Genomic DNA, 288358 nt, shown 5'->3' with positions numbered 1-288358 from the left:
ACATTCAGGGTGCCGACAGTGGGAATTGAACCCACAACCTCCAGAATGCAAGCTGGAAGCTACGTGAACCAAACCGCGCAGCCGCTTGCTCGGTAAATACGGATTTTTCGTAATGTTAATGTCGATCTCTTTCCATATTGTATGCATGAACTGCTTTTAATATCACAGACCCATTGTACATCGAGTTGGACTTCAAAAATGTGTACATTTCCTTAAAATTAAGAAATAATATGTCATAAATAAATGTCAAATCCGTACCAACTAGATATTTTACTTCGACGGTACTCGCATGTACAGAAATGGTGTCCCGATATAAACACAGAATGACGCCCACCTTCTCGCTTAACTCATTGCTGCAGGTAGACAGTCCGATACAAGACTGTTGTAATTGAAATGGGCACAGTGGTGGATGTATAGCAATACACACACTGTGTCTTCAGCACTACCCGTTCACTCGCTTGCTCCTTTTCGGTAGCGGTGTGGCCCTTCAACACTACCCCTTCACTCCCTCTCCTAATTTTCAGTACTGGAGTGGGGGAGTGTTGATTGTTTATGTCGGGACACTATTTCTGTGCATGCGTGTACCAATTACGGGGTCCATACGGCATTCTACTTTAAAGATAGTAATGGTTAACCCGACTTGGGTCCGTTCGATCTATTTTACTAGTAGTTTCACGTTGTACTAACACACACACGCACACACACACACACGCGCGCGCATACATACACAGGTTTTCAGAGACATGGGATTGTAAAGACATAGAAATGGGAAGGAAACAGTCGTGGCCTTAATTAAGTCATAGCCTCAAAATGTGCATGATTCGAATTTGGAAAACCACCCGGGATAAGTAGCTCAGACTGTAGAGCCCAACTTGACAGGTTCGATCCAATCGCTGTCTGATGCTCAAATATGTCAGTCTTGTATGTCGGTGAATTTGCCGGCACGTAAATGAACTCCTGCAAAACAAAATACTGGCACTTCTCAGTCTTTAAAAACCGTAAACATTAGTCAATGGGACGTACAACAAATAAAATGATAATGGAATGGGAAATCACAAGAAAACATCAGGGCTTCTGATGGTGAGTTTCGACCCTACCATCTCCTCATTGCAGGCTCGGTGTGTCACCATTCAGCATTCAGTGTCAACGATGTCACCACGGTGATTTATCCGGTATTTATAAAAAAAAAAATCACGATAGGTCGTCTGGAGAGTTCCGGATCCTCTGCTATATTCCAGAATAAAAGGAACGTTGAAATTGACAGACAGCCAAACTGGCCACAAATGATTGCAACAACAAAGACCGAAAACCGTTTTAATTTCTCATTTCTGAAATAAGAATAGTATTTAAGGCGAGTTGGAAAATCACCTCTGGCACCGGTGCTTCTGCGCTCAGAACTTGTAAATTCCCAGTGTTCTTTTCTTTTTTGCACCTCTTGTAAGTTCACTATACCAGCATTAAGCTAGTCTTTATGGTATCCTTTTACTAAAAGTCATTCTTGAAGGTAACAGCTATTCTTCTTGCTAGGGGCTTTACGTCGCACCGACGCAGACAGGTCTTATGGCGACGATTAACAACTATTATAGCTTAGGCCTATGTCTCTCAAAATCAGAAAATGTACCACGATTTTAGTTCAATGGCTTTAAAAAATTTGATGAAACTGTGAATATTCTTCTTTCAGTAGTTTGTCAGATAGCCGCACATATGAAACTGAACATATGAAATGATAGCGGTGAAAGTAATACGTTTTAATTACTTGATTTTCTAACTAAATATTAAACTCTAGACAGTCATTCTTGTTATGACAATATTGACGTCGTAAAGAAATAAGTTAGGGGCTGCCTGGCCGAGGCGGTAAAGGCGTGCTCGGTTGGCTCGGAAGGACGTGGGTTCGAATCCCCGTCAGGAAGTCGTAAAATTTAAGAAAGGAGATTTCCACTTCCGGAGGTGTATATGGCCCTGAGGTTCACTCAGCCTACACCATAAATGAGTACCAGGTTAATTCCTGGGGGCAAAGGTGGCCGGGCGTAGAGCTAACCACTCTACCCCATCACGTGACGCGGTTAACAATGGTGGAAGCCTTTACCTTCCACTCCTCCAAGGGCTTTCATGGCCTGTACGGAGGTATCTTTGTCTTTTAAAGAATTAAGCTTTGTCTTCAAATTCGCTGAAATCAAACCTTCTGTTATCAGTTAGTTTAGGAATTGGAATAGCTTCAATAGAACAGTTTTAGAATTAATAATTTTAACTATAAATTGTGCGGAATTTGAAAAGCGGTACAGGGATTGTTCGATTCCCACCTCATCCATCCTCGAAGTGGTTTTCCGTGGTTTCACACATCACCTCCAGGAAAATTCCGGGATGGTACTTAAGGCCACGGACGATTCCTTCCCTCTTCCTTGTCTATCCCTTCCAATCTTTCTATCTCCCCCCACAAGGCTCCTGTTCAGCATAGCATGTGAGGCTACCTGGTCAAGGTACCGGCCCCCCTCCCCAGTTGTATCCCCAGACCTAAAGTCTCACACTCCAGGACACTGCCCTTGCGATGGTATAGGTGGTATCCCTCGCTGATTCCGAGGATAAAAAAACAACCCTGGAGAGTAAACAGTTCAAGAAGTATAACTTCAAAACTCCTTTCTACAAACGAATATTTTAACAAATGGCACACTGTTCTTATCAATAAATGTTAGATTATTTTGCAATAAAAACATGTAAAAATGTTCAAGTTTCTCATTTTTAACATTTTATAATTTGCAATAACTTATTTAAAATAAAGGTGATCAGATATAGTAACTCTAAGTGAGAGATCGGTAAACCATATTCTCGACTATTTTTTGCAGCCCTCACGGAACTTGGCCTACCGAACGACCGCTGAACAGCCTGATGGCCTGGAGATTACCAGGGGAAGCGTGGTCAGTGTGGCGAATCCTCTAGGTCGTTCTTCATGGTTTCCTTGACCGCGACTAGAATAGAATACAATACTCCCATCCCCTAGTTCCGAATCGCTTGAAACTGAGAAGAGAATATTTGGTTATTGCAATTCATTACATTCTCCTCTTACAATTATTTGACTATTACTACACTTGATTTTAATTTGTTCTACACGTTAACAATGTTTTATAGTTTAGGACAACATGTATCTTCCTCTTCCTTAGCTTATTTAGTATTTACTTTTGTGTCACAACTCTTATGGAGTTATCCTAGCATTACAACATACAACCTGTGACAATAAAGTTCGACGAATGAAGTCAGAACGGTCCATCCGGCAACACTGACGACACGTAAGGCTGCACCTGTGTAGCAGCAGGTTTTGACCACCTCCTCGTAACGTTATTCAGTTGAGCATCATGTGTGTGGCGCGTAATACTTGTTGACACTGTGCGTGTTTAGTGCGTTGGTTCTGAACTGCGAACAAGAACATGAACGACCAAAAGATCAATGTACAGTTTTGTTTTAAGCTTGGCAAGACACCGAAAGAAACGCACGCGATGCTGGTACGTGTTTAAGAAGATCAAGAACTGTCCTTGAAGTGTGTGTACGAGTGGTTCGCCCGTTTTCGAGGAGGCCGGGAAAGTGTTTCTGACAACCGCCGTAGCGGAAGACCGGCGACCGCTGTCAGTGACGAAAACATTGAGAAGGTGAGGATATTAATCACGAACGATTGGCGATTAACTGTGCGCATGATAGCGGATGAACTGCAGATTAACCGTGAATTCGTGCGACAAATCTTTACCGAGAAGTTAGGGAAATTCGTGGCAAAAAAAGGGGGTGGTGCAACTTAAACATCTCCCATACTCGCCAGATCTCAATCCTCCAGACGTCTTCCTATTCCCACGACTCAAACTCGCTTTGGAAGGAAAGAGATTTGACGATATTCCTGACATCCAACGAAACGTGACGAGGCTTTTGACCACCATCCCAAAGGAAGCCTTCTTGCAAAGTTTCCAGGACATGTATCGCCGATCTCCGCAATGCATACTTATGAGAGGGGACTTTTTCGAAGCACAGTAAGGTCACTGTCGTGCACTGTTCATGTATGTTGATAGTACAGGACTATTCACCGAACTTTATTTTCACATTATGACTGAATTGATTGAGTGGATGACGGCATGAATTGGTAAATGATAATTTCATGGTTGAATTATGTTCGTGCATGAATGAATGACACTCTTCTCACCCGGTCACGGATAGCCATTCACTGATGAATGGGTGATTGATTGGGTGAGTGAATGACTTGATGAAATACTGACTGCCTAAATGAATGAATGAATGAATGAATGAATGAGTGAGTGAGTGAGTGAATGAATGGACTGAATTCAAGTCTTCTCTCCCAGTCGTGGATAGCCACCAACTGTGGAGAGAGTTTCGTGATTACGAATTGATGAATGGATGATTTCGAGATTGAATTGTGTTCATGCCTGAATGAATTAATAAACACTCTTCTCTTCCAGTCACGGATAACCATCAACTAGGGAGAGATCATTCAGGAAAGGATGAGGGCTTGATTGTGGACGGATGAAAAACATTCCATTGTGGATGTATTGTACCGGTTACGACCTGTACATGGCGTATTTTTTATTATTAATTGTACTTCTTCTTCTTCTTCTTCTTCTTCACGCAAGAGGTTCAGAGCGAACATGGTTTGTTTACGTTCGGAGGAGCGAGCAGGCGAGCCAGCGACAGCTGTGTGTGTGACGTAGCTGCAGGGACAGGATAGACTACCCGCCTGACGCTACGTGTAGCCTGCATGGCCTGGTATGTTCTGGGTTGAACGTCACGCCTTCGCGAACATTCGATTGAAAAACATTTCAAAACTTCTCTAAATTTAATCGCAGCGACTTGAGCGATACGCCATTTTGAAGAGGATAACATAAAAATCTCAAATGATGAATCTCAAGAAAATTCATCGAGGGATTCGCGAGAAAATCAACTTTAAAGAGATCACGTTATCTGATGACGTAGGAGCCCCAAACTGAATATAAGCTGAGCTCACTTGACTCTGATCACACAGTCTTAGCTGGATATCCAGCCTAATTCTCCACTCCGCAGTGTTCGTCGAAGTGCTGACAGAGTCTAACTTCGAATATTCAAAGTCTTCATGTGGGACTTAAACTCTGACAGGCGTGTTAAGCTTATAATTGTGCGCGTGTGAACTCTAATGTATAACAAATTCTTTATAATGGACATTGAGTCTATCGATCAAGTTGAACTTATAATCTGTGCGCGTTTTTGGAACTCTGATTATGACAAGTCGTGTATTGGACTTACGTGACAATAGTTGAGCTGAACTTATATTCGGTGCGCTTGTAGAAACTTCTCGATATAACTTACTTTCGTTCTTGTAGAGCTGAGTTTATTACCACGTTACCTGTATGAAACTTAGCCTCTGAATCAATATTAATTTAAATGTGACACTACTGCGATAACTAGGAACTGTGATATTTCTTTTTAAAATCTTAGTCAGCAGAACTTAATCTCTGAGCACATATCATTAATTTCAGTGTAACACTACCACGTTATACCATTAACTGTGACATTTTTGTTAAATCTCAGTCAGCATAATTTCATTCATAAACAAAGGTGTATGAAAGTGTTCGAACTTTCACATGAATGTTAATGCAAGTGATTACCATAATTGTGTGCTACGACACCTAGGTTTCACTCCGAACTCAAACAGTATTCTTTATCCAATTCAAACAAAATTGTGTATTATTTCTTCTGAACCGCGCGTAAATTATTTGTGTGTGACTGACAGCAGTGTCTTTGATAAACTCTCGAACAGTCACCTGTTTTATTTAATCTCGGGTGCGCCTAACAACGAACTGTGCTTTTCATTTCAACCTTAGTTCTTCGACAAAGTGTTCAGTATTATTGCATGACTGACAGCAGTGTCTTTGCTAAACACTAGAGCAGACATACATTTCTTTCAATGTCAAGTGCTCCTTTATTTAGAGGAAAATCACCACGAACTGTGCCAAGTGCGTGAAAAATTTTCAGTTTCATTATTTCTATTCATGAACTGTGCTTTATTTTCTTCCAATCCCAATGCTACCCGCATCTTCATCTTTAGTGAACTTATAAATTCTATCTACAAGATTAAGAGTGAATACGACGGCATATCCCAACCATATTAAATGAAACAGTGCTGTTAAACCAAAGTGTCGGCGGCTGTGCAATTTTGGACACTCATGTAAGTTATGTGACGAGTGATTACCCCGTCATTACGAGTGATTACATCGTCAGAAATCGTCGGAGAACGTCGCAGATCGTCCAGAACGTCGAAAGTTCGAGACTCAAACCCATATCAAACCGACCTGGGTGTTCCGGCCTTATCTCAACGTAATATTGGCAACTTGCAGAACGTGTTCTAGTCCCGTTCAGCCTGGTGAACTGGGAGCATGCGTCATCAAAGGGCGATGTTGAAGACAGCGACTATCAACAGTAAGGTGATGCGCCCTTTAAAATGCATTTTCTGAATAAAAACTTATTCAATCTATTTAAATGTTTTCTTGTAGATAGGACCCTCCCTCCTGTAACAAGCCCTAGCTGGAAACGACCCAGTATTTCCCTGAGACCTACTTCGTGCTAACTTTAAAATTAATTCATAAAGTCGGGCTATTTTACTGGTACGGTATTAAATACTGACACACTAAATAGATGAATGAATTGATGGACGGCTGAATGCATGAATGGACTAGATTCTACGCCCACTCTCCCAGGCACGGATAATCACCTACAGAGAAAGAGAGTTTCATGATTGATTGATTGATTGATTGACCGCGACTACTTGGACTGTATTCCCAAATAGGACACAGTCCAGAATACTTATAAAAATAACGGCAATAATAATGTTCTTATTGGAAAACTCCGCAATAGATAGGTATCGCTGAGACATGCTTTATCTGGAAGAGCGTTGGTGGCTTAGACTTGACCATCAAGCTATTAACCCGCAGACAGTTCTGATAGGTTGTAAACGGCTGACGCCAACCTGTCTGTGAGCGTGGGATTAGGGTACTTTACACGGGCAGAGAAGTCCTTCAATTCAGGATTACTTGATTCAAGAAATGGAATACATCCAAAGAAAAGCAGCTCGATTTGTTCTGGGAGATTTCCGACAAAGGAGTAGTATTACAAAAATGTTGCAAATTTCGGGCTGGGAAGACTTGGCAGAAAGAAGACGAGCTGCCAGTGGAGAGATGGTGTTGAATGACATCAGTAGAGGAATAAGTTTCAGTAGTGTCTTTAAAAGTAGGAAAGATCAAAATATGAAAATAAATTTGGAATTTAAGAGGAGAAATTGGGGCAAATATTCGTTTATAGGAAGGGGAGTTAAGGATTGGAATAACTTACCAAGGCAGATGTTAAATAAATTTCCAATTGATTTGAAATCATTTAAGAAAGGGCTAGGAAAACAACAAATAGGGAATCTACCACGTGGGCGACTGCCCTAAATGCAGATCAGTAGTGATTTACGGATTGATTGATTGATTGATTGATTGATTGATTGATTGATTGATTGATTGATTGATTGATTGATTGATTGATTGATTGATTGATTGATTGATTGATTGATTGATTGATTGATTGATTGATTGATTGATTGATTGATTGATTGATTGATTGATTGATTGATTGATTGAAAGCCATGTTGCTTAGACTTGTAAGACTCTGTGATACCATGTAATTCAAATACCCAGAATCAGAGACAGAAATTTCACTCATATTAGGCTCACAAATTAGCAAGAAAAATAATTGAGATTTCTAGACAGGAAAATATTCAATGTAACGATAAGTCACGGTTAGTCCTGTCCGGGTCCACTGCCTCTCTCATCATCGCTACATACAGACCTACAGTTGATCTCACGGGGCTGAGTGGACCCGGTTTTAGCCTTCTTCATACGATTAAGATCCCTGCGTGAACCAGGAATACAACCAGCGAAACAGACGCACTGTAGCAATACTACCGGCCTGGCATTAATAATAATAATAATAATAATAATAATAATAATAATAATAATAATAATAATAATAATAATATCTCCCGGATGCGAGCACACAGCCGCGCGCTCCTAACCGCACGACCAACTCGCCCGGTATTATTATTATTATTATCATTATTATTATTATTATTATTATTATTATTATTATTATTATTATTATTATTATTATTATTATTATTATTATAAAAATGGGAATGCAAATTAGAACAACTCAAGGCTACGTGTCAGTTTTGTAACACAGATAGCTAACGATGCAAGAACTGTAAGTTGGGCTAGATACTGCCCTACGCTTCGCTACCAATCGTGCGAGAGATTTAAAACCGCAGTCCACTAACTGCCTTAGTGAAACATTGTTTCCTAGTAGAGATGGCAGTGAAATATGGCGCTAGATTCGAAAGTGAAAGTGGTTGTGTGTGTCCGTTTTAACGTGCGGCTGAAGAAGGCGAGGGGCTCCTTAGACGAAGAGATCATTGTGCTGCTTGTGGATGCAGTGACATATGTTTTGGTTACTTTGTTCGATAGTAAGTGTTGCTGGATTTACACCCCACTTCCACGATTTGGCGAAGTGCCGGAATTGTGTCTTTTAAGTGCCGGTAAATATACTACCACGAAGCTGGCGTATTTGCCTTCAAATACCACTGGACTGAATAGAGATCGGAGATGACAACGTGCAGACATTTTGAAACACAGTCGTTCTTTTACGTGCCAGTAAATCTTCGGACACGAGACCGTCGTATTAGAGAACCTTCAAGTAGGATACAACCGGATTTGTTATTATTGTCTAATCTTCCTGAAGATTTTTTCTCCATTGATTCTCATTTTCACAACAGACAAGTATAGGGGTGTACCCTAAATAAAACCACGGTCGCTTCCGTCATACGGTGCGACGTAAATTAAGTAGCAAAAAAGGAAAGCAAATTTACTATAATTATTAGATGGTTGCTAACCAAGGCAGTAAAGACATGCTTGGTTCATCCGGAATTTTATAGTTTTGATTCTCCATGCGGAAGTTGGACAATTTAAAACTTAGTTGCCACTACAGGAGAGGTGAATGATTCTGATGTTTGCTCAGGCTACATCAGAAATGATAATAATAATAACAATAATGTTATTTCCTTTACGTCCGCCTAACTACTTTTACGGTTTTCGTAGACGCCAAGGTGCCGGGATTTAGTCCCGGAGGAGTTCCTTTACGTGCCAGCAAATCTACCGACACGGGACTGACGTATTTGGGCATTATCAAATACCACCGGACTGAGCCAGGATCGAACGTGCCAAGTTGGTGTCGGAAGGCCAGCCAGCGCCTCAACCGTCTGTCATTCAACCCGGAATATCAGAAAGGAGCATCATGTTAATTCCTAGAACAAAGACGATCAACCACAAAGTTAACCACTATGAGCTGACGTTGAGAGACGTGAAAATAAGATGATAATAATAATAATAATAATAATAATAATAATAATAAAGCAACTAGCAAAAAAAAATAGTAATCAGAAGGAGAAGAAGAAGAAACTCGGCACCTTGGTGGAATAGACAGCGTCGAGGTCTTCGGTTCTGGAGGTCCAGGATTCGATTAACGGATTCGATTCAGGGCCGGGTTAGAGATTTTAGCCCCACGTCTTGTTAATTTGTCCGACGCGGGAACTGGGTATTTTATTATCCCACATAGGCCTACAAACCTTTTCATTTGCACACAACGCACCACATTAACAACCACCACAGAAACACATAATTGTGAAAAGGTTGTAGGTACATCCTTCCACATAGTGTTGGCGTCAAGAAGCGCACCCGGCCGTTAAACAGGACTAAGTCCATATTATTTTTGCTATTTTGCTTTACGTCGCACCGACACAGATAGGTCTTATAGCGACAATGGGATAGGAAAAGCCTAGGAATGGGAAGGAAGCGGCCGTGGCCTTAATTAAGGTACAGCCCCAGCATTTGCCTGGTGTGAAAATGGGAAACCACGAAAAACCATCTTCAAGGCTGTCGACAGTGGAATTCGAACCCACTATCTCCCGGATGCCAGCTCAGGGCTGCGCGCTCCTAACCGCACGGCCAACTCACCCGGTAAGTCCATATTTGTGACACAGTTCACACTCACGACTCCACAAAGTGTAATAAAAGCAGTGGAATAATAATATTAAGAAGAAGAAGTAGTGGCCCTAGGTACCACCTGCAAACATTTTTGACGCTATTTAGCCTGCCTGCGTGACAATTTTGACATTTCATGTTACTTTGCCAAAGAACAGAGAAACCAGTATTCAATTCCTGGGTGGATATTTTTTCGGTAAATACACTGAATATAGGATACGAAATGTGGTCCTGATTTTATACAATCAAGGTTTAGTCTGGCTTAAATTAACTACTGCATGTTGGCTGCCTCTCTTCAAACAAAATCAATTTGCAATTCATTCTGCGGCAGCTGGGTTGTTCCGCAGAATGTCCAAGGCTCATCACGTAATCAGCTTACAGCAATTAACAAATCGGTATACAATTTAACAGGTAAGCATACGGATAATGAAACTCGAAAGTGCGATGGGGAAATTTATTGTTCTATTTAGAAACGTTCTTCTGAATCAATCATTCACTACTGATCTGCATTTAGGGCAGTCGCCCAGGTGGCAGATTCCCTATCTGTTGTTTTCCTAGCTTTTTCTTAAATGATTGCAAAGAAATTGGAAATTTATTGAACATCTCCCTTGGTAAGTTATTCCAATCCCTAACTCCCCTTCCTATAAACGAATATTTGCCCCAATTTGTTCTCTTGAATTCCAACTTTATCTTCATATAGTGATCTTTCCTACTTCTAAAGACACCATCCAAACTTATTCGTCTACTGATGTCCTCCCACTCCATCTCTCCACTGACAGCTCGGAACATACCAATTAGTCGAGCAGCTCGTCTCCTTTCTCCCAAGTCTTCCCAGCCCAAACATTGCAACATTTTTGTAATAATAATGCTACTTGCTTTACGTCCCACTAACTACTTTTACGGTCTTCGGAGACGCCGAGGTGCCGGAATTTTGTCCCGCAGGAGTTCTTTTACGTGCCAGTAAATCTACCGACACGAGGCTGACATATTTGAGCACCTTCAAATATCACCGGGCTGAGCCAGGATCGAACCTGCCAAGTTGGGGTCAGAAGGCCAGCGCCTCAACCGTCTGAGCCACTCAGCCCGGCGCAACATTTTTGTAACGCTACTCTTTTGTCGGAAATCGCCCAGAACAAATCGAACTGCTTTTCTTTGGATTTTTCCAGTTCCTGAATCAAGTAATCCTGGTGAGGGTCCCATACACTGGAACCATACTCAAGTTGAGGTCTCACCAGAGACAAATATGCTCTCTCCTTTACATCTTTACTACAACCTCTAAATACTCTCATAACCATGTGCAGAGACCTGTACCCTTTATTTACGATCATATTTATGTGATTACCCCAATGACGATCTTTCCTTATATTTATACCTAGGTATTTACAATGATCCCCAAAGGGAACTTTCACCCCATCAACGTAGTAATTAAAACTGAGAGGACTTTTCTTATTTGTGAAACTCACAACCTGACTTTTATCCCCGTTTATCATCATACCATTGCCTACTGTCCATCTCACAACATTATCGAGGTCATTTTGCAGTTGCTCACGTTAGAAATTTTTTTCGTTTATGCTGAACAGGACGAGTATCAAGTATGGAAACAAAAATATTTGCTTTACCTTCTTGGTTTGAGATTAAATGATAGAATTTGGTTGAGTTAGGGCCTCCGTGTCTCAAGCGGTAGATATCCGCTTGGTCCCGTGGTTCGAATCCCGGTCACTCCATGTGATAGTTGTACTGGACAAAACGGAGGCAGGACAGGTTTTTCCTCCGGGTACTCTGGTTTTCCCCGTCATCTTTCATTCCAGGAAAACTGTCCAGTTTGATTTCATTTCATCTGTCAGTCATTAATCATTGCCCCAGAGGAGTGCGACAGGCTTCGGTAGCCGGCACAACTCCTACCCTCCCCGCTAGATGTGGGGTTTATTCATTCCATTCCTGACCCAGTCGAATGACTGGAAACAGGTTGTGGGTGTTCAATTATCACGGTGTTTTTAATCTTGAAAACATTTAGTAAAGTACGGGTTCCCATACTACGAAAAACGTAAAATTAAGCAATTTCCTTTCTTGTGCCGAAAGTTGAAGGGCTAAAGGGCCCAGAAATGTTTAAAATTATGAGTCTTAGATACCTCTGTCAAAGTAAAAAAACAAATTTCGAAAACCACTTCCCGCCTAAATGCAGTTCCGGAAAAACATTCTAAAATCGCTTGTTTCTTTGCCACTTTTATTTTTTTCAAAGCCTATTCATATCAACTTATGTACATAATTAATTTTGTAAAGTGTTCCTTGGTTCAATACCCTCAGGATTTTTTATGCCTTGAAAAATGTCCACACAGAATGTAGTTATAAGAGCTTAAGTAAAACTCTGCATTGACTCACATCAGCGCTCGTGGTGGTAGTAAAAGGCAAACTGATAGCCTAATCGACCGGATAACGATGATTAAGAAAAGGATTGTAATTTAATTTTAGGAATAAATAAAGTATATGAACTACGGATTTTAGGTAAATAAAATATAGCAAAGTATGAGAATATCCCTAGGATGTTTTCAACATTGAGTTGCTTGCTTGAAGGGCTAGAACTGTGGATTTTTGAGATTAAATAATAGAATTTGGCGACAGATATCCGCTAGGTTCCGTGGTTCAAATTCCGCTCACTTCATGTGAGATTTGTACTGGACAAAGCGGAGGAGGAACACATTTTCCTTCGGGTACTGCGGTTTTTCCTCTCATCATTCATTCCTTTCACCTGTCACTCATTGATCATTGCCCCAGAGGATTGTGACAGGCATCGGCAGTCGGCACAATTTCTATCCTCGCAACTTGGTGGGCGCTTCATTCATTCCATTCCTGGCCCGGTCGAATGACTGGAAAAGGCTGTGCACTTTCAGGTTTCACGCTGTTTTTTTTTTTTTTTTTTTGCTATGGGCTTTACGTCGCACCGACACAGATAGGTCTTAAGGCGACGATGGGATAGGAAAGGAGTTGGAAGGAAGCGGCCGTGGCCTTAATTAAGGTACAGCCCCAGCATTTGCCTGGTGTGAAAATGGGAAACCACGGAAAACCATTTTCAGGGCTGCCGATAGTGGGATTCGAACCTACTATCTCCCGGATGCAAGCTCACAGCCGCGCGCCTCTACGCGCACGGCCAACCACGCTGTTTTTACCAGGGATCTATAGTACGTCAACATCGTACAGTGAGAACTTTTCTCGGGACGTGACAGTCGAATGACATTGCCACGGCTTCCTCATCAAGTCGGCTTCTGTTCGAATACTGAACAATCTTTGTAGAATTTTTAAAATGAAAAGTTAGGATCCTGTGACTCGGATTCCACGTAAAACTTAAGGTACCCTGGCTATAATCATGATATCAAAAGTCACGTATAACTAGAAGCTTTCTTGGACTTTTCTATGCCCTTCATAAATCTGATTATATCTGCAGGATCTGAAGCTGCGATCTTATGAACTACTCTTAAATATAATAGTTTTACGGTTTTCGGAGACGCCGAGTGGCTGGAATTCTGTCCCACAGGAGCTCATTAACGTGCCAGTAAATCTACCGTCAGGAGGCTAAAGTATTTAAGCACCTTCAAGTATCACAGGACTAAGCCGGGATCGAACCCCCGCCCCCCCCCCCCCCCCCAAACTTGAGCACAGAAGGCCAGCTCTCTACAGCCTGAACTACCCAGCCCGGCGATCTACTCTTGATCTACACAGAAAATAATTTCATACATATAAATTTTGTTAATATTTGTCTTCTTTTCTGCTTATTTATTCAGAAGTCATTCCAACTCCTCTACAATGAAATAATTCACAGCACAGAACAATAACAATAATTTTTACGTTAATTATGGCTCAGTATGAATAGTAATAGGGGAGATTTAGTTATTTAATTCCCCGAATTAGAATTAACTTCATACTAGTTTTGATAATGCAAAACTTTATTTGAGGCAGAGACTTCGTGATCACTGGTCCTGACTACCCTGTGAGCTCCTTCTGTATGTGTACGTGTGTGAGAGAGGAAAGTGAATTAAATTTATTGATAATTACATGCCACTTAGACTGGAAGCCCCTTTTTGCAGACTCCACACAAAATAAAATACAAATTCAATTTAAATAATATACTACTATTGCTGTAATTACATTCAAACATAAAACATATTAATAATAAGATTGTGCTTGTACACATTACAAGATAAGTCAAATTATAATATACTTTTTTCCATAACTTCGAAACTAAAACCTTGCGGTATTAAAATTACCTTTGAGTTGCAGGAATTAAAAGTGGGATTAATTAAATCAATTGTTTTAAGTAATATTCGACTTTCTGCTTGAGAAATACAACAGCAATATTTGTCTAGAGTAATATTTTGTGTACTCCTCCACGAATAAATACGTTGATGGTATCAATTGGGGGAAATGGTGATGGTAAAAGGAGTTAAAGATGCGTCCTACCATGCAAACGAAGTATCAGTCAAATTTAGTAGTATGGTGACAGGAAATTTGCAGAGTAGCCTTTGTGAATCTCTCATCTCTGTTACAAAAATTCTCTACAGGTTTAAATACCTTATAGAAAGGGAGAGACTGAGAGAGATATTTTGTACTTCTGAAGTTCTTGTACTCATAACATTTTTGTATAAAGTATAATGGACCTAGATTAGGAAGGAAGTAATCACGGTTATTCTAGTACTCTCCTGCACTTACAATGGGAAAACACGGAAGACAAGTTTGAGAGTTCTTCATGATTCGGTTTCTACCCATTCATATCCGAAGTCCGTAGTTACCTCTTATAGTAATCAGTCTCTTACGGCTGAACTAGCTCAGCCATGCAGGGCTATCTACAGATCCGTTTATGATACCGATATTGTGTATTCATATTCTTAAATTCTATTAAGGGCCCCGTTAAAATAATATACAACCCAGTTGCATGGAATTATTGATAACGGAGATGCTGATAGCAAATTGTAAATTGAACTACACCCAGCGTAGCAGTGCTAAATTAGGCAAATTTAGTGATGTACTTGTTTTAATGTTATTTTCTTTGGGGAAAAAGTATCAAAATCACAGTATACTCTAACAAATGTTACTCAGCAGCTGGAAGTGACAGGTGACTTGTGCTCCACTTACAAGCGATAGGGGACCGTGATACTCGAGTGCGGAGACGCGACTCTCGGTCATTACACGTGATATTTTTGAAATGTTACGTCCTTGAGGTTCAAACTCAAAGTAAAACTGGAGATCCCATGGTTAGGGTCACGGCATCAATTGCAAGTTTTTGTTTTAATGACTTTCCGGATGTCGCAAATGTAATACCATTTAGATCGTAAGAAAACTAGAGTTGTCATTTCATTCCTTTAGGCCCTGTTCTAGCTGCCACTATATTTCAATCGGTTCAGCATTCGGTGTGAAATCGGAAGGTTGAGGTTTCAGTTCCTACCGATGTTTAGTTCGGCATTTCTGTTCTGTAGTTATCGTCTTGTAACCTGACAAACCCCGGTCAGATATTATTATTATTATTATTATTATTATTATTATTATTATTATTATTATTATTTATTCATGTGTATATTTCATTTATGTGTGTATTTAGCCGTCGCGGCTTAGTAACTCTTTTTGGAACTCTCGTTATTATGGATACTCTCTATATTTTATTTGGGACTAGTGTGTTTCGATCACTCAGTTTATCTCCCGGTTGTGTACGTGACGAGTCTCCGAGCGGGGGTTTACGTGTTGACGGAGCTGAGGTGGAAAATTCCAGGAACTGGGCTATTTTAAGATGCTGTTGTGTTGGCTTGGGCTAGTGTGGTGCAAGCACGCGTCGGCAGTGGGAAGTTGCAGCTTGCAGTGTGCAGATGTGATACTGGTGGTAATCGGAGAGGTGTTTTGTACGAGTTGTGGGAATATGTCCCATGCCATGTTGGGAGTTCGAGATCTGCTGTTGAAGGAACCAGGGAGAAAGATGCTGGAGTGTAACAACATTCTATGGTTATGAATGTTAGCCATATATAATTCTACGGAGAGTCTACGTAAGGTAACGTGTTGGGCCTTTTCAAACTATACCAACGCCATCAGCAAAGTGGAGTCCATTCTTGAAAAATGAGTCATGACTGCGTGTGAATATTTTGCGTTGCGGAATAAACTGAGTACCAGTTATTGAGAGAGAGTTATTTCATAAATTAAGACATTTATTATTTATATCAATATTCTCTTTATTTTGTTATATATGTTCAAGGGTGTATCACGACGAGCTCTGCTCGGATTTCTAGGTAAATACAGGTTTAATTGACTAAGTATATTGTATGAGATTAATATATATTCTGTTTAATTTCTATGGGTGGGGGGAAATTACCAGATGGACTCCTTTTCCAATATTAATTTTTTAGGTATCAAGTGATTCAGATCTCCTTGTCACAAGGCAACGACCCTGAAGATGAGTTTCAACAGCCGGCAAAGTTTAAGAATTATTTATTTGTATATTTATGGCTCCCAAATTCCATTAATTATTATTATTTATATTTATATTTAAAAGAGAGATTTCAATGTCGTTAGCAACGTGGGGCAAGCCTGATCTGAGTCACGATAGGGTATGCACACAGAAATGGTATAGTTGCTCTCAGATTTCATGATATGTACAGTTGTTGTGGAGATTTCTTGTTCGCTGTGGGGTGTATAATATGTCTTGTGGAAATTTTGAGTATGTGGGAAACGCAAGGTGATGAGTTGGACGAGAGAAAATATTAATCTGTTAAAATTAAGAAATAGGAGTGTGGAAAGGAAAGTGCATATTAATTGTAGTACAGGGGGAGCAAACTATACCGTTGACATGATTAATTCAGAGAGTGAAGCCAAAATGGGCGATAATAATTTAAATGTTGTGTTAGATTCGATGGTAACCGGGGACAATGCTTCATCATCTCTATCAGAGCAGAGTAGCGATAATAGTGACCAGCAGCTAGACCAATTAGTTCATATTTTGAGTGAATTTACTAATAAACTTGAAAGTAAACTTAGAGAGCAGAATGATGAGTTAACACAGAAACTTGCTAGGGGCTTTACGTCGCACCGACACAGATAGGTCTTATGGCGACGATGGGATGGGAAAGGCCTAGGAGTTGGAAGGAAGCGGCCGTGGCCTTAATTAAGGTACAGCCCCAGCATTTGCCTGGTGTGAAAATGGGAAACCACGGAAAACCATCTTCAGGGCTGCCGATAGTGGGATTCGAACCTACTATCTCCCGGATGCAAGCTCACAGCCGCACGCCTCTACGCGCACGGCCAACTCGCCCGGTACACAGAAACTTGAAAGTAAACTTGAGGATAATAATCAGAAAATGGAAATTAATGTTGCTAAAATTGAAAAACAAGTTCAGGAAATTAGTGATAGGATGGATAATCAAGTAAAGAAGTTAAGTGAGAAAGTCGATTCAGGTATTATGGAGATGAGGAAGGAATTAAACTATCAATGTGTAGAAATTAATGGTAAATTGTCTGAGCATGATAGGCAAATTGAAGAAATTAGGGGTATATCTGAATCAAATAAAAGTGAATTTAACCGAGTAATTTGTAACGTTGCTAATAATCTTGAAGCTAAACTTGTTGAAAATAATTCTAAATGTCAGGATAAAATTTTAGATAACTTTAACAGTATTCACAATGTGATAAGTAAACAAGGTGTAATTGAACATCAGGTCAGAGAGAACGCTAGTCATATTGATGTATGGAAGGCAGATGTATTACAGAGGGTTGACGAAAAGATTCAATCAGTCAGGTCCTCAGGTGATGTTCAGAGTTCTAGCATACAAAGGCATATTATTAAGGAAATTGAGCTGCCTAAGTTTAATGGTAAGCAGTTTAACCCTCTGGAATTTCTCAAGGTAGTGGAGAAACGTTTTACTAGGAGCTTGGAAGAAGGTGTGTTAGAGTGGGACTTGGTAGATGATATGTTAGCAAGTGCGTTTACGGGTGAAGCTAGGAGTTGGTATGATGTTTATAGAGGTCATATTAAGGGTTTAAGGGGATTCAGGGAGTTGTTTATGGATAAGTTTTGGGATGAGGAGATTCAGGGTAGGGAAAGAGATAGGATTATGGCTGGGAAGTATAAGGGTAATGAGGGTATTTCTCGTACGGAGTATTTTCTTGTGCACGTGGCTATTAGTCAGAACTTAGAAGAGAGTTTGCCAGAGCAGGATATTGTTAGGAGGATGGCTAGACATTTTAATGAAGATATTCAGTTGGCCATGTGCATCCAGCAGGTTAAGACCATTAAGGGAATGGAAGGGCTGTTGCAACGTTTCGATTCTTTGGGTAGGCAGGTAGGACATAGGAGTGTGGGGGAAAATAATCACAGGAGAGGAGTAGCATTTGAAAGTAATCGTAGGAATGGGAATGACTATAGCAGAAGGGATCAGGGTAATGGGAATAGGCAGGAAGAAACCAGGATTAATTTCAGGAATCAAGATAGTAGGAATTTTAATTCTAGTAATCAGTCTAGGGATTTGAATGATAGGGGGAGAAGGGATGAGAGAGGTAATAATAGTGGTAATCAGCAGAATCAGAATTTAAACTCCAACGGGATGTCCTAAATAGGTCCGTTAGGAGATCCCCACTTGATGTGCAAATCCATGTTATCAGGGAGGCTTTTGAGATTGATGTTGGTAAGGATTTGTTGTGTGACCAGGATAGTGCTAAGGAAGGTGGTTCGTCTGAATTATTGATCAACCCAGCTATGGAGGCTACCATATGGGGTGTGAAGGAGAAATTGCTTGTAGACTCGGGGAGTCATAAGTCTTGTGTAAATTTTAAATTTTGTGAGGAAGCTCGTCGCAGAGGTGAGATTATTGAGGAGATTCCTGTGAGGAACACTTTTATTATCACAGCAGCTGGTGCTAAGAGTAATCGTATTCGTAGTCAGGTTATTGTTCCTATTGAGGTTGGTGGTCAGACCATGTTGCAATGTTGTCTTGTTGTGCCTAATCTGGTATATTCCGTTATACTGGGGAATGACTGGCTATCTGAAACCAAGTGTGTGATTGACTATGATACTGCTGTTTTGAAATTTCTTGTTGGTGAAGAACGTAAACCGATTAAGCTTAATTATCAGGTGGATAGGAGTAGTTTTGTGCTTCATTGTAGTCATATTCAGGTTATTGAGGAAATTGTTGAGGATGAAGTCGATGTTAAAGTTAATAATGCAAGTATCAGAATTAATGACAGTACGGTATCGGAAAGTCAGGATTTGGTCAGTGAGGTGGAGAAAGCGGTGCGACAGACATGCCTGGAGGAGCAGCAGAAGAGGGAACTTTTGAATGTTTTGATGGAGAACAAGGAGGTGTTCTCTGGTGAATTAGGGTGTACTACTGTGTACGAACACTCATTTGATATTTTAGATAGGTCTAGTTTTAATAGTCCTAGATATCCGATTCCTCATGCTCAGGCGGTACAGGAAGTGATACATAATATGCTTACAGGTAAGATTATTGAGCCTTCCTGCAGCAAGTACGTTAATCCTTTGGTTGTTATTGGCAAGAAGGATGGGTCTGTGATACTGTGTTTAGATGCTAGGCTTATGAACCGTCGGATAGCTGAGGATCAGCAGAGGCCTGAGAATATTGAGAGTTTAGTTCAGAGATTTGAAGGTTGTCATTGGTTTACTGCGGTTGACTTGCGAAGTAGTTTCTGGCAGGTACCATTACGGGTGGAGGACCGGCCTTTTACTGCTTTTCTCTATAAGAACAGGTTGTTTCAATTCACCAGAATTCCTTTTGGAACCAAGACGTCGTCATCAGGGCTTATTAGAGCCCTATCTATTGCACTAGGGCCGGACACAGAGGAATTCACTACGTGTTACATGGACGACTTGGTCCTTGCATCTCGTACATTTTCTGAACACATGACACACTTACGGAGTGTTTTTACAAAATTAAGGGAAGCGGGCTTCACTTTGAAGCTATCTAAATCTAATTTCGCAACGCATCAAATTAGTTTTCTGGGGCACACCATCAATCGGAACGGGGTCACACCACAGGGGGAGAAACTGGACAGCATCTTCAATGCTAGCACCCCACGCAATGCGAAGCAGTTAAGGTCCTTTTTAGGTCTCTGCAATTATTTCAGGCGCTTTGTAATCAGATACTCTTGTTTAATTGAACCTTTCCGCGAGTTATTAGTAAAGAACGCGAAATGGAGATGGAACCATGACCTCAATGAGGCATTTGAGCGCCTGAAAAGTGGATTCCGCCAAGCTGTCACGCTGAAATTTCCATGTACTGAGAAGCCTTATATTGTAATGACGGATGCGTCTAATTCAGGTATAGCTGGTGCTCTCTGTCAGCGTAATGAACAAGGTAATCTAGGCATTGTTTCCCTGGCAAGTCGAGGACTTAGCACAGCGGAACGGCGGTATACTACGAGCGAACAGGAACTTTTAGCGATTGTTTATTCTTTAGAGAAATTCCGCATTTACATTTTAGGCCATTCTTTTGAGATCCATACAGATCATAATGCTCTTGTCTTTATGAAAACGTGTAAGTTAACCTCCAACAGGATGTCACGCTGGATTCTGGCGATACAGGAGTATGACCCTAAAGTTGTTCATGTTAAGGGTACTGATAATGTGTTAGCTGACTATTTGAGTCGGAATATTTCTGTGACAGCTGATGAGGTCAGCACTGATTTTAGTGAGAATATCTTGGTATGTGCTGATAAGTATGACGAATGTAGAGAGGAGAGAAGGAAACTCTCGAAGATGAAATTGGAACAGGGACAGGATGAGGAGTTGTGTGATATTTTATTTGAGTTAGAGGCTGCTGAGCCTGACACTATTGTGGAAAAAGGGAATATGAGGTATAAACTTCTGAGTGGTTTAGTAGCTCGCATATGTCATAAGGATGTATGGAGGGTTGTAGTGCCTCAAGCCTTGCGGAAAGACATGATTTGGTATTTCCATAAGGAATTAGGTCACTTTGGTGCGGAGAAGGTATTATGTGCAATTCAGTATCACTTTGTGTGGCGCAATATGGGTAGACAAGTCCGTCAGACTTTGGCTACTTGCGATGTGTGTCAGAAGTGTAAACACCCAAATAGGTATATGCACGGGCCGAGGCAGGCTGTGATAACCGAGGATATAGGTGAGTTACTGTGTGTGGACATCTATGGACCGTTGGTTAAGTCTAGGTATGGCTACCGATATATATTTGTAATACTTGACTCGTTCTCTAAATTTGTTAAATTATACCCACTTCGGAAGGCTTCTGCTAGAGGATGTGCCAATGCAGTGAGTAAGTATTGCGAGGAATTCGGTAACTCTAGGAGGATCCTATCCGATCACGGCTCACAGTTCACTTCGAACATCTGGAAGAAGACTCTACAGGACAGAGGTATTCAGGTAACATATTCGTCTATAAGGTTTCCTTGTGGAAACATGTCTGAGAGAGTCATGAGGGAACTTGGACGGATGTTTAGGACCTATGTAAGTCATAATCATAGCTCTTGGTATGAACATTTAAGTAGGATGGAAAATTGGCTCAATGTCACAAGACATGAGAGTACTGGTCTTACACCCATTGAAGTGCACTTTTGGAGAAAGCCTGATTTTGAGTTGGCCAAGATATTGAGGTTGGAGAGCGTGGAGGAGGTTCCTCAGGATCTATTTGTACAGCTTGCTAGGGAGAAGCTGGTTAAGTCTGGTCAGAAACGTGCTAGGATAGTTCAGAATAGGTGCTCTGATAGTTTAGAGGTAGGAGATGAAGTATTGTTGCGAGTGCCTCACCCATCTAACGCTGAGGATAAGACCATGTCTAAGTTTTTTCAATTGTTTAAGGGTCCTTTTATTGTTGCGAGAAGGATAGGGAGGTGTGCATATTCCTTAATTGATGCTAATAGGAAATGTATTGGAACTTATAATGTGTTCAATTTGAGGAGATACCATCGGGATCCCTAATGTTGTATATTGTATATTTGATGGGTAGTTTGAGGAGCTGTCCTTGGGCCATCAGCCACCTGATTTGTGTTGTTTTGCCAACATTTGCATCTGTTGGAAAACAAAGGGGGAGTATTGTAACCTGACAAACCCCGGTCAGATATTATTATTATTATTATTATTATTATTGTCATTATTATTATTATTATTATTATTATTATTATTATTATTATTTATTCATGTGTATATTTCATTTATGTGTGTATTTAGCCGTCGCGGCTTAGTAACTCTTTTTGGAACTCTCGTTATTATGGATACTCTCTATATTTTATTTGGGACTAGTGTGTTTCGATCACTCAGTTTATCTCCCGGTTGTGTACGTGACGAGTCTCCGAGCGGGGGTTTACGTGTTGACGGAGCTGAGGTGGAAAATTCCAGGAACTGGGCTATTTTAAGATGCTGTTGTGTTGGCTTGGGCTAGTGTGGTGCAAGCACGCGTCGGCAGTGGGAAGTTGCAGCTTGCAGTGTGCAGATGTGATACTGGTGGTAATCGGAGAGGTGTTTTGTACGAGTTGTGGGAATATGTCCCATGCCATGTTGGGAGTTCGAGATCTGCTGTTGAAGGAACCAGGGAGAAAGATGCTGGAGTGTAACAACATTCTATGGTTATGAATGTTAGCCATATTTAATTCTACGGAGAGTCTACGTAAGGTAACGTGTTGGGCCTTTTCAAACTATACCAACGCCATCAGCAAAGTGGAGTCCATTCTTGAAAAATGAGTCATGACTGCGTGTGAATATTTTGCGTTGCGGAATAAACTGAGTACCAGTTATTGAGAGAGAGTTATTTCATAAATTAAGACATTTATTATTTATATCAATATTCTCTTTATTTTGTTATATATGTTCAAGGGTGTATCACGACGAGCTCTGCTCGGATTTCTAGGTAAATACAGGTTTAATTGACTAAGTATATTGTATGAGATTAATATATATTCTGTTTAATTTCTATGGGTGGGGGAAATTACCAGATGGACTCCTTTTCCAATATTAATTTTTTAGGTATCAAGTGATTCAGATCTCCTTGTCACAAGGCAACGACCCTGAAGATGAGTTTCAACAGCCGGCAAAGTTTAAGAATTATTTATTTGTATATTTATGGCTCCCAAATTCCATTAATTATTATTATTTATATTTATATTTAAAAGAGAGATTTCAGTCTCTTCGGCATGTAGTACATGTACTGAAAACAGCCTCATAAACTGAATGTTCATTTCGTGTCTTACTAGACATCGGGTGTCGTAATTTTATCCCGTCACGAGTATTTTTAAGCGCAAATGCCAACGACATGAAACATTTCCAATGCACTGTACCTGCAATCAACATCAAGGAAAACCGAGCGAGTTGGCCGTGCGGTTAGGAGTGCGCGGCTGTGAGCTTGCATCCGGGAGATAGTAGATTCGAATCCCACTGTCGGCAGTCCTAAAGATGGTTTTCCCTGGTTTCCCATTTTCACACCAGGCAAATACTAGGGCTGTACCTTAATTAAGGCCACGGCCGCTTCCTTCCGACTCCTAGGCCTTTCCTATCCCATCGTCGCCATAAAACCTATCTGTGTCGGTGCGATGCAAAGCCACTAGCAAGAAAAATACATCAAGGTAAAAGTAAATAAATTCTCAACTTATGACTTTTCAAGGCATCTGAATTAATGAATTTAATTGTGATATTATTCTCTTAACCCTACAAGTTTCCTTTCACTGTGATATACACAAGACACAGTAGACTACTGCTGAGCAGCCGCATGACCTATAGGCCTAGCTATAGGGGTGTCACCTGGTCAGTGTATCATCCTCAGACATACTGCTTATCTGTCTTCAATAATAATTTCTGTGTACCGCTTACTACATTCACTGTTTTCAGACACACCGAAGTGCCCAAATATTATCCCACAGGAGATCTGTCACGTGCTAGTAAACCTGCAGACCCGAGGCTGGCATACTGAAGCACCCTCAATTAACACCAGACTGACCCAGAATGGAACTCGGCAATCTGGAGTCAGACTAACGCTACATTACAATATTTTTAAAACTGGCTTTACGTCGCACCGACATAGTTAGATCTTATGGCGACGATGGGATAGGAAAGGGCTAGGAGTGGGAAGGAAGCACCCGTGGCCGTAATTAAGTTACAGCCCCAGAATGTGCCTGGTGTGAAAAGGAAAATCACGGAAAGCCATCTTCAGGGCTGCCGACAGTGGGTTTCGAACCCACTAGCTCCCGAATGCGAGCTCATAGCTGTGCGCCCCTAAGCGCACGGCCAATACGCTCGGTGAACTTTACCCTCTGAACTACTCAGTCCGTTTACTCCCATGTGAGGTCAAACCTCAGTTGGTCTTCGAGGCTGAATAAACCTAGTTTCACTTCTTAGTCCAAAATTAAAAACCTTCGTCGATCTCGGAAGTGAACCTGGGGTCTCTGGCTAAGAGTATGATCATAACTTCTACACTACGGGGCTGGCTTTGATTGCTAAAGGAAAAATATTAATTATCAGAATTGAATTAATGGCACCACTGACTCAACAATTGAAATAGTAGCCTAATACTGTATATTTAAGAGAAGCGATGAAATTATTTTTATTCTTCTTCTTCGTCTTCTTATTCTTTTCGCAAATACTGGTAGGTTCGTGGATGCGAACTACGTCGCACATGTGGACTTGCCCTGTTTTTATGGCAGGATGTCCTACCTGACTCCAACCCTTTCTGGATGAATGTATTCACTAATGCGTATATTTGGTGGATTGTAGTACTGTTTATTGTAAGTATATGAAGAGAGTATTAAAAACACAAATACCTAGTCCCCGAGTCACAGGAAATAACCAAACAAGAATAAAATTCCCACCATGTCAGGAATCGTACCCAGGGTCCGCTGAACCAAAAACCAGTACGCTGAACACTGAGGGAAGGAGTCTAAATTTTGGTTGCATAAATATAATAATAATAATAATAAATAGACGAGTTAACATTACAAACCTCTGCTTTACAAGAGATGGTAATTTAATAGAAGTTGTGAAGGCTGAAAACAAATTCTAGCTGCGCAATTAATCGTAGCCGGGTTGAGTGGCTCAGACGGTTGAAGTGCTGGCCTTGTCACCCCAAATTGGCAGGTACAATCCTGGCTCAGTCCGGTGCTATTTGAAGGTGCTCAAATACGTCAGCCTCGTATCGGTAGATTTACCGGCAAGTAAAATAACTCCTACGGGACTAAATTCCGGCAACTCGGCGTCTCCGAAAACCTTAAAAGTAGTTAGTGGGACGTAAAGCCAAATAACATGATTTATTCAATTAATCCTGTAAATCAAACTGGAAGTAGTGTGTGGATCACACAAAATGCTAACACAGCATTGCCTGCAAGTATCATACTTGAGTTTATTGACTCGTTGCAGGTGACAATGTATTTCACCAATGTTGATAGCTTGTTTTAAAAAGATGGTGCTATGATTGAGTTGCACGAGATGCATCAGGCAGTAAAATAAATGGAATAACTTACTTTTTTATTTGGCCAGAGAGTCGACAGCTGCTCTCACATGGAGGTAATAAAACTATTATCCTCACAGTGACGAGCTAACAAAACATGAATATTAATCAACTGTTCGTTCTGTAATATAAATGTAAATTTTTAGTGCGTTATTTCAAATGTTAAGTGGCATGATATTGTGTGTTCAAAATATTCTCATATAAACACTGTAATTTTTCCGGAAAGGAAATAGATCACACGATGCCTACAAGATGCCTTCCTATTCTGCTTAGATTCTGGTAGGGTATCAGGTGCGAACTGAGTCGTGTTAGTGGATTTGGCCCTGCTTTACGGCCGGATGCATTTCCTGACGCCCCTATGTGAAGAGAGAAATTCACTACGGAGAGTTTCTGTAGTGTTTGGTAGTAATGTGTGTAGTGAGTTGGAAAAAGACAAGAACACCCAGTCCCCGAGCCTGAGGAATTAACAAGACCCGCCTACAATTCCCGGCTAGGCCAGTAATCGAACCCGGAACTCTATGAACCGAAGGCCTCGACACTAATCATTCAGCCATTTGCAATGTCATAAGGTGTATTTATCAAATTCTTCTTCTTCTTCTTCCACTTTACCCACACTTGTGGGGTCGTGGGTGCGAACTGAGTCGCACATGTGGATTTAGCCCTGTTTTACGGCCGGATGCCCTTCCTGACGCCAACCTTATATGGAAGGATGTAATCACTACTGCCTGTTTCTGTGGTGGTTGGTGGTGTAGTGTGTTGTCTGAATATGAAAAGCAAAGTGTTGGAACAAACACGTAGTCCCCGAGCCAGAATAATTAATGAAACACGATTAAAATCCCCGAATCGGCTGGGAATCGAACCCGGGACCCGCTGAACCAAAGGCCTCGACGCTAATCATTCAGCCATTTTGCGATGTCCATAAGGTGTATTTGTCAAATATTGTGGATAAATGAAATTAAGCGATAAGCGAGGCAGTTGCGAGTTACTCCAATACTAAAGAGACAATCAGACTTACAACAACAGTTAAACAACAATTAACGTACGTGCACTCCTTGCATGAGTGACCATAATACACCACGGGAGTTGGGGGAACTCCCGTCATCACCTACACTGTATAGTATATTGTTCCCACAGCATAGCATATCTTGTACAGTGAGAGGATGCCAACCACACTCATACTTCAGTTAAGTGTCATCCACCACGGTCACCCTCTGGATGGGTGACCACGCAATCGCTAAAACTGGAGTATGGCGAGATCGTCCCCAATACACACTACAGATACACGGGTACTGTAAGAGAGTACCAAACACACATATCACCATGAACGTCTAACCCTAACAATGTAAGCAAATTCTAACATTTCATAACTTGTACAAAAGCTGCACATTAGCTTACTGCACTGTGTCCCCGCTATCTGGACAAAGAGCATTCCAGAACTACTACTGCGAAACTTAGGGTATCAACAGCACGTGACAAGTGTAATAGCCACATTGAAACAATGGACATGAGAGGGCAGGAGAAGTTAAGCGACATCGGGGCGTAATCACAATTAGATGAGTAGCCCTCTTCTTGTGGCTAGAAGAAGAGTGGAAAGATCTGGCCACCCTACCACAAGTAAACTATGTGTGTGATCAGAGGCCCCTAGCCTAGCTATATAGCACGTATAGTAAAATCTCTCTACATATAACAACCAATTCTTCTGTCCTCTATTTAGACAAAAAGACCTAGGAAGCTGAAAGTTTGTATACGGGTAGCCCCTCACCCGCAAGGTTCTGAGAATTCCTGGAGATCTATAATCCTCACGTAGGTCGCAAAGATGGGGAGAATGCCAGAAACAATCCGAAATTGCGGAAGGAGTTATCTTCATTATTAAAACGATTTCATATCGTGTATTTATTGACTCTATTTGTAACACATTGGAGACACATGAGACCACGGACGCGATATTTCATTGCCGCTGATGGAGCTTGGAGAATGGACGGGGGCATGTTTTCACTGTATCAACAAAAACTAGCCGCCGTTTCAGCGAGGTGTGACTTCGCCAGAGTATTGTTGGACGCTTCTATAAACAAACAATGCTCATGTACTAGCTGTGAGTATAAGTCGGGAGCTCTTCTTTAAAGGCATTGTTAACCAAGCCACGTTCCTACATAACCCGAGGCTGCGTCATCGTTCACTCTCAGCTGTGAAATGAGCGGGAAAGTACGTGCGTGCGAACAGGAAGAGTGTAAGCAAGAGTCAGGCTTGTTTGTGTCATTCACGTGAATATTTCGTATGTGGAATTCAAGTGTACGAAATTTAGACAACCGAGCTCGATAGCTGCAGTCACTTAAGTGCGGCCAGTATCCAGTATTCGGGAGATAGTAGGTTCGAACCCCACTGTCAGCAGCCCTGAAAATGGTTTTCCGTGGTTTCCTATTTTCACACCAGGCAAATGCTGGGGCTGTATCTTAATTAAGGCCACGGCCGCTTCCTTCCCACTCCTAGCCCTTCCCTGTCCTATCGTCGCCGTAAGACCTATCTGTGTCGGTGCGACGTAAAGCAAAAAAAAAAAAAAAAAAAAAATAGACGATGAAGCTATACTGGATGTTTTTATGGAAGGTTCCGGTTCTGAAATTGTGAACAACGATAACAATTAGACACCAAAAGAACATGATGATTCTTTCGCTTCAGGCATGTAAACTTAGATAATAAGCAAATTTCAAATTGGTATGAAATGGGTTCTGTAATGTAGTTGTATACCGCACACAAAAAACTTGGGTTTTATCCCATATACAGATGACAACCTGCAGCAACTCGATGGAAGTCCATTGTCAAGAGAACGGCGGCAAAGCAGATTACTGGTTGTAAACAAGGATACCCGTAACAATTGAACAATTAGTTTATAATCTGTATTAGTATGTTTAGTAGATGGGTCCTCAATATTTGTCAAATTTCAAAATATTAACCTAACTGGCATCCATAGTTGCGTCAGAATACATTTTTCGTTCGTATAACTAATTATCTTCATACAATGATATTTAAAAATGCACATAATTATGATAAAATAATAATTTATTTAAATGAAATGCGTTGTTTCCTACACCCAGGGTGAAACTTACAAACATTATTATTTATTATTATTTATTATTTACTATTGTTATATTTATCATGATTATCTTCACAAACGGGCAAGTGCTTCTCGAGAAAATCGAATGTATTCAAATGAGCTTCATTTGCCAACCGGGGACTGCCCTGTTCGATTCGCGCAACGTATGAAACATGAGCTAGCTTCCTTCACCTTCTTCCGACAGCAAAGTATTCGCTCTAGCGTGCCGTAAGTACATTATAATAATTTGCATGGTTTTACACCATTTGCACGTTAATAGGTAAAGAGAAACGTAGATATGCGGCGCCATCCAAGGGACAACATTATCATTCTGACGTGGCATTAACTTCCTGAAGCCCAGAACATTTCTCTTCTGGTCAAATCTCATAAAAGTGTGTACACTGACTGACAGAGCAAATGCAACACCAAGAAGGAGTGGTTCGAAAGGGATGAAAGTTGGGGAAAAAACAGAGACGGCACGGACGAATAATTGATGTTTATTTCAAACCGATATGCAGGTTACACAATGCGCACGGCATCGACTCAGTAGGATGTAGGACCACCGCGAGCGGCGATGCACGCAGAAACACGTCGAGGTACAGAGTCAATAAAAGTGCGGATGGTGTCCTGAGGGATGGTTCTCCATTCTCTGTCAATCATTTGCCACAGTTGGTCGTCCGTACGAGGCTGGGGCAGAGTTTGCAAACGGCGTCCAATGAGATCCAACGCGTGTTCGATTGGTGAGAGATCCGGAGAGTACGCTGGCCATGGAAGCATCTGTACACCTCGTAGAGCCTGTTGGGAGATGCGAGCAGTGTGTGGGCGGGCATTATCCTGCTGAAACAGAGCATTGGGCAGCCCCTGAAGGTACGGGAGTGCCACCGGCCGCAGCACATGCTGCACGTAGCGGTGGGCATTTAACGTGCCTTGAATACGCACTAGAGGTGACGTGGAATCATACGCAATAGCGCCCCAAACCATGATACCGCGTTGTCTAGTGGTAGGGCGCTCCACAGTTACGGCCGGATTTGACCTTTCTCCACGCCGACGCCACACTCGTCTGCGGTGACTATCACTGACAGAACAGAAGCGTGACTCATCGGAGAACACGACGTTCCGCCATTCCCTCATCCAAGTCGCTCTAGCCCGGCACCATGCCAGGCGTGCACGTCTATGCTGTGGAGTCAATGGTAGTCTTCTGAGCGGACGCCGGGACTGCAGGCCTCCTTCAACCAATCGACGGGAAATTGTTCTGGTCGATATTGGAACAGCCAGGGTGTCTTGCACATGCTGAAGAATGGCGGTTGACGTGGCGTGCGGGGCTGCCACCGCTTGGCGGCGGATGCGCCGATCCTCGCGTGCTGACGTCACTCGGGCTGCGCCTGGACCCCTCGCACGTGCCACATGTCCCTGCGCCAACCATCTTCGCCACAGGCGCTGCACCGTGGACACATCCCTATGGGTATCGGCTGCGATTTGACGAAGCGACCAACCTGCCCTTCTCAGCCCGATCACCATACCCCTCGTAAAGTCGTCTGTCTGCTGGAAATGCCTCCGTTGACGGCGGCCTGGCATTCTTAGCTATACACGTGTCCTGTGGCACACGACAACACGTTCTACAATGACTGTCGGCTGAGAAATCACGGTACGAAGTGGGCCATTCGCCAACGCCGTGTCCCATTTATCGTTCGCTACGTGCGCAGCACAGCGGCGCATTTCACATCATGAGCATACCTCAGTGACGTCAGTCTACCCTGCAATTGGCATAAAGTTCTGACCACTCCTTCTTGGTGTTGCATTTGCTCTGTCAGTCAGTGTACTTCTCGAACAATGTCTTGGTGGGAGACAGTGGAGAAGCATACTACACCAAGGTCAATGAATTTCCAAAAAAATTCAAATACAAACACATACTTAATTTTTATTTATTTTATTTTTTAAGTATCTTTTGCTGGTTATTCCATTTTTAAACAGGCCTCAGGACGTTGAATAACACAGGACCGAAAGAGATAACTATGGGATAAGGGCCGCGTAGCTCTTAGCTTGTGTTCGGCAGATGGTACGGTCGACCACCACCATCGGTATCTCTGAAGGTGTTTTCCTTTGCATGCTATGCTGGGGTAGTACGTTAAGGCCATGCGCTGCCTTCCCAGTCCTAGCGCATTCATATCCCAGTGTCACCAAAAACACTAGAAAAAATGAAAAATCACACATGGTTGACGTCAGGAAGGACATCCGGCCGTAAAACTGGGCCAAATCCGCATTCGTATGACACGTGTTACAATCACACCCCCTCCACGGTCTGGGAAAAGTGGCCGAAAAAGGAGAAACATTAATACACAAAAAGAAAGAAAGAAAGAAAGTCTAGTATAAAGGATAGTACGTATAGTTTTTCCTGAATATTGAATGTAATGGTGGTAGTGGAAGTGAGTATTATTTTTAAGTATAACTAGTACAAACACGCAATCACTCCTTTTTAACACTAATCAAGAGTCCGGCTCTATGGCTAAATGGTTAGCGTGTTGGCCTTTGGTCCCAGGGGTCCCGGGTTTCATTCCCGGCAGGGTCTGGAATTTCAACTATAATTGGTTAATTCGCTTCGCACGAGGACGCAGGTCGCCTATGGGAGAAAATCAAAAGACCTGCACCAGGCCTCTTCGAAGGCCACACGGCATTTCATTTCAACACTAATCAAAAAGTGTTCGATCCTTCCAAGGAAAACAAAAGAAAGAGATCGGCCACAAAGGCCGTGAAAGTGAAATACTCGCTAGGTTTTGCAAACCTAATACCATCAGGATCAGAAGAGAACAACGATCGACCAAGGGAAGTCCAACAGGAAAGGAAACTCGTCATATATCTGTTTTCCTTTTGCTTCTTACTTACAGCGATATTAAAGGTTAGCGTGTATTTATGGGCACAGTATAGCAAAAACAAAGCTTTCAGAAAAAGGCCAAGAAAGTGTGTAAGTCAACAGTTAGCTCATGTTTCATACGTAGCGAGAATCGAACAGGACAGCTTCCGGCTGGTAAATGAAACACGTTTGAATGCATTACATTTTCTCTAGAAGCACTTTTAAAAATAATCACGGAGCTGAATTCATAATGTTTGTAAGTTTAAGTCTAGGTGTAGAAAACAGCGTAGTTCTAAACTTATTTGAAGAACATAGTCCGGTTATGAACCTCTTAGTAATATTACTGAGTGAAAACAAAATGTCGATCTCCTTAACGGTTCACTAGTTATTTGAGGGAGACATCTTAGGTGAATAGCTCTGCATATTTCTAAACATCTAAATTAGAAATTATGCCAGTATAAATGAGACATTACTCCGTAACTTTCTAGAATCTTCTTCTTCTCCTTCCTCCATAGCTTTTTCCACATTTGTGTGGTCGCGGGTAAGAACCGTGTCGCACATGTGAATTTGGACTTGTTTTACGGACGGAATCCCTTCCTGACGCCAATCCAATGTGAAGGGATGTAATTACTATTGCGTGTTTCTGTTGTGAATGGTAGTGTGGTGTATTGTCTGAATTTGAAGAGGAGAGTGTTGGGGCAAACACAAACATCCCGTCCCCAAGCCAGAAGAATTAATCAGCCACGATTAAAATCCCCGAGCATTGCTTCCACTTACTTGTGCCAGGCTCCTCACTTTCATCTATCCTATCCGACCTCCCTTGGTCAACTCTTGTTCTTTTCGGACCCCGACGGTATTACGTATGGAGGCCTAGGGAGTCTTTCATTTTCACGCCCTTCGTGGCCCTTGTCTTCCTTTGGCCGATACATTCATTTTTCGAAGTGTCGGACCCCTTCCTTTTTTCTCTGATTAGTGTTATATAGAGGACGGTTGCCTAGTTGTACTTCCTCTTAAAACAATAATCACCACCACCACCACCACCACCTTAAAATCCCCGACTCGGCCGGGAATCGAACCTGAGACCCTTTGAACCGAAGGCCTCAACGCTGACCATTCAGCCGAGGAGTAGGACTCCGTATCTTTCTAGAGTGAGTGTAGAAAATCAGAAGAAAAGTATCGTCACAAAGTCACCGTAACTCGGAATGAAGTACCTCAACGTTTTGGAATCCAAGTAAGCACACAGAACATTTAAAGGTTTTAAAAGTAAATATGATATTAAAGAACGGGAAAATGTCATCACTTCAATAAGCGTTTTAAATTTGATGCTGACACGATGTGTTGTAGCAGTGTTCCTATTCAATCGATAAGAAAAGTGCAGATTTTCACTCTGAGGAGAACATATTAGATTCGTTTTTGAAATCTTCTAAGACTGTTCGTCAATTACTTTACCAACTGTCAAGAAAATCGAAGACAATTCTACGCCAAAATATTTTAGTTGAAATTATGAACACACGCAAGGAAGAACTATTTATAAGTTTGTCGTTCTGTGACTATGTGTGGAACCGCAGGCAAACATTTGTGTTAAACCGGTAATATTTTCGTTCTCTTTCAGAAATTTAAAATCATAACATAGTATTTAGAAACATTACAGGTCTAACATGGTATATTTTTCATTTCTGCAAAGCAAACTAGTAATAAATAGTTCAACACCAATTAGTTTCTTTCAAGAAATGGAACACATTATTTTAGAGCTAGCAACTAACCTTGATTGCGAGTTGTTCTTGTTCCTGTCGCACTTGATGCCGACTTCAACTCGTCATGACAACAGCGTTCTTTCTTCTTTTCACAACAAACACATTCTCCTACACCAACACTTTTCTTCTTACCGATTTTATTCGAGTAGTTACGAAGGATGCACTGAATACATGTCACCTACACATTCCCCAATTACACTGCTGAGCTTGTGACAGCAAACACTACTTCGACACATGTCCATCACTCATTTGTCAACCCCTCAGTTTAGCCAACGGACACACGAGATGTCAGTTTCAACGGCGAAACAAATTTCGCACAAGCACAATAACGCGAGCAAAAAAATACCAAAGAATTACTTTTATAGAGTGGGAACGATTGAACATGTGAACTCGTTTTGATAATAATACTGCTGAAATATGCATTATATTTCAAACAAAACCTTTTTCCAAGTTGCTTTACGTCGCACCGAGACACAGGTCACATTGCGACGATGGATAGGGAAGGGCTGCAAGTGGCCGTGGCCTGAATTAAGCTGTGAAAATGGGAAACCACAGAAAAATATCTTCAGGGCTGCCGACCAAACAAAACCCAGAATTCAACTTAGATTTATTTTAAATTATTTGAAGAATATTATCCTGATATTTGTAATGAAAACTATTCTTCATATTATTATTTTTATTATTATCATTATTATTACTGGACTTTTTCCTAGTTTCATTTGATGTGAATTTCGTTCTTCTTTTTTACGGCCGGATGCCTTTCGTGATGTATGTATTCACTATTACGTGTTTCTGTGACATTTAGTAGTGTAGTGTGTTGTTTGTAGATGAAGAGAAGTGTATTAAGACGAAAGAAACCCAGTCCACGAGCGAGAGGAATGAACCATATGTACTTACAATCGTCATCCTGACCGGGAATCAAACCCAGTGCCATCTGAACCGAAGACCAGTACGCTGGCCATTCAGCCAATGAGCCAGGAAAAGATGATGAATTGACTGAATTCTTGTTTACCTATGTTTTTTTTTTTGTTTGTTCCATATATGAATAACTACTTGTCGGGCTGAGTGGCTCAGACGGTTGAGGCGATGGTCTCCTGACCCCAACTTGGAAGGTTCGATCCTGGTTCGGCCCGGTGGTATTTGCAGGTACTCAAATACGTTTGCCTCGTATCGGAAGATTTACTGGCACGTATATGAACTCCTGCGCGAGTAAATTCCGGTACATCGTCGTCTCCAAAAACCGTAAAAGTAGTTAGTGGGACGTAAAGCAAATAACATTAATTATTATATTGAATAACTATGTTCAGTAGCAATAATACGGGATATTAACTATGTTCAATAACAGTAAAAAGCGATATATTAAAGCTGAAAATGTATTAGTAAAACTGAGTTCCTGTACAGTTTTACTGGGGCTACTTAAGGTGATAAGGGTATTTTTCTTTCATTCAGGAAAACAGGGGTTGGAATACTATTCAGGAGGTCGAAAAATTTAGAAAGGAGACCCTTACACCTGAATAGACACACATACCCCAAGGTATCAGTCAAAATACTGTAGAAAAAAGCAAATCCAGCTAAGCGCAGACATGGACGAAACTATCCACTTCGTGCTGAAGTCAGGTCACAAAGTTAAAAAAAAATGTGTTTAATTCCAGAGATTCATGATCATTGGACATAACAATAATACTGTTATTTTGCTTAATGTTCCTAGTTTCTTATATATTTTAGGAAAAGCCAGTGTGCCAGAATTTTAGCCCTCACGTGCTGGAATAGGACGGTACGGAGATGTCGCATCCAAGCGCCGTTAAACACCACCGACCTCAGTAAGGATCAAATATATATATATATATATATATATATATATATATATATATATATATATATATATGTATATACATAAAATAAGAGTTTTGTCTGTACATTGCTCAGAATTTGTAAATAATGGTATTTCTGTATCGGTCATGTCCATAGTAACAAGGAAATGCACTTTTTACTTTTCCGTAATTTCTGTCTGTCTGTCTGTCTGTCTGTCTGTCTGTCTGTCTGTCTGTCTGTCTGTCTGTCTGTCTGTCTGTCTGTCTGTCTGTCTGTACACGCATCACGAGAAAACGGTTGAAGAGAATTTAATGAAAATCGGTATGTGAAGTCGGGGGATGAGCCTCTACAATCTAGGCTATAAATCATTTTGCTCACGCTGAGTGAAATGGTAGTTTAGGGGAAGGCCTAAAATTGAATTCTCAACTATTTATGTAATTAGTGGTCTAATGAAAATCGGTATGTGAAGTCGGGGGATGAGCCGCTACAATCTAGGCTATAAATCATTTTACTCACGCTGAGTGAAATGGTAGTTTAGGGGAAGGCCTAAATTCTCAACTTTATGTTATTGTCGTATTTTAAAGAAAATGGGTATGCAAAGTTGGGGAATAAATTGCTACAATCTAGGCTATCAATAATTGTATTCACGCTGAGAAAAATGTTAGTTTAGGGGAAGGCCTAAAATTTAACTTCTCAAATATTGTTGTTATTAGTAGTCCTATCTTGATGGTAATCGGTATGCAAAGTCAGGAAATAAGTCGCTATGGTCTAGGCTGTAAATTATTTTATTCACGCTGAGTGAAATGGTAGTTTAAGGGAAGGCCTAAAATGTAATTCTCAAATATTTCTTATTAGAAGTGTAGTCGATGAATGCTAGATAACTAAGGTTAGTATTAAATTTCCTATTATTCATGTCTTATACATTGTTACCGTACTGGCTATGATCACCAAGATATTAATGAATTTGGATTTTTGTTACTAAGTCCATATCAGCGGCGAGTAACGAGAAAATCGGTAAACAGTATTTAATGAAAATCGGTATGTAAAGTCGGAGAATAAGAAACTACAGTTTACGGTATAAAATATTTTACAAATCACAGAGTCGAAAGAAAACTAAATGTGTAGGCCTACAATATAGAAAGCTCATAACATTGATCAACAATAACATTACATTGACCATTGTTTGTCGTGATGTGCTTTGTGTCTTCTGTTGCCCCTCATCTCCGGTAGTTAGGATTACTGCTGCGTACAGAGTATTTTTTATTTGATTTCCGTCGCACCGACATAGATAGGTTTTAGGCGACGATGGGATAGGAAAGAGCTAGGAGTGCCTTAGGCCTTAATTAAGGTACACGCCCAGCATTTGACTGGTGTGAATGTGGGAAACCACGGAATACCATCTTCAGCGCTGCCGACAATGGGGTTTGAATCTACTATCTCTCGGATGCAAGCTCACAGCTGCGCACCGCTAACCACACGGTCAACTTGCCCAGTCGGACAGAGTGCAACAGCCTGCCTGAATAATGATGGGAAGTAGCTGGGGAGTTAGATAACTTTCTTCTTTAGCATGCCATTCCCCTGGTTTATAAATTTTCTGATACTACTGGTACGTAACACACTGGATCAGCATAGCATTGGGGGTATTCAATCCCTACTCTGAGGCACTGATTGGAATGAACAGTGTGCATATTTAGCGGAATAATGACAGATGAGTGTTCATGGCAATCTGCGGCCTGGTCATTCCAGCTCGGGAACTTTGGACTATTAGATTGGCACCGCAATCTAACCGCAGCACTGTTCGTTAAAAGTGATAAAACGTGCGGCTTTCCATTTGATCAAGTATTTTATATGATAGCACTGCTTTCAATCGCTATATTCATACTTACGTTTTTGTAATGACCTATGTTGATTTCAGTTAGGAAAACCACACAGTCAGTCTTTCTGAGAATCCCGTAGCGAAGCACGGGTACATCAGCTAGTCTACCATATTGAGAAAATGAACTGAGGTTGACCACTACATACAAAATCCTCTATCACACAGACCATTAGCGTTTGAATATGTGCAGAAGGTGGTATGATTTCTTTTTTCAATTTGCTTTACGTCTCACCGACACAGATAAGTCTTATGGCGACGATGGGACAGGAAAGGCACGGGAGTGGGAAGGAAGCAGCTGTGGCCTTAATTAAGGTAAATTTGCCTGGGAAATCACGGAAAACCATCTTCAGGCCAGGGTTCGAACCCACTATCTCTCGGATGCAAGCTGATAGCTGCGCGCCCCTAACCGCACGGCCAACTCGTCCGGTTTAATATGATTAATTCCACTCCTATCCACAGAACTGTTCCCATCAGTTGAAGGATTTCATAACAAATCTCTGTCATACACGGCTCAATAAATACATTGGCCTGTCCAACGACTACTGTCCAGCCAGACAGCCCACGAATATTGGGGTGCACGTGGTCAACAGAGCGGTATCTTCAGACGTGTTGCTTTGCTTTCATGACCGGACTACCTTTCTTATCAGATAGCTCCACAGTTGGTCTCGTTTCTCAGTTGGCCTCCTGAAGCTTTATGAACCAGTATCTATCCTCAAACTAGGATTAAGTCTGGGAAAAGAAGCAGACTCACTACCCCTGCAACACAGTGCTCCCTCTCAGTAGCGTCGATTGGGGGGGGGGGGGCGGAGGGCGAGGGGGCAGTTGCCCTCCTCTACTTTTTGGAGAAAAATATTCCATTTTGGCCACCTGATTTTGATTAGTTTCGGCAGACTGAAGAATCTAACAATTATTTTAAAACCTCGTCTGAAACTAGGAGTTAAAAACAAAGCAATTTGTACAATCCCTATTAGTTTTTTCCCCAGCTAATTCCTTCCTTTAATTTCTCTAATTATTAAGAAAATTCTTGGCGGAAATACGCACAAAATGTCATTCGTTGCGGCTAACCGATACGTACAGCGGCACAGCAAGTAGTGCAGACTTGCGCATGCAGCGTTTAGGGTGTGCTGTGAGGAAGGGTAGCAGGGGTATATTTTTGCCAAGTTCATGTACACTGTGTATTTGGTATGACTCACCCGTTTGCCGCGCGCATTCCTCAGTCTTGCAGTCTCACTCAGTAAATGTGTCTGTTACTTTGTTGGTATGTAGTAAAATACTAAATGGCATTTTCATTGTACAGTCACGCCATACTTCCACTTAATTGTAATGTAAGTGTAATATTATTGTTCCTTTGATGAAAGCTGTATTATATACAGGCTAACTATTAATACCGCACTTTATTTGGTGGACTCAACCTTTACGTCTGTATAGAAATGTGCTCAGAGAGCATCAACATGCTAACCATTTCTTGGTTTTTCAAATTTTTATTTATTTTGATGTCCTAATGTTCTCCCACTCCCCACCCGCTATAGCCTTCTGACCCAGGTACTTTTCTTTGTCTGAGCATTGTTTCGCCCCCCCCCCCCCACTTTCCCCACTCTCAGTCATCGCTACTGCTCGCTCTGTTGAAGGAAACCCCGCATAAGCAAGAACAATATACCGTTCGCTTAGGGGTGAAAGTAGCGACGGTTGTTGTTGTTGTTTTAAGGATAAAAACGAAGTGTTTGCTACTTCTGGCCCTTTGTAGAATTCTTGGTTGGTGGTTTAATAATGCTATTGGTTTTACGTCCATCTAACTTCTTTTGTGTTTTTCGGGGACGCCGCGGTACCGGAACTTTGTCCCAAGAGAGTTCTTATAAATGCCGGTAAATCTACCGACACGAAACTGACGTATTTGAGCACCTTCAAATACCACCAGAATGAGCCAGGATCGAACCTGCCAACTTGGACTCAGAAAGCCAGCTCCTTAACCGTCTGAGCCATGGGCACCCGCAGGATCTTTTCCAGGGGGGGGGGGCACATTAACAATTTTCTTGAATATAAAAACCAATATAACGTCAGCAACATTAAATTGTTTACAGAAACTTCCAGTTATAACACATGCTAGACGACTGTCAGTAATTTCAGTTTATGAAATAATCTGGTATGATATTAAACAATTGAACATCAACATCTTTAGAATTCCAGGGGGGGCAAGTGCCCCCCTTGCCCCCCCTTGCGGGCGCCCATGGTCTGAGCCACTCAGCCCGGCGAATTTTGGTTTCTCTTGGAGGTTGATCTCGACACCTGAACTAATCATCGAACTATGTAGGGGTTGTTCATAATTCATAGATGTGCCTCTCCAGAAGTTTAGTTTCTAAATTTTTCGTCTTGCGGTCGAGGAATCGAACCCACTTCCTTCCAGGTGAACTGAGCACCCCAAGGCTCTCAAGGGATCTCAGTATCCATCCCATTAAATTATTATCTAATGTGTGTACAACCTATATGCTGAGTTGTACGGAAAACATGTCAAATTGTCTGGCCAAGGCGGTCGGGCATGGATCGAAGCACTCTATCTCACTTACAACAGTGCCGTCACAGATAGCAAGAAGCTTTACCCTGCAATCATCCAAGAGTCTTCATGGCTTAAACGGGGAAAACTATTACCCATCATATTCATTTATGGGAACACCTAGCCTCATATCTAACACAGTGACATACTGTACTTACAGTAATAATAATAATAATAATAATAATAATAATAATAATAATAATGGTTATTTCACGAATGAAAATGGCTAAAGAACTCTATTATTATTATTATTATTATTATTATTATTATTATTATTATTATTATTATTATTATTATTATTATTATTATTATTATTATTTTTTTGCTATTTGCTTTACGTCGCACCGACACAGATATGTCTTACGGCGACGATGGGATAGGAAAGGCCTAGGAATTGGAAGGAAGCGGCCGTGGCCTTAATTAAGGTACAGCCCCGGCATTTGCCCGGTGTGAAAATGGGAAACCACGGAAAACCATCTTCAGGGCTGCCGACAGTGGGGCTCGAACCCACGATCTCCCGATTACTGGATACTGGCCGCACTTAAGCGACTGCAGATTATTATTATTATTATTATTATTATTATTATTATTATTATTATCAGATTCCGTAACTCTTATTTGGAACATAGGACGTCGACAAACGTTCGCCATGGACTTTTATTCTGTGTCTTGGTCTTGCTTTCTAGCGAGGCATACATCCTTTCTCAGTTCCGTGTTTCAAATTGCTTCTCATCCATGTGGTTTTCCGTTTGCTCTGCGTCTGGTACTTTGGGGTTCCATTCTAGTTTTGGTACTTGTTAAAAGTCGCACTTACACATTGAAGGTTTTAGGCGACGAAGGATGCGAAAGGGCTAGGATTGGGAAGGTAGTAGCCTTGGCCTCAATTAATGTACAGAACGCAGCATTTTCATGGTATGAAAATGAGGGCAGTACGGAAAGCCATCTTCAGGGCTGCCGACAGTGCTGTTCGAACCGACTATCTCCCGGGTGCAAGTTCACAGCCACGCGCCTCTAACCGCACGGCCAACTCGCCCGGTATTATTATTATTATTATTATTATTTATTATTGTTGTTATTATTGTTATTATTATTATTAGTATTATTATTATTATTCGGCTCCATGGATAAATGGTTAGCGTGGTGGCCTTTGGTCCAATGAGTCCCGGGTTCAATTTCTGGATGCGTCGGGGATTTTAACTTTCATTGGTTAATTCCTATGGCTTTGGAGCTTGGTGTGTGTGTCTTCAGCATTAGAATTCATCATAGGTAAGGCCCCACTCTCACAGATGCGCAAGTCGCCTATAGGGAGTCAACTCGAATGACCTCCACTAGGCCTCCGGGAGGCTACGAACCATTCTTTTTCTTCTTTTTATTATTTCTTCTTCAGTTTAGGTCCTGTTCCTTGGCTGAATGGTTAAAGTAGTGTCCTTCAGTTCAAAGGCCCCTGTGTTCGATTCCCGATCGGATCGGGGATTTTAACTGCGTATCATTAATTCCACTACGTCGGGGACTAGATGTTTATGTTGCACACCGCACTACCAACCACCACAGAAACTCACATTAGTGAATACATCCTTGGCAATAGGGCTTGCGTCAGGAAGGGTATCCCGCAGTACAACCGTGCCAAGTTCACACGAAGTGCCTACTCCAATAAATTGAGCAATTGCAACAAAGAAAAATTTCTCAATTTAGCTAGGTGGGAAGACGTGCCCCGTATTAGGCTTACACTCTGCCATTATAAGCTGAATTTTGCGGAAGGTCCAGTATTTGAACCCAGGTCAGCTGCGTGGAAATCTACTGTTGTAACTACTACATCACAGTGAAGAATTAGAAAAGATGAAAGTACCATTTTGAAGCACGGTTTATAGGCCCTAGGTCATCATTCAAATTTCTCATGCCAGCTAAGACGTAATTGCCGAGTCACATAATAATAATAATAATAATAATAATAATAATAATAATAATAATAATAATAATGTGCTTCCTTGAAATCCCTTCCAAACGATAATGGTCTTAAATGGTCGTAATTCTGTCCTGTAAGAATACATAATCATTGGACAATATAATTAAATGAGATAACATTGTGGTTGATTGTAATTTGATATTGTGGCGAGAGCCGTGGGACCTTCAGCATTTATGCGGAATCCGACCTAGAGAGATAGTTCCATTCATTTCAAAAATCTAACATGCATCGTTCAAGAATCGCACCACGACCGTCTTGGTGAATAGGCGACGACGAACTCACAGGTCGCACCACTGTGCTTGAACATGATTAGGGCTCTTATAAAGTCGAAACTGCGATTTGAGTAAAGGATGTCCTTGAAAAAGGTTCCAGTGTTTACAGGGAAGGCAGCACGTAACAAATGAAGGAAGAAATAGCCTATAAACATTGGTCGCAAATCCAATACCATCCGAATTATGGTCCGCTACCACTACAATCAATGATCACGATGTTCCAATAATTTATGAAGGGTCGTATGCAACAAAAGACGGAAATACGTTCCTACCTTATCTTTGGAAGTAAACGACCGAAAATGTGGTACATGCATGATCGGCACTGCCCCGTTTTCATCGTAGAGTTAGGCACCACCTTACACGGATCTTCGATTGATTGGTCGGGGAAGGCCAATACCTTGCCCTGTCCGTTCGCCTGACCTTAACCCTTTCGATTTTTGGCTTCGGGGACATGTAAATACCATGGTAATGCGGTCCCCGTAAATGATGTGGATACACTAAGAAAACGCGTATTCAATGCCTGTAGTGCAATGCGCCAACAGTCAGGGGTGTTTCGACGAATGCGTAATTCCATGCGACGTACGGTGGAAGGCTCCACTGGAATGGATGGCGGTCACATCGAGCACGTGTTGTAAAGCGTACGTCAAAAGCATGGTGATCATTGATAGTAGAGGTATCGGACCGTAACTCAAAAGATATTGGGTTTGCGACGAATGTTTATAGGACATTTTTTCCTTCCTTTGTCGCGTGCTCTGTAAATATTGGAACCTTTTTCAAGGACACCCTGTATAAGCGATTGGAATGCCGAGACTTTTTGCCGAGTGAACACAGCGTTTTGTTCAACACACTGGCGTGACGTATACGGCGCGACATACATCTTACTGCCCACCGAACTCAGGTGGGATCTATTTTGGGGTCATGGTCCAATAAGCTACCGCGATGACCAGTCCATCACCGGCGCCGCCCTGACTTACCATAAAGAGACAGTATCAAGACGTCACCAAAGGAAGCAGATGTTCGACCTTGACTAAGCTCTTGCATTATTCACTCATAAGCAGTTTGTTTATCTTCATCTCCAAACAGTGATCTCTTCATGTTTCCGTCTGCGCGCGACGAATATAACTTATTATGCTGTGCGTAGATGCTCTTTTTGACAGAGCGTCCTTCTCGGTGTCCTCTTCGATGGAAAGAACTCACATTCGGTATTCCCAGTCCGTAATATTGACAGCATTCCAGTAGAAGTGCATACATTTTCAAAGACTGCTTAACCTTCACATGTGACGAGTTATGTAAGATATTAAGGGGAATTGTTAATAATAAATGTTATTGGTTTTCACGTCCTACTGCGGAATTCTTAAAAGATGTGACGCTTACTAGACTTAACTGCAACCCAGAGGCGTAATGAATGTCATTACGGGTCCTCCTGCCAAAATAAAAATCCGGGCCCCTCAATGAAATGTAAAGCCTATGAACAACAAATATAAACGTAATTACAGCAAGTAAAACTAACGGAATATATTATCAAATTATATAAACAAAGGGATTATAATATTATTGTAAGTATTATACGACTATTAGAAATAATATTTTAATAGATTTTATATGACTGCCTCCGTTGTTTAACAGCTAACCTGCTGAACTGAAATATGCCACTTAGAGATTCGTCCTTAAAATTGGATTCATTTTTCTGTATCTACAGAACTATGGCCTGTAGTCCAGCTCCAAGGCTAAATGGTTAGCGTGCTGGCCTTTGGTCACAGGGGTCCCAGGTTCGATTCCCGACAGGGTTGGAAATTTTAACCATCATTGGTTAATTTCGCTGGCGCTAGGGCTGGATGTATGTGTCGTTTTCATCATCATTCCATCCTCATCACGAAGCGCAGGTCGCCTATGAGCGCCAAATCAAAAGACCTCCACCTGGCGAGCCGAATATGTCCTCGGACACTCCCGGCACTAAAAGCCATACGCCATTTCATTTACACTCAGTAACCGATACTAAAGTCACAGTTATGGAACTTAATTCGATTACAAACCAGAAAAATGTATGAACAAAATCAATTCGAAAACCACTTTTTAAAATTGAAAAATATCAGTCCACCTCTGTGGTGTAGTGGTTAGTGTGATTAGCTGCCACCCCCGGAGGCCCGGGTTCGATTCCCGACTCTGCCACGAAATTTGAAAAGTGGTACGAGGGCTGGAACGGGCTTGACTCAGCCTCGGGAGGTCAACTGAGTAGAGGTGGGTTCGATTCCCACCTCAGGCATCCTGAAAGTGGTTTTCCGTGGTTTCCCACTTCTCCTCCAGGAAAATGCCGGGATGGTACCTAACTTATGACCACGGCCGCTTCCTTACCTCTTCCTTGCCTATCCCTTCCAATCTCCCCTCCCCCCCTCCGCAAGGACCCTGCTTGGCAGAGCAGGTGATGCCGCCTGGGCGAGGTAGTGGTAATCTTCCCCAGTTGTATCCCCCGGCCCAAAGTCTTAAACTCCAGGACATTGCCCTTGAGACGGTAGAGGTGGGATCCCTCGCTGATCCCGACCCTGGAGGGTAAACAGATTAAGAAAGAAAGAAAAAATCAAGTCGCACATCTGATAAGATTGTAATTACCCCTAGCATATGTGCACCATGTCATTACCTTCGCGTAAAAAGAGCTCGTTCGAAACTGAGTTGACTGATTGTTACTACACTAAGTTATTTATTGTTGGAATTATACACTCTTATAGAATGTGTGAAAAAAGTTAAATGATAAGCAAATTGTGTGCATAATACGATCTTAAGTACACCCACACATCAAGAGATTACCATTTTCTAACAAAAATAGGATATTTTGGTATCATTCTGATTTCTGTAATTATTTCTCTATAATTTGGTGCATGGTGAGGAGCACGTCGCGGTGTAGCGAGAGACGGCAAGGTAAGCCTTGTTTACAGCTGTGCTGTGTTACATTCAGCACAATCGCGATAACTGCTGACAGAGGCAACTGAATGGCAATTCCTTTACGAAAATATTGTAAAACCAAACTTATTTCGTCGTGATCTCATCTTCTGACCATTTCCGTGCAGAGTGTCATTAGACTAGATACACCGTATTATATTATTTTTATGCCTTTTGCAAGGAGATTGCTGGGAACCTTAAAGGCCCGGGCCCGCCTGCATTGCAGACCCTGCAGGCCCTTGCTGCAACCCTGATGTTAAATCGCCCTACAGTATTCGCATTCCAGTGTATTTTGTATTGGTGGAAATGGCATTTTCTCTCTCCCTGACCGAGCTCGATATCTGCAGTCGCTTGTGCGGCCTATAGCCAGTATTCGGGAGATAATGGGTTCGAACCCCACTGTCGGCAGCCCTGAAGATGGTTTGCTGTAGTTTCCCATTTTCACACTAGGCAAATGTGCCTTAATTAAGGCCACGGCCAATTCCTTTCAATTCCTAGCCCTTTCCTGTCCCATCGTTGCCATAAGACCTATCTGTGTCGGTGCGACGTAAAGCCAAGTGTTTTAAAAAATGAGATTCTCCCTGATTTAGAGTGTATTAGCAGGTGGTAACATTATTGCTACAGAAATTATTTTAAAATTTGATTATATAGTGGCAAGTCTACGGTACAAGATGCAATAAAATGAGACATTCCAATATCTGATCATTCATAACCTCTGTATGGTGGCGTAGTAAGTTAAATTGAATCAAGGTGAAGTAAAGCTAATGCACTGAGCTCACAGTTGCATCAACAGTATTTGTAGAAAGGAAGTCAGCTCTCGGACGGAACTATCTTTACATCGGTCTGGTTTTAGACCAACTTCGCTTTACGGGTGTGAAAGCTGGGTGGACTCAGGATATCTTATTCATAAGCAAAAGAAACAGACATGAAAGTAGCGAGAATGATTGCTGGTACAAACAGGTGGGAACAATTGCAGGAGGGTACTCAAAATGAGGAGATAAAGGCTGAGTTAGGAATGTCCCGATGGATTAAGCTGTACACATAAATCGGCTTCGGTGGTGGGATCATGTGAGACGATTGGCGGAGAGGATATGTTACCTAGGAGAATAATGGACTCTGTTGTGGAGGGTAAGAGAAGTAGAGGGATACCAAGACAACTATGGTTAGACTCAGTTTCTTACGGTTTCAAGATAAGAGGTATAGAAATAAACAAGGCCACTGAAATAGTTACAAATAGAGGATCGTGGCGGCGTGAATTCACAGAGGCTTGCAGACTGAACGCTGAAAAGCATAACGGTCTATAATGAAGATGTGTGATGTTATAACTATGACATATAAAATATATTCAAGATAATTGTTTCATAATAGTAAGTAACATATATTTACTCATTCATTCCAAGGAATAGGTGTGAGTTCCGCCATGTTTGAACTTTAATGCTCCATTACCTTTTATGTTCACCAAGTTGTGATATGGTACCGAACGCAGAAGTAAATGGTGCATGGACACGTGCAAGCCCATTCAAAACTGTAAATATAGATGAAGCAATAGAAAATAATACAGTAAACAATGTACATCCTAGTGTACAGTGCATCTCAATGGCTTAAATTACAGAGTCTTTCCTACCGAGCTAGTGGCTGCGTGGTTTGGGTCACGTAACTGTCACCGAGGTAGTTGGTCGTGCGCGTAGGGGCGCATGAGATTGCATTTGGGAGATAGTGGGTTCGATCCCCACTGTCGGCAACCCTGAAGATGGTTTCCTGTTTTCACACCAGGCAAATGGGGCTGTACCGTAATAAAGGCCACGGACGCTTAATTCCTATCCTAGCCCTTTCCTATTCCATCGTCGCCGTAAGTTTTATCTGTGTTGGTGAGACGTAAAGCCAATTGTAAAAGGAGAAAACAGATGGTAAAGTAGCACATCCGTCTCTGTGGTGTAGTGGGTAGTATGATTAGCTGCCACCCCGGCTCAGCCACGAAATTTGAAAAGTGATACGAGGGCTAGAACGGGCTCCACTCAGCCTCGGAATGTCAAGTGAGTAGAGGTTGGTTCGATTCCCCCCTCAGCCATTATGGAGTGGTTTTCCGTTGTTTCCCACTTCTCCTCCAGGCAAATGCCGGGATGGTAACTAACTTAAAGCCACGGCCGCTTCCTACCCTCTTCCTTGTCTATCCCTTCCAATCTTCCCCATTCCCCCACAAGGGTCCTGTTCAGCATAGCAGGTGGGGCTGGCTGAGCAAGGTACTGGTCTTCCTCCCCAGTTGTATCCCGTGACCAAAAGTCTCACGCTCCAGCACACTGCCCTTGAGATGGTAGAGGTGGGATCCCTCGCTGAGTTCGCGGGATAAACTAACCCTGGAGGGTAAAGAGATTAGGATAGGATGAAAGAAAGAAAGAAAGAAAGAAAGAAAGAAAGAAAGAAAGAAAAGTAATTTCATAAAACAAATTTCATTGCAAAGCCCGTATTGTTGTTCGTATGCATTTTCAAAAGCTACAGTCAAAGGTTCCACTTTTACAATATGAAAAGTATAGTATTGTATTGTATTGTAAGGGTGGAACTATTGTATTGTAAAGGTGGAATGCAATACAATACTTTTAGCATTGTAAAGGTGTAACCTTTGACTGTACCTTTTGAAAAAGAAAGAAGTAAAGTAGCACTAGTCTTGTGACTCCAGATTGGCGGGTTCCATTCTGGCTCAGTCTGGTGTTAACGGATGGTGCTTCAGTATGCCAGCCAGTAAATCGGCAGATCGTTGCAAAATAAATCAGCAAGAGGAACATCTAAGGAACTACAACCTTCTGACAGAGATATGAGGGACCGAGCGAGTTGGCCGAGCGGTTAGGGGCGCGCAGCTATGAGCTTGCGTTCGGGAGATAGTGGGTTTAAAAACTGAAATATAGCCCTCAAAATAGTTCTCCATGGTTTCCCGTTTTCACACCAGACAAATGCTGAGGCTGTATCAATTAAAGCTACAGTCACTTCCTTTCCGCGCTTAGCCCTTTCTTATCCCATCCTCGCCATAAGACCTGTCTGTGTCGCTGCGGCGTAAAAAAATTTGAAAAGAAAAATAAGAGGAATCCTTTTCAGGTATTTAAATAGTCGTATAAAATATTGTATTCACGAGGTTTTGAAAATAAAATGTTTTAAAATCATGTTACCAGAGAGGATTTAGAAAATAATTTAGATGGCGTTGAAGTTGTTTTGTATTCCTAGTCTGGATGTGGGACTATTACAAAAGTGGCAAGATGCCTATCATTTGTCGTCCTAGTTCTTTCTGAAATAATTTCAAAGGAATTGGAAATCTATCGAACAACTCCCTTTGGGAAATTATACTAATCCTCAATTCCTCTTATTTATGCATATTGATCCAATTTGTCCTTTATAAGCAGGTGGCAGTGGGATCAAAATTTATCGTCCAAGACGGATCACAATATCGCATTCGAGTTCGTTCGCCAACAGGAGCGAGAATTTTAGCCGAACCTGGTTAATTTTCCAAGGTCAGGAACTGCGGGTTTGTTTGAATTAGGGTCACGATATGGATTAAACACTTTGGAAAATGTTTTAAAAATGACATAGATTTAAGGAGTGCACTAGAAAAGCGCTGAAATTCGAATTTTCATAATTAAGTTATCTGGTTATTTTCGTGTAACGAAGTTCATAAATGTGACGATATGTTTGTTGCTTTCATTGCCCTGTCTCTGTCTTATCCGTGGTTTGACAAAATGAAAGTGACTGAGGTATGAGTGATGCTAGTAATACCATTCCTTATGCAGCCCATCCCTGCTATGAATGGTGTGAAAATGTTGCTCATAGTGTAATAAAATTTCTGCCTCAGCGAGTAAAGCAACGGGAAACTACCCCACTCCTCATTTCCCTAGTACGCCTCCTCAGTTATGCCTAGGCCATCTATGACAGCTAATGATGGATGAAGATCCAACCAGCCTTCGGGCTGAAGACTGAACATGTACACATATACACAGATACAGGTAATTTACTCATTTACTTAGCATTTTATGTACAAAGGAAATGAATGAAGTAAACCAATATAACCACCTCCGCCGCCCCCCCCTTCAAGAACAACAGCCCCAAAGGCCCATGGCCTATCAAGCGGCCAATGTTCAGTCCGAAGGCCTGTAGATTACTAGACGTCGTGTGATCAGCACGACGAATCCTCTCGGCCATTTTTCTTGGCTTTATAGACCGGGGCTGTTACCTCATCGTCAGATAGCTCCTCAATTGTAATCACGTAGGCCGAGTGGACCTCAAACAAGCCCTGAGAACGAGGTAAAATTTCTTGGCCTGGCCGGGAATCAAACTCGAATCCTCCGGGTAAGAGGCAGGCACGCTACCCCCACACCGCGGAGCGCAAACTAATTTACATTAATGGTACAATATTGGAGTTCATGTCAGCAGTTTGAGTCCACCAACCCACTCTACTGCTTCATCTTTTGCGTCATGGATGCATTTTAAAGAGCCGTGGGAAGGTCGCAAAGAGCAATCATTGACCACATTCTGAGTAGTCTGTTACAGCCTGGCGAAGTCAGTCATCTGTATTTGTGGAGGTAACATTCACATCTGCCGTGTTCAGTTCATATGCGGTTCAAGATTTTCCACAGGCTTCTGGGTACTGAAGATGGAGTCCAGCATAACTTATATGAGGAGAAGTCAGAAGATGTTGGTAAACTTCAGAAGCTTTCACCCGTTGATGCGTTGCAACTAAACCATTAACATCTATTAACGACGTGTGTAACCAAACGGACCTAATCTTTCTTCGAAAATCTCTGGCTGGCACTGTTAAACCGTCCCCTTCACAGCCTCCAGCTATCATAGCTCAGCCCATAGAGCACAAGGGGCCTCTCTCTTTCGCCCTTTCGCTAGAACAACAGTATGCCAATCCGGGTCCTGTTCGACTCTGGAATAATCTTCCTCGTGTAATAAAGCGCCTTTCTTTTTAACAATGTTGCCGCAAAGTGAAGGGCTTTAAAACCAGTGTAAATTGTAAGGTATGTATAAAAAGCAAATGTGTGTGTGAATGATAACTCCATTTAATAAGCTATGTGTTGATGGATCATCCACAGGAGTTATGTGTATATGTAACTTATCCTAGTAATGCTAAGGTATGCAATTGTACATATGTAACCTACGCAGGTTATGTAGAGTAACTTACCCTACCGCTCATTAATTTCAATACACCATGACCATTGTCTGGTATTTCAGATATCAACACAAAACAAAGTTCATTTTATAAACATTTTTTTTGTTTTGTTTGTCCAACCCTTTGTCCCGTTTCTCTACGGGGTCGGGTATAAGGTGAGATGAATCTGTTGTGGCGGGTTTTTAAGACCGGATACCCTTCCTGATGTCAACGTCATTACAGGAGTTAATAAGATGAAAGAATGACGTGATATATGATAATAGGGCGAGAGAAGGTGAAACCCGGTGGCGGCAAATAGCCTACTCCTCTCGAATAGCACCAAGGGGTCTGCTCAAGGCTTCATGTCCCCATCCAACGGACGAGTCACCATCTACACCATCATATGCCCTCACTCCGTATGAGCACTGCGGAGAGGTTTGGAATTTAATCCAGGCTTTAGGCACGCAATCTAGTGATTAGGAATTGTATACCACCTCTCCTACCCTGCCGGCCAACATTCTAATGGCCAAAATGTTTTCGATCAACGGTACTCGAATCGGCTAACCTCGTTGTCAGACCGTTTAGATTTCAACGCCTTAACGATCATGGTCACAAGGCAGGCTTTATTTTATAAAATAAATATTTATATGTACACTTAAACACATATAATACGATCAGAATAATTATATTTTACTTTCATTAAACTACCCTCCCTTGGATTTAATGACTGCTTCACAAATTCGAAGCATGCATTCAATCTGTTTGTGTAGGTATTTTTAATCTATATGATTCGACACATTCTTAATGTTCCGGAAATTTTCGTTGCTGGATATATGAACATCCCTTGATACGTCTGTCCACTTTATCCCAGACCATTTCAGTAGGATTACAATCTGGCCTTTGGGACGACCAGACCATATTTTTCAGTATTTTCTATTTTTCCTTTGATGCAAATGTACTTCTTACCGAACGCTGACCAATGCTTTGGGTCATTATCCTGTTGTAAGGTGAACGCTTTCCCTATTTAGCGCAATCCACATAGTACTGTATGATGTTGAAGTATGCGGTGGTTGTGCTTCTGCTCCATACTTCCTTCAATTTTCTCAATGTCTCCAACTCTATTTCAGAAAAACAGCCCCAAACAATAATAGAACCCCCACCGTGTGTAACTATAGGTAGAACGCACTGCTGAATCACCTTTTCTCCTTCACACAGGCGAACAAATATCCCCCTTGTGGTCCCAAAAATCTCGAACTTCGATTCATTTCTGAAAAACACTTTCTTCCACGCTTCATGTGTTCAATTACGATGTTTTATAGCCCATTCGAGTCTCTTCTTTTTATATATGGACTTCAGAAGGGGTTTTCTTGCTGCCACACATCCTTTCAAGCCGGCTTCAGTCAGTCTCAATTTTACTGTTGCAACAGATATTTGTTTCTTGTTCATTTCTACTAATTCTGCAAGAATTTGTGATGCTGTTTTGGACCTATTTCTCTTACTGGTAATTATGATGAATTTATTAACACTTTTATTTTCTCTTTACAGGGTTGTCCTGGTCGTAGTTTGTTCTTATTGCTACCTGTTGTCGTCTGGCGCTGAAGGGTGTATTGCACTCCCACTATAGACACGCTACATTGTTTCACAATTTGGCGAATTGATAAACCTGCTTGTCTGATTGCTACAATTACAGCATGTTTTCCTAAGGATATTTCCACTGTTGGAGCCATAATAACGATGTGCACACTGTCAACTGTCACTAAGGAACCGAAGTGAAGGAACCAAATAGTGTGTATCCTAACAACGTTTAAAATACACTGTGGACATCACAACACTACAGGGAACAACAGAGGTGCATCGAATGGACCTTCAGTCATCAACTAGGTAATAATCAACCTACCAGTTCAGGTATCTATTGTTTATGTACACAACATTCTTTTGGGGGGTATTATTGCATCAAGATGAAACACATAAACCTGACATGTTTATAAGTGTTGTACTATTCGTTTGCTTAATCAAGCGTATCCTGGTATTACACCGTATTGGCAGGGAATTTAGATGTAAATTATTAGGTGTTTCGAAATTAATGAGCGGTAGGGAATATTTAATCAACTTCTGTTTATGTTGGGCTTGCTCTTTCTCCATTTTCCATCCACAAATTGTAGCAACAATATTTCGGAAAAATAAATAAATAAATAAATAAATAAATAAATAAATAAATAAATAAATAAATAAATAAATAAATAAATAAATAAATAAATAAATAAATAAATAAATAAATAAATAAATAAATAAATAAATAAATCGTAAACAAAATAGTGGAGTACAGTCGAGCACAGCGGGATGGTTCAGGAAATATTAGATTAGGAAATGAAGTCTTAAATGAAGTAGATGAATATTGTTACTTGGGAAGTACAATAACTAATGATGGCAGAAGTAATGAGGATATAAAATGCAGACTGGTACAAGCAATGAAGGCAATTCTTAAGAAAATAAATTTTCTCACTTCGAACATTGATACAGGAGTTCGAAATAATTTCGTCTGGAGCGTCGCATTGCAGGGAATTCAAATTTGGATAATAACTAAGGTGAAGTTGAGGTGGATAGTTCGAATGACAAATGACGATATCTACTGAATCGAATTGGTGAGAGGAGAAAAATTTGACTAAACTTGACCAGAAAAATAGATACAATGATAGGACTCATCTTAAGACACACAGGATTTGTTCAGTTCGTTTTTGAAGGAAGTGTAGGCGTTAAGAATGGTATGGAAACCACCAAGGTACGAATATGACAAATTAGATGTAGGATGGAGTAGTTTCGTAGAAATTAAAAGGTTAGCACAGGATAGGGTGGCATGGAATTCTGCATCAAACTAGTCTATGGAGTGATGACCCAAACATCATTACTGTCAGCCTTATGTATTATCATCAGTTCATTGATATTTGTTACTTTACTAATTTAAGCATTGATCATTGCCAACAAAATAGGTAACGTTGTTCATCCTTTGGGACTAATTTAATAAAAATTGTGGAATACACTTTTGGAAGTATTTTACTTGTGAGTTAATCTTGCAATGACAAGGGAGTGTACGTTCTGGATTGTGTGCATTCCTTACTTCCCATGTCAGAACTTCTGCCACCTTCAGTCAGTTCGTTGTACTACCACAACTTGGCATTCCTTGACCGTGAACTCAAGAATCATGCATTTGAGGGGCTTCTTGGGTATTCTAAACATTTCTTTTCCCTGCACGCAGATCATTTGTTCACCCAGACCGACAGAGCTTTCGTGGTTTGATTCTTGAAACCCGAAGACATAAGGAAGACACATGTTTCCATAGTGATGTGGTTATGTTTAATGTATGGAGTTGGGTTTGATTTTAAAAAGATTGCATGTCAAGTATATTCCGTTAAGAAGCCAACAGTATTGTGGACAGCGGGACAATGGCTTACTAGACCCTCCCATCACTAGAGCATGTAACCACCGACAGACGTTTCGAAGTACATGTGTTTAAGAGTTGCAACAGAGAAAATACGTAATACCCAGAATAAATGACATCATGAAACATAAACCTATGTAGGCCTGTATGATTTGTCTACGTATTATAATGTCATAAAATTGTTCCTATGAGATATTTATCTCTTCTTTTACGTAATAATAGTAATTATTACTGTGTTGTAGACATGATATAAGCTTTTGGGCTTATGCCGTGTCAAGAAAATGAGGTGAATTTTTTTACGAGAAAGCCTTTCTCGGGGACAGTCGAGATTTTCTTCTGATGACGCAGAGCACAGTTCTCTGCGAAACGTAAAGAATTTCACCTTATTTTCTTGACACGGCATAAGCCCAAAAGCCTATATCATGTCTATAAGTACGGGCCGTGAAAGCATCAATGGCAATATGGCTGTATTGTTCTTGTTATTATGGTTGTAGTGTTACGACCTACTAACTACATGTTTTTGGTTTCCAGAGACGCCGAGGTACCGGAATTAATCCCACAGGAGTCCATGTATATGCCGATATACAGGGTGGACGAAAACAACGTGAACCTGGTATATAAACGTTAGAGGTTTGGTCATGTTGATTAATAATTTAAAAGTAATTCCATACCTCTCATCATTGTCCTCTTATCAGCTACTGAAGTTAGCCAGTCAGATCGCTTCGCGCGTGAATTCAAATGGACTTTGCGCGGCAGTATTGCTAAATCTACAAGTGACTTAACGGCTTGAGAGCCATACCGAGACCGTTCGTTTCAGCCAGTGTCACCGTAGCGTACTTGTTTTGGTGCTTATTTGCCAAGTTGGAAGTCTGTATTCAAACCCCTCCCCAGGCAAAATTTTATTTTTCGCCCGGTGCTCTCATGCTGGTCTTAAGCCACGTACAGATTTAACAACACCGCCTCGATTCACCCGCGAAGTGATCTGATTGGTGAAATTTAGCAGCTGATAAAATGACAAACGTGCAAGATATCGAATTATTTCTTCCAAATTATTTATCAGCATGACCAACCCTCTAATACTCATATACCCGATTCATTATGTTACCGACCATCCTGTATTTATCGATACGAGTCTGGTGTATTTGTTCACCTTCAAATATCAACTGAATGAGCCGGGATCGAACGTCGCAACTTGAACTCAGAGGGCCAGTACTTTAATGCCTAAAGCCCTTAAAGTCGACACTTGGAAATCAAGGTTTGTTCCTACGACACAGGACAACGCGGCATATAAAATTTTAAAAAGGTGCCGCGTTAGGATGCAGAAGAGTCGCACGGAAATTATTGTCAGTTCGCAAACCAAACCTAGGCCTACTATTAGTACTTATTGTAAATCAAATGCCACACAGAAGTTATACAGAGAAATAATCCTGAGGTCTGAAGTGGTAGAAGTGGACCATGTAGTGTGAAAGTCTGCGTGTTCTTTTTGCATTAATTTTCTGGAAGTGTCGAATAATGTTGTATTCCAACCCTCACAGAAACTTAGCCATTTCCAAGCGCTAATTAATAATAAATGGCAAAGCCTACACGGACTACCGTGTACACACGCATTAAATATATAAGAATCAAGGCATAATAACATAAAAACGATACTTATGCATACAGAGTGAACACATTCTGCATTGTTATTGAACGATCTCCACAAATACTTAGGATAGCCTATAGGTAACACACATAAAAAGAACAACATTTAGCAAATTGAATAAGAAGACAGCAAAATACGCAACTAACAGTAATAAATACTAATACATACATAGATAAATACATGTCATTTAAGAGAGCAGTCTCCAAAAACAGGAAAACACTGCATACCAGTACATTAAATTAATAACCTTAGCAAATTATTATATGACTCACGTTACTATAAGGATAATGTTTGTAATTGATTTGTTTGCAGATTCGGAACATACACAAATGATTAAAACCTAGACTCTGCACTTCAGTTTTTCTTAAAATATCAATATATTTTCAAATGATAGCAGATTATAACTTAAGTATAATTTACAGATCAAGAGAAAAATATATTTTACCTGTCACTCAGCAGACTGGAGAAGATCAATAATCAATCAGTTTACAACATAGGTATAATTTACAGATCATGAGAAAAATGTATTTTACCTGTCAGTCAACAGACTGGAGATCAATAAATCAATCAGATTTAAACTTCAGTATAATTTACAGATCATGACAAAAATTTATTTTACCTGTCAGTCAGCATACTGGACAAGATCAATAATCCATAAATTCTTTAAATATGTGCAGTATGTAAGAACACCTATACCGATACCAGGAATCTTGAATAAACCGTGAATAAAAATGTCTATATTAAAGTTACATAGCATATCTTTTCTTTCTTGTAGGTAATCACAGCGGGTTTTGCTCATTAATACGACCAGATTGTTGAACAGGCACTTGACTGCAGGAATCTTAAAACGAAAAAAAAAGGGACATGTCCAATGTTCACCACAAATGAACGTACTTACTAGTTACCAACTGAATGAAATATTGTTTATTTCTTCTGGGATATGAAATATCACATCTGGTTGATTATACTTTCAGACATCATTTCTGTGTTGTTTGGAACATGGTATCTAAAATCTGCTGAGATATATGGAGTATCATATCAAATCAAACTGTAAAGGAGACTGTATCATTACTAACAAAGTTGTTCTAAAGAAGTGTTTCAACCTATTATCTCCTAGATCTTTTGTAAATAGTACTGAATAAACGTTTGTAAACAGATGTTTCAATATAATCTTATATTTTTTTGTTGTGAAAAATAAAGTTTTGCTTAATACCAATTGTATTGCATTTGATTTTACATTCCATAAGTAAATTTAAAGTAAGGTTTATATAACTTTTATGCCAATAAACACGTTTTGCTAACATATTTTACCATTCATACGGATGTGTGGTGGGAAGGGAGGGTCAGGTTTTCACACGGTGTGCTAATGTATTTTGTCTTCTGTCTTCATAGATTAATCAGTAAGCTTAGCCTAGTGTTAGGGTAGCTATCCATAGCGGATTTTCTTTCCATTAAGCGTTATCAATTTATAATTGCAACTAAAATATTAAATTACCAAAATAAGAATTTTTCACTTAGAAGTAAAGTTAATTATTCAATTCCGACAAAATTTTGATGCAAAATTTGCCAATATGACTTTTGAACGTGATCTGATTTTCGATGTTCTTCAGAAAGCGGAATTAAAAGTCGAGAAGACTTCATGGAAAATTTAAGAGCCTTTGGAACCTCTTCTGAGGCACGTTCGTTCATAGCTGTTGCAGCTGTCCCTCCATATCCCGCAGGTTGGTACTGGGACGGAGCCCCCTTTCAATGACATCTGGCCACAGGAGGACCTCAAGATGCTCTAGGCAGTCCATAGATACACGCGCTGTGTGCGGACAAGCATTATCTTGTTGGAACACTGTCCCAGTGTGCAGTGCCATAAGCGGTAGGACGTGCGGACCCACAATGTCTGTGACGTATCGCTGTGCCGTCAAAATCTGCCCAAGCACTATCAGAGATGACCTGAACGCATATTCTATGGCTCCTAACACCATGATACCAGGAATTACGTCTGCGTGTCTTTCTACAATATGGGCAGAATCTGTCCTCTATACTCGACGCCGCCAAACCTGCACACGATGGTCATCGGAGGTTATGGAGAACGGGACTCATCACTGAACATGATGCGACGCCAGTCGTCCTCTATCCATGCCTCCCGGGCAAGGCGCCACTCAGGCGTTGGTGTTTTGGTGTCAATGGCAACCGACGCATGGATCGGTAGGTCGCCAATCCAGCGGATGTGACTCTTCGAGGCTCTCATAGGATGTTGTAGAGCTTTTAGTACATGTTCGCGGATGGCGGGTGCCGAAGTTATGGGATACCGCAATGCTTGGCGCACCATACGACTGTCCTCCCTCGGGGTGATGATTCTTGGTCGACCCGAACCTGCACGACGTGATTGGGTGCCCTCATGTAGCCATTGAGTCCAACATCTAGCCATGTGACATCTGAATGTCCGACATGCCTGGTGCCTGGCAATTGTACGATACGACCAACCAGCCTCATGCACCCCCACCATGCGGCCTCTGTCAAATGCTGTCAGTTGGTGGATAGGCTGTCTAACGCGTTTGTGAGGCATCGCGTGTGCTACGTACTGTACGTAGTCCTCTCTGCACGTCTTGCTTAACTCACTGACTCACAGTAGTTGACTGGTAACAACTTATCAACAACAGGACCGTATCATCACGAATGCACTCTGGTGGGCGTTCTACACATTACATATTCTTGTAAATCTAATCATTGACTCACATATCAATGGTATGCATGTATATCGAAGTGGGGTAATAATGGACCATTCCTTCTGGGTGCTTATCTTCCCTGCGCATCGAACGTAGAGGTTAAAACACCCCTATTCAGAGCACTCTCTCTATTTTCAGGTACAGAAAATATCAATATAATGAATGGCTATAAGCATTTAATAGAACAGCAATACGCATGAAATTATTAATATGAAAACATTGTTTTCAGCGTCTTTTGAATAGTTTATTCGGAAATCTTCATTTCTAGCAATTTTAAGATTTACAACAGTAATTAATAGTAAACTGGCCTGTCGTAATTTACTATGATTACACAATTCTTTTAACTGGCATGTGAAAGTGTTGTGCATTTCTAGCAATTTCTCACATGCTCTGAAGGGATGAGAAGTTCGCCCTCGTCCCCATCAAAGAAGTTTTACAACGTGTACGCACAATTGTGCGGGTTCGTATTTTATTTATGTCTGAGCTTATTTGATGTTTTCTTGGCGCTAGACAGGACTGCAGTGATTGTGCTGGACACGTAGCATGTACTTCAGTTGTTTTTATTTAGCGCTTGACCACCAGGGGGCAGGCAGAAGAGTTTAAAAAAACAGTTCATCGGCAAGATGGCGGGAAGCAGCAATGCCTAAAATAAGTATTTATTTATTGCATTCATATTAATCTAGAAGCTCTGTTTAGCGAACGTAAATTGTGAACCTACAACATCGTACGTAATACCATGAGGTTTTGAATGTTGATACGCACATGTGTGCGGGCTAGGTTTCCCTACAGGAAATGCATGCAAGAGTGCTGGGTACTGCCACCGAAAGGACTGTGAAAGCAGAACTCGTACTCTACGTGAGAAATGTAATCTACATGATTGAAATTGTTTATAAAGCATTGCTCCACACTGTCAAATAGAACATTTGATCATGTACATGTGTATATTCACACGTACTGAGCTGAATTTGTTTTCTTTATTTTTTGTAAGTAGTGAATTAAGTCCTGACACGCACAATTGTGTGGGTTCTGTTTTTTAGCTGAAAGTTCTCATTTTGTAAAATAAAGTGTAAAAACATGTATTTGAGAGCATATTAGTAAGTTTTTGACGTAAGAAACGAAAATTCACACCTCCAGTTTTCTTTCAGATCTGACGACAAGGCGCTGCCACCAAAAGGGCAGTAAAAGTAAAACATGTCCGCAGTGAAGAAAATGTAATATTTACTTGCGTTTTAATGAAGATTTAATTGTTTTAAATTATTCCCCACTATAAAATAGAACATTTGATCATGTACATATATATATATTCACATGCATTGAGGTAATATTTATTTTTTATAAGTAGTGAATTAAGTCCTGACACGCACAATTGTGTGGGTGTTTTTTCTCAGATGTTAATTTTTATTTTGTAGAATAAACTAAAAGAATATCTATTTAAGAGCATTTTAGTCAGTTTTTGACGTACAAACAAAAACTCACGCCGCCAGTTTTCTTTCAGGTCTGAAAGGGTTAAGGAAATCTTGGTCACGCCAACTTTTGAAATGAATTAGGTTCATGTTTTCCCTGCAACTGGATGGTAATAGTTTTGGTTTTACGTCAGGTTTCGAAATTCGCAGATCTAACGGCCTTGTTAGAGAGTATAATAACAAATGCAGCAGCCATGAACTACTCGTTCGTGTGGTTTTTGGTTTTCGAAGATGCTGAGGTACTGGAAGTTTGTCCTGCGACAGTTTTTTAACATGCCAGTAAATCGTTTCTCTTTACATCACACCCACTCAAATAGAGCTTATGGTGACGATGGGGTAAAACAGGTATAGAAATGGGAAGGAACCGACCGTGGCCTTATGCAGCATACATACCTAACATTTGCCTGATGTGGAAAGGGGATACCATGGACGATCATATTCACGATTGCCGACCGTGGTGTTCCAACCCAATAACTCCTGAATGCAAGTACATACCGAACCGCATAGACAACTCTCCCGGTGCCAGTAAATTTTCTGGAGAAATTCAGCATCTTGAAATACCGTCGGAATGAGTCCGGATCAAATACACTAACTGGGTCTAGAAAGCAAGAGCTATACTGTCTGAGCCACTCATCCCGGTTTCCTTAATTGGTGAAAAGATTGTAAAATGACATAATTTTCAAAAAAGGCGTATTCTAGCCGGCAAGTTTCTAGACTGCTTACAGCGGATCCAAAGTGCATTGTATCTAGTGTGAATTTATTTTCAACAACTCTCCGGAAAATAATTTTCGAAATTCTTCAAGCATAACGAAATTATTTTGGTATTCTGTTTTTCAGATGTTATTGGTAGCTTCCTCTTGCTCCTCTTTCTCTTGATAGTCTGTGTTCTGTCTTGTCGAATGGCTCCAAAATGATGTATGACGGATCTCATGGTAGGTTTTTCGTGTAATGGCTATCTGAAGAATGTTCCTTCATGCAGCAGTCAGGTTTCGAAATTCGCAGATCTAACGGCCTTGTTAGAGAGTATAATAACAAATGCAGCAGCCATGAACTACTTGTTCTTGTGGACTTAACTAGCTGTCAAACTCCGAACGGTGTCCAATTTTACATGATGTTTTTGATATGACATTAAATAACTTCGATGCTCTCAAGATATGGAATGGCTGTTGGGAAAACAGTACAGACTTGCCCCTGCACATCTTTACTAGAAAGTGAATGGCTAGAGAATTCAAACGGCCAAGCACGATGTACATCGTAGTGAACAGAACCAGGGAAGGACATGCGTTGTGGAGTGACTCGCAATCAGTGTACAAAAGGATCGTCTCGAAACTTCCAGAATGCAACCGGACGGCTTCATTTCCTACCATTATTATAGGTTGTGGTATAAGAATACCCAGGCATCCGGGTATATTTCCGTACAGCTTCATTTCCTACTAAACTTATTATGTAGGTTTCGGTGTAGGAGTACCCAGGCAGCTGGGTATATTTCCTGTTAGCAATAGCAGAAGCACTCCAGTGGATCCAGCAACTGGACATTCAGTTATAGTGCCATTCCAATGCTCTATGTTTCTTGCTACAGTAGTTTCCTTCCACTTTCTTACCCAATTTAATTTACCACCTTTGATTTCAACTCCATTATCTCCTCAACCGAGGTTGACGATAGGAAGGTGATCCACACGTGAAGAATGCCATATAATTAGATCTCACCTCATCCCCAACCCCGTATCAGGAAACGGGGCTATGGGGTGGACATAAATTATTATTACAATTATTTATTTAACTCCCTTTTATTTCCGTGTTAAGAAGCGGCATAGTATCACAATCTTGATCCACACGAGATTTTTTTACGTGCCGGTAAATCTACCGACACGAGGCTGGCAACACATACAGTATAAGCCCCTTCAAATTGTACTGGGATTGAATCCGCTAATCTAGACTCAGAAATACACATATCCGACAACGAACTGAAACTTGCATTCTTAGCTTCTTCCCAAACGTTCAACAAGATTTAAACAAAGAGACTAGAACAGATTTTTATGGATTAGGGATATGACAGGGACTTTAAAAATATTATTATTATTATTATTATTATTATTATTATTATTATTATTATTATTATTATCATTATTATTATTATTATTATTATTATTATTATTATTATTGTACCGGGAGGTACACCCCAACGCCGCGCATTTAAATCTTGCGCCTAAAAAAGAACTCCTCTATTGCAGGAACCATGAACTTGAAACTAGACCAACTTAAACCTTTACTCAGAAGATGTCACTACTATAATTTAACGTAATTTTGTTATCGTGAAGTTTCTGTACTGTGCGAATTTCTATTTGTTTTGTTTGCCCTTCATCAAGAAGTTTGGACTTTCTTCAATAGATGCCATTGCTAATATCTATGATCATGCACCCTGGTGCGAAGTGAAAGAACTTTTGATTTAAAGAAGTTTTGTATTCATAAGTTTTTTTACTAAATTATGTCCATTTACTTTTGGGTTGGCAATATTTATCTTTTCTTTCCGCCAGTTTTGAATCTAGCCAATCCCTAATTTCTGTAATTCATTTCCCGCCTATGACAGGCTTCTTCCTCGATTCTAGGTGTTACTTTTGAATTTAACCAATGAAGTGAGAGGGTGTGGCTGGTTTATTCATAAAAGGTCTCGAACTTTCCCGGAGGGTTTATAAACTGCGAATTTTCACGTCTCTTGGCCACTTGATCGTCATCTAACTAAGTGTGTGTGTCAAGAAGGAGGCGGGAGGCGCCTCTTTCATCAGGAAGCAGTTCTTCAGCAAGGTAATGGCCATACAACATCTTACTTTTTTGCTAGCTCCGCAGTTTAACCCAAGGTAAAGTTTCGAAACTTTAACTATGTAACCAATTTCTCTATAATGTAAATCTCCTTTCGGTTCATATAAAAATTTCATAAATCTTTAACTGTAAATCGGGGATAGGGAGTGATATATCCTCTCGAGCTCCCCTTCATCTTGGTTTGAGGTGACTACGTTTCTCATTCTTATACGAGTCACCTCCATACTTTGGGAATAGCCCCTGTTTCATCGGCCTAGTGCCCCTTAGGTTTTAAGAATGCATATTTAGGAGTGCAAGTACTCGCCTCCATTCAATTTGTGTTTCGGGACATTTACTTAACCTGTTTTTTTCCGCAACGGCCCAATAGGTTGGGGACTAGATATATCTGTTTCGAATTTGTAAGTTGTGCCTTGATGGCGAGTGATTGTAATTTTCTGATATCTTCTAAAATAGGCTTGGAAAACTGAGAGCAAGTCAGCTCTTTTCTGGTGTTGTAAAAGTGCCTCTGGGGTGCTTGATATTGTGTGTTGGGAGCAAGCGCTCCATGTATTGAGGGATTTCTGCCCTTGTGTAAATTTGTGCCTTTTGTAAATTTGAACTAGGAGCTCAGAAACTGTAAAGCGAGGGCTTGAAGCCAAAGATCTGTTTATACCACCAATCTTCTCTTTCCTAGACTTGTTTATGAATTGCTACTTTGTACCTGTTACATTGTTATTTGTTGATTTTTGAAATTGGAAGTAAATATAACCTTTGTTAAAGTTTTGAATCAATTCGTGACATTGTAGTTAGATCCATTCACCCCGGCACCTTCTTTTACCACCGCGTTCCACGGGTAACCCCGTAACAATTATTATTATTATTATTATTATTATTATTATTATTATTATTATTATTAGGAGAAGAACTGACAATGTCTGCTTACAATAGTAACACAACCAAATTAATTGAAAGCCAAATATTACAACAAGTAATTACAAGGAAACACAATAATGTATAAGAAGAACGAACATAAGAACGAGTGTGAGGACTCCTAGATTTCAAGCGCGCCTCGCCAGACAGCGCTAGAGTGGGCAAGCCCCACAGTACCGGTACCGATCAGCTGGTCTTAGGAATGATGCAGAGGAAACGTATTACTCCGTAACTGATAAGTATATGCACTGTCTTTTAAAAAGCGACGAGAGATTACAAATAAAATACCACGGCAGGGTACAATGGAAAATATAATACATGGAAATAAGAACTTCAATCACATGTTGCGGAAAGCACAGGTTATTGGAGTGTACATATACAGATAAACACATAACTAACTTCCAGAACATTAAAACGAACACCTATGAACTATTTAAAAGTAATATTCTACTTACCAACTCAATTTGTCGCTTACTGGACTTTCGAAAGCTTCGTGATGATTTGGCGGATGTTCGAGATTGTAAATCTCGCCGGATTTCCTTCGTTCTGAAGAAAAATTGGCACTTCGGATAATTATAGATAAGTCTTATATTCGTCATGCTAATCCGCAAACATAGAACGCTTGAATTCCGCAGCAGTTTTTATATTCGTCATGGTATTAGTTTGCTGCTTTGTAGGGTCCCGATGTCCCGGATTTCATCAAAATTGAAAATATATGCCGGTTTTTTGTTCATACAACGGGACGTTATAAAAGATCTTTTCCTCCTTGCTAAGGTGTTTGTTATCTCTATAATTAAACGCCTGTGTATTTATAACCTGCTTCTGCAGGAAATTAATTCTCGATTTTGCTGAGTTGAGACTGGATCTAGATCGAATTAAATTTCGATTAGCAATTTTAGGTAGCTTTTAAGCGATAATATTGCCTTTTCACGGCATCAGAAAGTACATTAGAATGCCCCAAATTTTTATCAATATTAGACTGACCTTTTAATACCCCATTCGCTGCTGCACTACCGTCTTCAAACATCATTCTTCTTTTCCTGATGGTGTCTAGGTTCTTCTTCCTGTTGGCAGTCTTGCGGGACTTAATCTCACTTGAAAGATATTTCGGCTAATTAAGTAAATGTGAGGCACTGCTCCTGGACGTAATTTCCATCTCACACGAGAGATATCTACTTTATTACCATTCACTATAAAATTATCTGATTTTACTATAAATCATCAGAGAAATGTACATGAAGAATTCTACTATTACGCGTTAAATCAGTATCCTTCCGTGGAATAGCTGTGGCCCATTTTTCAAATTGATTTCTACCCTTTAGTGGTGAAAAAATCGCATATAATCAAATACTCCACCATAGTCTGACTTATATCCAGGCACAAAACAGTACGGCATGCTAAACTGTTAAATTATTCAAGCCATACAAGATACATGCTTGAAGTACACAACACACAACGAAGTGAGTTTAGGAACTGAAAGCAAAGAAAATTTAACTTATTCACTGAAGTGTCTCGCACAGTAACGTCTCCCGCACTTTTCTATACCCGGCTTGTTGGATATAATCGCTTGCAGTGATTGCAGTGGCGGGACCACAAACTACCGTGCTGAAAAAAGAAACAGATATCACATCAGCCAAATGCCAGGTCTGTACCTTAAGCACGGCAACGGCCACTGCCTTCCCAAACCTAGCCCTTTCCCATCCTTGCTTCGCCGAAAACATTCGATGTCGTGTTTCTCTACGAGGTCGGGTATGAAGTGAGAGGAAGCCTCGTAGCGAGTTTTTACGACCAGATGCCCTTCCTGACGTCAGTTTCCTCAGAGGAGTTAATGAGATGAAATGAATGGCGTGATGTATGATAGTAGGAAGGGAGAGGGTGAAAGTCAGTGCCGGCACATAGCCTATTCCTGTCTTATAGGACCAGGGGGTTTGTTCAAGGCTTAACGTCTCCATCCAACGAATCACCATCAATCAGCGTCATATGCCCTAGCTCTATATGAACACTGCGGAAAGGTTTGGAATTGAAGCAAGGCTTTTCGCAAGCATTCTCATGATTATAAATTTTATACCATATCCTCTCCTATCCCACCGGCCAACAACTCAATATAAAATAATAATAATAATATTCTTTTCTGGATAACAGCTCATCGACAAGAATATTTCAATCGTAAGTTATATGGTCACATATACATGTTCATAATATGGCTAATAATCTTTCCAACGAACAACAATCACACGGTGTACAATGCACGCACTGTGGAAAATATTATCGATCCGATAGGGGCGTAAGCATACACGTTAGCAGAGCTCACCCTGCAGTGCACAGAGATACCCTGGTCAAGAAGCAGAGTAAAATCAGCATTTTACGAAATTCCCCAGAGGATCGTCAGTCCAATGAAACCACAACCAATACCGCTACTACTCCAGCTCTGAATATGGATGAGTACAACCGCAATCTGATTAAATGGAAATCAAAGATTTCTGAAAACCTAACTGACGACCACTTCGACGAGGCCGTTAATGACTTTGTCCAATTTTTAGCTTCAGTACCACATATTCTTCCCGGGCCGAAACACCCCGCCCAGAAATATTATGAACTGAGAAGAAAAGGCCAACTTAATTCTGCCCAACGTTCCTATAGGACCTCTTCAAACCCTGAAAAATCAACGAAAAGGGGACGAGAAAAGAGAAGAAGGAAGTACATGTATGAATCCACTCAGTTCTACTATTACAATCAGCGGCGAAAAGCCATACGCAATGTATTTACAAACGAACAACCAATTTGCAGTCTGAAAGAAGATGTACTGCACACATACATTTCGGACATATTTTCTAGGCCGAACAACCACAAAAGACCGAAATACCCTCAAAAAGGCACTGAGAGTGAACTCATGGAGACTAACGACCTATACAATCCGGTCATATCTAAAGAAGACATTATTCAGGCAACACAGAAAATCAAGATAGACGTCGCAAGCGGTCCTGACCACGTAATCGTCCGAGCTATTAAAAACAGCACGATTTCAGAGATAATCGCAATCATCGCCACTAGAATGCTAACAACAGGGTTAGTACCATCGACTTTCAAGAAAGCCCGTACAATTCTGGTTCATAAAGGAGGTGATGTAAATGATCCCAGTAACTGGCGTCCAATTACTATATGCTCAGTTATTAGACGGGTCATCGAGAAAGTTCTTGATAAACAGCTTCGGAACTACGTTGTGTTTCATGACAATCAGAGGGGTTTCACCAATACACCCGGTACTTACATAAATACCTCAATTTTGGAAGGCGCTTTACAGCACACTAGGCAAGAAAAGAACGATGCATGCATTATATTTCTCGACGTTCGCAAAGCTTTTGATAACGTCGGACATGCGTACCTCCAGAGCACACTGGAGTCGGTCGGAGTGCCCGAAAAACTGACGAGACTGCTAATTGCTCTACAAAAGGGAAACGTAACACAGATACAGACACGAAAACAGGGAACAAAACCCATCAAAATTAATCGCGGTGTGCTTCAAGGCTCCCCTTTGTCACCGGCATTATTTAACATGGCTACAAATCATATTGTGGAAGAACTATCTGAAGATTCTTTAGCAAGTAATTACGGTTACTCGATTGCAAACGAGGAGCCTAACCTCACTATAATGTGTTTCGCCGACGATACGGTAATATTTGGGAAAAACACTGAATCTGCTGCCGAACTAGCTAGGATCGCCATAGAAAGATTTAAGGAACTCGGCCTGGACATCAGCGCTTCAAAATCAGCTTGTCTTTCTATCAAAAAAGGTCATCTAATGGAGGATAATATCATCATTAATGACGACTGTAAAATTAAATCACAGTGCAACGGAAGTGCCATTCGTTACTTAGGTGTGAATTTCATCAATGAACTTAAACTGGATCCACAAGCCGTACTTGACAAGACACGAAACAAGATTGACACCCTTGTTAGCTCACCATTGCTGCAATCTGACCAGAAATTTTCAATTTGAAATAGTTCAGTATCACCTACTCTTATTTACCTACTCCAAGTTACTCCCCTAAACAAGATACCTAAAACTTTTCTATCTGATGCGGATAAAATACTGAAGAGTGGAACTAAAGAATTATTACAACTAACAGCAGACGTTCCGGATCACATGATATACACCGAAAGGAAGTAAAAGGCCTCGGTTTATTTCGCGCCACTTGGGAAGCCAAACTACAGCATATTAACATCTGTAATAAATTATCGCTTGCAAATAACGGCTACATTAATGCAACTAGGAACCTGGAACAAGAACGTACAATTTGTTTGCAAGATCTAGGCATAGAAATGAAAGATCGAGTTATGTCCAAAAATAGCCATCTTCCCAATGTAAGGAACGTCCGACAGATACTACGAGACAGAGAATTTCAGTCATGGACGAAGTTGCCGCACAAAGGAAAGGGCGTTGGACTCTTCCAGGAATACACGCCAGGGAACAAATGGATAAGAGATCACCGAGGCTTATCCTGTGCTGAATGGAGAGGGGCCATCAAGATGACAGCGAATGTGTGCGCCGTTCGCTCCGTGCCGGGAAGGTCCCAGGACAACACCCTCTGTCGGCGTTGCCACAGAGAGCACGAAACTCTTGCCCATGTCCTGGGAGCCTGCCCTCACGGGGAGGTATTGAGAAATTCCCGCCATCATACAATACGACATATGATTGCGACCTCGCTGAGGGATCATGGTTTCATGGTGCATGAAAAGGTCTCTGGCCTAGCTTCCGACGGGAGTAACAGGCGTATTGACATGATAGCTTTTTAACCTGCTAGCAAGCAAGGACTAATCTTAGATCCCACAATACGCTTCGAGTCGCACGTTGGCCAGGCCGAAGAGGTGGACGCCGAAAAGAAGTCAGTTTACCAGCCAACTGTAAACTACTATAAAGATAAATATCACCTAGACAATATTTCCGTCCATGCACTCATGATCGGAGCTCGAGGCACAATCCCTAAATTTCTTGTACAGCTATGGGATTCTCTCGGCCTCAGTCGGACACGACTTCACGACATCGCTATCGCCGCAATACGAGGTTCAGTGACCATACTCCGTAATCATCTATATAGCATTTGAACAACAATATTGCAAATTTATTCCTGAGCCTTGTGATTTTTCTACCTGGCACAGTAGCAAAGTCAACAGTAACTTAGCAAACAAAATACCGTGCAGTTGACATACTTTGTCCTTGTGGCAGCCTCCGCATGGGGGAAGTTTGTAATAAATAAATAAATAAATAAATAAATAAATAAATAAATAAATAATAATAATAATAATAATAATAATAATAATAATAATAATAATAATAATAATAATAATAATAATAATAATAACATTTTAATGTATATCGTGTCAGAAGCATACAAAAGTTTAAATTAGATATGAGGAAAGAACATAAAACATAATATAAATTCTTCAGTGACGAAGAGCCACATTAAACTATGTGAGCACAAAACCTAATGACATCAAGTGCATTTGGCTTCGCTTTAACCAGGTCTTCTGTTGTGCAACTGAATGGGCATGAATTACATTGCAGCAAATGGGCTGTTGTCTGCTCTTCTCCACATACAGACAAGGTACTATCCACTTCGAAACCTCATTTCTTCTGGTTGACCCTGCACCGCGTAACACCAGAGCGCAAACTATTCAGTGCTCACCAATTCACCCAATCTGTAACATGGCCAGGAGGGAGTTCCTCTTTTGGGGGTCATCCACTGACTGTTACTCGTATGTTGACTTTTTTATTTTTCTATTTTTTAACGTTTTCAATCACCGCGGGGTGGGGCGGGCCCCCTAGAGCGTTGCGCGCTCTCTCGGACCGGAAGAGTTGGAGATAACAGTGAGGTGTGTGGAATGAAGAAGGTGGGAAAGGCTGAGATAGTTGATAGAAGAGAAAGGATGGAAATTATGGGGGATGTGTGTGAGGAGTGAAGGTTTAATTGAGAGCGCTAGGATGGAGTTGAAGGGTTAGAAGGTGGAGGGTTGCGGTGACATTGCATAATGAGGTGGTGAGGAGTCTGAGGAGTTCAAGTTGCCGAAGAGGTTGATATAAGAAATTAGTTGGGGGTAGGGGTAGACGGAAGGGTTGACTAGGTTGAAATGGAGGAGGGGCTGGCCGGGTGCGACGTCGTGTGTTGTTAGAATGGCGAGGAAAATGTTGGGGTAGGGAGCGAGAGGGTTCTACCTTATGGAGATGGCGGTAGATATAGGCACCATAGCTGATGAGTCGCTGGACATCGTCGGTGGGCAGATGGAGTCGGACCATATACTGTAGGTGGGACCAGAGGCGTTCATGATTCTGAAGGCTCTGCGAGCTGGAACACCTTCTGCCTGTAGTTCGTGTAGTATGTTCCGGTCGGAGAAGTTAGGATCGACGCCGTGGTTTGCGCAGCTATACATGGCTTGAGAAGATGATGGTGTCAACGGTGATTGTGCGGCGCCAGCTGAAGTGTTGATAGGCGTGGCAGGTCCTTCGTCTGTAGTGTGAGAAGATGACGGTGGCTGTTGTGATGTCTGCAGTGGTGCGGTTGCTCCGATGGCGGATGCTGCGTCGAGTGGCTGAAGAAGACTAGGCTGAGCAGGGGTTGGAAGGTTAGGGAGAGTGGAGGTAATTGCTGGTGACGGGCGTTGAAAGTAACTGGGCGAGTCAGGGTATTGAGGTAAGGGACATGAAGTCGTAAGAAGAGGCGAAGGACGGGAATACGTTAGAGTCGTGATGGTAGGGTAGGTAAAGTGGAAGATGGAAGTCGTGGTGGTGGTGGTGGTGGTGGTGGTGGTGGTGGTGGTGGTCATAATGGATAGGGAGGTAGGTAATTTGGGGAGGCTGACATCCAAGTTTTTGTGTCGGCCGTTTTGCTTTCTTGTAGCCGGCTGGGAGCTAAGTATAGATTTGGAGCCACCCGGCCGGTCAAAATATCAGGAGAATTGTCGGCGAAGAGCTGAGATGTTCGCGTCCTGTTGTGAGGCGGTGTTCCAAGAAGCGATGTATGTTTACTTTTTTCCTATGTTTTCATTTCACTCCCTGAAGGGGAGGGGCGGGCCACCTTGAAGGTTACGCCTTCACCCTGGCCAGGAGTTTCGGCTGGTTGGGAAGGAGCAAGGGCAGTAGGTAGATGGGTATTTTTGTGCGGAAATGTGAGGTGCGTGTGGAAGTTTTTAATAATGACGTAAGAGAGACATGGCGGAACTGAAGGAAGAGTTGTTTTAAGCAAGTGGGTGAGGAGGGAGCTGAAGAGCAAAGATATGAAACACAGATGAGTAGGTAACAAGAGAAGTGAGTAAGAGTCGGAGAAGGTCGGGGGGTGGCGGTGGTGGCGAAAAGAATTAGAGGAGTGGGTGGACTTACGGGTTGAGGGGGTGGAACAGGAGGATGGGCTGGCCAGGGGCGACGGTAGGTGGTGTCCGATGGATAGCGAGCAGGTTGAGGTGGGGAATGACAAGGCTCCACTCGGCATCGATGACAGTAGATGTTGGCACCGGTGGCAATGCGGTTGTGAACATCGTCTGCAGTCGGTAGAAGTAGGCGTACCACATACGTTGGGCCTGCGCATGGCTGAATTCTAAACGCACGACGGGCAGGGACTCCGGCGGCGTGATGTTCACTGAGTATGTCCTGGTTGGAGATCAAAGGGTTGATGCCACGATCACACAGCTGGGCAGACCCTAGGAAGATGTAGCGAGCTGCGTGGGCGTTGGTGACGGTGCTACTGCTACGGCGTTTTCTTGAGGCGATGGCGGCGTTGAGACGGTGGATGCCGAGGCGTTGTCAGGGAGTGGAAGGGGATTAACTGTTTCAGGAAATGTAGAAATTGGAAGGGAGGAGGTCGTAATTGGCGATGGATGGCAAGTCGTGACAAAAGTGGCAGGTAAATGAGAGGAGGAAAAAACTGTTGTGGTAGAGGTTGTGGTGGTGATACCTGTCGTCGGGGGAAAGACAGGAGGAGGGCGATGTAGGTTTTTGCAGGGTCGTGGTCGGCGGCGAGTTTACTACGGGGAGGCGAGTGGGGTCGCGGAGAGTTGAGCAAGTATGGGTTGAGGAGTGGGTTCCACGACGTAGTAACACTGATGAATAGACACGCCGATGTCGATGAGGCGCTTCTGGTCGTCCAACGTGGGTAGGTAGAGAAGAATCTGCGTAGACGGTAAGGCGCTGGTGTCATCCAATAACCGGTAGGCATCATGGAGTCGGAAGCCGGCGGAACGGATTGTGATGCAGACGTCGTCTTCTGATATGGCTGGAAGAATTTCTGGGATGACGCAGGTGAACATGGCGATGGGAAGGCCGACGACCAACTAGGCGTCAGCCGATACGATTGTTCTTGAGGTCGGCGAGGTAGCTGACTAAAGATGATAGCCACCCGGCCGAGCAAAAATACGGATAGATGCGTGGACGTAGAACAGTGTCCGCTGGGGAGAGGTCGATGTCCCCCGAGAAGCGATGATGGTCCTGAGAGGTGTGATCTCATGTGTGGACGTGAACCAGAGTCCGTGTTGACTCCTGGCGCGCCATTCTTGAGTTCTTGCTTGCTGCGCTGTTCCTGCAAGTGTTTCGGTTACTCTCTAGAAGCTTTTCCTAGATTTAAGGCGCTGGCGTGGTGGCTCATATCCAAACAAAGGGTGGACTTCAGATGCCAACGTCTTTCTCTTTTCTTTCTTGGCTGCCACTTCACGGCGGATATCGGGAGGTACTATCCATGCAAGACAATGCACTTTTTCCAAAGGTGTAGGTCTCCAGTAATAATGCGGCAGGTCTCGTTGAAAGCTACATCAACTGCTTTGGCATAACAAGATTTGTACCACACCGGGCATGCGTATTCAGATGCGGAATAGTAGAGCGAAAGGGCAGATGTCCTTACTGTGTCTGGTTTTGCTCCCCAAGATGTTCCAGTTAGCTTCCGCACAGAATTGTTTCTAGCAGCCACTTTCTGTCCCTCCGCTTTTACCCAAATCTGTGAGGTCGCGGGTGTGAACTGTGTCGCATACGTGGATTTGGCCATGTTTTACGGCAGGATACCCTTCCTGACCCCAACCCTATATGGAGGGATGTAATTACTATTTCGTGTTTCTGTGGTGTTTGGTAGTGTAGTGTGTTGTTCTGAATATGAAGAGGAAAGTGTTGGGACAAACACAAACACCCAGTCACTGGGACAAAATAATTAATTAGACGCGATTAAAATCCCCGACCCGGCCGGGAATCGAACCCGGGACCCTCTGAACCAAAGCCCTCATCACTTACCATTCAGCCAATGAGACGGACGATAATAATAATAATAATAATAATAATAATAATAATAATAATAGTAATAATAATAATAATAATAATAATACAGCAATAACAGTATGATGTGATACCATGTGGGCTCCGGGATGATCTGTTGCAAGTCTTTATAGTTGACACCCACGGGCGACTGGCACATCTGAGTGTGTAGGAGTGATGATAATAAGGTTGGGAGAATGTAAATTCCGGTGTCGGCATACAGCCGACACCAATGTGTCTCCTCAATACCCGATGAACATAAAAATGCAGTTAATGGGAAGTAAAACTACTCAAGCCTTAACGTCGCCATCCGAAGGACGAACATCATGATAACCCCTCACTCCATATGAATAATAATGTTATCCGCTTTGTTGTTGTTGTTGTTGTTGTTGTTAGTCGTTTAGTCGCGTTCGACTCTCCGTGACCCCATAGACCAAAGTGCGCCATTTCTTCCTTTCATGAACTATTTTCCGAAGTCTTTCTAAATTGAGAGCCGTGGCTTCCTTGATGCCATCAATCCACCTCATCCGTTGTCGCCCTCTTCTCCTGTTACCATCAGTCTTCCCCAGCATTAAGGTTTTTTCCAGTGAATCATGTTTTCTCATAATATGACCGAAGTACTTTTGTTTTTGTCTGAGTATTTGACCTTTCAGTGAACAGCCTGGGTTGATTTCCTGTAATATGGACTTATTAGACCTCTTCGCAGTCCACGGAACTCTAAGGAGTTTTCTCCAACATCATAGTTCAAATGCGTCTATTCTTCGACGCTCAGCCTTTCTTACTGTCCAGGTTTCGCTTCCGTACATTGCTACTGGAAAGACCATAGCCTTCACTATACGAATCTTCGTTCTTAAAGTTACGACTCTACTCTTGAAAATGTTATCAAGGTTGGCCATTGCCTTCCTCCCAAGGAGCAAGCGTCTCTTAATTTCATGGCTGCAATCGCCGTCAGCAGTTATTTTGGAGCCCAAGTAGATGAAACTAGGAACAACCTTCATTGTTTCACCATTTATATGCCAGGAGGTGATAGGTTTAGTTGCCATGATCTTTGTTTTCTTGACATTCAACCTTAGTCCAGCTTTTGCACTTTCTTCTTTCACTTTCATTAGTAGATACTTAAGTTGTTCTTCACTTTCTGCCAACAGGGTGGTGTCATCAGCATATCTAAGGTTATTTATATCTATCCCACCAATTTTAGCTCCAGTTTCTGTTTCATCTAATTTGGCATTCCTCATCACATACTCTGCATATAAGTTGAATAAGTAAGGTGACAATATGCAGCCTTGACGTACACCTTTCTCAATCTTGATCCATTCAGTTGTTCCATATAAGGTTCTCACCGTAGCTTCCTGATCAGAGTAGAGATTTCTCATAAGGCAAATAAGATGATCTGGTACTCCCATAGTCTTGAGTACTTGCCACAATTTATTGTGGTCGACACAGTCAAAGGCTTGAGGATAGTCAATAAAGCATAAGTATAGGTCTTTCTGGAATTCTCTTGATTTCTCCATAATCCAGCGAATATTAGCAATTTGATCTCTGGTTCCTCTGCCTTTGCGGAAACCGGCTTGTTCTTCAGGTAGTTCTCGATCTACATACTGCCGAAGCCTATTTTGCAGGATCTTGAGCATAACCTTACTAGCATGCGATATAAGTGCGATTGTTCGGTAGTTTGAACATTCTTTAGCGCTGCCCTTCTTTGGAATTGAGATGAACACTGAGTTTTTCCAATCTTTTGACCACTGCTGGGTTTTCCATATTTGCTGACATATTGAATGTAGCACTTTCACAGCATCCTCTCCTAGGATTTTGAACAGTTCTGCTGGGATTCCATCATAACCACTTGCCTTATTGTTTGCAATACTTTCTAGGGCCCACTTGACCTCATCTAGGATATCTGGTTCTGGCTCTGACAACAAAGTAACTTCATCATCGGGAGTATTCCGCTCTTTCCTATACAAATTGCCTACATATTCCCTCCACCTTTCTTTAATCTCCTCTGCTTCAGTAAGATCTTTTCCATTTTTATTTTTTATCATTCCAATCTTCGCCTGGAATTTCCCTCTGATGTCTCCAATTCTTACGTAAAGATCTCTTGTCTTACCCAGTCTGTTATTTTCCTCAACTTCTTTGCATTGTTCATTCAAAAAGGCATTCTTATCTCTTCTAGCTAGTTTCTGAAACTCTGCATTTAATTTAGACATCTTCGATCTTTCCCCTTTGATTTTTGCATTCCTTCTTTCTTCTGCTATTTGTAGTGCTTCACTCGATAACCATTTGGCTTTCTTCTTGTTCTTTTTCTTGGAAATATGCTTTTCCGCTGTCTCCTTAACAACACAGCGTACTTCTGACCATAGCTCTTCTGGAACTAATTACTTTTACGGTTTTCGGAGAAGCCGAGGTGCCGGAGTTTAGTCCCGCATGAGTTCTTTTACGTGCCAGTGAATCTAATAACAGGAGGCTGACGTATGTGAGCACCTTCAAATACCACTCCAAATGAACACCGCGGAGAGGTTTGGACCTGAAGTCCAGGCTTTTGGCACGCAGTCTAATGATAGGATATTGTATACTAACCAGCCGGCCAACATAACGATGGCGAAATTATTTTCCGCCCAAAGGGACTGGAACCAGTTAACCACGGTGTCGGACCATGACTTGACGCCTTTATGATCGTGGCCACCAGGCGAGCATAATAATAATAATAATAATAATAATAATAATAATAATAATAATAATAATAATAATAATAATAATAATAATAACGTCCTCAGCTACCTATTGTAGTTGCAGACTTTCTAAAGTGTTGCCTTCTGGGCGACATTACGACTGTGCTGCTATCTAGCAACGATAGTGAAATTTTACTGGACGACCGAGCGAATTCACCGTGCGGTTAGGGTCGCGCAGCTGTTGGCTTGCATTCGGGAGATGGTGGGTTCAAATCCCACCGTTGGCAGCCCTGAAGATGGCTTTCCGTGGTTTCCCATTTTCACCCTAATTATGACCATGGACGCTACCTTCCCAGCCCTAGACCTTTTTCCATCCTTCCTTCGCCGAAGACCGTTGACGTGTTAGAGCGACGTTAAACCACTAGCAAAAAAAAAAAAAAAAACATTCTAGCGGACGGTTCCTGTACCGACTTAATTTTATCGAGTAACACTGAGTGCATCTCCAGCATGCCAAAAGCAATGACAAGAAGTGCCAAGATTTGTTAACACCCTACGAACTTCAGTAGCACGGCTGTGATCCAACCCGTGAACGTACAATCATGAGTCAGACACCCTACCTTAGATCCGCCGAGGCAGCTTTAGTGTGGCATAATAATTACAACACTCAAAAATCCCACGGTGAAATTGACAAACTGGGAAATACTTACACGAAAAGGCTGTAAATAAAAGAGCTGGCAGATACGTTTATAGCATCTGCTCGCGCATACATGTCATGTGTGGAGATTTTAAGCACCGGAAATACCAAGCCTAATGCAAAGAACGACGGGAGATACCGGCCGCAGGTTACTCACTGTGACTAAGAGTTAACGTTCTGGCAACCACTCCCTATCTTTCACCGTGCTTTCACTTTCGTATGTTAGTGGTTGCGTGAGAGGTAGCACATTAATTACTAGACGTCTATAAGATGTTATGCATTCACCTTGACCTACAGCAGAGTTCCTCGGCAGTCATAATTTGGAGAAGCGTTTATGATTCAAAAGAAAGGGGCACTTTCATTTTATACCTTCCTTAAAGTTAATGCTACGTCAGAATCCAAATAGTGACCGGTTAGCACCTTATTGTCTCGTAATTAAAACTAAGCCATGCCTCCAGTTTATGGAAATAGGCGTCATATTTCTGATGATATGGATGCAGCAGTAATAGTCCGACCCCTTAGCTCAATGGTCAGTGAAGTTGTGTTCAGTACAGAGGGTTCTGGGTTCGATTATCGGATCGGGGATAGTAGCCGCTTCTAGTTAATTCCTCTGGTTCATTTCCATCCTTGAAATGGCGTATGGCTTTTAGTGCCGGGAGTGTCCGAGGACAAGTTCGGCTCACCAGATGCAGGTCTTTTGAGTTGACGCCCTTAGGCGACCTGCCCCTCATGATGAGGATGAAATGATGATGAAGACGAAACATAAACCCAGCCCCCGTGACAGCGAAATTAACCAATTATGGTTAAAATTCCCAATCATGCCGGTAATCGAACCCGGGTCCCCTGCGACCAAAGGCCAGCACTCTAACCATTTAGCTATGGAGCCGGACATTTCCATCCTTATTTCCGTACAATACACTACCACAGAAACAGATTACATCTCTGCACATCGGGTTGGTGCCAGGAGAGGCACCAACCATAAAAGCAAGCTGCCAACCTAAGATATTGGGAAAATGGCCAGGAAGGACTTTTCTATTCCTTTTACTAATGATTTACGTTGCACTGCCACATCGAAGGATTTCAGCGACGCAGGGGATGGGAAAGGCTAGGATCGGAAAGGTAGCGGCTATGGCCTTAATTAAGGTAAAAGTTGGAAACCACCGAAAAACCATCTTCAGAGCTGTCGATAGTAGGGTTCGAACCCACCATCTCCCAAATGCAAGCTTACAGCTATCCAGTCCGTACGTAGCAGACAAACTCATTGGTTTCTCCAGAATTGATAATGATGGTGATGTTCATTTTATGGGGCCAAACATCGTGGTAATCGGTCGTCTCCATAATTCTTCTGAATTGTAAATCTTGTTTCTACATTTTTCGACTCTCTGATAGGCAATCGAGCCCACTTTTCTCCGGTTTACCGCCTCGACTAGGCTGTCTCTATACCAACGTTAGTTTTTCATTAAATTTCCCTCGATCTGAAACCTGGCCTGTCTGAGGCTTTCAAAATAGAAAGTTACATATCTATAGTATGAATCCAATGAAGTATTGATACTGATTATTGTTTTAAGAGGACGTGCCTCCTCTCTTAACACTAATCAGTGGGAAAACAGAAAAGTTTCGGCGTTTCGCAGAATGAAGGTATCGGCAAAAGAAAGGGACAGTCCACGAAGTACGCGAAAATAAAAGTTTTCCAAACTTAACGCCGTCGGGGTCGGGAAAGAACAAGAGTTGACCAAGGAAAGTCGTACAGGATGGATGGAAGCAAGAATAGTGGCACAAGTAAGTGGAAATATTGCCAGGTTCAACTAAAGGCCCCGTGGTCATCAAACCTTGCTCCCATGATAATATTCCCTGGGGTTCCTTTTTTAGTCGCCCCTTATAACTGGCAGGGGCTACCGTGGATATATTACACCACCCAACCCACAGGGGTATGAAGTGTTATGGGTTCTACTGATTTCAAGATTACCTGCTGAAGGTGATACTATAGTTATAACTCATCTATTTGCTTACCTGCTTGCTTGTAAGGTAGTAGAGCAAGCTTGCAGATAAATAGGACGGTTAATAACGAGATCATAACCACGGAACCGCCGATTCTGCTTGGAATACAGCTTACAAGAACTTAACTTTCATCTTCTTTTTCTTTATTTTTGTTTACCCTCCAGGGTCGGCGAGGGATCCCACCTCTACCACCTCAAGGGCAGTGTCCTGGAGCTGCAGACTCCGGGTCGGGGGATGAAACTGGGTAGGATGACCAGTACCTCGTCCATGCGGCCTCACCTGGTATGCTGAAAAGGAGTCTTGTGGTGGAGAATGGGAAGATAGGTAGGGATAGACAAGGAAGAGGGAAGGAAACAGCCGTAGCCTTAAGTTAGGTACCATCCCGGCATTTGCCTGGAGGAGAACTGGGAAACCACGGAAAACCACTTCCAGGATGACTGTAGTGGGAATCGAACCCACCTCTGCTCAGTTGACCTCCCGAGGCTGAGTGATCCCGTTCAAGTCCTCGTACCACTTTTCACATTTTCGTGGCAGAGCCTAGAATCGAACCCGGGCCTCCGTAGGTGGCAGCTAATCACACTAACCACTACATCACAGAGGTGGACAGAACTTGACTTTACATTTTTAAATGTCTCTCTTACAATTGACCCGATTCGAAATGCGGCTCCTTGGTGTGGAACCAGTGACTATCAGTCAATTATCACGCCCCATCCAGAGTTTTAATGGAGTATGAATTAGATATCACGATTGAAATATCTAATATAATAATTTATTACCGGGTTGAGATCTTGAAGCGTTCAATCTTGGTCAATAATAATAATAATAATAATGTGATTTTTATGTGGGGCGTGATTAGCTCAGTGGCTTAACTGCTGGCTTCCCACCCGGAAGGCTGAGGTTCGAATCCTGGTCGATTCTGGGTCGAGATTTTCATCTCAAGAATCACGTGACGTCAGGAAGGACATCTGGTCTTAGACCCCCAGCCAAAACCAAAATGAGCCTAGATGGCTCCAGCGACCCCAGAAATAAATGGGATAAGCCGAAAAGTTGTTTAATGTTATTGTTTTTACGTCCCACTAACTCCATTTATGGTTTATCGGAGACGCCGAAGTGCCGTAATTTAGTCCTGTTGGAGTTCTTTTACGTGTCAGAAAATCTACCGACACGAGGCTGACGTATTTGAGCAACTTCAACTTCAAATACCACCTGACTGAGCCAGGATCGAACCTACCAAGTTGAGGTCAAAAGGCCAGCGCATCAACTGTTTGAGCCATTCATCCCGGCTCCTGGCTCAACCTGGAGGTACTTGAAGTTGTTCAAATACACTGGCGTGGCGCTGACAGATCAACTGGCATGTAAAAGTGCTCGTGAGAAGAAAAAATATCCGGCACCTCGGTTTTTGTGAAGACCACAAGGAGTGCATTTTTATTAAAATTCACATGGAACGGCGGCTCAAAGTGACTGAGAATGTCTGATTTTAAACCAGAAGCTGCATATAAACCTGAAAAACAAAAAAACAAAAAAAAATCCGGAGCTGATCGAGATGTTCACCCCTGATCTGTGACGTCATGTTCCGGCCGTTTCTGCATAGTAGAAGGACCCATGGACGGCCGACATGTGAAATGTGGGTGGGCAGAGGAGCAACGCCCAAATTATCGAGGCAGCATAGGTGAAAGTTTAAGGCGAGCTCTAGAAATTCACCTGGTAGGTATGTGATGCAAGTGTCATCAAGGAAATGTATGTAACTTAAAATCTCTTCAGTCTTTCGAACACAACAGTTTAAATATAAATAGCCTATTATAATAAAACATACCTGCAAAAAATATTAAACAAGGGATAAAAATACACACTATTCAATGCAATTTCACAGGTAGGCCTATGTTGTAGTATAATAATTATATTTAACCTGTGTGTTCGACAGACGGAAGAGCATTTAACTTACATTTAACTCAGTCGACACTGGAAAATATGGCTTCCTTCTTAACTAAATCAAGGAAATCTTTATTTTTACATGGAAGACGCTGGTTTTTGCTTTACAAAATCATTAGTAAGCCTACTGACATTATTATGATCAGTGAAGGTCAATATGGAATTCCGTAGGTTTTAAGTTTAGTTCGTTGCTCTGTCAGCCGGCCCCGTGGTGTAGGGGTAGCGTGCCTGCCTCTTACGCGGAGGCCTGGGTTCGATTCCCGGCCTGGTCAGGGATTTTTACCTGGACCTGAGGGCTGGTTCGAGGTCCACTCAGCCTTCGTGATTAGAACTCAGGAGCTATCTGACGGTGAGATAGCGGCCCCGGTCTAGAAAGTCAAGAATAACGGCCGAGAGGATTCGTCGTGCTGACCACGCGACACATCGTAATCTGGAGGCCTTCGGGCTGAGCAGCGGTCGCTTGGTAGGCTAAAGCCCTTCAAGGGCTGTAGAGCCATGGGGTTTGGGGGGGGGGTCGTTACACTGTAACCTCCTTTGCACTAGGCTGTGTGATCATTTTCCAGAAAAAGTATTTTTAAGCGAATAGAGGAAACCCTTCTCGCAGTACTTGAAAGTCTCGCAAAGCAAACAAACGTCGAGCAAGGGAAGTCGGATAGCAAGAATGAAAGCGAGAAGACTTGCAAATGTAAGTGGAAACAATGCCAGGCTCAGGTCACCAACCCTCGCTCCCAAGCTCTCAAAGACGATAGTTCTCCTTTAAAAGACAAAATTACGGTACTCTGTGTCTTCTTAAAACCGATATTACTTGAAGGCACGCTCCTTTCCTTCTCCTGCCGCTCGTTAACACACACTGCTAGAGTTGTTCATGTAATCCGTAGAGCGCATATAGACTTGGCCCAGATTTAGGGCCAGATGCCCTTCCTGATGCCAGCTCTATGTAGAAATATGCACCTTATTCAGCTATTACGCATACCTTTGGTGGCTGGCAGTGTAGTGTGCTGTATATGTGAATAAAGAGATGTGTCTTTAGGCAAATACCCAGTCATCGAGACAGAAGAATTAACGAAAAGCGATTAAAATCATCGAACCGCCTGGAAATCGATCCCGGGATCCTATGAACCGAAGGCCGCTCCACTGGCCATAAACAAAGAAGCAGAAAAGCAGAACAATTGAAGGGTTGATGTTAGCGGGTATTATTATTATTATTATTATTATTATTATTATTATTATTATTATTATTACTTGGTTATGCCCAATCATAGAGCGCATTTGAAATTGTTAGCTTGGTCTGACGCCTTCCTCTTTTTCTTATAATAATGATAATAATAACAATAATACGGTTTTCGGAGACGCAGAGGTGCCGGAATTTAGTTCCGGGGAGTTCCTTTACGTGCCAGTATATCTACCGACACGAAGCTGACGTATTTGAGCATACTCAAATACCACCGGACTGAGCCACGATCTAACCTGCCAAGTTGGTGTCAGAAGGCCAGCGCCTCAACCCTCCGAGCCACTCAGCTCGGCCAATTCTTCTTCTTCTTTTCTTCTTCTCCTTCTCCTCCTCCAAAAATCTCTTCATGAATTCGCTGTGTTGTTCCTTCAGTTCTTCTATCCACTGTTTTCTAGTGGTCATACTAGCCTTTTCCCACGAACGCGTGATTTGTAACCAGAATTCCAAAGTTTTACGATTTTTTAAAGTCCTGCTTGATTTCTTCCAACCAGTTTGTCTTGACCTCCCTTGCATTGATTATAGTGAATCTAGTATTGTCCTTTCAGATGTGACAATAGAATTTCAAGCGTCCGTTATTATTATTATTATCGGTTTAGGGCCAATAAAGGCTGCGTTAAGTAACTGTTACACACCTTTGTATGTCTCTTTTTGCAGCCCAGAATCTCTTCATTCTTTCTTTGACAGCATGCTGTCGATCCGTCGTCCAACCACTGTTCTGCGTTTTTACCTTATGAAAGGCCTTAAAGTAGTTGATTTGTAACCGGTACTGTCCTCGATTTTAGATGTCTCCTCGTCTTAGTCCAGCCTTATTGAAAACCTTCCTCATCTGCCGGAACCCTTGCCAGAAACTTTAGCTCTATTGTCAAGTATCTGAAAGATTTATTATATCAGTCGCTTTCCATCCTTTCTGAAGAGGTGTCCATTAGTAGGTATAATGGGGGGTTCTGCGGCCTCCACTTCCGCTGGCTCCCAGGGGCCCGCTCCTCCGCAGCTACCCGAGGGGCCTCCCGAGGGGCCTTCTGAGGGGCCGCTCCTCCACCCGCGGGAAATTTGAATTTGTAAACAAACCCACGTGCTTTTTTGACAGCTATCATCGACAACAACGCATCGCTAACCTCACTGCTGCCATCTTGACGGGCCTAAACCTCAATGCTGCTAACGTAACCTCACTAGCGCGAGATTTGAATCGGTGAACAAATCCACGTGCTTTTTTGACAGCCACGTGCTTTTTGACAGCTATCATCGACAACAACGTATCGCTAACCTCAGTGCTGCCATCTTTACCTTTTTGAAGAGGTGTCCATTTTCCTAATAGTTTCCATAAGTCGTTCATTTTTCCGATACAGTTATTCGTGTCTCCATAACCTATGTCGTCCATTTACAATTTTTGGACCAATTATCTTGCAAATAATTTTTCTCTCAACCTTCTCAGCGTCTCTTAGACCAGCCTTCCAAGTCATTCGGAGGCACTCACTGGCATATAGACATTCCGTTTCAATCACAGTGTTGTAGTGTCTGATCTTCGCCTGTAATGAGTTTGCTACCTTCTTATAAAGGTTGTGAACTCTATGAAAAGCAGTGGTCATCGTTTCTTGCCTGCTGTTGTTGGCTTCCCTTTCACAAGCTTTCATTTGGACAGTCTCACCGAGGTATCTGAAGCTCTCAGTTCTCTCAATCCTATCATACCTTGTTTTTAGGTGATGGGGTGCAGTTTTACTGTTTGTCATGAACATTGTTTTCTCAAAGGAAATATGGAGCCATGCCTTCCCTGCGTGTTCCTTGAGTATATTTATCTGGTCTATAGCTGTGTCTATGTTTCGGAAAAATATTGCTAGGTCATCAGCAAATGCTAGCAATTAATCTTGATCGATATTCGAACGTGTACCGGGTTTAATAAACCTTTCTTGGAATGTTGTTCTTCCCAATCGTGGATAACTTTCTCCAGCACACAGTTGAAAAGAACCCATCACCCTGTCTGACTCCAGTTTTAAATTCAAACAGCTTAGATAATTCTCTCATGAATATTTCACTTTTGAGAGAGTGCGTGTTAAGGTTTCTCTGATGATGTCTGTTGTTTTCAAGTCCACTCCAAATTCTGCTAAGATGTCAAGTAGTACTCCCCACTCAACCGAACCATAAGCTTTCTATTATTATTATTATTATTATTATTATTATTATTATTATTATTATTATTTTGATTCGTTGTGCCCAACTGTGGAGCGCGTTTGAACTTATTTTGCACAATGTTTCTTCTTCTTTTTTTCCCAATATCTCTTCATTTTTTCACTGTGTTCCTTTCTGCGTGTTTCTGTCCAGCCTGTATTTTTTCTTGTTGGTTTCTCTGCAAATTTATGTTTGTTTACTAAGCTTCTAAATTTCATTCTATCTTGAATGGTTTCGTCCTCAATACCCATTTCTTGTAGATCTTCATTAATTTCTGCTGACCAATTGTTGCGGATTTTCAGGGTTAGAGCTAAATTTAGAATTTTCTTTGTCAGCCTGTTGTTATCCATTCTGTGTAGGTGACCGTAGAATTTTAGTCGTCTCTTTCTGATGGTATCTGTGATTTTTTCTGTGAATTGAAAAATTTAATGTGGTTTCTTTTTCATCCAAATTCCGTTTTCGAACTTTGGTCCTAGGATTTTTCTCAGAATTTCCCTCTCTTGTTTCTCAATGCTTTTCATTTGTGACCTGCCGCCAATGATCAGTGTTTCAGATACATAAAGTGCCTCTGGTATTATTATTATTATTATTATTATTATTATTATTATTATTATTATTATTATTATTATTATTATTATTATTATTATTATTATTGTAAAGTATTTCACATACTATAACACAGTCCAAAACCTCTCTCTATCCTCTATACACAACGCGATACATAATAAAATACGAACCACTCTTCCCGTACATTCACGCCATTATCCTCCCAATCGATATAGTATTCCAACTGGGTCTCATAGTAACCCAGTTCTTACCCGATAGGTGTCTCCAAAGACAGTCAGTTCAACATTAGAAAGCTCAGTGTGTTTTTTCAGTGGGTTTAACGTCCTATTGTCTGTTTGTTACATGGTAACTCTACGTACAGTCATGATTATTTACAAATAGTCTCGTCGTGTAAATATGACAGAAGTTATGAAGCATCGGTAAGACAAGTCTCTGGAAATTAAAGTTGAATGTACCAGTACGTCCAGCTAGTGGTGTTTAACGAGCTCGTTATAAAGTAAATGGAATCAGTACGTTTTCAACATCCACAGAAGACACGGAAGCGAAAAGAGCCTGCCTTTAGTAAGTGCGACAGTCTGGTGAAGTTAGCATTACAATGTAAGATGCGCGAGTTTTCTTTCAAGAATGAACCCTAAGTCTTTTCGTTCTGCAAAGTTTGGTTCCGATTCATCCAGTTTTAAGAGGTCACTGCTCTATGATCTGTTACAATGAACAGGCTTTCTGTCTTTTCATGCGTTACTTATTCTGACTTTTATTGACAACTAGCAAATGTATCCGTGCTTCGCTGCTGCATTCTACATTGTATACGAATATTGAAGAAAATTACTGTACACGCAGTGAATAAGGTTTTATTAAATTGCATGTGTCTTAATGTTATCCGAGAGACAGCATGGCGAGGTCCCCATACGTTTTTTCCAATGTAAAGTGCAAGTTGCGGAGTTGTGATGATAACGTTATTTTCACTTGTCTACTGTCATTCACAATCAAGTTGGGAAGTTTCCATTATAATAGCAAGCCCCTTTGCCTACTGCGCGATCACGATCGACTTTGGGAGTTTTCGTTACAACGGCAGGCCCCCTTTCCTACTTCCAGACACATTACAGGTGAGAAGTTTTCATTAAATGGCAGGCACTTTCCGTGTTGCCAGTCAAAATTGAGTTACGCTGCTATCATTATAATTACATGCCCCTTTTCCTCATGCCAGTCACACCCGAGTTGGTGTGTTTCGATTATAATGGCAGGCCACTTTGTCTAATGCCAGTCACATTTTAGATGGGAATATTTTTAAAGGCGGGCACACTTGCCTGCTGCCAGACACAAATCAGGTAGGGGAGTTTTGATCAAAACTGCATGCTCCCTTGCCTTATGCAAGTAAAATCGAGAAGTGAATTATTCATTGCAATGGTAGGCCCTCCTTACTAATGCCATTTACACAGGCGTTGGAGAATGACCCCATTCCTACTGATGATCAAATGCGATGTGCGTAGTATTGAATAAAATAGCAGACGCCCTCGTACTGACCGTCACTATCGAGTTGTAAAGTATTAATTATAATTGCAGACATCCCCTTTCTTGGTCACTACAATAGACTTCAATGAATAAATCTATACAGGGTGAAGCGTAATTCGCGCACTCGGGCGTCGCAGCGCGAATCCTCACATGCCAGCAATAAAAAATGTCTCTTACAAAATTTCGTCTTGCGAGTATATCCGGCAGAAAAACGACGTTGAAGAGTAGCAATCTGGCAACACTGTAACCACATGTAGGGTAACTACCTCTGTCAGCAGAAGTTAGTCGTACTGTACAGTTGCTGCAGTGGATAGAGTTTTGGGTTAGCATGCAGGAGGTCGAGTGGTCGATCCTGGGTTGAGGCGTATGTTTTTTATTTCGTAAATTTAGTCCAGGTGGTATGGTATCTGGCATCTTAATCGTCAACAGCGATTGCGGCGGGGCCTCTAGAAACCATTTGCACTTACATACTACGATCCTAGAAATGGACGAACAATCGTTTTCATTGGTCAGCTTTGAAAGGCGCCCTTTCCACGTCGTGGGCGTGAATTTATTCGCACCACTTCATCTACTAGATGTGAAACCTGTTTTCTTCAGCTGTCTATTTCTTATTAGTCTAACCAGGTATTTGTTGTTTCAGCGTTACAAAATGTTGTAAATGTAGGATACATGTGACCTCAGAAACGGTGTCTTACTGTATTACAGTAGGTAATGTCAGATGGAAATTAGCAAATAAAAAATGCGCCTCAACCCAGGATCGAACCATCGACCTCCTGCATGCCAACCAAAAACTCTACCCCCTGCACCAACTGTACAACACGACGAGAACGTACTGACAGCGGTAGTTACCCTACATATGGTTACAGTGTTGCCAGATTGCTACTCTTCAACGTCCGTTTTCTACCGGATATATTCGCAAGACGAAATTTTGTAAGAGACATTTTTTATTGCTGGCATGTGAAGAGTCGCGCTGCGACGCCCGAGTGCGTGAATTACGCTTCACCCTGTATATATAGATCGACATACGAAAGTAAATGCAGACCTTCATTTACAGATTAACTGCTGCTAAACAGTATGTCATATTGACTAACGGATTATACCATAAGTCACCACTTTTAGCGGTCTAAGTAGTTGATCCTATGACATTATCTCGTATCTCGTCTATGGGTTAGACTGAGTTAATAACGTTTAATAGGGCAAAATTTGGATGAGTTTTCGAACTGTTCATTACTTTCCTGATACATATGTGACAGCTAGAAGAATAAAATTGAGCTCACATATTGCCACTGGGTGGGTCAGTGTTCGTGATGAATTTGATATGATGTTTCTATCGTTACTATAAATGTGTCAAACTATGAATTATACGCATAAAATGTACAAAATTTACGTACAATCAAGAAATACAGGCAAATGTAACCTATAAGAGATATACGACAGAAAGTCATAAGACCAAAGTTGTAGACCACTCCATATTGAACGAAGATTGTGCCATCCGCTTTATGATGCGACTTACCGTTTAGCCACCAAATACTTCGAAAGGAAGGTCTGCACCGTAATTAAAATTGCCTCCATATTTCGATATTTTTGCAGGAAAGAATGAAAAATTTTAAAATGGTAATTTTTTGTCGATTACAGGCTAAAAGCTATAATTTCGCCAAATTTCACTTTCCTAGTTCGTCTATCAGTTTGTGCCGCCATCTTGATTTGGAGGAGGGCGTTAAAGATGGGGACTTTCAGGAAACGTTTAAGCCCATGAAACCTATAGGTTATCGGTTTGGACAAATATATCCGACTGCGTTCTTAAGCTGAGTAACAAATTTGAAACTCACAGCGTGGTCCCCTCAGGGAATTTTGAGAATTTTCCCTTTTTTAACGGATCCTGAAATCATCAGCTTCTCTGGTACCAAGTTTTAAGTTTCTAGGATGCCTGGAAGTGCCTAATTATTTCCCGTCTATTTTCATTTTTATACCTTAATTTTTATATATAGGCCTACAGTATATATAGATCGCTCCTAACCGACTTCTATTTATTAATATAGATTATCTTCCATCCCCTTTCCCTGGGGTTTCTAGGGACGTCTTGCCCCCACAGTATTTCTTCCAGAAAGTAGGTAATATTTGTACGCCCCCACCCTAAAGGGGTCTGAACTTGGACTTATAAGAAATCCAGAGTGTCATCATTCATCTCAGCAACTCCGAATACTGTTGATGCGACACTTTCGAATATTTTATATCTCATCCCCCCCAGCCCCCACCCCAAAGTGGACTGAACGATTGTAAAAGTTCTGGAGTGTCACTATTCATCTTAGCGACCCCGAAAACTGTGTATTCGACACTATTTTCGATTATTTTTCTATCTCACTACCTCCTTGTCTCCCACCAGAAAGGGGGCTGAACTTGGACTTTAAAAAAATTCGGAGTGTGACTATTTATCTCAGCGAAACGCGAAAAGTATGTATTGGACACTATTTTCGATTATTGTTATATATCACACCCCCGCCGACCCCCATCCCAAAGGGGGATTCGGAGTGTCAGTATTCATATCAGCGACTGCAAAAACTATAGATTCGACACTATTTTCCATAATTTTTATACCTAACCCCCTGACTCCATATCCCAAATTGTGCTAGGAATGGCTTACCCCACAGTGGTCGTCTCCAGACAGTAAGTCATAAGTGTACCAAATTTGGTTGAAATTGCTCCAATGGTTTAGGAAGAGATGTGTCATTTACATACATACACACACCCATTAGATAGATAGATAGATAGATAGATAGATAGATAGATAGATAGATAGATAGATAGATAGATAGATAGATAGATAGATAGATAGATAGATAGATAGATAGATAGAAGTTCAGGCTCAGTGCGGTTTCGTTTATGAACAATACATTGTCAGGGCGAGAGTTAGATGTAATTGGTGATCCTGACAATTTTTGTTTACGGATAAAGTAGAACTGGACTCCGTTAATATCAATCAAAAGAGAAATTATTTATAATATTTCGAAGAATGAAGGTATCGAAAGAAGAAAAGGGTCATGAAAGCTTCCTAAGGCCTCGCCAACCTAAAACCACTGAGGTCGGAAAAGAACAAAAATTGGCCACGGGCGTTCATATAGGAAAACTGAAAGAGAGGAGAATGGTACAAGTGGAAGCATTGCTGAACTCAGGTAGGGGCCCCGTGGTCACCAAGCAACGTTTCCAACCTCAGAGCTCCTGGGAGTATTTGAAGGGATTAGAGTAGAAGAGGAATGTATGGATCCTTGACTAAATTGTCAGTTTACTGGATTTCAATTCAGAGGGACCCGGATTGGATTCCAGGCCCGACTAAGGATTTTAGTGCGTATGGTTTGTTCCCCTGTCTCAGGGACTGAATTCGCCTTAGACTGAATTCGTCTTAATATACTTCTCTTCATCCACATACAACACACGGCACTAAGAAACCACCACAGAAATACGCAATAGTAAATACATCTGCCACATCATCGAGTAATTCAGTAACGTGTTTTCCGATATAATAATAATAATAATAATAATAATAATAATAATAATAATAATAATAATAATAATAATAATAATAATAATGGCCATATATATATCGAATGGATAGCGACAGGCTCATCAAAAGATTATTTAAAGTAATCAACTCAAAGAAGGCCAAAATAAATTGGCTAGAATTTGTTTTGCTAGTGGCTTTACGTCGCACCGACACAGATAGGTCTTATGGCGACGATGGGATAGGAAAGACCTCGGAGTTGGATGGAAGCGGCCATCGCCTTAATAAAGGTACCCCGCATTTACCTGGTGTGAAAATGGGAAATCACGGAAAACCATCTTCAGAGCTGCCGACATTGGGATTCGAACCCACTATCTCCCGAATGCAAGCTAACAGCCACGCGCCCCTAACCGCACGGCCAACTCGCCCGATAGAAGAAACTAAGGCCGACCTCCAAGAAACGAACATCACGGGTGACATCATAGAAGATCATGGAGCTTTTAGCACAATATTAGCCAAGCACATATTCGTGGAGAAATAAGAAGAAAACTGGTAGGAAGTGGTCTACCGAACGCAAGATGCAACACACTGCATTAATGAAGGGAATTTAGGAGGATAAGAAGGTGAAAACCATCAGGCCAACGAACAAGTTCAAACACACTCTTTGAATGGGCATAACGAAGAAATAATAATAATAATAATAATAATAATAATAATAATAATAATAATAATAATAATAATAATAATAATAATAATAATACTTCCCGCTAACAGGCGAACCTAATTTTACGGTTTTCAGAGACGCTGGGGTGTCAATATATTGTCTCGCAAGAGTGCTTTTACGTGCCGGTAAATTTACCGACACGAGGCCGGCGTGTTTGAGTACATTGAAATACCGGTACCACCGGATTGAGCCGGGATCGAATCCACCAACTTGGGCTGAGAAGGCCAGCGCTTCTAACTTCTCAGGCACTCAGCGCGTCTATTTTAGATCTAAATTCACTCAAAGGCTCTCCACGTGCTAGATATTCCTTACTAATCGTCCGGCTCGATGGCTAAATGGTTATCGTGCTGGCCTTTGGTCAGAGGGGTCCCGGGTTCAATTCCCGGCAGGGTTGCGAATTTTAACCATCATTGGTTAATTTCGCTGGCACGGGGGCTGGGTGTATGTGTCGTCTTCATCATCATTTCTTCCTCATCACGACACGCAGGTCGCTTACGGGAGTCAAATCGAAATACCTGCACCTGGCGAGCCGAACGTGTCCTCGGACACTCCCGGCACTAAAAGCCACACGCCATTTTTCATTTCATTTTTTTCTTACTAATCAGGGAGTTTTCACACTGGAGAGATACTGTGGTTTTGTCCACACCGGGTCACAGGTAATCTCAAACAGCCCATAGTAAAATCGGTAGAGCAGACTTCCAGGAAATAGAGGATTCGGGTTCGAGTTCCAAGGGCGGTAATATATTCATTTCACTCATCTTGAAATAATCAGATCATTGAAAATATATTTTAGGTTCTCCTAATAAGTTATGAAACTTACCAGGTATTGATTTAATAAATCACCGAGCGAGTTGGCCGTGTGGTTAGGGACGCGGAACTGTGAGCTTGCATTCGGGAGATAGTGGGTTCGAACCCCACTGTCAGCAGTCCTGAAGATGGTTTTCCCTAGTTTCCCATTTTCACACAAGGCAAATTCATTTTCTTAAATAAGGCCACGGCCACCTCCTTCCCACTCCTAGCACTTCCTATCCCATCGTTGCCATAAGACCTAACTGTGTAGGTGCGATGTAAAGCAACTTGTAAAAAAGAAAAACAAAATTCTTCCTTTACTTGTGTCGGTTGTTTCCATGGGGGTTAAATATCGTGGCATTTTGTCTTTTAAAACGTAATCAGCACCTGGGTTTGTCATACTGAATTGACTTTTCTTTCTTTCTTTCTTTCTTTTTTTTTTTTTTGCTTTACGTCGCACCGACACAGATAGGTCTTATGGCGACGATGGGATAGGAAAGGCCTAGGAAGTGTAAGGAAGCGGCCGTGGCCTTAATTAAAGTACATCACCAGCATTTGCCTTGTATGAAATGGGAAACAACGGAAAACCATCTTCAGGGCTGCGACAGTAGGGTTCGAACCCACTACCTCCCGATTACTGGATACTGGCCGCACTTAAGTGACGGCAGCTATCGAGCTCGGTCGACTGAATTGATTGGGTTTGGAGTTGATTATATGCGAATCAGAACGCGCATCTTCCCTATACTCTTACCTAACCGTAAATAGAAGAAAGATTAATCATCACGCTCATATTCTAACACAAAAACACATTATACTCAGCAATGCAGCACACGTGTCCAGAGTATCATTTCCTAATAGGAATGGCAGATGAGTGGTGGTCATTACCGGATGGCAGTGATGAGGCAAGCATGAATAAGTTCACCTGCATAATGACTGGAAGTGACGTGTAAAAAGAGGTATGGATGCTAGCGGGATTTCTTGTGACACCATTTGTAATGTTGACAATGATTTAAGCTGTGAATGCAGCATGTCGACAAAACCTAGACTTTTTAGATGTATGCTTGTATTGTGCTATGAAGGACAGAAGTTTGGACCTTGCTTATCTCGGCCATTTTGATGGACGTTCTCCTTCCTGTATTTCTCCGTTCTTAATTATTTGTGAACTTGAGAATGACGTGTTCAGTAAGCTATGATATTCCTGTCGTTTCAAAATTTAAAAAAATAATGAAAGAAAACTTCCGAACTAAAATCCAGACACTTGCGAATTCCGTCCGAGCCGGCCTAGTTTAGGGAAAACAATTGAGTACTACTACGTCTTTCAACAGAGGACTGTCAGGTAGCTGAGTTACTGCCAAGTTCTACCCGATAGGCTATATTTTATTAAGATTCTTCATTGCGCCTGTCCAATTTTGTATATTTTCCTGAGTCTAAAACCGATATCGAAATCATTTTTAAAGGAGGAGAAAAGTTGTGTATATATATATATATATATATATCCCCATAGTTCTGAGAAATTAAAGTATTAAATTTAAGTCTGAAGGCTGATTGGATCCTCAACAGGTCCACCATTAGCTGTCATAGATGACCTAGGATCACTAAATAGGCATACTAGGAAAATGAGAAGTGAGGTAGTTTTCCGTTGTTTTTCTCACTGGTCCAAAAGTAGCTATTACATATCAGTCTGCTATGCCCACTGAAATGAATTTTATATGATATTTTTACGGCCCGATGCCCTTGCTGACGCCGACTTGTTGAGGAGTAAATGCAGATGAAATGAATGATTGTGGACGGAATTGTGTAAGGAGGTGGAGAGAATCGGCTGTGGCCTATGAATTACAACTGGAAGTGAAAATGGGAAACCACAGAATACCATTATCAGAGCGGCCGACCGTGAGGTCGAACCCATGTGGCTCTCGAATGCAGAGCTTGTTTCTATAGTCGTGGCGTGTTAACACGCGGGGCCACTCCCCTCGGAATAATAATAATAATAATAATAATAATAATAATAATAATAATAATAATAATAATAATAATTGTTACCGTGGTTGGTGGATCAGCAGAGGTGAAAGAAGGTGCCGGGGTGAATGGGTCTAATAGCAAATCAAAGTTAATTTAAAACTGTAACAAAGGTTATATTTTTCTTTCTCTTTAAAAAATTTGACAATCAACCAATATCAATATAACAGGTACCAGTAGCAATCAACAGGTCTAGTAAAGACATGATTGGAGGTATAACCAGAACTTGGGCTTCAAGCCCTAACTTTACACTTCCTGAGCTACACGTTCAACCATATAACCTTACTTAAGTGCAGAAATCCCCTAATACCTGGAGCACTTGCTCCTGACTTCAAATATCAAGCCTCCCAGAGGCACAGTTACCACACTAGAAAAGACCTGAGCCGCTCTCAGTTTTCAAGCCTATTCCACTTACAATTACTGGCCATCAAGGCAAAATTTACAAAGTGAAACAGGGGTATCTCGTACCCAGCCTACAGGGCCTTCGTGTAAAAGAAATAACAGTTAAATAAATGGCCCGAATACTAAATGAAAGGAGGCGAACATTTGTACTCCTCTATGTAGCTTCTTAAAACCTAAAAGGCACTAGGCCGATGAAACGGGGGCTATTTCCAAACTATGGAGGTGACTCGTATAAGGATTATTTAAGACATTAAGGAAGAGAAGAAAATCAGTTACCAAAACCTAGTCACCTCAAACCAAAATGAAGGGGGCTCGAGAGGGTAAATCACTCTCTATCCCCGTATTACAGTTAGAGATTTAATTAAGTTTTTACATAATCCGGCAGAAAATTACATGTTTAGAAAGATAGGTTACATGGTAAAGGTTTCGGACCCTTCCCGCGGGTTAAACTGCTGAGCTAGAAAGAAATAAAGATATTAAATGGCCATTACATTACTGAAGACCTGCTGCCTGCTTCTCATACACACACTTAGTTAGATGTTGATCAAGTGGCCAAGAAACGTGAAAATCCGCAGTTTATAAACCCTCGGGGACGGTTCGAGACCTTTCATGAATAATCAAGCCACACCCTCTCACTTTTATTGGTAGATGAAAAAGTTACACATAAAATCGAAGAAGAAACCTGTGATAGGCTGAAAATTAATTACAGAAATTATGGATTGGCTGAATTCAAAACTGGCGGAAATAAAAGGTCAATATTGCCAACCCAAAAATGAATGAACATAATTTAGTAAAGGACAAACTTATGAATACAAAATTTCTTCAAATAAAGTTCCTTCACTTCACACCAGGGTGCGTGATCATAGTTTTTAGCAGAGGCATGTATGAGAAAATGTCCACACTTCTTGAAGAACGGAAAACAAAATAAGTTGAAATGCACACAGTTCAGGAAACTTCACAAAAAAAAAAAAACTTACGGTAGTTTTCTGAGGAAAAGTTTAAGTAAGTCAAGTTCCAAGTTAGGTGTTTCTCCTGTAGAGGAGGTTTCATTGGCGCAAGATTTAAAAGTGCGGCGTAGGGGTGTACCGCCCGGTACAATAATAATAATAATAATAATAATAATAATAATCGAAATAAATATTCAGCTTATTAAGCCGTGTTCAGTGTATAGAGCACATATCGAAAACGTGTTAAGCACATAAGAAAAATCGTCAATCGGGCACCAGTGGGATCCGAACCCACAACCTTCCCATTTCGTAACGTGATAACATCCCACTGTTGCGATAACCGCAAAGGTAAAGGAAGAATTCGGATTCATTATATACGTACTTGAGAAGCAAAAGGATGTATATCCATGGAATTCGAGCCAATCAGAACAAAATCTACTTTTGCAAACAAACATAGAAACGAATGCGTTGATGAAATTTTAGCAGCACAAATTGGTAACATTGTATTTTGAAGTGTATGTCGGTTTAGTCTGTTCCAACGAATCTGAAGCTAAAAAAACTCTACATTCGAATATAATCAACTCGAAAATCAGTCAGTTCAATATGGTAAGCCCTGATGGTGATAACATTTTCAAGGACAAAAAAAAAAAACCCAAGATATTTACCCCTCATTGCAACAAACGATGAAAGTAAAGGAAGAACTCTGATTCAATTAATCCATACCTGATCAGCAAAAGTGCGTATATCCATTTTTATGACTTCTCAGGAGAACCGAACGAATATTTTAAAAGATACATTGATGTTCATTACTCACGACGTATGAAACACACGACTGTGATTTTTATGTAAAGATTCAATGTCATTGTGCAAGAGTGTTTCAGTAACTTTTCATTTAAAATGTAGTTAAAAATATTTTTGTTTAATAAAACTATAATGGGCATACACCCCATTTCCACAAAGTGATCTACGGAATGTTTACAGTTTATTATTTGATTTGTGAGGAATATAAAGTACCTGCGTCACCAAAAGGCGCGAATCTAGACCATTCTCCCGTGCACTCTATATATTACAAATACACTCTGTATAGATTAACATGAAACCCAACATTGATTTTAAAAAATTAAATAAATTACTATCACTTAAAATAAATAGAAAGTATTTTGCTTTTTTTATTTCAGTATAAAAACTGTAATACAAATGAACGATGTGACAGCTACAAATTCTCATTACTGAGACATTTATTTTCTTTTACATAATGTTGAATATCTCTGTAAAATGGAGCATAACACTGTGGGATCAATTTTGTTAATGTTCAGAGTTCCTTTGGGTTTAGCTTCAATTCAAAAAAGTGAACATCTTCTGGTAGCTGGAGAACGAACGTATGAAAACGCTTGAAATGTAACCACCGAGAAAGATGTCTTGTGAAATATAATTCCAGACTTTGAAGAAGAAACTATGAACCATACGACGTTTAGATTTGGAGATGTTTTACGACTAATAAAAGCAGAAGAATTTCTCTTTAGGGAAGTAAAGTGTTCGAAATCTTCAGCTTGTATTTCATGAACTGTTAAGAGTTGACTAGCTTGTCACGTCTGAAGTAAACTGAGCCTAGTCGTGATAAAAAGCAATTTTCAGTCCTCTCTCCAACCCAATGAAATACATTATTTCGATTCTATACTCCCGAAGGAGCCAACACACAAAATACAAACCGTAAAGAAAGACAATAAATTGATAACGTATTGCATGGTCCTCCGCATTTCATTATTGTATTTAAACTGGCGTAGGTAAAAAAAATCTTGCGTCAGAGGTGCGCTAATTTTATTTTAAATGTTAAGTTGACAACCACTAGTGTAATAATCCATAATAATGCTATGAATTTGCAAGAGCAACCGCCTTCCTTCCGCATAATGCAGTCAAGTAGCCGATGATAAAAATGCTCTTAACTCAAAATCGAAAAAAAATTGCATACGAATATAATATGAAGTGGAATCGTGGAAAAAATTAAAATCTCCTTTTGTATAACGAGGCTTAAAATAATTCTTGTGTTATACAGGTATTTATAAATTACGGCGAGTAACTTACAGTACAATATGAGCAGGAGGGGCTGTATTTTCCGAAAACGAATATTAATTCAACAAGGCTAATGGTTGTAAAAATCCAGGGACTTCATAGTTAATTCCTCAGTAAGATTGTGGTAGTCTGATGTTTATAATATTGTTGTTGTTGTTGAGTTATTGGCCCGAAAATTATTTGGATACCTTACAGCTGTCATAGAGAGCCTAGACGTCATTGCAAAGATTTACTAGGGACATGAGGAATGAGGTGCTTTCCTCACAGAACCAGATGGTGGCGTTACATATTAGCCTGCCAAGTCCTCTAAGATCATACACCAACTGATCCTTGAACGACACCATCAAACCATTTTTCATAGGCACTAGCTGCAGAAGGAATGGCCATTCAAAAATGAATGCTTCTCCCCAGTTGATGATTATCCGTGGCTGTGAAAGAAGAGATCTTTTATTAATTCATGCTTGCATTAATTCATTCATTTATTCATACATTCATAAGGCCTTTGGTAATTGGAAGATAAACTCTGTACAGCTTTTCGTCATAAATAAAATAACATCAGAAGAAATGGCGTTCTAGGCATTCCTCACCTTTCAGTTATTCCAATTTGATCAACTATGTCCAACGAATAAACGTATTCTACGAAAAAAATGAAACGTTACCTTCCTGGTGTTCGACATTCACGTTGAATTGTGCAGACAATGAAGGAAGCTATTCGCTTTTACGGGACCGCTGATATCGTGATAGTGACAATACTTTCAGTTTTACATGGAATCCGTACTATAGAGATGTGACGTTCATTTCCAAACTTTCTCTTTACAATGGGTGGGATTGTTGAGAAGCTATCAAGCACTCGCTGAACATTTTCCCCTCACTAATTAAAATAATGAAACGTTATGTCTAGTGAGTCGTTAATGTTGCACTAAGGCATTGAAGATTTTTGGCGAAGCAAGGATGGGAAAGAGCGAGAATTGGGAAGGTAGTGGCCGTCGCCTTAGTTAAGATACAGCCCCAGCCTGGTGTGAAAATGGGAAACTACGAAAAGCCATCTTCAGGGCTGCTGACGATGGGATTCCAACCCATCATCTCCGGAATGCAAGCTGACAGCTAAGCGACCCTAACCGTAGGGTCAACTCACTCGGATACAAACTAATTACTTGCCTGTTTGCTTACTTTATTTTTACCAATATGACTTTAAGGAGTGTAGATATAAAGTCTTCACCAAAATTAAAGGAAAGGAAAGATACCAAGGAATGTTATTTGAAGATAACGTAACAAAAAATATAAAATATGTTTACCATTTGGAAGCTCCATCTGCGGATAAGTGGAAGAGTGTCGACCTCAGGACACCAAGATTCCAGGTCCAAACTTGCCAGATGCAGCTGGGCTTTCGTCTCGCCACCTCATTCGATATCTGCATGCAAATAAAATTACCATTCATGATACTTTCGGGGTTTATGGGACAAATTTAATTTAATATTTAGCAGTAGGGTTCTAAACATATTCCCCATTTTTCTGCCATGTGGAAGAGTAAAACGGACGTCAGAACTGATATGCAGGCAGCCTGTATGACGTCAGATCAAAATATCTGCGCATGATAGATGTGAGTGTGAACATCCACTTTGGTGTTGGAGAAACAGAGTATTTCGAAATAAAAATTGAGTTGCACTAGGTATCTGCTTTGAGTCAATTCCTGTTTAATATAGAAATGGACATGATGACAGAGAAGGCCAGGGAAGCGGTACAAGGGTGCATGATGTATGCAGATGACGTGGTACTGTGTTCATAGAGTAAGGAAGGAGTACTTAGGAAACAGGAGCAGTGAGCGCCAGCACTTGAAGGGAGAGAGTTAAAGATCGGCAGACGAAAACAGAATATCTGCTTCTTCATGCCGGAAAAGATGATGACGGAGAAAACCTGCAACTTAATGGTGAAGGCATCACGAGAGGAACCACTTCGAATGCCTGGAATCAGCCTTGTAACACATTGGAAATTTAGGTTTGGAACTCATAAGCAGAATACAGGAAGCTGGAAGAACAGGAAAGAGACAACAGGGGCACTCTCTGATAGAAGAGTACCAACCTGTCTTGAAGGAAAAGTGTAAGGTAATTCCGGTAGAGTTGCCGCACTTTTTATGTCTTTTGTTATATCTCGTTATATATACTTTAAAAATTGTTGCAAATTCATCGAGCATAATTTGAAAACATGTACAGTTGATAAGAGATGAACAAAATATTGGTAATTGAAAGTAAATGGGAAAAAGGAGGGAACAAAGATTTTGTTGCATCAGCGGCGTCTCTCCCTGGATCCCGGTATAGATGCCGACTTTGCTCGGGAGAGATGCCGCAAGTAAAATAATTAATGACAAAATCAAATTTAAGCCAATTTCTTCAACTTTAATATAACCGAACACTAGAAGTACTACAAGACAATTATATCCATATAATATAATCATTCAATGGTAAAAGAATCTATCTGATAATTTACAACATTAAATTAATCATATTTTAATTTCGATTTACTATGAATGTGCGTGTGCAATGGATTCTTCACTGTGTTATATAAAACCCCACGGCACTTAACGCCCTTCAAAGGGCTCTGGCCTGCCCAGCGACCGCTGCAGAGCCCGAAGGCCTGCAGATTACGAGGGGCCATGTGGTCAGCACGACGCATCCTCTCGGCCGTTATTCTGGGCTTCCGAGACCGGGGCCGCCATCTCACCGTCAGATAGCTCCTCAATTCCAATCACGTAGGCTGAGTGGACCTCTAACCAGCCCTCAGGTCGAGAGAAAAATCCCTGACTTGGCCGGAAATCGAACCCGGGGCCTCCGGGCGAGAGGCAGGCACGTTATCCCTACACCACGGGGCCGTCGTGTTATATAAAAGAAACATCAAAATCATAATGAATATAATTCTGTTCTGACACAGTAATGTGAAAACATGTCTAAGACAGGATTCTTGAATCAAAAACTGATGTTTATCTCTCACAAGTTTTTACAGATTGTTTCTTAAAATTTTGTTCTCTAGCAATCTTGCTGCAACGGTCGTTATATGTGGAGCAAGATTCATGCAGCCACTGTTTGTAACTCAAACACTAGATACAGTCATTCCTTTTTGAATATCATTTTGACTTCGGTGATTATTGAAGTAGCTATACCTGCTGGACGCAGAGAGCCTTTTTCCAGATTTCCTGACTGCATTCTAAGTTTGTGTTTGTTCCGGAATTCTGTAGTATGATTCTGCCTCCCTGATCAGTATTTCCTTGGCTTTCAGTCTTTTAACAGCCTCTCTTAAATTTTCCTCTGTCCATTGAGGTCTTTTAACCGTGCCCTTACTTTTATACTGAGCAGGCATGTCGCAATTTTTTATTTCTGAAAATAATATGATTTTATATAATAAAATAATGTTTCCAATAAAATCAGTAAAAATGGATTATGTATATTAAGAATCGTGAGACGATAAAATATTCCGAATAAAATACGGGTACACTCTGAATAGTATTGAATGTTTCCAGATCGCTTGTAGAATCTGATACAATGAGGCATCTCAGCCGGATTGTTGTGCGGCAACTCTCCCAACTATCAGGGAGAGACGCTGCACCCTCCTGTTGTCATACCTCAAGGCTATCATGGCCCAAAATTAGCTTACTCTCAACTACAGTTATGCTTCTGATGTCTACTGTACTAAAAACGTCTGATTTAAGCATTTGAAGCCAACTTAATATACAACAAATTAACACACGGAAAAACTTTGTCAGGAGGAAACATGTACTCGCCTCAAGATATCGGCTATAATTGGCGTAATATACGAGCAAATTTCGTCACACTCGCAGACAGTAGTTCTTCCTTAGAAACTGAAAAACCACACATATTGCCATCTAGCTGTAACGATGGGAACCTTTAGCTACAGTGTATGCGGCATCTCTACCGGAGCGGCATCTGTCCCGGATGTACCTTACAGGACAGCGGTGAGGCCAGCAATAATGTATACCTTTGAATAAAGGAATCTACAGAATGAAAATGGCAGAAATTACGATGTTGAGATGAATGTGTGGAGTAACCAGATTGGGCCGTGTCCGAAACGAACAAATCAGAGAGACAGTGAAAGTTTCAGAAATATCAGGAAACATAAGAGAGGCATGATTGCGATTGCTTGGCCATATGACGAGATGAGAGTATGGTTATGGGGGGGAAGAGGGTGATGAAGCTGGAGACTGAGTATAAGTGAAACAGAAGGCTAGGGGTTTTTAACGTCACACTAAGACACCGAAGGTTTTTGGCATCGCAAGGACGGAAAAATGATAGGATTGGAAAGGTAGAGGTCGTAGTATTAACCGAGATGCAGACCCAACATTCGCCTGGTGTGAAAATGAGAAACCACGGAAAACCAACTTCAGGGCTGCCGACGATTGGATTAGAACCCACCATCCCCCGAATCTCTCGAATATAAGCTCACAGCTATGCGACCCTAATCACGCAGAAAGAGAAGGAAACCCAGAAGTAGGTAGAGGGAACTAATCTCTGAAGGCCTGAAGGAGAATTTACGTGAGCACTGGGTACCGGCCAGAGAGAAACTGGAAAAGATCCTGAAACCCAGCGACACTGTATAAAAGTACGAAAAGCTGAAAAAGAAGATAGGTGAGGGCATACTTCATTATTATTATTATTATTATTATTACCAATTTCGGACTGTTATTTATTTCCTTAATTATCAGTGCCCATTTCTCTTCCTGACAATATTTATCTTTATACGTATCTGGAATTGTACTACAGAAGTGGTAGTTGAAGAACTATATTTTACTTCTCTTACTTCATTTTGGAGTTTATTTACATTCTGTTATTTCTCCATATTTATACAATACATGACATCGGCTCTATATTTAATAACACAGCCCTTTTTAATTAGATTATGCACCTTATATTGCCATTGAGGTTCCATTGTCCTGTTAACCCCCACTGTATGTGATTCGAAATAATTAAAAACGCCGTTTTAATTCAGGAAAGCTTCGTCAACTGTATTTAGTAAGATTATCTATGCATTACGCTGTCAATAAAATACTGTATTCTAAACAAGAAAGCGGCTTCGACCAATTCTTAAAATGGACGTACTGCGAAGGGTGACAGTAACAGGTAAAATGTTAGTTAAATAATGGCAAGACTCAATTTTAAATAAAATAACGTACCAACACAGGAGGCCAAAGTCTTGGTTATGAAACGAGGACTATCGAGCCTCTTCACACAGCTGTTGATATCATAATCACGCCATTTATGTAAGAATAAAATCTATTACAAATATTTTCATACGATGTGTATTAACTCTTATTAAATTAATATAATGATTCATTTCGAATCATTCAAAAATTCGGATCAAATATCTCTCCCACGGGTTGAACTACTAGACATACAGTAGTGGTCAAAAGTTTAGGACCACATTAGAAAATCATGAAGTTCTATCTAGAACATAAAATTGTGCTACCAGACCTCTGTATTGTTTTTCCTGGGCTCTCGCATCTAATACGATATACGTCGCCTAATGTCGGTGATTTACGCCAAGTATTGTATAAGTTACACACTTTTAACTGTTGGACTGACACATCAAAAAGTCATCATTTTTGGAAATATTATGTACTATATACTCTAATTGGTTTCAAGTATCACCATCAAGATTATTTGAATAGACTTAGCAATAGTTGGGGGTCATTTGAGTATAAGTATAAAAATTACGAAAAAAATTTCCTTGTTCTTGTCTTAGGTCCCACTGTGAGCTATCGGCATTAGAAATGTGCTCTTGGGTGCCATCCGCAGGGTGCAAATGAAACTATCAGGGCAGATAAGTCTGACGCCGACAGCTCGTTCAGAGACCTTGGGTCATACATGAAAAAGGCAAAAAAAAATCAACCATTTTGACCCTGGTTCGAAAAAATAAAACACGCACAAAAAATGGTGCCGCATATTTTCGGAATTTTTATATTTATACTAAAATGGCCCCCACCTACTGCTAGGTCTACAAGAAATCATGGTGTTGATACTTGCAATCAATTAGAGTATACAGTACATTATATTTCCAAAATTTTTGATTTTTTGGTGTGACCTCCCAAGAGTTAAAACTCCTTAACCTCCACAGTATTTGGACGAACTCAATGGAATCTGGCGACATATACGCTACTATCAATTACCCACGGCTTCGCTCGCATGGATTTCGTAATTTGATCAAAGTAATCGTTCCTCGGCATTGAACTAAGACATTATCTGAAAATTCATAAAGTATAAAAATGTAACTAAAAATTGAGTTTCATTTACCCCAGAAATTCTTTGTAAACCATGTTTGTAGTATTACCTTTTGCAGCTAAGACGACCATGCGACATAGAACTGTACATGTGAGAAACATTCTCTCAAGCCGAAAAAATAAATACATGTTTCTTTATTTTTAAAGGCTATTCCAAATCCCTATTCCTACATCTGTAAAATCTCCCGTTTTTAAGATATAAGTATCATCATAAAAATAATTCAACAATTTTTCACCTCTTTTCATTCCCCGTTAAGTGCCTTCTCCGAAAACAAAAGGTACATGTTATTGTATTTAGGACTTTCCAAATGCCAAGTTTTTTGTCTCTAACATATTAAGTTTTTGACATATAATGTAGATATACCGGTACTCATTTTAAAAATTCACTCGCTTTTCCAATTCTTTCAGCCCCTTAACTGGATTTTTCAGAAACAAAAAAATACCTTTTTCATTATTTTTAAAGCATATTCCAAATACCAGTTTTCATGTCTGTACGTCTGTAACACCTTCAGTTTTTGAGATAAATGTGTACTCATGAAAATAATAAAACTTCTTCTCCTTCACTTCTTTTCACCCTCTCCGGCCTTAAGTGGCCTTTCCAAAAAAAAAAAAAAAGTGTTTCTTTATTTTGAAAGGAAATTCAAAACACCAACTTTCACGTCTGTAACAGCTTCATTTTTGAGATATAAGTATCCTCATTAACGTAATTCAACTCCTTTTTCACCCCTTTCCTACCAGTTAAGTTTATTCCCCCTTCCAAAAAGTGCGTGTTTCTTTATTTTTCAAGTAGATTCCAAATACCAATTTTCACTTCTTTAACATCTTTAGTTTTTAAGGTACTAGTATTCTCATACGAAGAATTTAACTAATTTTCCAATTCACTCACCCCCTTAAGTAGATTTTCCGAAGACAAAAGAACGCGTGTTTCTTTACTTTGAAAGAAGATTCCAAATACAGATGCTCATGCCTCTAACATCTTCAGTTTTTGAGATATAAATATCCTCATAAAAAGAATTAAAATCCTTTTTCACCCCCAGCCCGTTAAGTTGACCCCCTCCAAAAATGCTCATTTTTTTTACTTTTTAAGGAGATTCCAAATACAAATTTTCACCTGTGTAACATCTTTAGTTTTTGAGATATAAGTATACGGATACAAAGAATTCAAATAATTTTTCAATTAATTCACCCCCCTTAAGTGGATTTTCCAAAGACAAAAGATAAAACGTGTTTCATTACTTTGAAAGAAAATTCCAAATATAAATTTTCATGTCTGTAACATCTTCAGTTTTTGAGATATAAGTATCCTCGCGAAAAGAATTCAACTCTATTTTCACTCCACCCCCGCCCGTTAAATTGGTTTCACCCCGCCCAAAAAAATGCGTGTTTCTTTATTTTTCAAGGAGATTCCAAATACCAATTTCCACGGCTGTAACATTCAGTTTTGAGATATAATTTTCTCTAGGAGAAGAATTCAATTTTTGTCACTTCCTTTCGCACTCCCCACTTAAGTGAATTTTCCAAAAATAAACAGTACCCGTTTCTTTAAAAGAGCTTCCTAATACGAATTATCACGGCTGTAACATCTTCAGTTTTTGACATGTGTATCCGCGTAAAAGGAATTCATCTCCGTTTTCTTCCCCCCCTACCAAGCTGATTTCCCCCCACTCCAAACGCGTGTTTCTTTACTTTTAAAGGAGATTCCAAATACTAGTTTTCACGTTTGTACATCTTTAGATTTTTTGGGTATATATATATATATTCATACAAATAGCTCAACTAATTTTTCAATTTTTTCACCCCCACCCCCTGTTAAGGGTTTTTCCGGAAACAAAAGAATACGTGTTTCGTTAGTTTTAAATGAGATTCCAAATACCAATTTTCACGTCTGCAACATATTAAGTTTCTGAGGTATACTGTAGAGATGCTAATTATAAAAATTCACTCCCTTTTTCAGTTCCCATCAAGTGGATTTTCCAAAAAAGAATATTTATGTTTCTTTACTTTTACAGGAAATTCCAAATACCAGTTTTCAAATCTGTAACATGTTACCTGTCTGAGATAATTTTCAGATATAGTCTTTTTTTTAAATTTACCCCATTTGTCACTCCTGTCCATCCCCTATTCATTGGATTATCCAAAGACAAAAAATACGTGTTTATTTTCAAAGGAGATTCCAAATACCAATTTTCATGTCTTTAACATCTTCAGTTTTTGAGATATAAGTCTCCTCATAAAAGGTGTTCAAGACCTTTTCCCCTACTTTTCATCCCAATAATGGGATTTTCCGGAAACAAAAAATAAGTGTTTCTTTATTTTTAAAGGAGATTCCAAATACTAATTTTTACATCTGTAAATTTTTAAGTTATTGAGATATAGATATCCTCATTTTAAAAATTCATCCCCCTCTTCACCCCCTTAGCGCGGGAATATCCAAAAATCCTTCATTAGTGAGCACCTACACCCTAATATAAATATATCCCCAAAACTTCATTTCTTTATGTTCAGTAGTTTGGGCTCGGCGATGATGAATCAGTCAGTCAGTTAGTGAGTCAGTCAGTCAGGACATGTTATATATATCCTATGATTAGGTGTGAGAGCTCAGAAAGAAAATTACAGAGGTCTAGTGGCACAATTTTAGTTTCTAGATGACATTTCGTGATTTCTTTATGTGGTCCTGAACTTTTGACCGGTGCTGTACCTACTCTGGAGTAAACACAGTAACCATGCGTTAATTGGTTCATGGAAGTACAGTATAGTGCAACTATTTCAGTCCATATTACGTCTACAGAAGTCAAAGTCATCTCCATACAGGTCATGAAGGAACATGAAGGGGTGGAAGGTAAAGGTTTCCACTATTCGTAACCTCGGCACTTGATGGGGTAGAGTGGTTAGCTCTACGCTCGGCCGCCTTTGACTCCAGGAATTAACCTGGTACTTATTTTTGGTGTAGGCTGAATGAACCTTAGGGCCACGTGCACCTCCGGAAGTGGAAATCTCGTTTCTTAAATTTTACGACTTCCTGGCGGGTATTCGAACCCACGTCCTTCCGAGCAAACCGAGCACGCCTTTGCCGCCTCGGCCAGGCAGCCTCTACGCCTACTGAAATTGCTGCTAGTAAATCAATGATTGTAAAAAACATAGATTTAAATTGATTGTGATATCCTAATTTAATTTTATAGGTCGTCCATCTTGATGAAGAAAAGGATTTTCGCGCAGTTAAAACAAGGAAAAGCGGTTTCTTACATACTTCATCCTTAAACAATGTTTCACTCGCTAGTTTGTTAAATATCAAACCGGTTTTTTTGTTCAATTCCAACTCTGAAGTGAAATAACGACTGAATATATTGTTCATTATCACAAGTTCCCTGTTACAAGCACCTTACAAGATGGTTTACAGTCATTTATAGATATAATGGTGTGAATTAACTGACCGCACACTCTAAGAGATCCCGTTGAAGTCTTTCCTGATTGAATATTTCGATAAATGATAGGTGTTAAAGAGAAATAGCGGACGGTCTATTACTTGTATGATCATCACGACATTTTGGAACCAGGTGGTAATTTGCCACAAATCCTTGGTTAGATATTGATTCTGTAAGTGGGCACCACAATATCTAGAAAAACAACTAACAATCACTCCTGATCTGAACGTGGTTACGAAAACCCTCACTCGATTAATACCGTGCTAATGGAGATGTAGACCTTAACTTCCAATAGATCATCATGTTAGTCACCTTGACTCGCTCCTATATTAAGCATAATGAACTCACGATGGGGCCATTAGCGCGGTAGAGCTTCCTATACGATTACAAATTCCACGAGCACTTAAAAATTCATTCATGAACATCAGAGAGCTTGTAGACTATGATGTTACCAAGCGATTTGGCCGTGCGGTTAAGGATCGCGTAGCTGTGAGCTTGCATTCGGGAAATGGTATATTTGAACCCTACCGTCGGGAGCCCTGAAGGTGGTTTTAAGTGGCTTCCCATTCATACACTAGGCAAAGGCTGGGTCGGTAACTTAATTAAGGTCACGGCCACTACCTTATCATTCTTAGTCCTTTCCTATTCTTGCATACCAGAAAACCTCCGATGTGTTAGTGCGATGTAAAACCACTACCAAAAAATGATTAATGTTATATCAGACCTAAATTACCGTGTTTATCTCAGTCTACCTCCAGCAGCTTGGCCTGTCTCTGTACAAGATCACAGTGTTTTTCTTTTATGAACTCTCTCCACTTTGTCTCGTGTTTTCACCCGATTTTGATATTTTGCACTCCCCGAGTCCAAGAATATGTGTCCACAATTCACTTACCTACCTACTATGTATTCACCAAATACAACATAAAAAGCTGATACGCAACAAAACATTATAAGGATTGCGGGAAATAACATAAATATAGAAATCTAAACCGAAGACTGGTATGCTGACCATTAAATTAATGAGTCAGGTAAGGACATAAATCATTATTCAGTACCGTACTACAAATTCACACCAGGCAAATTATTTTCATCTCGCCTCGGTAATAGCGAACTATCTAATCACATTTTCAAAACTCAACTTCACAGTAAGGTCATTTTCTATTGATCAATGAATGAATGAATGAATGAATCAATCAATCAATCAATCAATCAATCAATCAATCAATCAATCAATCAATCAATCAATCAATCAATCAATCAATCAATACTGATCTGCATTTAGGGAAGTCGCTCAGGTGACAGATTCTCTATCTGTTGTGTACCTAGTCTTTTCTTGAATAATCTTATAGGATTTGAAAATTTATCGAACGTCTTAGAAGCCAGATGATTCAAACGCCTCTGAGTTTCAGATGTACAAAAATAAGTCTTGATCTTTCTCAGATGAGCAAAAAATATCAATCAGCAGAGCAGTTTGTTTCCCGCGTAATCAGATATGTCATCAGAGAAATACTGATATTACTATATTTGTACAAAGTCCCCCACTCGCTAACGATCCCAGCTTTTCCTTCATAATTCCAAAATAAATGAAAATATTGCAACAAAATTTGAACAAGAGTACAATCGGTGAGACAGTAATGTGTCTAGCTCCTAATTTGATCAATATTACGTTCTAGTGCCTCATTGTTGCGATAGGGAATAGCCGCCAGCATGTCTTTCGAGAACATGGCGCGCCGGGTTTAGTTCTATGGCGACTTCCAGCACACTTATTAAGATGTAGTCGCATTCCTTACAATATGTGAAATGCTGCTTAAATTTCGTTGGAATATCTCGACGGAAATGGAATTATTGAATGAAATACAGAGTTCGGTAAAAAGTAGGACACACTCTATAGTTATGAATAATTCCAAGACATCCATTAAAAGCATGGAAGTTTTTCACGGATTAAGAAATCAATGAAGGAAGGAAGGAAGGAAGGAAGGAAGGAAGGAAGGAAGGAAGGAAGGAAGGAAGGAAGGAAGGAAGGAAGATCAAAGAGCCAGTGAAGCATACAAAATGCATAATACATTACAAAGAGCTTAGTGAATAATAACAGCAGTATTATCGTTTTTTCAATTAAAATCTCCCCATTTCTCTTTAAGGTTGCATCTCGCGACGGTAGAGACATTTTCCTCTTCTTTCCACACTTCACTCATGACTTTTTCATTTAAAATTGCCACCCCTAGGAATTTGGAGCACTGGGTCGGTTCCCATGTGGCTCTTGCGTAAATGCGAGCCTGCCTGTGCCAATTCTTCTTCTTCTTCTTCTTGTTATTATTCAGCTCCACGGAAATCAGATGTCTACATCTTCTTCTGGATTTTCCCATCTGTATCCATCTTCACAGTCACCTTTTTTTCACATTATAAGTATTCTCATTACATGACCGACCCATCTCAGACTTGTCCTTTGGACTTTTTCTGCTTCCACCGACTCTCTGATGTACTCATATCTAATATTTATTCTTGTCGTCCCGCACACGCATCTAAACATACTCATTTTTACCGCGGAAACGCGTCGTGTTCTAAATTATCTTGGAAAAAATTATAATACTTTTTTGATCGGTTGGTCAGTGTCTATATTAAGAAGATGGATGTTCATTTCCAGTTTGGCAGTATATGCAAGTAAGTGCTGCATACGTAGCACAAGCAGCTCATGGCTCCTTGTTCTTAGCAACATAGTTTAAGGAGATCACAATCTCTCTTCAAAATTGGGGTTATCATCCAGTTACCTATGCAAGATAACTTACAAAGAGCAGTTCCTACATCAACGCTTGAGATCCTGAAAATCAACGTGGAGTACATCATTCCACCTTGACGAGCCCTCTTTCAACATTATTGAAGCATGGGAAAGTAAGCGGCAGCGTTCGTCAGTATTATAACCGTTCAATGGCAAGCAAATCAGTCATAGAGCCATTGAAGGTTATGTTAAAGAAGAGATCATCGAAAATTACTCAGATGTATACGTCCAGCAGTTGTACGTCCAGTTGTTGTACGTCTAATTGTCTGATAGTCGAGATAACTCACTCATTTGAATAAGAAATTGGATGGATACAGAATGAGGACGGAGATTCATACTCTCAGAACCCCGTGGTCATCGGATAATTACTTTCAGAAATATAGTTTAATGTCTAGAAAGCCAGTAAATGAAGTTTACATTCCAGCGGCAGGAGAAAGCAAGTCTAGTATGTGACATTCAGGTCCAGCAATGACATATGCAGCGGAGGCCATGATTTGAACGATGCAAGTTCAGTGATCAAGAAGACGCTGATGAAATCGATTGTATACGTCATGAAGATACAAAAGTAAATGGTAAAGTGTTCCTTTGCATAACTTCCTAATTAGAAGAGTGACATTATCATAGAGTTTATTCCTCAAATGTCAGAAACATATGGAAAGGAAATTATAAACTAACGAGCTTGTCAGAAATTATGAAATGCGAACCAATATTGTTAATGTAATAATTTTTAATGGGATTTTGTTTCATGAACAATGCATTGTAAAAATTGAGATTGAAGGTCGAGAAAGAACTGGTTAACACGTATTAAGAAAGACCTAGTTGGTAGTGGGGATTTTGAAATCATATTCAAAAGAATTATCGGCAAGATATAGAATTACTAAGAATAATAAGATTCAATATTTGTTATTGGAGACAAGGCGAGTGTTTTGGGTTACTATTGAAATATTGTGTGACACGTATATTATTGTACTAATTCCGCCTATACAAGTTTCAGGTCCAAATGTTCACGATGGTTGAAGATTGTCTCTGTGATGTCCTGGTCAGATCTAATATGTGGGCTTAAACGGGATTAGTGTTCTGACAGGCCCGGGTTGATGTTAGAATGAATAACGAAATGGAGAGATACGAACAACATCATGAAGCCATCAACGATAAGTACCCAAGATATTGTATTTCTTTATTCTATCACGTAGAACGCATAGCAGTAGAGTAGATGTCTTTTTATTTTGACATGAGATGACGTATTTAAGACAACTTGAGTAACCTAATGTGATCGTCGCAAACGTTTCGTGATATCCGTAATTGCAGCTAAGTTTAATACGGAGATATTGTAGTCATTTGTCCCGTGCAATGTTCAACTTGTAGAATACTCATTTCGTCGTAAATTATCCCGAAATTTCTTTGTAACTATCGTGAATATAAGGACATTTTTCTTGATAATTTAAATGATATACTAGTACTGCGTAGATGATCCTGTAAGGTGATGTGATTTTAATGTCGATTTTAAGGTCTTCTTATGTGATAAATTTTTCGTCTACGCGTGCGTTGTGCAGATGCGAGTGTTTCGTCAGATTAATAGCCTGATGATTATGACATGTTTTGTGATGATGAAATGGTTCTTCGGATAAAGATGCTTGTGTGTTTCTTTGGGATGGATAATTATGAATAGGCATGATGCGCATGAAGGTACTGTGAATTATAAATAATAGGATCGTTGATAAAGTGCTTATATGGTAAAATGAGGTTGCTATGACGTATGCTTTATTGAAAGTAGGTATTACAAGAGTGAAATATATAGTCTTCGAGATTTTCAGTGAATTTAGGGTTGAGAGTGATTGATTAAAGTGTTCATAATGCAAAATTAAGAGACTCCAGAGGTAGACAAGCAATAAGGTTTGATGTTAATGTTTTCACGTAATTTTGTGAAAGTTATAAGTGTTGACATGTATATAGTCCTCAAAATATTAATTTTTGGCACAACACGGTGCAAATATTAAACATTTGAACGGATAATCACTAATAGGAGATCTTCAATAATAAATAGCGTTGATATGGATGTAGTTAAGCATCATATTTAAGCAAAGTTGTTGTCACCTAACGCAGTGCATGAGTTGTATTCATCTGAGTAGTTGATTTGTAGTATGGATTCTCCGTAGTAATAGTAGATCTTCACAATTTTCAGGAGGATAGTTCCGGCGAGACCAGATGCTGTTGAACCATTTCCAGATCTTCTTACTTATTTATGATGATATTAGCTAGATATCGTACATTTTAGGTGGCAGATATGACTTTCCAGGAGATGCTGTTCCTGTTCGAGTGAATGTAGTATAAAACCTAGTTGCAATGCCGTTGAATCATATGATCACTTGTTCAAGAACGGCTACGTTGGATATAGGTTATTAGGAAACTGAAGTTGATAAGTACTTAGTTAATTTACGCGAGAGACGATAATGATGATGGAATGTAGAAATATGAAATCTTGGATCAGTGAATGCTAAAGACGAGTGGAATGATTGACTTTTCTCAGTTTAATTCTATGATTGGCGGACAAATAATGATAAGAGAATAACTTTATGGATTGTGATACTAAGCCTTCAGCAAGTTCATGTTTGATTTTATTACAAGTTAATTTTCAATTTAAATTAATTTTTATTAACGTGTGATTGATTATGTAATAGTATAAACCAACAAAGCATTCAATATCGATTTTGTTTTAATATTTTCCAGTCATGTTGTGATCTAATATTATTGTTATCTAGTTCTCTTACTTTGATTTAATTAAATTGGAGATATTCTTCCAAGAAACTAATATTCTCGGTATTTTTATTTATTAAATTAGGAATTATCTTAGCCTTACATAATTAATTGAACAATTCCTTGCTATGACAAATAGAGCCTAGCGTTAAGTAGAAAATGAGATCTAACCGGTGCTCGTCGAATGTCCTTGCCATGAGTGGAGACTCATGTATCTCCACTGACTCCAGCCGAGACGCATTCACATGATCTTCGAACCCCTGACAGAAATAACCACGGGCGGTTATAGTATATATTACACATCTAATTATAAACCCTTTAGTGCGAGTGAATGTTTTTCATCTCTCAAGATGCCAATGGAGAAGCATAAATCTAACATGCTAACTGGATTAAAGTCGCTTATATATACAGTATTTAAAAAAGCCGAGCTTTCCGCCAAATTACACTGGCCTTCATCAGGGCATATGAAGGTCTGCCTCCGATAGTGAGCACAGAAATTCTTCAAAGGAACGTGGAGTTCACGACCATACTATCAACGCCCCCCGCCCCACAAACTGGACTCAGGGATCGTCGCGCTGTACTATGGTGGTTGGGAGGGAAGTTACTGATTCATCGCCCTCTGTGGACAGTTTCTTGAGTGCATAACACCTCCACGGCACAACGTGATGCAGTTAGTGCAGTTAGTGGGTGGCCGTGGATAGTATGGTCGTGAATTCCATGTTCCTTTGAAAAATTTCTTTGCTCACTGTCGGAGGCAGACTTCACATGCCCTGACGAAGGCCAATGCAATTTGGTGGAAAGCTCGGCTTTATTAAATACATATAAGTGGATTTAATCCAGTTGGCATATTTATTTATTTATTTATTTATTTATTTATTTATTTATTTATTTATTTATTTATTTATTTATTTATTTATTTATTTATTTATTTATTTATTTATTTATTTATTTTTATACAATGTCCCACGAAAACCTCAGTTCTTTACTGAAGAACAAAGTGGATGTTGGTACCTACTACAAAATTTGGATTAGGCCATGTCTCCAATTTACGATTGTAAGGTGATCGTGCAGTAAGTCGATCATGCTGTTACTGACTGCCACCTGTTGAGGGCTCACATACAAATATACATCTTGTGTCTCACGAAACGGTTGAATGAATTGACGTCCTGGAGCTGGAGATCTAAGGTCTTGCAAACTCGTGCACAAGTTTTGCACATCTCTAGACATGTTTTATTTATAGTTGTACGTCTAGTCTGCATATTGTCACAACAAGATAAAAACCCTTGCTTATATCTTGGGGAAATACACTCTCAAGGAACTCTTGGACAACATCAAACTCGTAGCGCCATGCTCAGTCCCCGAAGGATTGTGAGGAGTTGATGGTTAATGGTCTGGTGGTTAAGGGAAGCACCAAGAGGGTTGATGTGGTAGCCTTCAAAGTTACAAAATAAGCATTAATTATCCAGCCCCAATTACCCGAATGATGTTAATAAACAAAAGCAGAAATTATACTGGTCAACCATCACCCAAACAATCAGAAATACAGATTAAGGAATATGGAAGGTGTGTGTATCTACGGGAGCAGTACCAAGAATATTCGAGCTACACTTGTCCTTAATTCAGATTGTAGTCCTGTCTGCTTTGGGTGAATTTATCTGCGTTTCAAGATGCCATGTATTTATATGGTTAGCACAATAAGAAAAAAGTTCATGTTTTTGTATCTAGAAGTATCGCTTTGAGCTTCTTGGCAATCCCATGTAATATATTCAGTGTATGTACAGTACTTTGTCATATCTGGCAAACTCCAGATGTGAGAAGTGTTCGTTCAATTATTTAGGAGCGTGATAGCCAAGTGGCGGTCACTGGCTTCCCAACAAAGTGGACGCTCTTCGAATACCTATAAGTGCATGTAGGGTTTTTGAAAAGAAAAGTCACGTCCCAGTGGTTCGGATTCCATATAAAATTGGAGGTCCTGTCACGATATCAACAGTCAGGTAAGATTACAAGACTGCTTGTTCAATTCTTTGATTACATGTGATATAGCCTTTTAGTTAAACTCACAATATAAAAACCTACATCAAATGTAAATTCTTCATGGTTAACAAGTTTTCTTCTTCTTCCTGGCCTTTTTCAGGTTTACTGTAGTCTGCAACTTATGTGGATTTGGTTCATTTTTACGGCCCGATGACCTTTCTGACCATCCTTATGTGCTAGGATGTGTTTACTGTTATGTGTTTCTGTAATGCTAGTAGTCTGATGCGTTGTATGTAGATGAAGAGATGTGTATTAAAACGGACACAAACCCTCAGTCCCCGAGCCTGCAGTTAAAATCCTCGGCCTGGCCAGAAATCGAAACAGGAGCCCTCTGAACCGAAGGCTAGAGTGCTGAACATTCAGCTACGAAGACGGGTCATGTTTAACAATTAATGTATGTACATTAAGTATACATTTGATACTGTGTTTAGGGTCGTGTTCTGCAGAAGGATCATTGAAAATGTCTTTTGTACAGCTGTGAGTCATTTTTAGGCAATTATTCTTCTTCAAAGTACCATATCTAGTCCCCCTGTCGTTAGAAATCACTGCGGCGAATGCTGTGCGGTCTCTGGAAAATCTTTCAACATTGTGAATTTTTAAGCTAATTCCTGAATGTAAAGTTCGTCAGTAGGAGAACTTCTTCAAGAATGTCTGCTTGTAAGGCTAACATTTTCTTAACTGTCTTTGCATTTCTAGAAACCAATTAGCTTTAGTATAATTGGTTTACCAATCTGAATTAATGATTATAGTGAGTATGTTATAACTCTGAGGAGGCAAATAAAAATACAATGTTCTGCTGCAACCTACTCTGAACTAGCTGTCTGTGTGTTGATATTGAAGATACTGCAGCTAAGCTGACCACTGCGTTCCCAGACACTAGCCAACCTCCACGCCCTATTTGGCGGTCTATAATAATTGTTGTCCGGCTCTCCGCCCACAAGAGTTACCAGGCCGGTCTGCAAGGATGTGGTGTGTCACTTTGACACACTAGCACAGCGGTTATTCCAAGTTTTTATTCACAGTCTTCTTTTTGGATATTTATAACCAGTCTTTACTTTGTCAACATCTTCAGCATAATATTTACAACCTTTCTTCTCCATATGTATTACATATTTATTTATCCTACATTTTTTTGTTCCAATACGTTAATTTGTTTCCTTTCGTACAGCTCGGTAAATTGTCACGCATGTCATTTTCCCAGAAATCGCAATTAAAATATACGAAGAGTACGTCTATTTTATACGCTTACCTTGAAGATATATATGCAACTGACAATTTTTAAATATTCTACACTAAACAAAATAAGTTAGTTGTGCATTATTTTATTACAAACATGCTCTAAGTTCTCACAGGATCATCAGATATCATTAAGAATACAGAGTCCTTTATCAGAAAAAAAAGTTAAATAACGCTCGTCGGATGACATTTCATTAAGGCTTCTATTTACTGTAATATCAAACATAATCTATGGTGCTCAAAGGATCAATAATGTATGACCGATCACTCATGTTAAGTTCTGAAATATCATTAAATGTTGTGAATTATTCCTAGAATAGCCATGTTCAAGAGGCTGCTAACATCAAGAACTGAATCCTATTTCTCAAATGTCGTGATAAACCTGGTATTTCATGGATTTCTTGTATTCATTATTAATTCAAATATATCCCTTAAAATTAAAATTGCCATCTGAATATGTTCTGATTTCTACCTTATTTTCATACGAAAGTTTTATCAGGAGTCCGCCTCCGTATAGTAACGGTTAGAGTTATTAGCTGCCGTCCTCGGGGGCCCGGGTTCGATTCCCGGTACTGCCAGAAATTTAAGAATGGCATGAGGGCTGGTATGTGGTTGAAATGGTACATGCAGCTTACATCCAATGGGGGTGTGCCTAAAAAGAGCTGCACCACCTCAGGATGAGGACACGAGTTTACTTAATTTATCAGGTAATATCTGCTTTGTAGAATTTCTAAATGCCTTTGATGACAGGACCTAGTGTTCACAGTGCACTATGTCTTTTGGTATAGGCTAGAGCAATTTTGCTACTTTCATAGATCTGTCTCTGTCTTATCCTTGGCTTTGACAATATGAAAGTGACTGAGGTATGAGCGATGCTAGTAATGCCAATTCCTTATGCAGCTAGTCCCTGCTATGAATGGTGTTAATATGTTGCTCATAGGGTCGGTTGATGCATTTCAGTGGACTTGGCAGACTGATATGTAATAGCAACTCTGGTTCGGTGAGGGAAGCAACGTGAAACTATCTCACTCCTCATTTCTCTAGTACGCCTCTTCAGTGATGCCTAGGCCATCTATGACAGCTGATGGCAGAGCTGTTGAGGATCCCACCAGCGGAAGCGCTGACGGACTGAACATACATACATACATACCTACTTACATACAGAAGTTCTAACATGGCATATCTACAGATTAAATTAAAAGTTCCACTTTTAATATAATTGTTTCTAATTAGATGTTACAAAAATTTATTTGTTCTTTGTTTCTTCCGGATTTTACACATTTCATGAGAGCGTTGAACTACGTTTCGGTTTCGACCAAGAGTTTAAGGTTCACTCGGCCTACATAAGAAATGAGTTCCAGGTTAATTTCTGAGGGCAAAGGCGGCCGAGAGTAGAGTTCTACCCTACAAAGTGCCGAGGTTACGGAGAGTGGAAGCCTTTACCTTCCACCCCTCCTAGGACTTTCATGGACTGTACGGAGATAACTTTGCTTTGCTTTGCCAATTTACTATGATCGGTTTTTCAGATTCATATCTTGACCACCCTTGCCATTAGTACTATACCACCTGTTTGTCCCTCCAAGCTCTGTCTCCCAGATGTATTCCATCCATTTGCCTCTGTTTATAGATAAATTTCACCAAATCGTTTTCTTCTCACCAATTTGATTCAGCATCTCTTCATTTGTGATTCGATCCACCCAGCTTACCATCCACATCCATCTGTAAAACCTGTAAAAGGCTTAGATAATCTTATTTTCTCTGCATGTTACTGTTCGTGGTCCACTTCTATACAACACCAAGAGCCACAAAATATATTGCTTCTCCAAAAAAAGAAAGCCGTCTTGATTTTTACTAGTCTATATTAATGGGCTCATTTCTTCCTCTCCAATTAGTTATACAGCCTAAACTATTAACATTCATCTACTTCCATTAGCACTTCTGTTCCTTATCTGCTTTTTTTGCGACACCTCCTTACTTCATTACTTTTGTTTTAGACTTACTTATTTTCATCAAATACACCTTCTAAGTCTGTGTCCAGAACATTCAGCAACGTTTCGAGATTTTCTGTAGATCCAGATTAAATAAGAATATCGTCGAAATATCTTAGCATAATAATTTCCTCCCCCTGTACTGTGATTTTCTAAATTAAAATATTAAATCATACTAAATGTATTTTATCATAGTTTTACGGTACAATCTTCACAGAAATAACTTGTTAATAGGTTTTGAAAATATTAATGCGTGTGTCAGTCATCTCATCTGATATCAACTTCATTGAGTGAACTAGCAAGATTACCTACAGGTAGGATGACCATCTTCAAATATGAAAAACGAAGGACAGTAAAGCTAGACATAAGGTATATTGAACCGTTACGAGGGACGCATTTTCCTGTAAAATATTAGTCTAATCACTATAACTTAATTACAATATACCTGTAACTTTTCTCGTTTTCCTTCAACTGAAATTGATATATTAGTTTTTGGTGCAAAAGGATTAATTTTAAATTAATTTGTATATCTTTCTCCTCCTGATATTCTTCATGCTTTTAAATATTATTTCAAACAATTATTTAAATTCAGAACATACATTCTTCTTTTCACCTAAACTTCAGCCCTTGAATTGCTCACATTACGCCCATTCCTAACATCACACCAAAAATACTACATTAGCAGGTCTTTCATATTTCTTCCTCCGTTCTTACCCTTTAGCTGGTGTATTACTATCACTTTACAGTTTAATGTTTAAGAAAAGCTTCTAATCAGTAACGTTGACCCATATGAAGCAAAAATTAACGGCAACAATTTCTTACACAACGCAAAAATGTTGCAACCGAACTGTTATTAAAACAATTAAAAATCAACAAATCACAGACGAACATTTTTAGAACTTGAAGTGAACAATGCTGCCAACGCTGATTAGTGTATCGGTAAGACTTAGGCCTATAATACGTGTAAGGTAGAGTCATTCTTACAAGTGTACGCTGGAGCAGACATTTCGTAGACATCGACATTTCGTTGTCAAAAATTGAAATGCGGGCATCGAAAGTAATAGAGGTAATAAATGCTCAGACTAACAGTCAGGAAAAATGCTGGCCTGTATGGGATAATTTCAAAAATGCTGTATTGTAAAACGGTCGGTGACCCTTTTCCCATCACAACAGAGTTTAATCCAGAAAAACAGTCAAGGAAGCCCACGAAATGTCCTAACATATTGCATTCTAAGATCATTTCTCGATTTAAATTTCAATAAATTGGAGGCAGAATTGTACACATAACAAACTGCAGTAGATGATACCTTACCATTCAAATTTTACTCGTTCACCACTTTGCAAGTTAGAATGTTGATGTAATGATATTGTGGTTCTTAATAATGTGCGTGCTGAATATTAAAGAGTTCTCAGAAATGATCTTCAGATTGGCATCATTGTGTGTGATAACTACTGGCCAGCCTCAAAATAAACAGCGCATAGCTAGAATTAAATTCAACATGAAATGATACTCCCTGCCTATTAAATATCCCCTCACCAATTAGAGGTATGCTGTCACGACACAGTTTGGCTAGCGTGCAAACAAAACGAACTGTTTATTTTGACTTCGTATACATTATTATTGTGTACCTTATTGCTATTCACTTGATTTCCAACTTTCACACCTGATTTTTAACATTGATAGAAAAAATGTTTATTTTATTAAATTAGTCCTCCTGAAAGAACACAAACCAAGAAATGCCCTTAAGGAAAGCAGTTCTTTCAAATTTATTAACATTTACAGCTTGTTCATGTTTGCGAGTTGGCTACGTGACTCGAGGTATGTAACTGTTCGCATACATTCGGGAGATACTGGGTTCGAGTCCTGCTATCCACAGGCCTCAATAGAGCTTTCTGCTGTTTCCGATTTTCACACCAGAGAAATATTTGGGCTGTACCTTAATTAGGGTCACGATCACTTCCTTCCCATTCCTAGCCTTGTCCTATCTCATCGCCGGCACAAACTTTCCTGAGTCGGTGTAAAAAAAAAGGTCTTGTTCATCTACAAGTTGCCCTGCAAGAGGACCTTACATACGTCAAAGTTTGAAGTTCAAACCCCTAGTAACGAATCGTAATGTGCACAATATAAAATAGTGTAGGTACAAGATGAGTGAAGAGGGTGCCTAGAAGAGATGGTAAAGGTTCGCCGAGAAAGGCGCGGGTTGTTATTCCCCATCAAGGAGTCGAAAAATTTAAAAAAGAAATTTCCACTTCTTGTGAGGTATAGAGTCACGAGCTTCACTCAGCCTACATCAAAAAACGAGTACCAGGCTACTTCCTAGGTCACTCGTATAATATTTTGAAAACTAATTTGTCATCAGTGAATTCTACCAGGGACCTTGGTGTGCATTATGACGCTAAACTGACGTTCTCTCTACACATAAACGAAGTTGCTGCAGATATTTACAGAGTGTCAGGATTTATTAAGAGATACACATGTGACTTCACAAATTCCGAGGCAATAAAGTTATTATACAACTCCTTTGTAAGAAGCCGGCTAGGATATGCATCGCTCATTTGGAATCCCAGCTTTAAACTACATGAAAACGAAGATGAAACGGTACAAATCAAATTTCTTCGATACCCTACGTACAAAGTAACGAATAATTACCCTAAATTTGATTCTTATGATGACTTAATGAAACAACTAGGCTGTAAGTTCTTAGCAAAAATACAAGTAATTGCAGTTCTACTATGTGTCTATGAATTATTTAACTATCTTATTGGTAGCCCTAACTTGCTCTCCCTGTTCAACTTGTCTGTCATCTACACGCCCAAAACATATTACCTTCTACTGCTCAAAATCAATCCCAACAACATAGTAATTCATCAGTGTTGAAGTTAATGAAAATATTTAAGAAATGTAGCAATGAGTACAAACTTGATATATTTGCAACTACCGTACCGACTCATCCCTAGCACAACAATGTAAACAAATGACTTAATTGTTTTCTGTTCTGAATTAAATAACCACTTACTGACTTATTGTTCAGTTCATAGCTTTAGTTCTCTTTCTAGTTCCTGGTGATACCATCTACCTCGTCATCATCATCATCATCATCATCGATAACATCATTACCTTCATGTACAATTACAGTACTACAGTAATACAGGTTTAAAGACGTTAATAAATAATGTTTATATTTTAAATGCCTTGTTACACTATTTTTAATGATATTATGTTACCTTATTTCATACATGACTTTATTTTACAAGGAATTTCATAGGAGATGTTAACATTTATAACCAATGACGTCTTTAAATTCTCTACTCTCGCCCTGAAAACATAGTGGATACTTCCGAACGTAAGGACACCCCAGTAACACAATACGAGCTCGGGGGGAGGAGGGATGCTCTTAAGGTGTCAAAGCGTGGGTAATTAGAATGAGGTTTGAATTTTCATTAATATTATTGTTATTGCTGCTACTTATATATTTTTGTTATTATTTAGTGAACTGCCTGAGTTTAATCTTCAGTCTTCATTGTGAAGTAGAATAAGAAGATGTTGAAGAAGAGGAGGTGGAAGGAGAATTTCAGGGCCCTTCTGTATCTTCTCTCTTCTTGTTCTTCAATCTCCTTAAGAAGAAGACCGGGCAAGTTGGCCATGGGGTTAGGGGCGCGCAGCTGTGAGCATGCACCCGAGAGATAGTGGGTTCGAACCCCACTGTCGGCAGACCTGAAGATGGTTTTCCGTGGTTTCCCATTTTCATAACACATGAATGCTGGGGTTGTACCTTAATTAAGGTCACGGCTGATTCTTTCCCACTCCTAGGCCTTTCCTATCCCATCGTCGCCATAAGACCTATCTGTGTCAGTGCGATATAAAGCCAATTGTAAAAAGAAGAAGCATGATTTTCACCGTTTTCTACCTGTTCTTCTTCTTCTTATTATTATTATTACAAATAGTGAGCATTATCATCATTGTAACGCACTTTGATGTATGGAAGTGGAAGAAGAAGAATGAGGAGAAATTCAGTACCCTCCTGCTCCTTTTTTGTCTTCTTGTTCAATCTTCCTTAAGAAGTAAAGGAAGAAGATAAAGAAGAAGAAGGAAAAGAACAAGAAGCAGACAGAGATATGAAATTTTCGTTCTTACATTCTTCCACGTTGCCTGGCACCACCCCTGACACTATAAAGACAGAGGTATAGTGTGTATGTACCTTAACATTTTTTTTTGCTAGGGGCTTTACGTCGCGCCGACACAGATAGGTCTTATGGCGATGATGGGATAGGAAAGGCCTAGGAGTTGGAAGGAAGCGGCCGTGGCCTTAATTAAGGTACAGCCCCAGTATTTGCCTGGTGTGAAAATGGGAAACCACGGAAAACCATTTTCAGGGCTGCCGATAGTGGGATTCGAACCTACTATCTCCCGGATGCAAGCTCACAGCCGCGCGCCTCTACGCGCACGGCCAACTCGCCCGGTACCTTAACATTTAAACAACACTAGAGACTCGGTGAGAGTGATATCAAACACCACAATAATACAGGTACAGTAAGAGAATAAACTTACACCGACCTCAAGGAGTACAATACAATAGGCGGTGAGAAAGTTTATACCCGTATAAGAAAGGCCCGGGGTCCTCAGCTCCCGATAACTGTACATTTTAGTGCCAAACATAAAAACATTGATTTATCAATATTTCTGGTTTAATCAAGGTCTAGGTTATAAAACATGTTCTACAAGGACTAGGAGATATAGCAGATGGTCAAAATGGTAGCCGAGCTTGTGATCCTAGAATTTGTCTCTCTAATGATCTATGAACCCAAAATCGGCAATACTGACGAACGCAAAAGACAATCGTAACATTCTCCAGCGAGTGAATGTCTATTTAATTTTTTTTAAAATTGATCTATTATTAAAATAATTCATTTATATTTGTACTACATTATAATTCTTCTTCTTCTGCTTAATCTGTTTATCCTCTAGGTTCGGTTTTTCCCTCGGACTCAGCGAGGGATCCCACCTCTACCACCTCAAGGGCAGTGGCCTGAAACTTCAGACTATGGGTCGGGGGATACAACTGGGGAGAATGACCACTACCTCGCCCAGGCGGCCTCACCTGTTAAGCTGAACAGGGGCCTTGTGCAGGGAGAGGAAGATTGGATGGGATAGGCAAGGAAGAAGGAAGGAAGCGGCCGTGGCCTTAAGTTAGGTACCATCCCGGCATTTGCCTGGAGGAGAAGTGGGAAACCACGGAAAACCACTTCCAGGATGGCTGAGGTGGGAATCGAACCCACCTCTACTCAGTTGACCTCCTGAGGCTGAGTGAACCCCGTTCCAGCCCTCGTACCACTTTTCAATTTCGTAGCAAAGCCGGGAATCGAACCCGGACCTCCGGGGGTGGCAGCTAATCACGCTAACCACTACACCACAGAGTTGGACATAATAATTATTACTGTATAAAAATAACCAATAAAAGAATTATTATACCACGTAATTCAAAGCTTTGTGAGTGGAGTATTTTATACGTACATCGAAACAGTTTACGTATAGTAACAAATAATTTCAAATTTACTGAAATAACAAAACTTATTTAACCTTTTATTCCAGAATTTGTACCAAGTTAACTGAACCTGTTTTGTTATTATGATATATTTACAGTAATACGGTTACAATAAATAAAATTAGCATAATCAAAAGTATCATATCTGTACGTCAACTCAAGTTTCCCTTAAACGAGCAGACATAGTAGTCATTGTTAAGAAATCTAACAAAGGCGTCATTATCGATCCAACAGTCCGATTTGAGCGAGATGAAATGCAGTCCAAAGAGGTTGATACAGAAAAGAAAAAGCACTATGAAGCTTGCTTTCGTATGTTGGGACACAAGTATAAAATTATATAAAATTAAGTACTGGGAAGTTATTGGTATGTTATTTGGTGCGGGAGGAAAAATCACAAATTTTCTGTGAATATTTTCAAGAGGTTTCCACTCCCAACTAATGTCCTACAGTAAATGTCGACCGCGATTGAGAGATTCACTCCAAATAGTACAAACTCATCTGTTTAACTTAAAAAGTTACTTGAAAAAATATATTCCATCGGGGATAGCTGCCAGAAAATTAATACACTTTGCAACATTTTTTAAAATTCAAAATAAAATGAATGAAATGTATTTTCTTATTTTCTTCATGGATTAATCAGTGAGCTGAACCTTTGTGGTTTCCCTAGAATTAGGGCTGCTATCCTAAGCGGATTTTCCCTCTCTTTACTCATAAAGAGTAAGGAAAACTACAGAATATGCATAAAGGTGTCATGAATGAGGTTCTTATTTACTGGATGTACTTTAAACTATATAGTTCTTTTTTATTGTCATGGAACACAGAAATATGTGTTTTATAAGATCTATACTATTATGTCAGAGCTTAGTTAATTATTTAATCAACTTTTACTTCCCACCGCGCGAGTAAAGAAATGTTTCGTATGGTTTCTGAAATTATCAATATCTTTTTTAAATTTTTGTGCGAGAATATTACTCAAACTTAGTGTAAAAATGAGAACATTTGGTTTGGCTTAACCTACATTTGGTTGATAAAACGCAGAGTGTTTGCTTGCCATTTTTCTGGCCGTATACTCGTTCATAATTACTCCAACTCTATTTTTATTATCAGAAAATATTTATCTATTTATAGAGTGAAACATTAAGTACATTTGCTTCAGGATGTAACCTGTTATTTGGGTACAGTCTATCTCTGTCCAACATAATCCGAAAAAAAGAGTTCCTGAAGTTCATATACTGTAAGTAATCAAGCTCTCCAGGCTTTTTAAATCGTGAAATTACCAGCATTTCGCTGCAGTGTGCCAACTGGGCTTATATTAGGTTTCACGTACTTCTAATTATGAGAATGAACTCACGTCAAAAATAGAATAGCATTAAACGAAGATCATTTCTTTCAGGCAATCACAAGAAAACAGGCAGTAAAAAATCTTCAACCTAATTATCAGATAAACCTCGAATAAATGAATTTTTCACTGTGATACGCCTTCTTTCGAGATTAAATAGCAATGAAAGCAGTATAAGGTCCTGTTGATGAACTAATTGCAATGCTCCTTCAGGGCTGTTCTCGAGGTTTCACCGTATTCTTAAAGTCGGAACTAATGCGAGGTTAAGAAGTTAATCATGAAAACCCAAGTCCATCACTAATTCTCGAAGTCCTTAAACTTGACATCGGAAAGAAAGGTTTCTCTGTTTCATAACAGTAAATTAACAGAACGTGTTCTCCTAATTATTCAGTCTTGATTTTCCAGGGACACAGAGCACGAAATTTAATTTATTCTTCTATATTTCTGCTAATCAACCATGGACACCACAGGTTTTTTTTAATTTATTAACACTACATAGAGTTCATTGTCATAGCAGAAAACATATAATTTATGAAAATGAGCAAGATAATCAATTAATCACGAGCACCCACCTACTTCTCTTGAAGAAAGTCGGCTTGTGTAACATATCGCGATGATTAACATATTCTCCTGTTTTGTGTTCAACACTCTGAGGTATTCCAACATAAAAAGTGACATCATCGTTTGTCATATCCACGATCTTTCTGCCCATCGTAAATTTCCGTGTCTTCTGCTGTAATTTCAGGATTAGCAGAGTAGCTTCTCGGGTTCGATTCTTGTTCCTGCCACGACATTAGTACTGATTACGTGGGTAGAAAGTAGAAGTACTCAGCATTCTTGAAGGTTCAAATCTCTCTCTTTCCAACCTAGAGGTACTTAGAACAGAAAACACGTAATAAGTTTCTACCAGCGTGGTATATATATTTCATTCCCTAAAAACTGACATGTAATCGCACTCTCATTATCCCCGACTGTTGCTTCATTTTTGGAATTTTGTTTAAATTTGCTAAAAGAAATGAAAGATTTAAAAGCAATCTTACAATGGTACAGGCTGTTGAATAATTTCTTGTTTGAATAACAAACAACTGGCAATGATTTAAACTCTGTGTGTGCAAAACTGAGTGGCTCAGATGATTAGAGTCCCGGACCTCTGAGCTCAAATTGGTGGATTCGATTACGGTGATCATATTCGTCTCGTTATGGAAGATTTACTGCCACTTCGGCGTTTCCGTAAACCGTAAATGTAACCTAGTTAGCGGGACGTAAAGTAATTAACATTATGAAACTATATGCGCCCAACATAATACAGTGCAAGAGATTTAAAGTAAATAGTAACAAACATAATAAAATGGTCCGGCACCTTGGCTGAATGGTCAGCTTAACAGCCTTCGGTTCATAGCGTCCCGGGTTCGATTCTCGGCCGAGCGGACGATTTTAATCGTGTCCGATTGATTCTTTACGGCTCAGGGACTGGATGTTCCTGTTCGTCTTAATACACATCTTCTTTACAACACACAGAAACACGCAATAGTGAATATATTCCTGCACGTAAGGTTGATGTTAGGAAAGGCTTAGCTAATTCCATAAGATTGTGCCGATCCCAGGAAATTGCGAAAAGGCCGGAATGAAGAAGTAACAATCATTGCAGACTAGATGTTTTACGTTCCTGAAATACCCGGGTCCGGTCTTCCGACCGCACGAGTTCTTTTTTACTCCAAAACTATCCTCTGTTTGTCAACACTGACCGCGTAATCATTCAGCGTTAGAATTCAAATAAACTACCCTCTGGAATACAACAATTACCGAAGTGGTTACGAGATACAACTTGTCGATCATCTTCGTACGACTTAGAGATTGGATCCGGGTGACATGAAATGCTTGCAATTTTCAAGAATGAATGGTGTAATTCATATAATTATTTGTATTTTGTTTATAACAATGGAATTACATTTCACTTAATCATAACGGAAGTTTCCAGTGTAATGCCAATGTACAGTTTGTTCACAAGTGCACCCATCTATACATATTGCTATTGGTTATACGTGGTGTTATATACTAAACTCTTCTACTTAATTTCTTTAATACTTCTCTTTGTCCTTGAGACAGTACATTGAAATATGTACTACGGGTAAATAATTCATGAAAATTATATATATATATATTACTTTTTTCAAATGTTAACTGCAAATTTTTATAGAGATAACCCAGACCAACCTGGGCGTCAATGCCGGTTTTCCGAAGTTGTTCTAGATGAGTTCCATTGCCCGCCGGGATAAATCAATAATTAATTGTTGATGTACCGTATCTGTCAACTACCGTATGAAAATATTAGTTAATTCCTCTAACTCCATAACAAATGAGTACGATATACCAGATATTTAGAACTAATCCAAATGTAGTAGCTTCTGTGAAAAAATCCAACATCTCTTATTCGCTAGTATGGAAGTGCAATTAAATGTGAATCATTCCCGATGAGTCTTACCTGAGTAATTCACAGCTGCAAATATGAAGAATAAGTATCCACTATTGAATGCCTGCAAAGTTCATCATGCGTCAGATAAATTCCGCACAGAATAAATGGCAAAGACTTGAGCAATCCATACTACTCGAGGTCTCTATAAACTTGTCATCCGATGTCTGGATTGGCGATTACAATAGTAGTTTATCTCCGTAACGCATTTGTAAATATTCAGCAAATATGTAAATATGTAAGGTAATTATAAAACAGAATGAGAATTAAATCAGCCTTTCTAACTCATGTTTTTTTGCAAGTTGCTTGACGTCGCACCGACACAGATAGGTCTTATGGCGACGATGGGACAGGAAACGTCTAGATATGAGAAGGAAGCGTCCGTGGCCTTAATTAAGGTACAGCCCCAGCATTTGTTTGGTGGAAAATGGGAAACCACGGAAAACCATCTTCAGGGCTGTCGACAGTGGGGTTTGAACCCACTATCTCCCGAATACTGGATACTGACCGCAGTTAAGCGACTGCAGCTATTGAGCTTGGTGTAAGTCATATTAAGTTGTACATTATTCCAGTTAGACACCAGATAGAAAATGGTCGAAAAAATTCTCAAGCATTAAATTATTTTAGTTACAGTTTTCAGAACATTAATATCCTTCTACCATTTATATTCCTGTTCGCCTTGGTAACATTTCTTGTATTCATCTAAAATATCATAAAAGTATTTTCTCCTTATTGAGCTTCGGGGTGCTTAATATAATGTTGGCAGTTAGTGAGGATATTATCTTTATAAGTGTGTATAAAGTGTAACCCCCTTATTTTTCAACGTTTGTTACGTTAGCGAGCCTAATTTTCTCATTTAGTTGCATATCTTTTTATAGGTGTTCAACAGTTAAGTTAACATTTAATGAAGTATGTGGTCAATAACATTCCCGTCCTGGCCATTTTTCATCTCAGCTTCACCATAAACGCGAATGTGTTAGTGCGACATTTACTGTTAACAAAAATCAAAAACGATTGCTAGCAGAAACCCCTTCAAACAACGATTACATCGGATTAAGGGAAGCTAACGAAATGTCGTCAAGAGGAAACCTCACCAGATTTCCCAGACTTAATAACAGCGGAACCTAAAATGGACAAAAATTGAACATTCGGCGAGACAATGATAGCAGGAGACGGGTACAAGTATAAAAGGAAGCAATAGTAGACTCAGAAGGAGAGAAAATCCACTTCTTTAGGGTAATGGAAGGTAATATACACCACCTAAGTATCAGTCTGAAACGGAACATATCTACTTTGAGGTCAGGAGTGTACAAAGTTGTTGATATCATTGAAAGCGCCACACAGTGTCGAGTTCACGTGTGTAATATTAGCTGCTAATGGAAAATATTGTCTACAGGAAAAAGACGGAAACCTTACCTTAGGGTAGTGGGAAAAGTATTTGCGTCATAATAGGAAAATGATCTACAGAAGACGAAAGTAACATTTTCGAGAGAGTGAAGAACGATTCACTGCGCTGATCACTGATATTCACTACACCTAATTCAAAATCGAACTCCTTCGGTGTAGTTAGACATTTACGAGGATCAAAATTGTACCTAGGTATAATGTGGTAATTCTAAATTATTTCATTACTAGTGGTAAGACATCGGCTCGTCGTGAATGATTTACACAGCAAAGGAGCTCGCTTTTAACTAAGTTGGAGACTTTTGCGATCATTGTAATGAATCATTCTTCATTCGCTGCTTTTGGTGCATGGTGCAATATGAAATTCTGCATTAATAATTTTTTAACTCTGGATATGTCGACTTCGTGCAATACATCAGCTATGAAACATTTTCTTTCTCAGAGACAGATGGTTTTGGTACCTCGTATAGGTAAACCTCCCCAGAAAAAGAATTGTGTCATTAACATGTGAACAAGACGTTGTGTTTCATTTTCGACGGTATGAACAACGTTATGCTTCACCGACCTCGAAGTTGTATAAGTTCCTTCTGAATCAGAGAAAAATTACCTTAACGAATGTTAAGGCTGATACTCCAAGAGCACTCACCATCAAATGGCAAAGATATTACTTTAACGGTTATAATCTTCATAAAAATTGATGACTGTACCTAACTTCTGGTTTTGAAATAAATTAACATGAACTTAATTAAATAAGGTATCCTTCAAAGTCGATATCAACATTATATCATAAAATTTTCGCAAATTATATAGTCATAAAGAACAACAATATACAACGAATCCTTGGTAAAAGAAGTATAGACCATGGTCCGCATTACAACTATATCCGATGAATGAACGGTGATAATACAGACAAAAAATCAAAGTTAGAGTTGATCAAGAACGTAGCATATCCATAAAAATGAAAACATGCTTTGCAGAAAGCAAATTAATTTTGGCTTTAGAGTTCGCATTCCCTAATACAGCAATGTCTTTCCAGCATTGCTGTATGAACTGGCAGGATGAACTGTGACATAGAATTACAGCACATTTTGAAATATGATGCTACAGGTGTATGCATTGCATATCTTGGACTGCAAAATAATCAGGAATACCGTAGTGATTAAAAGTACGAAAAAACCAACTGAGGTTCTGCTTACATTCAATGATCAAAAACTTGTATATGTCGGTCATATCATGAACGGAGAGAAGTATAAACTCTTGAAGATACCCCATTGTAAGATTACATGATTTTCGGCTGGTTAGCAAAGATTTTCATCCTTCCTTCTATAGAGATTTTGAAACTCGTTATAAAATGAATAACATTGATAACCCTGAAAGAATTATGCACAATATGCTATAAATACCTTCACAAATACCAGTACTGAGCTAGTTTTCACCGTGGATCTGTTTTAAGACCTCAGAGAAATTGAGGTAACTTACTGAATCATACACAATGAAAAAACCCTCCTTGCTCGCAAGAAGCGTGCTTCTTTCGCATGCATTTTTCACCTCGGTATTAAATTTCCGTGCCGCACCTCTGATTCATGTTTTACAGCGTTCATTCGTTCATTCGTATTAGCTCTACGCAACAAACAGTGTGTTCGTTGAATGGTCCTTTCATCTAGGTCTGATGATGGCATATAGTCGTTTTTCTTGTGCAAGAGTGGTATGTTTTACGTTGCCTGCAGGTTGCAGGCAGATTGCAGGTAGAGCAATATCGACCTTAATGATCGGCAGTGTTAGAAGGGTTGTGGAACTTCATAAATTATAAGGGGCTGGCGCACCAACATACGCTGGTGATTATTGTTTGAAGAGGAAGTATAATCCAGCAACCTTTCACTCTTAACGCTAATAGTAATTGTTACGGGGTTACCAGTGGAGCAGGAAGAGGTTAAAGAAGGTGCCGGGGTGAATGAGTCTATCTACAATATCAAGAATTGAATTACAATTGTAAAAGGTTATATTTTTCTTTTAGAACTTCAAACTTAACAATCTTTTACTGAGTGAACACAATAGTATATCAGGTAAAATGACAATCTTGAAACAGGTCAAGGAAAATACAAAATTAGTAAATCCTACAGGTCCTGGATTTCAAGCCCCTCGCTTTACAATTCTTGAGCTCCCAGCTCAAATTTACAAAAGAGCATAAATTTAATCAAGGTCAGAAATCCCCTAATTCACAGAGCACTTGCTCCCTAAATACAATATCTGGCCTTCCAGAGGCACTCTTTACAGTTACGAAACTTTGAAAAAGAGCTAACAGGCTCTCAGTTTTCCAAGCCTACTCGAGGCAACATCAATTTACAATCACTGGCCTCTCAAGGAACAACTTACAATTTGAAAATAACTTTATGCAGAATTATTTAATACCCAACCTACGGGGCCTTCATGAAAACAGAACAGGTTAAATAACTGGCCCAAACACAAAAGGAATGGAGGCGTACACAGCGCTCCAAGATAATGAAAAATTAAAACCTATAGGACTCTAGGCCAATGAAACAGGGGCTATTCCCAAACTACCGAGGTGACTCGTATAGAAATTACTTTACCACATTACAGAATGACAAACAGTTATAAAACGTAGTCACCTCAAACCAAGATAAAGGGGAGCTCGAGAGGGTAATTCACTCTCTATCCCCGATTTACAATTAAAGGGTTTACGAAGTTTTTACATTAGTCGAAAGATGGTTTACATTTTAGAAAAGTAGGTTACATATTTAACGATTCGGACCTTTCCCTCGGATTAAACTGCGGAGGTAGCAAGAAAGACTAAAGTTATGTGGCCATTACCTTATAGATGTTCTAGCTGCCGATGAAAGAGCCGCCCGCCTCCTGCTAAACACACACACTCAGAAAGATGACGATCAATTGGCCAAGAGACGTGAAAAGCCGCAGTTTATAAACCCTCAGGGAAGATTCGAGATCTTTCAAGACTAAACCAGCCACACCCTCTCAATTTAGTTTAAAAGTCAGAATCGAACAAGAAGCCTGTGATAGGTTGACAATTAATTACAAAAAGTTTCATCGAACAAGAAGCCTGTGATAGGTTGACAATTAATTACAAAAGTTTTCATTGGCCAGGTTCAAAAATGGCGGAAAGGGAAAGGAAATATTGCCAACCCAAAAATAAATGAACATCAATCAGTTACAAAAACCTAGAAATAAAAACTTTAAATTAAAAGTTCATTCACTTTGCACCAGGGTGCACGATCATAGTTTTTTGGTAGTGTCACCTGTGGAGAAATGTCCAAACATCTTGATGTATAGCAAACAAAACTAGGAGAAATTCAGTCAGTCTAGGAAACATCACAATAACAAAATTACTCAATATTTTAGTGGTGACATCTTCTGATTAAAGTTCCAAGTTGGTGTAGTTTCAGTTTCACTGTTTTACCAATTAGGAGTTCATTTAGGCGCTAATTTTGAATGAGCGGCGTTAAGGTGTTCCTCCCGGTGCAATAATAATAAGAAGAAATTAAAAAATCTGACATTTCGAAGAATAACGGTGTCGATAAGAAAGGAATGGAATGGCTACGAAAGGCGTGAAGTGAAGTTGAATACCTTTGGAACCGGAGAACAAGATTTGACCAAAGAAGGTCGTACAGGAAGGATGATAATAAAAATGTTATTTGCTTTACGTCCCGCTAACTACTTTTACGGTTTTTGGAGACGCCGAGGTGCCGGAATTTAGTCCCGTAGGAGTTATTTTACGTGCCAGTAAATCTACTGACACGAGGCTGACGTACATGAGCACCTTCAAATACCACCGGACTGAGCCAGGATCGAACCTGCCAAGTTGGGGTCAGAAGGTCAGCGCCTCAACCATCTGAGCCACTCAGCCCGGCTAGGAAGGATGAAAGTGAGGAGTCTGGCACAAGAAAGTGGAAACAATGACATCTCATCTAAGGGACACGTGATCGCCAAACCGCCTTTCGGGGTCAGAGCTCCTTGAAGTTTATCCCCTTTAGTAGTCCTTAACGACAGACAGGGGATATCGTGGATGCATCGTATCACTCCACACACACACTGGAAGATAAATATACCACTTTGATTTACACAAACTTTTTATTACATATTTGACACGTTCTTATCACATAATAGAGAATGTGTTTATATGCTAATATCCATAGTTTAAAGAAGTGAAATTTCTCTCTTATTGCCGGTCATTGACTGTTCACTTTGTTACCATACTTGGTGACCTTCCAACTGGGAGGAGTGGATTCATAGTAGTCGCATTGGACTTCATATAAATCAGGTTTGTGTTTGCAACATAAAGAGAGCAACGCAAATGGTGATACATTGCGAAGCGGATACTAGATATATAATTAAGGAATCCAAATGAGCTCAAAATATATAGAAAAATGTATCAATAATTTAATGGGCTTTCAAATAAAACATATGCAAGTGATTTGAATAAAAATAATTGATCACGTTTTATATGCTGACTGATTGACAGCCTGATTGATTAATTGATTCATTCATTCAGTGATTGAATTATATTTTATTTATTTATTTATTTATTTATTTATTTATTTATTTATTTATTTATTTATTTATTTATTTATTTATTTATTTATTTTAAAGGAATTACCTCTCTTCACATTGAGGAGTTTTGTTAATAAAACCATGTTTTTCCTTTGTATATATGAAAAAAATGGCAAAGATCTTCATTGTTTTTCAGGATGTCCAGAGAAATACCATAAGACGGTGTTCATGATTTCCTACTTTTTCTTTGTTACTACTTTAACAGTGCACTAGCACATCGAAGGTTTCCGGTGACGGAAGAATAGGAAATGTTTAGGACTGGGAAGATAACGGCCGTGGCCTTACTTAAGTTACAGCAACATTTGCGTGGTGTAAAAGTAAAAGTAGGAAACCACGGAAAATCATCCTCAGGGCTGCCGAAGGTGGTATTCGAACCCACCATCTCCCGAATGGAAACTCACAGCTGTGTGGCCCTAACGATTTTCTACATTTTGGAGTTTTCATATACTTAATATTAAGGCTTGTTAATTGAGAATTATGAACGCCACCAAGTAACAGTAGCAAAATGTGACAAATGAGCGCTACCAGATCGCATAACATTGAACTACTAAAGCATTCCATGGCCAATCGCTCCGAATCATCGCTCATTTATCGTATTTTAGTCCTTATTTTGTTGAGTTAAAAAGGAGAATTCTTATCAGTTACTGATGATTCTCATTGGTTAGGTGGTTTCTGAAATATTGTGATGAGTGAGTGGCACTACACATTTTTTGTCCGATCCTAACGAGATCCTCTCGTACATCACTAAGAGAAGCAAGATTTAAACGTTATTCAAAACCAAAAATCAGTTCGAAGTCACGGTCCGTTGGGATGGAATGAACCATGATATTTAATACCGTCCAGAATATTTATTTATTTATTTATTTATTTATTTATTTATTTATTTATTTATTTATTTATTTATTTATTTATTTATTTATTTATTTATTTATTTATTTATTTATTTATTTATTTATTTATTTATTTATTTATTTATTTATTTTTCGTCAGCCCAAGCCGTGCATGCTGATTTGCGTTCCATGAGATAATTATATAAATTCCAGTGATTCTAATTACAATCATGGGGACTTGTACTGGTCATTCTTGATGGGCATTCCAATTCATCTCTAGATAAAACATAGAATGGCGCTTATCTCAAATTTATAAACTGATCTCCAACACGCTAGCCACGTGATTTAAGGGTAATCTCGTGAGACCAACTGAGTAGCGATAGCGGACTTGCACGAAAGCGAAGAATAATCATTGTCTTAAGTACGTTACTCTATGCCAGTATTTTACTTACGGCAGTTATATCACTGCTCATTTCAAGTTATACACAAGAGACGTCACATAAAAATGTGATGTCAAATTGTTCGTTTCTATCAACGTCTTGTGTTCATTACTAGTACATTTTATTATATCTGATTTAATATTTCTAAAGGGTGTATTGTTGTATTGATTTCTCTTCAGGTGTTAATTCAAATTTAATTCACGTCTTAGTGAGTGACCTTGAGATTTTCGTGAACTGAGATGAAATATCAGAAAATCACAACCAGATTTATAATTTAGTAAACAGAGAGTGAATGACATTTGTAAAAGATTACCTAAGTTCCTTTGCAAGCAAGGTGAGTCTTGTGTCTTATGGGAGATGTGGAAGATATAGTTAAGATTTTCTTAATCTCTAAAAAAAAAAAAAAAAAAAAAAAAACTTATGAGTAGAATATCGTCTTTGCCGGGACAAAACCTCCTATGTGATAATATTTTTGGAGATATACTGACCCGCAGCACATACATTATGAAGAGCGAGAATGCCTTGACAACATTCACACAATATTGAACTTTAGATGACAGAACCTTACCGGCCAAATTTCTATGCTAAAATATTGCAGGAGGTTTTGTCCCGGCAGCGACGATATAAATTAATTTCCGCACCGTAAGAAGACATGGAACGAAAATACGAGAAGTCCGAACTGGATCAAACTTTAGTCTACCTTCATCTGCTAAGTAAGAATTAACTACCGGTACGTGTGAACTAAATTCCTTTCCTGAACATAGTTGAGAATAATACGGGATACGAAATTTTAAAAATGACAATGGCTAATTAACAAACGGTAGTTAGCTCCTAAAATTAATTCTAAAAAGATCCAACTCACCTCCTCAATTTGATCAAGGGATCTCTTTAATTTTGAGCTTTAAATAGTTTTATGAGAGATGATAGCAAGACTCTTGACTTCCTGATCATCGTATTTACCATATTTTTTTTACAAGTTGTTTTACGTCGCACCGACACAGATAGGTCTTATGGCGACGTAGGAATAGGAAAGGGCTAACAGGGGTAAGAAAGCTGCCGTGGACTTTATTAAGGCACAGCCCCAGCATTATTTGCCTGGTGTTAAAATGGGAAACCACGGAAAAACATCTTCAGGGCTGCTGCCGAAAGTTGGTACTGGATACTGACCGCACTTAAGCGGCTGCAGCTGTCGAGCTTGATCATATTTACTCTACATTAAGTAATGTCATAATGAGAAATATAACTAGTTTGAAATATTTTTTTAAATTGTTCGCATATTAGAAGCCAATTATTTACAAATTCCGGAAACAAGAACTAAAATTAAATTTATTTTTAACCTTTAATCCATTTTACAACATTATGTCAAAATTTTCATTTTTATCAACGCCCTATGTTAATTATTGTGAGGAAAGCGACGGGAAACTAACTCACTCCTCATTTCCATAGTAGGTCTCTTCAGTGATGCCTAGGCTATCTATGACAGCTGTTGGCAGAGCTGTAGAGGATCAAACCAGCCTTTGAGCTGAATACCCAACATTCATACATGTTAATTATTAGTACACTTTATTACCTATGATTTAATATCGATAATGAGTGTATCATACTGGGTTTTTCCACAGTTATCTATGTTAAATGAATTAATTTCTCCCAATATAGAAAAAATTTGTGATTGCACTACCCGTTAATTATTCAAAAAGAACATTCTGAAGAATTGCAAAAGTGTAAAAAAATCCACAAAATGTAATTAAAATCAAGATATATATTTCGCTGTGTATATTTGTACTATACTTAGATCCTTGATTGAATGATGAGCATCGCTGCTTTCGGTTCAGAGGGCCCGAGTTCGATTTCCTGTCCGGGCGGGGATTTCTTTTTGGCCTCTGGTTAAGTCCTCCGGTTCGAGGGACTGGGTGTTTCTATCTATCTCAATACAAAGCTCATCATGTAGAGTACACACAACATAGATATCCGCCACAGAGACACGCAATGGCAAATACATGGCTCTACATAGAGTTTGCATCCCAGCCGAAAAACAGGGCCAAATCTATAAGTAAGACACAATTCGCACCCGCGTTCCCAGCTGGGTCAGAGAAGAAATGTAAGGAGAAGAAATATTTTATTATTTTGTTAAAAGAGCAAATTTCGCTATCCCAAAATAAAATGTGCTATCACACGACGATATGTACAATTTTTCACAGCTTCTTCATTTTAGTAGCATGTGGAAGTTAGAAAATTGTTGCTTTTGTAAAACCAAGCTTGTACTTGTACGTGATTATTAACACCTCCAGTTTAGAGTGGAATCCGAACTATACAAACGCGAACTGTCATTTCCAAAATCCCACATGCATTGGGTGAGATTCGAATCGTGGCCGCCTTGGTGAGAAAGCAGTGACAATGCAACTCGGATATCACGCCACTGCTGCGACTATGTTATGCAGAATATGAAATGAAACTATTTTGAATTTCATCAGTTTTCTTGATTACATGTCGATTATCAATTTAATGTTTTTAAAAAAATCTGAATATGTCATGTCTGGCCACTAATTACCTCCTACTACCTAGTAATTAAAAGTAAAGCAATCCTAATACTTTAGCAATCGTAATAGTTGGAGGTGAGGTGCCTACCACACCTCCCCCCACCTTCCTCCTCTCGCGGAGATGCTAAGGCTGAAGATGTACCGGGCCAATCCCAGCGAACCTGCAGCATTTTATAAAGAGGCTGGCACGTCGGTCGCGCGTAGCCAGTGGTGATCACACCTCACGAGACGAGTATTGTACTAGATAGTCTTCCCACTTCTCTCTCCTTCTCACAGTTGGTGCTTGTGCTTAGTATGGAACGGTGAGGCGTGCAGAGGAGACGAAGAGACAAGTTGCGGAAGATCGCACACCATGTGGTCCCGTCGCACCACATTGTGTTTGGTAAGTAAAGTTACTTTTAACAATATTTCTTTATATTTTGCTAGAATGGACTTCTATTAAAAGTTTGCATGTGTTATTGTTTAGTATTTTAAAATATTATTTCAGGGTTGGCTGCTAAATCATAGAATTTACACAACAATTCTTTTTTTTTTTTTACTGAGGGTGAGAAATTTGTGAGCAAAATAAAATTTTTGGCTTTAACAATGCTGATGTTCTGAAAAATATATTTCATGTTTAATGATTCACTATACTTCTAAATTCATAGAATATACATTTTAAATTTTCAAATAAACATAACAGTGGGAATATTACAGCAACGTGCAATTCTAATATAAATTGCATTTAAATATCAAATTTAAATTTAAATTTTAAGTTAAATTTAAACATTTGTTATCTTATCACCTTTTATTCATCTATGTATATTTTTTTCCTTTCCAAAGTAAATGAGCATTAAACAATACGTTTTAAAATTTTTTAAAGCAGAGAATTGAATTCAAAGTCAAATTAGTGAACGCATTTTTAAAACACTATTGATGTTCTGTTATCTATAATTCGTGTTTAATTCTTCAGTATCATTCTAAACTAAAATAAATTAAGCTTAAAATGTTCGAATAAACACAACTTTAAAATACTGAAGCAATATCCAACTGTAAAGTCAATTATATTTCAATTTTGACTGATCTCTTCTGAAATTTGGAAACTTCTAAAAGTATATCCTTTTATTACTCTATTGACCAATAAAAGTATATCCTTTTATTAGTCTATTGACCAACAATACCTAATATTTTCTTTAGGAAAGTACAGCGAAATTAAATAATAAATTTAAATCATAATATAACATTTTTAAATACAGAAGCGAATCGAGTTGTAAGATTGTGAAGTAATTATTTATTTTATCTTTAATATTATTAATGTTATAAAAGTGTATTCCATATGTAATTTTTCATTATCATTCCAAATTTTAAAAATCCAAAATTCAAATTTTCTAAATATCAAAAAATTGGAGTAATTAAAGCGATGTCAAATTTCGTTATAAATTATAATTCAATTCCAAGGTATATTTTAAATTTAAAATTGATATAAATTTGCTATCTGCTTTTATCAATTAAACAACAATAAACATTTTTCTTAAGTAAATGAGCATGGAATTTTTACAGGGTATGTTAGATTAGTGCTTTCCATCGCCATTCCTTGAAGTTTTGAATCCATTAACCGAGTGTACATTGTATTTTTAAACAGTCAGAGATAATGCGAATGCTCACAAATAATTATTCTACTTCTAGTTTGTTAATTTTTATATTTTGAATATTTTACAGTTCTCCAATTTTTAGTGATTGTTCTGTATGTTACTGTTCTAAGTAAATTTTAATTGAATATTTCCTTCCCTTCTTGTTTTACTGAAACTTAATTTGTGCTTATTATACTTTTTTGAACGCCCTTGCACTGAAGTTTCATCGTAATCCAGTTTTCAGCGAACATTTGGAGTCGGGAAGGACTAGGTGATTAGATGACCAGAAGTTGCGAAAATAATGTTCAATAGGAACTGTATAACTAGGAATGTATTTGTAGTATAGTGATAACTGGTAACTATTCACATTACAGAAGTTGTAGGAACGTTTGGTTTCTACTGTGGAGGAATAAATACACTTTTTTTGTGGTTCCCTAATCACGTAACCACTGTGGTTTAATCTCAGATATGACAAAGAAGAATGTGCATTTGACGGCAAACATTCTATAGATCAATATCCATGGAAAGTGAAATATAATTTCTTCCGAAGAATTTAGCACAGAAGTCACTAATTTCCAAAAAGTTAAATAAAGTACGCACCTTCAGCAAAATAAAAATGGCACGATACCATAATACAATCCCAAGGAATACTACTTCTCCTCAAATGATGATATATTTTCCAATACGTATATTTCGCAATTGGCATGTGAAAGTTCGACTGTACGTAAAAGACTCACTGAAATATTAAGCTAATGCTATAATGGATTCAAATCACCGTAATCGTATGCACGACTTAATTTTACTCACGGTTATAATGTTCGGCTCCTTCTAAAAATAGTCGGCGTCGTGGTCTCTGGTTGTCAGGGCTCCGAATTCAATGTCCGGCTGGCCCGAGGGATTTTAATCTTAAAAGTAAAATACCATGTTACATATCAGCAACACAATCAAAGGAAGGTCCCAAATATCTTAACTGTAGCTATAACATTCGCAGAAATATTTTTTTAATTTATTTATTTATTTATTTATTTATTTATTTATTTATTTATTTATTTATTTATTTATTTATTTATAGATATTCAGTAGTGAATATTCAACACACAAGAATGAGTAGATGTATAAAATTGAAGGCAAGGAATAAATTGTCTTTCTTTCTATTCTCTTTATAAATTTAACACACTTCTACCGCACAGTCATGGTAATACTTTTATCCCATAAGATTTACCTAGTTTTCTTCGTATGATGTTAGAAATAATTTAACATTTTTGATACAAGTATATGACCATTCTGCAACTGAGATTTTGCCGTTTCAATATCGAGCGATATAGTAGTTCAACCTACGTTAATAGTTGTAGAGGAGTAAAGACTATACTCTTCCACTATATTCATTCATGGTCATTTGTAAATGGAGGATTAAAGATCACCCTCTATTATTTACATTTATTAGATACCGAATAAAACACAAAAGAAAGACTTGGAATTAAACCCACTTTCTTCAATTGAACGGGCTTAGTAGCCAAGGCGGTAAAGATGAGCGCAGTTCACCAGAAAAGTTTCCCATTAGGAAGCTGAAAGATTAAGAGGCGAGGTTCTACTTCTAGAGAGGTCACCTTCACCAAGAAAACGAGTACCATGTTAATACCTGGGGTCAAAGGCTGCTGGGCACACAATCCGACCGTCTACCCCGAGTTACGAATACTGTAGTGCAAGCCTTCACCTCCTACTCCTCCGTGAGCCTTCATTGCCTGTACGGAGGTTTTGCTTCTTCATGGTGACTTTCTACTGCCCTCTCACATCGCGCTTAAAGAGGCATCACATTAGTATACCCGAATATAAGCCTACTTTGATGTATGAGTAAAAAACTTGTCTCATCAACTGAAGTGTTCGGACGTGTTTACAGTGAAGGTACGATTTACTTAATGTGATTAAAATACTAAAGGCCAGTAAAATGTTATCCCATCCTCTTCAACACTTACGCTTCTATGATGCAACACGCCGCCTTAACGCGGTGCGAATAGCCGTAGACGGAGGAAAAGGACAACTTTCACTTGAAGATGCTGTGGTATCCGACCTTCATCAGCTGCATGCATTTTGTTGGTTTACAACTCGACCGAGAAGGAGAAAATAGAATGCTATTAACAAAGAATAGAATGAAGCAATGAAAGATAATGTAGTTAAGGAAATTCGTTACTAAGGCCAGAAACTCAATTATCGTTTCACTGGAAGTACTTCTGTAGATCTGAACATTGTTTAAGTTACTAATTTTTATGAGTGCTTATGACCAACATTTCAACTTGCGAAGTATTTTTCCAAGCTACAAATGCGAATTGCTTTCCTCATTATTTTCTATACTGAAGGTCACTGTTTTCAATTATGAGAGCTCTAACAACGAATTGATGATACCCAAATCATGGTAGAAAAAACAACATTTTACTACAAACTCCAGCTCAGTAGTAATTAATTCACTGTTTAATTAACCATAAACAATGAGTATATTTTTCTTGATCGACCGAGTAATGTATTTGGTTGGGATAACATTTTATGTTCAAGATTATTGGTTCGAATACCGCCACACTAAGTCGACCCTTAAGAGTGTTTACATGCGAGGGGCCACTGTTACTGCATATTTACTGCACATAAAATATCTCCTTTCTAGGAAAAATGTACCGCTAATGCGTCGTATCTTAGGTCAGTTAATTTCTGAAGAGGCGTTTAATACAAATTATTATTATTATTATTATTATTATTATTATTATTATTATTATTATTATTATTATTATTATTATTATTATTATTATTATTAGGATTAAAAGTAGAATTATAACTGCGAGTACAGCAGGCTTTCATGCAAGTATTTCTCTACGAAACCAAACTTATCGAACCCTAGTCTCAAGATCAATATCATATGCAATCGAATCATGAAAATCGAGTTTACCCGTGATAAGGGCTAGTAGTGGCCGTCCAAAATGAATAATCGATTTATCTGAAGTTGAAAATCTATCTCTACGGCTGTATGCAATGCATAGGAAGGTAACGAGGCTAAATCAGGGTGGAAAAATCCAAATATTCAATACCTTTTCGGCTGCTACATAACCTATAAGAAGTCCATGACTTATCGTTCACCAGTTCCAATCAACTGTAGGCATATTTCCCAATACACGTTTTCAGGCAACTGTCCGAAGCCATTCATCATAATATTACAGTTACAAACACAATATTTCAGTTTCTAAAGGAACTCAAAATATTAGGCAATATGCACACGAACAGTAAGTTCATGACACTGAAGGTCACGATGACCTTGCACAGCAGTACACAGAAAATATATATTCGTTATATTAATCATTCACGCGAGCACAATGCCACAACATACAGTTTGAGTTATACCATCGACGAACATGCTTAATATTATTTAAGTCCATCTTCATTTATAATTTACAATACATTCCCTTCGGTTTCCAATTATTTTACGTTGTGAGTCCAGCGATGAATTTTTTAAAACCACGAATATAGCTACCTGACAGACGAAATAATCTTGCAGTGCTAGGTCTATGTGAACACTTAGGGGGGGGGGAAACCCCAGTGGCACTATAGCCCTTGAAGGGCCTTGGACCAGCAGCGACCGCTGCTCAGCCCGTAGGCCTGCAGATTACGAGGTATCGTGTGGTCAGCACGACGAATCCTCTCGGCCGTTATTTTTGGCTTTCTAGACCAGGGCCGCTACCTCACCGTCAGATAGCTTCTCAATTCTAATCACGTAGGCTGAGTGGACCTCGAACCAGCCTTCAGGTCCAGGTAAAAATCCCTAACCTGGCCGGGAATCGAACTCGGGGCTTCCGGGTAAGAGGCAGGCACGCTGCCCCTACACCACGGGACCGGCATTTAGGGGAGAAACCTTTAAGAAATATGATTTTAGCAAGTTTTACTTTGACCTTGATAATTTTCGATCGACAACTCCCTTATTTACGTACACAAAATCACAATAATATGCAAACTACATTTTAGGTATGTTAGTGTTTATCCGGAAATCCACGTGATGTTAAATATGTAACCTTGCTATTTATCATAGAAACCTCATTAGCTACACAACACGGTCTAACGGAACAGCCCAGACAGCTCACGACTTGAATTTGATGGCCCTGCGAGCATGAAATAGTACCCTATTACACGCAGACTTTCCGGACTTAACGGGTTACAATGTGCCAACATAAATGCCATATCTGAGGTTTTATATACCATTCAAGGTCGGGTGAACACCCGCCGTATTGAAAAGGCATCTTGCTTCGTAGTGCGAACTGTAAATATACATCGACTGGGAGAGATGTTTGAAACCAAAGCGAAAGACGACGTTCATTCCAATTATAATTCATTTCTAACATACTGTTTTTTATTATATCTTGCCTTCCACTTATTGTTCCTCTGCTCTTTATTATTATTATAATATTTGCTTTTTTACATCATGGTCAAGTTATTTTAGTTCATCGAAAAGCGCATCACAGCAAAAGTATTTTCTGTTGATTAGGAAATGATGAGTGAAATCATACTCATAAATTTACTTCATTTTTAGAAAATAATTCACAAGACATTGTGTCTTTGAGCGGGTGATATAAAGGATTATAATGGCATATATGATGCCAATATTACTGGGTTCAGTTAATACTCGATCATTGAGATCTCCGAACATTAATCTCTTATTCACTTGCTTTGATCAGAACGGTTTATTTATTACACTTTATCTGCAGTAACATTTAGAAATAAATGTGACTCACTTAGTTTGCGGTGGCATAATGTATTGCTTAATCGAAATCAATTGAATTACTTTTGTCACATTTCGGGTAAGTAAGAATCTTGCTACTCAAAATCTCAGTTGCAAATTTGAAGACATTTCACAACATTTCGAGCATCATTCTAGACATTTTTCTTCTATTTGGAAGTTACGTCATACCCTCTACTCATTTTACATTTCTGCACCTAATAATGTTCAAACATATCTGACATAATCAACCGTTCTGTATATTTTTCAATATTTGCTTGCAGTGTAAACTGCTTCACCATAAACAATGAAATGCTTTCCCGTAGTAAACACTATTTGATGACTGTTAATTTTAAAAAGTTGTCAGTGTGGTACAACTAAAAGGAACTGTAAATCTTTATTTTTCAAATAGGGATGAATATTGATAAGACCGTAAACTTATAACAACAAGACAATCGGAGTTCTATAACCGAGAGTAGGTAATTAAGTTCCATTTTTCTAACTTTCTGACTACTTATTCATTTACTTATTTAGTTGTTTCCATATGCGAGTTTAAAACCCCAAGTGAAATTTACAGGGATGAACTATCGTTTGACATTTCACGGCACATTTATCAATCATAAGTTAGTAAATTGTTATTTCAATGAGACCCATTGAACAACATATTACTGCCTAAGACCCGTGTATTTCAAGCAACAAACAATTCCACGCAACCGTACGTTAGGCTATTGTGATGTCACTGAAAGAAAGAGAATCATTTACCTCCCGCTCATTCTGTGGTTGAGCTGGAGAGTTCATCCTTGACGCAGTGGCAGATGATTCTTCGACTTCTGATATTGCGCAAGTATGGCTGTTTCGTCACAGGTCAGCTCCTACCTAACAGGATGATCTAATTAATAGACATGATTCTACGACAGAGAACGTATGGATGGCTTAAAGGTGATATAACGGATCGTGATATGCAAAATATCCTTCAAAACTACTTAATCAGACCTATACTCTAGTCTAGAATGGAAAAATATTTTATTTACAAAAATTAAAGAGTTTTAATGAAAATATCATGCGTAGAATACTTACATGAAGACCTGTATTTATAATATTTTACTCTCCAGCTTTACTCGCTCTTGTTTAGAGGAACTTTCACTAAGCCAATCGCATGTACTGACCACCAAGCTCGGTTGTTAGTGAATTATTAATATTACACATCTCTTTACAGTATGCTCACAAGTATTACTCTTATTACTATTTTGTTCTAACATACAATTGTTACTTGCCCTAACAACGTTTACAGGTACAAAATGATAAACGAAAGATGCAGTATGTAGTTATATTTAACAATGGTTCATGGTAACTATTACCACGTAAAAGTAGGGTCTGCCTGGCCTAGGCGGTAAAGGCGTGCTCGGTTCGCCCGGAAGGACGTGGGTTCGAATCCCCGTCAGGAAGTCGTAAAATTTAAGAAACGAAATTTCCACTTCCGGAGGTGCATATGGCCCTGAGGTTCACTCATCCTGCACCAAAATGAGTACCAGGTTAATTCCTGGGGGCAAAGGCGGCCGGGCGTAGAGCTAACCACTCTACCCATCCCGTGCCGAGGTCAACAATGGTGGAAGCCTTTACCTTCCACTCCTCCAAGGGCCTTCATGGCCTGTACGGAGGTGTCTTTATTATGGCCACGTAAAAGTAGACTCTGGCGCTATACGACTATTAATAGCACTGTCCGCGTGCCGCAACTGACCAAGTAGGTCCTTATAAAGCAACATTAATAAATCAAAACATATTTAAAAATCAAATGATTGACTTAATTGAACTTGAAATTCTGGTTTATCTTTCCTGGACGTTCATACACCTTTTACAGTAACTAACGTACTCCGAATGTTAAGCGGACTTCACTACATGTAGAATTAAGCCCAATTCTACGGCCGGATACCCTTTCCGACTCCAACGCTATGTGGTGGAATGTCACTATTGTTTGTTTCTGTGTTGTAAGACATTGCTATGTCGTACGTAAATACATGTGTTTTAAGACAAACATAAATACCCAGTCATCGAACCAGAGGAATTTATCAGCGGCTGCTAAAATAACCGGCCTTACCGGGAATCGAAAGCAGGACTCTCTGAAGTGAAGGTCGCTACGCTTAACATTCAGTCAAAGACTTGCTCACTGAACAATTATATACGTTCATTTAAATTAATAAAAGTGAAATGTTGAAAATTTATTATGGAGACTTCAATGACTGGATATAACACGAACACTCAATTGTGCTCGGTAGGCCTAAGCCAACGACTAAGCCTTGCTGAAACTCATTATTAGATTAGGTTAGGTTATGTATAGTTTTATTATCCGTGGTGAAGTTAGGGGTCCTGATACTCCCCTACACTATAAAGTATTATTGCATTTTTGTGGTTAAGTGAAGTTTTAAAATGACACCACGTACATGGTGCATTCGATGTTTCTGAGAAGACATCAAGAGAAAAAAGACTCCACACTCTACCTTTAGTTGTGCAGTCTTCAATAATGGAAATTATATCATTATATCTATAACAAAGTAACTTCTTATACGTGATTAATCGGTAGCGCGTTAAGATGTTTCCTATTAGACTCATGACTGAGGAAGCAAAAATAACAAAATTAAGATGATTTCCAACCTCCTCAACAATGACGGCGTCTATGAATGTCGTTGAAAATGCAGATGAAATTCAGTATAGTCGGTAATTAAAAGGAAGTGATCGGATACAGAATATCAAAGAGATTAGCCTGGCAAAAGTATATAGAAACACCGTTAAGGTACGACGTCAGGGCTTTGAGTTACTACTCTTAAATTATTGAGGGCTTTAGGAAGAACAAATTTCGATATTGTAGAATTAATTTTCTTCCCTCTAGATATGCTCTGAGAGACAGATTCTGGTTTTTGATATGTTATAAAAATCAGAGCTTTGAAGCGAGCAAGAGCACAATAAGCGAAGTTTCGTTAAATATGCGAGAATAACACATGACGGAAGTGAATATGACAGTGAAAATCGAAACGGTGTATAGCTAGGAACACTCCCAATTTTGGGCTCAAAATTCATTTACTAGTCTTTTCTCTCAAATATTTCGTTGTGTTAGAAGAATACGTACTCACTTTATTAATTTATAATAACAATTTGAATTTTTAAAGTATGCCGCTTTTCCTATCACTTTCAATATTCTGCCTTAAAACTGGCATTTTTCTTGCTTCCGTTATTTACAAGTTTGCCGGGATTGTCAAAATTCAGAACATTTTATGAAATGGAAACAGTATAATTTGCAATTAAGAAATGTTAAAATGAAATCTACATCATCTGTACAGCTACAGAGATATGCAATTTTCCATGAGATGTGGAACATCTGAAACACAAGAAACAAAATAAACAATCTGAACTAGAAAATGTCGGACTTATGAAAGAGAGTATAAAAAAGGAGAACAGTAAAGATCTTCTAAAAGTGTCAAAAACATTAGTATTTAATCATATAAATGATGACGAGAAATAGAGTCCAATCCTTTTAGAGCAATTCTGGAAACTTTCTGAATGGCGGAGTTAAAAATTACAAGTCGCTTACATATGTTCACAAATAAGGAAGCCCCGAGCTCCTTTTGATCAATCACTTCGATTGACATTGCAACTACATCTTTACGTCAACAGGGATAGTTCCTACTTGTTTTCTTCTCGTCTCCGCATCCGTGTTCTTTCTTCAGTACCATCACTCCGACCTTGTAAAGGCCTTGGGACTCGGGATCAATACCATGCTAAAAGTACAGTTGTATGCTCTAAGCGATGATGTCATAAACATATTCTTCTTCGCAATAGGTCTCATGATTTAACCATTACTCATCGCTGTCATGTATTTTGCAGGGTTAAGTAAAATAGCACTGTGGATAATTCCTTAAAGAATTTGTACGGATATATACAAGAGAGTAAAAATAATATTGGAGTAAATCTACTTACGGATCTTTTAACTCCAAAAGTAAGTGTTTTACTTGTTCTTCACTTACATTTCTCTACTTCTCAATATAAATCGAAAGTTTCAAAATTATTCCATTACTACCACAACAAATCATACTTGTTATCCTTAAGAAGTGATTACGTGAGATTAGAAAGAAATGTTTCCTGGGTTACAGAGAAATAATACTGACCAAGAGAGGAAGATAGTGCCAGTCCCGTAGTGTAGGGGTAGCGTGCATGCGTCTTACGAGAGGAGTCGGTTCGTCCAAGGATTTTAACTCTCGACTAGAGGACGAAAACGGTTAATTCTGACTCGTGAGATCCACTGAAGAACTGTCTGACATCAAAATATATAGTAATCTTGTAAGAGATATTCAGATACGTCAATTCAAATATCAATTCTTTCATATAGAGTTGGATAATTAAAGTCCATTACCTGTAAATCCTTACAGTAGTAGTAGAATACTTCTGTCGTAAGTAGCACGAGAATTTAAAACGCCGTTGCATTTAAAAAATATTACTTTGCAGTCATCATATTTGGATTATTATTATTTTCAGAAACGATTAAAACAGGACGAAATTGAATACCTTCTTTGAGAACTCTCGTTCGATCTGTATTGTCCTTGTGAACAAAATTAGAAAGAAAATTCCGATGTAGACAATAATCATGTTTTAAAAACCTGTAAACAATTTCCTTCGAACCGAGAAGATATTTTAAGTATCTGTTCATTTTCAAACACTAAGGATCTCACTTATTTTATATCATACTCGATGATCCATACGGTCATTTACCATACAGCTGTAAAGATTCTTTATCAGCATCCGGAAAGATTATCTGAAATGACGTCGGATATAAGGTTACACATTTAAGGTCAAGTGGACGGAACTACAGCTTTACACGTTAATATGCATACATAATTACACAATACACTTTCGCGGTATTAAAGCATACAAAGCATACATCGAAGAACAACATCCGTGCTATCCTAAAATTACAAAACTATGAGCGTGATGCTCAATTTATGCGTTAATATTCGGTAGCTGACTGATAAAATTTGCTGAATACAGTACATTATATCATGGTTACTTGGCCAAATATTATGTATTGCACATCCCACCATAATAACAACTGAATGACATTCTCAGATATGCCCAACGCACGGGGAAATGCGAATAAAAAATATATTCCAACAAAATTTACTTTAATACGGAAACATGAAATCAGACTAACTGAAAATTAAGAAATTCTTATTACAGTATTAAATATATAATGGCCAATGGAAGATATCAGGATTCATACTCTTCGTTTTCCGTGTACTGATTAAATACAGTATATGAAGAAATTATTGAACTCTTATTGTTTAATGTCTTTCAGGTTCCTATCTCACATAGAATAACTCCATTCCTGGTACTACATTTTGATTATTCAGTTATCACTTTAAAATGGGAGAAATGATTTAGAAATGATAACGAAAGGAGTGTTATCATATTTAATTCAAATGAGTGAGAATAACTATAGGTCATGATTCGTGGTACAAATGTTACGTGCAAATGAGTCTTCGACCTTAAATTCGAATACAGTAGGAAATAGTGAGGAATACTCAGTTCACTTAAGAACGGAATTAACTGTGTAATCGTCACAGAATACACACAAAGAATCTTTCTTTCACGCATTGTGAATATGTATTAAAATTATACCACTGACTTCATTTTGCTTGACGTGTTTTCCATTCCTTTACTCGTAGTCACAATTTTTCAAATGTGGCTTATGAAAGATCCCAGCATATACCGTCCCATCTTATGGATTGTTGCCAGTCCGTTAATAATCTTATGGAAAAAACTTCATGCATTAAAAAATAAATACGGGAGAAGAATTTATATCGTAGGAGTATCCACCGACATTTTTCTTAAGTTGAGCCACCCCGCAGGACTTCTTAATCACCGTATAATTGATTGCTGACCGATATTTGACTGTCAGTGAGGTACTTAGCCTGCGCACTGCTGTTTTGTAGAGCAGTGTAGTGTAACAAAGTAATTAGCGATAAGTTGTCCGGGAAAACAATTAGCAGCGGTAACGTTGTGGTCGGCGGTTCACCCAGTAGTTTGTGAGTGGGTCTGGAGTCAAGAGTTTCGGCTGGAGAATCATTATCAATTTACATAGAGATGGGTTCGTTTTATAAATCCAACAGCATGATTTTAGAAAGCTACTATTTATCTCCTGAAACAGGCCAGTGACTTAAAAAACAATTAATATTAATTTCTGGTACATATGTAGGAATAATGATTTATTTATCGTATGGCTTTCAGTGCCGGGAGTATCCGAAGACATGTTCAGCTCGCCTGGTGCAGGTTGACCCGTAAGTCTAGCTGTGAGATGATAATGACGATGATGATAATGAGGCAGGGAGAGGGCGAAACTCGGTGTTGGCACGTAGTCAGCTCCTTTCAAAAGCACCAAGGGGTCTGCTCAAGGCCTAACGTCGCCATCCGACAGTCGAATCACCAGCAAGAGCGTCTATGCCCTCACTCCTTGTGAACACTGCGGAGAGGTTTGGAATTGAAGCCAGGCTTTTTGGTGCGCAGTCTAGGACAATAAAAATAATAATTAAACTTGATTCTGTAACATATAACATATGCAGATGACTGTATAAAATAAAATCAAGGATTATTACATCCATCTGTATGCACAAAACTAAATTTTTATTTTTAAATTTTATGGGATTGAGTCGCGATCGTGTACTGATGTGAACATGAAATGCTACCCTTTTCTTCGTATTCTCCTTCTTTCTCTTGCCTCAATCCTGAGGTTCATGATCTTTGTGGATATTTCTTTGTATCCGTTTCCATCCTTCGCAGTCTTCTGCCAAACGGGTTACCTGTATGGGGCATGCCTTGGTGACTCGTTTTATACAATCTGTCCAGCGTATAAGATCCAGTCCAAGTTACCTCTTCCCAAGCACATTTCTTTAAATTATTTGCTTTTCAAGGCTCCCTTCACTGCGTTGCATCACGTGACGAATGAATTGGAGAATTCTTTGCTGCCAGGCTGATGATAACCAGATATTGCTTTTCTCCTTTACGATGGACTCATTGGTACGAAGTCCTGACCAAGGTATGCGAAGCATCCTTCTCCAGCACCACATCTCAAATGAGTTGATCCCATTCATATCTGCAGCTCGCAAGGTCCGCGTATCACCACCATAGAGGAAGACAGAGAAAACCAGAGCATTAACTAGTCTCATCCTTAGCTTAACTGAAATGGAGCGATCTTTCCAAATATGAGATAGATGTATGAATGTACCTGTAACAATTTACGCCGAGGATTAATCATAGACATTCACTCGCTGAAGAGTATAATGGTGTCTCCCACTGCATCAAAGTTACCGATTAAGGAGTCTTAGATGGATGTAAAAACCCATTTTAAAACAGCACTTTTGCAGCAAAGTTAGCAGATCAAAACTGATAAAGTCTCTGGTTCACAGTTCTCTTATTTCCTCGTTCTTTCCAGCCTAGAGTAAGTACCACAAGTCTTGAAATAGATGGCATCACGAGAAACGATTTCACTTAAGACAGCCACTGTAATTTCAAGATTTGAATCAGAGATTTCCGAGAAAACGTTTCTCTCTATTATCATATAGTGGACTAAATCACCCGTCAATGAAAAAGGAGAATTTGACATCAATGAATATGTATTTCCAAGCGGATTGGACAAAGAAAAAGTCACCTCCGTACAGGCCATGAAGGCCCTTGGAGGAGTAGAAGGTAAACGATTCCACTATTGTTAACCGCGGCACGTGATGGGGTAGAGTGGTTAGCTCCACTCCCGGCCGCATTTGCCCCCAGGAATTAACCTGGTACTCATTTTTGGTGTAGGCTGAGTGAACCTCAGGGCCATATGCACCTCCGGAAGTGCAAATCTCGTTTCTTAAATTTTACGACTTCCTGACGGGGATTCGGACCCACGTCCTGCCGGGCGAACCGAGCACGCCTTTACCGCCTCGGCCAAGCAGCCCCTTCCAAGCGGATACAATATTCATTAAAACTGAATACCCTGCATATTAAATAGATTATCATCATCATCGTCATCTGTTTACCCTCCAGGTTCGGCTTTTCCCTCGGACTCAGCGAGGGATCCCACCTCTACCGCCTCAAGGACAGTGTCCTGGAGCTTCAGACTCTTGGTCGGGGATACAACTGGGGAGAATGACCACTACCTCGCCCAGGCGGCCTCACCTGCTATGCTGAACAGGGGCCTTGTGGAGGGATGGGAAGATTGGAAGGAATAGGCAAGGAAGAGGGAAGGAAGCGGCCGTGGCCTTAAGTTAGGTACCATCCCGGCATTCGCCTGGAGGAGAAGTGGGAAACCATGGAAAACCACTTCCAGGATGGCTGAGGTGGAAATCGAACCCACCTCTACTCAGTTGACCTCCCGAGGCGGAGTGGACCCCGTTCCAGCCCTCGTACCACTTGTCAAATTTCGTGGCAGAGCCGGAAATCGAACCCGGACCTCCGGGGGTGGCAGCTAATCACACTAACCACTACACCACAGAGGCGGACATTAAATAGATTATACGGATTTAAATCAACAGTGATTTTCTCTGTGTCTTTATAGGTGAAGTTGATGTCAATGGTGATTATCCATCCATCTATCTACATAGCCTATCCCTGAAGTGTATACCTTATCATCAAAGTTACTTCGGTTTGTTAATAACTGTATTTTCAGTCAATTATAATAGTGACAATATAACAACGCTGATAATAACAGGGTTAATAATAAGAACAGTCAATAAACTGTCTTAGCTTGGAAACATTGGCTTATTATGATCGTATTCAATTTATTGTCCCCTTAAGATGTTATTATTTGATGAGCAGCTCGTCTAGAAACTTCGAAATTCAAACTCAATAAGCACATGTTACAACAAGGAAGTACCTGACAGTATCAACGGAACAAGCCCCACAAATAATTCATATGAGAACACAATAGAAGTAGAACAATGGCAATCGAGATTTAAGACTTGTAAGGCACGCAGAGAATAAATATGACCAATCTAAATCCAACAGAAAGTGAAATCAGAGAAAGTAATCGGCAATCGCATGTCCAGACTGCCGTGAATCACCAGTACAGTCGTGGTGCAAATTGCATCAAGTGTGTCATTATCTGGGTTAGCAAAAGACAGAGAGAAGTAAGAACTCCTGTATATTCTTTAAAGTTACCTGTAGGCGTAAAGTAGGATAAACAGGAATAGGGTCTTGGGCCCCGCTACATTTGTCAGCAGGAATTAATCGAATATTTATTTCTGTAGTAGCTGACTGAACACTAAGGCCATATGCATCTCCCGGTATGGAATTGTCGTTCCTAAATTGTTTTACTTTCAGACAGACAATGGAGCCCACGTTTTTATCCACGAAGATAACTTCTGCTTTATAACCTTGACTAGACTACTTGCTCATCATATTCCTTACGAAGATATAACTATATTTAAGTATTCAAAAACAATTTTTTCTATCCAAGTTTAGTTCTTTTTCAATAATTAAAGTTTAAAAATCTGAATCTCCTCAGCGTCTTAACATTGGATGTCATCATCAAAGGAATTATTTCTCCGCTGTTTCTACATTTAATGTCAAGGATATGACTAACTTAAATTGGAATGTCACTGAGAAAGATGATAAATCTATGCCCGAGGTGGATTTACTCATAATAATGGAAAGTATGCCTTATTGGGGAGCGCAAAAGAGTGGTCAACGATGGTAATTAGGAAATAGCATTATTCAAGCATATGTGAAGAAATGAGAAGGGAAACTGGTGTAACCATCCGGATGAATACTGTGACATAGAGTAACTCAATGTCAATTTATTCACTTTCCTTAATACACGTTAGTCCAATTTGATCATAAATTTGTATAATTTTATAATATAATTATATAGAAATTATTTTAGACTACATACTGTATATGACGGACTGCTTGGTTCGTATGGTAGAACTGAAGATGGCGAGTTCGATACCCGCTCCAGTAATATATAAAAGTGCTCTCTGATTTACCAAGATGTAAACGAGCTCCTGCGGTACATGATTTCTGGTACATCGGCGCCTCCGCAAACCGTAAAATGTAGTAAGTGGGAAGTAAAAGGATGATAATGACGATTATTATTATTATTATTATTATTATTATTATTACATAACATCTTCCCTGGCTCAGGTGGCAGCATGCCAGTTTCTCACCGCTGGGTTTCGTGGTTCAAATCCCGGTCACTCCATGTGAAATTTGTGCTGAAGAAAGCGGAGGTGGGACAGATTTTCCTTCGGCTACTCCGGTTTTCCCTTTTTCATTCAGGCAACACTCTCTATTAGCACTTCGTTTTACGTGTCAGTCATTAAACATTGCCCAGAGGAGTGCAATGGGCTTCGGAAACCGGCACATTTCCTATCCTCGCCGCTAGATGGAGGCTGACCCGGTCGAATGACTGGAAACAAACTGTGTATTTTTATTATTATTACATATGTCTGTGTGGAAATGTCTGTCTTTACTATGGTCGTCTGACGAGAAGTCGCGTGGATGAGGGATAAGCGGTGCGAGGGGTAAGCATTGCTGCCGCGCATGCGCTTATCACAAGTCTCAATACCTGACAATAAACATTTGTTCCATCCGCGATGAGACTTGGGAATTGAGGTGCTGTCGTGTAGTTTCAAAGTGGCAGTGCAATTGTGCCTTAGTTACACATTTACTGTATGCACTGCATAATGGACAGTTCGATAATGAATATGCACTGATCCAGAGAGCTCGCATTGTCTGAGACGACTGATATTTGTAGCTAAGAGTGTAGTATCTGTTACTCACGCCACAACCACAAGTTGCCACGACTTCTCGTCAGACACAGATAGTACAATTCCGTAGGAAGTGAAATTTATGATCAAATAGTAACCCTTTCCATGATACATCTCATTAAGGACTTTGGCCTGCTAAGACGACTGCTACCGTGCCAGATATCCAGCTAGTATCGGAGTGGTATATGGTCAGCGTGACAGCTTTCTTCAGTCGTACTGTTTGGCTTCCATGACAGGGGCGGCTGCCCCTCATATCACATATCTCCTGCCCTAGAGACGTTGTGATTCCATTCCAACCCTCAGCACAGAACTAAAATTCTCGAACGAGTCAGGAATAGAACTTGAGGCCTCCTAACACCGCAAGGCTGGCGTCAACGAAATGGAAAGTAGTGAATGATTGCGAGTACAGGGAACCGTTGAAGCTGAGAGTGGATCTTCTTCTAACTGGTTTTTTGTTTGTCTTCGCACTCACGAAGGCTTGGCTTAGCTGGTACATTAGTGATGTAAACGGGTTTTGAGTAGCCTGACCTTCCCTCGGGCGAGTGACACACTTCTATTAAGAGTAGACCAGTACAGTACCAGGTGCGATATCTTCTTCTTCACGAGCCTAATGTTCTTAATGTGGCCCCAGACCACAAAGTAGTGCCCACTTTAATTTGGAGAAAGAGTTGTATGAAGTCAAGGCCAAATATCACAAGGTAATATTCATAACAGAGGCTTCTCCAACTCACGAACAAGACGATGCAGAAATATTACTGACTCTTTGTTTGACCTTTAAGTCACAATTACGTCAGGATAAAAATGACCGATTTCGCCTGAACTATAAAGTGCACTCTAATTTCTTTGTGAGCTTGATAGCTGAGTTTTCGTCACTGTCTTCTGACAAAGTCGGCTGAGGTTCGAATCCAGGTTAATGAGTGTAGAATTTTTGAAGTGAAATTTCACATCTTCGTGATTTAAATTTCAATTAATATCTACGAAGTCGTATCCATATTCACGATATCAACAGTCACGTAAAACTACAATATTACTTACCTTGTCTTTGTCGCAATTGTCATGTTTATATAGAGTCGGAACTTCCTTCAATTCCTCTGTCTTCCTATCTTGAGCTTCCTCCTTTGGGAAATGTCAGTCTCCACCACCATCACATTAAGTACAGTAAGATCACGTAATCTCCGCTACAGGTTCATAAAGTGGGACTTGAGCTATTTTGGTATTGGTTCCACCGCATACAAACAATACAAACTACGAAATCTCAATCTCGATACGTACCTACATTTCACCTGATGCAAAGTTCCCGCCATCAATATGAGGTCTCTATAGAGACTTCGAGAAATCACAAACAAAACTGAATCAATAATTTTTAATGTTATTTGCTTTACGTCCCACTAACTACTTTTACGGTTTTTGGGAATGCCGAGGTGCCGGAAATTGGTCCCGCAGGAGTTATTTTACGTACCAGTAAAGTTACCGACACGAGGCTGAGCATCTTCAAATACCACTGGACTGAGTCAGGCAAAACTGAATTTTTCAACTGCGGATTGATCCTCTATTTTGATTATAACCAACCAAATATCTGTCTTCTTATCCTTCGATACTTTTTCTGAAATTTCAAACGCACGCACTACGCAAAAATTCGCAGCAACCACACGGAAATGTAGTAATCCACATAAAAGTTCCATGACTAAAATACTGGCCCAGTGGGTAAAATGATAGAGAAAAAATAACCCGGTATATTTTTATAAAGAAGGCTTCTTATGAAAGCAAAATGCCGAAGAACAAGTACGATGTTATAATGCGTGTTCAAGGCAGGAATAATTTAAAAATAATTCGTCATTATTTTTCCTTATGTAACCAATAATTTTAGTCACACTTGCAAATTAAAATTACAATTTCTCAGCCAGTCCTAGATCTCGAAAGTGAGAACAGAATCTTGAGTTTTCCAATGTCGCGGAGCTGACAATGGCGGAGGTGGTGTACGGCCCTTCTTTTGTTAATCTTTTCCCTTTCATATTCTCAGATAATTTGTCCTTCCGCCTCAGCGTAGGCCTTCCTCTCCTCATCTTTCCCACGTACTGTCCGTCCCGTTTCTCTACGTAGCTTACGTTCCTGAATATTCCTGCTCATGGGTACAACCTTTACCGTATTTCTGACGTTGTCATTTCCGATGTTGTTTTTTCCTTTCTATTTGTTTCACGTTGCACTGACACAGACCGGTCTTATGGCGACGATGGGATATGAAAGACGATGACCCATATAAATGATTTCAAAACATTACATTTATATTAATACAGGATTATGTTAAGTGTGATTTAAATTACAATTCCGGGAATATAGAGACACGAATAGATGATTATGGCCTAACATTATATAACGTCCCTTCTTTTACTATGCCAGCACCGCTGTCTTAGGAGTAGCGAACATGTGTCTTACTCGGAGGTGCCAGGTTCGATTCCCGGCCAGGACAAGGATTTTTACCTGGATCTGATGGTGATTCGAGGTCCACTCAGCATACGTGGAAGCGGGCGACTTGGCCGTGCGGTTAGGCGTGCGCGGCTGTGAGCTTGCATCCTGGAGATAGAGGGGTTCGAATCCCACAGTCGGCAGCCCTGAAGATAGTTTTCCGTGGTTTCCCATGTTCACACCAGGCAAATGCTGGGGATGTGCCTTAATTAAGGACACGGCTGCTTCCTTCCAATTCCTAGGTCTTTCCTATCCCATCGTCGCCATAAGACCTATCTGTGTCGGTGTGACGTAAAGCCACTAGCAAAAAAAAAAAAAAAAAAACATACGTGGGAACAACTTAGGAGCTATCTGACAGTGCGATAGCAGCCCCTGTCTAGAAATCCAAGAATAATGGCCGAGAACATTCGTCGCGCTGAACACATGTCACATCGTAACTTGCGGGCTTTAGCGCTGAGCAGCGGTTGCTTGGTAGACCAAGGCCCATCTGATTGTACTTACTTCCTTGGGTTATCCTATGGATTTATGAGGCGCACAGTTTTCGGGTTTTTGTCCTGCTGGAGTTCTTAAATGCGCCGGAAGTCAACGATACGAGGTTTAAACGGCCTCAAATGACTCAGACCTCAACCGGAATCAAACCCACTCGCTATCTTGGGAATAGAAGGACGACTGCGCCATCCAGGTCGGCGAACACAGACATAAGTTTCTGTTTTATTGATATTATGTAGAATGGGATGCATTTTATATCTGACTCTCCCAGTTGTAAGTATAGAAAGTTGTAGGTTGATACACTAGGGTTTCTCCTTGAGCTTCCAAACAGGATGGTAGTTTGCTGACGAATGACTTGTTCAGGAGCCAGGCCGTGCCATGGCTTTTAGCCAACGCTCTCGACGTTGAAGCGGCCTAGGAATCACGTAGCTGAAGGCGAAAACTCTTGAGACATACCGAGCAGTCGGGAACTTCCTGAAGCGGATTGCTTTTGTGGGGGAGGTGACAGCTGTATACTATGGTGATTAACCTTGGATTGTACAATTGTTGGTTCGATACTGAATGGCAAGTAATATAAAGTATTTGTCATGAATACCACCAATGTTTCCTAACATGTAACAGAAGTGAGCCAATTATCATCGTCATTGGTTGCTCACCTTGGGGACCGTGGTTCGAATTCATTTAGAATTTTTGAAATGGAAACGTGTGTCCCTGTGGTTTGGATTCCACGTACAACTGGAGGTCCCAAAACTATTATCACGATTTCAACAATCATGTGATAGTGCGATGTTGCATTTTCTGATAAACAACTAAGAAATTAAGCAACATGCTCTATTTCCATGTGGGACGAGGTCAAGAAAGAACTCCCTTTCTTCAACGTTATCCTCGCTCTTTTATGTAGGGGAGCGCAGCAACCAGGACGAATAATTACGACATATCCAGGTTTTTAAAGACCCAATGCCCTTCCCTTTTTGCGATGTGGTAATCCTAATGAAGACATAACCTAAATTCGCCGGGATTGGAAGCCGAGACGCTACGATTGGCCATTATTACACCTCTAAGCAAGGTTAAAGAAGTATATAAAATATTCTCAAAATATATAGGATAAGGAGGTCCGTAGAAAGATGTACAAATATTTTCGAGCCTTGGAAACAAGGAGGAGTTGAAGGGATGCACTGGGAAAATTCTGATTTGTGTCCGGTTAAGCTAAGTTACAAGCAATAGAATTCAGTAAGTTAGTAACAGAAGTAATACGCACTAGTTATTAACTTTTGTAAACTAGATTCGATATATATTTCGTACCTTAAGGAGTGATATTGAAATAGTCTCTTACAAAGACGGCCATAGTTCGAATCCTGGCCGAAGCATGTGAGCATTTTTCAATAGTGAAAAATCAAGTGCTTGTTGTTCAAAATTCATGTAAAACAGAAGGTCCTGCGGATATGTTCACGACATCAACCAACAGCTTGATTTTCTCGAAAGTATTTCATATTATTTTAATATCATATTTCATATAATTTAGAAACATTTCTGCAAGTTCCTTTACGTCACACCGACACAGATGGTTTTCCGTGGTTTCCCTATTTTCACACCAGGCAAATGCTGGGGCTGTACCTTAATTAAGGCCACGGCCGCTTCCTTCCAACTACTAGACCCTTCCTATCTCATCGTCGCCATAAGACCTATCTGTGTCGGTGCGACGTAAAGCCACTATCAAATTTAAAAAAAGAACTCTTGTGGAACGAAATTCCGACGCCCTAACATATTTGAAAATCGAAAAAAATAAATTATTTTAAATCAATAGCATTAATATTACTTAAAAAAGTGAATCAATGGACCATGTTAACTTCGTCCCTGAATGCTCAACCGCGTATGATTTTATTTATCTAAGATCAACATTTATATTATTGGAAGTGTGTATTATAGCGTCATCTTATTTAACAGAAAACTCGGGCTAAATTTTATTAGACTGTTATACTCTTTTACTCGAGAAATCTCACTGTAATTCCATGATACAAAGCAAGATTCGAGTCTAATGTAAGGTTGTCACAAAGAACAAGATGCTATTTGCTTTACGTCGCACCGACACAGATATGTCTTATGGCGACGATGGGATGGGGAAGGCCTAGGAATTGGAAGGAAGCGGCCGTGGCCTTAATTAAGGTACAGCTCCGGCATTTGTCTGGTGTGAAAATGGGACATCACGGAAAACCATCTTCAGGACTGCCGACAGTGGGGTTCGAACCCACTATCTCCTGATTACTGGATACTGGCCGCACTTAAGCGACTGCAGCTATCGAGCTCGGTAAGAACAAGATGATACTGGATTAAGTAGAAATAAATAAGTCGATATTAGAATGCAAATTTCTTAGTGTGATCGTTGCAGGATAACATAACCCGGTGATTTCAGTAAACGGACAGGTGTGTAAATCAAGGGAACCTACTCATCGAGAATGGTGATGATGTAACAGCTCTGTAACCAGTTTTATTTGCAAACATGTAGACGTCCAACAGAATATGAGCAGGGACTGCGTGTAGTAGGTGTCAGAACACGTTTAAAATAAAGAAGATCTCACGTCTAGATCATGAGTTCGACCTCCGGGAACAGCAAGTGAAAGTCGCATTTCTTTTCGTGAGGATCATTCATGTAATACCAGCCTTATTTCTTCTCAAACTGTCCACAATTCTGGCACTCAACCAGCAGTCCGTGGAAAAAAGAGAAACTATAGTTTCTAAATTAAACAGACATTAATCTTAAAACATCAGCAGCAAAAACGGAACAACTGTAGAAACTACTTACTTATTTTCTTCCGTCCTTTCTTTCTTAATAATAATAATAATAATAATAATAATAATAATAATAATAATAATAATAATAATAATGTTATTGGCTTTACGTCTCATTAAATACTTTTACGGCTTTTCGGAGACGCCGAAGTGCCAGAATTTAGTCCCGCATGAGTTCATTTTCGTGCCAGTAAATCTACTGACACGATGCTGAAGTATTTGAGCACCTTCAAATACCACCGGACTGAGCCAGGATCGTACCTGCCAAGTTGGGGTCAGAAGGCCGCCACCTCAATCATCTGAGGCACTCAGCCCGAATTAATTAATTTATTAGTTTATTTTTATATCGAATATTTGTTCTTCAAAGTGCTTCATCTGAAAACCATCCACGCCATCAAACTAAATCTATACAGGAAATTTTGTAAGTTAATGATTCATTTCAGGGACTTAAAAAAATTCAGACACTATCCCTATGTCTGTAGAAACTGTCTCAAACGAATATGTGTTTCCTGGAAGTTTGATATTACGCAATACCGTAAACAATAATTCATGTAGTGACTGATAAAGGTCCCTCACGGCTTCAATTAAGTGTAAATATCGGCATTTATCTGACCTAGGAATGAATTTGGCGTGATAAAATTATGTTCAATTTAGCCAATTTCAGTGCCAGATTCACAGGAAGGTTAATATAGAGAGTATGTTATGTAAACTGGTATCGCTAATTTTTAAGGCATCTTGTATTTGAATACCAAAGCTGAAAATGGGTATACAGTTAAAATGCTAGACTAATTTTGGATTCGAACCGGAGAACTATTTCCTAATCCTGCTCATTTCCACATATTTCCAGAGGTGATTCATATAGCCTACAGTTCTAAGCTAAATAAGATACATTCTTCCAAGTTATTTCTGTGGTCACTGGAGCCCCTCAGGCTCATTTTGGTTTTGGCTGGGAGTTTGAGACCGCATACCCTTCGTGACACCACGTGATTCTCGATATGAAGATCTCAACCCCGAATTGGCTGGGGTTCGAACTTCAATCTTCCGGGTGGGAAACCAGCAGCTAAGCCACTGGGCTAATAATGCCCTCTAAGCTAAATAGGATACTATAATTAAAATGCTAATGAAAACATTGTAAACCGTTGGAAACCGCTAAGTTTGAAGGCTATGATTTTTATATGCCTTAAAGAATCATTAATACTTGTTCCTATATTGAGGAGATTTCAAGTCTTTTAAAATTCTATAACCAATGTTAGTTAAAAATTTAGACATTTCAGGTGATCTCATAGATAAGTTGCCATTACTGTAGATATTGAATTGTTAATAACATGTCTGTCCGTAGCCGATTCGTCAGATTAGGAGTTAGAATCCGCATACAATGTGGTACGCAATGTCTCAGGGCATAATATACTTCGAAGAGATTAATTTTTCACCGCATAGTACGGAGGAATTTCATCATGGAAGAAACCGGTGCTGCAGGTCAGTATTTTTAATTAACTGCAAGTAGTGCATGTCCTGGATACCTATCACCTTTGATACTTTGAGAACCATGATCTTCTTACTTTTTATTACCGACATGATAATCCTGTTTCGTAGTCATTTTCTAATAAATATGAGTTTAAATTGGGGTACGCTTGTTCTGATAATGACGAAACATTCTTAATCTAGAATTCTCGACAAATTTCTGATGCATGACCTCCATCTCGGATCCATCCCTGAGGCTTGTACGTGACGCGTGTTGATAATAACCGCCGCCTCCATAGGAAATCTTCTTCAGACGTGCGGTAGTCATAGGAATTGATTGTAATGACTACTGTATGCCAAAAAGCTCCAGTGTTCTTGAGAAGGAGATGGAAATTATAATTGTTTATTATTTTTCTGTTCTTTAAAGAGGATAATGTAAAACAAAATCTAAATGTTTCCATCTATTCAACACCATTTATCGTAACCTTGACAAAGTTACATATATTTTATGAAACTAGTTTCGACCTTGCTAGAGACCATCATCAGTCAAAATCAATAAAAGTTAAGGCAAACCATGAATTGTAGATAAAATGTATGAAGCAAGTGTGTGTTGTTGAAATTCAGTGCAAGACAAGTAAAGATTTGGATGTTAAACACTCATTACAATCACATGCCTTGTATAAGTTCTCAGTTTTCTTCCAACTCGAAGAATGCACTTCACAGAAGACCAGGTGAAACACTTAAAATACCAGCACATGAAGAATATTCTAGAATTCGCTTCAGCTGAACTAATTTCTGATGTTGGAAATGCTTTGTATTGGGACAGCCCAGAAGAGGATTTTGATTCAAGGAACGTGATAGCCGACTAGAATCTTAACTCACTTCTCACCAAAGCAGCTAGAGTCCGAGTACTGAAGAATCCATGCTGGAGTTTTGAAATGAAAAGTCACGTTTCTGTGGTTCGTATTCCGCGTAAAACAGGAGGTTCCTACAGTATAATCACGGTATTAACAGTCACATAAAACTACAAGCGTTCTAGCTTTGCTTTTGGTTTGCCCTAATGAGTTTAATTCCCTAACAGAGAGTCGGAAAATTCAAGAATACCTGGGGACAGCATTAGTATTATCTTGGATAGGCTAAGGAAAATAAGTTTATGGACAATGATCAGAAATGTACAAAGCCTTCATTTGGAGGTTAACATATTCACTGAAATGTGTTTCGAGGACTTGGTTGGAATCATTTTAAGTGGATTTTATTTTGGATAAATACAGAATTTGAACTTTGTATTCTGATTTTTCATTCGAGTGCACTGAGCGTCTGTACTCCGCTAGGTTACAAACGAAGGTAGGAGGAGTTTTCAAAATATCACAAGAGAAAGAATTGCCTCCGAAAGATCCATGAATTAAAGTGGTAAAATCAGCATACATTCCGTTGCCTTGCGTTGAGAATAATGGTTTGTAAGCGCTGATACACAGTGACACATGGTCTGTTACATGATCAGTTGCACCATGTATGGTATAAACCAGCTGACACTGCTTTGCATGACTATAACATGGAACAGTTTACGAGCCAAGCCCATGGTGAGCACTTGGGTGAGATCTTCTTGTCTAGTGCAGATCCGCTTTGCCTCATCTCCATACCACTACAAGCGAGCAGGACCTACAGAAGTGAGAGTAAAATTCTAGTTGTGTGACCTTTAAAGCATAAGGTGCTCTTACACGGAGTGCTTCAGTGAGAGATCTCACATTTGAATACATTATGAGTAGAGCGAGAATGTGTATGCATAAAAATCCATGTAAAATGCAAATATGCGCTAGACTATAAAGAAGCATTAGCAAATGCTCTGTGTGAAATAACATAAGCTTAATATTACAGACATTCATACAACTCGTCGGTAAAATGGCCCTTTGCTACAGAATAACGGCGATGCTCTAAGAATTAAAAAAAATTAATGATGTTATAACGAATTTGCCAGTGGCTTTTCGTCGCATTTATACACAGATTTTCGGCGATGTTAGGATGGGAACGTTCTAGGTTTACAAAGCTACAGTCTACGGCTTTAATTACATGATAAATATGCACTAAAAATGCTCGGTACGAAAGGATAAAAATAAGCTTAGCATCAGAATATCTTTACAAGTCGTATGTAAAGTGATCATTTGCTGCAAAATTACGGTGAAACTGTAAGCGAAGAATTCAAATAGTATTAGTGAGGTGTTTTATCGACGTGTTAATTATTCATCCAGTGGATTTTATGTCCGACTAATACACAAAAATTTTACGGTGATACTAGGGTGGGAAAATAGATTTAATTAAGGTACAACCCTGATATTTACCGGTTAAGAAAATGAGAAACCACAGAATATGTTATTCCTTAATTGTTGCTACCTAGTCAACTCTAGTTGTTCCCCATCCGTGCAGAACCGACATCTTTCTTGTGTTAGTGTGGCATTAAAGTACTAACAAAAATTAAAAATCCATGGATATTTCCTACCCAGGTTACACACGCATAAAAAATTAAGAAGCATATTAAAATTGGTCTGCTACCCATTTTTGTTTCAGTAAACGATCTGAAAAAGTAGCATAGTGATCACTTTTCAAAACAAGTTTGGTGGTTAAATGAATTCTTCCCAAGTGTCACATATCTCCACATCATTTCCGCTGATATGATTGATTCGTTAATTGGTTGATAAAGTTAAAGGCATTTAACTGAACTTCCATCTTCTGCGAGAATAAGAATGCTTTGTCACTCATAACGATAAACGAAGTAAAAGGTATCTCGTTAGCCAGTAAGATTAAAGCGATGAAAGTGAGGAGCCTAGGAAAACAAAGCCCATAGGACCAAATAACTTAACACCAAAGATGGCTGTCCATGAAAGTACTGTATCTTAAACTCTCTAGTTGTCAATTGAAAAGAAATTCCTAATTTCAGGTTCGATTATCCGTTATACATCAGAAATATCTGTACTTGCTTTGTTTCCATCAATGGTACACTTATTTTGAAACTTCGGCTTCAAATAGGAGATTTAATAACGTGGTAGTATCGTAGACTGAACTCATATAACTTTCAGTAATATCTAAACAAAACACATAAATAAATAAATAAATAAATAAATAAATAAATAAAAAGAAAAACACATACGTGAGGTAATATAATAATAATAATAATAATAATAATAATAATAATAATAATAATAATAATAATAATAATAATAATAATAATGGTAACACTAATAGACTTATCTTATTTAAGGTCCCTTCAGTTGGTGCAGACTTTAAGGGCTGCATTATTTGACAATTTTGTTCCGCCGTAGGAGTTTATTTATTGTCAGCAGCAAACAACAATGAGTTGTATTATTTAAATACATTTATATGCCACCGCCCTCTTGTGGGAACAAACCCGAGCGCAGATGATGATGATGATGATGATGATGATGATGATGATGATGATGATGATGATGATGATGACGATAGTAGTGATGGTATTTTTAAGGGTCAAACATCGAGAGTATTGATCCCTGCCGTACCAGTGTTCTTCCCTGTCTTACCCGGAGGTCATGAGTTCGAATCCTAATTCATCCAGATATTTTAATTCTGTCATGAAGGTTGGAGATGGAAGCTCGTAATTCAAATGATATGAGAAGTAGTGAAAGTCTAGTATTACATCTAAGGATGCCATGGTGATGATGATCATGATCATGTGATTTTCCAATATTTTCAGTCCATCCTGCTGGTAACAGTCTTCTTTGTAGTCAAAGGATTTTATTAAGTTGTTATGGGCCAAGAGTTTAGTTTTTCATACATCAAATTCATATAAATACATTATTTCCTCCTTCAGTAACACTGACCTTTACATTACTTCTCTGATTTTGTTCAGCCATCCATAAGGATATACCTTGGCCTCTATATGCATCTCTCGTGTCTTCCTCACGTTCTTGCATGGTTCAGTGGGCAGCGATTGCATTAAACGCTTTACTGCCGGAACTTCTTTCCCCGTCTGCTTCTCGCGCTCTTTTATTGAATACCATCCAGCACAATCAGACCTGAAGCCTGTGAAGATATTCCCCTCAAAGACACCGTGAATGAGATAGTGCTCCATTATTTGAGTCTCGTAAATGTTAATCGATAAGACTGTCGCTGCAAAAAGACAGTTCTAAAGCACACTTTAAATATATATAGTCACACTTTGAACTCGCTACATCGCTGCTGATGATGATTGATATGACAAGGTATAGACACATACTTGCTGCGTGTAGCAACAAGTGTTGCTATGGTGACTGTACCGGTGTGTGTATTTGCAATTAACTGAGGTTAGAGAATTATAAAAGCAGATAGCGCATTCGATCTTGGCTGATGTCGGAGGCATTTGAAGGTGACTTAACTGCGACAGGTTCATGTCGTTGGTTTTTGGGCAAGTTATAGAAATCCAGCGGAACAAATTTCTGACACAGTAATTCACTTTCATGCTGAGACTGTTCGGTGATAATAAGGAAACTATTCCAGACCATACAAGAAGATAAATTGTACCGTAAACTCTGTACCTTATCAGAGAAGGCCAACATTCAACGGACCGCATCACTGAGCTCGACGGTTTCAGTTTGGCACGCTTAAATGATGGTGATAGTAATGAGGTGTTTCTTGTTGTATCACAATCGTTCCCTGGTGTATCATCTCTATATTTTACCCAAAGTTCATGATATCAAATTATTTAAATATTAAACCTCCTCCAAGAAAGCTGACCTTTACATTACTTTTCTGAATTTGTTAAGCCATCGTCAAAAGGATATACCTTGCCCTCTTCTCCTGTCTTCCTCACGTTCTTTTTCTGCACAGAAGGTTGGTGACTATCATGGAGAAGGTTTTCTTAACCTGCGCTTCGCATAACAGGGATGTACCATTAATTTCGAACCACTATCAGAGGTTCCCCACCTAGAGTAATCTTCTCCACCTACGACCACGTTTCCCTTCTATCACGCTTCGTATGATCAGTTGTATTTGTCTTTTTGGAAGACATGTGTTTTGCACTTCATATAATTTCCCAGATTGATGGAGAACCTCTTCGTTGCTGAAGTGGTCTACCCATAGCGTCTTCATTCCGTTGATGTTGATTAGGAAATGGTGTTATGTTCTCTCTATCTCCAGTCGTTTCACTCATGACTGAGTATCGTGACCCAAGGAATTTGTTGTTTCTTTTATAAGCTAATACCATCCTGTACGTACTTGCGTATTCCAGACAGTAACTCTCCAAGGTATGTCCATGATCTCTCTTACTTGATCAAACCATATTTTTGTGACCCGTTCTCGTGTCCTTGTGCCAAAAAAAATTCTTGGACAATTCATTTTTCCAGGTTCTCATTCTCTATTCTCACAATGCGGCCAAAGAATTGCAGGATTCTCTGGTACAAAACTTGTTATAGACTTTCTTGTATTCCAATTTCCCGGATGACAGAATCATTTGTTCGCCTGGCTGTCCACGGTATAGGCAACATCCTTCTCCAACACCACATTTCAAAGGCGTTGATTAGGTTCCTGTCTTTAGCTTTTATGCTCCAAGTTTCGCATCCATACAGGAAGATCGAGAACACAAGAGAATGGACTAACCGTTTCTTCGTATTCATAGATATTGCTCTATCTTGCCAGATCTTCTTTAATTTTGCCATAGCTACTCGTCCTAGAATGATGCGACGTTTGATTTATTTTTCGCAGCTACTTGTATCCTCGATTAAACAGCAGCAAATTCAAATAAAGTGTCCAATACCCTCCTTAATTTATAACCTTTCTTATGACTTTGTGCAAAATTCCTCTAATCAGATAAATCTGAAACCCTGCCAGTCAACACGCTCTTGCCTGACTGAAAATCCTACCAAAGGTTCCTGCGAATTAAACTTTGAATATGGTAAGCAAATGGCCAGCGTTAGTGACTGTCGTCTCAAACACCCCCAGTTCAATTTCTGGCCGGATTTCAGGCGTATCTGGTTAATTCCTCTGATTCAGGGACTAGACTAGGTATTTGTGTTAGTTTTAATAAGCATCTCTTTACATATACATACAATATAGCAGCACGATAGCACGTAAAGTGAACACATTCCTCAACGTAGGATTGAAGTCAAGAAGAGTATCTAGCTACAAAACCGTGCCAGATGTACTTGTGTAACACAGATTTCATCCATGACCTCACACGGGTATATAGAAAGAAAGAAAACAATTACCCGGGCTGCTGGCTCTATGAAGGGTGAATATTTTTATCTTTTCCGCTTTTTTCCCATATTCTGGTGAAGTCGCGGTTGCGAACTGCGTCAGACATGTGTACTTTGCTCTGTTTTGTAGCCAGATACCCTTCCTAACGCTGATACCATGTTGGGGGAATGTATTTACTATTGTGTGTTTCTGTGGTGGTGGTAGTCTGGTATGTTGCTTGTATACCTAAACACTGAGCCAGAAGAATTAACGAGATGCGGTCAATATCTCCGACCTGAAATCCTCAGAACCGAAGGCTGCGACGCTGATCATTCATTCAAGAAGGCAGACGAAAGATAAGTATTCTAAACGTGTATTATAATGTTATTAGAGCTTGTAATTTGATGCAAAATTTACTAAAAATAAAATGAAAAAGAGAATGTTAAACCTTTCGAGTTCAACTTGGCAGGTTCGATCCATTCTCAGTCCGATGGTATTTGAAGGTGCCCAAATACATCATCCCCGTGTCAGTAGATTTACTGGTATCTTAAAGAACTCCTGCAGGACAAAATGTTGGCTCCACGGCTTCTCCGTAATCCGTAAAAATAGTTAATGGGACGCAAAATAAATACTATCATTCAAATCTTTTGCCCGTAGTTCTGTTTATATATTCCAGTAATTTTCTGTTAAAGGAGGTTTGTAGAATATTGTACCAAGGTAGATAATAGTATTAGCGGTATGTACCGAGCTATCGTTGAATCTGAAGCCACCGGAGAATGCAAATAACGTACATGTCCCTCCTTTCAGGCTGAATTGGAATGTTTCTCCTTCACTCCAGTGAAATACCTCCATAATGTCCAGAATGGATTCATTTAAGGTGCGACAGCAGACCTCAATTTAAGCCAACATTCCATCGCCCCCTCCCCTCCTACCAAGACAAGCCATGATCGTTTAATTATGCAACGTCGAACAAATACGAAGCAGAGCGATGTGTCGGGGATTATAGGTCTTCCTTTTGTCAGGAACTCTCGCGTGCTTCTGATCGGTTATGACAGTATCACGTTACCAAACATCGGTGAATGGCTCTCTCTCACTTAACGATGATTCATTCAACAAGGTCTACAGCTAACTTTCATAGAATACAAGGAATAGCTTCATAGTTATTGATAAAATCTTTCACCAGGGCTGAGTAGCTCAAGCGGTAGATCGCTGACCTTTTGACTTTAAGTTGGCGGGTTCGATTTCGTCTCAGTCCGGTGGTATTTGAAGGTGCTCAAATGCGTCAGCTCCGCGTCAGTAGATTTACTGGCACCTTAAAGAACTCCTGCAGGAAAAAAGTTTTGGCTCCTTGGCTTCTCCGTTAACCGTAATAGTAGTTAATGGGACGCAAAACAAATATGTTACTATCATTCAAATCGTTTGCCCGTAGTTCTGTTTATATCACACACTTACAGTATATCAAAATATGAGTACCAGGTTAACGGCTGGGGAAGCGGCCGAGCGTTTAGGGAACCACTCTACCCCACCAAGTGCCGAGGTTACGGATGACTGTAACTTCCACCCCTCCAAGGGTCTTCTTAGACTGTAGGGAGTTGGCTTTATTTTTGCTTTTTACCTACAGTATATAATGTTGAAAGCCTTTTTCTTCAATTAATATCTTAGATATCCACTGAAATCATCCCTCAAAAACAGAAATAGTTCCTTACTTCTATTGTATTATAAGGCTATGCTGTACTGGAACCTTTCGGTACAACGAGTGTCGTTCATTTCTTCACTCGATTTCTTTGTTTGTCCAACCCTTGTCCCGTTTCTCTACGGGGTCGGGTATGAGGTGAGATGAATTTGTCGTGGAGGCTTTTATGAGCGGATGCCCTTCCTGACGTCAGCCTCATCAGAGGAGTTAATGAGTTGAAGTGAATGACGTGATATATGATAGCAGGAAGGGAGATGGTGAAAGCCGGTGTCAGCACATAGCCTACCCCTGTCGAACAGCACCAAGGGGTCTGCTCAAAGTCTAAGGTCCCCATCCGACGGGCGAATCACCATCATCAGCGTCATATGCCCTCACTCCTTAGGAGCACTGCGGAGAGGTTTGGAATTAAATCCAAGCTTTTGTCACGCAATCTAGTGATTAGAAATTGTATACCACCACCTCCCCTACCCTGCTGGTCAACATTCTGATGGTGAAAGTTTTTCGATCAACGGGACTCGAACCACGGTGTCTGACTGTTTAGACTTCAACGCCGTAACGATCATTGCCACCAGGCGGGCTATCGATTTGTTTATACAGTATACCAGTATATTAATGAAACACTTCCGCACAAAAGGTGTTGGCTCTTCCTTCATTTCATCTTTTACAATATGTATCCATAAAATAACGGAATCCTTCCTCATAACAGGTGTTGGCTTTTACTTCGATTAATATTTTATGAACAAATACAATACTGAAACCCTTCCTCGTAACAGGTGTTGGCTTTTATTTAATTTAATATTTTCTATGCCCATACACTATATTACTGGAGTGGTGATGGCGGTGGTGGTAGTGGTGGTGATAGTTTTAAGAGGCAAAAGAAAGGGAGGTGTATGAAGGGCGTGAAACTGAAGTAGACTACTCCCTAGGCCACCCAGGACTAATACCGTCGGGATCGGAAGAGAACAAGAGTTGAACAGTAAAGGTCGGATAGGAAAGATGAAAGTGAATAGCCTAACACAAGTAAGTGAAAACAATGCTGGACTCAGCTATAGTAACTATGCTCACCAACTCATGCTCCCAAGTTGAGAGCCTCTGGTCCACCCTTTTAGTCGCCTCTTACGACAGGCAGGAAATACCGTTGATGTATTCTAACATAAGTGTTATTCTTTATTTCGTTTGGTATACAACGTTCCGGATCATATAGTTTAGAGAAACCGTTCGTCTTTTAATGATTTATCAAAATCTACTGACTGTTAATTCACTTATAAAATGAATATGTATGTATGTATGTATGTATGTATGTATGTATGTATGCATGTGCAGGACGGGAGATATAGTACGAACCAAACGCGCACAGAGGGGAAGGTTCTTGTTTCCCCGCCTGTCCACACGGACCCCTGGCTCGACCCTGAAGAAGTAGTAGAGAGGGGAATGAGGGGAGGAATCACCTAACTTACTAACTTGACCGCTACATTTTCAGTATGTGGTTTTCACACTAGAGGCCCGTCAAAACCCCTCCCCACTTTGTATTTGAGTTACTGCGCATCTCTTCGTTTGGTTCTTGCTACATCACGGGACCAGTATGTATGTATGTATGTATGTATGTATGTATGTATGTATGTATGTATGTATGTATGTATGTATGTATGTATGTATAGTATTAATTTATTGAGATTCGACTCAAAACTTTCAGTAATTAGCCCTTTGACCCATCTCTACCCATCTATTTGCATAATTAAACTAATTAAGTTCCTTGTCAAAGTACAGGAATTTTGCTATTAAATTCATTTTAAATGTCTCAGTAAATCTGTTGATTCAGTTGACTCGCTTTTGCCATGTAAACAGCATGTGTCGGGGATTCGACACCACAACCTTGAGCATGGTGGACGTCTGGCTTTATCACAGCGCTTCACAGCTGGCGAATGTTAAGAAAGAGCAACATTGTAGTAGTAATACGAAACCCTCCCAAACTTCGCATTGAATGTATTCTCGAGTTTCATCCAGTCACTTCTTATAGCAATGGGGCAATACCCAGCAGCTGTAGTAAACATTCCGAATAAATAATTGTTCTTGCTAAATATTCAGCGAAGATGTTACAAGCAAGGGTAAACATGAATTTAACATCCTAAGTTATGCAGTTTTCAACAATGGAAGCGAGATATGAATCCTTTTTAAAGGCGAACTTCGTGACCTAGTCAACATTTCAGTTATATTCATACTACGTGAAGCTTTCTCCCATATTAGAAGATATGAAACGATTACTACGTGCAGTAGGTGTATTCGTGTTTCCATTGGACAAGCATGTTTTCTGCGAGTAGTCTTCAACCGGTTGCGAAAACGTCTCTTGACCTCATCTGTAAAGGCATCCATCATTTAATTTTACCTTGCCAGGTTTTCTCATATGCCTCTCAAATATCAACTACTTTGCAGATTCTGACGAGCGAGCATATGGCACACCTAACTCTATGACCTTGCGGAACGGTTGACTGAAAAGCGCGTGATTATGCTAATTTTAGGATATAGCTTTTCCTCTTTAGGTCCTGGGTTCTCTGAGTTGAGAATGTTACAACATCCCGTTAAACTAGTCGGAAATCATATCTGAAATCAAACATTTGTTTTCACCGCATTATGGCTGAGGAATTTCGAAAACAAGATGAAGAGCTGGATTCAGTTGACTTGCTTTTGCCATGTAAACAGCATGTGTCGGGGATTCGACACCACATTCTTGAGCATGGTGGACGTCTGGCTTTATCACAGCGCTTCACAGCTGGCGAAAGTTAAGAAAGAGAAACATTGTAATAGTAATACAAAATCCTACTGATGATGAAGATACGAACTACAAATGTCATTTTGAACATCATCATGGCGCATCTTCGAAGTTTTAGTCTGGCATAAATGAAGTGAGATATAAAAACGAGATACCTTTATTGCCGATAATAATTTACAGTATTGTAACTGACAGAAAACTCGGTCATTATATTATAATCTGTGTGTGTGTGTGTGTGTGTGTGTGTGTGTGTGTGTGTGTGTGTGTGTGTGTGTGTGTGTGTGTGTGTGTGTGTGAAATAGTTTTTATTGTGATGTTGCTCAACAGGTTTTCTTTGGCTCTGATCATAAGGCAGTCATCTATAATTTATCGCCTTGACTTGAAAGTCAACCAATTGTCAACGGAGTCTCGTAGCCTCCCACTAAAATTACCCTTGGAATCCTTAATCCCGTCTTCATTGTACTGTAGCCATTCTCTTATTGTCTTGTCAGCTTTTTCTCCCCCCATATAGGACGCAGACTTCTGACACTATGTTATTACGTATTAACTGGTAGATAGGTTTCCATACATTCTCTGTAACACAAGTTATCATTACAAAGTTGTAAATCTGTACATTTGGATCAAATGCCAATTTATTTGAATAACTTTGCACCTTTGTATTGAAATTAATGGTCACACCTGTACGCAGAAATTAGACCAGTATTAATATTTCATCTTATGAGAGAACAGGTTTGGAATACTTGGTAACTTGTGAAAATTAAGAACAATATATGTGCATGAATCATACGTTTAATGGGTTAATAGTAAGATATAATTAAAACATGCAAAACAATCGAAATTGCTTGCAAGACATCATCCTTCATTTCGTTCACTGATGTACAGTTTAATTATAATAATGCCCTACACAGGAGTGATTTATTCTGCATACTATACAGGTTAGACCAATGAAAGTTAATAGATTCAGTAATTAAGTCACTTGCAGTCTTACTAGTCTTTTTCTCTTAAGTAACGTATGTTGTGATAATCCTTGTACATGTAACCAAAGAACTCAATAAATAAATTTTCTACAATCTATCCTAAGGTAACTGGAACCATCCTGGCATATCTAGGGGTTTTATCTGACGCCACGACATTTGGCAGCTACTGTCGGCAGCCCTCAGGATGGTTTACCGTGGTTTCCGATTTCCACACCAGGCCATAGTCACTTCCTATTCCATTTTTGTCATATGATATATATATATATATATATATATGTGTTGGAGCGACGTAAAGTAAAAAAAAAAGCAGGTGAAATGTCTACCTTAAGATCCAACGTAATTCGAAAACGGTCATCTGGGTGGAAAGTCACTGGGTTAACCACGCCCTCTTCAGGATTCAGAGAATATTTCACTTATTTCTCTATGTTAGTGTGTGTTAAGATAATTTTCCATATTTATTTCAACAATTAAAATTATTTTCTCTCACATTTCTCATTTATGTTCAGAAGAGAATTTTTCTTCGTTGCTGCCAATTACTGGTCTTGTGCCTTGGTCAAACAAGTCTGACGTGTACTTAGAGAAAGAAAAGTCGGTCTGATGTTGACTGGCAGGATGAGTGAAGCTTTAATTCACTGGAACGAGGATTCAGAATGAATTGGCCGGTGTCCGCTGTTAACTTCTTCTACGATGACTGAGGTCACAAACGAAATTATCTTCTCAGTTGTCCTCACGAGGTTGAACACAATTTGTTTCAACCATCAAACTACGACTTAACTCCTGCACTGTGAAACTAGTGATCAACCCCGGATTAAACATATAAATAACAAACATACAATTCGAACACTATCACAAGAATGTCCATGTATATAGCCAGGTCACTGTAGGTCAAGATGGTGACAAACCACTTCATAATTACTTATTTTTAAGAGTATATTTATCCTGTTCCGGAATATGCCTTTACTTCAAAATATGCTAAGTTCATGTAGGCCTACTTTATTAACTTTGTGTAAGTGGATTGGAAAATCGATTTTCAAGGGATCTGCAGACTTTTGCCAAAGATTTGTTTGCATGACGCTTTGACTAGCCATTCAATCTGTTAGTCACCACTGATCTGCATCTAGGGCTGTCTCCCAGGTGGAAGATTAATTATCATTTGTTTACATAGTCTTTTCTTAAATAATTTGATAGAAGATGGAAATTTATGAAACAGATCAAACATACCCTTTAGTATGAATTATTGCAATCCCTCCCTAATAAACATACTTTTCTTATAAACGAGTGTTTGCCCCAGTTTGTCCTCTTCCGTTCCAAAATTTACCTTAATTTATTACTAGCTGATGTACCCGTGCTTCGCTACGGAATTCTCAGAAAGATTGTCTTCGTGGTTTTCCCAACTGGGTTAATATAGGTCATTTACAATGATGTCAGTAGGAACATAGCGATTAAAAAGCAATGTTATCATACAAAATACTCGATCAAATGAAAAACCGCACATATTCTCAGTTACGAACAGTACTATGTTGCTGATCTAACAGTCCAAAGTTCCAGTGCTGGAATGACTCAGTCTATTTAAAGGTGTGTATACAGCTACACTTAAATATGACGTTTGGTAGAGATCTATCCAGCCGTTTCGCCGTGATGGTGAAACAAACAGACAAACAGACAGATAAACAGACAGACACGAAGAATACAAACCACCTATTCGGTACTAAGTTGACTTAAAACGGATAAATATCTGAAAAATTGGCAAAACAAACGAAATTACAGACAGCGGACCCCCTACAACTTTATTTATACAGATAATCTCACTGCTGTAGAATAGTAGAGCTGACGTTGCCATGGTTACGGCAGTTCATTTCTTTATCCGATTCCCAGAGCAGGGGTAGTGTGGTGCCAATATCTCCATAACGGTTGGTTTTAGGGCCTTAAAATATGGTTTTCGGGCCCGTAGGGCGTACCGAGTTTTGTTCTTTGCGTCAAGGGCTTAAATTGAGCTTTCTCTCATCCTTGTACGACAAATTCGATATTTCGCCTATGTTAGCCTAGTATTTTTGTATATCCTCCGAGGCCCCGCCCCCTCGAATTGTTTTGAAAATAAAATACATCTCATGTTACTCACTGGCAATGTAGCTTTCTATAGGTGAACTAATTTTTAAAATCGGTTGAGTAGTTTTGAGTCTATCCGTTACAAACAAATATACACATTTTTCCTCTTTGTAATATTAGTATAGATAGATACTTATAATATGTTCTAATTTTTATGATCGTATAATTGCTTCATTTTGTACATTACCTCTAACAGCTTACTTTTCTGGCTCAAATACAGTTTAGTTACATAATTGTATATAAGCGAGTCTAAAGAGTGAGGAAATTCTCCTTACAGCTAGCAACCTCAAGGTAGGAATAAATTATCTGTAATAAATTGAGAATACTCCTCTTATAGTACAGTCAAGTAAGAAGTTTATCATCTATGTGACATGAACTCTCTCACATCTTTGAGGCAGATAGGATATGCAGCTCAATAACATTCCTTATGGTAATGACTCTGAAGTATGTCTAAACTCCGGTAAATGTGATCTTGTCTGTTATACTTTTACTAAGTTTAGTTGATTAGAGACCAATTACCGTCTGTCGTCGCATCGTTCATAATGTTTTTCAACTACACTCACTATCAGAATTACGTCCAGTAGGGTAGGAGAGCTGGTAGAATCAAATTCCTAATTGCTAGATTGCATGCCAAAATTCTTGGTTCACTTCCAAACTTCTCCACAATTTCCATATGGAGTGATGGGGCGTGATGATGATTTGTCCATAAGATGGAGATGTTAAGCCTTGAGCGTAAATTAGGTTTTATTCGACAGGGGTAGGGAATGAGCCGCCTCGGTGTTTCACCCGCTCCGTACCTCATTACCACCTCCATTACACACAACGTAAGATCTAACATACAGTCATCACAGAGGACACAGAAGCACAATCACTCACGTAATGATCTTCACCTCTGGGAATACCTAAATTTTTGAACAAAGGTTGTGCGCAAAATAAATGAAGATCGAAAACCACCAAACATCACAGACAATAGACTCATTTTCAAGTGTCTTGGCATTAAAACACCCACACACTTCATTCTTATCAATATACAGAAATGGGTAAAATCGTGGAATATTTGAAAAAGAAAGCGGTAAGCTTGTAGTTTAATTGATGCAGTGATCATAGCCTCGAAACCTCTGGTTTTACGTGGAAACTGAACCAAAGGGATCTACAATTCCAAACATCCCACCTTTAATATGTCCGGCTCCTTGGTTGTATGCTCAGTGTAGTGACCTTCAGTTCAGAGAGCCCCGGGTTCGATTCCAGGCCAGGTCGGAGATTTTGACCTTAAATGGCTTATTCTATTGGCCCGGGGACTGGGTGTTTGTACTGTCTCCAACATCCCTGAAACTCACACACCACACACAACACTATCCTCTACTAAAATAACATACAATCCCCTGTACACGGCAGATGCCACCCACTGTTGTTGGAGGGTCTACCTTGCAAGAGCTGGACCGTTCTAGAAATAGCCACACGATTTAAAAAAATTAAAAACCTATAATAATTTTTTACTATTGTTTTAACATCGTACTGACACATGGGTTTTCTGCCACCTAAGGATAGGTAAGGGCTAAGACTGGGAATACAATGGCCGTTGCCTAAATTACCCCAGAATTTGCCTGGTGTAAATATAGGAAATCACAGAAAACCATCTGCAGGGCTGCCGACGCGACGGTGGGATTCGAACTCACCAACTCCCAAATTCAAGCTCTCAGCTACGTGACTCAAACCGCACGGCCAAGTCGCCGGTGATAATGTACCTAGGCTCTCCTAAAACGAATAGCCCAAATGACAAGCTGACGTTATACCCTAGGAACTCGAAATTAAGCCCACTCTGGTTCTGGAAGGGCCTTGTAACCACAACGTTAGAGGGAACGATCAGCAGGAGGAAGGATCAGTTCTAAACCTCTTGACTACTTCCTTCTCTATCAGGATTCCTTCATTGAACTGTCTTGACACAGTAATGTTATTGACACACGACATGACATCTACAGGTGTTCCAGGCAATTAAAGGAAGTCATGATTCACATGGAATTTAGTTGTTTACGAACATTTCCCTTACAAGTTAAGCTGTAATAAACATCTTGAAATCTTGTTTCTACTTCCTCTAATGGTTTACTGACGTATTGCATTAAATACAATTCTTCTTCTTCTTTATCTCCTTACCATGGTCGGTTTTTCCCTCGGGCTCGGCGAGGGATCCCACCTCTACCACCTCAAGGGCAGTGTCCTGGAGCGTGAGACTCTGGGTCGGGGGATACAACTGGAGACGATGACCAGTACCTCGCCCAGGTGGCCTCACCTGCTGTGCTGAACAGGGGCCTTGCGGGGGATCGGAAGATTGGAAGGGATAGACAAGGAAACGGCCGTGGCCCTAAGTTAGGTACCATCACGGCATTTGCCTGGAGGAGAAGTGGGAAACCACGGAAAACCACTTCCAGGATGGTTGAGGTGGGAATCGAACCCACCTCTACTCAGTTGACCTCCCGAGGCTAAGTGGACCCCGTACTAGCCCTCATAACACCTTTCAAATTTGGTGGCAGAGCCGGGAATCTAACCCGGGCCTCCGGGGGTGGCAGTTAATCACACTAACCACTACACCACAGAGGCGGACATTAGATACAATTATTCTGTTATCTATGTATTTATCAAAGTGAATGACAACAAAATACACTGTCAAAAAGTAATTGGGCAGCCATGATAGTTAGTAATTTAGTACGTCAGTTGACTTGTGTGCCTGACGTAATATGCTTCAGGATGTTCTAGAACTAGCTCTCAAGGTGATGGCACGAGGTACTAAGCCATTTTTTACTTCAATAAGGGCATGATTGTGAGCTGCCATCTCAGTGGGCTTTCTTGCAGGACTATCGCAGTGCAGTTAAACAGCCTCAAATCAAGAGAAACATTCGTCCTGCGTACGTGAAAGTTGGATGGAAATGGTGCGCGTTCCGGCCGATCTACAATTTTGATAAACAGAAATCACAGATCCCTGAAACGTGAAATTGTCAAAAACAAGGCACGACTGATGGCTACTATGCGACATGAGTCTCATGTAAGAACAGGAGTATATGTTTCCATTGGAACATTGCGTACAGAGGCCCACTAACTCAGATATTCCGGAAGAGCTGCGGCAAAGGCCCTATGCTCCATATCATGAAAGACAATAAAGCTTGGCTATGCTAATTATTATGACACTCCTAAGTATAACAGGTGTTCTTTGCATACATTTCCACAACGGTTATGTATTCGAAAATATGTATATAACAAACAACAGGTGCGGACCATTTTTGACCGAGCGAGTTGGCCGTGCTCTTAGGGTCGCGTAGCTATGAGCATGCATTCGGGAGATAATGGGTTCGAACCTCACGATCGGCAGCCCTGAAGGTGGTTTTCCGTGGTTTCTCATTTTCATATTAGGCCAATGCTGGGGCTGTACTGTAATTAAAGCCACGGCCTCTTCCTTCCCACTTCTAGCCCTTTCCGATCCCATGTGTGTCGGTGCGACGTAAAGCAAAATTTGCAAAAAGAAAGACGATTATTTTTCAGCTCATTCTTAGTAGCATGAGCCATGACTCACATATTTGAGAAAACCCCTGTCTGATACCTTTTACACGAAAAGTACAAATATTAATAATATTGCTATACTGAATGTGGTTTTCTCACAAGGTTACAATACACACACTAGTACAACCACCACAATTATATCGGTATCAGACACCTTTCGACACACTGAAGTACTCTGAGTGATGAACAACAATGCCCCAAACAATAAAAAATATTGGAAAACAACGCTATACAATCTGACTGTAGTTAACTGAAGTGGGATCGTGTCACTCTAGATCACTTGATGACATTATTGTTGCAATTATGGAAAGACGGATACAATAGCTAGGTGAATACAAAGAAACTGTGAAGAAGACGTGAAACAAATCAGAGTCCTCCAATTGCGTAATGTAACACTTACATAGCACTAGGTTACCAAGTAAGAGAACTATTAACGCACGCTAATATATGCACATCCGTGTTTGCTGTCCACTTTGGATGTGCAAATTCTTGTGAGATGGCGTCAGTGACACTTAGCAATATTTTACTCACTTAAACAAACATGCGTATGATTAGAACATCAACACAGAATGGTACTGAGAACTGTTGGTACAAAAGACAAGAATAGCGTTTCAGTATTTCTGAGTAAATTAGTGCTTGAAGTTCAGACGGAACTTTATCTGTAATAATATAACGAGAGCTCAAGAATGTATCCATAAAGAATCTGGAGCTCGAGTTGTGTTTATTCAAGGAATAACTAAAAAATGGAATATGTAATGATACTAAAGTCAAAGAGCAAACGAAGATGAAGAGAATTCTTGTATTTTTCTCCAACACGTTTGAATGAAAGTAGGTCTTCATCAAGGTGTATGCCTTAGGATGCCGTACAAGGAAAGCAAAAATAAATGAGAAAATCATCTTCCCAATGCTCCAGCGGAGGTAATAATAAAGAATAAATAACAATATAGTTAACCAACTAACAGTTATATAAATGGACTATTAGGATAATAATTTAGAGGAATTACAGATCTCTGGTAATTGGGGCGTGATAGCTGAGTGGCATCAGCACTGGATTCTCAACAAGGCTACAATGGACGGTTTGAAAGTTGCAGTTGCTGTCTGGGAAGTTCCGGGACCAATTATCGGCTGTGTAACAAATTAAAGGCTCACTTCCATCGGGACGTTTTAGGCTGGTCAGTCCTAGCTGTGTTCATCTTCCCCACAGTGAAGGGATCCATGATGATGATGATGATGTTATTTGTTTTACGTCCCACTAACTACTCTTTTTACGGTTTTCGGAGACGCCGAGGTGCCGGAATTTTGTCCCGCAGGAGTTCTTTTACGTGCCAGTAAATCTACCGACACGAGGCTGACGTATTTGAGCACCTTCAAATACCACCGGACTGAGCCAGGATCGAACCTGCCAAGTTGGGGTCAGAAGGCCAGCGCCTCAACCGTCTGAGCCACTCAGCCCGGCGTGAAGGGATCCAAGGGGGTTGTTAAGTCAGAAGAGCCACAGACATTAGCCTGATTTCCTTTGGTCTGCTTTGTATAAAACCGTAGTACTGAAAGTATTGCTAAGAATTCGACTGCATTATAACAAAGTGTTGAAGTGACACATCTAACAACAATTCAGCATTTATTTTTCATATTGAACGTTACAGACTCTAATTTTGTTATTAACGTCTAATACAGCAGATCTGTGTATGGGAGCCGGTATCATCTGTACCTTCCAAGAAACCTGTAATACGTTCGTTCCAGCTTCTTTAAAGGTCATCCAGAAGGCCTTGTGAGGCCCATCCCTATTTGAAACTTAACAGCAGGCGTGAACCTCGTCATTGCAATGCAATTATAAGTTCCTACAACTAAACCAACACGATAAATATACTGGAAACATGAGTGATATCATCCTTCATATTACATAAACCTGGACAGACAAGTATAAGATCTGTTATATTGTGTCTTCCAGCAGAGATAATAGCAAGACAGAAATAACAAAGTAACTAACAGTCATGTAAACAGACAACCGTTTGTACTAACCGTTCATATTAACTTCTGCGAGACAAAATTCCGGCACGTTGGCGTCTCCGAAAACCGTAAAAGTAGTTAGTGGGACGTAAAAACCAAAAACATCTATATATTAAAAGAGTTTACTAAAAACAGCTTTGGCAAATCTGACCATCTGTTCTACTGGACCGATTTGCTTAATTTTTATTTTATTCTCTCCGGAATTACCTGCCGGTGAATCATGAGATATTAATAGGTTTCTAGGTTCAGCCAATTTTGAATAATCATAAAATCAATTCATGAAATGATCACTCCAATATTTGCAGACGATGACTTACCCTAACCCGGAATACATTCTCTACTTAGCAGGTTGCTAAGCGACTAACACTTTCATTAATATTCTGATATATGTGATTTTTATCCTTAGTAACGTCATGCAGCCATGTTTGATTACTACCTGCGAGGCCAGAGAGTATACACTTCCTCTGATGATGGAAGAAGCTAGATACTCTTTGATTCTCTGACCTTCCCCAGCTTCTTAATATACTCAACAGATGGCAGAACTTTCCCAATGACTTACATGCTGCTAATAGAAAACAGGGACGCACGCACAGACGGGAAGGTATCAAGTCGACTAGCCTTCTGTATGACCACTGCCAGTGATAAAGCGCAGGGCAACCTCTTGAAAAAGTGGATGTCTACTTACCCGAACCAGTATTCAGTCACGGCCAATTATATGTTGCGCTATCTCGGGCAAGTTCGTTTAAAAAGGTTAAGATCCAGATACGCCCAAATGGTCGAAGCACAATTAATACTGTATGGAAAGAAGTGTTATAAACTATATAACTAATGAATCAGTTATTATGTACCGGAGTGAAATGATCATGAAACTATTGAAAAGGGCAGGCAAAACAATATGACAACGACAGGCATATCAAGAAGAGTTATCTGACCTGTTTAGAATGAATGCTGCGGAACAGCGCGGATCCCCTAGTTGTTGTTGTTATTATTATTATTATTATTATTAAATGGAAAAATAGCATACATTGTAATAAGGAAAACTGTGCTTTCTAACCAACAGGGATTTTGGATATCAAAATATAAATTTTAAAGAAAGGGGGAGGAGGATCTCCATCCGTGAAGAAATTATATTTTTCAGTGTATTTTTTCTTTTAAAAATACACTTTGATCTAATTAATAAAAGTTATCCCCCATTCTTCTCCTGTATTATCGACTGCATTTATGTTGTGGATTTTACGATGTGGTACTTCATAATATATTCTCAAGAGCCGACAATTCGCAATCGTCTGCAGATAGTAATTACTGACATTTTCGCCCGGACCTGCTGTTAAAGCTGGAGGTGACGGGGTGATGCTCTCGCCCACGATTCTAGCATTTGGCGTGACTTGCGCTCACATGTAGAAGAACCCATCTGTTAAAAGTACAAGGACGTCATAGCAGGTAGATGGCGAACATGATCTCAGCTTCCAAACGGATGTTAATGAGTCCTTTCATTCACTTTTTATCGATGAAGAAATCTTGATAATGATAGGCTATCTCTATACAATAGCTAGTTAAGTCTCTTTCCTTTTATCGGAGTACAGTTTTGGTCTTGTCATTTCCTCGCAATAACAGTTGCACTTTTGAATTATAGTATAATCGCACGGTAGATATTCCGTTTCGATTTCCCTTGAACTATAATGTAGGACAGGGTTTCACAAGCCTTCATGACCATGATTATTATCAAAGCGTGAACTTCATCTTACAGTACTCTTCATCCTGGCTCTGTAACGGTGAAGGTCACTTAAGAATATACATTCCTTCGAAGCTATAATAAGATTTCCCTCAAGGGTCACATCTTGTTAGAGTGCAGAGGTGATCATGGGACATCTGTCTAACTTTGCACCTTTTGTGAGTGGGAGCGTTACAGTAAATCAATCGTAACTGAGAGGACGAATGTCCGGTAATTGTCACAACCGATCAACAGAATGCATTTTGAGGAACTTGGTTGCATGGTCTTTTATTTCAAATCATTTATCACGACTAGCAGTATAAGGTAAGGTAAGGGTGTATTCTGCCCGAAGGCAGGTCCGAAACTCCGCAATGATGTGCCTGAGCCGGAGTTTACGTGCGGTAGGGTGGCCAGTTCCTTTCCACTCCTCCATTCCCTTACCCCCCACCAACAGCGCGTGCTAACTCATCCAAATCTTAACCACGCCCAATGTTGCTTAACTTCGGAGATCTCATGGGATCCGGTGTTTCAACACGGCTACGGCCGTTGGCACTAGCAGTATAAAAAAAGTACAAATCAAACAACCACCCATGATTGATATATCCTGGCTTGCATTGCAAGTCTTTCAACACTGTGTATAAATTGATGCTCCACCAACAAAATCGTTTAAATGTATACATGCGTGCCAACTGCGTGGTTGTGTGATATTAGAATGAAAAGAATGGCGTCCTATAGTTTCGTACCGAAGGAGGAAATTGCGTAACAAATATTAAAACCCTATCGAATCATTTCACGCAACGGTTACGGTTGTTTTCAACAACTACCTTGCGTAAAGTGGAGTATATACAAAAATAATAAACTCAATAACAAGCAGATTCTGAGAAAGAAACCTGAACAATGGTACCTTTTAGTCTTTCATTGAAATGTCGTATGGCTTTTAGTGCCGGGATATCCCAGGACGGGTTCGGCTCGCCAGGTGCAGGTCTTTCTATTTGACTCCCGTAGGCGACCTGCGCGTCGTGATGAGGATGAAATGATGATGAAGACAACACATACACCCAGCCCCCGTGCCATTGGAGTTAACCAATTAAGGTTAAAATCCCCGACCCGGCCGGGAATCGAACCCGGGACCCTCTGAACCGAAGGCCAGGACGCTGATCGTTCAGCAAACGAGTCGGACAGTCTTTCATTGCTACTGGTGGACCCTTGTTGCTCCGCAGCATTACTTATAAATAGGTCAGATAACTCGTTTTGATGTGCCTGTCGCAGTCATAGTGTTTTGCCTGCCCTTTTCAATAGTTTTACTAACATTTAATACCGGTAATGTAGTTTATAACACTTATTTCCATATACTAGTATCTGTGCTTCGACCATTCAGCCGTATCTGGATCTTAACATTTTCAAACGATCTTGCTCGAGATAGTGCAACAAACAACTGGCCGTCACTGAGTTCTGACTTGTTCGGGTAAGCAGACTACCCACTTTTTCAAGGGTTAGTCCCTGCACTCTATTAATGGTCATACAGAAGGCTAGTCGACTTGATACCTTTCCGTGTGTACGTACGTAGACTGATTTGTCTTAGCAGCATGTAAGTAATTAGAAACGACCTGCCATCTCTTGAGTATATTCAGAAGCTGGGGAAGGTCAGAGAATCAAAGAGTATCTAGCAGAAAATAGTTCTTTCCATCATCAGAGGAAGTGTATACTCTCTGGCTTCACATGTAGTAATCAAACATGGCTGCATGCAATGATATTTGAAGGATGAAAATCACATATATCAGAACATTAATGAAAGATTTAGTCGCTTAGCAACCTGCTAAGTACATAATGTATTGCGGGTTAGAGTAAGCCTTCGCCTGAAATAATAATTAATGGAGAGATCATTTAATAATTTGATTTCATGATTACTAAGAGTTGGCACAACTTAGAGACCTGTCGATGTCTCATGATTCACTGTAGGTAATTCCGGAGAGAAAAAAAAACAGAAAGGAAACAAATCGGTCCAGTAGAACGGACGGACGGATTTGCCAAAGCTGTTTTTAGTAGCCTTTTAATATATAGATTAACTTACTTGTATTATTCCCAACGAATTTCTGTACTAATATCAAGTAGCATTACGTCACATTCGATCTTGATTAGGTGATTCATGTTATTCATTTAGGTCATATCTGTTAATTGTATAAAAATATAGTAAGAGCGAAAATTGTGTGAACACCTGCCATAGTGGGATATAATTATATTATTTGGATACAGAATTTGTATACATTCACCGATAAAAGTTGCAAACTACATAATTTAGAGGCATAAGGCTCAATTGTGGCACAGATATTAGTATCCTTTAACGTTGGTTCTTCCAAGAATTCTGCCGTACCTATATCAAGGAAATGCTGATATAATACCTTATTTAATGTCCACATCAGAATAGCTACAGTAACACATTCCACTATTCGTACGCATAGGAATGATGTTCGTGGTCCTTCAAGGACCATAATAGGAATTACGATACTCATCATATCTCAGATATTCGAATCCTTTATCTAATACATACAATTCGACATATATTTCACATAAAAAACAACAATGGTAAGATATTTAACAGAAATAAATATACTACATGCAACGTTGCCGTGGTAAAGAATTTTAACTTACATGGAACTGTCTCCTAGTTGGCAACAATTCATTCAATGTATGCAGCTCTAGCCTACTCATTAGAGTAGGCGTCTGTCATATTTAAATACGGGATAATGACTATTCATCACAAACAAATGGAAAAGTTACGACAGCAACGAAAATAGGTCAGCTGTGGTGACTGTTGTGAGACGGCAAAGTTTGAAATAAGCAAATATAAATCTCATACAAGATTGGTAAAGAGTATAATTCACTGAACTACCAGCTGTTCGGATTAATGATATGGAGAGGTTCTCAAATCATGGATCGGATTTTGAAGATAGTCTTTAACATCTTACAACAGAAATGCTATTTTTTTTGTTAGGGGCTTTACGTCGCAGATCATTTAATAATTTGATTTCATGATTACTAAGAGTTGGCACAACTTAGAGACCTGTCGATGTCTCATGGTCTTATGGCGACGATGGGATAGGAAAGGCCTAGGAGTTGGAAGGAAGCGGCCGTGGCATTAATTACGATACAGCCCCAGCATTTGCCTGGTATGAAAATGGGAAACCACGGAAAACCATCTTCAGGGCTGCCGATAGTGGGATTCGAACCTACTATCTCCCGGATGCAAGCTCACAGCCGCGCGCCCCTACGCGCACGGCCAACTCGCCCGGTACAACAGAAATGGCCTTCTTCAAAATCACGGTAAACCGGTCAAATTTTACAATAGCTTTGTCCATTCTGTAAATGTTAATCCCATCTTAATGTTTTAATCTTGAAAACATTCCTTAGCAGACAAAATAGGGGTCCCCATAGTACGAAAAAAACGTAAAATTAAGCAATTTCCTTAATTCTACCGAAAGTTGAAGGGACACAGGGTCCAGAAAGGTTTCAAATTGTGAGTCTTAGATAGCTATATCAAAAAAGGAACATATTTCGAAAAATCACTTCCGGCCTAAATGCAGTTCCGAAAAAACTGCCTAAAATCGCTTGCTTCTTTTTTTCCTTGATTCAAATCTTAGCCATTTTATTTACCTAACATTCGTAGCTCATATCCCTAGGATGTTTTCAACATTGAGTTTCTTGCCTAAAGGGTTAGAACTGTGGAATTTTGTGACTAATCTCCTACATTCTCTATTATCTGTAGCTTTTGTGGATCATCGGTTACAAGAAATTTTCTTCAGCCCACCTGTGTCCTTCTGTATTCTTGGATCTTGAATTCTAGACGGTCAAGCCACCTTCCCACTTACTCTAATCGTCCTACATCGCGTGTCCACACCATCTCAAATTCAGAGGTAGCAAGCTGCCAAAACCACGTCGTGGCTTTCTGTCATTTCTCTCACTTCACGTTCCTTGGATAATCAAATGAATATATAAATATTTATTCATCGGAGCGCTGAAATCAGCATTGTGTACATGCATGCTAAATTCCCTTAATGAGCCACGGACGTCATTTGGAAACAAACAGATCGTGTTTACACGCCATTCTGCATTTGACTGTTTAAGGCAATCACGGGATCGTGCGAAGTGGTAACGATTTCCATATGCGGTTAATCTTCATCTAACACAGTCATAGAATTTTTATACATTCACCGATAACATTTGCAAACCACCTATATAATTCGGAGGCATGAGCCTCAAGTATGACACAGATATTAGTTTCCTTTAATGTGTTGTTCCTTCTAGTCGCCATAATACCTATCTGTGTCAGTGCGACGTAAATCCAATTGTAAAATAAATGTTGGTTCTTCCACGAATTTTGCCACACGTATATCAGGAAAGTGCTGGTATAATGCCTTATTTCATGCCCACATCAGAATAACAAAAAATTGCAATGTGTGATTACATATGCTACCACATTTCAAGACCTCATTAAGGCATATGAGAGGAAAAACGAATCATTGCTTTTTTAACAAATACAAATGAAGTATCTTGAACGCAGAGTTTTGTCAATGAGCTGGAATATCTTTTGTCTTGAAATGACGGGCACTCAGTTTTCTGTAAGAAATGCCATCTCAGCATTTACCTGAGGTAAGTGATAATACAACGAAGAAATTACCTCTCAGGATGAACACCAAGATAAAGCCGCAAGCCCTTTCAGAGAAACGCATCAGCCCAAGCACTAGCATACTTTGTACTATGATGAGTGCTTTCAGTAAATGCTCCCCCAGATAAGAATATCTTTCAAACTAATGTTCACTGAAAGCTTCGAGAGCTTCGTACAAATAATACAACGTCTCGGTTCAACAAATAAAAATTATCTAAAATTCCAGGTACAGTGTGATGAGAAACGAATCCATTTCTGCTCAGACAGTGGCGTAGGATATACAAGTGTGAAGTGTTGCTGAAGTATAGAAATGTATTTCCTAAATTAGTCTGTTCCACTGATAACCCAGTCTATATCTTTTCACTATAGGCTTTCTCTAGGCTAATTTATTCTTAGTTTACAGTCTTGATCGAATTTATCGAGCTGATAAATTTTCTGGATCAGCAACATAAACTGGAATGTATTTGAGGTAGGAGGGGCAGTTTGTTACTTAGCTCTTCCATTACCCAACAGCACGTGATCATATTTCCAAGTAACGAACTCACCCAAATATTACTGAGCTTCGAGACCGTAGTTGAATTCCTTAAAACACAATAATCACAACCATCTGTCCCGTGTTAAGTAAAGATACCCGCACGCCAGACGGACAAACACAAATTATTGAACAGAAGTCATATAACAGCCAATATAGGGGAATAATGTATGATATAAAAACCAATCCCATTGGCACTACAGCCCTTGAAGGGCCTTGGCCTACCAAGCGGCCGCTGCTCAGCCCGAAGGCCTGCAGATTCTGTGGTCAGCACGACGAATCCTCTCGGCCGTTATTCTTGGCTTTCTAGACCGGAATGTATGATATCCTTACATAAAAACATGCTTCATTATAAATACACAGCGAATATAAGAAATTATTATTATTATTATTATTATTATTATTATTATTATTATTATTATTATTGAAAATCCACACATAGCCTGTTTCCAGTCATTCGGCTGGGTCAGGAATGGAATGTATGAAGCCCCATCTAGCGGCGAGGATAGGAATTGTTCCGGCTGCCGAAGCCTGTCGCACTCCTCTGGAGCAATGATTAATGAATGGCAGATGAAATGATATTGGAGAGGGTTGCTGGAATGAAATATGACAGGGAAAACCGGAGTACCCGGAGAAAATCCCGCCTCCGCTTTCTCCAGCACAAATCTCACATGGTTTGACCGGTATTTGAACCACAAAACCGAGCGGCGAGAGGCCGGCGTGCTGCCGCCCGAGCCACGGAGCCTCTATTATTATTATTATTATTATTATTAATAATAATGTGCTGATTTTACGCCCCACTAACTAGTTTTTGCGGTTTCTAGAGATGACGAGGTGCCAAAATATTTTCCCGGAAGCTCTTTTACGTGCCGAGGCTGATGTATATGAGCTCTTTGAGCTGGGTTTGAACCCATCGGAAGGCCAGCATTCTACCATCTCAGTTAGCTTTTAACAAAAGATCGTGTATATACTACGTACGCTAAGAACTTTAGCGGATTGAACCTACGTAACACTTTATTAATCCGTAAAAGTTTTGCTTATCATAATTAACATAGCCTACAAGTTAGGTTGCCAGGTTTGCCACATTATACGGAATTTGCCATATATGAAGGTCTCAAATACTGTCCCGTTTTAACAGCATACGGGGCACCCATTTTTTCCTATATTTACACAACTAACTTCTGCCATTGTTAAAATTCTCTGTTTGCAGTAGTATGTACCAATCCTGCACTTCAGTTCATTATTCTTTATTTAGCGATTCTGCACTATCATCAAAATGTGTAGTAGGCAAGCGAACCGCCGGCGCGGCGCCGAGACAAAGCGCGGGACTTGCTGGAGCAAGACACAGAGCCATCTAGTTTATGTCAACGCAACAATTTACTAACGAAACCCTGCAGTCTTTCATTTTAAAATTCATGTAGCAGAAAATAATGTATTGTTAAAGCTGGCAGTTTGTGTTGTGCTGTGGTGCGGTGAGAGAGTAAGAGAGTTTATAGAATACTATTGTTGCTATAACGTGCGATTAAAGGAAATTCAGCATTATTGAAACAGGCTAAACGTGAAGAAAAATACGGATTTAAGACGTTTTATGTTGAAAATTAAGCAGAAAAATATTGTAATAAAGTTTGTGCTTAGAAAATTTTATCTAGTACAGTAAAATATATCTCAGTAGTTTTTTTTTTTTTTTTTTTTTTTGAGCAAATGTCGTGTGGACATGACCAGTCCCTTATTGGCATTTCAAAAACCTTGCAACCCTACTTATAAGTAACTAATAGTTAAGTTCGTTCTATTTTCTTTACTTGCTAATGTGATAGGCGAAATTACGTCGTTGACGTTTTTGCCACCTGTAGTCTCACAAAGCGTCTGCACAATGTTAATACTCTATCTGTTTCATAACCTACTGGCCATGATGTCACTGAAAAGGTACTCGGTACTGCTATGCACGAGCAAGCCTCATGGTACTCCTTGAAGAGCTGCATTCCTCTTGAGATTGCCTGTACCTTACGGTCCGTGTTCCATGGTCGTGCTTACGTCATCTCTCGGGATGCTCCTCGTAGACGGAGGAGTGGTCCCGCAGCATCTGCCATTTCACTTTCGTTTCTCCTCTTCAGCCACCCCCGCTCTTAACGGTTTACTCTCATGCTACATTGTTACCAAGGGTGACTCCCTGTTCTCCTTGAGACTTCGACAGTGATCGCCCACTCCGCACTATCTCCTAACAATAGATCGCAAAGCAAATTCTTTATAGCCATTTTCAAAGGACTAGGGAAATAACATGTTGAACCCATTACAGCCGGTGTCCTATTTTGAAGACAGTCCCTTAACCCTTTGAACGTAAAATACGTTTTCACCGGGCAAGTTGGCCATGCGGTTACAGGCGCGCGGCTGTGAGCTTACATCCGGGAGATAGCGGGTTCGAATCCCACTGTCGACAGCCCTGAAGATGGTTTTCCGTGGTTTCCCATTTTCACACCAGGCAAATGCTGGTGCTGTACCTTAATTAAGGCCATGGCCGCTTCCTTCCAACTCCCAGCCCTTTCCCATCCCATCGTCGCCATAAGATCTTTCTCTGTCAGTGTGACGTAAAGCCACTAGCAAAAAAAAAAAAAAAAAAGTTTCTTCCGAGGACTACTTGGTCAAAAGCGATATCCGTAGAGTTCACGCATAGTGATTGGTACCATACATTTCAGTGTTCGAAATAAGTCTATTTACACGATATGTATTTCGTTTATCTATTTGGGCATTTTAAAAACTGTCATAGCAAACAATAATTATCCGTAATCTTCTCTTGGTAATTTGAAGAGATAGAATCAACAAATTATATTGTTTTACTTACCATAAACCACTACTAAGTATAATTTCAGAGTGTGTATTTATATACACTAGAGTATTTGTATTTCAAGTCTCTATTCTTCGATATTCCCGTAAATCCGAGCTGAAAACATTTGAATTAGCAAAAAAGTCAGTTTTCACTGCGCGAGCAAAAACTGAACACAACACATGGTAGTTAAGACATGGACAACATCTTGAAGAAACAGTGTGCAAAAAGTGAAGAGGAGAACAACGCTGAAGACGGCCGATCGTTGTCTAACCGTCCTAAAAGTCTTCCAGGTTGGGAAAGCACCAGGGAGACTGTGTGGTTAAAAAGGTGTTGAACAGTTGGAAATTACAGATGCCTCTATCATACAAATGATGAGTGCACCAGGACAGTATGAAAGTGTCGAGGATGTGACAGATACTTCACCGCTGATGAGAGATAGTGAGGAGCACGATCCAGTAAAGGCTTAGGTACGACCCCGACGGACAATCTGCTGTTCGGACGGTGGCGTGATATTGCTGCTCGGAAACGTTACAGTTCGTTAAAATAAAATATATTTGACATTAAATAATATATATAATTTCGTGTGGCTATTTCTAGCCGAGTGCAGCCCTTGTAAGGCAGACCCTCCAATGAGGGTGGGAGGCATCTGCCATGTGTAGGTAACTGCGTGTTATTGTGGTGGAGGATAGTGTTATGTGTGGTGTGTGGAGTTGCAGGGATGTTGGGGACAGCACAAACACCCAGCCCCCGGGTCACTGGAATTAACCAATGAAGGTCAAAATCCCCGACCCGGCCGGGAATTGAACCCGGGACCATTCAGCCAATGAGTCGGACACTTTTTAAATGTAATGAAATGTGTGTTTTTGTTTTCATCCCTCCTGAAATAGGCTCTAAAATTTTAAACTTAAGTAGCTTTTTATTTTCTAACGACACTTAACAAATTATTTTAGTGTAAAGCAATCCGTATATAATTGTTTTCCACAGGACTTTTCATATGATTTCGTTAAGCCCAAGTTTTTCTATAGTTCGAGGTATTTTCGGTCCCGACCACCTCAAATTACCGAGACTCTGCTGTATTACTGTTGGTACTAAACTGTCTTTAGCTAATCCCAGTTACTTCTGGGTTCTTTGTAGCTACGTAGACTTATTTTGGTTTTGACCTGGGTTTAAGGTCGGAAACCCTTTGTGACGACACGTTATTTCCAAGATGAAAGTAGTTTTCATTTGTAACTAAATATGGAAGTACGTAACATATAATAAGAATAGGACATCTTGCAGATAATCAGGTACGCCCAGCCAGTCATGCTCGAAAGCACGTGTTCATTCCTCGGGTTGGATATTAGCGTGTTAATGCATGATGCTTATTCGGAGCCAGAGGAAGGCTACAGTAAGAACAAGTTACTAAAACCGGAATTCTACTATTAGTCCTTGACACGGTAGTATGGTACAGTAATCGCGTCGCTTCTTCACACTCTGAGGTTAAACCTCCAAGAGGCTTCCACACAACTATGAAGTGAATTGGACCTTGAAGGCTTTCTTACACGACAGTGGAATGCAGGGGTCGCTAATAGTATGTTATTGATTAAATATATTATTCCTAACCTAAAATTATTCGAGAATAAACATGTGGGTATTAAATTTATTCTGCAAATGAACGCTTCGATTGGTAGTAAACTGAAGGTTGGTTTCGAAGTGTTAAACTGTAAGATCAGTGATGGTGATTACTGATTTAAAGGGAAATGCAACGAGTCAAGAATTCCCAATAATAAGATAAAGAGGTCTTACCCTTAGAAGAACGAATGTATCGGGTACATAAAGAAAAATAATTTTGTATACAGTAGTGTTTTAACGTCTCGCCAACTCAAGTTTTAGGAAAAATAATGGCACATGGCCTGAGGATAGGCCTGGTACAAGTATTTTCGATTTGACTCCCATGGGTGACCTGTGCATATGTAAGGATGAGGTTCTACCTAGGTTGAAAGCAAAAAGAAGAATTAAATAATGAAGGCCAAAATCCACCTTCCTTTACACGTTGTTTTTGCTATTTGTTTTACATCGCACCGACACAGATAGGTCTTATGGCGATGATGGAATAGGAAAGGCCTAGGAGTTGGAGGGAAACGGCCGTGGTCTTAATTAAGGTACAGTCCCAGCATTTGCTTGGTGTGAAAATGGGGAAACTGTGGAAAACCATCTTCAAGACTGCCGACAGTGGGGTTCGAACCCACTATCTCCTGGATACTGGACGCACTTAAGCGACTGCAGCTATCGAGCTCGGTCCAAAACCCACTAACCAGCCAGAAATTGAACCTGGGACCCCTTGGAGCAGTTAGCCATGGAACCGAGATTTCAGGAGACGATGGGAGAGAAAAGGATTGGAATTAAGAAGGAGGCGGCTGCGGCCTTAAATAAGGTACACCGATATAAAAACAGAATCCACTGAAAACAATGCTCGGGGTTACCGAGGTGATGTTCGAAACCATCGTCTCCCGAATGCTAGCCTACATCTGCACGGCCCTTACTCACACGGTGTTATTAGTATAGCTTAAGTGGAGCAAGACGCAGTGCAACTATTTCAGTAATCATTCATCTGTAACATTGAAAGGTGCGGCTGATAGGTCGCATGAAGTCCATTAACGAGACGACATTTAACTGCACTAGTTGCATACATCTGTGTTCCAAACAGCTCATCAGTATTCATGTAATTTAGTGTCGCGCTGAAGTTCAGTTTGAGAGTTAATTTCTGGTGCCAGGGAAGTAGTACAGCTAAAAAGGAAAGTAAGCCTTAATAAGAGCCAAGATCAAGTTCGCAAATTTCATTTATAGTGCTGAATTTTTGGCTTTTTTTTTTTTTTTTTTTTTTTTTTGCTACCTGTTTTACGTCGCACCGACACAGATAGGTCTTACGGCGACGATGGGATAGAAAAAGTCTAGGAGTTGGAAGGAAGCGGCCGTGGCCTTAATTAAGGTACAGCTCCAGCATTTGCCTGGTGTGAAAATGGGAAACCACGGAAAACCATCTTCAGAGCTGCCGACAGTGGGGTTCAAACCCAGTATCTCCCGGATTCAAGCTCACAGCTGCGCAGCCCTAACCGCACGGTTAACTCGCCCGGTTTTTTGGCATGTAACAACAGGCTGGGGATTATGTGGATACACGGGATATTCCTAAAAAAAGTGGTAAGTAATCGGGACGTGAATAGTACTTCACAAAACAACACAAAATATCCCTATATATAGATTTATTAAGCACACTGAACTTAAGTCCTATGGTCACTTGTTTACGGGTTACAAACATTCCAAAATTGTACCGGAATTATTGCTAATAGCTCTACCTACATATCCTACCTTGAATAGCTGTAGCCACATTTGTGTACAAGAAGTGCTCAAAATGTGTTGATAGTCTGGTGCAGCCTCGGCTACAAAACGGTGCATTTTCGAGTTTTGTTGAAAACCGAGGATGGCGTTATTAATGGGAGAATCTTAGCTATTTTGGCCATGAAGGAAGAACAAATATCATGGTACTCCCAATACTTATATAGTAAATTCATTCTGACAGACTTAAGACAGAATACGTGACTAACGTTAATACGAAATATCCCCTCCATTCTAGCTGATAACATAAACGATCGTAACTTGTGTTGTTTTGATGGGTTCTACCGACGTCCCATTCATTTACCATACTTTTGGCAACACCTGTTTTCCATGCTCTCTCCCACAAGGAAGAGTACTACATGCTTCTCCAGAAGAGGAAGTTTGGTTCCTAAATTCCTCAATATTTCCTGACGCGGAATCGATCTCTAGTGCTTCCTAATGAAACGAGTTTGACTTGCCGCTTTAGCTAGGCAGCCTCCGTGTAGGCTAGTGACCTAAAAATTAATTCAGTTGGCAATGTTGGAGGATCAGCCTGGAGAAAGGATGCTCTGTGATCTACACCTAATCGTTCTGAGAGAAGGGAAATAGAGAACACTGTTGATATGGAAATTACGCTGCTAAAGTAGAGCAACTCGTTCAACTCTGACCCTCACTGCATTCCTCTTGCAGTGTCTGAGGGAATCTGAGTCATGGACTTCCACCTCCAGTCACACTCTCACCTGATTTGCTTAACATTACCGAACGAGATGCCATCGCGCCGAGATTTGGAATGTTATAAATATGTATTACAACATTCAAAAGTGCTCTAAGTATGAGCGTTCCACTCTGGAGACCCATGGCCGGTTGTTGACGATGACACTACGTTATGTCTGAGCAGTTACTGTGCTTGGTTTCGAGGCAACGATCTTCAGTGTCTTTTTAGTGATTGAAAATCTTTTTAGAACTTGGTCGTCTCGGGAAAATTCAAACATTCCAAAAGGTCCATTTTATCGAAATCTTAAAGTGAGCAAGCGTTGTTTTTAGTTACATTCAAACCATTATTTATTTTATAACAACTCTTGTACACCAAATATCACATAGATATATGGGATATTTTTGTTACATATTTCATGCAAACCCCCAGTAAATTCAAGGATATCGAAGCGATACATATATATAGCGTACCTATAAAATTATCCTTTAGTTAGTACTTCCTAAATATACATTTTGATCTAAGTAACTCCGGTAGTGTTTCCCATTATAGGCTTATAAAGAGATGTGAAATACTTAACATTTCGTGCGTCTGTTGTTCATATGATCTGAAACGTATATGTAAATGTCAAACGTGGACTGAATTCGAAAAGAATATATAAAAAAAAACACGCACTTTGAATTTTATGTACATAAATGGATTTATTACCTAATCATCAGTTCTCCTGGTTGCTATAGCGAATGATGTGGTCCTAGGTTCGATTAACACAATTGTTCACGGATTTTGCTTCAACTGGAAATGGCTTAATTCAAGTTGTTAGAAAAATTAAAAGCTGCCTGGCCTTGTCTTAAAAGTTGACGCTAATACGATTAAAAAATAAAAAATACAATGGTATGGCATATGACTTTTAGTGCCGGGAATGTCCGAGGACAAATTCGGCTCGCCAGGTGCAGGTCTTTTGATTTGACTCCCGTAAGCGACCTGCGCGTCGTCATGAGGATGAAATGATGGTGAAGACGACACATATACCCAGCCCCCGTGCCAGCAGAATTAACCAATGATGGTTAAAAACCCCGACTCTGGGACCCCTGCGACCAAAGCTCAGCACGCTAACCATTTAACCATGGAGCAGGGCAAATACGATTAAAATCTCCGTGTTATATGCGTTCCCGTTGACTTGTAATTCTTTTTTTACTATACAAAGTCGTAGGCCTACTAACATAGGTAGGTTCTCGATGACGCAAGGATAGGAGAGATATGAGAAGATAGCGTGCGTGGCATTTATTAAGATACAACTCTAGCAGTTGCTTGGTATGAGAATATTGCACTTGTCAAAAAAAGATATAAATAAATACCCATTAGGGCAGACTCCATCAAATGAGCTGTCACTTATAATATATTTAATATTAAATATATAATAAGTTTTGCTAAAAGCATTGCTAAATAAATAAGTATATGCACATCAAAAATTGAACCGGTGGCCTTTAGAGTCGTTATATGACACAGAAGGTTACTTTCGTCAAACATAATGATCGTTTTCGTAACGTACAGACAAAATATAAATGTTATTTATTAGGCCCTTCCATTTACCTTCAAGCTTCAACGCTATCGATCTTGAGTGGTATGGAATCCAGGACGCTTCTTACAAGAGAGTTATGCGTGGATGCTCCGTAACTTTCTCCTCAACGAAATTGAAAGTAGAACTAAAGGTGTTAATCATCTTAACAACCGATTGACATCTAAACAACAGACTTCTCTTGGACCATCCGCCCCGTCATTCTGAATGTAAACAAGCCACTTAGTCGCTCCCGGTAACGCAACTGTCTCTCTCATTTTACCTTGTTCTGTAAACGTGGGAGGAATCTAATTATCAAATCACCTTTTACTTCTGTAGCGCACCCAATTTACGACAGAGATGCGGGTTCCGTGAATTGTTAATTTTTACCATTTAACCTAGCATTTCTTCCTCTCAAGCATTGGACTGCAATCAAGAAGCTTGTGGCGATTGGTAATTTAAGGTGAAGAACAATAACTATTCCCTCCGACCCTTGCCAGAGTGAACTTGTCGGGAAAAGAAAGAAATTGTTAATTTTTTTTTTTTAATTTCGTGTGACTATTTCTAGCCGAGTGCAGCCCTTGTATGGTGGACCCGCCGATGAGGGTGGGCGGCATCTGCCATGTGTAGGTAACTGCGTGTTATTGTGGTGGAGGATAGTGTTATGCGTGGTGTGTGAGTTGCAGGGATTTTGAGGACAGCACAAATACCCAGCCCCCGGGCCAATGGAATTAACCAATGAAGGTTGAAAATCCCCGACCCGGCCGGGACTCGAACCCGGGCCCCTCTGAACCGAAGGCCAGTACGCTGACCGTTCAGCCAACGAGTCGGTAGAAAGAAATGGTAATGAAGGGTGGGAAAATGAAAGACTTCCTTGATCTCCCAAATGTAGTACCGGTACCACTGAGACAGGAAGAGAATAACAGTTGATTGAAGGAACGTCCGATCGGGAGACTGATGATGAGGATGATGATGATGATGATGATGGTGATGATGACGATAATAATAGTGTGCTACCTCCGGAGAGGACTGTGCTCGTCTTTCTATTTTACGTCCATGGGGGATGCTTTTCCTAAGCCAAACCTATGTGAAGGGATGTATCACTCTTACGTGTTTCTTTGGTGGTTGGTAGCGTGGTATGTTTTATGCAGATGAAGAGAATTGTATTAAGGTGAATACAAAACCCCTTCCCGGGCCTAAGGAATAAAGCATACGCTGTTGAAACCAGCGGCCCGGCCTAGAATCGAAACCTGGGCTCCATGAACCGAAGACCAGTACGGTGACCATTCAGCCAAGGACCCGGACAAAGATATAGATTACTATGAGATTACTATATTATCATTATTATTAAAAATGAAAATCCGCAGCCTGTTTCCAGTCATTCGACTGGGTCAGGAACGGAATGAATGAAGCCTCATCTAGCGGCGAGGATAGGAAATGTGCCGGCTGCCGAAGCCTCTCGCACTCCTCTGCGGCAATGATCGGTGACTAACAGATAAAATGATATTGTAGAGTGTTGCTGGAATGAAAGACGACAGGGAAAACCGGAGTTCCCGGAGAAGAACTTGCCCATATTCGCTTTGTCCAGCACAAATCTCACATGGAGTGACCGGGATTTAAACCATGACATCTTGTCGCCTGAACCAGGGAGGCATATTATTATTATTATTATTATTATTATTATTATTATTATTATTATTATTATTATTATTATTATTATTATTATTATTATTATTATTATTATTATTATTATTATTATTATTATTGCACTACTACGAAAGAAAGTTGAAGTTCAAACCAGTCTTGGAATGTTACGGTAGTTTACTTTCACACGCAAGTAATCTGTATCGATATACCTGATAGTAACCTTAACCTCGGTTCTTGGAAAGTAGTCTGGAATTCAAGAATAACGAGTTGCTCTCGTTGCTCGACTTTATGAATGAGTAGAAAGAGTGAATGGTCCAGTGGTACCACGCCCCCGTCTCTAGATCAAGGTGGCTCTAACGCAATAACGATCCGGCTGACCGCTCAACAAGTGCAAGGTCTAACAAGAGAAAGATCGCTATAAGTTGGCAACTAGCGTAATTCCCATTTCTCCTATGTTACACTCCTGGTGTTTCAATAGTTTGGAGGCGTTGTGAATGTTGCTCTAATGGGAAAATCTATGTGATAATCAGCCTCTCTTTATATATTATATGGTAGACAAAAAGAAAATATGTATACATAATCGAAGTTCCAATGAACGAATTTGAAAGGAAAAGTTTGAAATGCCTGCAGTTGAAATATTCACATCAAATGGGAATATATGTTTCCATATTAGCAATAAAGCCCAACTGGAATTTCGAATGTCCTCTCACCAATATAGTGAATGACAAGATCAGTAAATTTAAGAGGAACTACAACTAAGGAATACCGACCGAGTGTGTGTGTGATTTGGGTCCCGTGGCAGACAGCTTGCATTCGGGAAGTGGTGGGTTTGAATCCCACTGTCGGCAGTACTGGTTTTCCGTGGTTTCCCATTGTCACACTAGGCAAATATGTTGGGGCTGTACCTTAATTAAGACTACAGTCGCTTCCTTTCAGCTCCTAGCCCATTGTCGCCATAAGATCTATCTGTGTTGGTACGACAAAAAGCAAATTGTAAAAAAAAAAAAAAAAGCCGGGCTGAGTGGCTCAGGCGGTTAAGGCGCTGGCCTTCTAACCCCAACTTGGCAGGTACGATCCTGGCTCAGTCCGGTGGTATTTGAAGGTGCTCAAATACGACAGCCCCGTGTCGGTAGATTTACTGGTACGTAAAAGAACTCCTGCGGGACTAAATTCCGGCACCTCGGGGTCTCCGAAGACCGTAAGAAGTAGTTAGTGGGACATAAAACAAATAACATTATTATTATTATTATTATTATTATTATTATTATTATTATTATTAAGAAAAATAAATACGAAATCATTTTCCCTTCACAAAATCAGGGGAAAAATGAAAGAGGTCCAGCCTTTCCAACAATGATGGTATTGCCAAAAGAAGAGAATGGCTCACGAAGGGCGTGAAAATACAGAAAATCCTAGGCCTCGCAAGTCTAATACCCTCGGTGTCGGAAAAGAACAAGAGTTGACCAAGAGAGGTCAGATAGGAAAGATGAAACCGAGGAGGAGCCTGGCACAAGTAAGTGGAAGCCATGCCAGACTCAGCTAGGGAACCGTGGTCGCCAACCCTCAATCGCCAAGATGAGAACAAATGGAGTTAAATTTTCAGTCACCTTTTACGACAGGAGGTGATACAGTAGAACTACTCTTCCGCCCCACGTATAGGAGGTAAGAGTGTATATTTTTTCCATGATCTATCCTCAACCTTCATATAACTACGGCCTCTCTCCGTGGATATAGGGAAGAGATCCACAACACCACAGTTGTCGTTTTTTCCCTCAGCTTACTGGGAGTTCGGACAGCCAGGCACTCCGACTCCCATGAGGCCAGGACGGTTCTATGTACCTAAGAACTAATGCACTAGCATCCACGTTCAGGTCTGGTTCAGCCTCTTTTGCAGCTCGTTTGGTGATTTGTTTCCCAACTACCTCCTACCTACGAAGCCATGTGAAGGTAATTTTTACGCTGGCTGAGGAATAGATCGCAGAATGGTATGCTCAAATCATCAGGATGCTGAACGTTCTAGTGCTAAATGAACGACATTGAAACCGTTTGTACTCAAAATTAACGTGAAGGGTGGTGACCTCATATTAAATAGCTTAGGCGAATATTGCTTCCACGTTCTATATGTGTGTTAGGCTTTTGGTTTTATCTTTCGGTCGGATAGGATAGATGAAAATGAGGAGCCTGGCACAAGTAAGTGGAAGCAATGTCAGAACTCGATCGCCAACCGACGCTCCCAAGTTGAGATCCCCTGGCGCTCCTTTTAGTCGCCTCTTACGACTGGTAGGGGATACCGTGGCTGTTATTCTACCGTCTCAAACCACATGGGAGTTAAAGGGATGAAACAACGGAATGGTAATCTCTGCTTGAGAACACTGGGAAAGGGGATGAGATACAACAGTTCGAAGAATAACGCATAAGCATGAACTACATTTGGGCAACGATGGTCTCTAATTATTTCTATCGTAAACTCAAGGTAAAGATTGTAGCGGATAACTGATCGACACTGTGACGAATGTATGAGTCGTATACCGTAGTGGGTAGTTTGCTCCTTGGTCACGTTATGTCTAGTGTTGTATAAACCTTGAGCTCTTAGTGACCGTCCAGATGCACGGAATACTTTGATAGTTACATAATGATTCAATCCGACAACATTTCCGTACTCGACACCTGCCAAAGATGAAATCTCTTCATTTTCAATCCCACGCTGGACGGTGGATCCATGAATTGAATTAACTTCTTCTTCTTAATCCGTTGTTCTTTCCATGCCCTGGTGAGGTTGCAAGTATCACCTGTGTCACACATAAAGACATGACCCTATTTTATGACCGGATGCCCTTCCAGACGCTAACCCTTCGTGGAGGGGTGAAGCATTCACTTTAGCGTGGCCCTGTGATTGTTGGCAGTGTGGTATATATGCAGAGGAGCATATTGGGAAGGATACAAATACCCAGTCCCCCCGAATTAACTATACTCAAATGTCCAACTCAGCCGTGAATCGAACCCAGGACCCAGTGAACCGAAGGTTTTGGTGCTGACCATTCAGTCAAGGAGCCGGACCATGAGTAGAATTAAGTGAATACCGATATTTTACGATTTTTCTTTCTTTCACTTTTCTTCCTGCTATTTATCTTTCTGTGTGATTTATTGGGTTTTCTGTGTTTACATGACTACACGGCTGTCTGTAGTGGTGGTGATTATTGTTTTAAGAGGAAATGCAAATAGGAAGCCATATTCTCTTAACAGTGAGCACGGGTAAAATGCACGAGGTCCGACCCCCTAGAAAAATGAAGGTATCGGTAAAAGAAAGAGAAGATCACGAAGGGCGTGAAAATAAAAGACTCCCCAGGCCTCGTATATTAAATGCCGTCTGGGTTAGAAGTGATCAAGAATCGACCATGGAAGGTCCGATGGGAGAGATGAAAGTGAGGCCCTGGCGCAGAGTGAGAAATATCAGACTCGGCTAGGACCTCGTGGTCGTCAAACCCATACTATACTCCTAAGTTGAGAGCCCCTGGGATTCCTCTTCAGTCGCCTCTTACGACAAGGATACAGTGGAGAATAACCATTCCATTATAGACTGCGTATTGGCCCAATCAGACTTGATAATCCTAGATTCGATTCCCAAACAAATCAATCACAGAAAACCCCCTCCTCCTTCTTCTTATTAAAATTATTATTATTCCGTCACCTTTCCTACGCCTTGTTGGGGTCGTGGATACGAACTGTGTTGAACGTATGAACTAGGCATAGTTTTACACCTGGGTGCCCTTCCTGACGGCTGAGTAGCTAAACGTTATAGGGAGGATGGTTTACCTAGTTGTGCTTCCTCCTAAAACAAAAAAAAATCACCTCAGACGGTAGACCACCTGTCTTCTAAACTCAAATTGGCGGGTTCGCCCTAGCTCAGTCGGCAGGAGGTGGTCAAATAGGCCTATGCCAGCATCATGACGATATATTTACTGGCACGTAAAAGAGTTCCTACGGGATAAAATTCCTGCAACTAGGCATCCCCGAAAATCGTAAATGTAGTTTGTCCCAAGTAAAACCAGTAACTTTTTTTTTAATTATTCCTTCCTGATGGCAACCCTATATGGAGGATTGTATTGGCTACAGCGCAGAACTCAACTGTCTCCCACATTCATATGCAAAATCCTACAAAGAGCGGATATCGAACACCCTCGTCGATAGGTCTGTTTTATCAAGTGCAGCAGCAGGCTAAAATTGCTACCATAATCACTACAAGTGAATGAAAAATGACAATTTCTCTTCTAAGATAGTTGCTTTACTGAATGCTGGTGTTGAGAGAACAGTTAGAGAGTTGCGTGAGCTACGTGTTTCAAAAGCTTATTAATTCGTCGAACGTCATACTAAATGCCGTAAGAAACAAAGAGCGTCGCTGAGATTTTGTGGTTACTAACCGCACAATAAAAAAAGGAAATCACTTACATGTTTTGAAGAACAAGTATGTCTTCTTGTGTAAATTATCAAGGCAAACTCATCACACGACTCAACAAACGAACAATTAGCACACTATAGTTTCATCAAATATCCTGGTCATCAACCCCGTATATTTTCATGGTATATTTGTTTAACGTTGAACTCACCCATAGAGGTTTTGGACAACGATGGGGTAGGAAAAGGCAAGACGGGATAAGTAGTTTAATGAAGATGCATTCTCGGCGTTATTTTTTGGAGTGAATATCATAAAAGTCGGTACACTACAGTAAACTAACTTCAGGGCACTAGACGATGAGGTTAAATTCTTTATCTTCTGAAAGCAAGCTAACAGTGCACTTACACGATTCTTACAGCCTAACAAACTCATTCGATTACCTTTACCGGTTTGTAAAAACGTATATGACTAAATCCACTTTCGTAATGCATATCTATATAGGAGCTAAGATTGTGTTAGAAGCCTCTGATATGAAAATAAACTCATATCCTAGAATATTACAAGACAATAACAATTTTACAACGTCCCTTTTCTAATATGTTTCAAAACATGAATTTCCAGGAAATATATCTTCCTAGTCAACCGCTGCTCTGGTAAGAACTACGGTAATTCATACATTCATATTTGATTAATATGGTGATTATGGTAATGGTTATTGTACGTTTACGGGGATGTCAACTAAATAACCATCCAAAAGAAAAGAGAAAGACGTCTGACACTTCGAAGATGAAGGTGTCGGAAGTCGAAGAGGAGAAGCCATGAAAAATGGTGCAAACATGAAAACCTTCTTGGTAATCATAAACCTAAAATCATCAAAGTCGGAAGAGAACAAGAGTGTTAACCGAGGAAAGTCGCACAAGTTCAATGTAAACAATGACAACCTAAAGTACGTGGGTATACTTGGTTACTAAGCTCGTTCGCAAAGTGGAAGTGATGACGACCCTTGCCTAAGGAGTCATCCCTTTTAATGACCTCTTACGACAGGTAGTAGCTATCTTACAGTAGGTATATTCTATTATCACCCGGTAGCAAAAGGCTACAATACTGCGCGGTTTCCAATAGCAAATCCCTGAGCTTTTTAATCTTTAAGACAAGTAATTTTCACGTACTTGGATTGTTCCAAGATAAATACAATCAGAGCAAGAGTAATAATAATAATAATAATAATAATAATAATAATAATAATAATAATAATAATAATAATAATAATAATAATCTGGAAAGGCAACACGACAAAAAAGGAAAGCAACTCGTGGCAACTCATGTTGGAGTAGAGTAGCAACTGAACAGAAACAACCTTCGTGCGCATATTATGCAAGTATTATTAACGTGCTTTTTTTTTTTTGCTATTTGCTTTACGTTGCACCGACACAGATAGGTCTTATGACGACGATGGGATAGGAAGGGCATAGGAGTGGGAAGGAAGCTGACGTGGCCTTAATTAAGGACAGTCCCAGCATTTGCGTGTGAAAATGGGAAACCACAGAAAACCATCCTCATGGCTGCGGACAGTGGGGTTAGAACCCACTATCTCCCGGATGAAAGCTCACAGCTGCGCGCCCCTAACCGCACGGCCAACTTGCCCGGTAACTTTAATGTGAAGGACTGTCTTTGGTTCCTGCATTCTATGACACATCGCATCGAATTTAATGTATTATTAACAGATGCAAAGTCACCTTAAATGTGTAGTTAATGCAGAATTCTTCCAAGAATGTCACATTCAAATGATTATCATCTTATTCCCAAGGACATAACATTCAATTCCACCAAGGTTAGCTAGTCGCCTTTGACAACTTAGAATGCCATATAGTGGCATTTTCTTTAAAAACAAGGCAATTGTTGTATGATGTCAGAATTACATTAGACTTCACCAGATATTTACTCCGATCAAAGCCTTTACACTACCGCAAACGGAGTTTCGAAAACATACAAGGTATTCTAACTGCGAGAAGCAGAATAGAACGTCGTGTCTACGTGTTACGAAACTACTGCCAAATGTTTTCCGAATACACCACGACTCTAAATAAATTTCGTAATTTTGTGAGAGAATTTACTCCTGAATTATTTATTGTGGGTTTCTGCTGATTCACGATATGGTGTTTTGATGCGTTTCAAGAATGATAATAGAAGAATTCCCTCATCAAGGTATTACACAATTCCTTTCAGGATGCCATTTAACCACTTAACTAGGCATTTACTCGCCACCTGTGCGACATGCCTTACGTAAGTTTTACTACTTTTAATATTCAATTATTCTCAACTAAAATTCGGATGAGTTACAATAAAATGGTTGTAGTTATAAATTATTTTTATATTACTATGACTTCATGTGAGCATTACTGTAATTTCCATCAAATTACTTGTTGTTCAGGTATTTTCAATTTGACATCAACAAAAAAGGATCGATAACAGAGTAAGCCATCAGTGCATGCAGCCCGATTGCTGGCTGATCTCCATCGCATTCATTTATGCGGGTCCTCGACGCACACTTTTTTTCTGGCTTGCTTTGTCTTTCTGAAAACTACCCGCTCCCCTAATAATCTAATATTATCATGAATAACTTATGGCTATCTTGAAGAAATAAGCTTTATAATAGCAAAAGAATTACTGAAATCGGTGGAGTGTTTCCACAGATTAGCCCTGACACACAAACAAACTCGCAGACTTCCCGAATTTAGTAAAAAACACGAATGCAACAGAAACATCCTAGAGAGAAAAATGTCCCATGGTACTATTGCTTTTTGATTTTTCATATAACCTTTCCATACATTTCTGGGCAGGTTACTTATACACTTGTGCCTGTTTAGTCCTTTGCCAGAGGTGTAAATGTTTCCATTGAGAATTCCACATGACGCTGTCAGAATTGAAAGTGAGGATAGTCGGGCGCGAATACCAATAACTACCCAGTTATATCGTGTCGTTCATTTTACGGTTTCTTTGCGAGAAAACCTATTGAGCAAAACTGGCCACAAAATAAAAAATGAGATTTAGTAGACCTGCTACCCAGCAGACACTGCAGACTTGGGGGCAGATGGTGGTACCCTTTTCTGCACGTGCGATTATTTTAGAAGGTCCAGCGGAGGCATATAAATCTCGCTATTTTGCTTCACGTCGCACCGACACAGATAGGTCTTATGGCGACGATGGGGCAGGAAAGACCTAGGAATGGGAAGGAAGCGGCCGTGACCTTAATTAAGGTACAGCCTCAGCATTTGCCTGGTGTGAAAATGGGAAACCACGGAAAACCATCTTCAGGGCTGCCGACAGTGGGGTTCCAACCCACTATCTCCCGGATGCGAGCTTACAGCTGCGCGCTCCTAACTGCACGGCCAACTTGCCCGGTGGGATATTAACTGGGCTCACTCACTCCAGCTTTGTTATTTCTCAAAATACTCGTTTTAGAATCAAAATGCTTCACACAAACCAATTTTAACCTGATTGGATTCTAACTTTGCACTAATGTGCTCCTATATTATATTGTGCATAATTCATAGCCGTAATTTTAAAATGTGAAGCCACATATTATCAAAAAAGTTGGTAAAATATAAGAAACACAATGATATAAATTATTTCCGTGACTTCCTAAGCGTAAGAAGCGAGTTTCATGTCAGAGAACAAATGAGTGGAGCGTCTGGAGTGTTTTGAAAAAACTATTAACAAAAGCGTTGCAAAAAATGCATGTTCAATAAATAACAAAAATGATATTGTAAATTATTCCTTCGGATTTTCCATACTTAAACCCACGTTTCAAACCGAAATACAAAAATAATTACGGTGCTTGCAACATTCAAAGACAACGATGTTTTTAAAAAAATAAAGTGTTATAATTCCAAAACGAATTGCTCACTTTTTAAAATTTAGACTATATTAACGATCTCACCACATTTGGTGTAAAAATTCAGGCTAAAATTAACAAAATTATGTAGGGTACCTCTCTAAGATGATGCTTAAGTCATCCCATCCCGTATCTCAAGAAACTGGACCAGTAGCGGTGCGTTCTATATGTTCAGTGGTTCAGTGAACCCGCTAGAAACAGATAAGCCTTAGAAAAATGGTTTATCAAGAGCCTGTTCCTTTAATTAGCTCTGTATATTCACGTACGTAGGGATAATTTTTACTTCCAACACTCGCTCGCTCTCCGGAACCAGCGAAGAGGTTAAATTTCTGGACTGACGGACGTAAGGAGGGTGGGCTAGGCGAGGGGCTACGAGGAGCAGGGAAAACAGTCCAGGAATCGCTAGCAACTGGACTAGGGATAGACACGAGTTACATCGAGCTATTTTTTCTTTTCTATTTGCTTTACGTCGCACAGACACAGATAGGTTTTATGGCGACGATGGGATAGGAAAGGCTTAGGATTGGGAAGGAAGTAGCCGTGGCTTTAATTAAGGTGCAGCCCCAGCATTTGCCTGGTGTGAAAATGGAAAACCACAGAAAACCATCTTTAGGGCTCCCAACAGTGGGGTTAGAACCCACTATCTCCAGGATGCAACCTCACAGCTGTGCGCCCCTAACCGCACGGCCAACTCGCCCGCTGTTACATCGAGCTGTTCCGAAATTAGTTGAAGCACTGTCAGAGCGCACGGTTAAAATTTGCCAGATGTTTTGAAGGGATTTTAATTTCAGGATTTTTATGGTTCTGATGTACTGTAATTAACCGCAACGGATCAAAATATTTTGGTAAGTACGATTTTTATAGCATCAACAGGCGAACGTAGCCTAAGTTTACGTGATTAATGAAACTTTTAATTAGTAGGGGCCTAATACATGTTTTATGAAAACGGCAAAATATGTCGAGACATAAATCACAGTAGTCTTCCTAATACGTTCTTGAAGCAATTATTCCTATGCAAGTAACGTCTTCAAAATCAGAGGAAACTGGATCAGCTTAAAGCAATTGCTACTTATATACTCTCTGTGTCATTCCTCATTGTTCTAATAATTTCTTCGAGCTACAGCCGTATGTCTTAAAGAGGAAAATCGCATAACTAATGAAGCAATGCCACCACTTTACATCGATGTAAACATCAAGTAACAATAACTTTGAACATATAATTTTCCAAAGCAGTGAACAGGACGTTTTATCCACACTCCACCACTGAATTGGACAGCCATGTTCTTCAGAATCACATTGCCGCTTGGTTTTCGTGTGCAGTTTTCTTTTGCTCTAGTTCCTACTCCAAGAGAGAAAGTGCAAGGACCAACCCTCAAAAGCATTACTGATGGCGAATATTCAGCCAGCGACCAAGTCAGCCAACTTTGGCGTCTCAAACAAGAACTTGTCATCCTTCTCCTACATGCATTGTTTAGCACCGTACTTTACATAATGTATTCTGCGTGGACTTGGAAGAAAGTGACATTCTTATCTGTTAGTTTGGTCACGATTCACTTCTTCATTCATACTTATTTGGAAACTCTTCATTCATTCCCCGAGTGCTAATTGAAAGCATCTGTGTATTTTAAATAAAACAAATAAGTTTTTAATTTTACGTGACTTTCGACATCGTAAATACAGCTACGAAATTTCCAGTTTCACTTATTAAGGTTCTAGAGCACAGGGACAGGACATTATTTCAAAAGTCCCACGTGCATTGGCTGGGATTTGAATTAAGGCCGCCTTAGCGAAAAACGTGTGGTCGTGTCACCCGGCAATCAAGCCAACCATATATATGAGCGTTAGAGTGTTAGCACGTGACTTCAGATAGGCATGAGAACACAAAAAGGAAGAAAAAGACTTCGCCAGAGGAAGGATTTGAAGACGGACCTCCGAGCTGACGTGATCACGCCATAGCAAGTACGCTACAATGACATCGGCTGAAACCTATTATACTGTATGTTTGTGTTTGTCGCTGATTTCTTGGCGCGGCTCTCAAGACGACATTTAAACACTTCCAGATTTGGCAACACTACCTCGTACAGCCCATCTGAATTCGCCCGTGAAGCGATCTGATTGGCTAACTTCAGCAACTGATAAAATGACAATGCTGCGAGATATCGAGTTATTATTTTCGAATTATTTATCAGTATGACCAACCCTATAACGTTCATATATCCAGTTCACGTTGTTTCCGATCATCCTGTGTATTCTTGTTTAAATGGACAGCAAAACGACGCGCTATGACAGAACTATTAATTAAAATTTCCTCATTCTTAGTTCTGAAGTTGTATACACTACTTTGAGTAATTCGTTCTCCAAGTGATCTAATCCTGAGACACTTAGAGAAACATCATCGTTCTCTCTCACAACGTTCCTTCCAAACCTGTAACTTATTACGAGATATTCAGTACACAAATAACATTATTGACTTTACATCCCACTGACTAGTTCTTTGGTTTTCGGATACACTAGTCATTTTATGTCAAAAGAGTGTCCAGCTCTTTGTTGAATATTCAGAGTATTGGCATTCGGCTCAGAAGACCCCGGGTTCGATTCCTAATCTTTCCGGAAATTTTAACAGTAGCTAGTTACTTAACTCCATTAGCTCGCTGACTGAGGGTTTATGTTCGTCTTAATACACACTTTCATTTACATACAACAGAAGACACTAAAAACCATCACACAAACATGCAACTGTAAATACATCCCACCAAATGGCACTGGCTCAGGTAATTACTAAAGGCCAGAAATAATAATAATAATAATAATAATAATAATAATAATAATAATAATAATAATAATAATAATAATAATAATAATAATAATAATAATATTGCTTTTTATGCAAATAAATCTACCAGTAGTGAATTCATACTTGGCATATAATGGATATAGAAACGCTCGAGCTGGTTCCCTGGCCTGCACATTCTTCTCCACCCACGTTCAGATTTCAATTCTATCTTGTTTCCTACGACCAGTTCCATCAGCCAGAATTTATCATTTCGAAAAGTGTGAACGAAATAGGATGCATTCCTCCTTTTGGGAGGGTTAGTTTTTTGCTATTTGCTTTACGTCGCACCGACACAGATATGTCTTATGGCGACGATGGGATAGGAAAGGCCTAGGAATTGGAAGTGGCCGTGGCCTTAATTAAGGTACAGCCCGGGCATTTGCCTGGTGTGAAAATGGGAAACCACGGAAAACCATCTTCAAAGCTGTCGACAGTGGGGTTCGAACCCACTATCTCCCGCACTTCAAGCGACTACAGCTATCGAGCTCGATGTGAGGGTTAGTACTTGGCGTGGAGTATCTCCTCTTTCGTGAGACGTTCTAACCAGTGGGATTTTAAACACTCTTCAAATGCCTTGTAGTAAGTTAGTAGTAGTAGTAGTAGTAGTAGTAGTAGTAGTAGTAGTAGTAGTAGTAGTAGTAGTAGTAGTAGTAGTAGTAGAGGGGCTGCCTGGCCGAGGCGCTAAAGACGTGGGTTCGATTCCCCGTCAGAAAGTCGAAAAATTTAAGAAACGAGATTTTTCAGTTCCGGAGGTGTACATGGTCCCGAGGTTCACTCAACCTACACCAAAAATGAGTATACCAGGTTAATTCCTGGGAACAAAGGTGGCCGGGTGTAGAGCTAATCATGCTACCCCAACAAGTGTGCCGAGGTTACGGATAATGTAAGCCTTTACTTTCCACCCCTCCAGGGGCCTTCATGGGCTGTATGGAGACTTTGCTTTTGCTTTGCTAGTACTGTTGTAGTAGTATTAGTAGTACTTGAGGACTAATATCCTCCTTGTGGTATTAAAAGTAAAATTCAAAGTTTCCATCTTGCGCAAGCTTCCAAAATCAAACTTAAACATTGCCAGTTGAATAGCTGCAGCCGCTGTGCAAAAAAAAAAAAAAAAAACGAACAGGAGTGAGTGACATTTAAGGTAATGCCGCGCCGCGGGGAAAGTCCTCACACAACACCAGTCGAAGGTGTGGAGTGTTCACGACTAGTGGCGAGCATTACCGAACTGGTCGCTTCACATACTGTGCCAAGGACTCGAAACAGACGTTGAAGGTTGCTAAACGCCTGTATGGTCATCTTTCCGCAAACTGAGGCAAACTTCGTTGGCTTTACGTCGCACCGACACAGATAGGTCCTATGGCGACGATGGGATAGGAAAGGCCTAGGAGTTGGAAGGAAGCGGCCGTGGCCTTAATTAAGTTACAGCCCCAGCATCTGCCTGGTGTGAAAATGGGAAACCACGGAAAACCATTTTCAGGGCTGCCGATAGTGGGATTCGAACCTACTATCTCCCGGATGCAAAATACCAGGTTAATCCCTGGAAATAAAGGCGGCCGGACGTAGAGCTAACCATGCAACCCCATCAAGTGCCGAGGTTACGGATAATGGAAGCCTTTACCTTCCACCCCCTCCAAGGGTCTTCGTGGGCTGTATGAAGATGAATCAAGAGCCTTATCCAAATCAGGACTTAAGCGATCTGGTCAGTTTATGTAGGTAGGGAAAAGGCTAGGCATTTTGTGCCACAGTATTTTGCGGAATAAAAGCCAGCTTCATCTAGCAAACAACACGTGGTTACCCACCCATCCGAGAGCTGGTCATGCCCAATGTTGCTGGACTTCTGAGATCTAAGGCTGTTTTGATACATGCTATTTTTTCGAGGAATTAAGAACATATGCGCTAAAAATATACGTTGAGACGTGCTAATCGACAAAGAAAACTGTATAATTATTCATTTTTCTTTTAATATCTTTATCCCACGTTTATGAGAATTCGACGTAGCTCATTTTTGAAGGTTCAAGAATGGACGTCCGTTCTGCCAACACGCGCAGATCCCATTGGAAAACCCTTATCTAGACGCCGGTATTCGATGCCGGTCGTCTGAAGCTGGAAGCCGAGAGGCTACTAAATTTATCTTCAGCTTAGCTCAGTTATTTTTGAGGTAACTGGAGAACCCTTGCACAATTATTATTATTATGTTGCTATCGATTTTACGTCGCACCGACTCAGACAGATCTTATGGTGACGATGAGCTGGAACAGGGCTAAAACTAGGAAGGTAGCGGCCGTGGCGTTAATTAAGGTACAGTCTAGTGTGAAAATGGGAAACCATGAAAAATCATCTCTAGGGCTGTCAATTGTAGGGTTCAAACTCACTATCTCCCGAATGAAAGCTCACAGCTGCGTGATCTAAACAGCGTAACCAACTCGCTTTGTCTATTATTTTCTGACACATTGCAAATATTCCAGAATCAAACCGAAGGCCTCCAAGCTGGAGGATTTCCCAAGTCCATTTCAAAATTCTTACCACGCGTGTTGCTTGTGTTACGTCACGCGTGATGGAGAATCCGGATGCTGCAAGCTATGAAGTCAGGGAGGTCGCAGCATTTCCGCAAGTGCGGCGTCTGGAATTCCTTCGGGCTATTTGTCAGCATAACATTACTAAAAATAACCATCGATTCTTGAAACTAACCGAAAAAGAACAAGAATATGTTGACCTCGGTTAACATCTCAGATATGAAATCAACTTTTTGTTTCTTAACAAGTTGATAAGTCATCTGCCCCTTCTTTGAAACTCCCAGACAGTTCGCCGGTCCTCACAATAACATCCAAGAAGACTGAGTGAGTTGGCCGTGCGGTTAGGGTTTGCGCAGCTGTGAACTTGCATTCAAGAGATAGTGGGTTCGAACCCCACTGTCGACAACCTTGAGGATGGTTTTCCATGGTTTCCTACTTTCACATCAGGTAAATGCTGGCTGAGACTGTACCTTAATAAAGGCCAGGGCCGCTTCCTTCCCACCCCTATCCCTTTCCTATCCCATCGTTGCCATTAAGATCTATCTGTGTCGGTGCAATGTATAGCAAAAGAGGCTATATCAAAAGCCGATACATCCAAGAAGAGTGTATAAATCCTGACGTCTCTTGGAGAAGACGAGCTCCAGTTTTTGTCATAATCCCGGCGCCTTTACAGCAATAAACTAGCATTGAGAAAACTCCATCGTATTAGGAAATGTTAACTTTTGGTCGGTGGCATCATATAGATCACAATTTACATATTACACTTTCCTTCTCGTATTGTAACTCTGATGCTAGGGGAGTTTTTACCAAGGGAAATAAAGATAAACGTAAAAAAAAAACATAATGAAAATTCGATTATTGCATTTCATTTCGAGTGTACAACTACGTTGAAGTAAGAGGATACATACTGTCACAATTACAGACTATCGAACGATGTCGTGGGGCGTAAAGTACTGCTTCAATAAGATTTTCGGAGACGAGGTGCTGGAATTTCGTCCCACAGTCCTTTATATGCCGGTAAATCTACCGACACGAGGTTGAGGGTGATATATCATCAAATGACACCGGACAGGGCTTAGTTCGAACCCACCAACTCAGACGCAGGAAGATGTAAATGTCCTATTTGATTTTACCTCGAATAAATATTCTTCAGCATTCCCTAAGTATTTCCAAGGTTGCTGAAGTCACACAGGCTCATTTTGGTTTAAGCCGGTTGGATGCTCTTACTGATGCCATCTGATTTTGTGATAAAGATCACAATCTAGAATCGACTGCGATTCAAACCTCAGCTTTCCGGGTGGAAAGCCAACAGCTAAACAACTGAGTTAGCCACGATACACTGATTTCATTTCACCTATGATGCAGACAAGTAATTAAAAGAGCAAATTTCATGTGCTTTCCTCATTTTGGGTTTAAGCCACGGTTTGTCCGGGCCCGCAGTGTAGGGGGCAACGCGTCTGCCTGTCACCCGGCGGCAGCGGGTTCGATTCCCGGTCAGGACAGGTGTTTTTAATTGTACTGATTAATATTCCTGGCCTGGGGACCGGGTGTTTGTGACGTCCTTAATCTTCCTTTCCTCACACACAACATTCCACACTACCGCCATTCCAATTACACGCAGGTTCATACAAATATGGTGCCAGTAAGGGAAAAAAGATCCACATGGGTCGACGCCCCGAACAAATAGCATTTTAAAAGCCACGGTTTGAAGACCCAATGCCCTTCCTGACTCAATATAACTTTCCAGATCAAAATTCCACCCTAGGATCAATCGGGATTCAAACCTTGGTCACCTGAGTCAAAAGCCAACTGTTAAAGCTCTGTGCGAATGAACATCGGTAAAGGGCAGATCCACGAAGAAGTCCATTTTTGTTCATTTTGATGTGTTCGACTATAATAAATCAAACAACCGTTTGTAACATCATAGCAAAAAGAAATTTATTGAGAATTCCTTGGTATACGTAACAGAAAGTGTACCGTTCATAATCGTGTAATTGTTTTGTTACCTCACTGTGAACCACACAACACATACGCACCGAAGTTTTCGTTATGCGCGTCTTATCGTTCGGTCTGGCAAAGCGCCTGGGCGAAGGAGAAAGTGCTCTCTAAAAAGAACAATGGTCTCCTCGATTACAAGGTGACCTTTAATCTTAGGCAGGTGGCGGCTGAAATTGACAAGTCCTCGGTAAGGCGACAAGAAGCGAAATAACAGAGCGCGAAAGACATGAGTCATTCATAATAAATGGCACTGGAATGCGATGTCAACATGACTGGCCCGAATCCTTTTATAACCTCCATAAATTAATGCACGTTGGTTAGTTAGTATATAATACGCATAAATTGTTTATTTGTGTGTTTTCTGCCGCACTTTAATTTGTAGACGCCCTTCAAACATAGCTCTTGTGTCAGAATATAAAGCAGTGAATGGTGCATCTACGTAGGAGTGTGATTTTTCAGATTTTGATGAGCTCTGTTAAATTGTATAGCCGATTCAAAGTGACATTCACGTTCAGCGTGGTAAAAAAATTGAGACATTCTTTTCTCGTACACCACTGCCGCTGTCCGCCTCGTTGGCTGAATGGTCAGCGTACTGGCCTTCGGTTCAGAGGGTCCCGGGTTCGATTCCCGGCTGGGGAGAGTTATGCGGCTAATTGTTTCTATGTAAATAAAATAATAACGAGAGCGATAAGAGATTTACCATCTCATGCTGTTAATTATGACACCAAATATATCTAATTAACAAAACACCTGTCACTGTTCGGGGAAGACTTGTTCTGGAAGGTGAGGTGATTTAAGCGGTGCTTAGTCATTACTTCTTGAATGTCAGCTGCCCTCTTGTGACCCCGAAGTAATGTTTACCTTCTTATTTGAATACCTTTACTTCGTGGCGTCATAATTCGCTATAATTAGGCCCTTAATATCAAAGACCTTTATAGCTCTTCAATCATTTTCGAATTAGATAATGATAGACTTAGGCTATGTGTGGTTTGATCATAGTTTTATCAGTTAACTGGTAGTTAAACGATGTAGTCCTGGAAGGGAGTTAAAGTTTAAGTTCGATACCAGATGGCAGGAACCATCCTGGGGTAAATGAGGGTAGTTTTAGATAATAATATGACAAACACTTACTGTAGGTTCAGTACTTGCCTTGTGTTCAAAAGGTGGCAGTACTATTTGAAAAGGATGTCATTCATCACCTTACAGGCCATGAATGTTCTAGGAGTGGAAGCTAAAGACTTTCGCTAATCCTAACTTCGACACTAGGTCACACATAATGGTTAGCTCTACGCCCAGCCGGCTTTGTCCCCAGGAATAAGCTTTGTTCATTTTTGGCGTAGGATAAGTGAACCTCAGGACCATTCGCCTCGCCATTTAAAAAAAATTAAAAATGATATTAATAATAAAGTTTTATTGCAGCCAATGGCCATATATAAATTGTTCTACTCTTTACTATATTCATGTAAGGTTTTTTCTCTTTTGCTACACTTATTGAAGTGGTTTCGTGCACATATTTTCCCACATAATTTGCACACTCATTCATCGTTTTGTTCGTCTCTTTTACACATAGCTTATGATGAAATCCGTGTACAACCAGCCTGTTGATAGCACTGCGCATGTTCTTATTTTTCCCCATCCAGTCTCTGCTTGTAAAAATGGTATTAACAATAATATAAATCGAATGGTCTCGGATTATTTGTTACAGGAAATTCTATTTCAAGCAATTTAGGCTGCCTGCTTATCAATTTTGACGTTCCGTTTTACTCTACCAGGTGGTACAGAAACCGGAGCTCTGTTGGGCGAGTTTTAATTCACTATGTCAGGTAACCACAAAGCATGTCACGAGTGCTTTATTTTTATATGCCAACATTGTGCAACACAGAGTCCAAATGAACCAATTCCTTCTCTTCAAAATTCGACTACCTCTGTCGGGATTTAAACCGCCATCACTCTGCCACTGATCCAACGAAGGAGTTTTAAAAAGTACGTAACCAGCCTATGCCCTGTTGATTTAGCAATCACATAATAATAATAATAATAATAATAATAATAATAATAATAATAATAATAATAATAATAATAATAATAATAATAATAATAATAATGTTACTGACTTTACGTCCCACTAACTACTTTTATGGTTTTCAGAGACGACGAAATGCAGGAATTTAGTCCAGTAAATCTACCGACACCAAGCTGACGTATTTCAGACCCTTCAAATTCCACCGTACTCAGTGCAAAGTTGGGGTCAGAAGGCCAGTGCCTCAACACTCTGAGACACTCAGCCCGGTAGCAAATACATGATAAATCTCTTTCTGGTTATTATTTGCCCACCAACTGCCTGATTGAGTTTCGATGCTCCAAGTAGGCCTCGCCGAGAACAGGTCGATTCAGCCAAGTAGAATACTCACTCTGAACTTCATTAAGTCCGTATGCCACGTTTTGCGTGGCCCTAATATGCAGTTGCAGCTGCTCTGGACAGGCAATCAAACTTCTCTTGTCACCCTTCCAAAAGCTGAAGAATGCGGTACCATTAAAAGAAAAAATCTGAATATACAGGTGACTTGTTACTGAGTGCATATAGGGGTGTGGGGAGATAATTAGCCGCTTGCTAACTTCATCATTAACATTAATTTGTTAAGTTAATTGATGTATTCCATTATTCAAGATCTGCTACTCGTTGTGGGTCAAGGTACTTGTATAACTGTATAAGCAAAGAAGTAGCGTACTTGACTACCATACAGTGAGCTTGTACACTGTTGGCGATTAGGACATGTTCTTGATTAAATATTGTTTTATTGTGCTTATTATCGAGATGTGATAGCCGTCTGACAACATAGCTGACTATATGTTATCAGGAAGATAACAGCGCCGCGGGGGCAAATAATTTTGCATCCTTAGAACGTTTTAAATGAAGCTCAAAAAATGCACACAGCTAAGACGAGCTAAGTACAGCCATTTCGATGAACCGCTCATTCTACAGCAGTCCAGCTCTCACCAGCCAGCTGAGTTTCCCAGCAAGTGCGAAACTACTACTAGACTATTACTAAAATGTTTTCATTCCTCCCCTGAAGGGGGAGGCGGGCCTCTAGACAGTGACGCCGTCTCTCAGACCGGGAGATTTGTGACGGTGAAGGTGATGCTCAGAGAAGGTGAGGGGGTTGGCGGCCGTGGCCTATACTAGGAACTGTCCCGGAATTCGCCTTAGTGCAGGAGAATGGTAAACCATTCTCAGGACAACCGACGGTTGGGGGTCAGCCGTGAAGTCCAGCCCTGTCCCGTCTCCCGAATGCAGAGGCGTAGAGCATTATAGAACCGTGGCCACCCCTCCTCTGCTTAGTTGGCCGGTCAGAGTGCAGGGCTGTTGGACCACGGACCAGCCGTAGCCACTTGAGGGCCGAGATCCATTCTGCATCTACCGACGAAGTGCGAAGGAGAGCTACCCTAGCAGAATTCAAGTTGTTGAGTTGACGCATGCGCTTTGGGCAACCTTGTCCTGGTAAGGCGGGATGTGGGCATACCTGGAGATTCACAGCGTCTTATGGCAACAGACCAGCTAGCTGGAGTATAGTACGGTAGCGCCACAAATTAGTTGCAATAGTTAACCCTCGAAGTTTTAGCACCACACACAAGTGGCTACAAGATAAAGAACACTATGTTAACAGTATAGCCACTTGTACACCGTCTTGCTAATAAAAATAGAGCCATTTTATGAAATAAATTATAATTTTTGGATGTCGGCATTTATAACGCTTTTGGTATCTATTCATATTGGTGGCACGTGCATTGGATGTTTTTGAATACGCACGGAAAAATATTTAGATTACTCAGTACGAACACAGAGACAACGGTGAAGTACAAGCAAGCACTTTGCATTTTGTTGATGTGTACGCGTGGGTTTTCCTGTAATGGTGGTAGGGATTTTGAATTCTTGTAGTGTTCCTTTTGGATTACAGGTGAAGTTCTAGCGAGTTCTGTGGCATTCTTCATGAATATAACAGTGCTATTCGTCGTGAGGAATACTTTCCCACGTTTGTCGCCACTGAACCCACACGCATTAAGTGTGTGAAACCGTAAAAATTTGGTTACTCTAAAATACCTTCTAACTTTTGCTCAGTCAATTTAGGTTGGTATTTTAAGTTAAAAACAAAAAGTAAATTCCTGTGTATTTCTGTGAAAACCATGATTGTATGGTTACGATGCGTCACCAAGTGAAACTGTAAGTACAAGGTTTAAAATCTGCTATAGCTTCTGTTATGATGGTGCTGTGAATACCAGTTTGAAAATGGTAATGTGGGGCTGCGATTACTTCATCTTTTGCAGCTGGGGTAACGAACGTATTCGCAGCACGCCACTGGTACAGGGTATGGATTTTTACTACGGATCGCCAAATGGTGCAACATTTTAGTCTCATCACGCAAGGCAACTTTACGTACTCAACTGTGAAGGTGTTATGTATCGTAAATAAGCTGGTCAGTTAATATCACGACAGCACCATGCAACAATATCAGAAGGTATCAATTAGCTTTCCCTATGTTCATCACATTCCACGATGCATTGAAGAAGTTCGGGATCCGCGTCATAAACCCGGGTGAGGTTTACATTAGAACAATGAACCAGGTGGGCCACCCAATGGTAGATCAACAATGAGCAAACAGTTAGACAAGCCATCTTTCATCGCAGTACAGGATGCTGCTGTCCATATGGGCGTTCCGCTCTAGGGTGTGGTAAGAACGTCTTCTAGGACAATAAGTTGTCGTCTGAGCCAAAATATAATGCAATACCGATGGTCTCCAAGTGATTGTCCCCAGTATCGAACTCTTGATATGAGCCTTTAAGAAGTCCCACCCAGACATTTATCTTGTCTTCTCTGTCAATAACTAGTGTTGAGATACTTATCTGTAGAGAAAGTGTGTACGATGTATCTTGGCAAGCAAACTATCCAGTGTGTGACCAATTTTGGCTTGCTGTAACTTCGCTATAGTTACATTTAATATCCTAGGTGCTTTACGACTAAACACTGTGTGAATACAAATCAGCTTAGATATATACGTTTATGAACTCGTCAGGAAGATACTTAAGCTGTTAAAATTCAGTCAATTCTTTTATATTTTCAGGCATGTTTGATAACCGTTCACATGGAGGAAATTTTTAAGGAATATTTTGTTCAGCGTATTGACGACTTTGATTATTGGATAGAGTGCACCGTACCGGTTAGTGCTTTTAGCAGTCATCCTCGGCGGCCCGGATTCGACCTCTGGTACTGCCAGAGATGGCAGGAGGGTTGGCATGTGGTTGAAATAATACCTGCAGCTCACCTCCATTAGGGGTGTGTCTAAAAGGAACTGCACTACCTCGGGATGAGGACACCAGTTTATTTTTTATTGGATCAGGCTAGATAAAAGAGTGGATTCTTACCCAGTCAGCTGTCTTTAAAATGATTTTCCTATTTTTCTCTTCAACTCATGATTAATGCTGGGTAATCTCCAAAGGTTTCTTTACTACCCCTCTGCTTCCTCAGGTTTGCCCATTATCATTATTACCATTCTTGCTTCACACACAATTACCAATTTTTAAATTCATTGCTTCACGTTGCAACCCGAAACAGAATGGCCTCATGGTCCAATACACTGAAAGTTAGAGGCGGTAGGAAAATGGTCCCGTGGTTAGTCCGAAGATTAACTTCTGATGCAGGTGGTGGTGATTATTGTTTTAAGGGGAAGTGCAACTTGGCAATTCCCCACTGAACGCTAATCAAAAGAGAAAAATCGAAGTGATCCCTCGATTTGAAGAATGAAAGTAGCGTAAAAGGAATGAAAGGGCCGCGAAGGTCTCAAAATTAAAGACACCCTAAGTGCCGCAAACGTAATGCCATCGGTAACTATTGACACGAGGCTGGGGTATTTGAGCACGGGATTGAACCCATCATTTAGGGCTCTACCTTCTTAGCCACCCAGTCCGACGTAATCAATTAGTGATCGAGGTGAATGGAGAGGATAACTTCATCTCCTGTGGATTTAAGTCCTGAATGGGACAGTTTCAAACCACGATGTAAATAGATGGGTGAAACTTAGTTCTGAAAATCAAAGTCAAGTGTTTTAGAAACCGTATCATATCCTACATAGTGGAATGGAGTTAGAACTGAGAAAAAGACTTTCGAAATGTTTCGTATGGAGTGTTCCCCTATACCAGGGATTGCGAACCTATGACACGCATGCCACTAGGTGACACGCGAACACGATTTCTATGGCACGCCACACAACATACTAAATTTTTTAAATGTTTTTAAATGTACTAAACAGGTCCAAAACCTACCAACAGTTAACATTATGTTTTAATAAAGATGTATGCCACAATTAATTCTATGATCATATTTTTCACAAATTTTATTAGGTTAAAGCAAAAAATATATTTTATTCACAAATTTTATCTGTTTTTTGAAACATAAGACCATGAAACACTCACTCGAATGGATTTGTATGTAATACAATCTAATACCTAAATGAAGTGAAATGAGGGGTTTCATGATGATTTTAAATAAAAATAACCGGTGGCACACTATACAGTAAAAAATAATAAACAAGACTTTAATTGACATGCTAGTTGGAAAAGGTTTGCCATACATGCTTCATACGGTTGTAATGTAATGGTGTATGGCTTTTAGTGCCGGGAGTGTCCAAGGATAAGTTCGGCTTGCCGTAGGCGACCTGCACGTCGTGATAAGGATGAAATGATGAAGACACATACACCCAGTCCCTATGCCAGCCAAATTAACCAAATATGGTTAAAATTCCCAACCCTGCCGGAATTCGAGCCCGGGACCCCTGTGACCAAAGGCCAGCACGCTAACCATTTAGCTATGGAGCTGGACTGTACTGTTGTGAAACATCAGTCTGAAGAAGAAGGGCAATAAGGTTAGGATCTAAATTGTTTCAAATGTGGGTTTGGTGGAGAATGGATCGAATAAATGAGTGGATAGAATGAAAAACAAAGATGTATTAAAAAGAGTCAAAGAACACGAAGCTCTCCTAAACACTGTTTTACAGATACAAGCCAACTGGATAGACTATATTATGAGAGGGAAAGAGATTCTCTCAATTGCTCTTGAAGGTATGGTTGAAGGTGAGAAATAACAAGAAAAATAACAATGTTCAACGAAGTGAACGGTGGAAGATATCAGACGACCAAAGAACAGGTCTGGGACAGGAAGAGAAGGAGGCAGTGGTGGTGTCTGGGACCTGCTATTAGGCAGAACATCATATTCTGTTAGTTTGAATAACATATCTCAAGGAAAAATTGCACATTGTTGATAATATTCAATTTACACTTGTGTACGAGAAATCAATCCATTAATGGCTTTTTTTAACACCTAGCAGTATTGCGTTATATGTGACGAGAATACCATATACAGTTTATGACTACCTTTGATGACGTAATCGTTTACCTTATTTAGAGTTGGTAAGGGACGTGTTCTCCCGACACCCACGTGTGGTATTACAACTTGACCTTGGCATTGCTCGATAGCCACGTGCAGTAAAATAGGAAGTATAGACAGGGAAAAGTTGAATGAACCGGTTTCAAGTGGACGAAGAAGTATTATTAGCCATTCGCAGATCAGCCACAAAAAATTCGTGGCTGAGGAAAATAATAAACTATTAAAGTTGACCTGGGAAGATCCGGGTTGAGCCGTATTCGTTACCCAAGAACCAGACAAAGGTTGCCTTAGTCGTAAATATAACCTGGAATGTGGTTTGGAGTACATTTAAAAAAAAACTCTGAACGGGTCTTAAATAACAACATTTTCATCTGTCACCTACTCTGCTCTTTCGCAAGCAGCAGAAGAATCGATGTACTTCAGTAAAACTGCTGCTGCTACTATTGCCACTGCAAATGATGACGACGATGATGATGATGATGATGAAATACTATGTGACGATTAAAGGAATTGGCTAGGAATTTTATTCCTTTGCTCAGGGTTGTGAGATGCAATCCCATCGGAGTCGTTTGCCATTTAAGAGCGTATAAATGTTAAAGGTGCTGGCCCAGTGATCTAGGGTTAGCAAGCCAGCCTCTTCCGTGGAGGCCTCGATTTGGATTCGCGGCCATATCAGTGATTTATACCCGGATACTGGTTCGAGTTGCACTCAACATACTTGAGAACAATTAAAGAGATATATGACGGTTACATATTTTTTAAAAATCTTAGTCTGCAGAGGATCTGGAGATAATGATAATGGTATGGACACAGTCTTGAAGAACGAGTACAAGATGAAAATAAATAAATCGAAAAGAAAAGTAATAACGTGCATTCGAATGAAGTCAGGCGTTGGAGGAAATATTAGATTAGGAAACGAATTCTTAAAGGAATTAGAATAACTAATAATGGTAGAAGTAAAGAGGGCATTAAATGCAGATTAGCACAAGCAAAGAAGGCTTTTAAGAAAAGAAATTTGTTCACTTCGAACATTGATATGGGAATTAGAAAGACGTTTTAGAAGACTTTCGTCTGATGCGTTGCATTGTATGGAAGTACAACACTGATAAATGCTAACTCAGAAAGAAAGAGAATACAGTATAAACTTTTGAAATGTGGTGTTGCAGAAGAATAGTGTAGATGAGATGGGACGAGAAGAAGGGATAGAATGATAGAACACGTATTAAGACACCCAGGACTTCTTTCAGTTGGTTTATGAGGGAAGTGTAGGCAGTAAAAACGGTAGGGGTAGACCAATGTATGAATATGATAAACAGATTAGAGTAGATGTAAGAAGTAGTAGTTAGGTACGTAGAAATGAAAAGGTTAGCACGGGATAGGGTGGCATGGAAGGCTGCATCAAACCAGTCTATGGAGTAACGATCCATACAACAACACATGACGGTGAAATAGCGCCCTCGATCTACAAAACCAATGAATGATTGTGGTGATTATTGTTTTAAGAGAAATATTCTCTCTTAACACTAATCAGAGGGAAAAATAAAGAGCTCTGGTCCTTCGGAGAATGGAGGTATTGGGAAAAGAAAGGGGAGGACCTCAATGTGCGTGAAAATGAAAGACCATCTAGGCATCGGAAATCTAACACCGTCAGGGTTAGAAGAAAACAAGAGTTGACCAAGGAAGGTTGGATATGAAAGGCTTCAGTGAGATGATGTTACAAGTAAGTGGAAACAATGCCAGGTTCAGTTACGGACCCGTGGTCAATATACCCAAGTTAGGAGCTCCCTACGGTCCCCTTTCAGTCTCCACTCTCGGCAGGTAAGGAATGTTGGGGACGTTTCCGGGTACTCCCACCTACAAGGAGCAAAACCAACAATAATGGTCAAAATGATTCGTAGTACTGACCACGCATGCCCTCGTAATTTCCGGACTCTCTGGTTGAGCATTGGCTGCTTGGAAGGCCAAAATCGTGCCTGGTGTATTTTCTGGCACAAAACCATTTTTTCAGAAAAAAAACACATTCTAACATTTCTTAATAAAATAAGACTATTGATGACATATCACTATGCAGGATCATCAGACGTGATTAGCGCAGTGGCATAGCCGCTAGTTACTACCTGGTCGACCAAGGTTCGAATCCCTTGCGAAACTTCTTGGCAAGTGCTAGAAGATCTGGAGACACTGGGAGTTAGGAACAGAGATAAAATATTTCGAAAAATAGACGTTGAAGACTGTTATACAGTTCCCATGGTCCATTGGACCTGATAATGTGATAATGATGATTGTAATCTGAGAAATTAGTTTAAGGCAACATTATGTGTCATCCTTTTTCCCCTTCCCAGTTAATTATAAACTAATTTCATTACAATGTGTTATTAGTGATGAGGTTCATAATATGTTATAGTATACAGGTATTTATTGTACCCTTATTTTCTTTTCAGGCCGTGATAGCGACGTTTCTATCACTGGCACATGCCCAAGAGGTACTACCAAAGGAAGGAGACAAAGAGATAATTGTCGACATCGAAGACAACGACAAAACGCAGTACCATGAACAGAATTTCAATACAAGTAAGTAATCAATTGGATTAGATACACTATATATTTATATTTGTTACAGTGTGGAATATCTTAATATTGATTTGATTACTGAATGTTTATCTTTCATATCTGCATCCTACATTCAAATATCTCAGATTCCAAATCAAATTTTTGCTGAAAATGTAGGAGGTGGTAAGAGGTTTTAACGGGATTTCCAGTTTCCCCTATAAATTTCATTCCAGTAACACCCCATGTTAATTTTTTGATCATCGCCAATAATCTATACGAAATGCCTCATAGGAGGCTTATCCTATTGTCTTAACAGCAGTTAGGTTTACTCACCCAGTATACCTTTATCCTATCGTAGCCATAACACCTGTCTGTGTCGGTGCGACGTAAAACAAATACAAACAAATACGATATCATGTGCTAGAATGAATTTTTTATATTTACCCACTCATCAAGTAGTTTCAGAATATATTCTACAATAAAAAGTAGAACACGGATTTATAGAGGACCTCTATTTGATTTTTTAAACGACTTACGGACAACGTTATGACCGGTCGTGTAGCTCATGCGTGTATTCTGCCGCTTTCATACTTACCACAAAACATTCTTAAATAGATGTAACTTCAGAATTTTAAAAGTAATCTAATATAAATTACGTGTTCCATCACTGAATCACCAGTGATCTGCATTTATGGCCCTCGCCCAGGTGGCAGATTACCTATCAGTTGTTTGTCAAATCTCTTGAACGATTTCAAAGAACTTGGAAAGGTATCGAATATTTTCCTTGAAATATTATTCCACTCTCTAATTCCTTTTCAAATATTGTAAATGAATATTTGCCCAATTTGTCCCCTTCATGCCAACTTTATCTTCCTACATTTATGAAATCTACTCCAGAATATTCGCTTACTATCGTCATTCCACGCCATTTCTCCACTGACTACTCGGAACATACCGTCTAGTCGAGCAGCTCGTCTCCTTACTTCGAGGTCTTCCCAGCCCAAAGTTCGCAATATTTTCGTAACACTGCTCTTTTGTCGGAAATCATTCAGAACAAAGTGTGCCGTTTTCCTTTGGATTTTTTCCAGTTCTGGTATCCAGTAATGTTGGTGTGGCTCCCATACACTAGAACTATACTCTAACTGGGGTCTCTTGCCAGAGACGTATACGCCCTCTCCTTTACATCCACACAACACCCACTGAATACCCTCATAATTATACGAAGGGCTCTGTAATCTCGTTAATGTGATTACCCCAATAAAAATATTTCGTTATAGTAAAGCCTAAGTACTTAAAGTGGTCCACGTGAGGTACTTTCACTCCATTTTACAACATTATAGAGGTCGTTTTGGAGTCACTCACAATACTGTAACTTATTGAATACTCTATACATCTGAAAAACAGCCTTATCTTTGATTATATTTCTTTATTAATATTATTTATATAGATAAGAAAAATGTAAGAGTGATCACTATAAACTATAAGTAGTGCCTCCGTGGCTCAGGCGCAGCGCCTGCCTCTCACCTCTGGATTCTATGGTTCAGATCCCGGTCACTCCATGTGAGATTTGTGCTGGACAAGGTGAAGACGGAACAGGTTTTTCTCCGGATACTCCAGTTTTCCCTGCCATATCTCATTCGAGTAACACTCTCCAGTATCATTTCATTACATCTGTCAGTCATTAATCACTGTCCCAAAGGAGTGCGAAAGGCTTCGGCAGCCTGCACAATTCCTAGCCTCACCGCTAGATGGGCCTTCATTCATTCATTCATTCATTCATTCATTCATTCATTCATTCATTCATTCATTCATCCTATTCCTGAAAATTGGGTTCAGGAGGTCAAAGGGACTGTATCACGATTGACCTGTCTAAAGCATTTGATAGGGTGGATCATGGGAGACTACTGGCAAAAATGAGTGCAATTGGACTAGACAAATGAGCGACTGAATAGGTTTCTATATTTCTAGAAAATAGAGCTCAGAGAATTAGAGTAGGCGAAGCTTTATCTGACTCTGTAATAATTAAGAGGGGAATTCTTCAAGGCAGTATTATAAGACCTTTATGTTTTCTTGTATATATGAATGATGTGCATAAAGAAGCGGAATCAGAGGTAAGGCTTTTTGCGGATGATGTTATCTTGTATAGAGTAATAAATAAGTTACAAGCTTGTGAGCAACTGCAACGTGACCTCGATAATGTTGTGAGATGGACAACAGGCAATGGTATGATGATAAACGGAGGTAAAAGTCAGGTCATGAGTTTCACAAATACGAAAAATCCTCTCAGTTTTAATACTGAGTTGATGGGGTGAAAGCTACTTTTGGAGATCATTGTAAGTATCTAGATGTTCATATAAGGAAAGATCTTCATTGGGGTAATCACACAAATATGATTGGAAATAAAGGGTACAGATCTCTGCACATGGTTATGAGGGTATTTAGGGGTTGTAGTAAGGATGCAAAGGAGAGGGCACATAAGTCTCTGGTAAGATCCCAACTAGAGTATGGTTCCAGTGTATAGGACCCTCACCAGGATTACTTGATTCAAGAACTGAAAAAAAAATCCAAAGTAAAGCACCTCGATTTGTTCTCGGTGATTTCCGACAAAAGAGTAGCGTTACAAAAATGTTACAAAGTTTAGGCTGGGAAGAACTGGGAGAAAGGAGACGAGCTGCTCGACTGAGTGGTATGTTCCGAGCGGTCAGCGGAGAGATGGCGTGGAATGACATTAGTATAAGAATTAGTTTGAGTATCGTCTTTAAAAGTAGGAAAGATCGCAACATGAAGATGAAATAGGAACTCAAGAGGACAAACTGGGGCAAATATTAATTTACAGGAAGGGGAGTTAGGGATTGGAATAACTTACCAAGGAAGATGTTCAATAAATTTCCAATTTCTTTGAAATCATTTAAGATTAGGCTAGGAAAACAACAGATAGGGAATCCGCCACCTGGGCGACTGCCCTAAATGCAGATCAATATTGATTGATTGATTGATTGATTGACTGACTGACTGACCGATTGATTGATTGATTGATTGATTGATTGATTGATTGTATGACTGGAAACAAACTGTTGATGTAAACTGTAAGTATGCGAATTTAAGGCTTTCACGGCCACAGATTAAAGGTTATGTTGCGGCGATGGTTTGACACAGTATATTCTTATGCAATTGTTAAGCAAAAGCGAGTGAGTGAAGTCGGATATAACATTTATATTATTGCAGCGTTACACTGTTATAAATGACAGCAAGCTGTTTTCATGAAAATTCTTCGCATTTTTAGATATGTCCTACAAGTGATTTAATTGTACTTTTATTTATATACTCCGCTTCACTTTCAGGTGCTTACGAATTCGGCTACGAAGTCGGCCCCGACGGACAGTTTCATCATGAGAACCGAGGGCCGGACGGGGTGGTGTACGGTTGTTATGGTTACATAGACCCTATGGGTAAGCTTCAGGCTACCCACTACGTATCAGATGCGTGGGGATACCGGGTTGTGAAGCCAGGACAACCAGTGGAGCTGTTTCTCCATCCTCATGAGACTGGTGGTTCTGAAGACAACGGAGCTGATCATCACCATCCTCACGGTGATGGCGGAGAAGAAGAACACCATCATCATCACCATGGCCAAATAACACCTTGGAAAGAGCTCTACTTCCCCAAAGGTTGTGGAGGTATTCGACCTATAGGTCCAGGAACGGACGGATCAGCAACTGGACCTGGTGGTGTAACTCTACCTCAGAAGCCTGGAACACCGGGAGGACCAGGTAAGAGAATAAGACAAAGTGTTACTTGCTCCTTTAAAACTAGTATTGTTAATAATAAGACGAATGATAATACGAAAAATAAATATTATATTTTTTCTCATGTTAAAGCCTTTACGACAATGTTAGAAATGTCGTGATATCTAATGCAGACGCGAAGTTTGAATCTTTGAAAGACATCGACATTTTTACGCTCTTTTAATCGTTCAATTTATACAGAAACGATTTAATTTTGTCTCTATAATTCAAACTTTTGCCTCATAGCTCGTTTTTATCACCGATTAGGTATGTTAAAGTCGAAAGTAGGTTCAGCTCAATTTTTTGCTGTCTGTCTGTCTGTCTGTCTGTCTGTCTGTCTGTCTGTCTGTTAATCACGGGTAAACGCTTTAACAGAGTTTCTTAAAACTTACTTAAGTTCAGGGATAATTAGGTTGTGCATTATTATTTGATTTTTATACAGTGTTGTATCAAAATCAGGGGGACAATAGCAGCAAATGTCACATTTGTCCGTTAATATCATCTGTACTGAAAAGCTGTACATGATTAAAGTTGTAAAATACATAATTTCCTATCCTTTACTTTCCATAAGTGTTTACTTTACAAGGAATAATAACGGAGATATCCGTGAACAATACATTGTTCACAAACTTTAGATATCTCCGGAAGTACTATTTTTATCAGCCCGCCTGATCATTGAATCTCTTACCACCCAAGTATTTCTTTAACGGTCCGAAGATATAAAAAAACTGGGTGTCAGGCCAGGTCTGTAGGGAGGATAGTCCAGGACCTCCCACCGAAAGTGCCGTAAAAATTCACGAGTGCCGCTGGCAGCGTGTGTTCTGAAGTTGACGTGCAGGAACACAACTCCTGTTGAGAGAAGTCAAGGTTATTTTCTGCGAATTGCTACCCGCAAAAGCTCCAGTGCGTCACAGTAACTGGCAGCATTCACTGTCGCTTCCCTCATGAAGAAATCAACTGGATCATCGTCTCTACAGACCCGATTTTGCACTCAGTTATTTCCGTCTCTTCGGACCGTTGAAGAAGTACCTGAGCGTAAGTGATTCAGCCACGATACGGCCATTCAGCATGTCGTCATGACGTGGCCTCAGGGACTGAACGCAGAAATCTTCCATGCCGGCATCGATGCTTTCGTGTGTCGTTGGAACAAGTGATTGGATAAGGGAAGTCACTATGGTGAACAGTAATGCGTATCAGTGTCCCACTATGGTATCTCCTTATATCTGCCTGTAAAATAAACTTTATCCGTGCCAGGTGTTATCTTATTTTTCAAGAGCCTTTGTACCTTCTTGGTTTCTGTTTGTCCTCGTAGTAGTGAACACCTAAGACCCAATAAACCAATAATGACCAAAGAAGCTGCTCTGAAGCATTGCCAGATGATCAGTGCGGAAAGGAATTGGAGAGGAGCGCGAATATCACAGCGGTAAACACAGCCGCAAGTCGCATTATTCCTATAAACATTTATTTTGCCTTTTAAAGAAATTATATTTAATAACACTTTAACAGTACAGTACAATCATAAGAGCATCAGAACTATGGCCAGATGTGTAAACGGAACTACAGAATCCTTTCCTATGAACATAGGAGTACACCAAGGTTCCGTCCTCAGTCCATTACTGTTATTGTAGTCGTCATGGACGTGTTGACAGAGGAAGTCGGGAAGGAGACCCCATAGCCCATAATGTTCGCTGATAATGAGGTCTGTGTGCAGAGACGAAGGAACTCGGAGAAAAAATGGTTGGAGGAATGGAGAGATGCACTAGAAAGCCGAGAAATAAAGATAAGCAGCGCAAGACAGAGTTCCTGAGCTTGAGGGGAGTCGAAACGCGTTCAAAGTTGGATGGAGCAACAGCAAGTTCGTTCAGACATCTTGGTACAGTTATCCAACAAGATGGTTGGCTCCAGGGTGAAATAGAAAGCTGGATACAGTCGAGATAGCTCAAGGGTAGAAAGACATCGAATGTTCTGGCCGACAACAAGATATCAGAAAAAATACGGGAAGCTACACAAGGCCGTGTTGAGATCAGTATGATAGCCTATATGGGGCAGAAACTTGGTAGATAGAAAGGATATGGACGGAAACTTAGACGTCTCAGAAATGTGAATGCTGAGGTGGGCAAATGGACGTACAGGGTGGACAAATATGGAAATAGAGTGATTAGGAGAAGACTTAACATGGTGCTAGTTTCTGAGAATGTCAGAGAAGCTGGGCGCAGATGGTATGAACGCGTTAAGAGAAGAGATCAAGATTATAAGGGGAATAATATTATTGAACTACTTCCACCAGGTAAAAGAAGACGATGGATGGACAGCATTAAAGAAAGCTTTCAACAGTGGGGGCTTGAGGAGAAGATGGTTCAGGACAGAACAACATTGAGGACGAATATCCTCATCAGTGACCCCTCAAAATTGGAAATAAATATTATTGAACTACTTCCACCAGGTAAAAGAAGACAATGGATGGACAGCATTAAAGAAAGCTTGAAACAGTGGGGGCTTGAGGAGAAGATGGTTCAGGGCAGAGCAACATTGAAGATGAATATCCTCATCAGCGACCCCTCAGAATTGGAAATAATCATGCTGAAGAAGAAAAATAACATCAAAAACAAGTATACGCTGGAATAAATAATTCTAAACATTATGATAATGTTACATTGTGGTATAAAATATATCAAAATAAGTGTAAACAAAACCAATTTATGTAACGTGTACTGAAAATAAAGTGTTATTTCTCTTCAGGATGTTAAATTAACGGAAATATATCACATAAGTTTTTGTTCAACAAGAAATTAAGTATCTCACTTAAGGGCAAAGCACCGTGCTCTGAGCAAACTCCCGCTGCTTGCAATGTGAGCTAGATGCCCTCAGTGGGCAGGCCTGCAATATACTGTACAATGTACCGCGATGATTGATTAACTATAGGTACTATATTTCAGGAGCCTCCGTGGCTCAGACGCCAGCGCGTCGGCCTCTCACCGCTGGATACCGTACTTCAAATCCCGGTCGCTCCATGTGAGATTTGTGCTGGACAAAGCGGAGGCGGGACAGATTTTTCTCCGGGTACTACGGTTTTCCCTGTCATCTTTCATTCCAACAACACTCTCCATTCTCATTTCATAGCATCTATCAGTCATTAATAAATCACTTTGCGAGTGGCGCCCCCATCGTATTAACAGCCTATATCTGCTTCATTCATTCCATCCCCGACCCGGTCAATGACTAGAAAACAGGTTGTAGGTTTTCATTCCCTACATTTCACGTCTTCATTATCTAAACAATCATCAGCATACCACGGGTAATTACGGGTCATCGCAGACACTTTATATGATTCTGAGTTTTGACTAGGGACACGAGGCCAAATGTCCTCATGACAAAACGTAATTTCACAGAGAAATATTCCAAACTAGGATCCACCAGGATACGAACGTGGGAAAACTAACTGCAACACCGAATGCTAGATCTCTGTGCTGACGCTCTGCCCTCCGTAGTATTGCCAATTATTGAAACACACAATTTTCTTATGAATGCGCTACTTTAAAATTGTGGGATTCTTTATAAAACACGTGTAAGAAACAAACTCACTTTAAATTGAAACAGTCCCGTAGCAAGTTGTTCATGAAAAGTGTATTTCAGTGTAGGCACCCCGTAGGAATGGCAGGAAGGTTCTATTGCTTTCTGTTTTGTATCATATAAAATTTTAATAACACTATCCGAATAAAAATAATAATTTCCAAGAAAACGTAGGTCCTACCTGGCCATTATTAAAAAATAAATAGTCAAAACTCACTTACTTAAACTTCGAATAAAAATACAAATACATATGGTGAAATATATTATTTTATTTCATTCAGGTATTCCAGGAGGACCACAGAGGCCTGGTTACCCCGGAGCGCCAGGAACACCAGGTGGCCCAGGAGGCCCAGGAGGCCCAGGAGGCCCAGGAGGCCCACAAGGGCCAGGAGGACCGCAGGGACCCGGCGGACCAGGAGGACCCCAAGGACCTGGAGGACCGCAAGGACCAGGAGGACCACAAGGACCTGGAGGCCCAATAGGACCAGGAGGGCCATCGGGGCCAGGAGGACCTCAAAGACCAGGATATCCGGGAGCACCAGGAACACCAGGAGGACCGGGAGGGCCAGGAGGACCAGGCGGCCCAGGAGGACCTGGAGGCCCACAAGGGCCTGGTGGGCCAATTAGACCAGGATACCCAGGAGCACCAGGAACACCAGGAGGTCCAGGAGGTCCAGGAGGTCCTGGAGGACCAGGAGGGCCACAAGGACCCGGAGGACCAGTTAGACCAGGATACCCAGGAGCACCAGGAACACCGGGAGGGCCAGGAGGACCAGGAGGTCCAGGTGGACCTGGAGGACCACAAGGGCCGGAAGGACCTGGAGGATCAGGAGGGCCACAGGGACCTGGAGGACCACAAGGGCCTGGAGGGCCAATTAGACCAGGATACCCAGGAGCACCAGGAACACCAGGAGGGCCAGGGGGTCCCGGAGGACCAGGCGGTCCTGGAGGACCAGGAGGGCCACAAGGACCAGGAGGACCAGTTAGGCCAGGATACCCGGGTGCACCAGGAACACCAGGAGGCCCTGGCGGACCGGGAGGTCCAGGTGGACCGGGAGGACCAGGAGGGCCACAACGGCCGGGAGGACCAGGAGGCCCTGTAAGACCGGGATACCCGGCAGCACCAGGAACACCAGGTGGACCAGGAGGTCCAGGAGGACCAGGCGGACCACAAGGTCCAGGAGGACCAATTACACCAGGATATCCTGGAGCACCAGGAACACCAGGAGGACCTGGGGGTCCAGGTGGTCCAGGAGGACCAGGAGGACCACAAGGACCAGGAGGACCAGTTAGGCCGGGATATCCTGGAGCACCAGGAACACCAGGAGGACCAGGTGGTCCAGGAGGTCCAGGAGGACCAGGAGGACCACAAGGACCAGGAGGACCAGTTAGGCCAGGATATCCTGGAGCACCGGGAACACCGGGAGGACCAGGTGGTCCTGGAGGACCAGGAGGACCAGGAGGACCACAAGGACCAGGAGGACCAGTTAGGCCAGGATACCCTGGATCACCAGGAACACCGGGAGGACCAGGCGGTCCTGGAGGACCAGGAGGACCAGGAGGACCACAAGGACCAGGAGGACCAGTTAGGCCAGGATATCCTGGGGCACCAGGAACACCAGGAGGACCAGGTGGACCAGGAGGTCCAGGAGGACCAGGAGGACCACAAGGACCAGGAGGACCAGTTAGGCCAGGATACCCTGGAGCACCAGGAACACCGGGAGGACCAGGCGGTCCTGGAGGACCAGGAGGACCAGGAGGACCAGAAGGACCAGGAGGACCAGTTAGGCCAGGATATCCTGGAGCACCAGGAACACCGGGAGGACCAGGCGGTCCTGGAGGACCAGGAGGACCAGGAGGACCAGGAGGACCACAAGGACCAGGAGGACCAGTTAGACCAGGATATCCTGGAGCACCAGGAACACCGGGAGGACCAGGAGGACCAGGAGGACCAGGAGGGCCAGGAGGACCACAGGGACCAGGAGGACCCGTTAGACCAGGATATCCTGGAGCACCAGGGACACCAGGAGGACCTGGCGGTCCTGGAGGACCAGGAGGTCCAGGAGGACCACAAGGACCAGGAGGACCAGTTAGACCAGGATATCCTGGAGCACCAGGAACACCGGGAGGACCAGGTGGTCCTGGAGGACCAGGAGGCCCAGGAGGACCACAAGGACCAGGAGGACCAGTTAGGCCAGGATACCCTGGAGCACCAGGAACACCGGGAGGACCAGGCGGTCCTGGAGGACCAGGAGGACCAGGAGGACCAGAAGGACCAGGAGGACCAGTTAGACCAGGATATCCTGGAGCACCAGGAACACCGGGAGGTCCAGGAGGAACAGGAGGTCCAGGAGGTCCAGGAGGACCACAAGGACCAGGAGGACCAATTAGGCCAGGGTATCCTGGAGCACCAGGGACAGCAGGAGGACCTGGCGGTCCTGGAGGACCAGGAGGGCCAGGAGGACCACAAGGACCAGGAGGACCAGTTAGACCAGGATATCCTGGAGCACCAGGAACACCAGGAGGACCAGGTGGTCCTGGAGGACCAGGAGGCCCAGGAGGACCACAAGGACCAGGAGGACCAGTTAGGCCAGGATACCCTGGAGCACCAGGAACACCGGGAGGACCAGGCGGTCCTGGAGGACCAGGAGGACCAGGAGGACCACAGGGACCAGGAGGACCAGTTAGACCAGGATATCCTGGAGCACCAGGAACACCGGGAGGACCAGGTGGTCCTGGAGGACCAGGAGGCCCAGGAGGACCACAAGGACCAGGAGGACCAATTAGGCCAGGATATCCTGGAGCACCAGGAACACCAGGAGGACCTGGCGGTCCTGGAGGACCAGGAGGCCCAGGAGGACCACAAGGACCAGGAGGACCAGTTAGGCCAGGGTACCCTGGAGCACCAGGAACACCGGGAGGACCAGGCGGGCCTGGAGGACCAGGAGGCCCAGGAGGACCACAAGGACCAGGAGGACCAGTTAGGCCTGGATATCCTGGAGCACCAGGAACACCAGGAGGACCTGGCGGTCCTGGAGGACCAGGAGGCCCAGGAGGACCAGAAGGACCAGGAGGACCAGTTAGGCCAGGATATCCTGGAGCACCAGGAACACCGGGAGGACCAGGCGGTCCTGGAGGACCAGGAGGCCCAGGAGGACCACAAGGACCAGGAGGACCAGTTAGGCCAGGATACCCTGGAGCACCAGGAACACCGGGAGGACCAGGCGGTCCTGGAGGACCAGGAGGCCCAGGAGGACCACAAGGACCAGGAGGACCAGTTAGGCCAGGATATCCTGGAGCACCAGGAACACCGGGAGGACCAGGCGGTCCTGGAGGACCAGGAGGCCCAGGAGGACCACAAGGACCAGGAGGACCAGTTAGACCAGGATACCCTGGAGCACCAGGAACACCGGGAGGACCAGGCGGTCCTGGAGGACCAGGAGGACCAGGAGGACCAGAAGGACCAGGAGGACCAGTTAGGCCAGGATATCCTGGAGCTCCAGGGACACCAGGAGGACCAGGCGGTCCTGGAGGACCAGGAGGACCAGGAGGACCACAAGGACCAGGAGGACCAGTTAGACCAGGATATCCTGGAGCACCAGGGACACCGGGAGGACCAGGCGGTCCTGGAGGACCAGGAGGACCAGGAGGACCAGAAGGACCAGGAGGACCAATTAGGCCAGGATATCCTGGAGCACCAGGAACACCAGGAGGACCAGGCGGTCCTGGAGGACCAGGAGGACCAGGAGGACCACAAGGACCAGGAGGACCAGTTAGACCAGGATATCCTGGAGCACCAGGAACACCGGGAGGACCAGGCGGTCCTGGAGGACCAGGAGGACCAGGAGGACCACAAGGACCAGGAGGACCAGTTAGACCAGGATACCCTGGAGCACCAGGAACACCGGGGGGACCAGGCGGTCCTGGAGGACCAGGAGGACCAGGAGGACCACAAGGACCAGGAGGACCAGTTAGACCAGGATACCCTGGAGCACCAGGAACACCGGGAGGACCAGGCGGTCCTGGAGGACCAGGAGGACCAGGAGGACCACAAGGACCAGGAGGACCAGTTAGACCAGGATACCCTGGAGCACCAGGAACACCGGGAGGACCAGGCGGTCCTGGAGGACCAGGAGGACCAGGAGGACCACAAGGACCAGGAGGACCAGTTAGACCAGGATACCCTGGAGCACCAGGAACACCGGGAGGACCAGGCGGTCCTGGAGGACCAGGAGGACCAGGAGGACCACAAGGACCAGGAGGACCAGTTAGACCAGGATACCCTGGAGCACCAGGAACACCGGGGGGACCAGGCGGTCCTGGAGGACCAGGAGGACCAGGAGGACCACAAGGACCAGGAGGACCAGTTAGACCAGGATACCCTGGAGCACCAGGAACACCGGGGGGACCAGGCGGTCCCGGAGGACCAGGAGGACCAGGAGCACCAGGCGGGCCTGTCGATTTTGAGAGACCTGAATATCCTGGTTATCCGGGTGAATCAGGTAAGTTATATTGTTGTTCTATATAAGGTTGGTCGGAAATGGAATGATCGCACGATACTGTATGTTCCCGGCATTTATTATTTTTAGACTAACGTTTTTATTATCTAAATACAATATCACCTCCCATGAAGATACAATCAATGTGGATACCTACGGATATCTTTATTTGTTTATGTGTGACAACAGTTCAGCTGCGAGGAACTCACGGTACAATGCGCTTTGCCTGTTTTTCATCGAATTTAAAAGTCATATTAAATACATAAGTTTCACCCAAGTTCAAAAGTCGTTTTGGTCTCTCTATGCATTGACCCCTTTCTTCGATGGAACCTTAGCAAATGCACGCTGCTCTACTACCATTAGCAGATAATATTTTAAGGTTAGGTACATTTTACAAAATAAACCTTTCTACGTGTACAGGTCATCATTATTTTAATACTCACGATCATTTGCAGAATGAGGTTATCGGCGCAAAGGGAAAGATCGTGATAGGTATGAAAACTGAAAACTCCCCATGCTCACACACTTAAAGAGTATACCGAATGCTCTATGCTCAGAATATTAGTTCATTTAAAGGATTAAAAATTTATAGTAATTTTACATTTTTATAGCTTTCGTATAGTTTGATTTTTGAACGAATGATTTAAATAATATTTATGTTTTCTTGCAATATCTCATTTGTCAATATGACTTTCTCAGAATTTTGTTCGCTTAATTTCTGATAATCTGACCTACGAACGAAATATCTTTTTAGCATATGCATAACAACAGTATAAGTAAGGGAAATGAAGACATTTTCAATGTGTCTGCGTTTTTCAAACGACTGAAAAATGCTTTAAATATTTTAAGATATTAACTTCGGGACATGGCAATTTTCGCTACAGTTTCATTTCATTTAACAATACCTCCAGCAGAGATACTAAGATAATTTATATACCATTTGAAAGGAAAGTTGTCACTTATTTGAAGGTCAAAATCAAATTTTATAATTACAATGTTTTAAATGTTTGTGTACCTGTAACGCTAACAGATCTAAAGATAACAAGAGTTAACAAAGGGAGATTGGATTGGAAATGTGAACGCAAGGAGCCTCCTACAATTCAGTGGAAGCATTGTCGGACATACTGAAAATCAGAATCTGGATTTGTGTGCGATAAGATTTATGCCCAAGTGTTCCACGGACAAGTTTCATTGGTGGTTATTCAGAATTTTACCTTGTAGACAAATGGCATGATAGAAGACGTTCACAAGGTCTTGCCTGAAAATTCTTCTTCCAGTCACTAATCGGGTGATCGCCGATAGAATCAGTAGCAGTTTGTATCCAGTAACATCCTTCATTGTCTTTTTTAAATGTTTTTACAGACATTGAAAATGCATCAAAGAATCGCTGAAATCTTCTGAGAGGACAATTCCCGTGTTTTGGGGGGTTATTTTTGTTCTAATAGAAGGGACAACTGTGCAACTATCCTCCATTAGCATTAATCAGTACGAGAAATGGTTAGTGTGCCGGCCTTTGTTTCAAGGATCCACGGGTTTGGTTACCGTCCAGATCAGGGATTTTTAACCAGGAACTGAGGGCTGATTTGGGATCCACTAAGCCTACGTGATTACAATTGAGAAGCTGTATCATGACTACATAGCGGCCGTGGTCTGGAAAGTCAGAAATAACGGCCGAGATTATTTATTTTATAAAAGCTGACCATGCCATCAACTTTGCGATGGTTTTTTTTTTTTTTTCAATGTTCCAATCTACGCAGGAGGGGGTTTTCATCCATTGTTAACCTAGAAATGAATTCGTTGCCATATCTCAATTGAAAGTGTCACCTAAACTATCACACATCAGAAAACCGTGTTACGCTATTCAAGCACACCAATCCTATTTAAATTTTGACGGTCCGTAATCCCTGAGTTCCAGGATTAAGATATATTCATTATTAGTTATCCTTTTGATATTGAGGATTTTGTGAAACTTTCACACAAACAGGGAATGTTGTATTATTATATTATCGTTGCATAATACTTGATACATACACAAACTTAAAATTCTTGAGATGTGTTTTTAAACTTATATATCACTTCACGAGATTGTCTTGCAGAAGGTTTAAAAGGAACGGTTTATAATGGATTAAAATTGCCTTACAAACTAGCCAGGTACTTTTTTTAAACCTATCATTTAGGGATTTTTTCGTGGAGATTCATTGAATTATTTTTTTTTTTTGCTAGCTGCTTTACGTCGCGCCGACACAGATAGGTCTTATGGCGACGATGGGACAGGGAAGGGCTGGGAGTAGGAAGGAAGCGGCCGTGGCCTTAATTAAGGTACAGCCCCAGCATTTGCCTGGTGTGAAAATGGGAAACCACGGAAAACCATTTTCAGGGCTGCCGACAGTGGGATTCGAACCTACTATCTCCCGAATACTGGATACTGGCCGCACTTAAGCGACTGCAGCTATCGAGCTCAGTCATTGAATTTTTAGGCATTAGTGAGTGGTACAAGGATTCAATAATAGAGGATACAGGTAGCTGTAAAAAGGAAATCTGGCTGGGACGTATAGCTATGGCAAAATTAAAGAATCTCTGGCAAGATAGAGGAATTATACATAATGTGAAGAAAAGGGTAGGCCACTCACTTGTCTTCTCAATCTTCGGGTATGGATACGAGACTTGTACCGTAAAATCTAAAGGTAGAAACCGAATCAATGCTTTCGACAAGTTATGCTGGAGAAGGTTGTTGCTAATACCATGGACGGCCAGGCGGACAAATGTTTCTGACATCCTGTAAGTTCGAATTCAAGACAGTCTATCTAAAGTTGTGTACCAGAGAATCATCCAATTATTTGCAATATGAGGAGAAGGGATGACAACTTGTAGAAACTAACTGTCCAAAGAAAAGTTTATAGCAAAAGGTCAAGAAGATGATTTGTAAAAATATGGGTTGAAGAAATCAGAGAGATCACTAACTTTCCATGGAGAACTACAGTACAGACCGGAAGACGCATAAACGCACAGACTGATATAAACTGATGAGAGAAAGAGCGAAGTCCTTGGGTCACGGTACTCAGTCATGAGTGTAACGACTGAAGAGAGAGACTTGAATTGATTGAATTGAATTTAGGGATAATTTACTGTGCCACTGAGGCTGAAAAGCTCCTTTATGTAGCGTCTTCATAAAATTACCACAAAATGTAATGCTATACAGGTTTATGAACACACTAACTAAATTTTTATAATATTAAAATATTAAATTAAAGCAATTAAAATACAGAAACTTAATCCAGTAACAATAGAACATATATTATGTAATAGCCTAAGTTAGAAAGTGAAACATAAAGCCTATTTATTACTTTAGACTACAAAAATCTAGAGAGAGAGAGATAGAGAGAGAGGGGGAGGAAAGGAGAGGGGGTGGGTGGACAATATTATAGAAGTTTGAGGACCTCCGCTTGAGAACTTTCAGAACATACGTATGACTGTCAGTGGTTTGTCCTAATCCATGAACATTATACAGCACATTGGTGTTCACATACTGGTAGTATTTTTCTTCAGCCAAGCCTTATGGCCAGATACGTGTTTTTGTGGTGAGTGGTAGTTACAACGAATACAATAACTCAGTCCCCATACGCAGTTAAAATCCAGATCCGGCCAGGAATCGAATCCGGGCGCCCTGAAAGGACATCCAGTACGCTGACCATTCAGCCAAAGAGGAACTGGCAATCTCATATTGTAAAATAATACCAGTGCACAGGCGCTCATGCGGAGAATACTTCTTACCGCTCTACGTCAACTAAAACTGGGCCTACCATTCACACAACACCCACTGCAGCTTGTGCTTTTTTATTTCTCCAGTTTCAAGTTAATCATTGAATTATTACTTTCCATTAAATCTCATAATCTTCCAGAACACAAGGCGTGTCTGCATATCTGTAACGTGATGCAGACTACGATCAGATTCCACTAAAGTGGTGATCATAGTTACTCCTTAAGGATAAAAGACCAACATAAATGTTCATCGCAATATTTACAGTTCTAACCGTAACTGAGACCTCATAAATATTATGAACATTCGAACTTCAGCTCTGTTCTGCATGGATATAAAGAACAAAATCAAGAATAGAGAAACATACGCATGATATTTGTAAAATAAAACGAATACGAACGCATATTCCAATATTGTAGTAAGCCTACCGGTAACTTAAGAGTTTTTTTAAACAAAACTGTTTCTCAGACAATGCTCCTAGTTTTATTAGGAAAGAAAATGAAACACAGGTTCACCAAAGTTTATTTATTTCAGGACAACCAGGCCAGCCAGGACAACCAGGCATTCCAGGGAAGCCAGGACAACCTGGATATCCAACAGGTCCAGGACAGCCAGGAATACCAGGAAGGCCAGGGCAACCAGGACAGCCAGGAATACCAGGAAAGCCTGGACAACCCGGCTACCCAGGGGGACCAGGATATCCAACAGGTCCAGGACAGCCAGGAATACCAGGGAAGCCAGGACAACCGGGCTACCCAGGAGGACCAGGATATCCAACAGGTCCAGGACAGCCAGGACAACCAGGTTACCCAGGAGGACCCGGTTACCCAACTGGCCCAGGACAACCAGGAAGACCAGGCCAACCAGGTTACCCAGGAGGACCAGGTTATCCAACTGGTCCAGCGCAACCAGGACAACCAGGACAGCCAGGAATACCAGGAAGACCAGGACAACCAGGTTACCCAGGAGGACCAGGATACCCAACTGGTCCTGGACAACCAGGTTACCCAGGCGGACCAGGTTATCCAACTGGTCCAGGACAACCAGGTTACCCAGGAGGACCAGGATATCCAACTGGTCCGGGACAGCCAGGACAACCAGGATACCCAGGAGGACCAGGATATCCAACTGTTCCAGGACAGCCAGGTAGACCAGGACAACCAGGAACGCCAGGATTACCAGGTCAACCAGGAACTCCAGGACAACCTGGTCAACCAGCGCAGCCAGGATACCCGGGAGGACCAGGTTATCCAACTGGTCCAGGGCAACCAGGACAGCCAGGAATACCAGGAAAACCAGGACAACCTGGTTACCCAGGAGGGCCAGGATATCCAACAGGACCAGGACAGCCAGGAAAACCAGGAAAGCCAGGACAACCAGGTTACCCAGGAGGACCAGGATATCCAACAGGACCAGAGCAACCAGGCAGACCGGGTCAACCAGGAATACCAGGATTACCAGGTCAGCCAGGAACTCCAGGACAACCTGGTCAACCAGCACAGCCAGGATACCCAGGAGGGCCAGGATATCCAACTGGTCCAGGACAACCAGGAATACCAGGAAAACCAGGACAACCCGGTTACCCAGGAGGACCAGGATATCCAACTATTCCAGGACAACCGGGACAACCAGGAACACCAGGATTACCAGGTCAACCAGGAACTCCAGGACAACCTGGTCAACCGACACAGCCAGGATACCCAGGAGGGCCAGGATATCCTACTGGTCCAGGACAACCAGGACAGCCAGGAATACCAGGGCGACCAGGACAACCAGGTGGACCAGGATATCCAACTGGTCCAGGACAACCGGGACAACCAGGACAGCCAGGAATACCAGGGCGACCAGGACAACCAGGTTACCCAGGTGGACCAGGATATCCAACAGGACCAGGACAGCCAGGAATACCAGGAAAGCCAGGACAGCCCGGTTTCCCAGGGGGACCAGGATATCCAACTGTTCCAGGAAAACCGGGACAACCAGGACAGCCAGGAATACCAGGGCGACCAGGACAACCAGGTTACCCAGGTGGACCAGGATATCCAACAGGACCAGGACAGCCAGGAATACCAGGAAAGCCAGGACAGCCCGGTTACCCAGGGGGACCAGGATATCCAACTGGTCCAGGACAACCGGGACAACCAGGACAGCCAGGAATACCAGGGCGACCAGGGCAACCAGGTTACCCAGGTGGACCAGGATATCCAACTGGTCCAGGACAGCCGGGAACACCGGGAAAGCCAGGACAACCCGGTTACCCGGGAGGGCCAGGATACCCAACGGGACCAGTGCAACCAGGATACCCAGGAGGACCAGGTTATCCCACTGGTCCAGGCCAGCCAGGTAGACCGGGAACACCAGGATTGCCAGGTCAACCAGGAACTCCAGGACAACCAGCGCAGCCAGGATACCCAGGAGGCCCAACATATCCAGGACAGCCGGGTTATCCAGGGACCCCTAGTGGACCAGGTATGAACAGATAGGTTCAATATGATCAGAATACTGCAGTAAAGCAGTTAGATTAGGTAGCTAGAATATCTTCATTGGTAACTAGATTTTCTTTCGTGGTTACTAATTGCGGTATTGGTGGTGACGATTATTATTTTAAGAGGAAGTACAACTAGCTAACTACCCTCTATTAACTCTAATCAGATGAAAAACATGCAAGGGGTCCGACACTTCAAAAAATGAATTTACCGGCCAATGCCCCACGAAGGACGTGAAAATGAATGACTCCATAATCCTCAGCACCTTATACCGTTGGCGTCGGAAAAGAACAAGAGTTGGCCAAGGGAGGACAGATAGCATAGATAAAGGTGAGGAGCCTGGTACAAGTAAGTGGAAGCAATGCAAGGACTGAACTAAGGGGCCCATGGTCGTCACCATACGCTCCCAAGTTAACAGCCCTCGTGCCCCTTTTAGTCGCCTCTTCCGTCAGGCAAGGGATACTGTGGATATTATTCTAGAGCCCCCACCGCCCGGGGGAATAATTCCCAGTATTGCGCACTTTCTCTCTTATGGAGAGACATTTCAGTTCAGTCATCGTGATCCCTGGTACAAACTTGTACTCCACAGACTCTACAAAATTATCTTCTGTTTCTTTCTTTACGTCACACCGACACAGATAAGTCTCATGGTGACGATGGGATAGGTAAGGGCTAGGAGTAGGACGAAAGCACCCGTGGGCTTAATTAAGATATAGCCCTAGCATTTGCCTGGTATAAAATGGGAAACCACGGGAAAGAATCTTCAGGGCTGCCGACAGTGAGGTTCAAACACTCAAAATGTTTAATTATTATTTTATTGTCATAGAAATAAAATTACAATGGACTTACGTTTATATGGCTCTAAGTTTCATAAAATGTGACTTGGTTCAGCTCTCAGGTACAGATTTAAAACTTTGATTAATTCAATATTTAATTTTCTAACATATTTCGAGAACTGCCGTTCTTTTCGTTCAGCGAATGGCATTTCTCGAAACATGTACGAAAATTAAATATGGAATTAATGAATGATATTAAACATTGAAAGGAAGGACCTAACAACAACCTCTTGTGTTGTTCTATGAGACTGTCAACACGGACCAATTTATGAACCAATATGATTCAGTTTGTTGATACACATTGCACTGCTCATTCATTCGTGGGACAGCAGCGTTCCTATACGAGAATTTCTCGTTTAGAGAGCGGTTTCTTTGTTCACATCTAGTTATATCGGAATATTAGAAATTAAATATTAAGAGGAATATTGCTAGGGCCTACTACATATTAATCCTTCCACTCCCAAGTTCATTTCAGCCTTATGCAGTTTTCTGGATGTTTCGACAATGATTGAAATAGGCTAAAAATTCCTTGTATGTACACAGCAACTGAACAGTCATGGAACGACAACATTAGCAACAGTTTTCTTTTACCTCTTTCACTAGAACTTGGTAATGGAGTGATAAATTTCTATAGCATGTTTCACTGCATCTTATCTTCGCTATACTCTGGCTAAACATCATTCCTTAAAATGTCTAAAATACAATCTTCCTTCATTTTTTTTCACTTTTGAGCATCCATCTCAAAAGACAGCTGTGAAACACAAGGCACATAATTATCATCAAAATACGGTAAAGTGATTATTTTATGAATCGTCCTTCGTCTGAACAGAACATGTGATGAACAACAAAACTACAGCTTTAGGCTGGACTCGAAGTGGAGAAGAACACATTGCTTGAAATCCGAGTTAAGCCGTACTTCGGACAGTGAAAGACCTGTTGAAATGGAGACGCTTAAAGTAAAAAATGAAGGAATTTCGACATGTTTAGCTGAATTTTGATGAATCGTAATTTTTCCAACTAGGTCTGATCTATAATAATAATAATAATAATAATAATAATAATAATAATAATAATAATAATAATAATAATAATAATAATAATAATAATGATAATAATAATAATAATAATAATCCCAAATAATTTGAAATGGCCAGTAATTCAAGTTATAACAGCATACCAGAGAACGTATAATTTTACACAATAATCGAACAACCGACATACGATTTTCCATTCTGAAAATCTTGCTAGCACTGGACAAGATTCGAGTCATAAACTTCTTAACGAGAAGCTAGCTACGAATTCACTCCATCGGAATTACTGTATATCCATACAATTCAGCTATTTCTTATTTTAAAAGCCTTCCCCAAATTAAACAGTGGCCAGTACGAGCGTCGTTATTCGAAGAAAGAGAACAGCACGCATGCGTCTGTATATGGCTACATATGTCAGGAAGAAATCCGGTATTGTCGGAGAAAGGGGGAGCAGTTGATTAGCTCAGTGGCTTAGCTGCTGTCTTTCTCACGTGAACGGCTGAGGTTCGAATGCCGGTCAATTTCATTTCAAAAATCATGTGGTTTCAGGAAGGGCATTCAGTCTTAACCCCCTTGCAAAAACTAAAATGAGCCTGGGTAGCTCCAGTAAGCCCAGACATAACTAGGATAAGCTGAAGAACGTTATAAATCTGGCATCGTCGAAAAACGTCAGTGTACTATTTGTTCGTCCAAAAGCAAAGTAACTACGTAGTAGGTATGATTTGTTAATGAATTCGTCCAAAAATTGTCCAGCGCCGGTTGTACAGTGTATGGTGGCAGTTGGGGTTAGGAGAGCCGATATTTACCTTCGTATGAAGGATGTGCGAGTGATCTTAACGGGCGCCCAGCTGCACAGTTCTGGTATAGATGTAGTAGCAGTAGAGTGACCAAGTGAAGCTGAAGGAGGATTAAGAAAAAATATGCACATATGAATGAAACAGTTTCTGAACTCAGCTTTGACAACATTTCCCGTCTACCACACAATAACAACGAGGATAAGATACAGTGACCCGTTTCTGTGGTAAAATAATGGTGTCCGTCACTATTCACAGGATAATTGTTGTCTGTGTAGGGAGAGAAAGTGGTGCTGTGAGACGATCGAGGGGCTACGAAAGACATTCTTGATGAAATGGCGCAAGAGAAAAGACGTGTATCGCTCTATCAGTTAAAGCTATTCAACGAACTATATTTCGCCTAGGAATGGAGACTATATTTCATGCAATGAGAGATACTTGAAACAAATTGTAAAAAGATAAAGGAATGGTATTGGCGTAGCCTACAAACTATATTAGATGTTAATTACGAAAATCAGAATAAATTAGCCAGAAGGACACACAGTTTATTTCGTAAAGTAAATAATGTACATATATACAACCTTTTTACAGGAAATATAATAGTTTAAAACAGAAGTAAATGTGTAATATCTCTAAAGTTTACAAAATGTTTTCAGGGTACCCGAGTGGAATACCCGGACAACCAGGATTACCAGGTCAACCAGGAACTCCAGGACAGCCAGGAAAACCAGGTCAACCAGGAGGACCTACAGGAGGATATCCAACAGGTATTACGGAAATAAGTTATATCTTTTAAATACTAATTATTTTCAATATGTCCGCCAGAAGGCAAAATAATGGTGTATCGACACTGTGAAAGGACTCATATAAACGAGGTTTGATAGGTTCATGAATCAATGAGGAATATCCTGTCAGTTGGTAGAAAAATCCGGACTACTCTTGGGTGAAGTATTCTACAGTAATCGGGAGATAGTGGGTTCGAGCCCCATTGTCGGCAGCCCTGAAGATGGTTTTCCGTGGTTTCCACTTTCACACCAGGCAAATGCCGGGGCTGTACCTTAATTAAGGCCACGGCCGCTTCCTTCCACTTCCTAGGCCTTTCCTATCCCATCGTCGCCATAAGACCTATTTGTGTCGGTGCGACGTAACGCAAATAGCAAATAGAATTCTTCTACCACCCCGGTCCACAAGATGTAATTCCGGTTCAGCCCGGTGATATCTGAAGGTGTTCAAATACGATAACTTCTTGTTGACAGATTTTCCGGCAAATAAAATTAGTCCTCGTGTTCTTGGTTTATTAACAAGTAACATTGGAGATCCCGCAGATATGAGAACGATTTAATCTGCCACACAAAACTACAAGCTATCTTACTTTCAGGAGGCAAAGGAAAGTGATTTTTGGGAAATATTGTAATTTACGATATGAATATAGAAACTTTTAATACGATAATTTGGTCTTCTAATTCGGAAAAAATTCAGATATACAGTTCATTGGATGGGTGTTGAATTTTGAAAAATATAGAAACCTAAGATAAGATTAAAACAAAATAAAATAAATTGTCTAAGAGCATATTCGAAATATATGTTTGGTGCTCAACAGGCAAAAATTCGGAAAGGAAACGCTCTGAGTAACAGATGTGTTCCTTCTAATGATACTGTATAAGAGATATTAGCGCTGGCACGTGCTAAAGTAGATTTGAACAGTAAAGGTCTTCCCACCATGGAAAGTAGAACGGCAAATCCGCCTGGCTCCTTAAAACGCCCGTCTAAATCCATGCGGAAATTGGCACTGCAGACTGGCGTATCTGTTTTCACAGCACATAGACCAGCAAGAAAGAAGCTAAGTCTGTATCCGTAAAAAAATTCTGTCGTTCAGGATTTAAAGTTGGTGGACGCAAGGAAGAGGTTTTCTTCCTTATTTCTTCTTTTTCTGCGAGTTGTTTGAGCGGTTTGTTAATTACCATTGTAAGGACGTGTTCGATACAACGTTTATTTACCGATAAAGCTTGGTTTCATTTAACTGGTTACGTACACAGGCAAAATACTCGATTCTGTACATCTGAAAATCCACAATCAAATGGTGAAACATACTTTCATTCTCAAAAGATTGGCACATGTATTGCAATCTCACGTTCACAAATTTTTGGACCGACATTTTTAACAGCGCGATATAATCAGAACTTTACTGTAATTAAATCTTGCTCCAATTCATTACGGAACTGAATGAAATTGAAATTATAGGCTCGTTCTTCCAACAAGACGGAGCCACAGCTCATACCTCCGATGGCTCCATGCAATTTTTAAGTGATAAATTCAGTGAACGAATAACGTGATGAAGGCTCTGGCCATGACGTATTCCCGATTTGTTACCTCCTGACTATTTTTTTCTGGGGTGCTACCATGCCCTCAATCTACCACTCTACTTCCGGAAGAGTTGATAAATTAAAAGTAGCAATAATAAAATTTGTGAATTCCGAGCGTAGTGAAATCATTGATGCAAGATTTTTGGTAATAACTAAGTGCAAACGCGTTGCCTTATGCTTGGAACTTCGTGGTAAAGATTTTCAACATCTACTGTGAACCTGGTTAGTATACGATAATCTTTAGGCTTACACATCACTCTTTTCAAGTTGCTTTTTGATTGGCTTTGTTAACAGCCTATCTTTGCGTACTACGTTATTACAGAACCGTTGTGCTTTTAATCTCTCGATTCACTGTGTTGCGCACTGTGACCCTGAGGAGACATTGCTGCCACCCGAACTGTGCACTCGGATAGACCGCAGCGGCACTGCTTGCTGTGGAGACTAATTTCTATCGCACTGTGTCGTAGCCACCGTCGTTGTCTGTTTGAAACTAGGCATTTATATTATCCTTCGCCATCGCTAGCATAACAGTGTGCAGCTTGGAGTAGGGCATAAGAATATAGTATTGCCGACAATTGTTCCTTAGCAAAGAAGGTAGTAAACTTTTCCAAACATTCTTCTCAACATCGAAATCCCAAGGGAAACTTTCTTCAGGAAAGACTATTCACAGTGACAAACGAATTTACTAAACAAAACAAAAACGAAATGGAAATCGATCCGGATAAAACGGAGATCCGGAGAGGACTGAACAAACGAGGTTGTACTGCACTGCCAGTTTGATATAGTCTGATTCTGAGTGTCATAAGATTGAGTCGGGTTAAGTAGCAGAATTGCTCTGATCTTCAATGGTCATCCCTACGTAGGAAAAGCGTTAGCAAGAATGAACAAGATCTTGCGACAGAACTACAACGTGAAAATTAATATGAAGACCGAAATTGTGGTATGCACTCGCTAATATATTGCAGTCGAAATTAGACTTAATGACATACCACTCAGACAAGTAATTACCTTTACCTATTTATGAAGTAAGATCACTTAAGAAGACAAAAGTTCAGCCGACATAAAGAACAAAATTGCACAGGGAAGGGTAGCCAATTACAAGAAAAGGGGCCTGTTTACATCAAGGAATCAAAATGTAGAGACTTAAACGAGATTTAGTGCTATATCTGGAGTGTGGCCTTGTATAGCTCGGCAACGTGGATTCTTGGTGTATGCGATACGTCTTACGGCATTTGAGATGTAGTACCGGTGGAGGATGGAAAACATCCCGTGAACAGTAAAGCTCACAAATGAAGAAAGAAGAATAGGTGGAAAAGGATCTCTATTACAACAGTAAAAAAAAGAAGAGACCAATTACTTGGTCAAATCTACAGGCAAATAGTTTTATAGTCAATGGAATGGAAGGAATGAATGAAGGCACAATGGGACAAACTGGGGCAAATATTCATTTATAGGAAGGGGAGTTAGGGATTGGAATAACTTACCAAGGGAGATGTTCAATAAATTTCCAATTTCTTTGAAATCATTTCGGAAAAGGCTAGGAAAGCAACAGATAGGGAATCTGCCACCTGGGCGACTGCCCTAAATGCAGATCAGTATTGATTGATTTTTATGATTGATTTCAATACTCTAGGCAGAACAGACAAACTGTAGGAGCAGGCTCTTAAGAGTGAATGAAGAGACTAACGGGGAACAGAGAGGAATGGAGGAGGAGAATTGCTGCCAACCAATCTTTGGACTGAGAATGAAGAATCTCAAACCATTTGCAAATAAAAGAAAGAAAAACATTTTCTCTGCCACCACCAAACTCAAATCCTGATTGACAGAAAATTTATAGCCTACGGATACAGGTCTTCTTTCTTTCTGATCCATGCGCTGTGAAGAAAGATACTCTAATCTGCTGTGCATTGATTTAGACGGGCTTTTAAGGAGCAGGTCGGAAATATGCAGATACTTCTCTTCCGTTAAATTTGGTGGTCTGTCAGTCTTCGGAGCATTGCATACGGCACGGCAGCTTCGGAATTTACTTATACAATCTCGCACAGTATTACGATGTGGTAGAACTGAGTTGGAAAACCGTTCGTGAAATCTTCTTTTCACTGGGCCCATATTCATGTCTCCTTTCTGGAAAACCCATTCCACTAAAGCGTTCGCCCCTCTGTAGTAAGCATTTTAAGTCTCGCACACTGCTGACTACTTACTCCGACCATCACTTCAACAGCATTGCACCCCGCTCGCCTCAGCTGGTGCGTTACCGACATACGCAGTTCCATCGCCAGCCAAGGCCACTGCGGAGATTCAATTCTAATGCAGTGTACGATGAGGGATGTGAAATTGTCTCCTCATGTGCATCTGCAGATAGCGAATACAGCAATAGTGGAGATGAAAATGAGACTGGTACACAATCAGAAAATGTGATGGCAAATACAGAGGTATTGACGAAGCTGGATGGAGTGATGGCTTACCTAGAAGGCTAAACTGAAAGAACATCGACAGAACTGATGTTAGTGAAACATCTGCACGATCGTGGTGCATTCAAACGATATACAATATTAACATAATATAAATTTATCCAATATTTTAGTGGTAAACTATAACGATTCATTTACGCACAGTGTGTAAAATGAATCGGCGTATGTCTTTTAGTCCCGGGAGTATCCTAGGACAAGTTCGGCTCGCCAGGTGCAGGTCTCTTGATATGACACCCGTAGGCGACCTGCGCGTCATGATGAGGATGAAATGATGATGAAGACGACTCATAGACCCAGCCCCCGTGCCACCGAAACTAACCAATGATGGTTAAAATTTCCGACCCCGCCGGGAATCGTCCCCGGGACCCAGTGACCAAAGGCCAGCACGCTAACCATTTAGCCATAGAGCCGGACCCTACAATGTGTAATGTGTTGTAAGAGAAATAGCAGAACTAACAGTGTTCAAATGTTTGAACTGTTTGTGAAAACAAACTTATTTCCACAGTGTGTAATTTGTATTAGTATGTGCACTACATTCTATTTGATTATCCGCAAATTCTTGTCCCAGTTAATCCATATATACGAGGTTAGGCTATACATTTATTTGATTGGAACCGCCATACTCAATATAATTGTTCCTTTCAGGACCAGGACAGCCGGGACAGCCAGGAGAACCAGGCAGACCTGGATTACCAGGACAACCGGGTACACCAGGTAAACCCGGAGAGCCAGGAGGAGGATACCCAACAACACCAGGAGGATATCCTACTGGACCAGGTCAGCCAGGAAGACCAGGCCAGCCAGGAATCCCCGGCACACCAGGACAACCTGGAGGATATCCAACAGGACCAGGACAGCCAGGAAGACCGGGTCAACCAGGTATCCCTGGTACACCAGGACAGCCAGGAGGACCTAGTGGAGGAGGATACCCAACGAGACCAGGACAACCAGGAACTCCAGGAATCCCAGGCGCACCAGGTCAACCAGGACAGCCAGGAGGATATCCAACAGGACCAGGAGGTTATCCAACAGGACCAGGACAGCCAGGAAGACCAGGTCAACCAGGTATCCCTGGTATACCAGGACAGCCAGGAGGACCTAGTGGAGGAGGATACCCAACAGGACCAGGGCAACCAGGAAGACCAGGCCAACCAGGAATCCCCGGCACACCAGGACAACCTGGAGGATATCCAACAGGACCACAACAGCCAGGAAGACCAGGCCAACCAGGAATCCCCGGCACACCAGGACAACCTGGAGGATATCCAACAGGACCAGGACAGCCAGGAAGACCGGGTCAACCAGGTATCCCTGGTACACCAGGGCAACCAGGAGGACCTAGTGGAGGAGGATACCCAACAGGACCAGGACAACCAGGAACACCAGGTCAACCAGGAACTCCAGGAAAACCAGGAACTCCAGGAATACCAGGACAACCAGGACAGCAAGGAGGATATCCCACAGGTCCAGGAGGTTATCCAACAGGACCAGGACAACCAGGAAGACCAGGTCAACCAGGAACTCCAGGAATACCAGGACAACCAGGACAGCCAGGAGGATATCCAACAGGACCAGGAGGTTATCCAACAGGACCGGGACAGCCTGGAAGACCAGGCCAACCAGGAATCCCTGGTGCACCAGGGCAACCAGGAGGACCTAGTGGAGGAGGATACCCAACAGGACCAGGACAGCCAGGAACACCAGGTCAACCAGGAACTCCAGGAAAACCAGGAACTCCAGGAATACCAGGACAACCTGGACAGCAAGGAGGATATCCCACAGGTCCAGGAGGTTATCCAACAGTACCAGGACAACCAGGAAGACCAGGTCAACCAGGAACTCCAGGAATACCAGGACAACCAGGACAGCCAGGAGGATATCCAACAGGACCAGGAGGTTATCCAACAGGACCGGGACAGCCTGGAAGACCAGGCCAACCAGGAACCCCTGGTGCACCAGGACAACCAGGAGGACCTAGTGGAGGAGGATATCCAACAGGACCAGGACAGCCAGGAAGACCAGGTCAACCAGGAACTCCAGGAATTCCAGGCCAGCCGGGAGGGTATCCCACAGGTCCAGGAGGTTATCCAACAGGACCAGGCCAGCCAGGACAGCCAGGAGGATATCCAACAGGACCAGGACAGCCAGGAAGACCAGGTCAACCAGGAACTCCAGGAATACCAGGCCAGCCAGGACAGCCAGGAGGATATCCAACAGGACCAGGACAGCCAGGAAGACCAGGACAACCAGGAATCCCTGGGGCACCAGGACAACCAGGAGGACCTAGTGGAGGAGGATATCCAACAGGACCAGGAGAGCCAGGAAGACCAGGTCAACCAGGAACTCCAGGAATACCAGGACAACCAGGACAGCCAGGAGGATATCCAACAGGACCAGGAGGTTATCCAACAGGACCAGGACAGCCAGGAAGACCAGGTCAACCAGGAACTCCAGGAATACCAGGACAACCAGGACAGCCAGGAGGATATCCAACAGGACCAGGTCAGCCAGGAATACCTGGCGCACCAGGACAACCAGGAGGACCTAGTGGAGGAGGATATCCAACAGGACCAGGACAGCCGGGAAGACCAGGTCAACCAGGAACTCCAGGAATCCCAGGCACACCAGGACAACCAGGAGGATATCCCACAGGTCCCGGAGGTTATCCAACAGGACCAGGAGAGCCAGGAAGACCAGGCCAACCAGGAATCCCTGGTGCACCAGGACAACCAGGAGGATATCCCACAGGTCCCGGAGGTTATCCAACAGGACCAGGAGAGCCAGGAAGACCAGGCCAACCAGGAATCCCTGGTGCACCAGGACAACCAGGAGGACCTAGTGGAGGAGGTTATCCTTCAAGGCCAGGACAGCCCGGACGACCAGGAACACCAGGAACCCCAGGATACCCTGGCACTCCAGGACAACCCGGCCAGCCAGGAGGACCAAGTGGTGGAGGATATCCTACAGGACCAGGACAACCAGGAGGACCGGGAACCCCAGGATACCCTGGCGCTCCAGGACAACCAGGAGGACCTAGTGGAGGAGGATATCCCACAGGACCAGGACAGCCAGGACGACCAGGAACTCCAGGAACCCCAGGATACCCTGGTGCTCCAGGACAACCAGGAGGACCTAGTGGAGGAGGATATCCTACAGGACCAGGACAGCCTGGACGACCAGGAACTCCGGGAACCCCAGGATACCCTGGCGCTCCAGGACAGCCAGGGGGACCTAGTGGAGGAGGATATCCTACAGGACCAGGACAGCCCGGACGACCAGGATCACCAGGATACCCTGGTGCTCCAGGACAACCAGGAGGACCTAGTGGAGGAGGATATCCTACAGGACCAGGACAGCCCGGACGCCCGGGCACTCCGGGAACCCCAGGATACCCTGGCGCTCCAGGACAGCCAGGACAACCAGGAGGACCTAGTGGAGGAGGATATCCTACAGGACCTGTACAGCCAGGAGGACCAAGTGGAGGAGGATATCCTACAGGACCAGGACAGCCCGGACTCCCGGGAACTCCGGGAACCCCAGGATACCCTGGTGCTCCAGGACAACCAGGACAACCAGGAGGACCTAGTGGAGGAGGATATCCTACAGGACCAGGACAGCCCGGACGACCAGGATCACCAGGATACCCTGGCGCTCCAGGACAACCAGGAGGACCTAGTGGAGGATACCCTGGCGCTCCCGGACAACCAGGACAGCCAGGAGGACCTAGTGGAGGAGGATATCCTACAGGACCAGGTCAGCCCGGACGCCCGGGTACTCCGGGAATCCCAGGATACCCTTTCGCTCCAGGACAGCCAGGACAACCAGGAGGACCTAGTGGAGGAGGATATCCTACAGGACCAGGACAGCCCGGACGACCAGGAACTCCGGGAACCCCAGGATACCCTGGTGCTCCAGGACAACCCGGGCAGCCAGGAGGACCAAGTGGTGGAACTTATCCTACAGCACCGGGACAACCTGGATCTCAAGTCACTGAAAGACCCCCTGGTGGCACTACTCCTCCTGTGGAGGTCATACCTTATCCTTTGCCCATCGTACCCAGCCCAGGCTTATGCCCTTGTTATCTGGTAAACCCAGGAAATAACACATCACCCAGTACACCACCCCCTCAGTTTGTTTATCCTCCATCGCAAGGAGCTCAGATTCCACAAAAGTTGCCACCATACGCCTTCATTGGTTTTATCCCCGTTATTTTCTATCCCTATTGTCCAGGTAATGATACCACTCAGGAAGTTCTTCAGCCCATGTTTCCCGCTGCTTACCCTGTGCCGTATCCTTGTGCCCAATGCTCAGCAGCACAGAATTCTACACTGCAAGCTCGATACGTGCAACTTAACGACTATGTGAACAGTTTCGCTCAGGTACTAAAGCAAGCCGATGTGCCATACGGTTCCGTAATCAAATCTCCAACTCGGCGTAGAAAATCTGGTTATGTTGTTAAAAGAAAGCACAGAGTAACTCCAGAATCATTTTCTGAGAGCACATGAGTTGAAACTTAACTTTCTTAAAGTTTGGTGTGTGCTTTTATCTGATCCCCTTTTTTCCCCCATCCTGAGTGATCCTCGTACTTATCCTATATTTCCCAAAAAAGAATGGTGCCTTATTTGTGACTGTATCACAAATTATAGGATGGGTTAGGGTGTCTGATTGGGGCGAAATTTGGTTATAAGTGGCTATATTTATGTACAAATTTTTTTTAATTTAAGATATATAATTGTTGATTGCCCCTAATGATGATTTACTTGGTTTTATTTAAAACCACAAAATAGGAATATATCAACCACACGCCCGAATCCATCCTTACAAATATTTTTAACTACTTATGATGTCTGTTTTTTGTTATATTTCGGACGCTCTTGATTAGAACCTCAAATGTACGTATAGTTCATAAGATTCACGAATACTTCACGAAACAAGTATTTAACATGTAGAAACATAATGTTTCATCGTAATGAACTTCAACTGAGCGCTATAATTCTTGTGTACTCTATTTGTTTGTCGTTTACTTTTGCATTTTGAAACAAAATTGAATTAAATGAAGTGTGAAAGTACTTGACCAACATACTGTATGTGGTTATGATTGTTAAACGTGTTGCTGGTGAGGATGTATCGAAAGATGGCTAATTTAATAAAATAATATGGAAGCTTTTTCTAGAAAGTGTGTTCCTGTAATTTTTAATTTACCTTTTCCTTGCCTTCAATGTCTGTAAAATGTACATGTTTATGTCATGGAGAAGTATCAGAAGAATGTTTCAAACCGTCGGCAACTGATAAGTATTGATGGACGCAGACTAGTTGAAATTTAGGATAAAATAAAGTCATAAAACATCGCATTTATCTGAGAATCTCAATGTCTACGTTTTATAGGAGTGTGATTATTTATGTGAGTCATTTAGTTGCGATAGGCCCTACATCAAAATCTATGTCATTATTAGTAAAATATTTCCATTCTGATCAATGATAGGCTCAAAATTTAAAATGTTGAAAAATATAAATTGATGGAATATATATTCCTGAAATAATTTTAAAATTGCGACTATGACACTTTGAGATAATAGATGTTTCTATTTTTTTTTTTTTTTTTTTTGCTAGTTGCTTTATGTCGCATCGACACAGATATGTCTTAAGGTGACGATGGGACAGGAAAGGGCTAGGAGCGGGAAGGAAGCGGCCGTGGCCTTAATTAAGGTACAGCCCCAGCATTTGCCTGGTGTGAAAACGGGAAACCACGGAAAACCATCTTCAAGGCTGCTGACAGTGGGGTTCGAACCCACTATCTCCACTTAAGCGGCCAGTATCCAGTAATCCAGTAATCGGGAGATAGTGGGTTCGAACCCCACTGTCGGCAGCCCTGAAGATGGTTTTTCGTGGTATCCCATTTTCACACCAGGCAAATGCTGGGGCTGTACCTTAATTAAGGCCACGGCCGCTTCCTTCCCATTCCTAGGCCTTTCCTATCCCATCGTCGCCATAAGACATATCTGTGTCGGTGGGACGTAAAGCCAATAGAAAAAAGAAATAGAAGTCAACGTTTACATCTGTTTCTGAAGTTCATTCACACAGTCCTTCTTCGTCATTAATACTATCATGGCAGTACAACGCTCTTTTTTTTAAAAAATGTTCAGAGGTATTCTGGTCTGTGACTCTAATTAATCGTTAAGCACAAATTTCAATGAGAGATAGGGTACCAATAGTAATAAAATGTCCGACTCGTTGGCTGAACGGTCAGCGTACTGGCCTTCGGTTCCGAGGGTCCCGGGTTCGATTCCCGGCCGCGTCGGGGATTTTAACCTTAATTGGTTAATTCCAATGGCACGGGGGCTGGGTGTATGTGTTGTCTTCATCATCATTTCATCCTCATCACGACGCGCAGATCGCCTACGGGAGTCAAATGGAAAGACCTGCACCTGGCGTGCCGAACCCGTCCTGGGATATCCCGGCACTAAAAGCCATACGACATTTCATTTCAGTAATAAAATGGGCATTGCATTACATCACATTAACTTCCAAAATGTGGCATCAGTTTGTTGGTGCTGTTGTTGTCACACCTTTCCTTACTCTTCGTAGCAGTTGCAAGATGCCTTTCCTTCAGAAAACCAGGAGTTTATATAGCAAAAGCGGAGGACCAACCAACCTGATAAATACGGAATTGGTAACAGTTGAAAGGCGCAGTCAAGCTCTTTTAGGTGTGGCAATCAGATTCAGTTGAGAAAATCCATATCCGCACTCAGTGGTGGATATAGGGACACTAGGAGCGATGCAATTTTCTTGACCTTAAGAAGACTTAGAACGAAACTTAGAACGATTTTTCTATCAGGAAGCCCAAATCGACTACCTACGATTTTATTTCTCTCTCACAACCAGTAATTCTAGGACACTCTGATCAAGTTGAAATGTTCAGCACTTTAACACATTCCTCTGTTTGCAGATAGTGCTTCTCAAGCCGTTCTTTCGGGTACCGGTAACACTAAGATTTCGATAATCCTAGTAACCGGAGGCGTGAACTAGTGTTCGCTAGGATTCAAGAACACAACTAAAGAGATATGACAACATATAAAATATAAAAACAAGAGATTGAATTTAAAATGTATCTTACCGGGCGAGTTGGCCGTGCGGTTAGGTCGCACAGCTGTGAGCTTGCATCCGGGAGATAGTGGGTTGGAATCCCACTGTCGGCAACACTGAAGATGGTTTTCCGTGGTTTCCCATTTTCACGCCAGGCAAATGCTGGGGGTGTACCTTAATTAAGGTCACGGTCGCTTCCTCCCAACTCGTGGGCCTTTCCTATCCCATCGTCCCCGTAAGACCTATCTGTGTCGGGGCGACGTAAAGCCACTAGCAAAAAGTATGTGCTATATCTTTAAAATAAGAATCATTATTACGATTTAATTCTTTGGGGCTCTAAAAGTTTAAGGGTAGGTGTCCATCACCGTTCCCCTAGACCAGGCCTGTCAAGGTCAAGCGCACGACAGCAGAGCTGCGTGCAAGTGTCTTGACTCCCGTGCGGTCTCGGCTGGCACACGCTGACTCGAGCGGAGAAATTCGAAGGAGATGCGTTAGGGGTGCACAGTATTCCTTCCTTCAATGAGAACAAAGTGCGCTACCTCTAAATGACACCTGTCCTTCACCAATAACATTAATAAGGCACCGTAAATTGTTAATGTAAATCTTTTCCAAGAATACTTGGATCAGCAGAGGATGTCTTCGCCTAATTCATTCATTACTGTGACGAAGGTTGACATGATACGTATTCCTGTTAGGTTATCAGAGAAGAGGATGGTTGGATTCTCAACTAATACCACCAGAGGTTATGCGGTTATGGAAAACCGTAAAAATCGATGGTGGCACTAAAAGGCAAGGTAGTGAAGTAGTTTACAATTGCTTTCCTCATTCCTAGTGCTCTGAATGTCATTACTAGGTTACTAAGCCCATCCATTCCTCAAGAGCTTCCATCCTGTCACAGCCATAAATAAAACTGGAACTTCGGTAGAAGCAACATTTTGGTCTGGACTGTACCAAAAAACAAATAGAAAACTACCGCATCCACCAAGATTTAACAATAAATATCTGTTTTTTGCATCTTATAAAAGCAATCACGGCAATAATGACCATCATCAGTCATTAATGATTTACATTTAGGACAGTCACACAGGTGGCAGATTCCCTAGCTGTCATTTTCCTAGCCTTTTCTTAAATGGTTGCAAAGAAATTGGAAATTTATTAAACATCTCCCTTGGTAAGTTATTCCAATCCCTAACTCCTCTTCCTATAAACGAATATTTGCCCCAATTTGTCCTCTTGAATTCCAGCTTTACCTTCATAGTGTGATCTTTCCTACTTTTAAGTACACCACTCAAACTTATTCGTCTACTGATGTTCTCCCACGCCATCTCTCCACTGACAGCTCGGAACATACCACTTAGTCGAGCAGCTCGTCTCCTTTCTCCCAAGTCTTCCCGGCCCAAACTTTGCAACAATTTTGTAACACTACTCTTTTGTCGGAAATCACCCAGAACAAATCGAGCTGCTTTTCTTTGGATAATTTCAGAATCAAGTAATCCTGATGAGGGTCCCATACACCGGAACCATACTCTAGTTGGGGTCTTATCAGAGACTTATATGCCCTCTCCTTTACATCCTTACTACAACCCCTAAATACCCTCATACAATCCCATTTATGTGATTACCCCAATGAAGATCTTTCCTTATATTGACATCTAGGTAGCCTACTTACAGTGATCCCGATAAGAAACTTTCACTCCAAATAACGTAGTAATTAAAACTGCGAAGACTTTCCCTATTTGTGAAACTCACAACGTGACTTTTAACCACGTTTATCATCATACAATTGCCTGCTGTCGCAAATTTAACTCGCTACCATGACGATTGAACAATACTTCAGCAATGTTCAGCGTTGATGGACTTAGCCTTAACATTTAAAGTCGTGAATATATCTGTTATGATAGCCCGTGCGATATATATCAGATATAAATGATCGAAAAGAATAGTTTCTGTAACTTATGTTATGCACAGGGATTAAATAGGGCTAATTTTCTTCTTCTGTCGCTTTTCCCACACCTGTAGGGTAGCGGATGTGATCTGCGTCGCACATCTGAACTTGGTCCTTTTTTTTTTTGCTAGGGGTTTTACGTCGCACCGACACAGATAGGTCTTATGGCGACGATGGGATAGGAAAGGCCTAGGAGTTGGAAGGAAGCGGCCGTGGCCTTAATTAAGGTACAGCCCCAGCATTTGCCTGGTGTGAAAATGGGAAACCACGGAAAACCATTTTCAGGGCTGCCGATAGTGGGATTAACCTACTATCTCCCGGATGCAAGCTCACAGCCGCGAGCCTCTACGCGCACGGCCAACTCGCCCGGTAGGTCCTGTTTTACGGCTGGATGCAATTCCTGACGTCAACCCTACGTGGAGGGATGTAATCACTATTGAGTGTCTCTGTTGTAGTTGTTAGTGTGGTGTGCTTTCTGAATATGAAGAGGAGAGTGTTGGGACAAACACAAACACCCAGTCTTCGAGCATGAGGAATTAATCAGACGAGATTAAATTCCTCGACCCGCCGAGAATCAAACCCGGGACCCTCCGAACCGAAGGCCTCGACGCTGTCCACGCAGCCAAAGAGTCGACGTTTGAATAGAACTAATATTTCCGAAGTTATCTGGAAGTTGGTGAAAATGTACAAATTTTGAATAACTCCCCGTAAGGTAAAAGCGTATGTACCGACGAAAATAAACTTCCTTAGTTTATCGCAGACTAGCTGATGTACCCGTGCTTCGCTACGGAATTCTACATTGTATACAGAACTGTAGGTTAGGTAGAGTACACGTTGTGAGCAAGACTGTATTAAATTGCATAGCTCTCAACACTACCCTAGAAACGCGACGGAGAAATCACCAAACGAATTTTCTCATATGAAAACTGCGTTAGGGAATTTTTATTGTAATGTTCCGCTTGCCTACCATCAGTCACAGTCAGGTGGGGGAGTTTTCATTATAATGGCAGACACTCACTCTCCACCTGCCGTTTTACATCCTCAGAAAGACTGTCTAAGTGGTTTTCCCAACTGAAATGAACATAGGTCATTACAATGACGTCAGTAGGAACGGCGCGAGTAAAAGCAATGATTTCCCATGTAATACTCCATCAAATGAAAAACCACACATTTTCTCACTTTTAACGAACAGTACTACGCTGCCGATCTAACAGTCAAAAGTTCCAGAGCTGGAATAGCCAGGCCGCAGACAGCCGTGATCCATGAACACTCTTAGTCTTTTTTCTGGCGGGGAGGGCGGGGGTCGAACAGTGGAGAGACCCAGGGCAAAAACTATGCCCTTTTACTAATATGTTTCCTAGGAGTATCCAATGAGTCGGAAAATCCCAATTCACTACACTGGCGGCAGAAAAATCTGACTTGGAGGCAATTTTTTTTCTCCAAGTCGGAGGAGAAACCTCCTCTTCACTGCTAATTTTGAATAAAATAATTGTAGAATTTAATGAAAGTGAAGAGGAAGAAGCTCTTTTCAAGAAACGACTCTTTTCAGGGTTGAATTTTGAGTTATTTAGTAGTGAACTGTGCTGCTATAATTTGGAATATGCCTAAATTGTAATTCTAGACCAGGTCATACTACTACTACTACTACTACTACTACTACTACTACTACTACTACTACTACTACTACTACTAAGTGAGCCTCTGCCTTAAGATTGCACACTGATCATTCAAAACAGCTCGTCAGAGTAGGGATCGAATAGCTGGAATGCTGTGATGAACCAGTGAGTTACGAACCAGCAGTACCGTATCAGAAAATGTATGAACCAGAGGAATGACATGCTAAAGAAGGAAGTTTTCTAACTCCTCAGCTATTTCCCGCCAATATTCAGTCAGGCTGTTATACTCGGTACGCAGCAGTAATCCCATCTATCGGAGTTGAGCGGCAGCATAACAGACAAAGAACATCACAATAAACAACGGTCAATGTAATGTTATTGTTGATCAATGTTATGCGCTTTCAGTATTGTAGGTCTTCACATTTAGTTTTCTTTCGACTCTGAAATACCACTCTTATCATAGTTGGTACGGTAAAATTAAAAAAAAACATAAATGGTCGGAAATTGTATTCTTTTTAACTATTGTTAAGTAGTACTTTTCGATAGGACAAATAACATAGGTATTTAAAAATTAAATTTTAGGCGCCTTCCCCTAAACTACAATTTCATACCGGGCGAATAAAATTGTTTATAGCTTAGACTGTAGTTTCTTATTCCCCGACACTGTTAACCCATTTTCTCGTGGCTCGGCGTTGATATGGACTTGGCAACAAAAATACAAATTAATGAATATCTGTGTTATCAAAGCCGGTACGGTAACAATGTATGACATAAATGATCGTAAATTTAACTCTAGATAACATTTGTTATGTAGTACTTATCGATAGGATCACTGATAATATAAATATTTGAGAATTAAATTTTAGGCCTTCCCCTAAAGTAGCATTTCACTCAGCGTGAGTAAAATGATTTATAGCCTAGATTGTAGTGGCTCATCCCCTGACTTTACATACCAATTTTCATTAAATTCTCTTCAGCCGTTTTCTCGTGATGCGTATACAAACAGACAGACAGACAGACAGACAGACAGACAGACAGACAGACAGACAGACAGACATTACAGAAAAGTAAAAAGTGCATTTCCTTGTTACTGTGGACATGACCGATATAGGAATGTCATTCTTTTCCAATTCTGAGCAATGTACAGACAAAACTCTTATTTCATATTAATAGATATTTATAGGGTCGTTCGAGCCACCCAGTCTCTTTACGGTTTTGGCTGGGGTTTTAAGATCGAATGCCCTTTTTGAGTTACTAATCCCGACCCAGGATCGACCGGGAGTAGAACTTCAACCTTCCTGTTGGGAAGCCAGCCGGCAAGCCAACAAGCCAATAGGCTTATTACGCCCCTTCCCCCTCTCCCTCCAAGCGTCACCCAACGTAAAGGATCAGAAATTATATTATACCACTTTTTTTTTTTTTTTTGCTATTTGTTTCACGTCGCACCGACACAGATAGGTCTTATGGCGACGATGGGATAGGAAAGGCCTAGAAGGAAGGAAACGGCCGTGGCCTTAATTTAAAGCCCCAGAATTTGCCTGGTGTGAAAATGGGAAACCACGGAAAACCATCTTCAGGGCTGTCGACAGTGGGGTTCGAACCCACTATCTCCCGAATACTGGATACTGGCCGCACTTAAGCGACTGCAGCTATTGAGCTCGGTGTTTCTAGTTTTGGCCCCTTGATATTGCTACAGCACTGTCTAGGCCTACATTACATCATATAAATGAAAAGCTTCTGTAGCTATATAGCTCTCTCTGATCTTCAACACCGAATTTCGAGAAATTCTATTTGGCCGTTTTCCTGTGAGGTTCACAGACAGGAAGACAGAGATGTCGCAAACTTTAGGCTGGGGAGAATTGGTAATAAACAGATGAACTGCTCGACTACGCGGTATGTTCCGAGCCGCCAGCGGAGACGAGGCCTGGAAATGACGTTAGTAGACGAATGGTTGGACTTTTTTGAAATAGGAAAGAGTGGTGGTGGTGGTGATTATTGTTTTAAGAGGAAGAACAACTAGTCCTTAACATTTAAAGTCGTGAATATCTCTGTTATGAAGGGATCCGACACTTCGAAAAATTAAAGTATCGGCCAAAGGAGGACAAGGGCCACGAAGGGCGTGAAAATGAAAGACTCCCTAGGTCGGGCAATCTAATAACGTAGGGGTTGGAAAATAACAAGAATTGACCAAGTGAGGGCTGACAGGGTAGATGAAAGGAGCCCTGCACAAGTAAGTGGAAGCAATGCCAGGACTCAGCTCAGGGGCTCGTGGTCACCAACCCACTCTCCCAAGATGAGAGCCCTGGAGTCCCTTTTAGTCACCTCTTACGACAGGCAAGGGATACCGTGGGTGTTATTCTGCCACCCCACCCACAGGGAGAAAATAGGAACATAATAAAGTTGAAATCCGAGGTAAAAGATTGGGCCAAATATTCATTTATAGGAAGAGGAATTAGGGATTGGAATAATTCACCAAGAGGGATATTCAGTAAATTTTGAACTTATATGGAATCATTTAAGAAAAGACTAGGTAAACAAGTGATATGGGATCTATCACCTGGACGACAGCCTAATTGCCGATCAGTGGTGACTGATTGAACTGAACACATTTCCGTACACCTAACACAATGTAAGAACGAATTATGAGGCAAGAATTTAAAGGGTAGAGACAAAATTATAATTTTATTTATATAGACATAAAACTTGCATTATTGTCACGTCCCTTTTTAAAGTTTGATCCCAGCTTCGTTCAGTGGCACTGTTAAGGTTAAGTGAAGCACATGGCTCATATTAATGTATTTTATTGACGTGTTTGCGCCTGTTACTTTTAAATATTTTCTTATTTGAATATTTACGTTATGCCTTTATCTATACTACTTGCAGAACATCCACTTCACCTGCAACAGAAAACAAATTCAGACAATTCCAAATGACAACAGTTTACGTTTACAACACGTGAACAGCCCAGAACAGCCTAAGCTACGGTACCCACAATTCCACTGGAGAGCACAGGGAGTTGGAAACACTGAGGCTGTCTTAATGCGTTGCCTACGAGATACATAAGGCCGGGAAATACAGCACACTAGACTCGTCCTCAAGATACTTCCGACAAGCGCCGCTCATTGCAACACGTTTCAGTACGAAAACCTGTAAAAATTCATTAAAACTAGCAGTTTTACAAGACACCAAAAAAAATAGACCAAGAGCAGTTGTATGACTTACTTTCTACAACGTTTAAACAAAATTCAATAATTCACGAAATAAGCAGATAAGTATATTAGCGAGTTCCTCACTTCTTCCCGTTTTATCTAATTCTGCCGCAGTGTATCCGATAAAATAATCGAGATTGCGGTCATAAATAACTTTGGGTTTAATCACCATCCTATAAGTTTTCAGCTATTCTACCTTTTGCTCCACACATCTGATGTTTCGACATTCGTATTGCAGCCGCTGTTTGGAGAGCGATGTTATGCCCGTTTCGCCATTAGAAAATCATATATAATTTTTCAGCATCTTCTGATGTGGTACAGTTAGGCAGTACAAGGATCTCAAATCTGTAGCCGGTAGGTGCTTTCCTATGCTAGAGGACGCAAATTTTTCGCGTCGCTTCTCCTCGTTTCACTCTTTCTTCCCGCAAGATTCGGTTTGTTCTAACAGGAATAAAACTTCTATTTGATTTCAATGATTTCAGTTTGGTTTACATTTTGGTAAAGTTCAGATGCCTTAAATCATTTTTCTGATTTCATTACCGTATCCTACTTCTCAATTACACTCAGATTGATTTACTCTTAGAAGTACCCTTAAATTTTAGATTATTAAGTTAAATGAATAAAATGTCAATGTAAGGTTAGAAACATTATAGTTTATATTTTTCGAGATATAGCTCTAATAATAGTAATTATTATAAATTAATTTTAAAATGTTAAAATGATTTTTATGATGCTTTACATTTCATACAAATTACATTTCACATTAACTTTAAATTATAATTAACTTATTTTTTAAGTAGTTATAATGTTCAGTATATTATGTTTATACAGGTGCATAATTATATGGTTTGGCATAATAGCAGGCTTCATAGCCTGAGCCCCGCCATGTACAGAAAGACATTAATAAATAAATAAATAAATATACTGTTTTCCGTAATCTGGCACTTGAAATCTCATCAATATATTATTTAGATTTAACATAGATACTCGTAGCCTTTCCTTGACATAGAAACGATACTTGTAGGTCCTTCTTTTCTGTTTGTGGGTGACGTAGATCAGTTATATGCTGAAGACTAGTAAGACAACCGTGCTTCGCTACGGTATTATACTGAAATTTATAATTGAATGCTTATTCTTTTAGATATATAATCCGCCGAAATTCGCGATCTAACTCGTTTTCTGAGAGAATCCGCCAAAATTCGCGATCTGACTCGTTTTCTGAGAGATTACGGCAAGGTTCCTCCCAATTTTTCAATCTTTCTTTCGAGCAATCGATTTCGTACTTCCCGGGCTAGGTCCAGGTATTCCACCCGGACAGTTGGGTCCCTAAATCTTTGCCATCATTTCCTATGAACATTTTAATATGGATCAAATCCTTGAGGAGATCCGGCGTGGTGCCGTCTTGGGTGCCTTGGCGGTACTGAACCCGCGGCCGGACAGCAATCGTAGTCATTACCCGGCCAGGAAACGTTTTCAGCGCGGTTCGCACATTTTGACGACGGTCCAGAACATTATGATGATTATTATTATTATGGTGGGTGAAATTAGTCCATTTTAGGTAATATTATTATTATTATTATTATTATTATTATTATTATTATTATTACTTTTATTATTATTGTTAGATCTGCTGCCATTGTCATTGATGACAGTATGACCAGCACCATTGTCGCGCGTAGGCAAGTGTGCGGGATTTCTGGCGATACGAATGACATACTTCCGTGCATTAAGACCTTATTATAGAGGAGAACAAATGGACGGTCAATCTGATTCCTATCGTTTATTTCAAAGGTGTATAAATTTTTATTTATATGCCAGGAGAATCTACTGTAATCTAAGAACGTTCTCCGAAGAAAAAGATGGCCCTTGAAAAAGAACCCAGGAAAGATTAAAAATGATCGGTTAATGATCAGAATAAGTACATCGAAAATCTACAGCCTGTTTCCAATCATTCGACAGGGTCAGGAATGGAATGAATAAAGCCCCCATCTAGCGGCGACAATAGGAATTGTGCCGGCTGCCGAAGCCTGTCGCACTCCTCTGGGGCAACGGATAATGAATGACAAATGAAATGAAATTATATTGGACAGTGTTGCTGGAATGAATGATGACAGGGAAAACCGGAGTATCCGGAGAAAAATCTGTCCCGCCTCCGTTTTGTCCAGCACGAATGTCACATGGAGAGACCGGGATTTGAACCACGGAACCCAGCTGTGAGAGGCCGGCGCGCTGCCGCCTGAGCTACGGAGGCTCCTTATAAGTACATTGTGAACAGTAAGATCAATTGGTCTCACCTCCTTTTACACCCCACCGCCGTTAAGTTTATTTACTACCCCCCCCCCCAACAAATAATTAAAAGAAGGCGTGTTTATTCATGTTTAAAGGAGATTCAAAACACCAATGTTCACGTCTATTACCTTCAGTTTTGAGATATAAGTATCCTAAAAAAATAATTCACTTTTGTTTCACTTCCTTTCACACTTCTAACCCGCCTTAATTTTCCGGCAAAAAATACTTGTTTATTTAATAGTAAAGGATCTTCTAAATACCAATTATCACGACTCTAACTTCTTTAGTTTTTGTTTTATGTGTACTCATGAAAGGAATTCAACTCCTTTTCTCTCCCGCCGCCCAAGATGATTACCCCCCCCCCCTCCGAAACGCTTTTTTCTTTGTTTTTAAAGGAGATCCAAATACCAATTTTCACGCCTGTAACAACTTTAGTTTTTATTAGATGTAAGAATTCTCATACAATTAAGTCAATTAATTTTTCAATTCTTTCACATCCCCCCACACTTCATTGGATTTTCCGAGAATACGTGTTTCTTTACTTTTAAAGCAGATTCCAAATATCAAATTTCACGTCTGTAACATCTTCATTTTTGAGATATCAGTAGCCTAATTAAAAGAACTCAATACCATTTTCAGTCACTTTTACCCCAACCCTCCACCCAAGTGGTATTTCGGAAAACTAAAAATACATGTTTCTTGATTTTTAATAGAGATAAAAAAAATACCATTTTTCACTTCTGTAACATTTTAAGTTTTTTGAGATTTACTGTAGAAATTCTCACTTAAAAATTTCACCCTCCTTTTAGTTCCCCTTAAGTGGAGTTTCCAAAAACAAATCACCTATGCTTCTTTACATTTATAGGAGATTCCCAATACCACTTTTTACGTGTGTAACATTTTACGTTTCTCAGGTATTCTGTAGATATAGTCTTTCAAAAAAAATGAAAACCTACAACCTGTTTTCCAGTCATTGACCGGGTCATGGATGGGATGAATGAATCATATATAGGCTGTTATTACAATGGGGTCGCCACTCCCAAGGTGATTTATTCATGAGTGATAAATGCTATGAAATGGTAATGGAGAGTGTTGCTGGAATGAAAGATGACAGGGAAAACCGGAGTACCGGGAGAAAAACCTGTCCCGCCTCCGCTTTGTCCAGCACAAATCTCACATGGAGTCACCGTGATTTGAACCACGGTATCCAGCGGTGACAGGCCGACGCGCTGCCGTCTGAGCCACGGAGGCTAGTCTTTCAAAAATTCACCCCAATTTGTCACTCCTGTTTAACCGGAATTAATTGGCTTTTCCAAAAACAAAAAAATACGTTTTTCTTTATTTTTAAAGGAGATCCCATATACAAATTTTCAGTTCTGTGATGTCTTCAGTTTCTGAGTTATATGTAGCCTCATTAGAAGCATTCAACCCATTTTTCAACCTTTGCCACCCTTCTTATTGGGAGTTTCCGAAAACAAAAAAAAAAGGTGTTTCTTTATTTTTAAAGGAGATTCTAATTATCAACATTTACATGTATAAACTTTAAAAGTTTTGAGATGTAGATACATTCATTTCAAAAATTCACCCCTTTTTCACCCCCCACAATTTGGATTTTCCAAAAGCAAAAAAAAAAAAAAAAAAGTTTCTTTATTTTTAAAAGAGATTCCAAATACCTATTTTCAGGTCTGTAATATCTTCAGTTTCTGAGATATAAGTATCCTCATTAAAGGCATTCAACCACTTTTAACCCCTCCTATTGGGATTTTCCGAAAACAAAATATACATGCTTCTTTAATTTTAAAGGAGATTCTAAATACCAATTTTTACATCTGTAAACTTTTCAAGTTTTAAAATGTAAATACACTCATTTTAAAAATTCACCCCCCTTTCCCTCCCCATTTTTGGATTTTCCAAACACGAAAAAATACCTGTTTCTTTATTTTTAAAGTACATCACAAATACCAATTTTCAGGTCCGTAATATCTTCAGGTTCTGAAACATAAGTAGCCTCATTAAAACCATTCAACCCATTTTTCAACCTTTGCGATGTAGATACACTCATTTAAAATGGAAAATCTGAAAATTAATATTCATTAAATAAAATAAACACTCGTCGGACCTTGTACTCACACTTGTTACCTGCTTACTTACACATACGTTATTTGAAGGGCGCCAGCTGCCACTCAGTGCAGCAATAATAGAATGAGACTCTTGACTATCTCTAGGGTGTGGGGTAATAAGCTTACTTTTGACAACATACCATATAAGTTCTGGGAATAGGAGATTGGCGTTCGGTTTCCCCATTAATTTTAAGGTTAAGATATTTTACTGTCATTGAAATAAAACTATGAATTCGTTTGATAGAACAAAATATATTCTTTAAATAATATATGAAAAATAGTGAGTCTTGTTGCGATAAAACAGATGAGAATATGAAATTATGACATTGCAACTGAAAGAAAGTAGGCATGAATTTGAATTCTTCTTGACCGGACATTTAACAATTTATACGAAATATTTCCCTCACTGATTCACTTGACTGTACCTTCAACACTTTGAGTGTAATTACGACGTAATCCTCTGATCTGATGTTTACTGTAGATGTGTCACGCCTAACTTGGTGATACCATCCTTATGACTGCTTCTTCTCCATATCATCTGACTTCTTTGTAAGTCAATATGGTATCCCTCTCTGACTCCATGGTAATCCCTTGCGTCCGTCTCTTCAACTAAGTGAGCGACCAGCTTTGTCCTCACTCTCTCAATGACCAATAATTAATGGCTCACTGAGTCTTCTCCATCTCTCGTTCACACTTGTTGACTGACCGACTGAGGCCTCTTCATCTAGTAGACTTCTTCACTGTTCAGCTTCCGTTTAACTAATGACTGACGCTACAATATGCACCCACCTTTTATAGACGTTGGATGACACAGCTACGTAATCCCCAGAAATAACAATGACATACTCCCACAACGCCTCAAACTGTTCCATGTAATGGTGAAATCCCCTGGGGCGGCTGAGTCTCTGAGCGAATTTCTAAAAGCTCACGATGAAGTAGCCATGACGTAGCAATGACTTGGCAGAATCGCCAGCAGTGCAAAATATAACAACGTCATATCCAACATCTGATATATAACAATTCTCACTGTACATGTATTGAGTGTTATTTTACACACACGTATATATGCATACATCTAAGTACAATTCTGCAAGCGACAAGCATTGTAAAATTGAAATGAATAAGAATTATAACAAAATAATAGTAATCTCACAGATAAAATAATAATAATAATAATAATAATAATAATAATAATAATAATAATAATAATAATAATAAATACAGATATTACCTTGTAACGGGATTTGAACAGTTACAACGTGTTTCTTTATTTTTAAGAGAGATCAAAAATGCAAATTTTCAGGTCTGTAATATGGTCAGTTTCTGAGATATAAGTAGGCCTACCGGTATCCTGATTAAAGTCATTTAACCCATTTTCACCCTTTTTCACCCCTCCTGTTACGATTTCCTGAAAACAAAAAATACGTGTTTCCTTATTTTTAAAGAAGATTCTAAATACCAATTTTTATATCTGTAAACTTTTAAAGTTTTGAGATATAGATACACTCATTTTAAAATTTCACCCCCCCTTTTCAACCTCTTAGCGACGCAATATCCAAAAACCCTCCCTTGGCGAGCACCTACATCTTAATATGAATGTATCCCCAAAATTTCATTTCTTTACATCCAGTAGTTTTGGCTCGGCGATGATGAATCAGTCAGTCAGTCAGTCAGTCAGTCAGTCAGTCAGGACAAGTTACTTTATATATGTAGATATTGTGCCATTTCACTGTTATAAGAAGTTCCGCTCGTAAGAAGGGCAAAGATGGAGTACAGGTCTCCGAGAATAATTAGCGTCAAAATGTCTGACGATACCGCGAGTGAAAGCAACAGTATTTACTTAGGTGCTAGAGAAAAGAATTTAGATCCAGAAGGCAGTGAAAAAGAACGAATGTGAAGATTGTTACTAACAATTATTATTGAAAAAAATAAGAAAACGAGATTGAATTGCTACTTATAAATCAGAGTCGAAGACGGAAAGCAACTACGTCAGAATTAAAGAAGGTATCGACAAGAGATCATTTCAGCAGAAACAAGGAGCAGATTTATTGGAAGCTGCATCGCAGATCAAGCAGAAGATTATTAATTTCGTTCCGCGAACGTTAAGATACGTGGAAACCCAAGCATAAACTACGGCAAGCTTACGTCACGGCAGTCTCTGCTGACGTATTACTCGATATCACCCAAGTTAAAGAATTACAGAAGTGGGAATCCTATAATAACTCCTGGAAAGATAAAGGAGAAAAATCTGTTCATTTCGAGTCATAGAATTATACTACCCCAAGAGTATTATTTGTCAAGTAGATCAACTCTTTCAAGGAAAGCAATCTTTTGCGTTAAGCAGATTATCACGGATTTTCATGATGGCAATGCTAATTGATTATGTTTATTATTCTATTCCAACTAGTCCAGAAATGAGCAAGATGTTCTAAGAAGATGATAGGCCAGACTGCCCAAATGGGTGCCATCGGATGACGTTGCCTGCCGAGAGATGACTAAGCCCAGAGGAGAATTATGCCAGTATTTCCCATTCACCTAGGGAACTAAAAGGAGGCGTGTCCCTATGTCCTGTCAGCTGGACATATGCCGTCGACTGGAACTGCTGAATTCAGATAAGTCTTGCTTTTAAATTAGTGTAGTAATGTTTTACATACATATGTAAGTGTAATATAATTTGTTAAGTTATTCCGTGCGAAATAATGAAGCGACGAAAGCGGTATATTGAATTAGATCGAAGGTGGTTAGGTAATCTTCGTATATGAGTGACAAATCCATAGATAGGTAGTCAATCAGTGAGGAAAGCCTACGTTCGAAATGTGATCCATGTAGTGTGAAATACTGAGTTCGTTAGGGTGACAGTGAATTGTATACTGTGTCAAAGAGAGATTTAGGTATGCTTGTACGTTGATTATGACCAAAGAATGTCAAGTTAGGAACCAGCAGTAGGATATGCTTGCTAAATAGACAGATATGTTTACAATAATTTAAGGTTATGACGGAATTAAGGTCATAATGTCGTGAAATATGTCCATGAACTGTGATTAAAATAAGAAATGCCACGATTAAATGGAGTGGATACACATTTAGTAAAGGAGACGGGATATATGTTTGGAGGTATAATAATGATTATTTTAAGAGAAGTTGATATGAGATTGATAATTTAGAATGGTGGTAGTTATTGATTCTTCGCGAATATGAGCACGGTGATGTAGTAGTGGACTTAATGGTTTCAAGTTGAATTTGTACTAAGTGGAAATGAATATGTAGCATTTATATGTACTATTTCTATTACGAGCAAGTACGAGAAAGTTCTAGTATGATCGAAGTGACACCTGTTGGTTAGCGTGCATACTTGGTAGTACCAATGAAGTCTCAGTTAGGAGGATGAACCAAACACATGCACTATGTCACAGATGTTTTCTAATTATAATCTATTCTCAAGCGAAAGGACGTGTAGTAATTTCTTAGGCAACACCCTATCACTGATGACTGACTGTAGGTGTATAAATTGTATCTTCGCACAATGCAGACCACATTAGCTAGTATACTTCAGAAGAAACTAGTAGAGTAGTCGTTAGAATATATAAAGTCGCACGTATGTTCAATTAAGATGATGAGAAGACTCAGATTTTAGAATAGTATATGCAACTTACTGGTACTTGTTGAACTATTTATTAAAATTACATTAATTTAAAAGAAGACTTATCAATATCGGCGCATAAGAGGAATAAGGAGCATGAATATTCAGAATTGTAAATCAGTTGTTTGTAGAAATATTAGGGAACTATCCTCCCAAGTTGACATTTATAGGTATCTATGGATATGTTGTGTGAAAGATAGGAATAATTATATGTCAGCAGATTAATATGAGCTCCGAGTGAGAGCCAGCAGTTAACTCAAGAATTTCATAGGCAACAGAGGAGAATTCCAATCATGAGATATGGTTTTAGGCCTAAAATGCGTCCTGAATATCTTGAAACCACCCTCAATCTACACTTTAGCTTGTAAGGTATCATATTGTAAATATTTTTCTTTGCTAGGTTGCACCCAAATATTTTAATTACCCACACCAGTTTTAATTATCCACACGTTGTAATTACCCAAACATGTTTTGATAAGTTGTTTCAGTCTATTAATTTTTGACTTTATTTCAATTTAATCATTTCTTTTAAAACCTAAGATGGTGAGTTCGACATCTTTGGACTTATAATTTTTAATTTGTTAATTACGAGCTGAATTATAGTAATGTTCAGTTAAATAATTGGTTATACGGACTTCAATAATTTGCCGTATATTCCATGCTGTCCTTGATTTTTTGGGTCAGTCAAGACTTAAGCACCTAGTGCAAGAGATTTCAATATATTCATTTTTAAAATGACTAACTCAAATAGCATTTCTTATAATGCACAGTGGGTGCCGGACGTGTCAATTACCGGTAGATTCAAGGTGAACGTCGTTTGCATGTATTTTTACCCGATACTGACATTTCTTCGATTTCTCCTTACGCCGGAAATGAGGATGCGGTAACTGAAGTATTGGTATGGAGAGATGTCAAGAGAGGAGGTAAAATGATTGATTATGCATTCGGGTAGAAGAAATAGATAGATTTAACAAATTAAGGCCATGCTCGCCAGAAATGGATGAGATAATCAAGTGATCGTGCAGTTTCCTCTATTAGAAATTCTTTAGGGAGGATAGCATAATGTTCGACCTTTGGATTGAAACAAGTATGTAATAAATAAGACTTGTAAAACTTAAACCATTCTTTCAATGTGTGTCGTAGCGTAGAGACTTAGATTTAAGTGGATGAAAGCTGCAACTTGGTGGCGTAAGAAATTTAATAAGTAACGTATGAGAGTTGTTTCTATGTGTAATTTAAGATTTCTTTGGCTCCGTATGGCATGTCTTTCTCATATTCGGAAGTCATAGCCCAAATGATAGTTTATGTTAGTCAAAAGGATCGTAATTAAGCTAGCCTGGATCTTATGCGTCCTCTCAGAGAGCCGGGAACGGCGCAATATGGTATGTTCATCTTTATCTGAATCAGAAATATTACTAAATTTTGAGGGCAATACGTCATTTCTTGGAGTTGGGGCCTTCCTGCGTTTGACACTTTTCTGTTGTGAACAGGATATACACTAATACAGAAGGAACTTCGTTGGGTAGAATTCGCTTGATTGATATGCTTACACTGAAATCTGATACATTAAAATGCAAGCTACATACTCGTGCCTCGAAGCTTGCCTGCATTTCTCTCTTAAACAGCACTCCAAAGAAAATTATGAAACGTCACATTTTCTTGCTTTTTAGCGCTATCCGAAGAACATAGAGGTACCCAACACTGCACCATGCTTTTCAACCTCACGGACACTCACCGACAGAAACAATACGCACAATAAATTGCATAATATCAACATAATATCACAATTACTCCGTACATCACAATCTTAAAGTCAGCCAAGAGCAGAACAGAAACCTGACATCTAGCGGCCAAACCGTGAACACGGTCGGGTCGTCTTTTCAGCGGCAAATTAGTAGCTATGTCCCGGCCTTGTATATCTTGTAGGCAATGCTTATTGATGTACAGGCCGTAGTATAGTTCTGATGATTTGCAAAGAGGCTAGTTTCCGCTTTCCGACCCGCGCAATGAAAGTGCATGATACCCCTGTGCCTTGTAGTTAAGTAATACTTCCAAATGGTTTTTATTTAATTAGGATTGTTTATAGTCGCTTTAACTCCAAGGTCATATCGCGACTCTTACATATGATTACAGAATAGTAGTGACAAAAAATAAATTGTAATTATAAAAAATATAAGGAAAATATAAATAAGTATAATGTAATTAGATATTGGAGTGCAAGCCAGTGTCCTTGAGGAAGTTGATTACTTGATGACTCAGTGCTGGAGAAGCCAGTGTTACTTCTATTTCCTTAGGTATGTTGTGGTGTTGGCGCCAGTGGTGATACAGTTGACATTCTGAGATGATATGCTTTACAGTGAGAGAGAAATATTTACTGCAGGTGGGAAGTTGTTTCTTTTCTAGGAGATACTATCTGCGCACTTTTTAGCGATAGATTTACACCCTAGTACTGCATCGGTCGACTTCGATTATCTTCGGGATTCGTATTGGCAACCTTTGAAACATAAACTAAGAATCACCGGGCGAGTTGGCCGTGCGCGTACAGGCGCGCGGCTGTGAGCTTGCATCCGGGAGATAGTAGGTTCGAGTCTCACTATCGGCAGCCCTGAAAATGGTTTTCCGTGGTTTCCCATTTTCACACCAGGCAAATGCTGGGGCTGTACCTTAATTAAGGCCACGGCCGCTTCCTTCCAACTCCTAGGCCTTTCCTATCCCATCGTCGCCATAAGACCTATCTGTGTAGGCGCGACGTAAAGCCCCTAGCAAAAAAAAAAAAACTAAGAATCGTTATCATCGCTGTGCGACATCTGGTGTACACTTTAAGTACTCGTACGGTTGTTGTTTACACAGCAAATCCGAACTATAGAATTCATGCTAGGAACACGTTGCGCATCGGGAAATGTTATATAGTATTATACCAGGTGGCTCACGGACGCCGTACTTTCTACTTATAAATGTCCCGCATGCATAAGTGATGTGTGGGGTGTCTACCACCTGATTTTAACAGGGGAACTACTGCCAGCGGGCAGGTTACGTCAGAATATGAAGAGATAAGAAACAGAGTCACACTCGCAGCATGTTACTCAGCCCTGCCGGCCGAATGCACCCCTTGCATTAGTAAACATCGTTTTCGACCGCAGAGTTCTAGACTGGTGTATGCTACAGCCGCACTGTATTTGCTGTCTGCATATCGGCAGTAGCTAGTGTGATCAGCAGCGGTGAATACACAGACATTATTTTAATCTGGACAATCTGGTCGGAATGCAACAGAAGCTCCAAACAGACGCATGCCTTCTACATACGTACTTCACCGAACAGTATTAGTTTTTGTTTCATACATGCAGCTCTTCCATCGAGTGGAATGTCTACACGTGTATAAATAAATAAGTTATTAGATTTCCTTTTCTACACCTTTGGCGTGTCTACAAACAGTACCGGCGATTAGGGGGTGCGGCGAGGAGGGACAGTCGCTCCCTCACCCCCTCCACTTTGTGGAGTACACATTACATTTTCATTCCACTTTAGCCAGCTGGAACTAGGAATTATTTTAAAAAGCTGTTTGTACAAACCTTGTTATCTTATCTGCTAATTCCTTCGTTTATTTTCTTTAATTATTAACATAATTATTGACGGAAATACGCACAAAATGCTGTTCGTCGCCGCTAACCAATTTGTATAGCACTACGGCAAGTAATGGAGACTTTGCCTGTGCTGTGAGGAAGGGTAGTAGGGGTATATATTGTTTGCCGAGGTCGTGGACACTGAGTTATAATTCACCCACTTGTCGCGCGCATTCATCAGTCTGGCAGTCTCTTTAGTGTCTGTTAATTTCTTAGTGAGTATTCAAACACTAAATTAATTTTAATTGCATAATCATGCCGTACTTCTATGTAATTATACCGGGCGAGGTGGCGGTGGGGTTTGCACTCGGGAGATAGTAGTTTCGAATTCCACTGTCAGCAGCCCTGAAGATGGTTGTCCGTGGTTTCCCATTTTCACACCAGGCAAGTGCTGGGGCTGTACCTTATTTAAGGCCACGGTCGTTTCCTTTCCACGCGTAGCCCTTTTCTGTCTCATCGTCGCCATAAATCCTATCTATGTCGGTGCGACGTAAAGCCAATTGGAAATAAACAACAACATTCAGTTGTAATCGTATTTCAACAGGAGCTAATACCAACGTTCCTAAGTTATTTCTTTGTGTTATGTTATTTATTAAGTAAATGCCCCGTAGTATGTTTGTGAGACCTGGTGAAAATTTTATTATACAGCATTGAATCAAAATCTAAAAAATCTATTATTACGAATAGGCCTAATCCACGGGGCTGATTAATTACATTTACTTATAAAAAAGCATAATACAAACGAAATAATTTAGTCCGGTGAATGTAAAGTTGGTATTCTCTCGCATTGAAATTACAATTACAATTAAATATATCTGTTTTTACAATTGACTTTATGTCACACCGACACAGATAGAACTTATGGGAAGGAAGCAACCGTGGCCTTAATTAAGGTTCAGCCTCAGCGTTTGCCTGGTATGAAAATGGGATACCACGGAAAACCATCTTCAATGGTGTCGACAATGGGATTCGAAACCACTATCTCCCGAATGCAAGCTCATAACTGCGCGCCCGTAACCCCACGGCCAGATCGCCCTGTACAATTACATAGATGTACGGCATGATTATGCAATTAATGATCATTTAGTATTTGAATACACACTAAGAAACTAACAGACAATAAAGAGACTGCCAGACTGACGAATGCGCGCGGCAAACGGGTGAATTATAACTCCGTGGCCACGACCTCGGCAAAAATTTGTACCCCTACTACCCTTCCTCACAGCACATGCATCGTCTCCACTATTTGCCGTAGCGCTATACAATAAAGGAAAGATTTAGCATATAAGACAACAAGGCTTGTACAAATAGCTTTTTTAAAATAATTCCTAGTTCCAGCTGGCTAAAATGGAATAAATGTCATATTTACTCTACAAAGTGCGGGTGGGAGCGACTGTCCCTCCTCACCCCTCCCCCTAACCGCCGCTACTGTTTGTAGACACGCCAAAGATGCAGTAAATGAAATCTAATAACTTATTAATTTAGACACGTGTAGACATTCAACTCGATAAAAGAAATGATTGCATGGGACAAAAACGAATACTGTTCGGCGAAATATGTGTGTAGAAGGCGTACGTCTGTTTTGGAGCTTCTGTTGCATTCCGACCAGGTTGTCCAGATTAAAATAATGTCTATGTATTCACCGCTGCTGAGCACACTAGCCATTGCCGTTATGCAGACAGCAAATATAGCGCGGCTGTACCATACACCAGCCTAGAACTATGCGGTCGAAAACGATGTTTACGAATGCAAGGGATGCATTCGACCGGCAGCGCTGAGTATCATGCTGCGAGTGTGACTCTGTTTCTTATCTCTTCATGTTCTGACGTAACCTGTCCGCTGGCAGTAGTTTCCCTATTAAAATCAGTTGGTAGACACCCCACACATCACTTATGTATGCGGGACATTTATAAGTAGAAAGTACGTCGTCCGTGAGCCACCTGGTATATTGTGTGTGTGACACAGTTGTTGGCGTAAGATAATAAAGGTTTGGAAAATTCATATCGATCGATCGTATTATCGATTGAATTCAGATTTCATTTCCATTCAGTTGGCAGTACAACCGGAACCGGCAGTGTTCCCTTGTTACTCCTCAATCGAGTACAAAAATCTATCACTAAAAAGTGCGCGCACAATAGTTGTGGGTGATCTTCGTGTGTCCTATCCTTAGTCGGGAGATTAAGACTTGTTCATGTCTGGTGAGGTTTTGGAGAAGATATTTTCTCGTAGATATGAGCTTAATTTTTTTGGAGGTTGCTAGCGGAAGTTTTGAGCCAGTTTATTTTTCATTGTTCGTATAGTTTGATTTATGATATATTGATATATATTGGGCCGATGACCTTCGATGTTAGGCCCCTTAAAACAACAAGCAAGCAAAATTTTGATATAAAAGATGATATCAGAACGTGGCATGGCAATTTGACGGTCGTTGATTGGAAGTATAGTAGCCTATTTTTCTGCTTGATCAGCTGATTCGTTGCCTGATATTCCTCTGTGAGATGGTATAATACTTTTTCCTGCAATCTTCATCTTGTAGTACCGGTACTGCATTTGAATTTCTTTAACAAGGAGGTGTGTTGTTGGTGGATTTTGTATTGACGTTAATGCACTTTTGGAATCAGAGAATATTATGAATGAGCTATTGTAGCTTGCTTTTGAAATATGTATCATGGCCTGTTTAAGATCATACATTTCACTTGTAAAAACTGTGAAAAGATCAGGTAATCTGGGCCACAGGGACTCTAAACTTTAAAGCGTGGATTGGCGACCACGGGGCTCTTAGCTGAGTCCTGGAATTGCTTCCACTTACTTGTGCCAGGCTCCTCATTATCTCTATCCTATCCGACCTCTCTTGTTCAACTCTTGTTCTTTTCCGACCCCAACGGTATTACGTATGGAGACCTAGGGAGTCTTTCATTTTCACGCCCTTCGTCGCCCTTGTCTTTCTTTGGCCGAAACCTTCAGTTTCGAAGTGTCGGACCCCTTCCATTTTTTTCTCTCTGATTAGTGTTATATAGAGGATGGTTGCCCAGTTGTACTTCCTCTTAAAACAATAATCACCACCACCATCTGGTAATCTGTATAGCTTACTATAGTCTTTATATTTCACCGCACAAACATTTCTCTCATTGAATTTTGATCTATCAGTATAAATTGCTCTATATGATGAGTATCTATTGCAAATTTCATTAAATAACTGTTGGAATTTCGCTGTGTCAGTTTGAGCTTTAAGACTGGTGTTCAATTCCCAGTTGATTGGAGGCAAATGAGCTTTCCATGGAGGGGTATCTAGGGAGTTGTGTGGAAGTAAAATGGGTGGAAGGCTGAGGTTAAAGGGTTGGGATTGATATCCAGTTAGTTTTCCTTTATGTATCTTTGAAAATAGGTTAGATTTTAAGTATTGGTTACTTGTGCCAGCTATATTGAGTGCGTATGTCAAACTCAGCTGTTTACGTCTGATTTCAAGTGGTGGTTCGTTGGTTTCAATCTCTATACTAGCTTTGGGGCTGGTGCGATGGGCTCCTAAGGCAATTCGAAGAGCTGAGGATTGGATGGTATCAAGGATCTTGAGAGTAGATGGTCTGGCAGAACAATATACTATACTGCCATAATCCAGTTTGGCTCTGATTGTGGCTCTGTATGTATTCATTAGGACTTTGTAGTCTGCTCCACAGGTTTTTGCTGAGATAATTTTCATGAAATTAATTCTTCTTTGGCACTCGTCTTTAAGATTTTTAAGGTATGCGGTCCAAGTGAACTTGTTAACAAATAAAAGTCCTAGAGCTTTAATAGTTTTAACTGATTCAATTTTGTGGTCTTCCATACATAATTCAGGTTTAGGGATGGTGTGTTTACTTTGGAGAAGAGAATACATTTAGTTTTAGTTTTAGAAAATTTGAACCCTGCGGTTTTAGTTCAGTTTTTAATATTTACAATTGGTTCTTGTAATAGGAGTTGAGTCGTCGTAATGTTTTTCCCTGGGCAGAAGATTATCAAATCGTCAGCAAAAAGGCAACACTTAACTGGTGAGTGGATGTTAGAGACTATATCATTAATTGCCACAAGAAACAGCGTTACACTAATAACTGATCCTTGTGGGACTCCATTGTTGATTACTACTTCCTTCGACAGCATTCCATTTACTCTAACTTGAATTCGGCGCATTTGGAGAAAATTATAAACGAAATATAGGATATTTCTAGATATAGTAAGTGTCATTAATACTTTGATTATATAATCTTTCCATACCATGTCATATGCCTTAATAATATCTAAACTGACTGCAATTAGGGGTTGGTTATTGATGAACGCTTCCTGTATTTCAGATTCCAGACTTATCAAACTGTCTGTTGTGGAGTGTGTATTATGGAACCCGTTTTGCACATTACTAAAGAAATTTATGTGTTCGAGATACTAGAGTAATCTTTTGTTGACGATTTTCTCCATGAGTTTACACTAGTGATAGGCAGAATCGAATACTTTACAGAATCGAATACTAGACATCCTAGAATATTTAAGAATCGAAATTTGCATTCGAAACCAAGTTCTTGAATCCTACATAACTCGAGTAATGGTACGAGCATTTACCTAGAATGCTTCTCTCAGACAGAAGAAAGAGAAGTTCTCAAATACAGTCATATTGAATTAGCTTACACGCCAATATCGTGTTGTAATGTTGGTTATAAAAGGCTATCTGAACCCAAATCACTCAAAATAAATTGTTTACTTGCTTTATATTTCCTATAAGGATACATGATTTTTTTTTGGAATTGATATTACTTGCCACCGACACACATACGGCAACGATAGGATAGGAAAGGGGTAGGAAATGACCGTAACCTGGTGTACAAATAGGAAACAACGGAAAACCATCTTCACGGATGCTGAAGTGGGATTCGAACCCATTATACCTCCCGAATGCAAGCAGACAGCTACGTGTCCCAAACCACACGGCCATTCTCTCCATGAAATAAAATATTAAATAACGCAGTTGATATATAATCTATACACATTTGAATGATCGATTCGGACATTTTGACAGTACCACATGGCATGACATCAAATTTATACAAAATAGCTGCAATTTAAAATTCCTTATATGTTCATTAAATAAAGCTAGATTGACAACCAGAAATTAGCCTTTATTAAACCACTTCCTCGACAGTGAATATTTCCCAATTTCCAGAGTTCGCTTACATTTCAGTAAGAATTTGTCCTGGGTATGCTTACTCACTCACAAATCTTGTAATCTTGAGACTCTTTCTTCTATTAATAATCTGACAATCTGTATCTGATTAGTGATTACACACACACGCCATACAGTGTAACATTATTCGTTCTGCATACGTAAGACCAGGGACTTGGCAGAGGACACAAAATAAAATATTGAAGCAAAAATGGTACTGACAGCAGCGTACTCATGTTTTACGTGAAATAGTTATTCAGAAAGATAATTTTGTCGACAATTTTTGGGACGAGTCTGTTTCTTCGAGAATTTGTTAGCTGACCAGTTTTTTAAAACACTCTTTCTGATGGAACAGATGTTTCAGGAATGCGGAGATATTTCAGCTGCATCCCACATAACTCAGGAAAAGTGTTCTTATGAAGTTTCCTTTCGGTATTCAGTAATTAACAGCAGTTTTTATCTGTTAGGGTGTTGTAGGGTAAAAACTGAATACGACTAAGTAGTATTGTAGTGTAGTAGTATATTAATTGCCTACTGTCGTGTGATTTTTTAGTACTAACGTTCATTTTGTTCTTTTTTCTTTTCATTTTGTTTTGTAAAGAATGGCTAAAGAGTGCAAGTGTAGGAAATGTGGGTGTGGTGAGGCATTGAGGGGTATAAGGGAGGAGTTGAAGAGTTTGAGGGAGATAATTAGGATTCTCACAGAAGACAGGAAGGAAGGTAGGCCTCCCTCAAACAATGTACGGGTTACAGTAGGTGTACAAGAGGGAGGGGAAGGAAAGGAGGGAACTGTAGAAAACAGGTGGTCTAATGTTCTAAGGGGAAGGAGATTGCTGGCTAAGGGCTCTATTCAGGATCAGAATTCGGGACAGGTGTCTGTGATAAATCTGTACGAGCCACTCCAGGTAGAGCAACAGAGGGAAGATGAGGAACAGGGGACTGTTGCTGAGATGTGTGGAAGTAGGAGGAAAGGAAAAGGTAGTAAAGGGAAATGTAGAGTAGAGGATAGGAAAAGACAAGTGGAACAGGGTCTTGGGAGGGAGGAAAGGGAGAAGGAAGTAGCTTCTGCAGCTATCAGGAAAGATAGGGCTGACCAGGAGGGGAGGGGATCAAAGGAGGTGGGTAGGGTTGAGGCTCTGGTCATGGGGGATTCCATCGTTAGATACGTAGGGAAAGTGTGTAGAGGGAAGGGAACCAAGGTAGAGTGTTATTCAGGTACTAGGTTGAGGCAGATGCTTAGAAAAGTAGAAGAGAAGGAGGAGGGGAGGGAGAAGATGGTAGTGTTTCACGTTGGTACCAACAACGTAAGGCAAGCCAATATAAGTACCAACATAGTTGGGGATGTGTTGGATCTGGTAAATGCAGCACGGGTGAAGTTTAAGAAAGCGTAGATAGTTATCAGTGGAATACTGTGTGGGAGGGATACTGACTGGAGGGTGATTGGGGATTTATATGAGACTAAGGAGTGGGTATATGGGAAACTGGGAGTGAAATTTCTAGACCCTAATAGGTGGATAGGAGATAGGGATCTGCGCTCAGATGGCCTTCACTTAAACCGCAGTGGTACGTCTAAGTTAGGAAATTTGTTTACAAGTGTAATAGGGAGGTACATTATGTAAAACGGGGTTGTCTAGGGAGTGGTGATGATGATACAGAGATCTGGAAGTCAAGTAGGGATGACATAAAAATGTTAGTGTTGAACTGTAGAAGTATTGTAAAGAAAGGAATAGAATTAAGTAATTTAATAGATATATATTTACCAGATATTGTAATAGGAGTTGAATCATGGCTGAGAAACGATATAATGGATGCAGAAATTTTCACACAGAACTGAATTGCGTATCGTAGAGATAGGATAGGAATAGTGGGAGGTGGAGTATTAATCTGGTGAAAGAAGAATTCTTAAGCTATGAGGAAGTTAAAGATGAGAAACATGAAATTCTAGGTGTAAGGCTTATTTCTAAAGATAATAGGCAACTTGATGTCTTTGGAGTGTACAGACCGGGAAAGAGTAACGCTGACAGAGATTCAGAAATATTTGATAAGATAATCAGCTATGTGGGAAACAACATGGAAAGGAATGTGATTGTAGCGGGAGATCTTAATTTACCAAATGTCAATTGGGAAGGAAAGGCGAACGACAGAAAGCATGACCAACAAATGGCAAATAAGCTAATATAGGAAGGACAGCTAATTTAGAAAATGACGGAACCAACTAGGGGGAAAAATATCCTGGACGTGGTGCTGATAAAACCAATGAGCTCTACAGAGAAACCGAAGTAATACATGGTATTACTGATTACGAAGCGGTTTTGTCGTAGTTAAAAATAAATGTGATAGAAAGGAAGGTCATAAAAGTAGGACAATTGGGCAGTACCATATAGCTGATAAAGCAGGCATGAGGCGGTTTTTAAAAAGTAATTATGATCGGTGGAAAACGGTAAGTAAGAATGTAAACAGATTCTGGGGTGGGTTTAAAGAAATTGTTGAGGTACGCGAAAACAGGTTTGTACCTTTAAAGGTGGTAAGGAATGGTAAAGACCCACCTTATTATAACAGAGAAATAAATAGACTAAGAAGAAGATGCAGTTTGGAAAGAAATAGAGTAAGAAGTGGCTGTGGAAGTAAGGGGAAATTGAAGGAACTTATTAGAAAATTGAATCTAGCAAAGAAGGCAGCTAAGGATAACATGATGGCAAGCATAATTGGCAGTCATACAAATTTTAGTGAGAAATGGAACGGTATGTATAGGTACTTTAAGGCAGAAACAGGTTCCAAGAAGGACATTCCAGTAATAATTAATGAACAAGGATTGTGAGGATCTTCAAAAGGCAGACGTTTTCAGTCAGCAGTATGTAAAGATTGTTGGTTACAAGGAAAACGTCCAGATAGAGGAGGTGACTAATGCTAAAGAAGTATTAAAATGTACATATTATAACAAAAATATTTACAATAAGATACAAAAGTTGATAACTAGAAAAGCAGCACCTTGTAGGATTGATAAGATTTCTGCGGATATACTAAAGACAATGGGTTGGGACATAGTACCATATCTGAATTACTTATTTGATTATTGTTTGGTTGAAGGAGCTATACCAAATGAATTGGAGAGTCGCGTTAGTAGCCCCTGTGTATAAAGGAAAGGGTGATAAAAATAAAGCTGAAAATTACAGGCCAGTAAGGTTTATTTTCTTTTCTTTTCTTTTTTTTTTTTTTTTTTTTTTTTTTTTTTTTTTTTTTTTTTTTTGCTAGTTGCTTTACGTCGCACCGACACAGATAGGTCTTATGGCAACGAGGCCAGTAAGTTTGACATGCGTTGTATGTAAGCTTTGGGAAGGCATTCTTTCTGATTACATTAGACATGTTTGCGAAATTAATAACTGGTTTTATAGAAGGCAATTCGGTTTTAGGAAAGGTTATTCCACTGAAGCTCACCTTGTAGGATTCCAGCAAGATATAGCAGATATTTTGGATTCTGGAGGTCAAATGGACTGTATCGCGATTGACCTGTCTAAAGCATTTGATAGGGTGGATCATAGGAGACTACTGGCAAAAATGGGTGCAATTGGACTAGACAAAAGAGTGACTGAATGGGTTGCTATACATCTAGAAAATATATCTCAGAGAATTAGAGTAGGCGAAACTTTATCTGACCCTGTAATAATTAAAAGGGGAAATCCTCAAGGCAGTATTATTGGACCTTTATGTTTTCTTATATATATAAATGATATGAGTAAAGGAGTGGAATCAGAGCTAAGGCTTTTTGCGGATGATGTCATTCTCTATAGAGTAATAAATAAGTTAGAAGATTGTGAGCAACTGCAAAATGACCTCGATAATGTTGTGAGATGGACAGTAGGCAATGGTATAATGATAAACGAGGTTAAAAGTCAGGTTGTGAGTTTCACAAATAGGAAAAGTCCTCTGAGTTTTAATTACTGCGTTGATGGGGATGATTGTAAGTATTTGGTTGTTAACATAAGGAAAGAGCTTCATTGGGGTAATCACATAAATGTGATTGTAAATAAAGGATACATATCTCTGCACATGGTTATGAGGGTGTTTCGGGGTTGTAGTAAGGATGTAAAGGAAAGGGCTTATAAGTCTCTGGTAAGACCCCAACTAGAGTATGGTTCCAGTGTATGGGACCCTCACCAGGATTACTTGATTCTGAAATTATCCAAAGAAAAGCATCTCGATTTGTTCTGGGTGATTTCCGACATAAGAGTAGCATTACAAAAATGTTGCAAAGTTTGGGCTGGGAAGACTTGGGAGAAAGAAGACGAGCTGCTCGACTAAGTGGTATGTTCCGAGCTGTCAGTGGAGTGATGGCGTGGGAGGACATCAGTAGACGAATAAATTTGAGTGGTGTCTTTAAAAGTAGAGAAGATCCCAATATGAAGATAAAGTTGGAATACAAGGGGACAAATTGGGGCAAATAATCATTTATAGGACGGGGAGTTAGGGATTGGAATAACTTACCAAGGGAAATGTTCAATAAATTTCCAATGTCATTGAAATCATTTAAGAAAAGCCTAGGAAAACAACAGGTAGGGAATCTACCGCCTGGGCGACTATCCTAAATGCAAATCAGTATAAATTGATTGATTTCCGAAATTCCAGTGGGTTTTTAGATCTTTCAAGGTATGACATTTGCATTTATTTGCGAATGGTTAAAATAACGTAGGTAGTTGTCCGGCTCCATGGCTAAATGGTTAACGTGCTGGCCTTTGGTCACAGGCGTCCCGGGTTCGATTCCCGGTAGGGTCGGGAATTTTAACCATCATTGGTTTATTTCGCTGGCTCGAGGGCTGGGTGTATATGTCTTCTCCATCATCATTTCATCTTCATCACAACGCGCAGGTCGCCTACGGGAGTCAAATCAAAGGACCTGTACCTGGCGAGCCGAACTTGTCCTCGGACACTCCCGGCACAAAAAGCCATACACCATTTAATTTTTTCAGCGGAGGTTGTTGGAGTCACAGTAGTTTTAGCATTTGCTAATTTGGCGTCGAGCTGAAGCCACAGGGAGTCGCTATCATTTACTTCAGCAAGTGTCGGATTAGAGTGGAATGAGGACATATTTTCTTCCGTGATGGATTGTTGGAAATTAGAAGTAAGTTCCTCTGCAATCCACTTCTGCACATTAGAAGCATTGTGTTCTAAAACTAATGCCATTTTATTCAACCTTGGATCTAAAATTGTGGCCTTTTTCAGCAATTTTGTTCGTTTCGTAAACCCCTAAAAGTCTCCTAATAACATCTAGCAATACAGCTTTCAAATTATTCCCCGTTTCAGTCACAGATTGTTTCATCTTGATGCTGTACTGAAGTTCTTTAATTAATGGGATTATCAGTGACATTGTCGGGTATTTTTCTCCTGAAATGCACTTATCATTAATTCCATGGACTTCAGAAGTGGAATGCAATCTTCCAAGATGTTCCATTCATCAGCCTTCAAATTGGATGGTGCGTTGCGAAGGTGCGAGAGTGCCACGGAAAATGGATCTTTGATTTTTAACAATCGTTCGATCATGATGAGGCTAGAATTCCACCTCGTACTATTTTCTTGCTTGACCTTCAGGATAGACAGTCATATTTTCTCTTGAAATTCCTAAATCGCTGTGTTTAAAGTGGCTCACTAAATGTCTGCACCTGGCGAGCCAATCGCGTAGCTTCATTTACGCCTAAATTTAAGACGTGAGCAATACAAGGATGATGATATTTCTTCAGATACTCATTCACTGCATTCTTCATGTTAGCTGCATTGTCCGAGACGATAGTGGTGATCTTATTTGTAATTTCCCAGTCTTCAAATACTGCAAACAGAATTGTTGCAATATTCTTTCCCGTAGGCGCTTCTTGAAGCTCCCTAGTTGCTAAAACTGCGGAACTTAATTTGTCCTCAAAAATGAAGTGGCATGTGAAAATAATATAGGATATATTGCTTTCTGATGAGCACATGTCCGTGGTAACAGCAACATGATTCACACGATTTAACATAGACACAACATTTAACTTAACTTTGGCATACAGTTCTGGCAGTAATTTAGAGGATAATAATTTCCGACTCGGTAATGTATACAAAGGATTCAGTTTCTCAGTATACTCCACAAAACTACAATTTTCAACTAAAGAGAGAGGTTGGTAGTCCACTGTAATCATTTTAATGATGCACAAGTCAATATCTTTCCTCTTAGCATCAGAAAGAACGTTTCCACTACATCCAGTTAACCTTAATTGGCGTTGACAACGACGTTTCGTAGGAGGGGAAGGAATAATTGTAGAATCTTGGTTCAGTTCATTTCCTTGTGGTGCTAGAGCCTGTGGTTTGGAATTCATTTGGGACGAAGAGCAGAAATGGCTGTTGGTTTATCTCAGATGAACTACTGTGACTGCTAGATGGTTGCGTGTTTAATTCTAATGTCCTACTAGTAGATGGCTGTCATAGTGTACCATCCACATGATCGAAATAAGATTATGTAGGCCTACTACACAGTTGGGTGAAGTCGTTTCAAGTGCAATTGTAAGTTTGTAGTATTTCCGAAATATTTAAAATCTTTCTTACATACCAAACACGTCAAAAATTTTGGCTCTTGTGATTTTTTGAAATAGTTCCAAACTTCAGATCTTTTCGAACCTGGCTTCATTATGCATTAAATATCTGAAAGAAATTTTAAACTTAATAAATTTCAATAAGAAACTAGTTAATACAATACAAATCGTTACCAAAACAAATGAATGGCACTCTTCGTTTAAACTTCAGAAAGAGACTGAGTCAATGCTTAAACCACCAAGAGCAGTAGACAGGAAGTAATAATGTTCCAATGTTGCCGTCTCATTACACGATGCGTGATGCGCATTTCTCTCTTTACTCCATGAACCCCCCATCGTGAAAACCACCGCCGTCTCAATCTGTATATACTGCCTGCTCTGTGGCGCGAGAATTGAGTTTACAGCGACATTACAGATGGCAGCACTTACCGCACCCAGAGCACATCTTGGTTAAATGAGAGTTCGTCCGTAACACCAATATAAAGTCCGGCTCCATGACTAAATGGTTAGCGTGCTGGCCTTTGGTTAGAGGGGCCCCGGGTTCTATTCCCGGCAGGGTCGGGAATTTTAACCATAATTGGTTAATTTCGCTGGCCCGGGGGCTGGGTGCATGTGTCGTCATCATCTTCTCATCCTCATCACAACGCGCAGGTTGCCTAAGGGTGTAAAATTAAAAGACCTGCATCTGGCGAGCCGAACTTGTCCTCGGACACTCCCGGCACTAAAAGCCATACGCAATTTTTTTCACCAATATAGAATGAAAATTAATCCTTAACATGTTACTAACTGAGAAGATAATGCACATATTGAAACTACATTTGAGCTTGGCTTAAGATAGAGAAACGTAAAATATAAAATCGTACCAGTCACAGTAGATATATTAGGATCATCCCACTGCTACAGGGTACATAAAAATTTCAGAATTTTCTCAACACGAGTAACGGAGCACAATATCAGTCCCTTTCTTACTGTTATTTACCAGCAGTGGATGCAAAAAAATATTCTATCACTATTCGCTGACCCTTTGTTCATGACCAGATTTCAGGATACGTTTTATAGCACATAATGCAGTGCGTGCGTACGTCATGTCATTATATCCTCCACTCAATCTCACTGCACTAAATAGGGCTTCTATTGCGTCTCCATAAAATCGTCTAGTGAGAACATAAAATAACCGATTTTGTAAAAGATAAGACACACATTCCACGATAGATTTCACAGTTAGCGAGACAGCATCTGCCGTCTCATTAGTCAGACACTGTCAGTTTTCACGTTTTAATTCCAACTGAATTATTTTAACGTACTCGATGAAATCATCATTCAACTATCGTAAGTATTTTACCTGCTGGTGAATACTCGTAGAAATGCACGCAATCTGGATTGTTTTGTCGAATGTGCTGAGTTCTGTCAATGACGTCGTGGAATGTGAAAAATTTGTAAATTCATTCCATGAAGCGTACCGTCGATTCCACGTATGAAAAGTCTAAACATGTGTTTATAAACAGAAATGGTTTTCTTTCATGAAGCGAATAGCAGCAATGACCGCTGGGGAAATATTTGTACAGAAGAACATTTATCTTTTCCAAATTCCTCTGTTTATTCGTAATACCGAACAGACTTGGATGTCAAGTCTCTCTGGAAGCGATGAATTTCTTCCACATATTTGGAGGTGATGATACCATTGGTGCCATTTCACTGTCTAGGAACTGACCTCACATTTATCAAATGATAATAGTGAAAATTGAAAGGAAGTTTACGACTAGGATAACACGGATGAGTCACACAGGTTCTCACTTTTCCCTCTCCAAAATTGGTTCTATGGTTGTCAGACAACGGCATTAATCATTTCTTAACAAGGGATAGATCGGAGACTTCTAAGCCTTTAACAAGGAATTAGTCAGCAGGAATAGAGAACTTCTTTGAAAGTACGTTTACAAGAAAACACGTCAGTTTATTCGCGAGAGCAGGAGATTTTACAATATCTGTGCCGCATACACGTTCAACATTCAACTTGTCACTGGTTCGGTCATAGAGGAGCCGTACCTAAATTAGCCATTTATTCGGCGATCACTGTTACACTCCTCTCTGTTGGTCTGAGAGTTTTGCATTCAGCTCTAAGTCTTTCCTTCACTAATTGGGAAATCCCGACAAACACTACCAACATTTCCATTTAAGCTTCCTGTGCAGAGTACTTTGTGACGGAGCCACTGAACTATAGGTAATACCTACAGTTAAATGGACGGAGCTGACACTAGACCAGGAGTCCTGCCATATTCGTAACCGTTTGGGATACTATTCCCCACGCGGATATTTTCTCGCAAAAATTATGGATTTGATTTTAAAGCTAAAGATCTTTTTTTCATTATATTTAGCTGCTTTATTCAGACGATCAATATCTGGGTTGTCTTCGAATTTCCTCTGTAGTCTTTTAAGTTCTTTATGGTTAGTCATCGTCTGTTATAGCAAACTCATAATTCTTGATCGGAGCCTCTAATGTCTGATTTTCTAATCACTGCTGTCATTTTTACTCGTTGGAATATTGACTTGGATTGAGACAGTGTTGTTCACATGCCTTTCGTACTTGTCATCCAATATATTTCCTGCGGTTGAGTAGGTTGTTTCATCATAGATTTTTTCCTTTGAAATACCTTGTCGCTGCCTGGTCTTTCCTGTTGCTATTTTTCTTGTTTGAAGGTAATGGGGATAATTCGAATACATTTTTCTTTTAGTTTTATATTTTATCTCCATCTCTAATATTCAGACTACAAACACGAGAATAGCCGGATGGAATCCATTGACTACCCTTGGTTGATCCTTGCCTTGCTATAGCGTTAAGCCAATCTTCCCAAAGTTATTTCACGCCTGAAGAATTTGGATTCCTTGCTATGATGTACAGAGAGGAACACAACAATTCATCATTTTACAACCAGAGGCACACATAAATGCTCGATGCAAACGCACGGGAACACAACAACGTGGGTACGGATATAAGTTGGGTGCGTTAGCTGGCGCCCCTAGCGGAGGTTTGTGACACTAATAGCTCACACTGAGAAGCATGTTAACCGCACAGCATAGATCAGGCAGTATGTAGGATTGAGACGGCGGTGGTTAAAACAGAGGTAGTTTTGAGTTACGTCTAGAGATGACGCTACTATCCTCACTGTTCTCGAATGTGGTAATAATCCGAAACCGAGACCACATTGGTCTCTCCTCATTAGTGAATACCTCGAGTGAAAGTAGCCTATTCGAATCAAGACAGATTCCAATCCTCAGACCGTAATATAAAAAAACATGGCGGCCGAAGTAGCCGGATTGCTGGTATTGGCTAACACGAAAATATCACGTACATATTATATAAACGGCGGTAATTTAATATGAAAAATGTAACATCGTAGGGAAAATCACTTTTATACGTACGAAAACGCTTCGCCAACAAGTACGCACCACATATAATCAACTAGAATCCCATATATTCTACTAGAAAAGAGACCAACAAGCTGACTATTTAGACATTTCAATTCGTCAAATAACGTTTTCTCTTAGATTTCACTTCGCTGGATAGATGAAAATACGTGAGAAAACTGTTAAAATGATATTAAGGTGCGATATTTCTCGATTTATTCGCTTTCATGGGAACTGTGAAACATTATTTGTTGCCTTAGTTTTGAAGTGGTGGATAATTTCTTAAATTCACCACCCAATGAATGGGAAGTATACCCGAAATAATAATGTTATTGGCTTTACGTCCCACTAAATACATTTTTATGGGTTTCAGAAACGTCAAAATGCCGAAATTTAGTCCTGCAGTAGTTCCTTTACGTGCCAGTAAATCTACCGACACGAAGCTAACGTACTTGAGCACCTTCAAATACCACTGGCCTGAGCCAGGATCGAATCTACCAACTTGGGATCAGAAGGCCAGCGCCTAAACCGTCTGAGTCGCATAGATCAAGTAGGCCTACACCCGAAATGATTATGTTAACCCAATGAACGGCCCTGGTAATGTTAATATAATGTTGGCATATGGTATAACAGCACTTCACACAATGATAGTAACCTTAGTAATGAAACGTTCAGAGACTAAAGATATAATAGGTTTTTACCCATTAAAGAACATGAGTGCAAAAACTCTATTGACTAAACACTGATATTTAACCACATGCACAAGCTTCAGTTCGGCGCAGTCTGCTTGATAACAGATAGCCACAGCATGAATCTGAAGGTGTTGGTAGTGTAAAACCCTACGTTACAAATCCAGCTCATCCCTCTAAGTCACTATTTCTTTTGTGTAACAGTATACAGATTGCTCCATCTGTCACACTTGGAAGTTTTGTTATACTCCAAGATCCAGCCATCCATTTCCGCAGGCAAAGCACAGGTTATTGTAAAATACACTTGC

The 288358-nt window shown here is 40.5% G+C and overlaps 1 protein-coding gene across 2 annotated transcripts; it reads left to right on the top strand.

Annotated features, from left to right (window-relative positions):
• The first annotated feature begins 135092 nt into the window (after positions 1 to 135092).
• Positions 135093 to 251876, top strand: LOC136857207 (uncharacterized). Of its 2 annotated transcripts, XM_068225093.1 has the most exons (8): positions 135093 to 135259; positions 220998 to 221127; positions 224448 to 224876; positions 228743 to 232963; positions 237252 to 239186; positions 242521 to 242631; positions 247344 to 248720; positions 248856 to 251876. In XM_068225093.1, exons 1-8 carry the CDS (start codon positions 135230 to 135232, stop codon positions 251201 to 251203), a joined length of 10581 nt encoding a protein of 3526 aa, XP_068081194.1. In that variant the 5' UTR covers positions 135093 to 135229; the 3' UTR covers positions 251204 to 251876. The 2 variants fall into 2 exon arrangements, with proteins under 2 accessions (XP_068081194.1, XP_066991770.2); XM_067135669.2 differs by having other exon boundaries at positions 247344 to 251876.
• The last annotated feature ends 36482 nt before the right edge of the window (positions 251877 to 288358 follow it).

This window comes from Anabrus simplex, chromosome 1, assembly GCF_040414725.1.
Source record: "Anabrus simplex isolate iqAnaSimp1 chromosome 1, ASM4041472v1, whole genome shotgun sequence".
In the NCBI taxonomy this organism is placed as follows: domain Eukaryota; kingdom Metazoa; phylum Arthropoda; class Insecta; order Orthoptera; family Tettigoniidae; genus Anabrus; species Anabrus simplex.
Note: the sequence above shows the minus strand (reverse complement) of the source record. Positions and strands in the feature narration are given on the sequence as shown.

Coding starts and splice junctions, on each gene's coding strand:
- LOC136857207 (XM_067135669.2), top strand. CDS start 135,230: ATGTGGTCCCGTCGCACCACATTGTGTTTG. Junction 239,187..242,520: donor AGGGACCCCTAGTGGACCAG/GTATGAACAGAT, acceptor AAATGTTTTCAG/GGTACCCGAGTGGAATACCC. Junction 242,632..247,343: donor TACAGGAGGATATCCAACAG/GTATTACGGAAA, acceptor TGTTCCTTTCAG/GACCAGGACAGCCGGGACAG.